Source organism: Neovison vison, chromosome 4 (assembly GCF_020171115.1).
Source record: "Neovison vison isolate M4711 chromosome 4, ASM_NN_V1, whole genome shotgun sequence".
Lineage (NCBI taxonomy): Eukaryota > Metazoa > Chordata > Mammalia > Carnivora > Mustelidae > Neogale > Neogale vison.
This window is the reverse complement of record NC_058094.1, coordinates 4,375,709-4,619,501: the sequence shown is the minus strand read 5'-3', so window position 1 is coordinate 4,619,501 and position 243,793 is coordinate 4,375,709. Positions and strand designations below refer to the sequence as shown.

The 243,793-nt window shown below is 53.8% G+C and overlaps 1 protein-coding gene across 1 annotated transcript; it reads right to left on the bottom strand.

Annotated features, from left to right (window-relative positions):
- Positions 1-272: 272 nt before the first annotated feature.
- Positions 273-219,420, bottom strand: COL22A1 (collagen type XXII alpha 1 chain). Its single transcript, XM_044247081.1, has 63 exons — positions 219,330-219,420; positions 215,155-215,721; positions 191,903-191,977; positions 184,464-184,575; positions 180,139-180,262; positions 175,682-175,957; positions 170,838-170,918; positions 169,650-169,766; positions 167,520-167,564; positions 165,274-165,336; positions 162,491-162,529; positions 147,873-147,926; positions 146,806-146,859; positions 145,590-145,643; positions 143,673-143,717; positions 135,278-135,331; positions 133,306-133,350; positions 129,136-129,180; positions 128,832-128,861; positions 128,507-128,560; positions 124,380-124,433; positions 111,980-112,033; positions 105,175-105,228; positions 104,467-104,520; positions 103,280-103,333; positions 102,271-102,324; positions 98,512-98,556; positions 97,906-97,968; positions 97,422-97,475; positions 94,158-94,199; positions 91,392-91,424; positions 87,200-87,253; positions 86,881-86,934; positions 86,103-86,156; positions 84,767-84,820; positions 82,972-83,025; positions 80,193-80,297; positions 79,005-79,049; positions 72,438-72,515; positions 65,521-65,556; positions 64,164-64,217; positions 62,698-62,742; positions 58,499-58,546; positions 51,813-51,926; positions 50,310-50,363; positions 42,282-42,335; positions 40,556-40,609; positions 36,899-36,952; positions 33,546-33,599; positions 29,161-29,214; positions 25,058-25,111; positions 22,756-22,800; positions 22,000-22,053; positions 20,201-20,254; positions 15,252-15,305; positions 13,695-13,766; positions 12,263-12,298; positions 9,633-9,677; positions 7,133-7,312; positions 5,887-5,953; positions 3,681-3,863; positions 2,032-2,109; positions 273-531 (listed from the first exon to the last, which is right to left on the bottom strand). The coding sequence occupies exons 1-63, from the start codon at positions 219,418-219,420 to the stop codon at positions 344-346; spliced, it is 4,815 nt and encodes a 1,604-aa protein (XP_044103016.1). The 3' UTR covers positions 273-343.
- Positions 219,421-243,793: the final 24,373 nt, after the last annotated feature.

Sequence of the window (243,793 nt, the reverse complement as noted above, 5' to 3'; positions counted from 1 at the left end):
GGGGCTGTCAGAAGAACCAAGAAACAACCCAGTGCCCCATGATCAAGTTCTCCCAGCTTCAGAAGAGAGGAGAAAACTCGCGGAGCATTATTATATGAAATAATAATAATAATAACAATAACAATAATAATAAACAATAATAATATTAATAATAATTTGACCGACCGGCAGCATCTGTTGGTTTTAATAATGTTGAGGTCTCTCAAGAAAATAAGACAAAAACAAATGATAAAATCAAGAAAAAAGACTCGTGGCTGTAATGTTTCAAGACCTCTGGCTTCTTATCAGGCTCTGAGTTCAAGTTTCAGAAATCCACCACCGCCTCCTGGCATTCTGGAATCTTCTAGGGGCCCTTCACGTTAGCAGGCCGGGCAGCAAGGCTGGCGAAGTAGGCACACTGGGAGGGGTCACACTGGCCAGGGGGCCCTGGTGGGCCCGGGAGACCGGGGTGTCCCACTGGTCCTGTCTCCCCTTGAGGGCCCGGAGCCCCGGGGAGACCGTCTTTCGCATAGCCAGGTTCCCCGGGTTGACCTGGTCCAAGAAGAAACAAAAAATAAAAAGAACAGAAGGTGTTTAGGATCTTTCTGGGGCAGGCAAGCCCTGGTCTCATGGCTTCCACCGGTGTGAGCTCAGGACTACAAACATCCTCAGAGAAGATACCCCATATAATCAATCTATGTCCCTTTTTGCTTTGGCCACTGGGAAGCTCATTGCTAAGTGTATGGCTAACCCTATGACCTCTTAAGTCTCCATGTTAGAAAATCTGAGTCTCCCTATAAAAGAAACAAACAAAAGGTATATATTCCCCCTTACAAAGATCTTTAGACATTTCATGAACTCTAAAATTCACGAATGCTTTGGTAGTCATTATTTAATCTACAGTCTTGCCTCGATCAAGCCCAAGACCGGCAGTTCACAGACTCCTTCCGGGAGAGTCACTGAAGAGCAGCCATTCCCCAGCCTCATGCTCAATTTCCTCTTTGGAAACGGTTTCTCTCCTGCCTCTTAATCTTTTTTTTTTTTTTTTTTTTTTTTTGGAATTGCCTTATTTAAAAAATATTCTTGGGGCACCTGGCTGGCCCAGTCAGGGGAGCATAGGAGTCTTGATCTTGGGCTTATAGTTTTGAGCCCCACATTGGATGCAAAGATTACTTAAAAATAAAATCTTTAAAAAATAAAAAAAATAGAAGAATGGAAAGTAGTCTTAATATTAGAAGCTATTGGAAAGTAGGCAAGTTGTTAAAAATAAACACAATGTGCATTTCTGGTTGACTTCTCTAATGAGAGTAGCAACACACATCTTGTGCAGGAAATTTGGAAAATCAAGAAGTTATACATACTAAAATTAGAATGACCTCTAGGTTTCATATTTGGAAATGACCTCAGGTGATCCTATAAACTAGAATTAAATCAAAAGAGGAACTTCAGTGTGGTGGAATTTGGTAATAATTTCCTCCACTTTCTGCTCATACCCTTTCCTGGGCCATCACATTGCCGTGCCCCAGAGACCTTTCCACCTTGTCTGGGTTGTCAACCGCCGAGCCCCACGTCCCAGGGAGCCCTCACCACGCCCTGCCACCTGGCCGGCAAACCCCAACATACATTCTGAGAAATGGTAACGGGGCATCAACACGTGCGTGGTGGGAAAGAAGACTGCATGTTCAGGTGAGTTGAGAAAATGTCGCCATAAACAAAATAAACCTCATTTGTTCTATGGGGCAGTGCATAGGCGAATCCAGAAGCACCGGGAAGGAGTCGAGAGACACACGGTTCCCCAGTCTTATTTGACCCCAAGTCCATTTTCCTCAGGACCACTGCACAGAATGACCCTCAACAACTCACGGACTACACGACAGTTTGCTGAGTCCGTCCAGAAGCCGGCGCTTCAGAAAGATTCGACGAAAACAAATCCGTGAGCGTCTCTCCTCTCAGATAAACCCGGCCTCTCTTCCCAGCTGTCCCCGGGGTGCTGCGATGCGTCATTCCAGGGCAGAAGGCCACCCACCCCCAGACTCTGGACACTCTCCCTACCTGGGATGCCCGGCGGGCCCATCTCGCCTCGGAGACCAACTCCAGGTGCACCTGGGTCCCCTTTGGCTCCTCGCTCACCTGTGAGAGAGAGGTGACCTCTGATGGGAGGGACGCAGGCTGAGGGCAGAGGCAGGGAGGGGCCCAGGGAGCAGGAGCAGGGGCAGGGTCAGCATGGGGCTCCGTAGCTTTCCACCTGCCCAGCTTGGCTCACACGTCCTGCACGCTGGGACCCAAAGTCCTGCCTGCTCGTTGACATCCACTCACACTCAGGCATGCACTCAATCCAGATACACGCCTGTGAGTACCTTCTAAATGCACGCTCAGTGACACAACATTGGTGCAAGCCCATATGGGCCCAATTATATGCACAGAAATGCACATTTACACCTACGTTAGCAAATACATATGCACACTCATACACACAGACACACTCAAACACGGGCACACAGATGTGCACAGCCACACACTCTGTCCCGCGCACACTCACACGCACCCCTGCAGCCACACACTCTCCCCCCAACACACACACGCTCACCTATACCCACTCCTGCTTGCCTACATGTCCCGTGGTCTCGCAGCATTTCCCTAGGACTTGTAGGAACTGGGTGTTAACAGTGAACAAACTCAACACTCCAGATCCCACGGGCATGTACAACCGCACGTCTGCCCGCAGGAAGCCTCATATCCGGGAAGAGATGAAACAGGGCACCGAGAACATTCTTATTCAAAGCACAATGAGGGTGAGTTATGAGGAAACTCAAGACTGTATTTGAGTTAGTACTATACAGATTGGATTAAACTGTCTCAAATTTTTTTCATCATTCTTTTTTTTTTTGCCATGTTGTTTCCAGAAATCTCCTTTATGCAACATATATTTTTCTGTGACCTAAATGGAAATTTTGCTAGTTTGTGAGCACTTTAGACCATCCTCATTTATTGCTGTAACTACCACATGGGGGCAGTTCTGTCTGAGTCTGAGGTTTCCTACACTTTATGATTTCTTTTTGACATCTAGGTCATGTATTTTGTTTTATGAACCAAAAGAGATGGGACTTGAACACAAGTTACAAGAAAAAGAATTTTTAGTAGGAGAAACATTACAGGGAATGAATGAATGAATGAATGAAGAACTAGTAAGGAAGCAGCAGGTGGAAAGAGGGGGGTGTAAGGGACATTCATTTCAAAACTCCCCAGTGATGGCCCTGCTGTTGCCCAGAATGCCCATGTCCAGGTGAGACATCTAGGTGAGAGCTGGAGCAGTAGCAGCCCTTTTAGCCACAGCTCCAAACCACTGTGTTCAATTCTCAAGCTGGTGTCCAAAGGCCCATGTGCCCAGAGATGGCACACTCCACTCCTCAGCCAGCTCTAATCTCAGATGGGGAAAGAGGGCATTTTGTGTCGCCCCTGCTCTAGGAGAGAACTGGGAAGTGGGAGGGAGCTGGTTCGCTCTCCTGGCAGAAGCATATTTCTACAAAAATGTCAAGTATGAAATCCTCCTGTACATATAAAAACATTACATGATGCCAAACGCGGAGTGTTACCAAGCTGGGCGGGGAGGAGAGTGGGATCAATTATGCACATTCAGCCAGAGCGCGGTTCCTTCCAGCCCTCCTCCGTGCCAAGCACATCTCCTCTGGGTCCCCACTCACCTTTGGGACCCATCGGTCCAGAAGGTCCTTCCAGACCCCCCTGCCCAGGCCGTCCTGGCTCCCCCATGGGGCCCGCCCGGCCTGGAAGCCCATCTTTTCCAGGAGGCCCCGGGGGCCCGGGTCTGCCTTGAGATGATTTCACGTGTGCTGGTGGCCTCTGGGCCAGGAGGTAGGCGAGTCTGGCTGCAGAAGAGGGAAAACAGAGATGCTCATGAAGGAGGGTGATGGACAGGAGACGGGCCGGAACTCACTGTGCAGCTCAGAACTCGGGAGACGGTAAGCAGTGAAGAACACCAGCAAGATCACCCCCCACAGCACAGCCAGCTCGCCTGTCCCAGAGCGCCTCCGGCGAGCTGCCGACCTCCCTGAGCCTTCACGGCCTTGTCTGCAGAGTGGAGGCCGTGGAATCACCTGGCGGGTGTGAGGACACGCAGGCGAGATGAGGCACTAAGACTGCGCTCAGTGGACGCTGGTGGCACCAACCACAGCGTGACTGGCGGCGGGAACAGAAGGAGAAGTTCCACTAATTGTCTGCTGGGGAAGGGAAGGCTGGGGCCGAGACCCAGGGGCTTACAGAGCCGTGGAGAGTCACCTTTCTCATCTATACAATACACCCCAGGGCTGGATACGATGTCATCGAGGAGCCTTACATGTCTAAAACAGGAAGACTACAGAACTGCCTAAAAACCCAGAGGTCCAATGACTTTCCACCGCACCAGAGACACTGTGCGCATCTGATGGCCCCGGAGAGACTGTCCCACGAAGTCAGGCCCGGCTCTTCTTCCTGCAGGTGGCTGACTCAGCCCAGAGAGGCTGGGGGCTCGCCCACGGCCCTGGGGTTTTGGTGGTAAAACCAAGATAGAGGAGTCAGGGTCTTCTGAGCGCCCTGGCAATGGGCTTCCCACGGGCACCCTCCTCCTGTCTTCCTGCACGAGACGGCAGGTGGGTACTGACACCTGAGTGAACGGGTTCACTTCGCGGAGCCCTGATTTCCGCATCCTTAAAGTAGAACGGATGCTTTCTCTTCGAAACACTGTTTGGAAGAAAGGACTCCGCCCAGCAGATGCTCCATCTGAATTTTTTTCAAAATGCGTCTTATCTCTGCTCTTGGGTTAGAAATTCCCCAAGGGCAGAAGCCACTCTGTCTCTGGTAAACTTGAGACTCAGAAAGCAGAGCTCAGAGATGCCCATGGGGGAGACCTTGGGACAGCACCTGCCCAGCGACAACTGTCAATCCAGCCCATGGTTGCTTTCCTTTCTTCAACTCACGCTCCGAAGGGTTGATCTTGATCACGAAGGTAATGATCTTGGGCCCTCCTGTGTGTGGAGAGGGGCCATTCTGACCTGGACAGTCTGAGAGGGCTGGGATGGGGACCTCTTGTCCAACGCTGTGTCCCCAGACCCAACTCACAGTCTGACACACAGTGGGTGCAAAGAACTCCATGAGACAGGAGCAGATGAGTGACAGCTTCCTCCTGTTTGGTCCATCTGGGTCCTGGGAGAGTTCTGGATGCCTCCCCTTCCCTGTCATGGACTGTCCATGACTGCCCTCCCCTAACAGCTTCTAGCACAGAGGAAAGTGGGGACAGCTCCCCTCAGGAGAAGGCGGTGGGTGAGGGGAGGGATTGCTGCCTACACACAGATCCTGCTCGGGTACCAATCCAATCTTCCCCTTCCGGTAAATCACACGGCATCTCTTCTCCTAACACTCAAACATGCCCCCTGCTCTTTGGGAGCCTTCCACGAGCCCCCTTGTGAGAACTTAGGAAACCACCTGACCTACGGCCCGCCCCTCCTGCTGCCGATACTACTACCTTCCGACCTCGCTCCCTCCCCAAGCACCTGCTATGTACCAGGCTCATACAAGACTGGGATTTAACAATAAACCAGTACTCTTCGATTCAAAAGAAGCTAGTTCCATGAAAGGACTATTTATCCCTGCTCTCCTCGGGCCTGAGGGCACAGAATAAATGACCGCTGGTTCTGGGGATGGGAGGCATGCAGGCGGAGGTAAAGACACGCTCTGGAGGGGGGGTCTGTGTGTCTCGAGCCTACGCGGTATTCATAATGGTTCTGCACTGTTTCTACATGTGAGCTGCCCTCCACGATCCTTTTCCAAACTGGGCTGGGGAGGTACTGAAGGGTGCGGAAGGGACTGCTTCCCAGGCTCTCAAGACACCTTTATGTGTCCGGCTGGGCTACTCACTTTCCAGCTGTTTCTCGAGTTCTTCTTGGATGAGACGCCGCAGGGTGTCCACAGAGGGGGACTCCCCCTACAAGGGAGGGAAGGTGGAATTACTTACCTCCCTGATGGCTCCGGAAACCAGGAGGGGCACAGGCAACAGGTAGCACATTGTCCTGGTCCCATCCATCACACCCTGAACCGCCTCCCTTTGCCTTGGTCACGCAGGCAGCATCCTCCTACTGGACTCGGTGACCGGAGCCCTCCGCTGCTACCCTCTCCACGCCCTTCCCGCTTCTTAGCTGTAGCTGCCTCCTGCAGAAGCCATTTCCCCAGCGCTGACCAAAGAGGTCTAGCCCTGCGTCTCTCCTTGCCAAAGCCCCATCCACCTCCGGGGCCACTCATGGACAGCCTCCTCCACGGAATTATCTTTGATTTCCCCGACCAGCCGCTCGGCCACCCCAGTTCCACGGGTCTGGTTTTCCTTGCTCCGTTCACCTTGGCCTTACCCAAGTGCCTGACCCTCCTGGTGCCTGAGTCACAGACGCTGGTGAGTCTGTGTGCTGTCTCCGGGCTCACAGGGTGACATGGGATTCTTAGAGGAATCTGTGAGAGCGGCGCTCACGCCACCTTGGCCAGATCCCTCCCTCTTGCCTGACTCCTTCAGGGCAGTGTCCCCACCCTCAAGGGTGAGGGTGTCCCCGTGCTCCCGGCTGCAGCCCCAGCACCAGGGACAGCGCCCAGCAAGAGAAGGACAGGATTCCCTGTCCTTCTGTTTTTTGTTTGTTTGTTTTGGTTTGGTTTGTTTCCCTTTTCTGGTCCATTTTCCACGCTCATCCCAGAACTTCCATCGCTACCACAGCAGTAGGACTAGGAGAACTCAGTGAGGACCCGGGCGCCATGGACACGTCCTGCATCCCAGGGTTCCCCCTCCTGGACTTGGCTGGGAGCCAGATTCCTGAAAGTGACAGAACCGCAGGGCCTCAGAGCTGCCAGGGACACTAGAGATCACCCAGACCCGTGCTCTGAGGACAGGAGAGCCCCCAGGGGACCACAGGGCTGCTGAGGGGGGAAGGGGAACTCACGTGGGGCCAGAACCCATCTTCCCAACCACTTCTACCCCAGGTGGCTCTGCTTTTTTTCTCCAGTGTGTGCTCATGTTACAGGTTTGTGGAAAACAAGGGTTCTGTCACTAGAATAAACTATGCTTTGAGGAAAAAAACACTAAACAAGCCTGTCCTTTCATGACCCTCCCCACAAGCATCCTTACCCGCAGTCCTGGAAATCCTGGCTGACCCGGAGGCCCCGGGGGCCCGGCCAGCCCATTCTCCCCAGGTGGTCCTTGGGGGCCCATCAGGCCCGTGTGGCCTTTGTGACCAGGGACTCCAGGGTCCCCAGGCTGGCCTTTCCCACCAGGAGGTCCTTTGTCACCTCTGTTCCCGGGATCTCCCTAAAGGAGGGGAAGAAGCAGCATGTCAGTGAGCAGGGCCCCGGCAGGAACATCCAGTGTAGACAGGCCCGCTGCAGCTGTGCACACCCCCCAGCCCCCAGGTCCTCTCCCCTGGAGCCCTGGACGGGAGACCTCAGTCCTGGCAAGCCTGTGTCTCCGAGCCAAGACAGGTGAGGACACGGGCTCTGGACACAAAGCCACCTGCCACCGTCACAAAGGTAGTCTGCAGAGGACAAGATGAGAAGTCTGATTTCCAATCCCAGTTTGTGTGGCTTCATGTGTGCACCTCGAGAAGGCTGGCTGCTGAGCCTGACCATCAAGCGGCCCCTCCTCCAGTTTGCTCTGTCAGCTGGATGGACACAGCTATTCTTTCCACAGAGGCTCCCCCACTTAGAGGTGACCTCCTGCTCTCTACTCTCGGCTTTTGTGGGCTCACATGGGATAAACTGACCAGGACTCTCTTCTCTCCATCTCTGACCCAGACTCTGAAGACCTGGATCAATGATTTGTTCACCATGATGACCAACGGACCATCCAGTCCTCTGCCTGATGCACTACTGTGGGTGTGACCAGCAAGACTTGGCTGTGGCTGGGTCAAGACAGGTGGCCACACTGGTGAGCTCAGGGTGTAAGCAGGTAGCAGTAGGGGGAAACAAGAGAAGGAAGCAAGATGGTAGCTGGAAATAGGGCATGGCCAGGGATGTGACCCAGAGCCAAGGACAGGGAAGACAGCAGGCATGAAACTATGACCAACCTATCAAGGAGAAACAAATGACAAAGTCTGATATGCCCCGGGGCTTTAACAAAAGGCAAATGCAGATTTATAACACGGGCACCCGCACAGTTCTGCGCGCACAGACTCTGGAGGACGAAGGAAAACGTCCTGCGAAGGACTCTGGGAAGGGGACGGCGGCCATGATGGGCACCAAGGTAGAGGAGGCCCTGCTTTTCCACTGCATCTGCTTTTTTGCAAAGTGCGATGGTTAACTGCAGGTCTGTATTGCTTTTTCAACAATAAATAAAGGACGGTGAATTTTAAAAATGCATTTAGCCAGATCTGAGCGAGTCCTGACTAAATTTCTCAGATGTGATGGGTTTCACGGGACCTTTGTCATCTCAGTGATCAGGGGTCGGTGATGGTCCTGGTGCTCTGTGCTCCCCAAGTCCAAGGCCCTATCATAGCTGTGGGACAGAACTTCCTATTCATTAAATGTCTCAATAACACTTTGCAGGGAAAGGACTCGTCCCCGACTTCAATGTTCCCAGGACTGTAAAGGGATGAAGAGCCGTCAGCTCCCTGGCAGTGTTCCTCGAAACCACTTAACAAGGACCGGGTGATTCTCCGCTTATTGATTAGGTATTAGAGCAGAGATTCTTATTTGTGGCCTGAACTCCCTGGCTGCCAGCCGGAGCTCCCAGGGTCACTTGTATGCCACTGCTGTGGGGGATCCTCAATGCCTTTTCAGCCACAACCCCCTTCCCCACGTCTACCCTCAGGAACCAAGGGCCAGAGTGCAGAGGGATCAAGTCACTCCGAAGGAAGGAGGATCCAGAGGGGGTGACAATCTCTGACACTCTGCTTCCAATGCTCTGTCTCCTCTGGTCTGCAAGAGAAACCCAGCTCCTCCCTCATCCAACTTGCAAAGAAAGCAGAGATAAATTCTCCGCAGGACCATGGAAAACAAGCCAGGGGGGGAGGGGGTGGTGGCGGTGACATTTGCAGGGTGCACCAGTGTGAGACGGGGGACGGCTGGCCGAATGGAAGGGCGTGGGCCAAGGAGATGTTCAATTCCTCTACAGGGAGCAGCAGCTGTCACAAGTGTTGGAGGACACTCCCTCCCCCCACTGGCATTTCTGGGGGAGAAAAAAAAAAACCCAAACCAAAAAAAAAAAACTCCCCCTGTTGTTTTTTGGAGGAATGAAATGTAAAGAAAGGCTTCCTGAGTGTGGCGCCAAGGCGATTCATTATGGGAAAAATCTGTTCCCCTGTCACCTTCAGCGACGAATCTGGCTCCTGGCAAGCTGGCATTTTGGGAGCTGAGCACGTCATGCCCAGGCGCTTGTACAGGGAGAGAGGGAAATCTGTCACCCGTCTCAGAACTCTCGCCTTTGAATTTGTAATTGCAATGATGTTACTCCTTAAAGTAACGTCCAAAAAAAAAGGAAAATAACAACATTCACTACAACCATCCTTTTGTGGGCTAATGATTTTCCAGGGAGCAGCAGACTCGCAAGTTCTCTGGGCTTGGCTGTGGCTCGCTGACCGCCAGCGACAGAGCCCCCTGCAAAGGTCACGTCCCGTAACTACCTCCCCACTTACCCTGTCTCCTTTGGGTCCTGGCTCTCCGGGCTTCCCAGGCGCGCCCTGCAAAGAGTCCAAAGGAGGATGGTCACGGAACCAGGGCCCTCTATCTGCAGCCCTGTGTGCCAGGAAATTAGCCGCCCCCTGCCCCTGGAGCTCCCCTCTGTCTGTCCAGACACGGAAGACCTCACCTCCTTCCTCCTCTGTGCGTCTGGACTTACAGAACCAGCCCTTCAGGATTCCTCCTCTGCCTTTTCCAGGATAGATCCCTCTCGCCAAACACACTCAGGAGCCCCCACAGGGCGTGGACTTCGATGGGGGCTCATGATAGCCCCTGTGGCCTGGGCTACCTCGTCTCCCACTGACCAGAAGGACGTCCGTGACTGCTGCCCCTCCTGGCCTCTGCTGCCCGCCTTCCCGCCGCCTGCAGTGCACTCCCCGCTGTCCTGCACGGAATGTCTTCCCCTCCCAAATGTATATGTTGAAGCCAGAACCCCCAGGGTGACTATAAATTAGCAGGCGGGGTCTTCAGGAGGTACTCAGGAGTCGATAAGGTCCTGAGGGGGGCCCCGTGATGGACACAGGGAGACAGGCATCAAGACCAGGGACCGGTAAGGTTAATTAGGAAAGGATGGCATAGTCTGCGGACGTCTCGACCTTGGACTTCCCAGCCCCCAGAACCACGGGAAATGTCTGTTTCTCACCACCCAGTCCAGGGTAATTGCATGGCAGCCAACTAATCACTATCACTCTGCCTGCCATCAGTCCCACTTGCCCTTCAAGCCTCCCCTCCAGGAAGCCCTCCCTGACCACCAGCATCTAGGAACTAGGTACTACACACCCCTCCCGGAGGCAGTCACTTTGGGGCTGGAGGACACGGCCCTGTAGCTCCCACTGCTAGGTACTCCCTCTTTTCTTCTGTGACCCTCCCCGGCTGAACCTCTCTCTACCCCACTTTGCCCCCCAGTGCCTCTGCCACCTCTCTTTGCAGAGCTTTGGTTAATCCCTCTGGCCAGCGTCTGCCCTCTGCACGGGTCCCCGGGCCACCAGCTGACCTGTAACTCCTGTTGTCCCTGGACGAGGTGGCAGGGGTGTTTCCCCTTGGACAATAAGCATCTGGAAGGCAGGTCCTGTGCTTATCCACCCCTGGGCTCTGCTGTGTCCACCCAAACCCCACCATACACTTGGTTCAAGAAGACAACTGTGGGGCTTGACACAGGGAGCCGCGACCCCATTCACTGCACCCCCCTCATGCAGGGGCCGCTCATAGCCCCTGTTTTCACGGGGTTCACAGCCCACAGCCCACGGGCAAGAGGTGGGCCCAGCTGATTCTCATAGACAGGCCAGACCCTTTTATGTCTCTCATAGAAACACAACAAGGTGTTTTGGAAGGCCCCAGAGAAAGTGCATACTGTGTGTTGGGAGGCACAGAGACACGACCAGGGGCCGTGGTGTGCAAGGGGCAAAAGGAGGCAGGAGCTCACACGGGGGACACTGTGGGTCAGCTCGGGGCAGAACTCAGGGTCTGCTCCTAGACAGCGGGGAGCTGGTGGTATCTCCCCTCTCGTCAATCCGGAGAGCGGGAGGAGGGAGGTACTGGTGACTGAGCCCGCGATCTGCTCGTGAGTGGAAAGCCTGGCTGGGCTGGGGGCAAACCCTTTGCAAACGCAGGACCGTTGGATCCGGCTCTCACGGAGTCACCAGCCACCCTCCCCGAGCTGGGAAAGTAACCCGAAGGCGCAGAGTGAGAAGGGGTCTTCCTCACGCAGGGGGCGTGCGGGCTTGGGAGCGGACAAGGTGGTTAACTAGAGCGTTGTTTTCTCCGTGTCCATTCAGTCTTTTGTTTCGCATCAACTGTTTCTGCCACCTACTCTGTGCTGGGATCTGGGGCTCTGAGCAGCAGAGCGGGGTGCACCTCTTTGTTTCAGGTCGTGAAGGAATGTCGACAGAGGCAACATTTTGGCACAGACCTCAGGATGAGTCGGGTCAGGCACAGAAAGGGGTGGGGAGAGGTGGGAGGGATTTTGGAAAAGCGCCCCGGGTGAGTAGGAGAGCTCTCAGCACGTTCAGCGGAGGGAAGGGCCAGAGAGCCTGGAACCCTCGGCCTGTTCGGGGAACGGAAGGGCCAGAGAGCCTGGAGCTCAGAGGCTGTAGGAGGCTGGTGTGGACAGCCAGGGCATCTGGATTCCTGCTAGTGCACGGGAGGGCGGAGGGGAGGCCGGCCTGGGAAGCAGCATGACCGTGTGTGTTCCACAAGCAGCTGCAGGCGGGCAAGGACTGTGGGGACAGGAAGAGGCTGGACCCCGGGGCCTGTGGGTGGTCAGAGCCATCGTGCAGGAGTCAGACAATGGCAGCCTGGATCTGGGTCCTCACAGAAGAGAGCCAGAGTGGAGACACTTCGGACAGGCCCCTGACAGGACTTGTTGATGGACAGGACCCACAGCCAGGTAAGTGACAGGCTGGCACCATGGTGCCCGGGACCGGTTGTCTCATCTGCGGGTCCCTGTGTGAAACTAGGTAGGATCTTCATGGCGACAGCAACACACCGAAGCGAGGGCAGGACCCGGCCGAGCCCAAGCCTGTCACCCCCACTCCCGCATCCCCCACAGGAAAGGGTGGTCGAGGGGAAGAGACCGAGCCATACTTGCCTCCTTGCCTGGGACGCCCGTCTCTCCCGGCTCTCCCTACGAGACAGAACCAAGTGTCAGGTACCAGCTCGTCGTCGCCGAGACATTTCCACTCAAGTCATGTTCCAGCAAAGACGACAATCGATGGTCCGGCCCACCAAGGACATCGCAAATGTCCTAGTCAGCCTGGGCAGCAGGTGGCCCAAAACGGCCCCAGAGTGGGCGGGGGAGCCGCTGGTTCTGGGCTCCTCATCAACGGGACGGCTGGACTCTACCATGAGGGTCTCCGGGATCCCGGCTTCCAAGAGCGTCTCGTTGTGGTGGGGGGTCCTCCCGAGAAGCAGGCTCAGAGTGTGAAATAAAACGCCAGGGACACTGGGCCCTGGAGCTTGCCTGTCCGGGTTCAAACCCTGCTGCAGCCACTGGCTCTGTGACCTTGGACACCTTCCTTATAACTGCCTCAGGCTCACTGTGCCTCAGTTTCTTCATCCGCAAAATGGGAGCAGAAGCTGTACCTTGCCACAAACTTGTCTGCTGTTGCTGTGACCAAAGGCCAGGAGCTGGGAGTCTGGAAGTGTGGGCAGCTGGCTGCTGTGTGGCCGAGGGAGGTGGGGGTTGGAAGAGGATGCTCGGGCCTCTAGATGGGCCACGGAGAATGGGCTCACGTAAAAACCGGTGGCCAGAGCCTTGTCCAGCTTGGACTACATGGTAGAAGTGGGCCACAGAGAGGTGGCCAGCTAGAATGGCTGGGCTGGCTGGGTGTCGGGGGCCCCCTCGGGGGGCAGAATTAAACTGGAAGAGGTAGACGGAACATGGGTATGCTTCCTACTCTTGCATGGGATGTACCACCCTGAGCCCAGGATCAGGAGCCCATGGTGTGGACTGTGGCATGAAGAATGCACCTGGAACTCGGGGGCACAAGTCTGAGTCCCTCAGTGTCCCTCTGCCCAGAACCCGAGCAAAGATTCCCCGGCAGCATCTCTGGTCCCACGTTCTAGGCAGGAGCCCCGGGCTCAAGCAGCAGCTGGAGTGCCGACTGACCACGGGGCCTCAGGAAACCCCACCCACATGTTCTGACCCCGCAGCTGAATGCAATCACAATTACAGTGGTTTTGAAGGGTCCTTGAAGTTCTAGAGGAACTAGAACTTCAGAGGAGTGTGCTCTAACATCCCCATTTGAATAATGGCAAAGCTCAGGCACAAAGGCTATGAGACTCGCCCAAGGTCCCACACTTAGAGAGTGTGGAGCGGAGAATCCCATGCAGCCGACTCCTGAGTGCCCGTGTTGGTCAGTGCACAGCCCTGCCTGCCAACCACCCTGTCAGTGTGACCACACAGCCCATGATGCCACCTGAGCCGGGGGACCCAAGGACAGCCAATGGTGGGAAACGTACTGCCCTTGAACCTCCCCACAGAGCAAGGGATCTTGGCCCCCAGGGAGTTCTTGGCTTACCTGAGGCCCCCGGGGACCCAGGAAGCCAGGGAGTCCGGGGCTGCCATGGTCTCCTTTGTTGCCCTTCTGGCCCTGCAGAGGGAGAACAGGCATTGATTCCGCAAGGTCAAGGGCCAGCCCAGGGAGACTCCGAAACCTCGTAACCCTGCTGTACTCTGAAGACCCGAGACATGGACAGCAAGAACACCCCTTTCCTGTTTGGGAGGGCAGCGGGTCGGGGAGAGGCGTGGCTACTGGGGGTGCTGACAGCACCGTGGGGCCGGCAGCAAGACTAGATGCATCTCTTTCCAGCCAAAGCAACAGAAGCAACATGGGACAAACCCTGAGCAGAAACACGGCTGTGAGTGGTCTCTCCAAGGAGCCCACCAGCAAGGTAGCACACTGATTCCCAAGAGCACAGCGAGGCTCATGGTTTGGTAGGATGGCTTTTTGGCAACAGCTCTGGGGACCCTTTCTATTCCAGCATTTCCGGGCATGTGTGACTCAGCTCTTCTGGGGCCAGCTCTGCATGGGGTGTGAAGCCAGGCTCATGGCCCTGTCCCATCCCGTCTCTGTGGTCTTATCAGCAGTGACCAGGCCCATGCCACGGCTTCTGAGAAATATCATTACATGGGCTAAGGATCTCAGCTCTGCTGGTGTAGTCATCTTTGGCCTAACAGAAAGAGGCATCTCCACTAGGGTAGATCAGATGCCTGGTTTGCCTGGGAAGGATGGGTTTCCCAGGATGCAGGATTTTCTGTGCTAAAGCCAGGAAGGTCCTTGGCCAACCAGGATGGAGCCATCACCCTCATTTCCACAATGATGACAGTTGGCTTGCCAAGTGGTCTGCCCAATGCCTCGTGCATTCATTGCTCGACTCACCACACCCCAAGGAAAGGTGGTCTTCTGAACAGAATTGCCAGTTTGGGCAAATAAACATACAAGAAGCCTGGGAGGGGAGGAAACTTGTGGACAGGATCTGACTCACCCAACCCCAGAAGCCATCAGAGAACCACCTTCCCCAGGATGTCCCCCCTCTACCAGACCTAATCCCAAATCCAGGGACCCGGATTCTGATTACTCATGCCACCCTCTCTCCATTACCAACAGATCCTACCCATCATTCCTTCCTGATCTCCCCACCCCCCACCTCCTGACCACTAGGACCACCCTCTTCAGCCAAGTCCGTCCTATATCATCCCCATGTCATACACTTACCCTGTCGTCTGAGATGGGAATGGCTGGAGATGTCCCCCTGTCTGCCCATCCTCTAAAAACATGCAATGTCTACTGTGCAATCCTGTTATATATATATTTTTTTAGTCTTGGTGGGTTTTGTACCTTTGGGTGGTTATGGCAGTAGACAACAGAGATCCGGTGTGTCATTGCATGCATTTCAGGCTTTGAAAGACATCCTTATCCTTATCCTGTTGCCTCCAGGCTATTTCCAGCTTTCAAACCCCTTATTCTCCCCTTGATGCTTCTAGCATAGGGAGCACACAATCTGTGATATGAAAAGACAGCATGCCCATTTCAAAGCCTGCCTTGATTCCACCATACATTAGGGATGGTACTCACAGGACTTCCTGCAGGGCCAGGGTCTCCTGGAGATCCCGGTGATCCATTCTTACCCTGGTAGAAGAAACACAAGTAGTCATCTGCCAGGACTTTCCACCAGGACATCGAGGAGCAGGACAGTGGAAGAGAGTGATTGTCGGATGTAGAGGACCAATGTCATACCTGCAGCTATCATTCAGGCCAGCATGTCTCTTAGTAAGCCATGTCATTACTCAGATGTTTCTCAACTTATAAAAGGAGCTTGTAACTCTTAACTCATAACACTGTGGAAATAAATGAGTTTGTGTGCATGCTAAGTGCTAAGCCTGGTGAGTGCTGCCCAGGGCACAGGCATAGGAAATAATTATGACCTCATCCACCCACCCATCCATCCATCCATCCATCCATCTACCCATCCACCCATCCATCCATCTATCCATCCATCCATCCATCCATCCATCCTTTATCCTTCAACTCAGATGGACATCCTTCAACTCCTTCACATTGTGTCTTAAGGAGACACACAAAAGTGGTCACATCAGACAATGCTGTTCTGAGCTTGGGATGCTTGTCCCCGTGCTGATTTCATTTTACTCCTCCACTAGGGGCACCTTTATCCTGAAGACTTGGGGATGATGACACAGATAAGAAAAGCAGCCATGCAGAATCCTGCAGGTACTAACCTGAAGGTCCCTTCACTCCAGACTGCAGCACTGGCCCGACAATGTTAGCATTCTCTGACTCCGGTATTTTGTACATGCCCATGATTTTGATAAACACATTTCACCAATAAGATCCTTGGTAGTGTAAAACTCAGAAAGTTCAAGAACTCCTCTAGCTATACCTTTGAGGTTCAGACAAATTCCTAGTAAGCCTGAAGTTCAAAGCTTGGCATTAGCAGACTGGGTTGGTCACTACCCCTGCCCACCACTCTCCTTCGTGGGACACCGCCCCCAGCACTAGATGTCTGTGGCTTCACCTGGCTCTACCTGGGTAGGAGTAGCCCAAAGAACCTATGTGTCCCTCCTCTCTCTCTAGGGGCAGCATCTAACACAGCACCAGACACACAGGAGGCAATCAGCTGGATGAAGGAACTGAGAACATCCCAGGAAACCACGCTCCATTGACCCTGTAACCACAAGGTGCTAACATCCTATGATCTATAAAGCACACAGTCACCAATGGAGACACATTACACTAACAAGAAGCTCACGCTGCCTGAGGACTCCCTCCATGCCAGGCTTCCCACGCATAAACTCCCCACAAACGACCGATACAAACACTGCTGTTTTATAAGTAGGGAAACGGAGTCAAGGAATGTCTTTACCCCCGGCTAGAGACAGAAGCGAAGGGGCTGAGACTGGAACCCAGGAAGCATGGAGCCCAGCCGGTGCTCCCCTGCGTCTCGTTAAGCACATGGCTCCTGGTGGTCATGATTAAACAGGGCTCAGGTCTTCCAACCAGTGTGTGTGTGTGACTGCGGGTGATTCATTCAACCCACCTCCCGTCCTCCTGCCGGGAAGCTTGAAGTGTGGCTGTCCTTGTCCCTGTATCACAGATGAGGAGGCCGAGGTGCAGAGAGAGCGTGGCATGTGCCTCGGAGGGCCTCCGCTGGAGCAGCCCGTGGCTCTGTAACTCCCCCCACTCTCCCCTCCAGGGAGCGCTGTACGGTGGCCCCTCCCCGCACCGCGCTCCGCCCACCCACCAACCCATCTGTGTCCTTCTAAAAATATGTGCTGTGGCTCATCCTGATGGTAATTATCTCTCTCCTCCTGCTCCCTCCGGATCGCAGGGAAGATGAGGGCCAAGACACGTTAGCATGCTGGCCAGCACAGGGGGAGGACACAGTGGGGCAGTTCAGAGAGGCCACCTGTCACCTGTCAGGGTGCGGGAGGCCAGCTGGGGCTGAGACCTGGCTCCCTCCTGGGCTGTGGGCCACTCCTCAACCCCCGCTTGTCCTGAATGGAAGCCACAGCCTGCCCGTCAATTGCTCTACGCTCCGAACTCCTGTCCTGGGCCTCCTTCTACCAGCTCCCATCTTTCTGAGAAGGCAATGTGGCCCACACAGCCCAGGTGGGTCTTCAGCTGCAGACTCGAGTCAGACTGCCTGGATGTGAGTCCAAACCCTGGCCCTGCCACTTACCCGCTGTGTGATCTAGGGCAAGTTACTTGACCTCTCTGTGCCTCCATTTCTCATCTGGGGGCAGGGACCGTAGTAGCGCCTGCCTCGTAGGGTTCAGGGAGAACTCCATGAGTGAATTAGGTAAATGTTTGTGTGGTCCCTAGCGCTGGGGACCTATACTCAGCGTCTGGTTCAAGGTGGTGTGGAAGTTTGCTAGGAACCTTCTCTGCACTGGGAAGGCTCCAACTGATCAAGAGAGAGGTCATCAGTGATAATCCAGATCCTCCTCTGATATGTTCAAGGATGGATTTGGCAAACTCAAGCCGTTACTGTTAGTTACAAAGTCCTTATGTGGTCGCTTAGAACTGATGGGAGCAAATTAGAAAAACACGAAAGCACCTCTGGAGACCTCGGGATTTCCCCACCTCCTGCATGCGGCATGTGAGGCCCTGGGCTTCCTCCCCTCACCCATCCTGGACCCCTCACTCACCCCCACACATGGCTTTCCCTTCCCTTTTCTGTGCCCCTGAACACACTAGCATTCATCAAGGACTTAGAGAGCGCTACTGTGTGCTAGGAGACCCTGCAGGGGGTTCAGAGTCAAGTCCCCTCCTTCCTCCAAGAGCAGAGCTCAGCATGGAGCCCCAGGGTGACCACCGACCATGTACCGGGTGGGCCCTTTCTGAGGGCTGGGCGCTATTCCATCATTTCACCAATTTAACTGCTGGGTTGTGTAACTTCCCCTTACTTTCCAGAATAGCAATAGGCCCAGGGGATAGCAACAGCAAGAGGCCTGCATCCACCGAACAAGTAGGACACAGTAGGACAGTAGGACAGGAGCAAGTAGGACAGCAGCTTAACTACAGAGCTTGGAGGAGGAAGCTCGATGATGGGCCAGAAGGGACCCCAGTGGCCGCCACTCCATTGCTGCGGGCTGGAGACCTGGGTTTCTCCACCTTTCTGTCCTTACACTCCTGCCTACCCTCCTCATCCCACATGGAAGCTTAAGACCTCAGCTTTACTGGATATCTGTTTCTGGTCTACGTGCATATCTGTGTGAGATACATAAAAAGAAAGGGGTTTGGGCATCCCAGGAACCAATGTTTGCCCCCTGGGGATGACACTGCCTCCCTGGGAACGCATAACCCAGAGAGCTTTGGGGCCGGCCCCCAAGGACTGTCATGGGTGAAGACCCTCAGCTGGGCATAGCCTCCAGGTCCCTGCACATCATGATCGGCAGGCGGATCCCGCAGTGGGAGAGTGAACACAGGGCACACCACTCAGCTGCGCAACCCCGAGCGTGCTGTCGGATGAACAAATGCCACGTTCTAGAGAGAGAAGGGGGGTGCGGTCGGTGAGCTGCTGCTGCAGAGCGGGACATATTGAAGCCAGGGCAGTGCTGGAACCTAAAAAGCAGGAGTACCCTGCCTCGAGCATGGATATTGCCCTGTAACCAAACCGCAGCACACATCAGTACCCTCACGGGACACCTGCCCCCCAGCTGAAAGGCTGCCTGCATCCCAGTCTGAAGGCTGTCCTCCGTGCCCTTCCTCAGCCCACTGGGACCCAGGGCTGAGGATGTAGAAGGCATCTGGACACCCTGTCCCCCTACAGGTTGCTGAGTTAGGGTGGGGAGTGGGATGTGAGTCACTGTGGCCCCATCAGGGGAGAACGTGGCTCCTTCTGGTGAGATCCAAAAAATGCAGCATTCCAATGCCTAAGACCTGCCCTGGGCACCTCCTGTAGGGTCCTGGAGACAAAGAACATAACCACGGCAGGTGCAGAGCACTGAACTTGGTGTCAGAAAGTCTTGGGTTTAAATCCCGCCTACAGCTCTTACCAGCTGAGCACCCTGGACCCAGGAAGCCCGTATACGTCTAAGTTACTCACCGGTTTAGTTCTCTCTCTCTCTCTCTCTCTCTCTCACACACACACACACACACACACAAAACAAGACAGCCGCCAAGACAGAGTCCTGTGTAATGAACACATATTCCATCGGTTTGCTTGTAAGTGCGCCGGAAGTAGTTTGAAGTACACACAAGATGGTATCAGCGCCGGCTCCCTCCGGAGTGCAGGGGCTGGGCTGGAAAGGGAGTCTTCTTCTCATTTGAATTCTGCATGGTTCCTTTTACCGTCAGTATGGATCAGAACCATGCTGTCTCCGCATAGGACCTCATTTGGAAATGAAGTCACTGCAGATATAGTTAGTTTAATGAGGTCATTCTGGAGCAGGGTGAGCCCCAATCCAACGCCACCCGCGTTCTTATACAAGGGGGATATTTGGACATAGAGACAGGCCCACAGGGAAAAATGCCAGATCAAGAGGGAGGCAGAGATCACGGCCATGTTTGCACAAGCCAAGGAACATCAGAGATCGTCAGGAAACCACCAGAAGCAAAGTGAGAAGTGTGGAAGTGAGCGCCTTTCTCACAGCCCTCAGAAGCCGCCAGCCCTGCCCACATCTTGATCCTGGACTTCTGGCTTCCAGGAAAACTCCTGGACATCCAGCCTCCAGAAGTGTGGGACAATACATTTGTCGTGGAAGCAACTAAATCTGTGGCTCTTACGGCAGCCCCAGGAAGCTAATACACAGATCACACACTAGACATGAGAATGACCTACAGGGACGTCCCCCGGGGCGCCCACCATGCCAGGCGGCTGCTTTCCCATGTCTGCGTTGAAGGCAGGTGGTCCCAGAAAACAGGCTGGGCTGTGGGTGGGAGGCACTAGTGGGGCTCGGGCCACAGTTCTTTTCCAGCCGCTCTGACACTCTGCCCTTTGTAAACAACACACGGGGTTGGTGAACCAACCCAATGTCACCGCAGTAACAGCCTGAAATACTCACCGGGTGGCCCCTCAGTCCTTGGGGACCCTGTGGCCCTGGGGGTCCAGCCTCTCCCTGGAACAGAGAGACATCAGGTTATCACAGAGTGGCTGCCTGGGGGGGACAGACAGAGACCGTTTCAAATGTGGCCCAACTTGATCTACTTCCGCAAGAGAACCGACTAGCTGTCCGAGCGCTCCCTCGATAATCTCCAGGGGTTCCGCAGACCATCTCCCGCAGACTCATCTCCCGCAGAGGAGTAAAGACGGGAACACACTTTATTTATTTACTCGCTTCGACACTTTGCACCTGACCCCACAGTGATTTCCCGGAGCACCATCTTGAACTAAGGGAAGCCAGCCAGAGAAGAGAAGCCGCCTTGCAGTTCTGTTTCTGACTCACTGGACAGTGACCCGACCCACGTTTGCCGCAGTAAGAAGAACGCTACCCACGCCCCCAGCCTCTGCCAGGGTATAGAGCGGTGGAGACTCAGACCCACCTTATTTTCCGATTGGCCTCACGGTATGTAAGTCTCTCCCGTGCTATGAATGAAAACCCCCAACACTCAACCACTCTAGGAATGGAGCTTTGCAAATGAAGAGAGCCCTACCTAGAGCAGGGAAGGAGGGGAAAAAGCCTTTGTCCCCCAATCTGGCATCCCGGGCTCCTGTCCCAGCTGCTCCCTGACCCGCGGGGGGACCTGAGCTAAGCCACACTCCCGCCTGCGGAGCTCCTTCCATACACCCTGCTGTAAGCTGAATTGAGAGGGGATGGGTTTTCAAGCTGCTCTTGGGCCTGGAGAGATCGGGGTGTCCTTGGGGTTGGGGCTGGGGACAGGCTCCACCTGGGTCAACGCAACAGCTCTGTTTTTAGCTGCACATGGGGTGTGACATTTTTTCTCAAGCGGACCCTACTACTGAGGAAAGGCATGGACCTGGGAGGTGTTTCCTCTAGACCCTTCCAGCTCTTCCGTCTCATGGTAACAGGCCGTCTGAGAATTCCGTGGGCATCAATAGCCACGGGCACCACGCCCTCCACCAAGGTTCAAAGGCAGGTCGTGAAGGAGATACTGGGATCCCTGGACCCTGTGCTCATGGTCCCGATTGAACATCCACCCCAAGATGGCAAGTGTTGTACACACGTGTCAGACGGGCCCTGGAGGATGTCACGTATGACGTCTGCTCCCCCAGGCCCTGCGGAGCTGACAGATGCAGCCCTAGGCCACCTCCTTCCACCTCCAACAGCCCGTAAGTCCCTGGACCCCTCTGGGTCTCGGTGTTTCTGTCTGTCCAACTCTAGTAAGAGACATAGTGCCTGATCCCTGCGTCAAAAGTCAGGGGGAGCAGGTGAGCAGTGCCAGGGGCCACGGGGCTCGCGGTTATGGTGGCTGTGATGGGCTCGCGGGGCTGCAGCAGGTGGAGCTCGGGAAACAACCCGGGAGAGATGCCGCGGCTCCAGCTCCCGTGAGGCCAGACCCGACAGACCACCTCCGTGAGGCCAGACCCGACAGGCCGCCTCCGACACCAAAAGCTACTCGCGATGAAGTCAGCAAAGGCCTTCTTAGCTGCTGTTTGTGCCACGGGCACTGACCGCAAGGCTGGATACCCAGATCCCAGGCCCCTCCAGATTCCAGGGAGGCCCCCAGGGGCCAGCAGGTGGGACAACACAGACCAATGCTCAGACTCTGCTTCTGGTGCCTCTTCAGGCCACCCCCCTAGCCGCCCTGGGAGCTTCTCCTGGCCCCTAAGTAATGCACAATTTCCTCTTTCTCCCCGCCCCCTCCACGGGCCCAGCCGACCCCACAGGAGCCCCACACTTACATCTTTTCCTGGTGACCCTTCCCGGCCAGGGGGCCCCATGGCACCAGGCTCTCCCTGAAAGGGAGAAGCAGAAACAGAACACCCGCTGTGAGGGACGAGAAACAGAATGCCACCTGCCGGGTCTCTGCACACCTGGCAGGGAAGGAGCCGGGAGCACGGCCCACCAGGAAGAGCCCCACGGAATCCGGGCCGGAGCAGCCGTCTGCGGGGCCCTAATGTGCCTCTCCGAGCTGCCCAGTGAACACCAGCCGCAGGGGCAGGCGAATGGGCTTGGAGTTCTGCCTCCTCGCCTGCTGACCCATCAGACATCTTCGCTTTCCCATCACTACACAGAGCACAGCAAGGGGTCAAACCGGTGGCCCCCCAAGGTTCCTTCCATTTGGGGCATCTAAAGGTCAGGGAAGAGGCCAAAGGGTAAGAGTGTGGGCTCCTGGGTCTCCCCACCTGGGATGCACCAAAGCTCCCTCCACAATAGCCCTGGGCCTGTTCCACAGCATGTGCACAAGGCAGCCAGAAAGGGGCACCCCCACTCCAAGCTGATTGGGTCCAGTAGGTCACACCTCAATGTCTGGCCTCCAGAAAGAGCATTTAGAAAAACCAGACCACAACTGGGGATGATGCTTCCCACGATGCCTGCTCTGCTATCTTGTGTCAGGGGACGAGGTGCTACGGCGGCCTGCAGGGCCAGGAGCCCTCCGTCTAGAAGGACCAGCTCAGTCCGCCTGGGTGGACCTCCACGGCCGGACGCCCACTTACCCGGGGACCAGGTGCGCCAGAGTCGCCGGTGTGTCCCTTGAAGCCCTAGAAGAAAGAGAAGTTATTCCACCAAAAAGCAGACTGATGAGGCGGGAAGGGGTAGGCACGTGGTGTGACGGTCCAGCCGATCCCTGCCCCTTCTCACTGCGGCTCACCGAACGCCTCCCGTTCTAGAGCCAGGCTAGGCCAGGCCCTGGATGCTGGATGACGGGATAATCGGGGCGCCAGGAGCAGAGTGGCAGGGCTGGTCCCACAAATGCTCCAGAGAGTTGAGGGGTCACCCTATGTGTCTCCTGATCTCCATCTTCCTGACCTCACACCATCGGCCTGCACCCCCTCAGCCCAGCCCCTGGGGCAGATGCTTCCTTTGCAGATAACAACACTGCCTTCACTCCGAGGGCGGGTCTCGGGGTGCCTTCCTCCTTCCTGGGGCTGTGGCCGATGCCACCCAACACCCTTGTCCTGGGCCACGGTGCTGGGCCTCCCTGCACAGAACAGCAGACTGGAGGCCAACTACCTAAGCCCCCAGCCCTGGGAGCCGAGTGGAAGCTGTTAGCAGAGCTGATGCAATCGTTTCTAACAGCCGGACCAAGCTGATGGTGTAATAATCCCCATTTCACACAGCAGAAAGCTGAGGTTCGAGAGAGAAAAACATCTGCTCAGAGGCCCAGAGCCGCAAAGTAATCCGACTCAGATCCAGCAGGTCTGCCCAGACCTGAGGCCCTCCCTTTCTCCACTGTTCTGCTCACTCCGTCTGGGCTTCTGCCAGAAGCCAAGCAAGCCAAGCACTTCTGAGAACTGCACGCTCCATCGTCTCCCCTAACACATACGACTGCCCAACAGAAGGGAGACATATTCCGATCCCTACTTCATAGAAGAAGAAACAGAGGTTCAGAGTGGTTCCCTGATGAAAGTTAGTAAGTGACCAAGCGAAAGCTGAACCCACATTTATCTATCTCAAAGTCTGTGTGGCTCTTCAAAGCTTGGCTCTCTGACTTATGCCCTGCCGGCCAGAAGACGTGGGTCTTTCTTCACCTCCATGGGTGTCTAACCTCTGCCCCTGCCATGAGGTAGGATTCCCTGCAAGTCTCAACTGAGAACTGGGTCTTTTCTCAGCATGGCGCCCAGAAAATGGATCCCCCTGGGTAGAAGGAAGACCCTCTCCTCCAAAAAGCCAGAAACCAATGTTAAAAAATAAATAAATAAATAAAAGCCCAACAAAAATAATCACTAATTCTGTATTTGCATTCCACCACAGGAAGTAGTATCCTCCATTCTTAGATTGGCTCTCCGAGTACAACCCAGTGAAAGGCAAGGAGATTGAGGAAACAGGAAATTGATTTCTGGGTTTCAGTTCCTTCTTACCGAAGGCTAGCCTGGTGAGTTAATGATTTTCACAGAAAAATACATTAAGGAAATAGAAGGGTCACTTTGATCTCCTACTTCTTGCCAGATAAGTGGGTTTTAAGATTGTCATAACAAAGAATCTATTTTTTCTAAAAACAAATTTATGGAATTATGTAAATAATTTTTCAATTATGAAAAAGTAAGCATTTATTAAAAAACAAAACAAAACAAAAACCAACCCCCAAATACAGAAGATACAGAACAATCATCTACGTATGTTTACATGTACATGACGAGCCTGGGGGCAGGAAACAGACTGACATATAAACAGAAATGTCAGAATCCATACATAGGAAAGAGAATTCATACAGACTTCATACACACATTCCTAAGATCTAGAAAGAATACATGGAAATGTTCACAGAGCTTTACCTCCGTGTTCAGAGTTACAAGTAACTCTATTTTATTCTCAGTAACATTATCTTTCTTATTCTTTTTGTATTATTACCACTTGTCACTGGTATACAATGAGAATGGGTTACTTTTACAATGGGGGGGGACACATTTAGCCATGGAAAGTGTTCAGAACTATGATTCATTTTTAGGTCCTATCATCCAGAAAAAGCCCATCAAAATCATACCAAATAGGTTAAGAACAAAGAAAACTTAGAATAACAACGTGGCAACAACAGCTGTAATTTTGGAAATACGTTTTACGGCCATGCTCTTGGAAGAACTGAACTTATTACTCCGTAGGAGCACTGATGCCTTGGAAGAGAGAGGCTTCTGGAAATCCGGGGTTGGGTGCGCGCAGTGCATGAGCCGCGGGGCTCACGGCTTCATTCTACACGGACAACGTGCCTGAGCACACACACACAGACACACACACGCACACGCACAGACATACACACACGCACAGAGACACACAGAGACACACGCACACGCTGGCACTTACAGGTGGGCCTCGGGCTCCCTCCAGTCCTGGCAGACCCGGCTCTCCCGTTTTGCCCTGAGAGTAAAGAGGAGTTTGGTGAGACCATCATAAGGATCTTTCCGCTCCCCACGTGGGCGTCACGCACGGCCTTAGCACTTCCGCCAGCCAGTCTCTGACCCCGGCCGACCCCTCCGCGGGCGCCCTGCTCCACCGTGGGACATGCCAGTCACCGCCGTGGACCCAGCTATTGTGCTCCTTGGACTCTGCTGGTCACACAGGTGTGGACTCTGCACCCAGGGCTCCTGGTGGCTCCTGATGGTTCTCAGAAGCGTTCTGGTCTGGACGCAGAATTATGCAGACATCCTAGTTAAGAACAACTCTGTACCCATTCACAGAAGAGCCTCAGGGCAGCCATCGGGGACTGCATGGGACGCCAGGGGCCACTGAGGCTCGAAGAAGGTAGGGCCTCGCTGAGTCAATGAACGGCACAGCCGGCCTGAATCCCAGCTTCGTTCACCAGCCCGAAGGATGCCTTTCTCACCCAGCAGCTGCCGTGGACAGGGAAGCCTGCCGTCTCCCTCCTGCCTCCAGCCCAGCCTCTCCTAACTCTGCGAAGTTATGGGGACCCTGGGGATATTCAAAGTCCTCACCACCAGCGTCCTGGTGCTGCCCTGGACGGATTCAGCCATGAGCCAGTGCGAGACTGAGTGCTGGTCCAGGCGATGCGGTCAGTGTGGGGGTGTGGATAGGCAGGGAGGGGTGACCAGGCCTGTCTGACTGACGGAAGATGGGGTGGCACTTGACCCCTGTGTGATCTTGGGTGTCCCTTCCCTTCCCTGGGTCTGTTCTCATGGCAATCAGCACAGTCGCCCTCGCCGGTTACTCGCTGGTGACTGGGCGTGCACCACCTAGCTGGCCTCCCCCACCTTCCACAGTCAGCTGACATGGCCATCGTTGGTCCAAGTCACCAGCAGGAAAACGGTAATGTGCGTAACTCTTGAGGGATTTCCCCATTCCAGACACAAAACGAGTGTCTCGCGCAGTAAGTCGGTGAGTCCTTACTACAACCCATTGAGGGAGGCATCGTTGTTATCCGCCAGGCAAAACACTGAGGCACAGAGAGGTTAAGTGATCTGCTCAAGGTCACACTGCTGGGGTTCTAATGCAGGTATTTTGGCTTCAAAGTCTCCGTACATCATCCTACACCATAATCATGATTCAAACGCCTCCTAAAAAAGATTACACGACAGGCAACTCAAAAAATTGCCCGTGTGTCTACAGATCTACCTATCCACATCCAGTCCTCCACCCATCATCTGCCTACCTACCTGTCTACCACTCTGCCTGGCCATCCACGTCCCTGAGACGTGGGAACTGGAAGGGCTACGCCAACATGAAGACAAGCTACCTACTACTGGTAGCGAATGCTTCTTCCCAGGCAGGTCCCCTTGGCTCACTGAGGAGGACACCTGTCAGCGCTAAACAGTTCCCGCCCAGGCTGATGGCTGGGCATAGATCAGCTTTCGGGGTACGGGACACTGAGGTATGCAAGTTAATGTGCGAGTTACTGCCTCCCGGAGCAATCCCCAATGTCCAAAGGGCTTCAAGTCTCTGGACAGATAAAGAGCCCAGCCGGGGTAGGAGCAGGATGGCAAGTACGCTCCTCACAATTTCTAAGAGGGTTTCCAATGACTGTGGCCCATCTGCCTGCCCGAGTTGCTCACTCACTTGCCGGAGGTCCATGGCTTTCTTTCTTTCTGTCTCATTTCCTCCTACCCCTGGTGCTTCCTGGGGCTGCTTCCCAAAGCCCTCACTTGCAACAAATCCTGCTACCTTGGGATCCGATGCCACTCATCCCTACGCCAACTTCCCAAGCAGTCTGGACAAGAAGACTTCACACTGGCCACAGGCGGCGATTCCAGAATGGGTGCTCTGGAACGTCCCTAGGTGGGAACTGCTGAGCCACCTCTTCCAGCAGCACCAGCTCTGCCTCTTCAGGGACTGATGTCCCCTTGCATGCCAAGAACAGACCTGGTCTCTTTCTGCTCTATGCCCGAGGTCTGCCTGGAGGAGGTGGTCCATAAACAGACCGAATGAAGACCACGGGCCCCAGTCCTCCCGTACCATAAATGTCAGCTCTCAGAATAACACGCCCGCAGAGAAGCTGACTTCTAGTTCTGCGGTACTGACCTCTGGGGTCAGCCTCTGGGGCCTGACCTGGCAGCTTCATTTACCCGCTGAGTGACCTTGGCCAGCTACTTAACCTCTCTGTGCATTTCCTCATCTGGGGCAATAATGACACCAGGCCTCATGGGGATTTTCCGGGGATAACAGTGGAAAGTGGAAGCAAGCATCAGTACCCCAGCCCGAGGCGGGGACCCGGCGGAAACATCCGTCCTCTCTCCCCGCCCACATCCACGTCCCTCCAACTGCCACGTGCCCGCCACGGGCCGTCCCGCTGGGACTCAGCCTCCAGCGGCTTGGCAGGTGCTTCAGACTTTGCTCGCTGCCACAAGCAGTTTCCTTCGCTCTCAGCAGCATCTCCCCGTTCTGGCATCTGGCGGTGAGAAATGTTTAAGACGGTGCTTCTGGCAAGTTGCATAAGACTCAGAACGAGTCGCAACAGGCGATGACCCGACAAATTACATGGGACATAAACCTCGCGGCGGAACCTGTTATGTTGTCCCACCTCGTGGTCCTAAGGGCGCTGCAGCTCTGACCTCTCCGGGAGTCACGGCCGGGGGTGCCGTCAGAAAGGGATTCACTGAAAAACTTAACGGCGAGGCGAGCCCGATGCCTTCTACCGTTTCTCACCTCATTGGATTCTCCGGCAACTCTGCCAGGTGGCTACTGTGACTCTCGTTCTATCGAGAAAGCATCTGGGAAACTCTGCCTGACTCACCCCGGGGCCCCGAGCCGGTCTGGAGCGGAGCCAGCATCTGGAGCCAGGGTCCTCTGGCTGTGGCTGTCGTTTTCGCATAAAACAGTTCCGTTCATTTTAAACTCCGCGATATCAGCAAGCAACGCCTACCAGTGGCTCCACGGTACAACGACTCACTACGGAGCCCAAATTTGCCTTTGCGTCCCTGCGGCCCTTCTGCCCAGAATCACCCTCCCGCCGGTGGTGACGACAGTTAGAGCCCCCGCCGTCGTCATGCAAACACTAGAAAAATACACGAAGGCTTTTGCATGAAATAGGGCCGGCTGAGCAGACGCTCTGTGCCTTTGCTCTTTTACTTATCGATACATCTCCAAGGAGGTTCATGGCAGTGCCTGGAGGACGTCCTCCTCCTCCCCCGGGGCTGCTTAGAATGCAAACGGCTGTGCCCATCGCTAACCGGTCTCCTACTGGGGGGCCTGTGGGGAGCCAGGCCTCGACCCCTACACACCAACCTTCCAGCTTCCCCTCGAGCCTGAGGCTGTGGAAGGGACCTGGGGAGACAGACGTGTGTCACCACCGGCCGTGAAGACCCACAGGAGAGAGAGCAGAGACCAGCTGCGGCAGGGCCACGATGAGGCCACAGAGCCGCATGTGCAGAAAGCTCTCACTCTTCCAGCCGACCGCCACCGAGGCAGAGACACGCTCGCGTGCACGCGGTCTGCCTCCCTGGGTGCCCCACACAGGGGACATTCAAGAATAAGGAAAAAGGTAAAAGACAAAACAAAACAATCCCTCGGGCTCTGGGCCAGAATTGAAGAAAGGGCAAACTCCCATACCTGGAGGTGGGGGAGATGCCCAGGCTTTCTGTGGGGATAACGGGCTTTCGGGCACCAGGTTCCCACACCAGCAGGGGCTCGCCTGCCCCAGCTCCCCTCCCATGTGAACGGAATAGAAGTTGCACAGGGCAGGAAGAGAAAACGCAGAGGACAGGTAGAAGCCCTGGCATCAGGTTCTGATTCTGTCACCGTCCTGTGACTTTGGGCCCGTCACTTCACTTCCCTGAGCCTCGGTTTTCTTGGCTGTATAATGGGGACAGCAGTGTTCACACTGCAGGGCTGTCAGGACAAATGAGTGAAGTAACTCTTACTATGCCCGCATCCCGGCAGCTCGTTGACACAGGACAGTTGCTGCTGAGAGGTTACTAGGTGCGCCCATACACAGCAGGAAATTTAGAGTCCCTTACCGGCTCTCCAGGGGGACCTGGTTTTCCATTTCTGCCCTCTTTGCCTTCTTCTCCCTGCAAGAGAATCAAATTAAAGGTCATCTCCAGCCGAACGTGCTGGGAGGAAGGGGGTTCTGCTGGAAGCGCGTGCCTCGTTGCACAGTCACAGCCACACTTAAGGGCTCCGGGGTGTGTCCACAGACGGACCGGCTTGACTGCACGGTTCCTTCCCAACCCCGCAGGTCAGCTCTGATCTCAGATCCACAGTGCCTGGCACAGAGTGGAAAAGCACTGAATTGCAACGGCATCGTTATTAGAGCCGTTGATCTAAAGCAGCCCTGGACTGGACACTTCCTGAAGTCAGACTTAGGGCAATAGCGCCTCATGGCTGGGCCTCCTGGACTGGACGCAGCGCTGAGGGGTAAGGACGCAGCTTCCGATGGTGAGGGGGGCTCCATGCAGGAGAGCACGGGGCACAGACCCGGGAACACATGGGGGCTCAGAGAATGACAGCGAGGGTTCTGCGTGGGTAACAGAATGGCCGCGGACGCTTGGCCTTTCTTTCCCTGAAATCTAGCTGAGATTTCCCCTCCCTGTAACCAACCTCCTGCTCCAAGGGAGGTCTCACAAGCCTCCCGTTAATCTAAGAGACCAGTATTCTTCAGGAGTCTTTGCAAATGGGAGAATAATGCTGTGCAAGGGCTATGATGGCACACAGACTTGGATTGCGATCCTGGGCCACCTGCCCTGGGTGGGGTCTGGGAAAAGAAAGTATTCTTGGCTCCCCAGTAGTGCCCTCTTCCTAAAAAGCGACACCAGTCCTGCCCCGCTGAGTCGCCCGGGCAGTCCAGAACGGAAGCTTCTCCCTGCAGAGCAAACCAGGCAGTGGTAAACGGCGCCAGCCGCGGGGGTGCTCCCGCTGCTGCAGGCGCTTGTAAAGCCGAGCGTGGTTCCTCATCAGTGCCTTCGGCGTCAGGGTTTTGGCACTGCTGGAAAGCCGCTGGGGACAGCCATCGAAGTTGACTGCTGGCCGATGCTCGGTGGCTCCCGGAACCCCTCACGAGCGCTGCTCCTGCCGTAGCCGCCCTGACCAGCTACACCTGCAGGGCTGCTGGGGGGGTCAGGCTACACTGATCCTCTTCTGCATTCTTTTTTCCCAGAGAAGCAGAGAGAGTGGGGGAGGGGCAGAGGGAGAGACAGAATTCCAAGCGGGATCCACACCCAGCGCAGAGCCCATCGCAGGGCCTAACCCCACGACCCTGAGATCATGACCCGAGCCAAAACCTTGAGTCAGACGCTCAACCGCCGGAGCTCCCCCAGGTGCCCCTGCACTGATCCCCTTTTCAGTTAAGAGTCCAGTTCCCGAAACCACTTCCTGCGCATGCAACAGCGGCCCGTGCATGGAAGCCGGAGTTGATGCCATGAGAGGAGACAAGGGGCCGACCCGCAGACTCTGGCTGGAGGCCAGCAGGAGACCCCAGGACTCCTGGCGCAGACACGCGGTCCCCGGGAGCGGCACAAGGGCCACTGGGGGAAGCGCAAAGGTGGGCGGAGAGTGGCCGGTCGAATCCCGTGAGAAGGAAACGCGGCTCTGCGGGAGGGTAGGGCTGCCCCGAGCCGACAGGCTGCGGACGCCTTCAGCATCTCAGGGCCTGTGTCTGCACCTTCGGTGAACTGTAGGGACGCTCCCACGTCCTGCAGCAGAGGAATACAGAGGGTCTTCTGGTACAGAGCATGGTGCATAGCTGATGCTTAAGAAAAGAGACGGTGTGTGGTTCTACTTGGGGAGACTCATGTGGGCGCCCAGTGAGGGCCAGCGACAGGTTACACTGCGCCTCTCCCAGCCCTTACCAGCCCTGGAAGCCACTTCTTATTCAGCATTTCCTCTAACCAGTTCCTGTACGGAAATACGTCTGTGTCGTTTATAAGTTGCTCCTTTTACTGAAATGCCTTCTTCCTGCCCCTTCTCATCCTTCTTCGCCTAGACTACTTGACCTTGAACACTCCCCTTGAGTGTCAGCTCCCCAACTATCCCTCCGGATCTGGCTTAAGTATCCACCCCTGGGTTCTGTGGCCCCCTGGGTCCTCCTGTGTCACAAGCACATCACATTTTGTGTCCGTAGTTCCTTCCTTTTCTCTTTGGCTTCTCCATGAGACCCCCAGGCTGCACACCAGCGGGCATGAGGGCTGGGTCCGTCTGGTACCTTGAACGCTGGCCTGGGTCAGTACTTGGTGCTGTGCTGGTGGGGGGGTGGCACAGGTGGACAGAAATGACCAGGTGAGTGGGGTTGCATGCCCTCAGGGCTGTGACGGCACAGGGGCTGAGGGATCCTGATACACAACACAGAGTTCTACCTAAGCCGCTGGGGAGGCTCAGGGTGCCTCCTGGAGAACATAACATCCAGCCGGACCTTGGGATGAGTGACTGAGGGGGCCCGAGGCATGGGATGGATGCATTAATGTGCAGAGAGCTCTCTGCATGAGACTTGTGGGGCAGTGAACACCACGCACAGGAAAGCTCTGATGAGTCTTATTGTCCAGGCAGAGGGGGAGGGAGTGTTTCTGAGACAAATGCTGCAGAAGGAGCAAAGCAGTTCAGGGCAGCTGGAGTGGGGATGGGGTGAGAGACAGGAAAGCAGGGTCCATTCATGGGCACCAGGGAGGCATACACCCAGGCTTGGCTCAGGTCTGAGCCCCAGGATGGGGTCGACATGGTACGCACAGCCACAGCCAAGGTCAGGTCTCTCTTCTCCTGCACACGAGGACTTCAGTTATAAGGGGTCAGCACAAAAGCCAAACCCGGATTTTTTCTCCCCAGCTTTACCACCACTAGAATTAAATCAGTCCATTCTTCCCAGCTGCCAGAATAGGCTAGGCTACTGGGCTGCAGTTTAGACCAAAGGGACTTCACATCCCAGCCTGTGTTTTCAGGTCTGAGCACCCTGCACAGGTTACTCAACCTCAGGGTCACACGGCTGTAGGGAGCACTACCGATGGTGCCCCTGGAATGCCTCCTCGCTGGGTGGGGGACCTTGTCAGATACTCTAGGAGGAAGGGCTCTCCCACAGCAGTTCGTTCAACCATCTGTTTCTGTAATTAGTATTTTCTGGGTGTTCATTATGTGTGGGAAGCAAAAACCTGGTCTTCCAGAACCCAAGACCTAGAGCCCCGCCCTGGTGAGCAGGCACTCCACCGTAATGTCCCCAGGTCCAGCCAACAGTAGGCTCCTAAACAGAGTTTGCTGAATGAGCAAACCAATCAATGAATAATGGAGGAGGTGGTCACTGGTCAAACCATTACACAAATAAAGATGTGACAACAGCTGAGATAGGTACTCAGGAAAAAGAAAAAGAAACTAGGAGAGCCCGCCCTAGCCTGGGGGCGGGGGAGGGGGCAGTGAAAACTTCCTAGGGCTAATGCCTGGGATGAGTGGGAAGAATCAAAGGCGTCCACTGGTGGAAGACGTGACGAAGAAGGGGCATTCTGGATAGACCGAAAGGCATGTGCAAAGGTCCTGTGGTAGGGAGAGGAGAGGAGAGGATGCAGAGCATTTTAGGAACCAAAAGGAAGCCAGCGTGTCTGCGATAAAACACATCGGTATTCAGGGCAGGGGTGGGGAGCTGTGGCCAGTAGAGGCCCCTGCCGTCGGTCCAGCCCAGACCACAAGCCCCACAGGGATTCATACTCCATGGAGAAGGTAGCACATGGCTTCTCTGCACCCGTCTTATTAGTCACACCCTGAAGAGCCCCACCCCACTGAGAGATATTTTGGATATAAAAGTCCAGAACAGTATTTATAGAAAGAAATTTGGTGGTTATGTATCAAGAACCTCAGACAATATTGTACCCGACAGGTATACCCCACCTTTGTGGACCATCATACAGAAAACGGGAAAGCACTAGGCATGCAAACTCGCTTATTACAGTCTTTTTCCAATAACCATGTGATTTCTGTGGCAACAGAGGAGTGATCACATATATTATGGTGTATTTGTGGGGTAGAGTGTACATAAAATTTGATAAGCTCACGAACATTTAACACCAGTGTGAGGAGCAGGAACGGTTTCTACCATCAGAGAGAATCGTCAGAGTTGGGCACATGTGTGCGTGGGCTGACTCAACTCTGCACCTACACGTACGTGCGTGTGTGGACAGAGGGAAACGCTATCTACACAAGTCAGCAACGCCTGTTGCGTGGGACAATGAGGTTTACATTGACCTCAACCAAAACCATACCTGGCTTTGGTTAGGGATTATCATCCTTTTCTGGAGCACTGGAAATTCCCCTAAGAACCATGCATTGTTCTAACAGTGGGCAAATCTATTTTTGTTTGCCCATTTTTGTAGTGGGGAAACAGGCATTTTTTGTTTGTTTGTTTGTTTGTTTGTTTTGTAATGCTACTTACTGGGATTCCAGGTAATCCAGATGGGCCTTGGGGGCCAGGAGGACCTTCCTTCCCCTAAAAGATCCAAGACAGAAAAACACCATTAAATCTCAGATCGGCTTTTCTGGAAGTATGTGATTTCATGCAGAATTGCCTTCATGGGCTGGAAGGGGTCTTTGGTCGGAAGCAATGGGTGCTTCTGCCTCTTGGCTTTCCAGGCCTGTCTCCCTTCCTACCTCCTGCAGGGAGGTGCCCCAGGCAGAGCACAGTCACATGGGTGGGTGGGCAGAGAGGGGCTCATTTTGGCTGTATGACATAGACTCGGGGGGAATTAAAGTAGGAAAAGTCTGGGGGGAGAAGATATTCGGGTTTGGGGATCCACAAGACTTGGGTCCAGCTCTACACTCTGTCCCTACACTGCCCGAAATTCGGGTCCTCATCATGTGGCTCAAGACCAGAGCATCTGGGGCTGTTGTGCACACAGGACCCAAAGCAAGTGAAAAGGTGACCAGTACCTGAACAGATGGTCTATTATTACCGTCCTCTTGTCTGGAGGATCCCAAACTTTTTACCACTGGTAGGTCGCTTTTAGTGTATCTTTCCCCCGGGATACAGAGCTTGTGTTTTCAAAGACTGTTTGCCCAATTGCACTAACTCATACTTCTTTCTCCATTTTATTCATCAAAGATGCACATCACTGCCAACCAAGGCTACTAAATCAGATGACGTCATCAGTGCCATCACTTCTATCTGCATGAACATTCTGACGTCATCTGTGTCTCTACCACCATCATCAGAGGCCCTGACAACTTCACGATCTCTCCCATCACTGTTCCTTCTGCGATAAAATGCTGGCATCAGGTTTTACATTCTCATCTACAGGCCACACCAAGTGACATATTCATAAGGGTTGTGATGTTAGCTTCTTGCAAAAAAAGCAAAATTACTTTGACATTTAATTCACCTTTATGCAGATCTTATATATCATCCCATCAAAAGTGTCCAATTGGGAGACCCAAAGCACACTTCCTTTATGAAGTGTTACTTAAACTCAGTAAAAACTCCACAACTGAGTTTTATTTCCACCCTGAAGAAAATGGAAGATAATAGTCACACGTCCTGAAGAGATGAGAAATTTTCTCATCACCCTGGGAACAGATGAGGATTAGACCACATTGGAGGTTGACTACTCCTTTGTTAAAATGTTTTCTCAAAAGGAGTAGCACTTGATGCAGTCATGTTGAAGGGTTTCCTTTAACTTTAGAAACTGGGATGCTCAGGCCCCGCGTTTGCCCTGACAACAATTTGGTATGCCCTGTGCCTCTGTAACGTGACAACCCATGATATCTGAGTTGCCTGGACACAGCGCCACTCAGACCCACACGAAATAACAACAGGAAAGCAAAACCATCCACCACCTCCCATCTCACAGAACCTACAAACATGCAACCAAGGAGATATTTTGGGGTCCACATGGGACAAATACTCAGTCATCATTAGGGATCTTTGGATATTGATAATAGAGCTCCCTGGATTCCTGCCTGAATGTCTACTGTTCCAAAGACCCCAGGGATGGAGCCACCATTGGTCAGCAAACGGCGGCCCTCTGCTGTTTTTGCAAATAAAGTTTTATCAGAAGCCTTTTGTTGACCTGTTGTCTGTGGCTGACTTCACCTTACCACAGCAGGGCTGAGTTTTTCCAACAGAGACCACATGGTCCCTGACACAGACATATTTACAGTTTAGGGATTTTTTGCTTCTACTGGAGGATGCACAAGGGGTCCAGATGCTTGTTTTTAAACCTGTTTGCATTGTGGAAGTCGTAGCTTGCTATGGAAATTACACAGTTTAATTATTCATTAGGTAACCTCATTAAATTTAGGTGGACAAAGAAAAAGAACGATCTTTAAGTGAGGACTTCAAAATACATTATAAGGATGACTCATGATCCAGATCTCTGTAGCAGAATAGCTATGAAAGGTTAGAAAAAATACCCTAATGATCCAGGATCCAGGACTCTATATTGAAATCGTCCCACGGGTGCTGTTGTACTCTCAAACCACCCTTAAGAAGGGCAGCAAATAGTGACTGGGGAGATAGTCCTGTCATAGGGATAATGACAAGAGATTCCGTGCTGAGGACCCAAAGTCAAAGAAGGTCGTCATTCTGTGTCAAAAAGATTGGCTCCTGATTGGTATGTTTCAATTCAAAATACAACGGAAATGTTTTCCGTTTGTATGTATCTTTTTTTTTTTTTTACCTCATTCCAGTTAGCATATTCTTTATTTCTTTTTTTAATTACCAACACTCGTTACTTATGCTAAGAAGATCTGGAGAATATTCTGGTTTGTTGTATACAGTGAAGTAATGGGACCCCAGACAGCTCCAAGCCCAGCTGTCGCCCGCCTCAGGGTCCCCCATGACAGAATCAATGTCTCATTCCATACAGTTTAATTCCCAAGTACCTGAGGATTCCTGTCTGGGTCCTGCATCTGATTCTCCTTCGGCTAACAGTTCATTTGTTTTGTTTGTTTGTTTGTTTATTTGTTTGGTTGGTTTTTAGTCCATTTGTTTTTACTGGGAAGATCCTTTGCTGTCCGGGAATCGGTAAACAGCAGGTGGGCTGCTTGGACAGGACTGGCCAGATGAGGAAGGAAAAAACCATCCACCTGGCTGGGAACTTTCAACCTCAACACCCCTGGGGTCCACCCCAACTACCCCACACCGAGGGTCAGTGTGGAACCAAGGGAAGAACACGGAGCTGGGAGCTTCCCAACTGACTTCACTCTGGACCTGGAACTGACTTCCTGTGTGGTTTTGGACCAGAGACCCAGTCCCACTGGGCTTTGTCCTCCTCGTCCCAGGAGGGGGAAGCTGTCCTAACTGCTTCCTCAAATGCTCTTGGCACTGGAGTCCAGACATCCCTGGGCAGGGCTGACCTGCTCACCAGCCAGCTTGGAGTGTGACCCCTTTCTTACTTCTCTCCCCTCTTTGGAACGGTTGACTAACAGGGGGTCCTCCTGCCCGATGTGCCTCCTGATTCTCGCTGTAGCCTCGGCGTGGGTCAGCTGCAGCCTCTCCACTCCCCTCTCGGGAGAGAACCACCCTGGCCGGGGCCTGGGCAAGCTGGTTGTTAATGGAATCCTGGAATCACAGATTACCACATCATTCATCCAAACCTGTATTTTTGAGGCAATATGCCGGGGCACCAACAGAAAGCGGTCCCTCCTGTGGTTTCCTTGCCAGACTCTTGCTGAATACTGGGTATGAGCGAGCCAGAGAGATAGGGAGGCCCCGGGCAGGCCTGGCACACACCTGGGTTCTGGGACACCCAAACACAGACTCAAGGCAGGATGGTCAAGCGAGGAACTTACCGGCAGCCCTTGGACTCCTGGAGGGCCAGCGGCGCCAGCAATTCCATCTGCTCCCTGAGGATGACAGAGCAGGACGTCAGTGGCAGAATCATGAATGTCTCTCTGTGCACGAAGCCCGGGGAGCACAAAGGTGCAAGCTGAGCCCCTCCCCAGCAGCTGGAACCCTAAGTACTCCCAGGGGGGCTTCTGCCCTCCCCAGCAGGCAGGGCTGGCCTCTGGGAACACAAAGATGCTGGGAGCATGGCAGCCACATTTCACGAAGGACCAGAGCATCCACAGTCATCCCTAGGACAATGGGACAGGGTCTCACTTCAGAGTGGACATTTTCAGCTAATATCAGAGAACATTTAGGGACAGAGGCAAAAATGAACGACTGGGTTTATGGTCCAGGTCAATAGGGAAGGCAATTGGTTTTGTCAGTTCAAGGATGGGAAATGCATAGACAGATCCAGGAAGAAGGAGATCTACACAGGTGAGTACAGCCGAGTGAGCCCAGACTTGCCCCCCCTCCCTGCGGGCTCTCTTCAGGGCTGCTCCTCCTGCCTGCAATCCAGTCCCCCTGGGCTCGGAGCTCATAGACTGCTCTCCTTCCCGTCTCAGTTCAGTGAGAAATCACCTGCCTCCCAAATCGAAAATCCAAGTCCCTGCCCCTCTTAATAATGCCTTTATGGCTCTCCTAGCCTTTGCCTCCCTCTGACATCCCAGTGTTGGTCAATTATTTGCTTTCCTGGGAACTAAAACGGTTCCTTGGAGCTAGCAGGGGCTCACTTGTTCTTAAATGAATGAGTAAAGGAAAAGCTGGGCTGGCTGGCAGATAGGGCAGAGAGGCTTTAGAAGAACAAATACACTGCTTCTTTTTAGCTTTGGGCATTTAACTTCAGTTTCCTCGTTGGTAAAGGGGAGAAGTGAAATGATTGTCCAGGCTGTAAGGCGGGTCAGGAGGCATTGCCTGCAGCATGCTCAGCACAGAACAGAGGGTGTCGGTTGGGGTGCACCCTCCCTGAGCCAGATCCTGGGTCCATATCCTGCTTCTCCACTTTATTTTACTCCTCTGCACTGGAGAGAAAGAGAGGGCCTATTTCACTTGAATTGTTGAGAGGACTCAGTAAGGTCCTACATAGAAAGAGCTAGCCAGCACTGACACTCACTAAGGGCTTTCCCCAAAGTGTTCTCTGTTATCACAGACACTCATAATAGTGGTGTGTCTACTGGCCTGCCCAAGACCGCAAGCACTGCAGATATGGACCAAGTATGGGGGGGACAAATAAGCAAGATCTTGCATACCTTACTAATGATACCTTTCCAGCAGCTTTTAGGTTTTTTACATACACTTACCAAGTGCCTATGTCATAGCAAGTGCTGGCCAAGTTTTAGGGCTACAGAAATGGCTGTACCATGGACCTCAAGGAAATCTGATACAGCTATGGAAGATAGGTCTTATTTGCCATGTCGGATCAATGCCCCAGGGATAAGATGCAATCAGATTTGCCTCCACCTCTTCCCCATGTAATGAGCCAGTAAATGTTTAAGAAATAAAGGATGTTGATAATACGTGCATACATATCTCAAGGTTCATGCTTCCCTAGCTGGGCTGCTGCTGGGAACCTCCACCTCTAGTTCAAACCCAGCACAACAATGGAGTTTCTATTGGATTCTTCTATATTATTTTGCCAAAACCCCCCAGCACCCTGTACCCTGGAACCTAGCTATGTTGTAATTAAATTCCATACAGCACATTGGGAATAGGGTAAGGGTTTTCTTTGAAAGAAGGATGCCAACTGAGCACCAGGAAATAAGCTTTGGAGTAACAATAGTAAAGGAACTTTATCTGTTTGGTATCTATGTCCCTGGTTATGGCATCTGACATAGAAGCACACAAAGAAACAATGCATAAATGACCAGGCGGGTTTCCTGCTCTCAAGTTGCTTCTGCATGACTGGCCACTGAACTCAGATGGACGGGTGACTGGCATCCATTCCCAAAAACAATGAACAGACCAGGGCATGCATAGCACAGAGAAGGAACTCAGTAAGTATCAACTGCATGAACTGACCACATTGATCAGTGGGAGACGGAGAAGCTGCCCTCTGATCATGCCCGTTTCTGAATTCCAGATTCATCATCTAGCATGAGAACCAGTGGCTAGGAGCCACTTCCTACAGCTGCCCTAGAGTCCAAAGGGCAATTTCCAAGGAGAGGAGAGCACGGCTTCTTTTGCACTGGGGATGTGTAATAGGCTTTTGAAAGACCGGGATGGGGAGGGGAGGGGGCTTTAACAGATTTTCTTGAACCTAAATGGCAAGAGCTGAACCATCCCCTGGAAAGGCGGTTCGAAATCCTGGTCATGGCAGAGACACACAATGAGGCGTGAAGACTGAGAAATGGGAAAGGATGCTCACAGCACAGGCCCTCCATGCGGGGAGGTGGGAGTGAGCTGAGGGTCTGAGGCTTGAGGTGAGCTCTCCAGCAAACTGGGAAAGCTTTTGTACTTTTACAGTTAATGTACTTTTTATGAATTTGCTGTAAAAGTCAGTTTCGAAGTAAAAGATGCAGTTTCATACTTCTGTATGATCTTATTGGAAATATACATTTAAATGACCTAATTTATTCTAAGAATGAACAAACTTACACTTAGAAGTCATTTAGAGTTGTTAAAAAGAAGACAAAGCAAGATTAATGGCATGCATTTGAACTTCATGATCTTAACTCAGCCTCTGCTTCTCTACTGATTATGTCAGGTTGGTCCCTATTTGAAGTGGGTTCCCCTTTAGTTGTCCATTAGCCATTACCAATGATCCCTCATTCTGCAAAGTCTGGGGGGCCAGCGCTCCTGGAGAACCCATGGGAAGTTGCAGGCGGCTGGTCCTGGCTAGGCTAGGTGAGGATGCTCATTTGCGCTGCCCGTTACCATGGCTACCTTAGGTGGCTACGTAAGCAACAACTTCAAGACTAATCTGCGGGCAGTTCAGGCCAAAGGGAGATGAAATTGTTAAAAGAGCATCGGTCAGCGTCAGTCACTACCAAGGAAAGGAAGACCATTTGCTCGGGGACCCGTGGGGATAAATGGGAAGATAATTCACCAAATCTGTGGTTATACTGATGACAATGCCTTCGAGTGATGATGAATGAGCAGCTGAAGATGGTAACAATGAATAATATTAACTTTGTTATTATTATTGTTATTGTTATTAATTACAGTGAATCCAGGAAAGTCTGTGTTTATAAAGACACTCTGTGATGCCCAGAGCCTCTTGCCATGGGACAGGATCCTATGCAAGATAGGAACCTGCTTCTCCATTTCTCACTTATGATCCTAATCTTACACTTTTCTCAGGTTTCTCATCACCTGTGATAAATAGAAATTAATAATATATTAAGCCTGCCCACCTCTGCCAAGCTCCCCTGGTCCCAACAGCATTTTAACTGCACTGTCTAGGAGCGCCACCTATTCAAGTCACTCCATCCTTGACTCCATTGGGTTCCATGGGGTCAAGTCCCCATCCTTGACCCACTGTCCCTCTGAGACCTGCACCTTCTGTTCAGTCCCTGGACACCTTTCAGGTATCAGCCAGTCCTTAACGAGGCAGGTCCAATGAGCATGGGAACCTGTTCCAGCATCAAAACCAAGAGAGGAGGGGATTCAAAATCATTACTTACCCGTGGCCCAGGGCTCCCAGGGGGCCCCATGAAACCGGGAACTCCAGGATGACCCTAGGAAAACACAAGAGGCAATTCTTCAAAGTGACCTATAAGAAGCTTTTCATTTTGGTGGCTAGTAAATTTCAGACAACAATCCAGAATCTGACTTCTAACTCCAGTAATGATTTTAGATAAAGGCAATGGCAACGAAAAAGACTTTCTATATATGTATGTGTACATATATATGTATATGTATATATATATGTGTGTGTGTGTGTGTGTGTGTGTGTATTACTGGTGTTTCCAAGTATCCAACAATATTTACAAAAATGAATCTCTCCTGAGAGTGGATTTGCTTCTACATAAAGTGAAGGAAAACGATGTGGGGAAGTCACTGAGGGCACAGATGAAAACAGATGTGGCCATAGTGGCTACAGGATCCTGTGGCTGGGTGATAGGTATGGAGGTGGGGGGGGTCTTTTTATTATGCTTTCTAATTTTTGTGTAGCCTGAAAACATCCTGTAATAAAAATGTGAGAGCAAATAAAAGCATATGCACACACAACATACAGTCACAACAGGAACTCTGGGGTTACCGAATCATGACATCTCTGCTGTAGCGGAGTTGCATTACTTTAAGAAAGAGATTCATGCCTCCATGCAGAGCAGAGTCTATGTGTGCTATGGCAGGAGCTAAACAAGGTAGAGCACTGCATACACCATTTTGTTTTCGAACGACAGTGTTTTACAAAAGCAGACACACAACCATGGAAGATCTCCCTGCCCTTCACCTCTATCTGCTGCTACTGGGAAACGCAAGCTGTAACACTCAGGATCGAGTGTACTGGTCTTGAAAATTTGCTGTTGTAAGAATAATCCAAGTATATTTTGTTTTTCCAAACACAGATGGAACTTTAGCTGAGCATGTTGTTCAGACCTTGAGCATCGCTCTGAACACATCCCCTCAGGAGTGCTTGCTTCACCGTCATGGAACAGAAACCTCCATGAGGTCAGGATTTGCCTATTACTCCCTCTACAGCTCAGAGCCTGGTGCCGTGCCTGCCATTTAGCTGGTTGCAAGGAGCACCGATGGGAAGATGCAGAGAGGAGTGATGGGTGGAGGGCAGGTGGGAGGGAGGAAAGGGAAGAGTGACAGCAGCCAAGCAGGAGCCACTTGAACTGGCAGAAAGGCTGCTGGAGGCTAGGGAGCTGGACTGCAGAATCAGCTGGTAATGCTGTATAAAAGATGACAGGGATGCTGGTTTCGAATCCACCGGAAAGAGGAGTATGTTGTCATGGACGCTACCTTGCAATGCATTTGGAGAAGTGGTCCAACAGGGCTGGCTGGGCACTGAGCGCAGAAGGGACATCTGTGTAACATTTCTGCCAGTACCACGAGTTATGTGACAGGTACTTGAAGAGTGATGGGAGGGTGGGAGGAAAGAAGGGAGCATTGTGTAATGGACGATCGCCATTTCAGGGAACTAGACCTCTGAGGGTAAGATTCCAACAAAACAAAACAAAACAAAAGGAAATCAGAAAAGGCAGGCTGCTCAGATAACTGGGGAAGGGGAAGGTGGCAATGAACCACAGGAATCAAGATGGAAACCATGAAAATGTGGTTTAAAAAAATTCCTACTTCAAACAAAGGAGATCCAAGAGGTGAGGTCAGAAATGGCAGAATGAAATTCATCTGGGAGAAAAAGTGATGTCTCTTCAGGTTCTTTACAAAGTAAGTTCTTACCTGGTCACCTTTCTGTCCAGTTTCTCCATCGGCACCACGCTCCCCTTTACTTCCCTTGGAAGAAAAAAGAAAGAAACTTATTAGAAATGTTGGTAGAACTACATTGCAAAAGAAAAAAAAGGTCTGTATGCATTCATCTAGCTCTGGACTCATTTCTTCATCCATTTACTCTTCTTTTATCAAACTCTCATCCAGTCTGAGCCACAGGCCAGGCATGGCATCCACAGAGAGAAACAAGGGAGTCTGGTTGAAGAACTGCTGATGGACTGGCTTAACTGGGTCATGGGGTGCTGATGGGTGTCAGTAGAATATGGAACTGGGGAGGCAGACAATGCCTCCCTCACTGAGAGCCCTGCATGTTTTCTCCTTGAACCTGGATTGAGCTGCAGGCACTAGGAAGTTTGACTGCTCTCCGTTTCAGAAGGGATTCCTCACTGCAGTCAAGGGTGGGCTGAAAGGCCCAGGACGAAGAGAGGAGGGGCAGTCAGGAGGAAACGGGGATATTTGGGTGGGGGAGGAAAGGAGCCAAATCATCACAGTGTCTGGTGTGAGGTGGGAAGAAGAAGGTAACACAGTGGACAGGACAGCACTGCCCAGAAGGCTGAGGAAGAAGACTCACTCCATCTGTATGTATGTGTGCTTATTCCCTCCCTTTCTAGCTGTGTGACCCTGAGTGGGTCACTTAAACTGTGAGTTGTAAGATTTCTTGTTTATCTATAAAGTAGAGAAAATAATGATTGATTACTCTGTGAAGTGTTGGAAGAAATAAAATCAGACACAACACGAAGCACAGAACATAGCAAGAGCTCAATAAACATTAGTTATAATTATTTTTTGTGAATTATTTTGTATTTGAACCCTGGCTTTGTCATCGCTAACCCTGTCATTGGGCAACCTGCTTCACTTCTAACTCCTTTTAAAATGAGAATAATAAAAACAGAACCTTTGTCATGGGATTGTTGCGAGCATTAAAATAACCTAAAATCTTCAAAGTGCATAAGTCAGTACTGAGTTCATTGTTAGCTATCACTCTTCTCATCATTTTAGTCATTATCATCATCTGTCACTTTATCACTATCATCACCATTATCAACTTCATCATCATCCTCACCATCATCTCTCTCACCATGATCACCATGATCAGCACCATCATCAACAGTCATCACCATCACCATCATCATCAACATGGTCTCCAGCATCATCACCATCATCATCACCATCAACTCTATCACTGATCACCATCATCATCACCATCACCATGATCTCCATCATCATCACCATCATCACCATCAACTCTATCACGTGATCGCCATTATCATCATCACCATCATCATCAGGATCATCTCTAGCACCATGATCACCATCACCATCACCATCACCATGATCTCCATCATCATCACCATCATCATTACCATCATCATCACCATCATCACCATCAACTCTATCACCGTGATCGCCATCATCATCATCACCATCATCTCCATCACCTCTATCATCTCTATCATCACCATCATCACCATCATCACCATCATCTCCATCAACTCTCTCACTGTGATCGCCATCATCATCCTCACCATCACCACCATCACCATCACCACCATCTTCTCTGTCAACATGGTCACCATGATCACCGTCACATCACCATCATCACTGCTGTCATTATTGTGGTTAAGACACTCATGATAGGAAACCTATCAAAAATATTTTTCACAGACTAACCTTGAAAGTAACATTCAAAGATTCCAATCTCTCTAAACTGTCACCTATTTTGGCTCTGCATTTACTGAGGCAACAAATGTATTTCAGCAAAACGTTATTAAACACAAAACATGTCAGTTCCTTTAAAAGAATGCATTATGCAGTCAAATAAGTCTTTCACAGTAAGTCAGTCTTGGCTCTTGCTCCAGGCCTGTCACCTCTTGTTTCTGCATCCTTGAGCAAATCATGTCCCCTCTTTGCTCTGGGTTTTTTCAACCCGTAAATGAAGGACGCCAGGGGCAGTTCAATCTAGGAGAGTCAATCCAGGGGCAGAGCCCCACAATTCAGCCCCTGAAACATGGGGTCAAGCCCTCTCCCCATCCACACTGCTGTGCCACGTCAGCAGTTAACTGGGCACTGTGACCACCTGTAACCTTCCCTGACCACCTCCATGAGCTGTGCTGGGGGCCTCAGGCGAACTAATGCCTGTGAAATGCCAAAGGCCAGTGTGCAGAGGAAAGCAAAAGGTTCAGAGGGGAAGAGCATTTGTTCCAACATTTTTACATGTAATTAGTTCTACTGTGTTTCAATCTATAAAGCCAGCACACTGCCTGCAGGCTGTATTATAATCTCAATGAAAAGAAGTGACATAGTGTAGCAGCATACTGCTTCTCTGACATTTAGGACAAGTGCCTTAAAAGTAAATGGCTTCTTTTCAAATCCCAGTCCTCAGTCTGGGCTTAGGGTGGCTTCCACCTTCAACTCCCAGCAGTGAAAATGTCAGGAGCTCAAGGATCTCCACAGTTGTCCTGTCTCCTTCTCTGTGTCAGGGAAGGATCAAAGCAAACACAGCCACCCCCAACCCTGACTCACTTCCTTCCCGAAGTGAGGGCTGACATTTACCAAGCCTCTGCTCCTCTGGGCACATTGCCGGGACTTTCCACATGAGATCCCAATCTGTGTATTCTTTTGTTTATATACTGACCTGACACAAAAAAATATTTAACATGCCTGTGTTATTTAATTTAGCCCGTAAGACTCCTCTATGAGGTGGAGGTTCTGACCAGAGTGTAGGGTTAAAAAAATCTGAAGACCAGAGAGGTGAAGTCACTTACCCCAGGTCACACTGCTAATAAAAAATCAGGATTTGGACTCTAATCCAGATATATACGTATTCAAACTGCCTCTTCCTGCAAGTTACATTTCTGGTTGTTTTCCTAGTCATGATGCCTTGTCCCACTGGTTTCATAATGTCAAGAGCATAGCCTTTATAGCCTAGAAGTCTAATGAGCTGCTCTGGAAAGCTTTCTAAGCAACAAAACAACATCCTTGCCTGCCCAGAGTTTATATTTGGGGGAGAGTACTAGTTCATCACTTCACTAGCTCTGGTCTCCTAGATGGTATTCATTCAGAATGTTTGTCAGGGCTTAAATCTCTTTCCCATGAAAAGAAGGGAAGAGATTCTCTCCCCAAACATTTTTTCTTAGAGCATTTACTTTAGAAAACTTATCACTGTTGGTTCTCTGCTTCTTCGAAATGTATGTAAATCTTTCTAAAAGCTAACTAAGTCCTGCCAGATCCAGGACTCAGAAAAGTCTCTCAAGGACCTGGCATCCATCCCTTTGAAATGTAATCAATCATCAGAGGAAGAGAGCGACCCCCATCTCCTGTCTCTGGGGAGAAAGGGAGCCTAAGGGAAAAGCAGGCTCTTTGCTCCAAATTGCAGAACTATTTCCTGTCATAAAGATGTGAGTTCATTTTCCTTTTGATAAAGCTAATGAACTAACACAGGTGATCCCCTAACGCCCAGGTCCACTTGGGATCAGCATGCCTGACGATGGTGCTGTCAAGTCCTCTGACTGGAGGACCAGTTCCTGTTTATCTCGAGGACTTGTTTGCAGCAGGTGTAGCTGCCTGGCTACAGAAGACCGTAAGATTTCAGCCTGCAGTCTCCCAGCAGACGGCCTGTGATGCACGTCACACTCTGACTCAGTAACAGGGGCTGTCTTCCTTCTCCTCCACCTTCCTGGAGAGGTTCTCCTGGGTCGGGAGAAGATTTTCTTCAGTGTTTAATTGTGTTTTCTTAATACCATCATGTGCAAAGCGTACAATGTAACAATTACTTAGAGGCTGTGTTCGTACCGGGGGGAAGGATGCTGGTTTCTGTGAATCCACCAGAAAGGTACAAACCGTGGAGGGCAGGGCCTAAACCCCAGTTAACAAGTCTCTGCTGCTGGCAGAGTTAAGTCCTGTCCCCGAATTTTTGTGTGCTGTTTCACTGCCTGGAAAGCCATTCCCCAAGGATGGCTGACAAATCCTCGCCTCACCTTCCAATGCAACTAATACCCTACAACTACCCCGTGACTTTCACAGGTGACTCCTTGCCCCATGGCATTATTTTCCTTAAAGCCATTTACTCTTCTCCCGACCATTTGCTACAAATGCTCTTCATTCAGAGAAACAATTACGAGAAACACTTGCAGGTAGATGTACCCAGCTGGTTCCACACCTGGCGCTCTGAAAATGTTTCCTTGTTCAATCCTCACATCCTTTGTGAGGTAGACCATATGGCTCTTCTTTTACAGGTGAGGGACCCAAGGTTCAGAGAAGTCAAATAAACAGCCCAAGTGCTATAATTAGTAAGTGAAATGCACTTGGCTACTAAGTGGCAGAGCCAGATGGGGAAACACTCACTGACCTCCAGAACCCAGCCTGTGCCCTCCCATTGCAATCACCCCTAGCCCCAGTCTGACTTTTGTACAAATCACCGGTTTGCAGGTCTTTCTTCTCCAACACAACATCAGGCCCTGGAAGGCATGGCCCATATCTGACCTACCTCTACACCTCCTGACTCATAAGGGAACTTTGAAAGGGGTGCTTGGTGAAAATCTTTCAGGATTGAGGCAGCTCTGGGTGAAAAAGACCTATTCTCTTGAAGAGAGCATAAACCATACGGCACTGGGGTACCTTCTGGGCAGCAACGGATTCTAGAGCCTCTTCTAGAGTTCTAAGAGTAGCAAAGGAGGTCTTATCCATTGCCCCCAGAATTGTCCAGAAACTCCAAGTGGGAGCTTCTGGTCATCTAGTCACTGCAGTCCTTATAGATCCCATTAGCTGACTGGTGGGCACATGAAGGAAAAGAAACCCAAATGCTCTTCGTGGAGGAGAGAATAATCATTTCCTACTGGGAGAGGACTCTGCAGAAAAGCATGTTCCCAGGGTCTTCAGTCTGATTATCATCTCGTTCCTCCTCCCTCCTCCGCGTGGATCATAATCATCACAGCAGCCACTACCTCCACACCCCCTCCCTGAAAGTCAGTGGTTTTCGGGCAGTTTGAGAGCTCCACAGTGAAGCTGTAATCGATCGTGGCATTAACCTCCCCAGACCTAGACACCAGTCAGAGCAGCTGCAAATCTGCAGGATCCATTTTGGGAAAGCTGATCTCCCCGATGCAGGATCACAGTCGAGACCAAACAAGACAACAAAGGCCCTTGGAGAGGCAGGGCACCAGTGAGCACCCGGGGCCTCTAGCTAGGAAAGCGAGAGAACAATAATCCTAAATGCTCGGCCACTAGTAGCATTTTCAGTGCACAAATTCATCTTCAAGTCCGCAGGTCTAGCTGAGATCTTGTTTGATAAGCGAGGTTCAACAGAAAATGAAACAGTCCTCCCGTCTGTTTTATGGCGAGTGGTGTGGGATGAATAAAGAACATAGTAAGGGGCTTGGATTGGAAGGCCAGCCTGTGAGTGCTCAGACTTTTAACTCCTCTGGGATTCAATCTGCAACAGGAGGTGGTGGTCCAGGGAAGCCTCCACCCTCCTGGGAGCTGTCCGTGGTGCTGATGCGGGTTCTCCTATTACTAGGAGTTTTGACAGCATACTCACTGGGGTGGCATACTACAGCATACTACAGCATACTACAGTTGGGCCAGCAGGGGTCCCCTCTGGTGTATCACCCAAGAGTTTGGCAGTATTGGCTTTTAACCTTGCTAAGCCTTAGCTTCCTTATCTGTAAAGTGGGATAACACCCGTAGCTCCTAGAATCATGCTGACCATTACAACAGATGATACTGGAAAGCCCGTAACCTGGCCCTTGGCCCTTAGAACACTGGGTAAACAGCCCACTGTAACTGCCTAGGGGCTCATGATGTAAGGTGGACCCCAAGTCCTGCCAACTTCTCAAGGTCACCCGTGGACTCCCAAATGGAGACAGCTAGAACCCTGTCTATCAGCTACTGCAGTAATTTCCCTGCTGTTTTCTGGATGGAAGCTTTCTTTGGCTCTCTCTGAATATGCAAAAGAACAAACCCTCCCTGGAAGCAAATTATAAAGGAACAAAGGCAGAGCCATTGCCTCAAGACACCAGCACTTCAAGTGGGATTGGGTTGATAAAGAAAACAATCCCTACTTAGTGGAGGGAACTCCTTATCTGTTTAATTGATTTGCTTTTGTTTCTCTGAATAAAAGCCATTCCTCAGCAGAGGCAAAGCCCAGCCCCCACAAATTGACAGCAAAGGTTGCTTAAGGATCCGCTGAAACTGGCTGCCCACAGAATCCGCTTACCCCAGCTGATGACCCCAGAAAGGGAGGGTAAAGCACGGTAAATAGCAGAGGCAATGCTAAGCTTTACGGGTGTCTCTTAACCCAACACTGATGGGGAAAATCTCTTGTTCCATCTGCATTGAGACCTGACATCTACAGTTTCTGAAATAGGAGCCCTGGGTATGTCAACACCCTATAAGACTTCACAGAGTCTATGGGCCATAAACACTAGATGTCTCAGCCGGCCAGGCAGGCTGGGAAGTCTGGATGTTTCCCATCCTGATACCCAACGGCTCCAGTGAGTGCTCTGCTCTTACGCCACAGAATCTCTGTTTGCTTCCTAATGCACTAGTAAGAGCTCCAACCCCATTTTCCAGGGCTGACCCTAGGGTAAGTCAAGTGAGTACTTACCTGCACGTAAACAGGTAAAGGATTCTGGAAACATCAGTATCCAAAATAAATAATAGTTCAATGCCATATTTAAAAAACAAAAATTAATGCCAAATGATCCAAGAGGAACAAAATATAAAACTATAAGAAAATGGGGCTCTGATGGTGCTGGGATTGGGGGGACTAAGGAAGATGAGCAGTTCAAGTACAGGGCTAGGTCCCATCTTTATTTAAAATTGTGACGTTTTGTTTCTGGGGGTTCAACTGCACTAATTTAAACTTCTTTAAATACAACATTAAAGTCTTATTTATTTTGGTTACTGAGGTGTTGGACTCCCCTTACATGTTATGTCCGGATCCTCACCCCAGTCCCGGCCCTGCCGCTGGCTGGGACCTCACGGGCTGACAGAGCAGTGGAGGCTAAGGTTGCCCAAGGGTCTGCCATGTGCCAGGCCTGGTAGGGGCATCTCCCATGCAGTTGTTAAGGCCACAGGGAGGGACACAGTGACACACCTGCCCCTGAATGTTGGGGCAGGGCAGCCTTCCTAGCTAAGGGCAGCACAGAGGCCCCAAGGCCATCAGGGACAGCATCTGGGGCGCTAATGTGGAGGGAAGGGAAGAGAGGGTGGGGGGTCAGCTCTCCTCCCCTCCTGCCTCCATGTCAGCATTCATACAGTCCATTCTGCTTAGCAGTACCTACCATCACCACCAGGAGCCCAAACACCACAGCCCAGACACCTGTCTCGGCAGCCAGAGCCACCCCTCCTCTGTTCTGAGGCTGTGATCACAGCTCCTTCTTCCCAGGCGGGTCTTCCTGGCCTGGTGAAAGCACAGAGCTGCCCCTGCCCACGGTAGATGGGAGCCTTGTTTCTCCTGTGAGCAGCAGTAATGCTCGCCCACCCTGGCAGAGCCCGTTCCTAGGAACATTGTTTATTGAACAACTAGCTCCTTTCATATATTATATTGTTCATTTCCAACAAATCTGTGACTCTCACTTTTATTCTTATCCTTCATGGGTGGTAAGATTGAGGCCCAGAGAGGTCAAAGATTCTGCCTCAAGCCACACAGCTCTGGAAGCCACTCAGGGCTGGGATTCCAATCCAGAGCCGCCTGACCCCAAAGCTCCCGCCTTAACCAGTGCTTGCCACCTAGTCCGGACCCCTAAGCCCATTTCATCGTTCAGCCACCAAGGCATTTGTAGATGAACAACTGAGGCTCAGCAAGTGACCGTTCACAAGGTCACAGAGACATTCAAGGTCATGGTTAGCTCCTGAATGTGGGTATCATGATTTTCAAAGCATCCTTCCTCCACACCGGACACTCCTCTTCCTCTGACGTAGATCAACCAGTGAGATGAGCAGAATGGAGGCACACGGGGTGAATGAGGGCTCACTGACCTGTGGTCCGGCTACTCCTGGAGGCCCTGGGAGGCCCCTGGGCCCACTGTCTCCCTGGAGCAGGAGCAGAAGAAAAACAAGAATGAGTGTCTTGAGCTCCTAGCCAGAGTCCTCAGCAAGCCACAGCCCTCACACCCCTATTTGCTCATTTCTCATTGAAATGTCCCTGTCCCCTCTTGCTCCCTCCAGCACATCTGCGGGCATGTGGTGCTGTTAGGGTACGGAGTCGACCACCCCTCAATTAGACAGAGAACACTCTCGATAATGCAAGTCACACAGTGAGGTTTATTTCCAACTCGCTGGGGTCCAAGTATCCGCCCGGCGCAGCAGGTTTCAACAAGGACCCCGGGCACTCAAAGCCAAGGGTTTATATAGCATTTTCAAGGCACTTCTCCATGGCTACATACATATCTTGCGCCCCACTTTGACAGTTTAACTTTGTTTAACCTTTTGCCACCCCAGCATCACCCTGGCGCCATCCTGGTGGTTAAGTGAGATTTAGGTTTAGAAGAAATTTAACTTTATTTACATTTCCCTCTGCCTCAGCCTCCCTCACTTTTATGGTGGGGAGGGCGACCTCAGGCCTTGAGGAACTGAGCCCTTTGTCTCTGGAAATTGGGCCACTGAAGAGATAGCCTTTCTGTTGTAAATCACCAGGATATTTGCAAACCAAGGGAATCTCCTGTCTTGCAGGATTGTGATCTCTGCAAGTGAACTGTTTGTTTTCTTTAACATCTGGTCCCTAACCACCCTGGTGGTATATGATTAAGTTGTTTCTTAGGTTTTAGCTACCTTCTCTTATCTCAAGTTACGTGTGCCTGTGGGCTGGTTAGGAACACTCAGTAAAATGGCTTCCCGGCCTTCAGGATGGCCATTCTTTTTAAAAATTTTTTATTATTTTTTATTTTTTTCAGTGTAACAGTATTCATTATTTTTGCACCACACCCAGTGCTCCATGTAATCCGTGCCCTCTCTAATACCCACCACCTGGTACCCCAACCTCCCACCCCCGCCCCTTCAAAACCCTCAGATTGTTTTTCAGAGTCCATAGTCTCTCGTGGTTCACCTCCCCTTCCAGTTCTCCCCAACTCCCTTCTCCTCTCTATCTCCCCATGTCCTCCATGGCCATTCTGATGCTAATCCACTCTTACAGTGCAAGGTGCCAGCTTTTGCTTTGCCAAGATGGCTGTACTTATGTCAGGGCTAGACTCAAGGTGGGTACAGCCTTGTTTTTCTTGGCCTTCACACCTGGAGCTGGTTTCTGGGACTTGTTTTTTAATTCCCCTGGGGGAGGGGAGCAGGGACAGTAAAATAGGTCCTTACAGTGCTGCCGAGTGTGGCTGTGTGTTCACAGGCACAGCTCACGATTAATGTGGTGCCCAGTCCCCCAGAGGTCCCCCAAGCCTCTGCCTCCTCCCATTTCTACCGAGAGGCAGCACAGGGATCTTGAAGACGACGTATCTCATCGCGGTGATAAGACGAGCTGTCCCCTTTTCTCCTTACCTTTTTCCCTTCTGTGCCTTCTCTCCCTGGCTTTCCTGGGAGACCTTTGTCCCCTTTAAAGCCAGGCAGACCAGGGAGGCCCGGGGGGCCAGGAGGGCAGCCACTGCACAAGTCCTGAGAAAGAGACAGAATCAGTAACCGTCCCTTGCCAAGAGAAAGGGAAGGTGATGTAGAATCAGACAGGTGCACTGGGCCGTTATCTGGAGTGTTCAAATCAGACTTGGCATTTTTCTCTCTCTTCATCTGAACTCAGATTTTAGTGCTGACACATCTGGATCATTACCTCATGGCTCCCTACTTCTAGCCAGCCCAGACTGCTTGAAGCATTGCCCGCAACAGTGAGATCAAAAGTGCACCACTATCTGTGAGCATTTAAAAGCATTAACCGGGGGCACCTGGGTGGCTCATTGGGTTGAGCCTCTGCCTTTAGCTCAGGTCACAATCTCAAGGCCCTGGGATCGAGCCCTGAGTCAGGCTCTCTACCCGGTGGGGAGCCTGCTTCCCCTTCTCTCTGCTTGGCTGTCTGCCTGCTTGGGATCGATCTCTCTCTCTCTCTCTCTTTCTCTGTACAATAAAAATAAGTAAGTAAATAAAATCTTAAAAACAAATAAAATAAAAGCATTCACAGTACAGGCTCAAGGCAAACGTTTAGGACTGTTACAAACAAAATGTCCTGTTCCTACAGCTGGAGACAGAACGCTGGAAGCTGACTTCTCTGTCTCCTGGGTTTGCCTAAGTGGTTGGTGAACAAAGCAGAACAAAGGCAGGAACAGGCACACGGCCTCGGGATGTTCCGGCTGTAACACACACACCTGATCTGACCACACACGCCTGGCATTATTCTTTGTCCGAAGTAGGTGTTTAAGGAATATTGCCAGGAAGTGAGACTTGTTCTACTCCTTTGAGGCAGGGGAGGGCTGTCTCCGGTGTGATTTTCGGTTCTCTCAGCTCAGGAAACATGTTTCCTCATTTGTCTGTGTCTTCCTAAGACCTTACAGTCTGGAGCTCAGTGTGGACCCAGCAAAACTCACTGGCTTGGCCACACCACCAGACGTGTCTCATCCCAGTGCTCTGGGGTGCTGCTTCTCTGCAGCCCTCCCTCCCCTCTCCCTGGGATACAGGTTAGATGCACTTAGATCTCAGACCAGCCCCAGTGCCCTTAGCTAGGATTCTCACTCGGCGCCTGCACTCAGTGACCGTCTCTCAGTGAGAAACCAGTTGCGAAGGGTGCTCTGTTAGGCTCCGTGCCTTTCTGCTCTGAGACCACGAGGAGTACATAGCTTGAAGAGTTTGCGCTTCAATGGTGTTAATTGCACAGAACAAATGCATTCCCCACAGCTTCTGGAATGCTCTTCTGGACGCAGCTGCCCAGGCTGGCGGCAGCTGCCGTCCTTCCTACAGGAAGTGATGCTGCGGGCGACTTAGCCATCACCTTGGTCCCTAACTGAGGACAGAGGGTTTTTCCATCCCAAAGTGGACTCTGAACGGCTCACCTTCCTTTGACCTGCTTCACTCCGACTCAACCGCCAAAAGTCTCTGACACCAAGAAGCCTTCCTGATTGCTTCATGAGACTGGGTGCTGCTATAGATTCCTTCTGCCACAACCGCTGGAGCGTCTGCACTTGCCTCACTGCTGAAGTCGTCCATGTACGGCTCCATCCCTTCCCCACCAAGCACAAAGTTGTGAGCACTCAGAAGATGGGGCTAGAGCTGCTTCATCCAATCAGAGCAAAGGGCTTCCCGCCGAGCAGGGGTTCAATACATGAATGAACTCCCTGACCCAACGGACCAACAAAATGCCCCACTGAGCCCCTGACCTTTCAATGTCCTGCACCATCTTCTTTTAATGGGTGGTTTGAGAAGCTGGGTGAATATTTTTTGGAGTGGGGAGTGCCAAATGTTGGGGTGTACAAAGCGAGGGTGAAAGAGGTCGACCAAAGGACAGTGGTTTGGAGTACTGGGTTTGTTTGGAGGAGCAGCAGAGCTGGGAGGAAATCCCCTATTCCCAGACCTTCTCTTGTTCTTAAAACAAGGTGCGTCCATGGAACCCTGCCACAGTGCGTGTATGATGTGCGGAATGGGGCTAGTCTGGCGGCAGGAACCCCACCCGACGACCTTTTCCTAGTATTGGAGGACACAGTGGTGATCCTGAAACTATCCTCTATGGTAGGATCCACACTGTAAAGGGGTTATATCAGCATAACAAAGAATCTCACTGCCTATTTCTTCCCAATTCCTGGAGGGCTAATGCTCAGCCTGGGTCTGTCTTAGTCACAGATTCTGTGTAGGACTGTTCCTTGAATGCAGCCCCTGGGTGGCTCAGTCAGCTAAGCGTCTGGCTTTGGCGCAGGCCATGATCCTGGATCGAGCCCCACTTCAGGCTCCCTGCTCAAGGGGGAGCCTGTTCCTTCCTCTCCCTGTACCCCTAACCCACCCCTGTTCGTGCGCTCTCTCACTCTATCTCAAATACATAAATAAATCAAATCAAAAAGACCGTTCCTTGAAGATGAGCTGTTGCAATGCCCAGACCTTCAGTGAGGATGCTGGATTATGGCTCTGATGAGTCCCAGAGTCCAGGGAGCACAGGAGACCAGCCCCCAACCTACAGTCCTACCCATGCTCACTCTGGCCCCCATGATCCTGGGGCCCCTGTTCCTCCTGACCCAGGACTACCACCACATGCCTTGAGATTAGACAGGGTTCTGTTTGCACCCAGACCTCATCACAGCGCCTGCCCTCGCCCAGGATCATGGTTTCATCCTTCTGAGCCACAGCCCCCTAATCTGTGAATGGAGACCCTCAAGGTCTGGTGAGAAAGAAATGAGATAATGAATGAAAAATGCCGGCCGCCATGCCTGGCACATGGGGACCACAGGGTGAATTTAGCTGCTAATCTGCCAGTGTGATTTCTGTAAGGTTTCCCTCCCTGAATCTGCTGCCTTGCTCTACCTGCCGATTGGAGGACCTTAATCATCGATACTAACTGCTGACTCCCTGACTTAAGGGAGCTGCTCAGGCAAGTCCCGCAATCCCTTTGAGTCTATCTCCTTATCATAGGGTCCTTTTCCTTCCTTAGGGGAGTGCTGCAAAATCTAAATGAAATACGCAGGCAGAGCACCTGGTATGTTGCAGCACTCCTCGGAATCTGTGAATGTTGATTCTCCCTGATCTCTGTCCCCCTTCTTTTGCCTGAGATGTTTTCATCAAAACTAGCTCACTTGGCTGGCACTCAGCATGGTGCAGCATACCAAGTGAGCACACCGCCCAGCACCTACGAAGGGAGGGATGCCACAATCTTTGCTATGCAAAAAGAGCAGCTGTTGCTTTCCAGGAGCAGAGATAACCCGTGGGGTCATCTTATTAAACCTCTTGCCGGATACCTGAATCCTCAACAATCTTCTTCCAAGGGGCCGTGCAGCCTACCTCTCAAACCTCTCAGCGACAGGCAAGGAAATCACCACCCACCCACACTTCATCAGGGAGCTGGCAGCCAGGTCTGGCCCATGCAAGATGAAGTCAGGACAGAGGGGTCGAGCACAAAGGTCTGCGGTTGGACGCACTGGGTCTGGGTCTTGGCTCTGCCACGATCCAGCTCTGTTACCTTGACCACGTGCCTTGCTCAGCTGTGCTCAGCATCCTCCCTGTGAAATGCAGACCTCGCAGTGCCCACCTACTGGGCTGTCTGGGAAGATCAGATGAAATAATATTTATCCAAGGGCGCCAAGTGATGGAGCCATCCTGAGGATGACCTCGCTGGGCACAGAGCCAACAGTGGAAGTTCATTTACCAGGGACTCAGGAGATGAACTTTCTACCCAGGCAGTTTTCCAACTATCTGAATGAAGTATGTGATGCTGTAAAATTCCTTGGATCAGAGATAAATATTCTGTAAAAAAAAAAGATGCCTTCTCAGCAAGGGAGGGACATGCCACCAGCCATCTGGGCCAGACCAGCAGGCTTTACCCTACATCAGAATGGCAGAGGCTGCCTAGAAATCTTGAAGCCATATCAGTAGACTCTGCTGACCTGGAAAACCCACTTGACCCAAGCAAAGCACTGATCCATGGTACCAGCAAGGCTTGGGTACCACCCTGAATGCAGGTGCCCCGTCCCCGCTGGGGTTCCTAGTTACTCTGATGAACACAGTTGCATCCTGCAGCAGGAAAGGAGCACGGATGGGACTAAAGGTCTACCTCAATGCAGTAGCCATGAAGCATGAGTCTTCACACTCCCGTTACCATTGGCAGAAAGACTAGGATATCTCGAGGTTGAATTCTTTGCCGGGGAAGGAGAGCTTCCCAGCTCTTTCTAGGGCAATGGAATTATGAGAAATGACTGAAACTAATAAAAGCCTCCAATGAACAAGGAATTTAATCAATAGGTAATGATTTTTTGTCATGTCCTTGACTATGAAAAAAGTCTTCTCTTGTCAATTAAAATCAGGAAAGATTTCGGGAAACAACATGTGTTGGAGAGGATGTGGAGAAAGGGGAACCCTCTTACACTGTTGGTGGGAATGCAAGTTGGTGCAGCCTCTTTGGAGAACAGTGTGGAGATTCTTCAAGAAATTAAAAATAGAGCTTCCCTATGACCCTGCAATTGCACTCCTGGGTATTTACCCCAAAGATACAGATGTCGTGAAAAGAAGGGCCATCTGTACCCCAATGTTTATAGCAGCAATGGCCACAGTCGCTAAACTATGGAAAGAACCAAGATGCCCTTCAACGGATGAATGGATAAGGAAGATGTGGTCCATATACACTATGGAGTATTATGCCTCCATCAGAAAGGATGGATACCCAACTTTTGTAGCAATATGGACGGGACTGGAAGAGATTATGCTGAGTGAAATGAGTCAAGCAGAGAAAGTCAATTATCATATGGTTTCACTTATTTGTGGAGCATAACAAATAGCATGGAGGACAAGGGGTGTTAGAGAGGAGAAGGGAATTTGGGTAAATTGGAAGGGGAGGTGAACCATGAGACACTATGGGCTCTGAAAAACAATCTGAGGGGTTTGAAGTGGTGGGGGGGTGGGAGGTTGGGGTACCAGGTGGTGGGTATTATAGAGGGCACGGCTTGCATGGAGCACTGGGTGTGGTGAAAAATTAATGAATACTGTTTTTCTGAAAATAAATAAATAAATAATAATTTAAAAAAAAAGATCAACTTAAAGATTTTATTAAATAATCAATATTAGGAGAAAAAACCTAGTACATGAAGTCCTATCTAATTTATGGAGGTATTAATTTGAATTGTGGGAAGCAATAGCCTTTAAATCAAAGTGTGTGGGGTCCCTGGGTGGCTCAGTGGGTTAAGCCTCTGCCTTCGGCTCAGGTCATGATCCCGGGGTCATGGGATCGAGCCCCGCATTGGGCTCTCTGCTCAGCGGGGAGCCTGCTGTGATCTCTGCCTACTTGTGATCTCTGTCTGTCAAATAAATAAATAAAATATTTACAAAAAATAAAAAAAATTTAAAAATTAAAAAAAAAATGAGGAAAGATTTTCTATTACTACTTTAAAAAAAAAAACTAAAATATATAGCTTTTCACCAAGGCATTTCATTGTGTACAGAGATGAAAAGTCTTGGGCTCCTCTGAAAAGGTTTTCTTTTCTCTTTGGTTTCACTCCCTTCCTCCCAGGCATGAGCTCTGTGACTTTGACATAACCCAAGTGCTTGTTCGGAACACAGGAAATGAGGAAGGAGCTGATCACACAAATGCCAAGCTTCACCCTAAATTAAGACAAAGGCTGGATGCAGAGCCAGCAAAAGCATCCCTCCCTGCTCACTGCGGCAAGATGGTTCTTCCTGAGACACAGACCTTACCCGCCTGTCTTGCTCACAGCCTTTCTAGCCTTCCCTCATTTCAGGCCTGAGGCCCATGGGCGGGGGACCAAGGCACCTCACAGTCCTTGCCCAATCTTGGCAGAGGGATGCCCAGTTTCTCAGGGCCTTCAGTGTCCATGGACAAGGTGAACAGGTTCTGCAGACCACGAAGTCTGCACCCAGATATGCTCTCCTTCCTGGCCAAAGGGCCCGGCTGTGATCTTTACTTCCCTGTCCTGTGCCCTGATCCTTTCACCAGGAGGATGTATACCCAAGCTGTTTGACTCTGCCTATGACTGTTTTTTAGAACATATGACAGCCTTGTGTGGGGTTAAGGGTCAGTCTCTGAAATCAGTGAACACTGGACTGCATTCCCAGAAAGCCACTGATCCCCAGTGCCTCACGGTCCTTACCTGCGAAGCAACAGCGCCAAGAGTACCAAGCTCAGATGGACGTCAGGTCAGAGATGCACACCAATCATTTAGCACAGCTCTACACAGAGAACTTTCTAGGAGGATGGAAATGCTCTGTATCTGCCTTGTCCACTAAAATAAGCTCTAGCTACATCTAGCCATCATGTCCTTGGACTCTAGCTAGTGGGGACCAAGGACGTGAATTTTGTATTTACTTGTATTTAATTTTAATTAACTTAAAGCTAAACTGACACACGTGGCCAGTGGCTGCCGGATGAGACAGAGGATTTAGCACGTCGCTGGGCACGGAAAGCTCTGGACAAATACTGCTGTTAATATCGTCATGGATATTCACACACGGTTGTTCAAACCAAACGCGCCATAACTTATTGAAATGCCGCCCCCCCACCATTTCCAGATGCATGCACATGGACTTCATGCTTTTACCTTAACCAAGAGATTTATGTCCCCAGGCGACAGTAGTGAGGAGGGACCCTGCCAAAGTAAAAACAAGTAAATACAGACGTACCCACAGGCATGCCCACAGTACCTCCCCCATCCTTGCTCAGACAGCATAAGGCCTTCAAAGTGTAGGGTGGATGCAAACAGATCTGTCCATGTGCCAAGCCAGGGATGCACGAGAAGTCACTCCAAAGGCGGCAACCATACAGGCTGCCAGTTCTACCCATGACTAACTGACATTAGCCTTCCCAGTCCCCTGTCTCCTCCTGTTGGCCCTTGTACCTGGTGGTCTTTATTTCCCACCCCCATCAAAACCTGATAGGTCTTGCGGGTACTGTGGAAGGCCAAGGGAAAAACTATCCTGGATTCCCCAGATGGGTAACAGCTGTTGCCATCAGTCATTCACAACCTAGTATGAATCTGAAGCCACTATACTTCAGCTCTTCCAGGTTGAATTGCATTCTAAACCTCATCCATCATACAGATTGTAGGTGTCTAACTCTGGGCAAGAAACTTCAGAAATCAGAAGTAATCACAAAGCCTCTAAAGGTATGGAGAAGTCCACAGGTCGCCAAATTCACATTCAAACCCGTTGAGCTGGAGGGTGCTGTGTTGGGATTACAGCCAGCCTGGAGCCCAAGGTGGAATGCAAGCTGGGTTCGCACAGGGGTATAAGAACATATAGCCGGAAGGAACGGCATAATTAACAGGCAGACGCTGTAGGGAAGAGGGAATTCTTGGGTAGAACTGGAGTAGATTGACAGGGTATTTTGCAAACTTCTAAATTTTGCAGCAAAGAAAGAGTGCCAGAGAATCCATTCTCCAGAGGAAGTGTTAGATTTTCTTCTAGAATATAGGAAGCCTGTGGCCACAAGTGAACATGCAGGGGCTGATTTCTTCTGATTAAGTTTGCATTCCGGCTTATGAATTATGGATTGAATCTAGCATCTTGGGGATGCAGAAATCAACACAATTTTCCTGGCTCCCAAACCCCCCAGGGCTTCTGCCGCACCTTACGGCTAAGCAAAGCCATGCAACCTTGGCATCATGTCAGGAAAACCTCCACAGTGATTGCACGTGTGTGCATTTTCCTGCAGCTTCTGTGCATGGGGCCTCTGATTGACCCTCTGGGCTAGGACACAAGTGGACCCCCAAGATTGGGGCTGGCAGACTCGATCTGGTGCTGCCTACAGGTGTCAGCCCCGTAGGCAGAGCTCTGTCTGCGTACACCTGCTCCAGCCGAAGCCCAGACCCCCCACCGGCTCTGAGCGAGACCCCCTGGAGGAAGGCCAACCTCTGCAATATTGTTTATTGAAACTTTAATTTAAAAGCAGAAGGAGGTTTTATCCTGAAGCCTTATGTTCTTCCCTGGGAAGTTAATAACCGTGAAGGATCTGTATTCCTCAAACCGGGCCGCGTTCGAGCTGCTGATGCTGTATTAGCTGGGATGTCTCTGTGCTGTTCTGGGAGCCTCCTGTGGAGCCCAGGGCAGCCCCACTAGACCACAGAGCCGGGAGCACTCACGGAGGCAGAGAGAACCTGGAGGGGACGTCCAGCCTAGGTCCAATGTGGCCTCGGGGAAGAGTTTCGTGAATGTGTCATTGTGACCCACTTCCCTAAACGTCACAGGGTAGGTGGCATGAGAAGGCACAGGATACCCGGAAGGGGTCCATGGCTAGCAGTGCCTGTGGGGGATGGGGGGACACCGGCTGCTTAGCCGCCTGCCGTGCTGGGCCCTGGGGAGCAGCTCACACGGGCCGATCAGTTCAGGCATGATGGGTGGCGGCTGGAAGAACAAAGGGTAGCGAGCACGGAGGCTGCATGAGCCAGTCCGTGCCCTCCCGGGGCCCCTCCTGCCCTCCCGGATACCACTCCGCCAGCTGCCCAGAACCCTTGCTGGAAAGGCAGGGGCTGACTCAGGGGGAGGCGACAGACTCTTGACTCAAGGTGAGACAATCCCATGCTGTTCACAGATCCGGCAACCCCTCTGGGGTCAGCTGAGTCTGCCTTTCCCCAGCCCCCAGACTCTAGGGGTCCAATTCTCAACAGGGATGCCCAGCATGGGAATTCTGCGGGAGCAGCACTGGGGAAACCCTCTGGGTCCCCCTCTCTACCCCAAGCAGCAGAGACTGTGGGGGACAGGCTGAAGTCAGCTGGCTGGGGGCGTCCAAACCCGCTCACTGCAGAGGAGGTCTGGCCCTGCCAGCTCCTGACGGGTCACCCCTAAGCCCTCGGACACCCCGCCTGACGAGGCTTGGGTGAGTGTCCATCACTTGCAACACGTCACGTTCCCCCTACCACCCCGCCAGCACCTACCCTGCTCTCCCAGGCATTCCATCCCAGAAATGGCTGGGGAGTGAACTGTCCCCACAAGTCCCCTGGGGTAGGGGGGGCGCGAGTTCTGGGCCTGGTCTCCCAGGGGCTCTGCCTGCGCATCTTCCTGGGCCAGCTGCCACCTGTGTCCTCCCTCAGGAACCAGCTGTTTCCATGCATGGAACAGAGTTCCTGAGTTCTGAGTTCTGATGGTCCTCCCTCCTGGGGAGTCCTCTCAGTGAATCACTGCGCCTGCAGGTGTTTGGGGGCCCCTGAAAAATGCCTCCTCTGACCCTCATGAGCAAAGACACCCCGAGACCCACCGGGCTGTACTTGGGACCATTTGTGGGCAGCGTTCCGTGAATTTAATGGTGATCGGAAACATACCTATCTCCTCCTGCCCTCCGTTTCCCGCCCTCCCTCCTCCTCCCTCTCTCCTTCCAGATTCTGCAGGTGACCCGCTGTGGGACACTCACCATTGTCCACATTGTCAGTGGACTGTGCTGATTTCTCTTTGCAGAGAGCTGTCAAGGTCTAGACCTGGCAGAGGTCATTTGAACCCCCGCTTAGCCTCTGGTCTGAACCTCGCTCTCCCCCTACTGCACCAGGGTCCTGCACGGGGCTAAGGATATGGCTTCCGTGGGCCTCTCTGTCTGTCTGCTGCAGAGCTGGCTTCCTGGGGAGGAGGAGGTCAGTGAGCTGTCCCTAACCTGTCACCTGACCTTCCACTTGTCCCACGGATAGGTCCTCCAGGACCCTTCCAAACAGACCAGGGTCCCCACCCAGGTCTCTGCTGTGCCCAGCAACCAGAGGAGGGTGCGACCCCTTTCGATGCCCGGGGGTCTCGGCCTCGGACACGTGTGGGTCGGGCAGTGGGCCGGGCCTGCAGGGGAGACTCTGGCCGTCAGGTGCAGAGTGAAGCTTTTGCCAGGCGAGCATCTTGGCCTCAGAGCCTGACTTACGGTCAGTCCCACCGAGGCCTCAGAGTGCCCAGCCCTGACGCCACCAGCTCTTCCCTCCCAAACGTCCTTCAGTGCAGACCGGCTTCTCCCAGGTCTGCGCTGCTGCCCGGCCAGACGGCGCATCCTCACTGTTCTTTCCCTAGAGCCCCGTCCCTCCCACTGTGGCCTGGTCACTTCGTCAAGACTTGGGCCGTCTCTGGCAACAGGAAGTCAATCAGGGGGGCTCAACATGTTCCTGCGGGAGCCTGGAGGAGCCTCAGGCTAGACCACCAAGGAGTGAGCGCTCAGCACCAGCCCCTCCCCAGCACCCCCAGCTTCCACCGTTCCCCCAAGAAAGAGTTTCCGCCACTGTGGGAAGGGGGCGACTGGGCAGGGTAGACATCCCTGGACATCCCTGGACTGGAGCAGGAAACGGGCCAGTTAGGAGTCTGGGGTGCACGCTGGGGTCCGTTTGCTCACCCGCAGCCCTGCTCCCGACTCTTCCCTGTCCTGTTCCATGTCGGGGAGGCCTCACCCTAGGAGCGTGCCGTGGGGCTCATTGCCTGCACGCCCTGGCTGAGGTGGGCAAGGAGAGGCCCCATCAGGAAACTGGAGTCGGGGGGACCTTGCTCCATGCCTCCGGCCCAGCTCTCGGGCAATGGCCACAACCCCAGCCACACACCACACCCACGACCCCAGCCCCTCCTGGAGCCCTACCGCACCCTCTCACTTGGCACTGGAAAAAGGTTATGGTCCTGTTGGCCGCCCACTGTGGCTTATCTCGGGGCCCCCCAGCATCTCAGGTCAGCCCCTGCCCGCGGCTCTGTAACAAGTCCCCCTTCCAGCCTCTCGGACCATCTGATTGTGCTTTATTCTCACGGGAGCCCTGACTGAGAGTCACTATTCATCCAGAACCGTGAGATGACATACTGGCTTGCCAGGAGGCCCTCTTTCTCCTGGATTTCCTGGTACGCCCTAAGAGAAGAGAAACAGGAGAGGTTAACTGTGCTAATAAGCACATCATCACCGGCCACTCTGCCCATGCCGACCCCCAACTTCTGTGTCTGCCACGCGTAACTGGGTGGGGAAAAAGTTCACCCAACCGTGAAGACTGGTACCAATAAAAAAGCCTGCTTTCTGGTCTCAGCTGGACACTCAAGTCGTCCTGGAAAACATTCTGCTGTGGCAAATATTTAGAATAAGCCGTCCCTCCTGAAATTCTGACCCCAAATGCAAAACTGAAAATGAGGCAGCTCACAGAGTGTGTACCTGTGCGCGTACACACACACACCCCTATCTTTTATTTCCGCCATCCTTCTCCAAACACAGGTGGAAGGACGAGCTCTGGAAGGGGAGCTGCTTATAAGAAGGTCGCATTGAGGGGCGCCTGGGTGGCTCCGTGGGTTAAGCCTCTGCCTTCCGCTCAGGTCATGATCCCAGGGTCCTGGGATCGAGAGCCGCATCGGGCTCTCTGCTCAGCGGGGAGCCTGTTTCCCTCTCTCTCTGCCTGATGCTCTGCCTACTTGTGATCTCTCTCTCTGTCAAATAAATAAAATTAAAAAAAAAAAAAAGACTGTGGCACTGAGAATGGGGCAGGGAAATGAGAAGAGGCAGATGGGCTCTAGAGGGTAACTTTCTCCTCCGCAGGAGAACCAAGAAGGGAAGGGGAGGGTGATGTGTCGTCCCTGCCTCTAGTGAGCTGAGGCTACAGATGGAGATATGTGTGTCTAAGAAGAACTACTGCTACCGGTCATGAGACAGCTGTGCCTCATAGAAGGTCATCGCTGCCATCCCTCCACTGGGGCAGAATATACAGTGAGCGACACCCATGAACCTGGTACGCAGCCAGGCATCGGGGACCTCGAGATGCCTAAGCCACATGGTGCTATCTTCGTGGAGCTCAGCTCTATCTAAGCAGAAGCAGAAGCCTGGAAGGAGGTAAGAGATGACTCCCACTGTCCCCATGTGGGAAGGGACGCAATCCTCAGGGAGCATCAGGTCAGTCTGAGATTCCCGTGAAGGGAGAAAGCCCTTGCAGGGAAGGGTCAGGAACAAGTCTGTGGACAGCAAGTCCACGTCACCGGCTCTGAGCAGGAATGACCCGCTAAGGATGTAAGGAAATCCACCAAGCAAGTGCGAGGCATAGCCTGGGACGCCTGGGAGCTGATAAGGTCTGAAAGCATAGCGTAGTCTAGGGAAACTAGACTGTACAAACTCGTAGCTCCCGGGCAAGACAAGAGTAAAAATCTAAAAATGGGAAGGGGGCAGGGATGAGTGGAGGAGAACTGCTCCTCTGGGGGTTTCCTGGTCAAGGGCAGCTGGGAGGTGGGGGAGGTGGGCTTCTAGAAGATTCTAGAAGAACCTCAGCTGAGCAGATCCTGCTGTTCTGTACTCACATCCTGGCCGGAGGGTCCCTGGGGGCCGGGAAATCCAGGTAAGCCTCGGGATCCCTGAGGGAAAGAGAACGAAAGACACTTGCCGTCAGTTTAAGCAAAATTAGATCCCTCCCTTCTTCCTTGGCACTAGCTGGTTCTCGTTGTACAAATGGCCTGTTACTATGAGGAATATGATATAATAATGTGTGTGCCCAGATTCTCCACTCAGCACTTACTCATTTCGCCCACGCTTGTGGAGGTGGGCGTTACACATACACACAAAGAACATTCTGGAACACCTTGACTCTGAGCCTCCTGCCCAGGCCCCATGTGGGGGCTCCTTCCTGGAGCAGAAGTGTCGGCTCCAGCAGTGAGCACGCTGCGGTTCACCCCTGCACGTCCGGTGGCTGGCTCAGCCCGGTGCCCGGTGCTCAGAGGACAACTATGATTTTTCATTACAGTATCACGCCCGTTCTGTTGAAACTTTCTGAACAGTATCAGGAATTCTCACGCATGTCTTTTTCACTGTGGGTCCTGCTTCTTCTGGGAATCTTCCTGAAGTGGACGTGCAGGTGGGAATCAGTGCTTTGTGATGGCAGGAGCTGGGACAGTGCTAACCCGGCCACTCTGAGACCTCCCAGATGTCCCCTCCACCACGACCCTCCAGAGGAGCCCCATCCCCCGAGTCCCGCACCCTACTGCTATGCTACAGTAACTCGTTCCGAAGTCGGATGCCTCTCCATGAACTCTTCTGGGCCTCCTACTCTATAAAAATGGGTATACAAACCCATTTTCTTAGTTTGGAAATTACTAGAGTGCTCAAAATTTTACATATAAGGTATGTCATCACAGGTGCTAGCCTGCAGCTGATCTGCACATAGAAATCCACGTTCACTGCCGAACTCATACACTGTGCTTGTCATCATCAGTGGCTTCTCCTAAGAACTGTGGCTTCCCAGCACTGAGCCTTCTGGACCACCACAATAGCCCAGGGGTCTAACCAGGCTTGCTTTCCAGATTCAGAGAGATCCCTCCCTTGATCAGGACAAAGGCTGGGGCTAGTGAAGCCAGGATTCAAAATTCGATCTGCTGGTAATTAGAGTCATCAAACCACACTGTCCTGGAACATGGAGATGCCCCAAAGGAAAGTCCATCTCTGTCTGCCCAACTATAGCATGGGCACGCTGAATTAGATGACCACCCAGGCCCTTCCTACTGTCATTCTGGAGACGGATGATGTATATCCTAGAGAGTCTGCACTGTTTCATGCTAGGGATTTGCAGAAGCCTTGTGAGTTTGGCCCCTCCGCTTTAAAACTGCTTTCATTAGAACAAAACTTCCCCATTAAGCCCAACCCTTCATTTTACTCATACTGTACCGGGGGCCCTTTGTCTCCTGGTGGTCCAGAAGGGCCCTGAGAAACAAACAAACAAACAAACAAAGCGTTAAATAAGTCGAGTCAGAATGAAACATTTCTTTAAACATGCTGTCATGTTCATTTGTAAGGCAGGACTTACAAACTGTCCTTGGAGGGGCAGCTGACTCCCCCAAACTTCCAGCCAGTCACACCTGCTCAACCCACCCAGGAGATCTGCCCATGCAGGTCTCCCTGGAATTTTCTCCATCTGTCCCCAAACAGGTGCTGCCCTATCCTGGCAGCCAGTTGGTTCCTGACGCCAGAGCGCCTCTCTAGTTCCTAGCTCTGGTGCAGGGTGGGACCCCGCAGCCCAGAATCTTCAGGTGGTGCCTCCCTCCTGCTTGGGACAGGCTGGGGACACACTCAAGGCCAGGCTTCCCCCAGCATGGCCTGCTTTGGCTGATACCACAATTATGACCCCCAACTCCTAAAAGGGGGTCTCTCTCTCTCTCTCTGTTACACACACACACACACACACACACACACGGGTCTGCCCTCTAAGCTCTCAGCTTAGAATCTGGCTTCTAGATACTGCATCTAAGATGTGGCCACGGAGTAAATCATGAGTGTATGGCTTCGGGTCCTGCTGTGAGCGGAATGCCCCCTTGCCCCGAGTCTGCCCTATGCTCCACTTCGGCATGGTTGATTCTCCCCTTCTACCTCAACACATTCTTGTCACACTTTGGTTCTCAGTTGAGATGTCCCCAGCTTTGAAAGCCTCCCCTGGCTCCTCCCAGGATACTCGTTAGAAACGGTCCCCTAACCCCGCTATGCACCCCACCCAGGGCGCAGTGCCTAAGACTGTCATCCCTTCTCAGCCGTCTGTCCTGTGCCACTGAATGACGACACGTGTGTGGTCAGGTGGGCACTAAGCCCTTTGCTCAGCACTGTCTTCAGCACCCAGCCCAGTACCGCGGGGCAGCCAGGACACCATAGAGCACCGGAAATGGCACACGTCTGACGTTTGCTGCTTTCAAAGCTGCTCCCCATTGAGACCACACTCATGCCTCAAGCAAAGGACCTAAGCACAACTGATGACCGGCAAGAGGAATGCTGCAAGCTCACCTCAAAGGCAGCCTTGGTTCCAGATGAAACGCCATGATCATGCCATGATCATGACCTCAAGCACTTAACTCGGTCATTCGATCGAGGTCCAGAGTCCTGCCTTACATCACCTACTATAAAATCCACATGAAGCATGGATTCTGTTGTCAAAAAGGCATCCGTTTCACATCTCAGCCTTATCAAGTGTTAGCTGCTGGACCCTGAGGGAGTCGCTTGGTCTCTTCGAGCTTCCGTCTCCGCCAATGGAGTACAAAGCTAGACGGCCACCTTGCGCTGAGTGATCGGAAGTCAAAAAGTTGTTCTAAGGAGAGAGCCAGGCAGCGCAGTGCCCAGCCCATCCCCACTACTATTCTGGCAGTACACGTTTCACAAATACCAAAGTGTTGGGGCGCCTGGGAGGCTCAGTCAGTGAAGCGTCTGTCTTGGGCTCAGGTCATGATCTCAGGGCCCTGGGATGGAGCCCTGTATCGGGCTCCCTGCTCAGTGAGGAGTTTGACCCTCCCCTTCCCTCTGCCCCTTCCCCTACTTCCCCACTGCTGCTCTCTGCTCTCTCTCAAGCAAATAAACACATAATCTTAAAAAAAAAAAAAAAGAAATATCAAAGTGTTGAGGAGGAAAGATTGTACAATGGCATATCTAAACCTGAAGTCTAAACAAGTCAGCACTCACCACACCCTCTTCTCCAAGATTACGCTCTCTCCTATGTTTGCTCAAGAGCGACTTCACCCCAAAGCACGGATCTTGGCCTTTGATACCATTTTCCACCAGAAGGAAACACGGCTCTGTGGAGAAATGACTGCTTGCAGATCAGGACCAGACAGGGACACAAATCTAGCGCAGCACGTCTTTCCAGAGAGCAAGGACGGTATCAAAGATTTCTAGGCTTGTGTCAAAGGCACCCAGGGTCAACGGGACAAGCCCCTACTGGCACCAGCTGAGACAAAGGGACGTCAAAAGGAAACACAACCAGACTACAAGGAAACACATCAAATGTGCTTGAATCCAGGAGTTCAAAATTACTGATGGAAAACAAAAGACCGAGTTAACCATCTTCGCGAGATGCAAAAGAATCGAGTTGTTATGCGACAATAATTGAAAGGAAAGACTGGAACATCCGTTCCTATCCTGCCTCCCACATGAACTGTACCACTGGGTATGTCTATTGTAACTGAGGGACCTCTCCTGCCTCTAGAAGTATTCTAGCAGATAGATGAAAAAGAACTGGTAGGACAAGAAAGGCATCAATTTGCAAACCTTGATGTGCTAATTGATCTAAGCATTGGACATCAAAGAGTGTGAACATCACAAGGAGAGAGACCACCAGACCCCAGTGCCTCCTAAAGGAAGCGCACACTCCCTGTGAAGTCTTGCCAGCAACATCAAGCCTGAATCTGATCAAGGCTCTAGGCACAATTACGGATGTACAGGAAACGCGGGACAGCGCAATGTGTTAAACAATTAAATTAACAAACTCCAGGCTTTGTCTCTGGAAAAGACTCCTAAGCATGAACTCATCAGTATCTCTGCCCTGCCGAGAGCCTGTCAGAATGTGTGTGTGTGTGGGGGGGACCCTAGCTCTGTCACATCCCAAGTGTCCCTTCAGGCAAGTGGCATTCCCCTCTCTAACTCATTTGCAACCTGAAAAGGAGAAAGGAACCCGCTGGTGTGGACGCCCTGCTCGCTGCTGCCCCCCGCAGGCCGACCGGCATACTGGTGGGATGCTTTAACTTTCCGCAGCTTTCATCTCTAGTCTAATTACTCCCTCCAGGATGGGGAGTTCAAAAAACACCTCTTAAGGACCCTGACACATTTTACTGCACATAATCAGCTCATGCTTCCTTCTCCTATCAGGCTGTCAATCTAACAGCCAGCCAGTCCCGTCCGATGTGTGTCTCTGCCTACTACTCCAAGGGAGGCATCAGGACGAGAGAGTCCAGGCAGGGGAAGGAAAGGCGGGATCCAAAGATGCAAGGCAGGGTGCCAGATGTTATTACTGATATTACCGTGTTGTCACCTCCCAACACCCCTGTTGCAGCAGCAGAAATTGTTGGTACTCGACCCGTGAAGAAGCTCATAGAACCGGAAGGTTCGAGTTTCAGGAAGCCCAGCTGTCGGTGGGAATCCCACCCTGGCTGGCCTTGAGCTCCTGGGTTCAGGGAGGTTCACGGCAATTTGATCTGCCCTCAGGCCTAGGCTGGATCATTTCTAAGCATTTAACACCTGGCTAAAGCAGATCACAAACAACCTGAAGATTAAAGGGATTTTTTGTTAATGCTTTGAAGTAAGAGGCCAACACTCCCCGCCACTGCTTCCCCATCTGCGCCCCTGTCCAGTGAAGGCACACAGGTTGGCGGGGAAAGCCAGGGCTCCCTTCCAGGGGGTCGGCACTGCTCCTGGACGTCAAAGGCCCCAGAGTATCACGCTCCAGGAGGAAGAACGTGAGGAGTAACTTTTAGGCTGATCCATCCTTAATGGAAATGAATAATCCTGCTCAGCCTGCCGAAGCCACAGGCGAAGAGAACTGGCTTGGGGGGATGTGGGAAACGATGTGCATCCTGCCCTGGACCAGCTGTGTGACATGGGCCAAGTCACTCTGCCTTGTGAAGCTCGGACTGTTTCCCGGGAAAACAGTGACATAGGAGACACGGTCAGCGCCCGTCTCTAAATGCCCTGAACACACAGGAACCTGGCAGCATCCTGGGCTTTCCATTGCCACAGGACCGCACTTGGCCCAAGGGCAGGGCAGGCAGGGAGCTTCTGGGAGTCGCCTTCACCCACTGGCCAATAGGAATGGGCACACAAACACCCCTGCCTCAACCCCCTGTCAGACCACAGCTCCGCCGTGTGCCCACGCCTCCTGGGCTGTCTGTGGAGGGGAGCCCTGGTTGTCTACTGTGAAAGCCTGCTCATGAACACGCCCTCCCTTGCTTCCCCTCCTTTCCCCACAACAAAATGCCCTAAGTGGTGATTTCTGGAGCATTTCCCAAATAAACTCCTGGCCCTTGCACCCTGTTCTCAACAGAGTCTTCAGCAGAATCCAGCCTTCAGCTGGTGGTTCGGCAACTTCCAGGGGACTCCAGGTGGTGGTGGGTGGGGCGTCCGTGCTTCTAGCCCTGGTTCCCGGCCAGACACACGCCACTCATGGCCACGTTCCCATGAAGGGACAGTGGTATCCTCGGCAGACCCACATCCCTGGCATCACCCCTTCCTCCCCTCCTCTGACGCTCAGGGCATCCCTGCATTCTCTGTGCAGAATCCCAGGCCAACAGGAGCCTAGGCAAAAGGCCAAAGACAAGATTTATGAAAACTCTATAAGGTTGTGTCCACCACAGAAGCTCATAATAAGTTGAAGTGGAGGACAGACAATACCAGGCTGATTTACAGCTCCTGGGGAGCAGCCAGCCAATTACTTTTCAGGTGGAATCGCTTAGGCACGAACATATTTCATGGTGATTTCAGGCAGCTCTGAACCTGGAGGGGGTATGGAGAGCGTCCAACTCTGCCCACTGGCTTTCTGATTCAGGGCTTGACACCATGAGTCCTTAGGGAGCAGACGGGGACCTCCAGAGCCCAACTGAGGGACAATGGGGCCTACAAACAGCTCACAGATTCCCTTGCAAAAAGTCTTCTAGTCTACGGGTCATTCCTTCAGGAAGCAGAATCCTCACTCCAGCAGATTTGGGAAAGAAGGAGAAGGAGAATTTCAGCAAAATTCTCCCTACGAGAAGGAGTCTGAACTACTATGTTTCTTCACGGCAATCTTTGGCCAGAGTGTTCCTTTTAGCTACCAAAAAAATGAAAAAAATAGCCGACAAAGTTGATAGAAACATGTAGGAGGGAACTGTGCTCCCTGAGAATTTCTTTTAAGAAAAACAAAGTAACTCTAGACATTCCCAGGGGGATTCCATACACCTGTTCCATCCATGGTTTCTGGGGACATTTGGGAAGACAGGTGTCCCACTGCTAGGGGTGTGATAGAAGGGAAGAAGTCACCTCTGGTGGGGAGCCAGTGAGGTAAGATAGGGGCAGGGGGAGTGGATGGGGATGCTGTGGAGATTTTGGGGACAGAGTGAGATGCCCAAGACCAGTGCTGGGATGTCAGAGGACCACAGAGGGAAGGAAAGGAGGTTTCTGCTTGACAAGTGATATTATGGGGAAGAATCCACATTTCCCCTTCAAAGTGTCTGAGAGACAAATGAAGAGTGGTGTTCCTTTAATTGTTTTCGACTATGGTCTGCACTTCTTGAATGCAAAACCAAGCCGAGACTGGGGCCATGTGCTGCTCTGGTCCATGCCGGGTTCACCTTGAATGGGGCAGAGTTAGACCGCACTTCTGGGTTAAGCAATGCTAATCTGGGTAGCGTGGATATTATGAGGCTTAGCATTAGAAAAGGACTGGGTATTTGAGCTCTTTTAAATAATAGTAAGACAGTGCTACAGACTGAATGTCTGCATCTCCTCCAGACTCTTATGTTGAACCCCAAACCCCCTTGTGATGGTATTTGGAAATGGGGGCTTCCAGAGGTGACTAGGTAATGGGAGTAGAACGCTTATGACTACAATTAGTGTCTTTACAGGGACCCCAGAGGTCCTCTCTTTACAAGACTCTCTTTTTACAAAGACCCTCTCTTTACAAGAGACCCCAGAGGGGCACCTGCGTGTTTCAGTTGGTTAATTGGCCAACTCTTGATTTAGGCTCAGGTCATGGTCTCAGGGTCTTGGGATTAATTTTAAGCCCTGTGTTGGGCTCCATGCTGGGTGTGGAGCCTGCTTAGGATTCTCTCTCTTTCTCTCCCTTTGCCCCTCTCTCTGTTCTCTCTCTCTCTCTTAAAAAGAAAGAAAGAAAAGAAAAAAGTCAATACAATCTTAAGGTGCATTATTAACATACTGTGTGTCTTCAGCAAAGGACAGACCAAATCAGAAGATAAGGCACCAGGATGGAGAACAAGCCTTAAATTCTGAAGGCTATAATTCAGTAAAAGAGAGCAGGAGGTGTGCTTTTTGTGGTACAAAGGGAAGAATCAGAAGCAATGGATAGAAGACACAGAAGACCATATTCTGATTCTCGATGAGAAAAATTTCCAATAAATGTCTCTTCTCTATGGAAATAAGTGTCTAAATTTCAAAGCCAGATGTACTGGCTTTGAAAGGAGTATGTCTTCTTTTTCTAGAGATATTCAGGTGGAGGCTGGTTGAAAATAATATCTGTCTTCAACTTGGGTGGGGTCCCGGGCACCCCTGGTCCTTGCAATCTCTTATAACCCCCGGAATCACCACCACCTCTAAGAAGTCGGCAGACTCACTTCGGTCAGACTGACGTGACTCGTTCATCACACTACCAACGGGAGGACCACACCACGAATTTCATTTTAGGGACTATATTAAAACCTTCCTTGATTCTATTTATGTCCTCACCTGATCCTAACTGGAGGCAGGGGGTGGTGGACTGCATTTGGCCTAAAGACACGAAAGCACATTATCTCTCCACATCACACCCCTTCCCCAGACAGTTCGGCTTCACTGGCTATACCACAGATTCGCAAAAGTTTTTCCTTTTTAATTTTAATGAGATTTGTGCTTTCTTCTTTCAATCAGAGAAGTCTTGGTCGCCTCAAAAGCCTTATTCCCATTCGAAGTACACCAAGTTCTAGAACAAAGCCAGTGGACAGGTCTACGCCCCCCCCCCCCGACTGACTCGAGGACCAGTGACGCGCTCCTCGGTTAGAGTCTTTGCAGGCAGGCCCCGGGAGCCAGCAGGGAGTGGCAGTGTGGCTCTAGGGAGGGGAGGAAGTTCTGGAAGAATAAAGACTCACAGGAGGGCCAGCTACCCCGATGCCTGGGTCGCCACGGTTGCCAGGAGAGCCAGGGATCCCGGGTGCCCCTCGGTCCCCCTAGAGAGAAGAAAAATAAGATGATGAGGTCAGTTCTGGGAAGGACAGAGCCAGCACACAGAAGGAATTATGCCCCCTCCCACCATCTTGCCTGCACTACCCATCAGCGTCTCTCCTGCCACGTGGACTCCGCATGTCCCCACGACCCCCAGGCAGCCCATCACCCACCCAGCCCACCGGCATGTGCATATCCAGCAATGCTCATCATGAACCTTTCAAAGCTTACCAGGCCCCAACCTTGATAATGCCTCCAAAAGTGCTTATAACGAGACGGCACCTCCCCTGTGACCACAGTTCCAAATTTTGCTGACCTTTCTCCAGACCTCATCATGCCCCCATCCTGACTGTGCCCCAGATTTGACTACGTACCCGTATTTCAGATCAGGTCCCAAATCACCAATAATTTACCAATAATTTGCCAAGTACCTCTATTTCCCCAGCCTCTTCTCCAGGGTTGGGAGAGGCAAGAATGACTCAGCCATAACCATTCCCTTCGAGCACAGGGGTTCAGAGGGTGTGGGTCCTGTCTTCAACACCCGTTCACAGTGGACTCAAGAAAGGGACAAGTTCCCCGAGCTTCAGTTTTACAAAGGTAGGTAGCCACAATGGCAGCCAGGTCAGAGACGGTGTATTCATAAAACAAGGATACGTGCTCTGAGTGCCGTCCTGACACAGCCTGGCCCGGCTCTCTCTGTCAGTTAGCCATTGTGGTTGTGGCCCTTCTCTTGCACCTGTCATTCTGGACTTTGATAGGAAGAGCATAAGAGAGGAATGTTTGCCATTTCCTGTAAAAGGAAGCTGAGACGGGATCATACCCTTTCATCCGCAATTTCAAAATCCTCAGCCTCCAAAAACAAGGGCTTGTCCTAACTCACTATGATCTGATGTGGACTATGGATAACCGTCATTGACCCGGCGGTGTGTGGATGCTTACATGTTTCTGATGCATCAATGTGAAAGAGTTTGATTAGGACGCTGGCCCACACACTATAGTCAATGTTAGACCTGCAGTTTGCAAACTGCTACCTTTCTAATTCCAAAGTAAACCCAGCCCACAACACACAGGGACCAGAACCCACATCAGCTGTGTGTGAGAGACGGCGCACCTGTATGAGGTCAGCTGAACTCAGCCAAGCCTCACGTGCATCGGTGGCTGATCTTGTTCAAGCTATTTAATATCCCTTCGAAGAGGTAATGCCCATGACAAATGAAAAGAGCTTCAGAAGGTTGCTGTGAAGAACCAGTGAGACACGCACAGCAATCTGATCTCAGGTGGAAATTGACATTGCTAGGCAACAGTTTGCTTATTAAGGTTTAGGTTTCTAAGCATGAAAAACATCTCATTTATCATCAGCTTAGCCGCTCACCATCATTTCAATCAGAAAACTTTACATCTGGGCCTTTAAGAAAAGTAATGTTTCTAAGATGATTCGTGTTCCTGCAGTAGGACTCTGGCCTGGATGAGTACCTAAGTCACGTACTTGCTCAACCAATGCTTGTTGTTTATTTCTTTCTAGCAGTGGTAAGGGCTGCTGGACCAAAAGATGCCCATTTCCAACACTCCATGCTGAGTTCTGAAGAGAAATCACGTTCATGGGAAGTGGGAAGGATGGGGCTTGGGACTCACAAAAGAGATCAACCAGACCCCAAATCTGTCTCTAGCCACAGCATTCCTGGCCGTTATCCTTCCAGGCCCACTGTGGCCATGCTTCCTGGGAGCTGGGGCAGCCCTCTGCCTCACCCCTGCCTCTGTACATAGGCCCCTCCTGAAATTCTCTTTGAAACCCTAGCTGGTACATTGTGTTTCTTTAGGAAAAAGGGCTGTGGCTCATTCCGTGAAATACAAGATGCTTGGGGCTGCTAGGAAATCTAATTTGTATGCGGGGGGAAGGCAGGAAGTCTAGAAATAAGACAAATACAGAGAAAAGTGTAATGAACAGAGGACGAACATGGTCCTCACGGTGCCAGTCACATGCACACTACACTAGTGAAAGACACACGTGGGAAGATTCCAAAAAGGCAGTCAGGGGCCCTTTTTAGGACAATGCCCACCTGAACCTGTAACCCTGGGCAAGTCCCACAACCTCTCTGCTCCTGAATACTTTCATCAATGAGAATGAAAGAGAACATTCTACCAAACCGTCAGGGATCTTATGAAGACTCATTTCAAAGGAAGATGTTATTTAACATGGAGTATTACAAGTATATTATTATCACTTTATTAGTGGAATTACAAGAGAGAAAACAAACCAAACACACATAAAGGCCAGATGAATCCATACCCTTTGGCATTTTAAAAATATTTAATACAGATTTCTTACCACTTTCTGTTTTAGCTGGGCTCCCCTCTTCCTCCCAAGGCTGCCTCATGAACACCAGCAAATGCTAACTACCACAAACTAGACCATGTCAACCGTCCATGTTCTAATATCTCAAACACCAACCCATCAAAGAAGACCACCTCAATCATTCAACTTCCATTACCCCACCTCTGCCTGTATTGCTCCCCATTCTCCTCTAGATATTTGTGTAGATCTTCATTAATCTTAACACCTTGTTCTCCCATTGTGTCTGTCTGACCATCTGACTTCAATGGGAGAATCTTAAAACTGGGAACCATCCATTCATTCATTTATCCATTAATTCAACAAGTATTTTTCAAGTACCTAGAATAAGTCAGACCCTATATTGGGTACATTATCAAGACACTTTTTATAAGCTTTATTTGTTTAAATAAATTCTGTGTTTGAGGGGAAATCAATTTTTTACAGAAGAGGAGGCAGGATAGAGCCGGGAGGGAATGCTCAGCCCAGCCTGGAATCTGAGTCTCTGCTAGTTCTTTTCTGCAAGGTGGACAGGCCTGGCTCCCTTCCTGTGCTTATGGCCCATTGTGATGCTTACATTTTCCCAGAGAAACAACACTTCACAGCTTAATGGATTGAGGCTTTCAACAAAGAGCCTCAAGAAAAGAAGAGAAGACCTTAATGCTCTGATTAGGCTCAAGATAAAGAAAGAAATGGGCCCATGAGCTAGGATCTGTGATACAAAGTCTAGAAAATATTTTGGCTGTAAGACATTCTGGGCCAGTCCAACAGCGTCCAGGGACAAAAGGTGAGGAAGCGTGGGTCATGGAAGGAGACTATCATTTCTTTCTACATGAGCCCTTCAGGAGTTAAATATGCTTTGCTCATTTAAACAGAAAAGGACAGAGGGTCTCAGACAGGTGAAACCTCTTGCTTCAAGTCATCTATTCTGTAGGTCGCTGAATATCCTAACCCCATTCTGTATGAAGGCAGAGCCTGTTCATTTTGCTGGAAACAGGTGCCATGCAAGAAAAGGAAAGGTGTCTGTAAGAATCTTCCTGCAGTTGTGAGTAATTAGGAAGTGGGGGTTGCTAATGAAAACCTTTATGTGGTTCCTATCCCAGCAGCTTCCCTTCAGCACCGTGGACAGCACCCGCGGGGAGGGGCCTGCTCCCAGGCGCTCTGCTTTCTCTCCATCCCTCCCTCCTTCCAGCTCAAGAGCAGCCCACTCCTCAACTAAAGACCTCTTGAATTCAAACTTACCTTCCCAATCCCAATTAACTATGGACATATTTACTTCTAAACCACATTCTAAATTACAAATGTATACGGTGTCAACACTGGAATGAGTTATCTGTTTCCATGCCTCACATATTAAATAAGAAGAAATATTCGGCCAAAGGACACCATGACTAACCTCCCCTGGGTCACCTGAAGTTGACACTAGTTGGTCAGTTGGGCCCCAGGTCGAGGCTCACTGCACTCCTGCCTCTAACATGCTTGCAGGGGTGGATAAGGGCTCTCTAGATCCCCATCTCCATGCTGCAACCCTAAAGCTGACTCCACAGGGTGATTTCATCACAAGGACCACTAATATTTATTAAGCATGAACCTGGGACACCATGAGTTAGGCAACTATTTTTATTTGTATTATATCACTGATTTTCACCCCAAACTCAGCCTGGGAGTTGAATTTACTGAACTCATAAATAGTTATCACAGGGAAAGGACACCTTAAGGCATTTCTGGTGCCCTTGTCTTCCTTTCTTCTAAGAGGCTGGAGGCTCCCTGTTGGGGAGGAAAGAGAGAGCACAGGAGCACTGCTGATGACACGTGGGGCTCACAGCATCACAGGGGGCCTCAGAGACCAGCCTCGGGCTGGCAATGGAGCCACAGGATCCTCTAGAGTCTGGATTCTGCCTCCCATTCCTCTCCACCATGCCCACTGCTCCAGGCATATGGGACAATTTTATATGCCACTAAATTCAAGACAAGTTGTTTCTGAGGGTTTGTTTTTTTCCCCCAGAAAATAGGAAGTTGCCATATATTTACTCAGATCTCTCTGAAACACTCCTGTTTCTTTTGATTATGACCATGAACAACAAAATCACTACCAGGGAGTCACATGAGTGACCATGACTTCAATCAGCACAAGCTTAGGAGGCTTATAGAGACCAGCTGCCTGAATGGAGGGAGTGGGGAACTGGAAGCAAAGAAGTTTACTGTAGAAGCAGCCAGCTCTCCTGAAGCCTCAAACTTCTCATTCCGGCTCTTATTGTCAACGAGCCTTTTACATACAATCTTAAAAACCAACACCCTCAGTGGCTATGTTGTTGGGATCCCAAAGATACAGCTCTAGCATAAAAATGGTAAACACTCCTACTATTAAGTGGATGGGGACAGGGTTTGGGATAAAGCGTCCTGTAATAGCAGCATCTATGATTTCCAGACGCGCCGTATCCTGACTAGCGCAGCTGGGAGGGGTGGGAACGCGCCGCTGGAAAGTGCTGACTCGGCAAGTGGCTGGGGGGTGGCAGGCAAGGGCACTGAAGACAGACAAGACGAATTTTTAGAATGTGTTTTCATAAATACACGCAAGTAGGCAAAAGTAATATAATGATACAACATCTGAATGAGATTTTAAATATGCATATTAAATTAAAGCAAAAAAAAATACAGAAGCATTCCAATGTAGATCATTGATGGACTGACACATGTTTAAGTTCAAGCATCGGAGTTGATCAAATCCCAGTTCGTGGGACGTGGGTGCATCCACAGTACATGCTCATCTGAGAGCACAGTCCACTTCCTGCCTCAGTGTCTCCTCCCCGGGCAGGACCCCTCCGGGAAGCTCCTTCCTCACTCCTTCCCCTTCTAATTGCTCCATACACTGTAAAATCAGGACAAACATCACCTCCTCCAAGAAGTCTTCCACAGCCAAACCAGGCTGGGCTGAGGAGGGTTCTCCAAGCTTTCTTGTGCCTCAAGCTTCCCTCTACCCTAGCACCTGCCTGCTTCTGCCTACTCGTTTATCTGCCTTTCCCTCCGATCCCTGAGCTGTGGGAGGGCTGGGAACATGTCCCATACATCACTGTTGGCCCATGGCCCACTGCAAGAGCTGACACACGGCAGCCTAGTGGACGGGCCGCAGACGCAATCATAAATGCTCTCGCAGGTGATCAGAGCATAAATGAGTCAATGAGAGAACGACTCAGTATAAAGAAAACTTCAGGGAAGTGTCCCTAGTCACACAGGAAATCTCTTCTAAAAACAGTCCCTCCTGGGGGCTCCTGGGTGGCTCAGTCAGTTAAGTGTCTGCCTTTGGCTCAGGTCGTGATCCCGGGGTCCTGGGATCCAGCCCCATGTCAAGCTCCCCACTCAGCGGGGAGTCTGCTTCTCCCTCTCCCTCTGACCCTCCCCACTTTTCATGCATTCTCTCTCTCAAATGGGTAATTTATTTTTAATCTAAAAAAAATTAAAAAAAAGAACAGTCCCTCCTGGGCCAAGTCAGCTTTTCTGAGTAATGGTTTTAAGCGAATTGAGGACGAGATGACGGATATTTACCAAAGCTTCCCGCTTTCACCCCAGGCACAGAGCTAGCCCACAAACCCAGCCTCCCCTGCGTTCAGTGTCATGAGGTTGGGGAAGTGAATTACCACTTCCAGGTCTGGCCCACAGAGTCTGTCCACTGTCTTTCCCTCATTTTCCATTGTACACTGAGGACTCGTAGCAGACTCGGGTCCTACATGGTGGGAGAGTCACCGGGCCAAAGATCGTGGTCTCTGAATGGCTGTGTGGGCCCGAGCTCCCCACCCATCATGACTCCCAGTAGGCTTACTGGGAATGACATGAAAAGGTTTAGTGTGTGAAACATCTAAAATTTGGGGATCATCTATGATTAGACTAAAAACACAAAACTGCTTAGATCTATTGCTCTGCCAGTTGGAGACCAGTGTCTTCTGCAACTTCTTTTGCCAGCAAGCATTTATTAGGCACCAACTGTATGGCAAGGACTTCAGTATCACCAGTATCAGGAGCCCTAGCGTCTTTAGCTAAGTGGGATGTGCTAAACTACAGAACGGGGAAGTGGACTGAGGTGGGAGACGTGCTTCACGATGAAACTGGGCCGGTCCCTTTGCCGGGCACCCATGACAAGACATCACGATTTGCCTGGATACACACTCACCTTGATTCCTAGCGGCCCAGGTAATCCAGGTGGCCCACGCAGCCCCTGGGGAGATGATGGATGCAAAGACAACCATGAGACCATGAACGAGCATGTACCCATCCACCCCCAGCCAAGCCGTGTGCGCCCTACGCTGTGTGCCCGAGGGAGATGAGGGTCTCACCAGGGGCTGTTGTTTATGAAGGAAAGCCCAGTTTTTGAGCTACAAGTCTCCTGTGTGTGAATTCTGCCTCAGCTGCCTACAGCCTCTGTGTGACCCTGAGCAAATCCCGGCCCCTCTCAGCTTGCTTTCCCACTTAAGGTCTTCTTCTACAGGTTCCTGCAAGTACAGGAGGGCCAGTCTTCAAAGGTGAGCTCATGGATTCCAAAGTCTGGTCTCTTTCCCATTTCCCATGATATCAAGACCTGAGGGAACCAATGAGGAGAGTCTCCAACTTTAGGCTGGAAGGTTTTGCTTGATGCAAACATGTGGCCAGATTTTTTAAAAAATCACAATTCTGCATTTGGATATATTGGCTGAAACCCAGAGTGAAGGAAGGGAGGGTCCAGTCCCTTGTGGGTTCACAGCCAAGTACTATGATTTTGGTAAGTGAACCTCATATTCCTCACCAATAATACGGGGTTGATAATACCACCTTGGTCTGAATTCTTGTTTCACTCCCAAATTCGTATGTTAAATCCTAAGGCCCAAGTGAAGGTGTTAGGAGGTGAGGCTTTTGTGAACGGGATTCCTGTCCTTGTAAGAGAGACCCCTCACCCTTCCATCATGTGAGGACACTGGGAAGTGGGCACTCTGGAACCCAAAACGAGGCCTTCCCCTGAACCTGACCACGTAGACATCCTGAACTTGGACTTCCAGACTCCATGACTGTGAGAACTAAGTTCCTGTTGTTTAGAGACACTAATTTATGGTATTTTGTTATAGTCGCCTGAAGAGACTACAAAAAGAAGTACTCACTTGTCAGGGCAGTTGTGAGAGTAAAGGTATGGTGCTGAGTGTCTGATAACCATAGTTAATGTAGTAAACCCTCACTGAGTGCCACATTCTATGGATTTATGCCATTTCTCTCCCTTAATACTTATGAGACAGTCAGTCTCTCTCTCTCCCTCTCCCCCGACCCCTTTCCTTTCCTTTTCTACTTCTAGCCTAGTCGAATGGACACAGAAACTTCTGGACCGGACACTTACCGGCTCTCCATCCTTTCCCTGTCCAGGTGTCCCAGGAAGGCCAGGAGCGCCAGGATCCCCCCTGGGACCAGCTGGTCCTGAACGCCCTTCTTCACCTGCTGCGCCCTGGAAAGAAAAAAGGACAGTTTCCCGGACCAGTGACATGCAGAAGGCAAGCTTCTTAACGGCTACCTGGCCTGTAGGGGTATGGTAGGCTTCTGGCAATAGTCTACGCTACATGACATATATGATAAATTGGACAGGGTCCCCCGAATGTGGGTGCTGAAGTCCTAATCCCCCACACCTCCGTTGAGAAACAGGATCTTTGCGGGTGAAACTCGTTGTTAGGCTGAGGTCATATGGAGGAGGGTGGCCGTTGATCCAGTATGACCAGCGTCCTTGTAAGAAGGGGAGATTTTGGACACAGGCAAGCACAGAGGGAAGACAGTATGAAGACACGGAGTGGGGCAGCCATCGATAAACCGAGAGAGGGTTCTGGAAGGGCTGCTTCCCTCATGGCCCCCAGAGGAAGCAGCCCAGCTGACACTTGGGTTGAGGACTTCCCCATGTGGTGAGAATGGCCAGGCAATGCATTTCTGGTTTAAGCCACACCACCAGTGATATTTGTCATGGCAGACTTGGGAAGCTGATACAAGGCAGAACTTGGGAATGGACAGGCCATCAGTGCTTTATAGTCCAGTCATCTACCCAGGGCACGAAAGCATCGGGTGCATGCCTTGTGGGAGGTTCTTCCATTTCTGCTTGAATTCCTCCAAGAGCAGGGAGCTCACCACCTTGCTAGGCCTCATTCCTTTATCGGGCAGCCCTGTTACACCCTGTTTCTTTACATTCGGCCACGAGTGCCCTTTCTGAAACCGTCCAGACATGTGACACTCCGCTGTGGAGTTCCGTGGACAGAATCTAACCCCTCTTCCCAGTGTGGGCCTCCAGCATCAGGAGCACAGCTCAGGGCTCTGAAGTAGGGAAAGAAGGAGGGAAAGAGCTTCTAGGACCTGGGGAGGGAGGGAGCTGGGCTTGGAGCCTGGTCTTAGCAAATGCTCACCATTTGGACCACAAAGTCTAGAGATCCCTGTGGTAGCTCTGGCTTTGGGGCTTGGGAGGAACCACATGAGCCACAGGGGTCCCTCCTTCTGGGCAAGTCTCCCTGGGGCTGAGCTGAGACATGAATGACCACAGACATTCTTTGCTGGAGAGAAGGTGCGGTAAGGAGAAGGGTTGCCAAGCAAGGGCCCCTCTCTGGAGGCCTAGGGCAGGATAGGTTTCCCAGAGCCTCAGGCCAGCCACCCGACACCGGGAGGGACAGAACGAGTGTGCCCTGGCAGCTGGGCTTCTGACCAGTTTGCAGAGCACCCTGGGTTCCCCTCCCAACGCAGCCCTGGGTCTGAGCTCTGCCCTGGCACCTGAGAGCGAAGGAGAGGTGTCTGGCTCCCTCTAGCGGTGGCTGAGGCAACCGCTCCCTGATTGCCTCTAGGCTCTCCACGGGACCTCCAGCATCTCGGTCACCCCCTTCTAAGGTCGTCAGTGCCCTACTTACTGTGTGTCCAGAATAGAGCGCAATCGTCAGACGCGGTTTAATCCAGGCAGAGCAGATGGGCCGGGGTTATTTTTTCCCCTGGCTTCATCTGGCTGCTCTGCTCTTATTACTGTAATCTACGATGGCATTATCTTCTTTCAAAACAAAAATTAGCACCTGCACCACATAAGGGTTATTATTGGGCTTATCGTCGACCAGAACTCCCAAAATCCCTCCAGATATGTCCTAGAGGTTGGCTGGTCGTTTTCCTCCACGCTGCACCGTTTTTCTCTGAGACGTATATTTTAAAACCCAGCCTCCCTGCCGAAATGCAAATGTACCATCTATTCTTGCTAAATTCTGCCAAAATAGAAAGGACAAAATGATCTCTCCTCTGAAAGGTTCTGGCTAAAGTGGACTTGAAAGGATTCCTGTCAGGACGCTGAGGCACTGGCACTTAAAGGGGCGGCTGCGGACATTCGGCCGGGCAGAGGACGTCCAGGGACGGGACACTGCTCACGGGGAGTGACAGGGGCATGGGGCAGCGGATCTCCTCCCCGGCCCTGTGCTGAGCCCTCTGATGGGTCAGTTCTGCACAACTTGTCACCGACGTGTCATCATGTCCTCGTGTTACAGATGAGAAAGTCCCTGAGCGCAGATGGCAGGCGTCTCTACCCTGGCACACTGACGTTTGCGGGGATTATGGTGGGGGGCCGCTGTCCTGCGAGTGTGGGATTGTTGGCAGAATCCCGGGTTCTACCCACTGGAGGCCCGTAGCAGGCCCTCAGCAATAAACCCCAGAGATACTTTATAAAATGCAGCTGAAACACGCTTTTGAAAGACCTTCCTCTTTTGACTCTGGGGTGTTGGTGTCTTTGGGGACACCACGACGCTCTTCCTTCTAATAAATGAAACTCTTTCTCAAACTTGGGAAGCCTTCAGGGTGCACACAGAGGTGTGGGACGGATACGCTTGTACACCGCATTGAGAGAAAGTGGGGTTTGGGGTTAGGCCCTGCTATAAGAGGTGGGGTGAGCCGTGCCCTCTCCCAGAGCCTCCTCAGGTCCCCATCTGTTCCCTAGGGGTCTGAATCGGGCCTGTTGGGAGCCTGCGAGAGGTAACTGCACGGCCTTCTCTCTCCTCTACCTAGAAAGCTCCCTCGGACCCCAGTGCCCGAACCCAGACTTAAGCGGCTCGGCTTCTGCCTCCATGGTTTCTCAAAAAGCTGAGAACAGATGTCACATGCTGACAGCAGCCACGTCTTACCTTCTCTCCGCGCTCCCCATCTTTCCCAGGGGGCCCTCTGATGCCGGGGGAGCCCTGAAAAACAGGTTATACTCATGGTAAAGTTCAAGATGGCCCATGGCCCCCAGACAAGGGTGAGCATACACCCTCATAGCCAAGGCTAACTCTGTCCCTATGGGTTCCCCATCCCTGACTTAATTCCCCAGGGTTTGGCCCTCTCTTCCCCGCCTCCCCATAGAGCCCCTCCCCATCTGCTCACTCGCTCCTGCACCAAGCCTGTGCTTCCTAGAGGTCTGCCCTCCCCGGGGCTCTGGCTCTCAGAGGGCAGGCACTGGCCTCTGCTGAACATGAGGGAGGATGAGGGTGACCTTGACGTCGCCTGCGGCTTGACTTGGAGCCCAGGCTTAAGTGCAAGTGGTCCAGGGACACCCCAGGAGGGAAACAAAGCAGAAAGAAAGGGGAGAATGGCAGACCGTACACATGGGTGCAGCCGGAGCCCGTCTCTGAGCTAGTGCAGGACGCGCCCTCCAGGGCCCCCAGGGAAGGACCCAGGGGTTCACACAGTCAGCAGCTCAGGCTCAGGCCCATCACCCTGTTCCTATGGCTGGACAATACGGTCTCTGAAAGCCAGAGAAGACCCTCCGGCCAGGAAAAGCAGGGTTGGCAGGCACCGAAGCAGGGAGAGCGAGGTGACAAAGGCCATTTTCCAGCACCACCTCTGGCGACCACCAAGGACGTGACTCAGTCTCCCTGTGTCTGCGTTTCCTCTTGGGTAGAACAGAAGCGGTGAGAAGAACCATCTCCCAGGGACCAGGGACGTCCATGAATTAACAGTCGCAGAGTGCCTACTACAGATGCGGGGGCACCTGGGTGGCTCAGTTGGTTAGGCAACTGCCTTCGGCTCAGGTCATTTTCCTTTAGTCACGGGATCGAATCCCTCATCAGGCTCCCACCTCCACGGGGAGTCCGCTTCTCCCTCTGACCCTCTCCCCTCTCATGCTCTCTCTCTGTCTCTCTCTCAAATAAATAAATAAAATCTAAAAAAAAAAAAAAACAGGTGTAGCCATGTGGAAATGGCCCATGTGTGTCCTCTAGTCGGCTGTATGATCCTTGTGGGCTGATGAACCCGCAGGACTGACCTCGGTCCACTTCAGGAGGACGCACTCTCTGCTGCCCCAGGACTGAGAGGCACCAGGCGTTTTACGGCAGAATGTTAAAGCTGAGATCCATGCCGACCGTGGGTCTCAGGGTTAGCCTGCCATCGGATGCCTGGGGCCCTGTGAGTAAGGACTCCTCAGGGTGGGGATGGGGCACAGCGATGTCCGTGGCCATCAGCAGCCCTCAGGCATGGCTGCTCTCTCCCATTTGAGGGTGAAAGGCTGAGGCCCCAGGGAGTATCCTGCATGGGTCTCCGCATGAGCCTGTGGCCGGGCCCTGATCAGCACTGAGGGACCCTAAGGGTCTGGACCCCTGCGAATCCTTGAGCTTTGTCCCGTCTCTTCCAAAGGCAGGATCGGAGGCTGACCGCAACTCAATGAGGTCGACAGGCTTCCTGCGGTTTCCTGCAGTTCTCACAGTTTTTGTTCTCCCTCAGAGGTCTGAGGAGCGACCTCGAGCCTGGGGCTGGTGAACTTTCTGGTGACCCTGTCTGGGACGCCCATTTCTCCATCTGTAAGTGGGGGCAGGGATGCCTGTGCCTGCCCCCCCACACCCCGGCCCACCTGCTGCAGGGAGAATAAACATTTTCATGGGGAGGGGCGGGGTGGGGGGCTGCGGATTCCCAAGCTGCGCTGGTGCCCCACCCCCCATGACTCACCGCACTTCCGGGGGGGCCGCTGGCGCCAGGTGGGCCCATAGGTCCAGGACTGCCCTATTCAGAAGCGGAAGTTTAGAAAGTCCCGAGGTATCGACGAACAGTCCCCGGGCGTCCCTCCAAACCTGCCTTCTCCCCAGTTCACCGTAACTTGCTGCTTCTGACCCGATGTTCCCTCCGCCGCAAGGGGAACCCCCCCCCCGTGTGTGTGCGGCGGTGCCCAGCCGCCAAACCTCCCGTGAGTGGGACTCCGGCACAGCCGTGGAAGACCGGAGGGCAGAAGGGCTCTCAGAGGTTCCTTAAGATCAAGGCACAGAGGGGGCAGAGGTGATGTGTGCGCGTGCACTTATGTGCGAGTGTGTGCACGCCTGTGTGTGCTGTCTTTGACAGGTGAGTGAGGAAATGCGGGAATGCTTCCCGGAGGAAGTGGACTTGAACTAACATTGAGGGTTAACGACGATTCCCCAGGAGGAGGCGTGCGGGTCAACACCATGCAGGTGGGAAGCAGGCAGCTCTGCAAAGACTGGAGGCTGCTCCTGCTTCTGCAGGCCTCCGAGCCTGCCTCGGCTTCACTGCCCTGCAGGCTGCCCTCCAGCCAGACTCTACTAGCCGGAGGAGCCTTCTGTCCCCGCCCTGCGACATCCAGGTTGGCCACCGCCCCTGACTGACCCCATTCCCATTTGCCCATAGGCCCGGATGGCCTGGGTGTTCAAGCCCCTACAGCAGGGGACCTCTAACCCACGGTCCCAGGAGCGTGGCTGCCGCCTGTGTCTACTTGTCCCTCTAACCACCACCAGGCTTCAGAGAGTCGGGGTAGAGGTGGCCTCATTCCACACGGGAGTCTGAGCTCTGTGGCCCCGCGTGACACATTATTTCATCAGCCCCAGGGGTCCAGGGTCCACCCCAAAGAGACTCTGGCCCCGCAGGAGGCAAGGCACAGCAGCGGAGAGCTCACGTGAAGGCACCTGTCTGCCCGTGTCCCCAGCGGCACCTGTGTGCTGGGAGTTTCGACAGGACATGGGCATCACAGCATGTGTGCATGCTGGTTTTAGAATATGAGTAGGTATGAGTGCGTGTTCGTATGTCCCCATGGGCATTGCCCCTGCACGTGTGGAAGGAGACTCCGTTTATGGGCTGGGCACATGGACAAAGCCGTGAAATGCTGAAAATGCTGCAGAGCCCGGGGCGTCTCTCCTGGTCCTCACTGCTCCAGGGGTGCCCAGCCCTGGTCAACGGCTCAACCCCTCCCTCCCATCAGCCCAGAGCTGCGAGCCCGGGGGCATGTGCCCAGCACAGCTTCCCTCCGCGGGCATGGGGGGCGGGGGGTGGGAGGACTCACAGGGTTTCCAGCTGCTCCCGGTGCCCCACGTGGGCCTTCTTGTCCCTTGGTGCCCTGCCCAGGACACAAAAAGGGAGGTGAGACATCCTGGGGAAATTGTCCTCGTCCCCCAGCAGGCCATCTCGGGGATGGCCTGCTCGTCAGAGTCAGGAGATGCAAACTGTAGGACAGGAGCAGAGTCCGAAGCGCAGGGAAACCACAGCCCCCTGCCTGTGGGGCTCGGCTTGTCCCGTCTCCGGGGGTAGATGTCAGCGCTGACACTTTATGATATAACCAGGGCTCACAGGACAGGATGGCCCAGGCGCACAGAGACAGCCGGGGGCCCCCTGGGGTTGAACCCTCCACAGGTCACTCCAAAGGGAACCTCTCCAGAGAATGTGCCTGAGGGAGGCTGTTTCTAAGAAGCCCAAGCAGTGGAAAATGACAACAAATTCAAAATGCTAAACCACGTGGTCCCTTACATCAGAGCTGCAGATCAGAGCTGGGAGGGAGGGGTTTCCTGCATCCGAACCACCCCCTGCCCTAACATCGCTTCCCCATCCAGGGATCCAGAGGCAGCACCCATCCCCAGGGCTGCGTTTTGGGGGGCCTTGTGAGTGCCCTCAGCCCTGGGGCACTGGGTGCACGGCCCCTGCGGCAGTGCCCCCTGGTGGGCAGCCCCCAAACGCCAGGCAACGCGGACCAGTGGAGTGGGGAGCAGGCCATGGGGGGTGAGGGGGGCGGTGGCTGGTGGGGATCCCGCACCTCAGAGCCCACAGGGGGAGAAAGGGTTTCTTACCGGCGCTCCAGTGGGTCCCCGAGGCCCCAGTTCTCCAGGATGGCCCTGGGGTCCCTGCAATGCAACAACCATCAAGGAACTAGGTCACCTCCCTGCTCTTAGTAGAGGGGGTGGGGCAAGGACACGTGCAGCAGGTTTGATTTGGGATCCACAGTGAGGACAGCCTCGGAGCCCTGAGGAAGGAGGGACGGACTGCATTCAGCTAGCGGGGAGCCTGCAGGTAGACCGTACAGTTCAGAGCCGCCCCCACACGGCCCTTGGATGCCCTGTGACAGTGCACAGGCAGAGGGGCACGGGGTGCAGGCCGCAGGACACTCACCGGTTGCCCGGGCACGCCAGGATCACCCTTCTCTCCTTTGGGCCCCTGTTCTCCCTGTTGGAGAAGCACAGCGTAGAGCAGACACGCCCAGCCCTGCCCCCCCACAGATCAGCCCCACTGCCCCACCCCCACCCTCTGTCTGCCCCTACCCCTTAGCAAAGGCCACTCCCTCTGCGGGGGGGTCCTCTCCCCTAGGACCGCCCTTGGATTCTGATGATTCTCACTCAACCTCAAATCTAAGACCAAGAATCCCTTCCGCAGGAAAGTGGACCCCAGACTCGGGGACTCGCATGGCAGTGCCCTTGTCGTCTGCAGACCTGGCCCACACCCTTCTTTGTAGGGTTCAAGCCGGACTTCCACCCCCCTCCAGCCCCGAGCCCTGCAAGCGCAGATCATCAATGAATAATGATGGAAGGAATGTTGAGGGGAGAGACTTTTCTCAGACGCTGAGCCCTTCCCCTTCCCTGTCTTGATGGAGAAGCTGAGGAGGAGGCTTTGCTGGAGGGACATGATAGATGGGACTGAACGCGGCACTCTTAATGGCCAGAGTGGGATGTCCAACTTTTGGTAAAGAAGAGATGGGCCACAGGCAGGAAAAGGGGCAGGACGTTGGGGGCTGCCCTGAATAATCTAACAGGGGACGAGACAGACAGGTCATTCTCTAGATCTGGCGGTGTCATGTCCATGCCTCCCAACACAGCTTCTGGGAAGGTAGAGGGACAAGAGAGCCTCACCCTGCTCTTCACAAGTGACAGGGAGAAGGTGGGCAGATAGGAGGCTCCATCAGGGGCAGACCTGGATGGCTCAAGCCTCTTTCTTTCCAGAACCGAAGGGTCATCATGGGAGAGGAGTGGAGACAGTGGGCCATGGTGAAAACAGCCTCCGGTCTAGACCCACAGGACCTGGCTTAGAATTCTGGTTCTTCAGGTGCCGGCTCTATAAGGTTGGACAACGTATGTAGCCTTCGTGTCCTCTGTGACCATACTGGCAAGCTGGACAGGTCCTCTCTCTTGCACACAGCGTGAGGATTCAGGGTCAAAAAGAAGGGGTGGCAGAGATGAGCCCCAAGGGGAGACTGGGATGAGGGGCGGTCCGTGGAGCTCTCTGGGGAGAGCAGAGTAACCACCAAGCCTGTGCGTCAGCAGGGCTGTGCATGCATCCTTCTACAGGGGCAGGACCTAGAGCTGCCCAAGAGCACCACGGGCTGCTTAGGGAGACCCTGGGCTCCGCGCCGGCAGGAAGGCCCCAGGACCGATGGGATGAACACCGCCTGGAGTGGAGAAGGGAGGCCTGCACGGGCAGAGTCTGAAAGCAAAGGCTTCCGAGCGGGAGGACTGAAGAGGACCCTGGGAGCTGTAGGAGGCCGACTCTAACACGTGCGTTAGGGAGCGCGGGGGAGGCCTGCGGCAGGAGATGCTGGCAGATAGGCTGTTTCCCTCCCTGTGCACAGGCAGACACGCTTGGAGACCTTGCCCCAGAGGTTCCCACCTGCCCTCCTCTGCCGAGTGACGGGTAGATCCCCCAGTTAGCATGGGGCGGGGGCCTGGCTGGTTCTCTCTCTCTGCATCGTGTGTGGCATGCAACCTGCACGTTCTGCCCTCGGGGAGCTGTGGCCAAGTCTCCCTGCGAGCCCTCTGCAAAGTGCTCTGCCGCACGGACCCAGGTGTGACCTCTCTCCCTCCTCTGGAGACGCCATCGCCAACCGGCTCAGGTCACACTCGGGCTCCAGCCACCAAGGACAGCAGCACCTTTCTCCCCCCAGGTTCTCCTCGCAGGAAAGGCCCCGTGGTGGGGGTTTTCCAAACTCTTTGGTCTTTGAGTCACTGGCCATACAACCCATAAAGACAAAAGGGCTAACGGGATTATCTTGATGATGTACGGTGGGGGGGGGGCACAGAGGGGACTGCAGGTGGCAGGAACACAGGCTCAGGACCCAGGAGTAGTCAGGCCAGGCCACTGGGGACTCAGAGGCAAGGTGCTCCAGCCATTTCCAGCCCTGGGAGTCAGTGGGGAGGCAGGGTCCTCACTCCAGGAGCACCCAGTAGGGGCCCATCCGTAATCACAGAGTATCTGGGTGTGACTGGCTTCTCTTCCGACTCCCTCAGCTGGGGAGGTCAGCCACATCGACACCCTGTCTGCGCTCAGGGTCGTCCCAGCAAACTCAGCCCTGGTCGGCGTCCTGAAGATTCTTAGCAGGCTAAGGGGGCAGCGTAAGGCTACCCCAGACCCTTCCCCCGATAGCTGCTCCTGCACCACCTGCTAGCAACCCCCCCCCACCAGTTACAAAGACCCTCTTGAGTTCTTAGCAGCAATTTCCCCCAGCCCCAGGCTGCCTGTCCCTCCTTCATCCAGGGAAGGACTTGATTCCCCCCTCCAGACCTCCACACTGCCTCGAGGCCTCCCCAGGCGTGGTCCTCAGCCAGCCCCACAGACTTCTCCATCTCCAGGTAGAGGGAGGTGAGCTTTTCCTTCCTGCCCTCCTCCCCCGATGTATTTCCTTGCTCCCTCATGCCCCAAACTTAGCCACCTGCTCCCTGTGCAGGGACTCAAAGTAGCAGGCTGCAGGAGAGCAGGGGGATGTCAAACAACACTTTTCGAAACCATCAGTAAAAATTCAGTTACCATGGCGACGAGGCCAGTCCAGAGAGATGCATGCAATAATCCACAATGAGTCTTTTTTTTTTCATAAGACAAAATTTCCTCACTTTGCAACCTGATGTGGCTTCCTGGTTTCCAGAAGTCTCAGGCCCTGCAGGGAGTGACCCCAATGGGGGACACAGAGGGGGTCTGGTAGACCCCCAACTCCCCTTCATGAGTCTTCCAGCCGGAACACCTTGGAAATCACCTTTAACAGAGCAATTCCTTTAAGGAGATGCTGACCCTGAAGGCCTGTCTCCATTTGGAGGGGCTCCGAGCAGACCCGAGGGAGGGAGACCCAGAGGACCGAGGGGAGGGACGCAACGTGGGGAAGTGTGATGTGAGCCGCCGCCATCTGGGCAAGCTGAGTCTGAGCAGCCGGTGGGGACAGCCACTCTGGCCAGTCACGGCCTTACAGGGGACAACCCCAGCTCCGTTCCTAGCTCCAAAGCAGGTTCTCTGCAACTGCTTAGCCCCGCTAACCACGAGGCATCATCCGTGAAATGGGGCACATCTGTATGCCTCAGGGACATTCAGTGCTGCCCGACCGGCACCTGCCATGTGGGACACTTTCCTGACTCTGTGCCTTTGAGTCCTTTATCCTCGGAGAATAGAGGACACAGCCAAGAGGCCTGCAAATCTGTTCTCTCCCACCGGAGATTCCCAACGACTTCTGAAGTCCCTGCCGCCTGGTGACACCCCGACCAGAACTCCTCCTCCCCCTCTCTCCTCCTGAGAAGTTCAAAGAGCTCCTCCTTCTGCCAGGATCTCAGCCGCTGGCTCAGGCCCCCTGCGCCCACCTTTCCTGTCAGATACAGGATTCGCTGCAGCTTCTCATGTGTATCTAGTTGACACGGAGCACAAGTAGAAAGCAGCTATGGAAAGAGAGGTCTGCGGGCTCTCAGCGGCCGTGTGGCCTGGACCAGCAGGCCACGTCCCAGGAGCAGGAAACCCCTTCCGTCCTGAGGGCAACGGGGACAAGCCAGCACGTGCCCCTGGCCTCAGTGCCACTGAGAGCAAGAGAAGAGCCTGGAGACACTTATTTTCCTGAGCACCTTTCGCAAACAGAGGAGAAAAACTTCCTAGTGGTTGCAGTGAGGGTCCTTGTCCGCCAAGGGCCAGTCTTTATGAGAAGCCCCAAGTGCTCCCTCCACTGGCTGGGTCTCCACTATCCTCTCTCAGAATGGCCGCTCTTAGACCCAGTCCCACGTCAGTCCCCAGGTCCCTTTCAGTGCCCACATCCTCAGTAATGCCTGAGGCATCCTTCAGTCCACTGCCCCCGCACTCAGCCCTGTTCTCTAGACCCCCAGCTCTTCGAGCAGTGGAGAACCAGCGTCCCCCAAAGAGAGGGCTCTCAGCCAGAGGAGGGGTCCTCCAGGCCGCTGCACCCCCCGCCTGGCATGGAGCCAGGTCCTCGCTGGGCCCGTCCCCACCCCGGCTGCCAGGACAAATCTGGAAGTGCAGCTGCTGGGCAGCCCCGTGTGGTGGGGCCACGTCAGGACCCGGAGCACGCGGGCATCGCAGGCCTGGCTGGCGGGCACCTGCAGCTACTTACTGGCATCCTCGGGTGCGGAGTGAAAAAGGACGTCTGCAAAGGAAACCACATAAATGAGAGAAGCGTGACTCTACTGTCTCAACCTGCCTCTAAGGGACGGACCAAGCGGGAGACAGGGCCCCAGGGCTGCCCGGAGTGACTGTTAGCGTGGACAGACACTGTCACCGATCGCTCTCCAGTCCCTGAGTGGCAGTCGAGGCAGTGCAGAAAAGTGCTGTGGGTAGATGGTGAACCAATCCCCCAAATACCTGTGGGACCACCTGTCGGCTTCTATTCCCTCATTGGTACAGTGGGGGCAGAAACCTCCACCACTCAGAGTACCGGGAGCTGATATGGAGAGGCTGTGCATGTGGTAAGAGCCTGGGACCCTGGGCCCCCCGAGCCGCTGCCACCACCAGCGTCTGCTGGCAATGATGCATGTGAGGAGGAAACCAGGGGAGGCGTGATCTAGGCAGGGGGAACCAACATATGCAAAACTCTTTATCCCGGCATGTAGAGCACCGTGGGCAGCCCCTGTGTGGCCCTCCAACCCCATCCCTTGTCCACACCATGTTTAGCACATCACAGTTTTCATGGCTTCTTGGGCCACAGGACATTTGCATCTGCTGCTCCTCCAGTCAGGAATGTACTGTCCTCCTCCCTTTATCTAGCTGACTGGAGCCCATCCTTCAGGCCATTTTTCAATGTCATGTCTGCAAAGACCCCCCCTACCCCTCCACCACTCAAATATAAATTAGGTCCCCTTGCTCTTCTCCCCGACTGTGCCCCAATCTTCCCTCTGCTGGCATTCACTAGACTTTGCCACATATGTGTACCAGCGCCAGCAGGGGACTAGGTCTGTCTCCCTGACTAGGCTGATGCTCCGGGGCTCCCAAACCCCACCAGAGCCAGGCTCACAGCAGGTGCTCAAAAAAATAGTGACTGGACAAAAGGACATCATGGGTTCTAGTCCAAAACCATGATGAAGTTAAAACAGAAGGACAAAAACAAGCTTTTTCAAATACACCTTGCCTTCCATATTATCCCCCTAGACTAGTCTCTTCTCCAGAAGAAACCATGGTTTCTCAGTTTAGTAAAATTTTCTATATATTTCCATGCAATTTTGAATGTATAGAAATACAGGAATTTGCACAAGAATTATACAAATATCATCAGCAAGCACATGGTTATCCATCCTCGTTTATAAGGAGAAACCCACATGTTTTTCACAATAATGAAGACGTAGATCATTTGTATTCCCTGCATCATGCATGAGAAAATTGGAGGCACGTAAACTGCTTAACGAAACTCCCACCACTAGTGAACGTGCAGCGGGAACCGCCCCACCTGGGTGGGCCCGGGAGGCCATGCTCGTTCCTCTACGCATCTCCCATGAGCATCAGTATCTTTCCGAGGCCAAGTACATTGTGTGTGTGTGTGTGTGTGTGTGTGTGTGTGTGTGCATATGCACATGGGTCTATTTTTATCAACTAGGAATCCACAGAATGAATATTCTGTGGTTTACTTAAATCTCTGATTATGTCATGTAGGTTGCCTATAATATTTCATTATCAGCAAAACTACAACGTACATCTTTGTATATACTTTTTCAAATACACACAGTGTAAATATTTCTCTGGGATGGATGCCTAGGAATGAAATTTCTAAGCTAACAGGTACATACTTTATATGTGGATGCTGAGAAACTTCTCAATTCAGTGTTACCGATTTGCCCTCACACTAAATAATCGTGCTCATTTCCCCGCATGCTTTGCAGCATTAGCTGTTTCTGATATATTGCAAAGTTTTATATGAATGGTTCCGACTCTGAATTTGATTCTAAGGTTCTTCTGACATCCTTATGGAATTGTTGAGTCTCGTTTTGATAGGCATGTGTATGGGGAAGAGATTGAGCTCTGGAATCATAATTTAATGTACATAAAACCACAGACTAATATTCTCTGTCCTACTGCAAATGGGATTTCTGGGTGTTCAGGCTCTCAACTCCTGGCTTCCAGACTTGCCTAACCATGGCCAGCGCTGAAGACATGTTCAATTTCCCTGAAATCAGCAGATCAAAGCATCGAATATTAAGGCTGGGGAGAAGCATTAAAATGAAAAAAAAAAAAACACCCAAAATATGCCCCCCTATTTATAGAGCAGTTGTTTTTAATTTGCTGTCTATCATGTAACCAGAAACTGGACTATGTACCTGTTATGATCTCAGTTCATTTTCACTAGAAATGTACAAGACAACTGGGTATGATAGTTTTTCTTAACAGGAGAATTTGGTGGTCTTTGAATTAAACAATGTATCTAAGGCCGCAGTGCCAGGGGATGGCAGAGCAGGGACTCGGGAACTCAAACCTGCTTTTTTCTGGCTCTGAAGCCCAGTCTTGCTCACCACTCAACACCAAGCACAACAACTACGTGGAAACATGTGTTATGGTTATATACCCAATTCTGCAGGCTTACCCTGGTCAAAGTCCCCCTCCCCCTGCCTGCTTCTTGTCTCTGGACCTCAGTTTCCCCATATGTAACAGCAGGGAGGGTGGGGACATACTGTGTCTAGCCAGTCACTATGCTTGCTGCATAAAATATGTCAATAAGCACCAGGTGGTTCTTAAAGAAGCTCATGTATTTCTGGATTGGAAGACCTAGGAATAGGCCTAGCTACTGGCAATCTCCATTAGAAAGATATTTATAACTGAGGGTGTGGGAGGAAGGGGGCTGCCCCGTGGGTGAGGGGTTCTCAGAAAGAGTAAAGATGAGGAGAGAGTAACTTACAGTTCCGGGCAACCCAGGGGGGCCTGCGGGACCGGCTGCACCCTGGGTGAAAAAACAGAAAATAAATGACCATGAATCCTTCTGTCAACTCTGCTTAACCTGGGGCACCTTTCCCCAGACAAGAGAATCACCCAGTCAGTATCTATCTTGTTAGATTCTGAATCATCAAATATTTCAGACATGAACCTTATATTCTGAGAATTATCTATGCTAAGAGGAGTAGCCGTACATCATCTGTCTCACTCCACACTGGTCCGCTGTGAATACAGAAAAGTGATCCATGATCCATCTTGTTGAGGACACTGAGTTCCTGCTTACTAACGATGCCGCCAACATCCCCGCTCTGGGCCCTTGGGTACAAAGACAGAAGGGCCCATGGGCCCTGTCCCAGCTCGAGTGGAGGGGACAGGCTCTTCTCAGGAGACAGAGGGGACAATTCAACAATCCCGTAAACAACACAAGTCTGGGAGTTAAACCTCCTGAGTTTTCAACCTCAATCTGCCACTTTATGCATTATTTGACCTCGTTGGGCTTCTTTACCTCTTTGTAAAATAATGATAAAGGTTCACACCTCACAGCATCACAGGGGCACTGAACGAGCTTGTCTTCAGCAGGGCCCAATAAGGAGGAAATTGTTCTACTTTGACCTGAGGCAAGGGGACCCCTGGGCTGCTCCCTGTAGGAGGAAGTGCAGGGAGCAGTCACAGTCCCCGAAGCCTGTCACTCCACGAGCGCCACAGGATGCCAGGGCATGCAGGTCTGTGCCCATGTGTGCTCCTAGTGGCCCTGGGTTAGGTCTGATGCAGGCCTTCCACGCACGGTTAGTGAGAAAATGAATGAATAAAACCGGCTTAGAAAAGGACAAGACCAGTCCTGGTAAGCAACAATGATACAAAGTTATTGTTTCTATCTTACTTTGTTGTTATACAGTATTTAATTCTAGTTACTGAGTTATATTTTCTATATGTATTAACTCAGTTACTCTCTGTATAAATGGCTATAATGCAGATTACTTTGGTGTTTCTATTTCACAGATGAGGACACTGATGCCTAACGTTCACTCCCCTGCTCAAAGTCACACAACAGAGCCTTGTTTTGAGCTCAGAATCCAAGCAGCACTGCCTTCACCAAAGTTCTAGAAGATCTTTTTTTTTTTTTTTTTTTCAGAAAGAAAAACACTTTCTCGGTGTTATTGGCATTACCCAACTTTACTTAATTGTTCTCCTGACACTGACTTCCTCCTGTTCTAGAAACAAGCTCGTTTAAACCAGTTTACACCACATTAAAAACTCCAAATCATCAAAGCTGGGTGTTTTCTGATGATAAAGGAAATTCTCAACGTTTCAGGTGTCTGGGCCTTGCTCCTGGGCTCCCAGGGAAGCTAGACTTCCAACATCTGCCAGCATCAGAATGACTCAGCAAAACTTCAAAGCATGGGCTCTATTTCTGCCCCAGCACACACTGTACATCTGCTTTGTTAAGAAGAAAAAAATAAATAAAATAAAATAGAATAGCCAAAAAGGGAACATTCCAAATGTAAAGGTAAGAAAAACAATACAAGACCTCCCTGGTTCCCTTCAGTTGAGAGTCACACAGCCTTGCCCATACTGAAAACACAAGATCAAGTCTGTAACTTTGTGGAAAGTCCTTCATCGCGATGGTCAAATACAATCCTGCTCCAACTGTCTCTTCCCTGAAGGAGTCTCTTCATTGTGAAGATTGTGTATTTCGGCAGCTGTCCTAACATGGGCTCAAATAAAACTCTTTTCCTTTCTCTATAAAAAATGTTAAAGAAAGGTTTGGTGTCGACACTAGGAAACCTGTGAATGTGTATTAAGGAGGAGAGGCCTGGCGTAGAGACAGGTCTCCAATCCAGAGAGCCTAAAGACTGCCTTTTGGGTAGAGCCAGCCCCTCCCCAGCACTGTGGGGTCAGGCAGGACCAGCAGGTGGGACGGGGAAGACCCCAGACTCCTCTGTGTGGCTGCAGCGGGTCTATGAGCTCCGGAGTTCACTCTATGGTGGGTTCAGGTCCCAGTTCTTCCACGAAAATGTGAGCCCTCAGCAGCCCGTGCAGAGAAAGGAGAGCACTGTACCCACTTTTCAAGATGCCATGGGGCTGAAATGCTCATAGCCAGCGGTGGGGAGGGATGGACTAAAACAGAGACAGGGAAGTGCAAGACATAGTCAGAAGGGGACAGTGTTGCTTTAATGTCCTATTTTGGATTTTTGACCAGAATCATCTATTATTACATATTTCTCTGGAGAAAAGAGAGGCAGGGCAGATTTTCTGGAAGCTTGAATGCGATTCTGCCATGGGCTCGGCAGCTCCATCAAAGCAATAAACAGAGTTTTATGGTCTCATGAAGCCCTTTGCATCTTGGAAATGACTTTCTCAAATGAAAATGGCAATTCCAAAAACCCGAGAGGGCTGCAGGCCTGGGCAGCTTACCACACAAAGACCCTTCTGTTTCTGGGTCACCACTTCTAGATGACAGTTCTGTCCAGAGTAAAGCCCTCAGCCTCCAGCCCCAGAGAGAAGCAGCGGGGAGGCCCCTCCTGGAACCTAGAAACTCTAGGAGGGGCAGGGTTGCTGAGAACGGGGAATTGGAGGGGAAGACCGTGCAAACGTGGGGCATGGAGACAGGGGGAGCACTGAGCGGGAGAGGAGGAGAGGCAAGTCCCCTGGGGCGTGTGCTGCCGTCGCTCCTGTGCTCATGGGCCGGGCCAGCCCGAGGCACAGCTCTGCTGAGAGCCAGGACGGAGCGCGGACCCGCTGGCGGGGTTCAGATCTGGACTGCAGTGGGCTCCATTCGTGCACCCCTGGGAAAGCAATGTGGCCTGTGTGTGCCTCGTTGTTTCCTCATCTGTGAAGCGGGAATGCTGCTGGTAACGGGGCCCCTCCCAGGGTCGTCCTGAGATCACCGAAGTCACTACATGGGCGGTGCTCCGGGCCATCCCGACACACAGAAGTCTGCCGCGCTCGCTCCACACACGGGACCGGAGTCACGCGTCCCAGCAGCCCTCGGAGGGAGGACTCGTGGGACCGTCGCCGAGGCGGCAAGCCAAGGCAAGCCAAGGGAGGTGGGACAAGGGGCTCAGAACCGCCCGGCGGGTGGAAGCCGACTGTAACCCGGGTCACAGCGTTGACTCGGAGACCGAGACCCTCTCCTCGGCCCCAGAGGCACCGCACACACACACAGCACAGCACAGAGCCGTGGCCAGTCCCGGGGGCCCATGACCAGGAGGCCAGCAGTGCTTCTTACCTTTTCACCTGGGTCACCTTTCAGTCCCGGGAGGCCCAGCCCACCTTTCTCTCCCTGCAGTGAAAGATGAACTTAGAATACAGCGGAACTCAACCCCTGCCTCTTCCACGGAGCAAGCGGACCTCGGGCAAAAAACCCCGTTTCCCGTTGACCTGCTCCAGCCTGATCGGTAGGTGTCCAGCTGAAGCGCAGCTCAGGGCTCGCCATCAGGGAGGGGGAAGGGTCTGCCCCCATCAGGCACCGGACACGGTGGCCTCCCCTCTTCCCCGCCCCTTCGCCGGATGACGCCCGCCTTTGCAGACTGATTTCCCAGTCCCTGACCCCTGGCTGCAGCGGATGGACCAGAGCCTCCGGAGCCCCTTCCTTTCCTCTTCCATAAACCTGGCGAAATACTCCCCAGCCCTAGCCCAGACCACCCATGCCGCAGGGACGGACCCCAGAAGGGGCTGCTCCGCGAGGACACAGGTGAGGGGCCGCCGCTTACCTGCTGTCCTTTCTCTCCCCGCAGGCCCGGGAACCCTGGAGCACCCGGGAGACCGGCCTCTCCCTGTGGAAACAACAGGGCGCCTCTGTCCACTTGGATCTCGGCGGGGAGGCCCCGCCACGCCCCAGCTGCGTGCTCTCCCCCAGAGATCTCTGGCTCCGCGAGGCTGGGGCGGGAAGCAAAGAGGTTCTAGAGGTCCTGCTCTGGGGCGTCTCCAAGCTCCTTCTCACTTCAGTCAATTCCTTCACCAGGAAACCGTGCTGCCTGTCCCGGGGTTTCCTCCTCCACCTTCTCCTCTAGGACAACGATCGCCTCCTCGCCACCTTTCCTGGCACCCCCCAAGTCTGAAGAGGAGCCTTTCTCCTGCCCTCCCGCCCACCCCTGCGCGCCACGGCTCACGGCACCTGCCCCTGGCTCGTGGTTGATGGTGGTGACCCCAGCACGGAGATGGAGGTGTAGGGGATGCCGACCATCACGGGGCGAGTCAACGAGTGTGTGGGAGGAATGCAGTGAGCCCCCAGAGGAGAACAGATACAGGCCTAGAGCATAACAGCGACTGAGTGCACTGAAGGAAGAATGAATGAATGATGCTATGAACACACAGACCTTCTCTCCAGGTCGGCCCGCCAGGCCCTGCTCCCCAACTTCTCCCTGGAGACAGAATAACAGACACCCCATTATTGTCTGCTCATGCTTGGAGAGGTGGCTGCCATGCCCCAGCCGGCCCCCCCACACCCCCAGCGCCGGCCACAACTCTGGCTTCTCAAGCGTGTGCGTAGCAGGGTTGCAACCCCTGCTCGAGGCAGCAGACCCCACCCAGCAGGGGGGCTGTGGAAACCCCAGCGTCTGGCATTTCCAGAGACTCCTGCACACCCTCTCCTATCCTCTCTCACTTCCCCCAAGAAACATCTGCTAGAATCATCCCGATGGGAGTTTACACCGGTCAATCCGTTCATCCTGAATCTAAAGCATCACGATTCGGAACAATGGGGGGGTGGGCGGCAAACTGTGCCTCGCATGTCCAGCCCACTCAGAGCCGTTCGCACATGCTGTAGGGACCCCAGGCCCCACGCTGGGGCCCGCGATGGAGGAGAAGCCACGGGTGAGCACATGCACGCTGACGGCCGTCCCGTGGTTGCTGATCAGACTTTTTGGAAAGCACCGGCAAACCCTGGTTAGAGGTGGCGAAGAGCTTTGTTCTTCCTCTCCCGTGGTGTGTCTCCATAAAGGCAGGTCTTGGGTGAAATTCTGGCAAACATCCATGCTTACGTCAGAAAGCCAACCCCCAAATATCTACTGGTTCTAGCGGATCGGATGCGGTGTTTTCCTCAACCTTTGCTGCTCCTGACTTGCGTTTTGCCGTCACATTGAAGAGGGGGGCACAGGCCCAGAGACTTCCCAGGACATCAGGCTGCTGTGTTAACCAGATCCCTACAAATCACAGACACGTGTGTGTGTGTGTGTGTGTGTGTGTGGTAGTGGGGAGGGACTGTAATTTCTAACCAAGGATGTGTCTTGAGACCCACTAACTTCTTGAATGACCATTTCTAACACCCATGATGCTATTGAGCAGAACATTAGTGTAGATTTCCATAAGGAAATCCGGTTTTCTGGTAAGCAAATGGACACACAGAAGAATGAATAAGCAGGTACGCGTACACATAATGTATTTCCCTGAACCGTGCCAGACTCGGCTGGTGGTGAAGGCCAGCACGACTCTGGTCAGAGAGGAAGGTAAGAAAGAAAGAAAAGGTACCCCACAGCCTCGGTGAGCATGAAGCCATTAAGCACATGTGTGATCCTACAGCTGTGGGGCCACCAGGGGACGTGGCACTGGAGTGAGCACAGATAGAAATTCTCCACACGCTCCGATCCCCATGGATTCCCAGTGTTTACAGGTACAATTAGGAGGAGCCGCTCTAATCAGAATTATGTAAGTACCTGCCCTTCAAACTGTCACTTCAAATCTGCAAAGACGATAATACCTCAGCTGTGGGAACTGCCGCTTACAGGCTAAGAAAGGCAGTGTGCGTCTGGTTGGCTTCGAAGGCATTCTGAAGAGCTTTAGAAGTGCCCTCTGGATTCATGCCATGGACCCTAAGTCAGAGGCACGGTGCATGGGGAGGACTGGGCAGCGTCTTGAGTTCCTGATCCGTGAGCCTGCAATCCAGCCCCGTTCCCTGATGGGCTCCGAAACCCAGTGTCCACGACTTACCTGTAATCTCGGGAGACTTTTATCTTCAGGTGGCATTTTGTCAAAAAAAGTAACAAGACCCCAAGCCAGATCCTGTCTGAGGCTACAAAGGATGTTGTAAAGCTATCATAGTGGCAAAAATTTGTACTTTCAAACTTCCTAGAGCAATGTTTTAAACATATTGCCCTAGAAATTGGGCAAAACCACATGTGAGCTTGAGTAGTAGGCATTTCTGTTCGAATCTTCCAGCTGTTAGAGATCACCGGAAGTATAAAACACACAGACAGAACGACGGCAGAAATCCCCAAGGCCGCCCCTGGGCTCTGCCCAGCACTCCTTGTCCCCAGCGGTCGCTCCCGCAGACCCGTGCACGGAGCGAGCCTTCTTCCAAACACCACCAGACAATGCTGGAGTTCACATGCTCGAGCCCAGGACTTGCCAGTTTATAAATCTGAGATAACACAGCTCTTCAAGTATGGCTGACTCCCTAAAATCTACCAGGTCAAGTCAGCCAACCCACGCAAACGTGTTAAGTCCTTTCCGGAAAAGGACAGAATTTCAACCAAGCACTAAAATGTGGCCTGGGTGCTCTTACTAAGGTTCACCACACAGACACCTGATATGCACAGAGACAGCTCAGTAAGTTACACGTTACTCTATTTCAATGACTTGGGGATCAACATAGGTTCTTTTTAAAACACATATGTTGGGGTGCCTGGGTGGCTCAGTGGGTTAAGCTTCTGCCTTCAGCTCGGGTCATGATCTCAGGGTCCTGGGATCGAGCCCTACATTGGGCTCTCTGCTCAGCAGAGAGCCTGCTTCCTCCTCTCTCTCTGCCTGCCTCTCTGCCTACTTGTGATCTCTGTCAAGTAAATAAATAAAATCTTTTAAAAAATTAAAAAATAAAAATAAAACACATATGTTGCTTCTTAAAATAGGAAGAACGGTTTTGTAAGGGGCAATGGGACCCCTCACTGGGCACTAGTGGCCACTAAGGAGGGCATGAGGCTGAGCTTCCGGCATCTGGAATCCTGACTGGGAAGTTTCCTAGTGGACCTCGGGAGGTTCTCTCCACATCTCAGTCAACTTGGCTGTGCTCAGCTTAGCCAGGTGCGTTTTAATCTGTGCTTTTCCTGCTCTGTTCTCATTCTCTGCTGGTCTCCTAACCAACAATCACTTCATAAAAGCAGGAGGCACCGCCAGGGCCCCGCCTCTCCCCCGGGGCACCCTCCCTGGCCAGTGACCCAGTCCTGCCTTCCCGAGGTTCGGGTGTTGAGGCCAGGTCTGTGCTGAGCTCTTGCCGGGCTGAATCTGATATCCATCCTCTGGGCAGTAAACCTTGACTGAGCACCTGCCGAGTGCCTGGCCGCGTCTGGGAACGGGGAGCAGACGTGACAAAGACCCAGGCACGTGCTACCCTTGACGAGTTCATGACCCGGGCGAAGTGCAGGGCACCATGGGTTAGGGGGACAGTGGCCTGGAAATCTCCGGTCCCCACAGACTCCCCTAGAGCCCCAGCACCTGTGCACACACACAAATGGTCCAGCCCGCTCTCCCTGGGGCTCACTGCATTCTGAGCCTAGGGCCAGATTTGAGATCTGAGCCCAGGACCTCAAGATAAAAGCAGACCCTACCTCCCGTGACGTGGGGTTTTGAGGGACAGCCACCCAGACCCCCACGAGTGCCCTATCCCAACGCAACGGGGAATGGTCTCTGCCCATCCCACAGCTCCTGGCACCTGCCGGAGGCACAGGGGGGCTGAATGCCACAGACCACATCAGCCAGAAGTCGGGTCAGGCGTTAGGGAGCACCGGTCGGGAGGGGAGGAGGGACACAGACAGACAGACAGACAGACAGATGGAGAGGAGTCCCTCTCGCTCACTGCTGCCAGGACAAACTGGACAGTGGCAAGTTCTTCCCAAGGCCACACCTACAGGTCTCCTAGAAACCTGCCCACCCCTGCTCCTTCCGTCCTAGGCGTCGTGTGATCCTTGTCACCAGGTGTGGCTGTCCCTGTTGGACCCCCACCCTCCATCCTTCCAGCGCCCCGAGCTCATGGCGCTGCCAGGCCCCCGCTGACCGCCGGTGCCCACCCCACCAGGTGTGGTTCACACAACCCCAAACACAACGCACAGCAGACCCCACGGGCAGGGAGGAGGCCGCGTCCATACCCGGGGGCCGGGTTTTCCAGGCAGACCGTCTTCTCCTCTCTCTCCTGGCTGGCCCTGGAAGGAACGCACAGAGAGGTTGGCAGGAGAGCCCGGGCTGGGGAGTCCCACTCAGCACTCGTCACAGGCTGGTCAACGCGGACAACCTCTCGCTCCTCCGCGGCGCTGGCCCCTGCCCTCCGCCCCACCACGGTGACCAAAACGGCGGCTCGTACCACCTCGTAGGTTCCCTGTTCCATGCCTCTGTTGTTTTATTTCACAGAAACATCACTGAGTAGAGACGGGGCTCTTCTCTCTCTCACTGAGAGACTTGGGGTACGGGAGATGTCACGTAAGCGATTTGGGGACCGCAAAATACTGGGTTCACACCTTCCTTTGTCGTGAAAGACAAGGAAGAAAGACGACTATTCTCCTAAACACCCATAAAATGAAGTTAAATCCATACTTATTTGGTTGTCGGTCACGAAAAAGTTGACTTTCCAAGTTACTTATTAAAGGGGTGATGGATGTTCTCCTAAGATCGAAAAGCTGCCTGTCACGGACCGTCGGCTCGCACGCCGAGCGTACGCGTGTTTCATAGGAAAGAATCAAGCTCGCTGGTGGAAATATTTATTATGTGGTCTTGTGGCTGTTCGTCTGCCATGTGTGAACTGGGAATTTGCTTCCCGATTTTATGATACTTAAACCCAGACTATGTTCTTAATGAGCCTCCTATAAGGAGCCCCACCAGAGTATTTTTAAAATTAAAGTCTCTTACGTTATGCGCATCCAAAAGTTGTTCCTCCCTGCAAATACGTACGTATTTCTAACGGGTTCATTTTAAAGCCTGAGAATTCCAAATCCTTCCCCCGTTACCTAAACAGAACTAAAGGAGGGGCCCATGTCGGACCTGGTGAATCCCAACATTCCCGAGTCCCAGGCAGTCAGTGGATTTTAGCGTGCGCCAACAACCCAACATCTCTTTTCTCTGCTGTTTGGGTCCCAAACTCCCGTCACCCCCATAAGCACCAACCTTGGGTCCCGGCAGGCCTGGTGCCCCATGCTGTCCATCCTTTCCAGGTGGGCCCTGGCACGGGGAGGAGGAGAGAGCAAAACGAGAGGCACGTTGAGGGCGCACTGCACTGAGTCGCTTCGAGTCAGGAGCTGGGACACCCCTGCCTTGTGGGGGTGCCCTCTCCCAGTCCCACTGCCGTGTGTGCCCACGAGTGCTCGCTGGGGACTCTGTAATTGAGCAGGTGCTCCAGGTTTGGATCATCTCCCCAAGAGAGCGCATCGCGCCCCCGCAGGGACGTCCATATCCGTCGGTGTTCAGCAGAGCTGAGAATGCCACCACTCCAGCCATCAGCCCCTGCCCCCCAGGGGCTTGGTTCTGGTCACCTGTGGGTCTGCCGAAGGTCCAGGGACAAGGGGGCACCACTGCTGGGCCTACACAGTCGGAGTTACCTCTTTCAACTTCTCTCCATTGTCCAGACCCCCTCCAGGGTTGCAGGCTCCGCTGGCTTCCCCACCCACTGCTCCCCGGGAGAGAAAGCAGGCCATAAGGAAATCCCTTCCAGCGGAGTGAGGCCTCCCTGTGTGTCATCCACAGCTCTGTGAGGATGACGGCGGCCCTGAGGTGTCACAGGTCACCCCCACCACTGGGCCCTGCAGAGCACAGGGCCCGAGCTAGGACACACACCGGGCTTCAACAGCATGCCCAGTACTCACTGGAGACAGGAGGACTCCTGAGCCACCCCAGACTCAGGACTTAAAAGTCAGGAGCAGACCCCCAGCTCCCCAGGATCGTCTGAGTGGGGGCGTGAGCAAGTGTGATGAGGACAAGAACAGGGAGAGTCCGGCCACCTGGTACTTCTGCTGTCTTCTGCACGTGTCCCATAGGGACAAGAAGCCACACTTTAAACGGCAAAGGCTTCTGAATTTGCCTCTGGGTAAGGAGACTGAGGGGGTGGCCTGGGGAGAAGGGGCCCCAGTTTGCACCCTGGCTGGGGCCCTGTAGGGGAGCCATCCCTGCAGCATGAGTTCATGGAAGGCACCACAAGAGGAAGGAGTCAGGCTGAGCACCAGGGCCTCAGTCCCCACTGCCGGGGGAAGAAAGGGCACGGCGAGTGGCCAGCAGGCCTGGTGGCCAGCTAGAAGGGCCTGGTCACCTCCAAGGTGGACCCATGCAGGACAGGGAAGAGTGGGGGTGGGGATGCTCACCGCCGGCCCGGGGTGCCCAGGTTTTCCCGGGAAGCCGATCTCTCCAGGCAAACCCTAGAAGGGAACCACATGGAAACGGTCAGCCTGGCCTTTTTGGAGCATCGGAACCTTTCTCCCAACACCTTGCCTGGCACCGTCCCACCGTCCTCTAGCTCTGATGAGGACACCAGGGGTGGATAAACCTCGGGGCTTCTGACTATCCTTACTGTGGGCCACGGCGAAGCAGAGTTGTCCCTCCATGTCTGGTCTGTGGTTGGGGCCACCACATCGGCTCGCCCCTGGTAGGATGGGCGCATGGCCTGGCCTCCCTCTGCTGGGTGCCGGGTCTGCCCCAACCCCTCTGCCCACAGGGGACCTTTCCAGCTGCACAGAAGTGTGTGTGGGGAGGAGGTGACCAATGTCTACCATCAGCTCCAAACCACAAACTAGGAATGGGCATCGTTAGACTAACACAGCTCCTTCAGCGTGTCTGTCTCTAGCAGCAGCCCACTAACATGCTGCATGGGCTCAAGGGGTATTTCACGCCACCTCTCAGGGCCTAGACACGCCAGAGGCTGGGGAGTGGCCACAGGAGGAGTCTTCCTTGTTTATGCCTTTGCTCTTCTCTCAGGTGAAGGACATATGGCCACACACCAGGTGTTCCTGTTCCCATGGGCCATGAAGCCCTCCCCCAGGTGCCCTACAGAAGAAAACCAAAGCCACGCCTACCGGGGGACCTCCGGGTCCGGGGGGTCCTGGGATGCCAGGCGGTCCTGGAGGGCCCTGTAAAGAAAGAACAGGCGTGGGTTACAACCGCACATGGGGCAGCCTCCTGGTGCCAATATCCTGAGAGAGGAGAGGAGGGGGGACACGGGGACCAGGTGGGTCCTCATCTTCGTAATGCTTTCTTTTCTTTTTTTTTTTAGATTTTATTTATTTATTTATTTGAGAGAAGCAGGCGGGGGGAGGGGGAAGCAGGCTCCCCGCTGAGCAGAGAGTCCAATGCGGGGCTCGATCCCCGGACCCTGGGATCACGACCTGAGCTGAAGGCAGAGGCTTAACCAACTGAGCCACCCAGGCGCCCCCATAATGCTTTAGTTTCAAACAAAAAAGGACAAATGCCAAAAGAAAAAATATGAAATAAAATTAGCAAAATGTTGACACCTGCCATACTTGGGTGATGGGTACAGAACTGTTACGTTGTTGACTCTTTCTGTTTAAAACACTTGAGCATTTAAAATAAACACACGTGTGCTTGCATGTTTACACGCGCGCACACACACACACACGCACATGCACACAGTGGATTCAGCCAGTAACAGAGCTCTTGCAGGACAGGGGTTTCCGAGCATTAGTCAGCATGGAATCGCGGGGGGTGAATGACATGGGTCTCCTGCCCCGGACCCCTGATTCTGTGGGTCTGAGATGGGGCCACGAGCTGGGCCTCATCAAAGTCTTCCAGATGGTTCTATGTGGACCAATCCTGATACCCACCATACAGCTTCAATCCTTCATCCCCTCCCTGGACGCTCAGGGCATCTTCTGTGGTCAGAGACGGACGCAGGTCTGGCCCCACAAGCAAAGCAGAACTTCAAGCTCTGGCTTTGTCCACTCAGGGTCTCTCTGGGTGTGTGCTCCCTCCTTGCCCCCTTCTCCGTGCCTCCACCTCCGACATGGGCTCCGGGTCCACTGGTCTCCAGTAATCGCTCCCTCTGCCATGCTCAAGGCTGCGGTCATCGTGTTCATCCGACTCACATGCCCTCTGAGCCGGAGGCCCCTCTTGTTCCCTCTGCATCTGTCACAGACACGAACCCAGGGGCACGGTATACAGCAGGTCCTCAATAATGTTTGAAGACTTGAACGGAATTTAAGGGCCACTGAGAGGGCCGTGGGTCCAGGGAGAACGACGGCATGTCGCCACTAGAGGGCAATAAATACTAACAATTGGCAAAGGCAGCTGTTCCTGGGCCATTGTCTTGTCTCCCGCTGGGGGCATGCGTGAGTCTGTGTGGGCGCAGACGTGGAATTTCTGGTGGCATCTGCACCTCGGGGTTCCCTGTAGCTGCTCAGTCCCGGTGCATCTCTGGATGCACCTACTCTTGTTGAGAGATGTGCGCTTGAAGGGGGCCCAACAGAACCAGATGGTGGCCTGGCCAGGGTCCTCCCTGCAGCACGCAGGTCCGGGGAAGAGCACAGAGAAGCCGCATGCCCTCACCCCTACTGCCATGCAGACCCACCACCTGCCTGCACAGCTCAGCTCTGCTCACCTCTTGGCCAAGCAAGGGCCCTGCTGGTGACACTCCCAGGACCCCCTCAGGAAGGCACATGCGGGTGACCTGCTCATACTTCAAGAGGACCCCTGTGGTCTCCCCCTCCACACCACACGGCGTCTCCGAGCCCCTTGTCTGCTAGCAATCCGGACACATCACCTTCCTCCCTTCTTACGCTTCCAGGCCAGTGATGGCCTCTGGAGTGTTTCCCACACTTTCAAACGAAACACTCCGGGAAGCTCGCTGCTCCGACTCTGCTTCCCCTTCCTCCTTTGCTCCTTCCAAACCCTCCTGCAGGATGCTGGGACCTCACAGCCTGCAAGAGTAAGCAGATCCCTAGGGCTCATCTACTGAAAATTAAACTCCCTTATCTGACGATGATGGACTCTGGGACCCAGAGAGGTTAAGTGCCCCACCTGAGGCCACACAGGCATCATCTCGAGAATCCGCGGCAGGCTGGCTGCTGCAGAGTCACCTGCAAAACTTGTCCTAAAGACCATCCCCTGGCCCCTTGTTTGGACTCTGAGGCAGATCTGGGACAAGCCGAAGGGGTCAGGGACTTTGGAAACAGTCCTCCAGGGATTCTGAAGCACTGTCTGGTCTGCGAATCACTCACCTAAACTAACTCCAGGTGTACCCTAGCCGTGAGAATTGTAGAAGCACAATGAGAGAAGGGGGCACCCGTGCAAGGAGGAAGTGGGAGAAGGGTGGGGGTGGGGGAAGCGGCCGCCCCCACTTGGTGCTGAATCTGCCCTGCCCTTCACACGCTGTGTTTCATTTCTGTCTGTGAGGCAGGCGGATTCCGTCCCATTTTATACAGGAAGGACTAGAACCTGGGAGGGAAACGGAAATGCAACAAAGCAGGCGTTCAGATGCAAGAACCCTGGTCCCTTCGTCCTCCATCCCCTGGACTCACCCCTGAGAGCGTCTGCATAGCTTGGGAATGTGCCCGAGCCCTTGGGTTCCAGCGCCCCCATGGACAGTCGGCTCTTCTAAAAGACTATGTGTGTATTAAGCGGCACCAGAACTGTCGACAGGGGCTCAGCCATGTCTGACCCTCCTCCTTTGTAAGGACCCACAGCACCTGGCTCATGGCTACACACACAGTAGGGGCTTAATAACGGCCTACTTGTCTGATGCCATGAACTCGGGAAAAAGCAAAAGCCCACACGGTCATTAAACTCAGGAACTGTGGTGGCCGTTGACAGAGAGAAACTGAAGCTAGAAACAGTGCAGACAGCGGACAGAGGGTCTGGGCAACGGTTTCCAGGTGGGGGGCCACAGGAAGGGCACAGACCATTCGCCCCCGGCCTCCTCTCATGGACAAGGAGCATCCTGTAAGTCCAGGGGGGAATGCGTGGTGGGGAAGGAGCCAACAGTCAGGACCCAACGTCAGCCCGCTGGCTGCTGGCGCCCCAGGAGAACAGACCCTGTCCTCGGTCGGTCCTCAGGCACGTGGGCACAGAAAGGAGCGCGGGGAGAAGCAAGCTAGCGTGGGTGAACTTGAGGGACGCTGACCTGGAGGGCAGTCACAGAGGGCCACCTTGAGGCCACTCCCTACTCGGCCTTCTTCAGGAAACCCAGGCCGGCATTCATGCGTCCTTGACCCTCACAGCGTTTCCGACCAAGGACAGAATTTCCTGTCTGCTCTTCTGGTGTTTGAACTAAAGATCATCAGTTAGGTTACTTGAAACTAAACTATTTGACTATTAATGCCTTTGGTGGGGGGGCACCTGGGTGGCTCAGTTGTTAAGCCTCTGCCTTCGGCTTGGGTCATGATCCTGGGGTCCTGGGACCAAACCCCACATCGGGCTCCCTGCTCGGCAGGAAGCCCTGCTTCTCCCTCTCCCACTCCCCCTGCTTGTGTCCCCTCTCTTGCTGTGTCTCCCTCTGTCAAATAAGTAAATAAAACCTTTTATAAAAAAATATATATATATACCTTTGTTGGTAGCAGAAATAATGGTATAAAGAGATTAAAAATTAAAGCTTGGGTTTCGGGGGCCCTGGGCCCCATGCTAGGTGGCCTCCCACTCCCTCTACGGATGTGGGCAACGTCCCTCTCCCCCGTGCCTCAGTCTCCCAGCTGCAAGAGAAAGGCTGGAGGCCCTGTCCCCAGCGCTGCGTGGATTCGCGAGGGCGCGTGGCAAGCCCAGCCCCCGAGAGGCTGCGCACGTGGTCCCCCACTCCCCTCCCCTGCTCCCATGAATCAAAATACGCACCTGCTCATCTCGTCATTACCGAGAGTGACGTGAGCCGACAGGTCCGAATGCCCACTGCGCAAGCACGACGTTTTAACTGTCACCAACTAAAATGACGACGTCGTAACTACTGACAAAAACGAGCCGCGCAGTCTAATTCGTATTAACGACACAGCGTTTGAGCCTCCTAATACGATGGTGGCAAAGCCGCTCTTTAACGTGCTTCCTAATGACGACGATGGCCCATAAACCACCGATGACCCGGATTATCATTAATAAAGGAGCGGCAAATAGTTATGCCCACGAACCACCTAGATCCGACCGGCAGAGATTCGTGATGGTGGAAGGGATTTGAAGATGCGTGGAAATGACTTGCACCAATTAGCACGGCCCTCACACAGCTTATGTGGTTTGGAAACGTTGGGTTTTCTTGGGAGGGGTGGGTGGTTCATACTTTGTGTCCCCTCCCCTTCAGGATGGGGGTCCCGGGGGCAAAGCCGTAATGAGTACCTACCTCGGCAGATTTCTGTGCAGAGTCCTGGGCCCACAGGCCCACAGGCCCACCCGGCCATCTATCTCTGGGGCCAGCCCTTCCCCTAGCTACCAATCCGGGGGACGTCTGTCCATCCTGACAACCACACCAAGCAGCACGGCCTTTGCAAACGCTGACCCGATGAGACACAGATTTCCATTTTCCCTGAAAGTCTCCCAGGATAGGAGAGCCACCGCCTACAACATCACAGATGTGTCTATTTATTCTAAAACATGCCAGCTGGTGAAGTTTTTTCATCTTGGGAAAGAGGCACCCAGAGCATCTTTCAGGATGTCCGCTGTCCCGGGGCGTAGGGCGCGCTGCGCTAAATTAAAACCTTAATTCCTTAGGTTTTAAACGGGATCTGCCCGCTTGTCCCCCAGGTGTTACAAAGAACGGTCGCAACGATGTATGAGCACTAAGGAGAGTGTCTGACAACGGCAGAAACGAGGCCCACTTTATCCCCCTTCCTTCTTCTCATCAGAGCAGAAAACCCTACAGAGCAGAAGCAACCAGGGTTTTCTAGATCGGTGTCAGTAGCAGTCACATCTGGGCCCCGAGAGAGGCTGACTGGACCCCCCCACCACCTTGTCCAGAATCCAGCTCCCTGGAGTGTCTTCCCAACCTGCTCATCTCCCTGCCCCACTCACGCACGGCTCCTCCGGGCACGCACGGTGTCACCCAGACGTCACACCGCACGCCGATGCACAGAGCCGCGTCGGGCCCACAGCGGGACCTCGATAAATCCCCGTGGAGCAGATGACCCGATGCATTACTGAACGAGGGGAACTGCGGCAAAGACCGGGAACGGTGAGCGTGCGGCTTGTCGGGAGGAGGGGGTCGGCTGAGACAGCAAGACATCCGAGGCCACAGCCTCTTAGGTTGGCCTTGGTCGGGGGAACGTGGTGTGGGGTCCCTCGGGGAGCGATCCCACCAAGACGCTGGGCCGTCCCTACTGTAAGCTCTACGTCGTCCAGCTCTGAACCGCTGAGATCCCCAAATATATCAGAGTGCCCTATTTCTGGAGATTCCGATCGTATTTCTACGGGTGACATCCAGCCCAACACCCAGCATTCAGTCAACATTCAACAAAGGAAAGTGATTTCAACGTGAAAGTGAAAGAAAAATGTATTTTCCAAGGTAGCAAGAAAAAAAAAAAGTTGTAGGCAGAGGACAAATTGTAGCTGAAAATAATTTGATGGCGCTGCATGTATGGTGAATTTTTGAAATGCACAAGCTTTGCTCACTGGGAACCAAGGCAATAAAACAAAGGCAAAAGCACTGTATGTTTCACTATTAACATCAAAATGCCCCAGTGAATGTGGGATCTCTAGAAGACCATGAATTATGATTGATTTTATATTCCCTTATTGCGTGTCATATCCGGACCGAACAGGGGGTGCCAAAATGAAGCTGGAGATCGCCGGCAAGGCGCCCATCAGTCACCAGGACCCCTCACGCGTCAGCAAGCAGTAAAAGCTGGTTTCAGAAGCACAGGGAGCCCCGTCTCCGGGGTGGGTTCCTCCCACTTGATACAGGGAGAGGCAGGTGTCTAGAAACAGGTGGGTTTGCAGCAGCTCAAGGAGGAGCCAAAGAGAGTGGCCCGTTAACGTGCCTGCTGGCCACCACTGCGGCCAGGAGAACAGGACAGGCCCCCCCTGCTGCTCCCCAGGCCTTGGGGACCTCATCACCTGGGCCTCATCCCTGCTCTCCTCCCCAACTACAGTACTGCTCTCCCTTTGATTTTTAGTGGTATTTCTCGCAAGTGGCATGACTCACGTTCAGAAGGTCAAATAACTTGCCCCCAAATGTCCTAGCCACCAATGGGAAGGACGGAGGTGGTGAGGGGAGCAGGGAGGAGGAGGACATCCAGGGAGCAGGACAGCACAGAGCAGAGTGTGAAGGGGGCCCTGGTCCCCGCACTGACAGATGGGTAAACGGAGGCCCGGAGAAGGGAAGGGGGTTGGTCAATGTCACAGTGTGGAAGTCAGACACCAGAACGTGGGTGTGCTGTCTCCTAGAATAGGGAGACCTTTGGCTTGATCGGGTCCCTTGGCCAAGCCCCTTCCAAACCTGAAGCCACAGTGCTTAGTTCAGGAAGCTCCAGCCACGCAGGGACCTGTCCCCACCCACGCAGGCTGTGTCCCAGACCAGCTGTCCCTGCAGAGCTGAGCCCCTGCCAGGAAGGTCCTTCTTCCTGCCTCTGCCAGCCGCACGCTGTTCACCGCTGGACTCCTCGTCCTGGGCACCACTCCCCAGGCCTCACCGCGTCCCTTTCTCAGCACACTGGTCCTCATGATGTCACCACCGCCTGACCTCCAGCAGACCGAAGTCCACATGGTGGCCTTTCTTCTAGCATAGGAGCGGGAGGCCGAGGGAGTCAGGACAGACGGGAGGACGCAGGACCCTCTGAACATTCTTTCTGATGAGCTGGCCATGCAAGACCAGTTACCAACCAGAGAACGGCGACCCGAGAACTCCTTCCATCGAGGAAGCAGAGCCGCTAGGGAAGGGCGTGCGGAGATGGTAGTTACCTGTGGTCCCAGCAGTCCCGGGGTTCCTGGCGGGCCCGCTTCACCTTTCTTCCCCTGCGTACAAAAGAAGAAGCCAAAATTAGCAGCAGGCAGGTAGCACCAGAACCCGTGTGATACCGTGTTGGTGGCAACGTCCATCTTGAGTCCTCAAGCTCGCTGGTGCACAGGGACTCACCGTCCCCTCACCGGCTGGGATGCCCTCCAAGGAAGCGGCATGGGATCGGGGCTGGAGACGCGGGCTTTGGGGTCAGGGAGGTTAAGCTCTGGGTCTCAGCTGTGACAGGGGCATTTGCTGACACGGGGCCCAAACTTTGAAAGGTACGGAAAGGGAAATTGAGACGAACCTCCTCATCTCACCACCAGCCACTGAGCTGCCTTTCCCTCAAAGAACTGACCCTACCCGGGGTTGGCTCCTCTTTCCCGAGGCAAGACGTACGGAGGCCAGCAACGGACACACGTGCACACACGTGCACACACGTTCCCTCGGTCCTCCCTTTCTTTTTCTTTACAAAGCACAGCATGTCCCTCACTCTGCAGAGAGCTTCGCTGCTTTCCACTCAACAGCTGAGCTCGGGGGCATCCGGCTCGAGCGCCCGGCCGGCCGCCTGTGCTCCCCGCTACACAGTGCTGCCCGTGAGGTGACACGGGGCGCGCGGACATGCGGGTCCTCGCGGCCACTTCCCGTCTGCCGCTGTTAGACAAGGTGCTGCCGCCACGACCCCGGTGGGTCACCGTGTGGACTCACCGGCCTCACTCAACCTCAGAGCCTGTCTCTCGGGACAGGGGCGAAGGGTGTGATGGTTGGTTGGATGCGTAGAGCACACGGCGTCCGTCGCGTGTGACGGAATCGGAGCGACGGCACGATGACCTTTTGTTTCTCACAGTTTCCCTCATGAAGCGAGACACCCACCTAAGTCCTCTCCCTTGCCTCGGTCTGTGTCCAGCCCAGCCTGAGGGATGTGCCGCGGATCCCCCCCACCCCATCCTCCTGTCCGCGGTCCATGGGCACTTACCGCGTGCAGAGCCCGGGACCCAGCGTCCGGGACTCTCCACCCCCACCTCCCCAGAGCGGCCCCATCCCCACAGCAGGGGGGACGCAGAGCCCCGAGCACTCCGCCTCTGGGTCCCGCAGCGCCCGCAAAACAAGGGGCCCCTCACGGGATGCCACAGCAGGGTCTCTTCGGCACAGCCCTCTTCCAGGCTCAAGGGTTTACAGTGGCACAGAAGTCGGGGTGAGCCTGCAGGGAATGTTCTCTAAGGACCTTCAGGTCCTAAAACTCCTCCCAAGTTCCATGTAGCATGCCAGGGTCAAGGCCCGAGATACGGCTCCACGGCTTTCTCCTGCTTCCTCATAGGCACACTGCCCCTGGCTCCGTGCCAGCCCCGGGAGCCCCCGGAGGGCTCGGCCATGGCCTCTGCCCCAGGCGTTCACGGTTTCCCAGGAAGGCGGGCCTGAGCCCCTGGCGCTAAAACAGCCCCGACCAGCATGCAGGGAAGGGTGTGCACAAGGCACCTGGAACTCTGAGGTCTGCTACAAGGTGTAGGGAGGACTTCCCGGAGGCGGTGCTGTGGCAGAAGAAGGGAAAAGAGCGTTCCAGTGGGACACACGCTCAGAGCAGGGGGCAGAGCTGGCCAGTGGCAGCGGGGACAAAGGGGGCAGGGCTGGGGCAGAGGCTCTCCCCGATCAGGCTGGAGAGCTACAGGGCTGGGGTGTGGCAGGGGGCCAAGCTGGGCGGCAGGACCCTGAGCCAAGGGGAGGCCCCTAGGCCACCACAGATGTTGACGAACCACATAAAATGGTCCAGTTTGTGCTGGTCCTAGAAGCGGCAAGAAGGATGGTGTGGGCGGCCAGTCAGAGCCCACCATGCCCTCTCCACCGCTGGGCCTGCCCCCACCACCACCCCTGCACCCGTGCAGAGACCTCGGATCTACCACTCTCCTTCCTGATTGGCCCGGACGCCTCCCCTTCCCCTGCTGAGTTGCCAGAGACCCAGTCTTAACACAGACATCAGCCTGTCTCCTCTGCTCAAATCACTGCACTACTGACCAACTTGGGGCGAAGTGAAATGGTCTCCCCTGCCCTCCATGACTGTGTTCCCGCTACCTGCCCTTCCCGCTTCCTTGTAGCCTTCCCCTTACTCCAGCCACGTGGGCGTCCCTCCTCCAGGATGAATGCACCAAACACGATCCCACCTCGGGGCCAGGTCCTTCCACGGGCTCTCGCGTTGCCCGGCAAGCGGGCTCCCCAGGCATCCCCAGTCTCTGTCCGAAGGCCCTCTGTCCCCGTGTCTTCTCTGACCGACCCAACCAAGACCGCTCTCCCGCGGCCAAGCTCTGCCCCAGCCCTGTTGTCCTTCCCTTCGTTTGCGTCACTACCAGATACACTGTCGATGTCCCTGCGTATCTGGTCACTGCCGGACTGCCCGTTCTGGCTGCGAGCCTTCTGGAAACAGAGTCTGGCTCTGTTTTTGTTCCATGCTCTCCCCGGGGGCCCAGAACAGTGTCTGTCACATGATGGCAACTTGAGACACCTTTGTGGGCTGGGTAATTAAGTTGTTGCTTCCAGACAAGGGATGTGGTCTTGAGTCTGGCAGACAGCGGGGGAAACAGCCCTGGGGTAGGGAGAGGCCGCACAAGAACAGGAAGGCACAACCTGGCCATCTGGGGACTTGTAGAGGCAGCGGCCTAACCCAATTCAGGACCCCCGAGGAGGAGCACCCGAGCCGCAGAACACAGCGGCCCGGACGTGCAGTGAGGCCGAGGACAGAATGCGTTTCTTGACACTTGTCAGATCAAATTCAAAATGTGGTCGCAGACACCTTCAGAAATGAGCCGGGCCTGGAGGCATTTGTCTCTGCCTCCATCCGCTCCTGCTCTGATGAATGCAAACATCGGGGCGGCGATCACAGGAGAGCTAAGAGCTGCCAGCTCCCCTTCCTCAGGGAATGGAAACCAGACATCTTCAATTTTGTATCTAGACAGGCACCCCTCCACTTGCTGCCAGGTTATTCCACCGAGAGCCACGCATTATTTACAAGATGAATAAACCATCTTCCCTCAAGGTTGGGGGAATGGCCGGTGAGGAGTCATCGGAATCCAGAACCTGGGCCAGCCAGGTCACTCTGTGCAGTGGGAGAAATGGAGAAATGGATCGTTGGCTGGTTGGTGCGAAAGGACCAGAGGGAAGCAGGAACGATGTGAAGGTCTGGGTTGTGGTGGCACAGAATTACCAACCAAAGGGATGATGTGATTGGGGTGCACACCGGTGTCCCTCCTCAGGTGACCCACCACCTTCACAAGGGGTACGAGGTCTCAGCAGCCCTGTTCCCTCAAGTTTGGGGAGCTTGTGTGATGAAGCTGCTGACATTCGGGGGGTGAGCCCCTGAGATGCTGAGGAGGTCTGCAGGAGGCATGGACGCAGGAGTTGCCCCTACACCAGGGAAGGAAAAAGATGGGATCTGGAAAAGGGGAATTACGGGCAGGTAGGAGGGGTCCGGTGAGGGAGAGAGAGAGAAGCGAGGGCATCTGGAGAAGCCAGCATCCAAGCGTCAGGGCTTCAGCAAGAAGAAAAAAGCGAGAGGTGGGGGGAAGAGGCCAGAGGAGAAGAAGAAATTTGTGATCCAAGCTGTGGTTGCAAAGTGGCACCGCCTTTCACGGGTCACCCAGGAAGGGGCACCGCCACGGAGACATTAGGGTGACGCCCCTGGTCAGCTCCAGCACCGACGTTCACACTTTCTCTGCCCACAGCCTCCAGAGCTGCCCCCAGTGTCCTTCAAAGTAAGCCAGCCTTCCTTCCATCTGTCCATCTGTCCATCTGTCCATCCATCCATCCAGTCCTGCTCACAAGCCCCATCCCTTCCCTCCACTGTTCTGGACCAGTCTGTGCCTTCGACAAATTCCATTACTTGTCTATGCATTTACCCTAAGTTGGCAGGCGATTTTCCTAAAGGGGGAAAGTTCTGTTCAAGTTACCTCCCTCCTCCAAAATAGCCAAAGTTCCTCCTTATCTAAAACATGAAACATTTGGGGCGCCTGGGGGGCTCAGTCAGCTAAGCGCCTGCCTTCGGCTCAGGTCATGATCCCAGGATCCTGAGATCGAGCCCCGCATCGGGCTCCCTGCTCAGCAGGAAGCCTGCTTCCCCCTCTCTTGCCGCTCCCTCCCCACCCCTGCTCATGCTCTCCTGCTCTCTCTCCCTGTCAAATAAATAGATAAAATCTTATAAAAATAAAAGATGTAACATTTGAGCTGTTTTATTTGGATACTGATGACCCTGTGACTCCAACAGGACTTAGGATCTCGCGTGCGGCGTCCATGCTCCCATCCCCATCACAGTTCAAGTCAGCTGCTCAGCCTTGCCCCGAACAACCCCCTTAGGACTTCTGGCCTCAGAGACTCTGCTCACAATGGCATCTCTGTCTGTGACACTCCCAGTCCATCTCAACCTGTCAAAATCCTACCCCAGCCCATTGCCACCTCTTCCACACAGTCCGAGCAATACCAAGAAATGTGACAAGAAAATACTGAGCACAGAGGGCCCCGGGGCTGCCCGACAGCTCATGAGTTGGAATTCCAGGGAGGGGGACAAAGCTGCAAGTCAGCGGTTACGAAGACGGCCGCTCGCCGCAAGGAAAGGAGCTCTCCCGTGTTCCTTCCCCTACAACCTTGTGAGAAAATGAGTTCAGAATCTAAGGCAGACGGGAGAGGACAAGTCACTAGCCTGCTGAGTCTCAGGTAACTCATGTGGGAAATTATAATTATTGTAATTATTTGAAAAGATAGCAGTGGAAGGAATAATTCAGTATTTGAGAAAGTGCTTTATAAGGACTAATAAAGCATTAGGCGAACAGGACGGATCGCCGCAGGAATGAGGAGGAACAGGATGGTGGTTGATGGGGGAGACACGGGAACAGCAGGATTCTGGCTCCTCTGAGTCCCTGGAGCAGCTACGAGAGCACGTGTCCAACAGCCCTGGTTTCCAAACTGCTACCTCCCAGCACTGCCATAGAAACTAAGTGAGGAAATGCCCACAAGGTGTTTGGCATAGGATCTAACATCAGGAAATGTGTCGTCGTGATGGTTCTGGTGGCCGTGACAGTGATGGTTATGCTGATGGTGACAGTGGCGGTGGTAGGCAGGGGTGAAGGTGGTGATGGGGGTGATGGGCAGGGGTGAAAGTTCTGATGGGGTGGGGGTGGGGTGATGGGCAGGGGTGAAGGCAGGAACTCTAGCAGGTGTGGATGCAGTAGCAGCAGCTATGTAACCTCTGCCTTTGGGACCTGTAAGCGGCTGCGGGGATCTGAGAAGTGCTGGCCAGAGCAAATTCTGCGGCAATAAAGAACCGTTTGACTAGCAATAAGCCTGTGCCTTGTCCTTTTTCTTTTCTTCTCTCTTAAACTGCCACCAGCATAATATCTGTGCTAAGTGTTTGTAATAAGTGCTTGTAATTTATCATAGGGACAGATTTTTCAAGCCCTCCTGAATGCCAGGATGCTGAGCAGGACTGATATTTCCACGGCTGTCGATCTGCCCGTGGAGAAGAGGAAGCCCATAAATCCAGCAGAGCACCGACTCCTTCCCAGCCGGGACGAGTTAGCACAGCCGTGTGCGGGCCCGTCACCAGCTGAACGCAACGCTAGCGCAACAGATTCTAGTATGTGCCGTATGGTCTTTTGCTCAGTTCCTGTTCTCCATGCCTCCAAATGTCAAAGATGATTATTTTCTACTGGTTAGAGCTGAAACCAGGTGCTCAGGGAAAGCCTAAGGTGTCCTGGCATAAACCTTGGCTCTGTGCCACGAGATGAGTCAAACAGTAGCCTGTGATCCAAATGATGCTGTTACCATCTGGTAGCGTAGGGAAAAGTAAGAAAAAAAAAGGCTTTGAAAATTGTTTGAAGTGGCGGGGGGGTGGGAGGTTGGGGTACCAGGTGGTGGGTATTATAGAGGGCACAGCTTGCATGGAGCACTGGGTGTGGTGAAAAAATAATGAATACTGTTTTTCTGAAAATAAATAAATTGGGAAAAAAAAAAAAAAAAGAAAAGTGAAACAAAGTTGACCCAAGTTGCCACTGACAGAAGACCACCCAGGTTCCTCTCCTCGAATTATGAGAAACAGGGGTGGATGGATCTGATCGCAATCCGTGCTATGACACCCTTGGCTCCAAGGGATCTGGCCAGAGATTAAAGCAGTGCACAGCAATGCATCCGCCCAAGTAAGTGGGAGCAGGGAGTACAGAGTCCTAGATCTCTCCAAGATGCCCACCACAAGGACTGCTAATGAACAGATGAGAATTCTGGTGTGCTCCTGGACGCTTACGCCCACACATTGCCTCGAAGGTCTTGAGCGAGACGGACCTGAAGGACCTGAGTTCTAATCCCTGTGCCGCTCTTTATACTCTGTGAGACATGGAGCAATTGGATTTACACCCCTAAGTCTTGGCTTCCTCATTTGCAGAATGGGAGTAGAACCGCTCAACCTCACATCCTCGTAGGAATGAGCGAGAAACAGGAGGGCAAACAGTTACCTCCCTATGTGCTGGCGAGAGACCAGCCCATCATCCAGCCACTGCTTTTTCCTGCTACCTTGTATCAGTTCTGCACCTGCTAGACTCTGTCTTAAAAATATGTTCTTAAAAAAAAAAAGACTCCATCAGGCACACCACGAGACACCTGGGATCCCTCCGTCATTAGAAAGAGGGGAGGCGTTGTATTTGGTAGGTCACGTCTTCAGTTCTTGTCTCCTGACGAGAGAAGAGAATCCAGAAGGTGTTGAAAACACGATCAAAGGAACCAAAGGGGTTGTCACCAGCTAGTAGGAGAGGCAGTGACAAAGGCCCAAGGGACGTGAAGCAGGTCGTCTGATCTTTCTGGAACAAGAAATGTCTCACCGTCCATCTCAGGGACCCCTTACCAATATGATGATCTTATTGATTTAGACATTCCATATTTGCATTCAATTTAAATGCCTGATGACACAGAATTCTCCTAAGCAAAAAATCTCCCCTGAGTTTGTCCAGAAAAGAGGAAAGAAACCACGTATGCTATTTCAGATGGAAGTCAGCAGCACAAAACACACGGCGCGTGAAGCAGAAGGAAAAGTACAGATGGGACCAGTTTCTCTTCCTTATACCAGAGCACGCTCTGTGGAAGGCCAGGCCCCGGGTGACCAAATGCCCCGTTCTGGGTCCCACTGGCCCCCTGGCACCCACTGAGTTAGCTGCCAGGGAGCAGCAAGCAAGCACGATCCACTCACCCGTGCTCCCTGATCACCCCAGACGCTCTCTGCGGCATTACGTACATAGGCTTGGCTACTATGCCTGGAGGTGCGTTTCATGTGCTTTCCATGTGTGCACAAAAATATACACACTCTATAAGTGTGACACACTCTTCTAGGTGCTACAGACGCAAAAATAAAGAAGGTTCCCACAGACTCACAGGCTAATGAAAACAAAAATAAACAAATGCCAAAATAAGAAAAAAAAATAAGTTCTCTGCAAAAATTAAAATGGGCCTTGGGTGAGCATGGCAAGCTACTTGTTTTGGGGTGAACGATTAGGGCATAGGAGATTTTGGTTTTTTAAACCAACCCTGTGAATGCATTTCAGTGTCCAAATGCGTCAGTGGCCTGGAGCCAGGTGGGGTCTACTTCTAGTACCTTCTGGTTTCCGATGCAACCGTAGCACCGCCCGCTTCCGCTAAGCAGCCGTCCTCCCCAACAACCTCTCCCGAATGCCTCGCTCAGACATGCAGGAGGAAAGGAGAGCCTCGGAAAGAGAACCAGGGTAGCACCCGCACCCCCCATGGAAAGCAAGAAGCCCAGCCAGGAGATGACAGCCGAGCACCCCACGCTGGGGTGCCTTGTATGCCACAACTCTCAGGGATGGGATGGCGGGGGGGCGGGTGGCGCCCGGCGCTGATCTTCCCACTTCACCATGTCATTGTGGAAAAATACCAGCTTTGTCCAAAATGAATGTGTTTACCTTGCCAGGGATTACACTGTCTGCCTGTCGCTAATCTCGAAAATAAAGGGTCGGCTCGCCTTCCCCAGCCCATCTATTAGTCTCAGTGTCACAGTTCCTGGGTCCTGTGGCTTGTCACTGTCTCGTGTCTTCCCTCTTCCAGCCTGAGTGTGTGCCGTGACACGAGGGAGTGATGTTTCAGCTGAGGCCGATGGGGAGGAAATGACAGGTCGCCGCGCGGGCAGGAGAGAGAGCTAATTTTCTGAGTAAGTCATTCTGTCTCGGCTTATCCTGATTCAGCCAGAGGCTGACAGAACAGGAAGAGGATGCTGAGCCCACACCAGCATCAGGACTGGTCTCTGCAGCGTGTGTGCCCACAGGGGCAGCCACTGGCCTGGAAACCACCACGGGAGGCAACACAGCCCGAGTCAGAAACTCATGGAGGAAGACTGGAGGGCCAGGGGTCCCCAGAGCCCCACACACACACACACACACACAGTCGCCAGCCTCCATTCACTAGAGGGAGCGGGACGAGGGAGGAGCCCTCCTCTGTGCTCTGGATCACTCTCTCTTAATAGGTCACCCTGCCCATGGCCGTAGGTCACCCTGCCCATGGCCGTCGGCTCAGTCTCCTGTACCAGGCCCTGCGTGTCCCCCTCGCTGGGCACTCCAGTGGGATGGGGGGCTCGTGCAGCCCCTGCCCTTGGTCTGGGCCACCACCCTCCCTTTCTGCTCTCTGCGGCCATCTCCTTACTGGTCCTCCTCTCCTACGGTCCATCCTCAGCACAGCGGGCAGACGGGGGTATGTTCCTGCGAGCCTCCCGCTCCGTGTCTTTTACCCCAAGTCCTGCAGTGACCAGACTGCAGCCAGAAACCCAGGGAAATTCTGACCCCAAAATGCCTACATGATGAAACTTCCTCAGTTTTGGTTGGGGTGATGGCGTTATGGTTTTATTTGTTTTGCATCTCCTTATCTTCAAGAGAGAACAGTGTGATGACATTTGGGGTCGCTTCAAAGGGACCCGGGCTGGCTGGAGGTGGGCTCGGACATAAATTAAGCAAGTTGGCCAATGACATGGTAAGCGTAGGGAGGGCTGTGGGCCCTAAGAGCATCATCCGTTGTATTATTCTTTCGGCGTTTGTCTATTTTTTTCATAGTAACAGTTCTGAAACCATTCAGTGACCCCACATTCTCCCCACAATAGAAGCCCAAATCCTCACAATGGCCCCCAGCAAGCAACAAGACCCGGCACCCAGTTCCTCTGACTGACCTCCCCCTGCCGGCCCCTGGCTGCCTCCAGCTGCAGGTTTCTGCTCAAAGCCCTGCCTGTGTGGCCTCAGCCTGGGTCTTAGCTTCGTCCTCCAGCCGGCACACGCACCCTCGGCTACTGGCCCGGCCAGGTCCCCACTTCTCGAGAGCCTGTCCCAACTGACCTTCTCCGGAGCCCTTCCTGCAGTAGGCAGGTGCTGAGGTGACGTGTCTCTTCCCCTGCCCGCCTGGAGGTAAACAGCAGCGAACAGGGATCCCCTCCCTGAGGGGTCCCACTCACCCACAGCCAGCACCCAGCAGGCGCCCTGGGAACACCTGCTGAGCAGATGAACGTGTGGAGAGGAGGCAAAGGGAGAAGGGGGAGGCAGGGATGGGACGGGGCTGGTGGAAGGAAAAGGAAGAGGCTGTGGTGTGGGATCCCCAGCAGGACGGCTGCGGGCAGAGCTTGAATCAGAGAAGCCGCATCCATGGCCCCGTCCCTTGTATGGGTACATTCCCCGAGCTGGAGAATGGGGAGTGAAGATAAAAGCTGAAACCAGGAGCAAGTGTCCAGAGGGGGGGTGTCCTCTCCAGGGGGCACTTCCTGAGTCTGCCTGACCCCTGCCTGTGCGCCCATCGATCCCTGCTCAATTCACTGGCTCCTGCACGGCCGGCTCAGACACCCTCTTCCCTGTCCCCATTGCCCACTCCGTCCCAGCACCCTCCCCTCCCTGCTCAACACCGCAGGGTCCCCACCAAGTCATTAGGGTTAGCCCTCCCTGTTTCTCTAGTCCCTCCGGTGGTGAGCACCTGGCGGTTGAGACCGTCATCTCTTCAGACATCCAAAGCATTTAGCTGAGTGTCCGTGCCTCGTAAGAGCACGACATGAGCTTTGTGGACAGACACAAGGGAGGACTGAAGAAGTCAGGCTGTAGAGAGACACAGACCTGGGTATCCCTCACTGAGAGGTGGCCGGTGGCCGTGTTATCAGAGGCGGCCCTTCCTCTCTGCAAAGGGCCAGGACAAACATTTCCCTTGGACTGCTGAGGTCTGCCACGTGGAGCTCAGCACCACAACACGTACCCCGCCTCTCCCGCCGGTTCCTTCTGTGCATCCCCTTGTTATGGGCCTCAAATCTCCATTCCCAGTGCACACATCCAACTCCTAGGACCCCTGGCCAGCGCGGAGGTCGGAACACGGGTGGCTGGTATTACTCTGAAGGTGTTTCTGGAGATGACAACAGCCATCCTGGGGAACACAGGAACACACCCTGGGGTGCCCAGAAGGGACGGCCAAGGATGCACGGGCCTCGACAAGCAAGCTCCAAACAAGAGGTGTCCTCTCCCCTTTTTAATAAGACTCAGTCAGGTAGAAATGTAGTTTAAAAAAAAAAAATTGCAGTCCTCTTTGTATCAAGAGTTCTTCTCAGCATCTAATTCTACGTTAGGGAAAGAAATGTTGGCTGCAGCTCAACACAAGACGAATTCAGGCTCACCTAAGCATCAATTACATAATGTACATGGATTGCTGTTTTCTCTCAGAAGACCGCGCGTGAGCACCTTGGGAGGCTAGCAGTCACGGCAGCTGCCACATCTTGCCACCCACCACGGATACAGACCCACCCTGAGCACATTTTCTCCCCAAAACCAGGCCGGTGGTGAAGCCTTCCCGTTGCAACAGAGGAAACGTGCTCAGAGAGGCTAGGTGGCGTGAAGGGTCACACAGCTGCTCAGAAGTAGGGCCAAGTTTCCAACCCCAGAGCACTGCTGCAAAGCCCAAGACTCTTGCACTATACAGAGAAGGCAACCTAGCTTCGACCAGGCGACGGAGGCCAGGGCTGGTGATGCTGGATGGGATGTGGCACATGCATGCCCTTTCCAATGGGGTAAGGGACTTCCCGCCTTCCCACATAACCTCTCCACCATGACCCCTTTCCACACCTCAACTAGCCTTCCACGTAAGTTCCTCTTAGACTCTTCAGGGTTTAAGCCAGTTGTGGAGTGCCAAAGTGTTTGAAAACCAAGGAAGGAAGTTCACTGGGGGGCTTAGGCCATGTGGGAGTCTGTTGGGTCATAAGCAGGTCGCTCAGTTTCAGAGCTGAGGATGTAAGCTGTGATCAGAGTGTGGGTGCAGCCCCCTGACACACAGCAAGCCAGGACACTTCTATAATTCTGTCCACTTCGCTGAGCTGGAGATCTCCAGGATAGAGAGGCCATAGATGGGGCTGGAGAGCCTTTGCCAGATGCAAGACCCCCATTTCCACCCATCTGTCGGCGGTCACCTGGCCTCCGACCGAACACCTCGGGGGCAATGATCACACTGGGTGCAGGGGCTGCCCACCCCATCTCGGGCCGCTGTGCCCCTCAGACCGTCTCTATGTGAATCAGTAAGAGACACCACAAGCTCAAGCACTAGAGGTCAACAAACACTGACCGGAGCCTCTACTTTGTGCCGGGCATCCTGCTAGGAACTGGGGAGTCACGGAATTGGGGGTCAGGCTCAGTAACCACGGGGCCCCCGAAGAGGGCACCTAACCCAAGTGTACACCTCCATCCCCCTGTCTTAAACCACAGGACACTGTGTCAGGAGCTGTGCTTACAGTGAATAAAACCCATGAGGTATGTACAATCTTGGTAAAAAAAAAAAAAAAAAAAAAAAAGACAGGTGCTTAATTAAATTAAATTAAATTAGATTAAGTTAAATTAAATGGAATGCCATGAGATATTATGATATTCAATAATGATACGGATGTTTCACAGTAGCTAAAGCCTTATGGTAGCTCTCTGTCCTTTCCCTCCTCCTCATTTTTAATTCCTCCCTGGAGACTGAGCTCAAATACCACCTCTGTCAAGAAGTCCTGGCTGCCTTGCAGGCTGGGTGAGCTGCCCCTTCTCTCTGCCCTTGCAACACTGGGCTTCCTTCTGCCAGAGCTCTGAGCCCATAAGGCTACGGGGTTCCAGGTACATGACTCACGGCATCCAACGGCCTCATCTCCGTGTTCCCAGAAGCCAGTTCCAGGCTGAACTCAGAGGGGACCCCCCACCATGTTTGCTGAACTAAATCTAACCCTTCAGTCGGCTTCCAATATTCATCTCAAGCCCATGAGGCTGGCACCACGTCCTCTGTCTGAGCTACTGAACTGGGGGCCCCAGCAGGGGAGAGCTGGTGATTTGAAGGGAAAGACACATTACTCACCCGGAGACCTTGCAAACCAGGAGGTCCGTCCTTGCCTTCGGGACCCATCAGACCCTTTAGAAGGAGCAGAAACAAAAAGAAAACAAAAAGGAACCAATGGTCAACACAGAGTTCAACACCACAAGTTGTACTCTGCCTTCTCATGCTCACTGGATAGGAAAACACCATCCTGTTTCAGTGGGGATGTGGGAAATCAAGGGAGAAAAGGTCCTATCCTGGCAAATCTAACTTTTTTTTTTTTTAAAACACATGCATCTATATGGCCTAATTATGTTTAGCAACCAAGAGGTAGGCAACATCTTTCACACTTTAAAGATGAACATGTTGGGGGGCAAAAGCCTTGCATTAGTGCGTCACATAAAGCATGCATGGGAGAAGTTTCTGGAACCCAAGTATCCAGCTGTAAGCTCAGCGCCATTGTCCCTTATGTTGCTGGCTCAGCAAGAACTGGCTTGTCTTACGTGACTTGGTCAACAGTGCTATGCAATACAGGGTCGTCCAGACAAATAACGGAATTGTCTAAGATCAATTTCAATTAAGCAAGGAACACTGGCACAGGAATGGGTCCTACTGACCTGGTAATTCAAGTCATACCCCCAAGACCCCTCACTCCTCCCCCCCCACACACATATCTACTGCACAACCTCCCCCAAGTTCCTTGGTGTCTGTGAACCCCAGATGTCTCATCTTTGAGATGAGGATGATAAGCCTACCTACCAAGTGGCCATGGGGACCACAGGGGAAAGGAAACAAGAGCCCGGATAGAGCAACCCCCCCGGACCGCCTGACCAAACCCTGATTTGCACCACATGATGGCAACTCAAAAAGGAAGGCAGGCAATGGGAATGGGTGAACGTGGCCCTCAGCTGTGATGCAATCATCAACTTCCTGGGTGAATTCTGGCCAGAAGCTTTCCCCGCAGCACTTCCATTTCTTTGGTAAATATTATCATGCAAGGAGCTGCTTCTGTCTAGCACTGCATGACTACGAAGTAACCGGACTGTATTTAGATCCAAATTCTTTTCTCTTAAGAACACCGTGGAAACACACACAGGAATGGAAAACCTGCAGGAACTACAGACCTAAATCTCCTTTCCTCACAAGGATTACCCTGTTGAGCTCAGGGCACTTGGGGAGGGAAAACCTTGCACGAGTGAGGGAAAGTTCCTTGAGCATCAGCAGACACCTCAATTTGATCTGCGCAGCCTGCCTGCTTTATTACACTCCACCAGACGCTGATGAAACAGCCAGAGCTGTCTCATCTCGGGGGACGGATGAAAGCCACGAGCCTCCTGGACTGCTCCAGCATTTGGATGCAGAACGCTGCATGCAGTTTTCCATTTAGACAAGGGGAAACATTTTCCTCTCTCTGGGACTGCTGAACACAAACTCCAAAATTTTCCACTCTCCCCAGAAGTCACTGAAGCCAACTTCTCCGTTTGATTCAATCCAATGAATATTTAGGGAGCAACGGCTCTGCGGAAGGCCCCAGGCCAGGAGCTGCGGGGGATTCAAAACAGACAGACACAGCAACCGATCCAGGTATGGGGCTTAATAGGGCCTCCCTGAGCCCCGCTTCGCACACTAGCTTGTGTGGCCCGCACAGTGCAGTCACACGCGTGATGGTGATGACGACGGTGATGACAATCTCTGGGTAGGAACGAAGCACAGGAGGGTCGGAGAGGAAGAGTCGTGTCAGCAGAGACGCAGAGCCACTCAGTGGGGGAACAGGGTCATGAGACCGGGATGTGGCGGCTGAATCGAAGGCGCCGTTCTTCCGCGTCCATGCTGCTCCTTGTGAGCTCACGCTGTGGTCCGCCCCCTCCCAGGCCCCTCTTGCTGTGGTGGGGCACCGCTCCATAAGCTTGCACTGTCCACACCCTGAGATAAACTGCCCATTTTGACAGGGCGGAGACATTGGTCCTGGCCTTCAGAATCGTCCAGTCCTGTCTCTCCTCACAGGTCGCCCTTCTCACCAGTCTTAGGGTGGGCTCTTGTGTTTCTGAGCTCCCTGCTAGCGAATTCCACCACCCACCCAGGTACTGCTCCGAGCCCTGTGCCCTGTTTTAAGGGAGAGCAGCTAGCATGTTCTAGGGAGAGCATCTAGCATAGAGGACGGTGTCAGGACATCGGACAGTTCCATCCTGGGCTGCAGGGCTGATTTGCATGCGCTTGCACCTGCGGAAGGTTCCGGACCGTAGGTCCTTGTCCCATGCGATGATGGACCACAGGAACGAGACACGCAAGGAATGTCATTAATCATCTAGAGCCTGCGGTGCTTACTCAGGGTTCTTCCTTCCTGTCTCCTTCATTCAACCAGGGGATCAGCCGTGTACTTTCATCTCTCCACCTCCAGCATTAATATTTGCTCACAAATGTTTAAGGTTTCTTCCTTCTGTCCCAACCCCCCCCCCCGCCACATTCATCATAAGAAAAGCTGCATAACGGGGAGGATCCAGACTAAGAGGTTAAGAAGGTTGCCTCAGGGTCAAGCAGGGCTGGGCTCTGCCAGCTTCTTATTCCTTCATGGGGGCCATGGAGGAGACAATCCTCCTGTACATATTTTTGGGGGGTACCACTGCATTGTGCACTCACAATGTCACTGTCAGGCCAGTCAGACCCATCTGGTTCAAAGGTCAAGTTCGCTTCTTAAAAGCTGTGGGACTGCACAGTTCACTCAGTATTTCTGCACCAAGGTCTTCATCAGCAAAACAGAAAGAACGCCTTCACCCTCGCAGATCTAACGCGCGTATGTTTGCACACACACACATACTAGAGTGTAGGGGTGCCTGGATGGCGCAGTTGGCTGAGCGTCTGACTCTGGGTTTTGGCTCTGGTCATGATCTCTGGTTCATGAGCTCAAGCCCCACATTGGGTTCTGTGCTCAGTGAAGAGCTTGCCCGAGAGTCTCTCTCTCCCTCTGCCCCTTCCCCTCGGCACACGTGCACGTTCTCTCACTCCAAAGTAAATAAACAGATCTTGTGTATACACACCGTCGTACAGACTGGCAGCACTTGGCACTTACAGATTTGAAACGCACGTAGGCACTGAGATCCAAGCACGGGAGCACATGGTACGACCTGCCTTTCCTACTGTAAATCTCCCAACAGCTATCATAATGGTGAGGAGCTCTGGAAACCAAAGCTTGGGAGATTAAGCAAGACATCCAAGGTTACAGAAACAGAAGGCAGCTCTTCTGACCTGAACTTTTTGGTATGAATTGCTCTAATTATACTGGGCTTAAACATTTGCGAGATTTCTCCTGGTTTTACCCCCCAAAAACCATATACTCTTCTCTTAATGAGGCACAGGCCCCACTGACTTCCTATAAATTTGATTTATGGACATTTCAAAATAAGAGTGGTCTTATTTCCTTCGATAAAATGCAGTCACTTGAAAGGGGGAGCATGTTGCCAGGAAGAGCCTGGTGAAATCACTGTCCTGTGGAATTGACTGCATGCTCATTAATTATCCTTAGTATCTGAACTCCATCACAGAATGGTCAGAGTCCCTTTGAACGTCCTCTTCCCAAATGGTAATTTTTACATCACTAAATTCGTTAGCAGTGGAGAATGCAAAGGCTGATGCTTTCCCAGCCACAGCGAAGTCAGTTTGAATCAGAGACGTGAGAGCAGCAAATATGCGTCGGAAAAGATTCACCCAGCGCTGCGACATCCAATCCTCTTACTCCGTTCTACCTAAAAGGAAACTAAGGGGTGCCAGGCTGGCTTAGTTGGTAGAGTGTGCAACTCTTGATCTCGGGATTATGAGTTCAAGCCCCACATTGGGACTGGAGTCTACTTAAAACAAAAGAAAAGAAAAGAAAAAGAAACCTAAAACACCAGACTGCCCACCAGAAACCCCACTCGTGGCCTGTTTAGGACCGGGAGCTGCCAAGGTAGGCTTGCTGGGTTTCAGGTCCAGCTCCACACTCGGGGACTGCCTAATGGAAATATCACTTGTCAGGCTTCATTCAGCTTGCTCTTGTGCACAACGCTGAGAGCAGTACCTAGGATCCAGGGGGACAGGACCAGCTTCTGCAATTCCACAGAGCTTAGTGGGAAAAACCACTGTTTCCCAGACCCAGAGGTGCTCCAAGTAGATCCCGCATTGGTAGCGTGACTTACCGGAGCTCCTGGTGGCCCAGGTGGGCCCTGGTGACCCCGTGGTCCCGGAGCTCCCTGGAAACAGAAGCCAAACATGCATTAGCCACGGCTCCCCCTTCCCCATAACTCACGACCCTTTGCTGACTCAGAGTCTAACTTCTGAGTTCCCAAAAGGGACCCAGAGATATAGGAGGGGGAATCTGCATTCCTGATGGAAAATCAAATTGACCCATGTCTGGAAGGCTCTGTCTGAGCTCTACAAGCAGCTGTGACCCCATGGCTGCGGCCTTTCTATCCCTGCTCCCACCCCAAGCCCCATGTGGGGAGGACCCGCATTCCCTTTTACCTGCTCGCCCTTCAGGCCTTCTCTCTGCACCTGCGAGACAAACAGTGGGTCAGCAAAGGTGGTGGTGGTTTCTCCAAAGTCATTCCCATCTCCTCCACCGGGGGTGTTCACACAGAGCGTTGTAATGCAGCAATTCCTGACTTTCCTCTGATTTCACCCCCACCTTTAGCGTTGAAAGCCTGTATCCAGCTCATGGCGTCAGAAGAGTACCCCCTCATTTTCAGAGGCAAAGACTCTTGCAAAAACGCAATCCCATCAGCCCAGGAGCCTGCAGCCCCTCCCCCAGGAATACCCGCACACTCACCACCGAGCCAGGTAGGCCGGGAGGTCCCGCCGGCCCCACGTCACCCTGCGCAGAAATGACAAACATTTCATCGGCGTGCTTCCCACCCCCTTCTTCTGCTGGTGCCCGCCCGTCCGAGGCCTCTGCTTATCCAAGCAAGCCCGTGAGACCACCTCCTCCTCCGTGCTCTGCCTCCCATGGCCGCCAGGTTGGCTCTACCTGCACCTGGTGACAGATTTTCTCAGATTCTCTGTGTCAGGGTCACAGGGGCATTGTTTTCTCTTTTGTGCTGGGTCAGGGCTAGATCTGGCGGGGGCTGTCACAGCCGTTTCCTCCTTGAGAGCAGCTCCTGGTCCTCTATTCTGTGAGCACCTGCCGCCCCAGGCACTGCATCAGACCCGGCCATGGGGGGTCATTCCCCCTGACGGTGCATCTTGTGTGCCAAGTCCCTGGCCCAGCACGTGGTCAGCATTCAGTGTCTATCAAGTAAGTCACACAGATGCTGGGATCACTCCCATCCGTCGTAACTAAGTCATGACATACAAAACACTTGTTTTGTGTCCCGGTCACCCCCCCCCCCCATGACGGCTGTAGGTGCATCAGATTTCCGTGGTGTGAGGTTCATCTTGGTTCTAATGGGGCATCTCTGTTGACGGCACAATAGGAAACTTCATTGCTCTCACTCTCGCGTACCTAAGCCATACCTAAACCAGGACACGACATGCAGCCAATGTCAATGTCCCTACACACGGCTTGGGGACACCACTTTTCATTTTCTGTCGAGGCCAGCTCAGGGAGCACGGGCAAGCACGAGAAGACAAGCGCTGAATAAGCTGGCAAAGAATGACAGAGTCACCGGAGAAAGACCAAAGCATCTCTCAAATCCCAACGCAGAGGTGTGAGAATGAGCAGTTCCAGGCACGGATGTTGTCCTGTGTTACATCCGAGGTCCTGGTCTACAGACAGACCAGGGTTTCCCTGACACTGAACTACCCCACAGTCCCCACTGGCTGCCCAAGACTCGGGAAAACATCTCTGTTGACTTAGCATCAGGCATCTTCCTAAGATCACAACTAAATGTTCTTTTAATAGACTTTATCTTAGAGCCGTTTGGCTGTGCGTCAAAACGGAGGGGAAGGGACAGAGTCACCAAGTGTCAACCTTCCTCATTCTCCCTTCCTCTTTGTCTCGCACATGCAGTAACACGTCCTGCCTCAGACCATCTGTCCAGTCTAGTTTTTCTCTCTCCAAGGCACCATTCCCCACCCCACCCCCACATGCACATGAACACACATGCTCACACAGGGCAAGTTTTACCACTGTGCATCCTCTCCAGGTGTTTCTGTGACATACACCCATGACACCGTCCGGGCCCTCAGACCCCACCTGGCTCATCTCCTCTCCATTTCTCCATGAACATCTCTCAATCAATCCCCCAAGCACGATGACGTTTTTCCTATGCGCCCGCAAACCTTAATATTTTGCTAATACGATTGTTAGAAGCTGTTCTGAGCTCTACTGCAATTTCTGTGTGACCATCTTAGTTTATATCAGATAAACAGGTAGGACAGGGAGATACTTAGTCGTCGGTGGGTGCATCAGGACTCCACTGGGGCTCATGACCGCATCCCGTTTCTTTTATTCCCACTATGCCTCACGATCACACTTACTTTTGCTGCATTTATTGTTCTCATCAACATCATCGTTACACCACCGACACAAGTGTTCAAGGACAGTTATGAAATTCATCAACACAGGCTTTCTCATTGACTCGTCATTTTACGGAACAGGAGAGCCAACGTTCTGACACGTGACATCACTCTTAAAGAAGGCTACGATCCCGTCGTCCATCCACGGGAACCATGGGCGGGCGGCGAACAGACGTCGGAGGCTTTCCACCCACCTGGCCTTGTGCGAAGGACTTCGATTCAAGCTCCTCCCCTCTGAGCCTCTTCCCTATCTTAGAGACAAGGAGACTAAAGCCCAGGGATCCGTAATAACTTGTTCAAGGTCAAAAAGCTAGTAAGTAGTAGAACCAACCGTCTGTCCTTGAGTCATTTTTTTGCATGACATAAGTGACGCAATTTTTCAATGGTCCTTTTAGCCGTTGTGGTAGGCAGCTTCCCAGACGGCCCCCTGTAGCCCCCGCCTCCTTGTGGGGATCAGTCCTACCTGGTATCAGTCCTAGGCTAGGGGACCAACAGCACACAGCAGCAGGGACGCTGCAAGGTCTCTGAGATGAGGTTACGAACACACGGTGGCTTCCATGGGGACCCCCCTGCAAACCTCAGGTCACTCAAGACCCTTGACCAGGATGGCCCACCCATGTGTACACCGTGTTCCTGGATCCTGGCTTTGTACACAGAGGGGGACCTCGTGATTGTTGCTTTACACTTCTAAGGTTCGGGAAGACTGCCATGAGTCAACACATAATGGACACCAGCCGGGGGTCTTAGCCGGGCACGAACAGTGTCTCCCCCCCGCACGGGACTCTGAGGTGAGCCGCTGGGCAGGCAGGCAGATCGGCAGGCCTTCCTGCAAGGCCCCTCTGGGGGCTCAAACAAGGCACCCTACTTTTCTGGGCCTTGTTCTCTCATCTGTAAAGTGAGACCAGCTCTGTGGTCCCGACGACCCTCTCAGATTGTAAAGTAGCCGAGAATTGTCTCTCTGACGTTCACTTAGAATGCCTTGACAGGCGTCCCCTTGCCTGCGCATCCATGGTTTCCAGATACTTCACGTGAATGACCCAAATACCACCATGACCCCATGACCTTGTCTTAGCACTTCTGCTGCGTTCATCATAATCAGCACTAATTCATTCGGCTGTTGACCAAACTGCGGGGGCCAAAAACATTTATAAGTGAGGTGGAAGGTTGGAACTCTCTCTCTCTCTCTTTCTCATTCTCTCTCTCTCTCTCTCTCTCACACACACACACACACACACGCACACCATAGCAGAAGTCACCGACATCCAAACTTCAAGGATCGTTCCCTCTTAGTGACTTGAAATAAACGACTTATTTTAGAATTCAGCATCCCCTGTCAAGGAACTGTGAGAATATATTAAAATCCTGATGCCAAGATAATACAACAATATAAATCTCAACTCTAAAAATACTTGGGAGACAGAATAGTCCAGCTCGGAACCCAAGCCCGAGTGAGCAAGTCTGGAAGACATCTATGCCCGCCGCTGCTCCCCCACGGCACCCCACGGCGACTTTCTCCGGCCTGTGGGCCCGTGTGTTCCTTTACAACTCGTACCCCGCCCGCGTCCACAGAGACCAGGGCCGACCTCCTCTCCTCTTCTGTTCTCCAGCCTCGCTGGGGCTGGCGGGCGTCAGCAGTGACCTCCGCCTGAGCTCCGCAGAGTGACCCCGAGCCCAGGTGATGCTCCCCGGGGCTGCACTTGTCTTAGTCTCCCGGGATTCCTCCTCCCTCCTCCCGGCTGTTCCCAAACCTAATGCCCGATGTCCTTCCTAGGGGCCTGTCGAAGAATCTGGAACGGGTGCTCTGGCTCTCCTCCTAGAACCCAGGACCCACCGCACCTTCTCAGTTCTCTCTGCCACCCGGAACGCTCTGGAAGGCTATTATCTTCACACACATTTTCAGAGCACTTCAGAATTTGCCAAGACTCTTCACATGGGTTTTTTTCCACTGAGATACAGAAATTCTAAGCAGCAAATTTATTGAGTTAAGCCTTTTTGAGAGACTGTTCTAAAGGAGATGGCCAGTATGATGAGATGCAATCTTTATTCTGCTTATGAAAGATCTAGTACATTTTCAGAATTATGATTTGGTTTTTAAAAAAAAACACATTTTTTAAAAATGCTGCAGAGAACAGAGAAGGAGAAATGGAGGAAGGGGAGGAGGAGACTGAGTGTGTCTGGTACTTATTCACAGCCTCCCTAGTCCAAGAGGCAATTTAAGTAGCAAAATATTTTAATATGTCTGGAGATTATGTAACAGGGATTTTTTGTTTTGTTTTGTTTTTAAATGGATTTTTATTCCTCAGAGTAGAAAAACAAAATTTAAATAAAATAACTAGAAATTTCTTGGGAGCAGAGTTTCTGCTCATCACCTCACTCTGTACTTTGTTCCCAGATCTCCAGCCTGGACCCCTCGCTTCCCCAGGGGCCCCAGGCACCTGCCTGCCCGGAGCCCAGAGCCCTTCTTGCCCCAGACCTGGCTTACCTTCTGTCCCTGGGGTCCTGCCACGCCAGGAGGGCCAGGTCTCCCCTGGAGGAAGGAAAGGGAGGAGTGTTAGTGGCAGTGAGTAGAGAAGGAAAAGGTTGGGGTCATGCAGCCCCAAAACTGTAATCTGCCTTTGCCCCAGAAGACCAGACCACACTCCAGACAGTGTTTCTTGCTAGAACTCTCTCTCAGTGACTCCCAAACGCCACAGCCCACGGTCTGCTCTGGACTCAGCCTGTACTGTGGTACGGGGCACCCATTCTGAGGGACAAGGACTGCTTCCCGAAGGGTACAGGGGATGCGTCGGGAGAGAGTCCTGGCCAGAGGCAGGAAGCAGGCAGCCGCACCCACCGGGTGTCACATGGACCCCTCAGAGGGTGCTGAGGACCAGGGAGGTTCCCAGGGCCAAGGGAGAAGGGACAGGGTTGCCTGGACTCTGGGCCAGGATCAGTTCGTGCTTCAGGAAAAACCAAGGATCCGGAGGGCTGGTGTAGGAGATGCTGGAAGAGCAGCCCGCCTCCTCCTCAAGGTTCCCACTGGGAAACCTTCCACAGGGCTCCCCGTGGAAAGCCAGGCGGGGAAAGCTCCCATCGGAGGGGAAGTCAGGAGGCACCCCGAGCCACCCCACGCTGAGGGCCCTCCTGTGAGTCTCCGCCTAAGAGGAGGAAGATAGCGTTCACCCCTTGCAAAAGATTTTCTCAGGAATTCACCCTAAAGGCAAAGGTGTGCTCAGGGACGTAGGCACGAGCTCTCTCCCTTCCTTTCTCCCTGTAAACCACCATGATCGGAGCAGACCCAATGTCCCCGCAGAGGGGGGGACCCTCCATGAGGCTCAGTGCTCCTCCGCTTCTGCCCGCCCTGCCCTGCTACGTCCACAGCCTCGGTGTGTTCCTGCGGCCGGCTCTGCGCGTGCTGCCGGTCGTCTGTGTTCTGGGCCGTCAACGCATGGGGACGTCCAGGGTCAGGACTCAGACCCAGTGCAGGGCAGCACACAATGAACATGGATACATGCTCGCTTTCAGGCCACAGAACATGAAGCGGTCATCTGAGTCCCGTCCCCGCAGAATACGTAAGAAGGCAGCTGTATGTCTGCGCCGTCAGGTTAAGGGAAGGCGCGAAGACATAAGGAGGTATCAGTCCAGCGTTCTGGAGAGATGGGATTATCCATGCATGTAATTTGTATTAATATAATACATTGAGATTAATACACTGAAATGAATTTATATATCAAATATAATTAATTAATATACTTCACCTAAAAGCCCGTAATATGAATGTGTGAATTGGCTACTATATTAATTTATTAAGTCATAATGACACAAGTATTTTCCCAGCTGTCTTCATGTAGATGTACAATTTTAGGTTTTATTTCATTTTAGCCATTTACACATTTAGATGTAGTTGGTTTTATGGATCACACATTCCCATGGTTCAACATGGGGATAAAAATCCCCTTCCGGCTCCACTGGCCAGAGGAAACGAATGAAGAAAGCAGGTCATCAGCTCCCTGGGGGTCCTCCCACAGAGAGCACGCGTCCCTGTAAGTCCCGGAGGCCAGTTCCCACACCACTCTGTGCTTGCCTGTGCTTTCCGCTCAGCCACAGAGCTCACAGAACGTCCCTACCGGGCCTTGGAGTCTCATCGATTTCCAAGGTTTCCCATTATTTCCCTGTAGCTCACACCCTGACGTGCCGACCAGCTCCTTCCTGATGAGCTTCTAGGTTGCTTGGAACCTTTTACTCTGACAGAAGAGCCTGCAGTGTGGACACATCCTTGGAACACGTGCACGTCATCCAAGGAACGGATGGGAGGGGTGTGTTCTCTGCAATTCCCATACCCTGGTGTAGGTGGGGGTCTAGTCCCCAGGCCTCCTGGAGCCTCCAGCTGAGCCAGAGATCAAGGCAATCAGGCCCCTGTGTCAGGCTCCTGTCCTCCAGGAAAGCCGAGCCCACCAGACCCAATGCCCCCTTACCTGCTCTCCTGTCTCCCCACGCTTCCCAGGGAACCCATCCAGGCCTCGCTCCCCCTGGAAAGAGAAAGGCAATGAAGACATGAGGACAAAGGGGCATCTTTGCGGTCAGTGCTACGATATGCAAAGGCCCGTAGTGTCTGACTGTGCTAACCTTTACTATCGGGCATACTGGATACCAGAGAGCCAAACACACACACACATACACACATACACACACACACACCACCCACAATTTATGTGCCATGGATCAACGCACGGACCTCAAAGGTCAGAGAAACTAGATTCCTATAGCTACTTTGCCTTTCCCAAATCAGTGACTGAGGCCAGGCCACGTCGCCTCTCTGAACCACGCCGTCTCTTCATCTCATGGGGTCAAACAAGGTAATGAACTCGTGGGGTTGTAATGCTGTTCATAAAACCATGAGCACATTTCTTCATCGTCCGTTCATCCACTGGATATGCGTGAATATCCGCTGCATTCCCAGGGCTTGGAATTAGATGGTCATTGCCGGCTGACGGTAAGCGATCAACCACACATCCCGCCGATGCCCGCCCACCCATCTGCCTGTACTCAGAGCTGGGCTTGTCTCTCTTAGCTCTGTGATCCTGGACAAGTCACTTCACCTCTGAGCCTGTTTGTGGGACCATTCCCTCATGCAGATGATGATAATCCCTTTCTGGGAAACACCTGGCGCTCAGGAATGCGGTACCCTCTCTGCAACACCTGCTTACGATGGGCAGGGAGCAGGGGCCGCCATCTTTCTCCCAGCCCAGTGCCAAAGTCCCTAGAGGTCAGTGTGGTCCTCTCCTGGCCAATGTCCTTGTCTGGTGTCCCCAGCTGTCTTCTTCCCTAAGAACTTGGTTGGTGGAAAAAGGTGACTCCCGCAGGTGGGCCCATACTACTGTGAACGGCATATTGTGTGCCACTCCATCAGCCCTGGCTGCCTTCTCTGAGGCCCCCAGCACAGCCTCTTCTCTCGTTTTCACGTCGGGTCCCACTGTTCCCTCTGCGGAGTTTGGGCTCACGCCAACGTCCTCTCTTTGGCTTTTTAATCCACATCAGAGGCCCATCCTTCTCCAGGATGTCTCATCTTGTTTCCCTCACTCTTGTTCATTCAGTTTGCCTCTGATCTGTGTCGCCAACCTCTGGCTCACATGAGGACACGAGGTGTGTTCACTGTTCCCCTGGGGGTGCCCCGGTGCCCAGCCCAGAGACACAGTGTGGCCCGAGTTGACCTTCACTAGTGACCAGACGACTGCCCATGAAAGTCAGTTTGACTCTGTTTCTCCCTAACTTTATCTTTTAGGTTGGTCTTACTTTGCCTTTTTTTTTTTTTTTAAAAGGTCGGTGTGTCTTTTAGGATGTTTTTCCTCGAATGATTGAAGACTCTTGGTCTTCTGCTCATTGTCCTGTGCTGGTCTCGAGGGCCTGCTTGCGGGTGTTGGCCCGCTTCACGGGAGACCACGGCCAGGGACCACGGGGCCAGGTAGACTCCTGATGGGTGGGAGCATCATTCTTCTCTTGGTCTGGAGGCTTCCATTCCTTCTGGGAGGTGCTGGCTCCTTGTTCTCTCTCTCTCTCACTCTGGGGGCAAACACCAATGCTTCCTACTGGCCAGTTCAAGGAGAGGTCAGCCCCCAGTTCAGCTGCTGCAAGCAAGCCCCGTTAACCACAGACAGCCGACCCAGGCCCCTGCAGCCCACAGCCGGGGATAGGAACCTGGGCCTCCTTCTAGCATCTCCTGGCTCCGCGGTGTGTCCTTCCCTTCCTGCATCTACGCACACTCATGAATACATACCTTCTGCCTTTCAGAAATTATTGAAAAATTCTAGAACAACGATGGCCACATTTCTGTTTTTTAATAATTCTCCAAAACCGTCTTTTCATTACATGAGTTTTGGGTGAATAGAGAGGATATTTCTCTGCATTTTTTCTCTCTGCCAACCAATTCCACATCTGTTAGCAACATTCTCTTCCTCCACACACACCATGAGCCTGGCAGGGGGGAGGGCTAACAGCAGATGGGGAAACGGAGGCCCAGATGGAAAGCCACTCAACCCCAGTGGGACATGCTTGCACAGGCACTAGAACCCGGGTGCTTGGATCCTGCTTCTTCTATTTCTATTACCCACAGGGCCTGTGCGTCTCTTTCATCGAGCTGGCAAGATCTAGGAACCCATGGAATCTGATGCCTTCCCTTTATAGGTGAGGAAACTGACCTTAGGGATCTATCTAGACCAGGGTCACAGAGAACCTTTGCGATAGGGCAGCATTTTGAGTGAAGACAAGAACACTTGACATCCCTGAACTTTCCTTAGAGAGGGTCAGCCCACTACACGTCACTCCTGAAAGGGGCATTTCCCCAGGATTCAGCAAAACAGAGAGAGAGAGAGAGAGAGAGAATATCATGTTAACTATGTACAACTTCACAAGGTCTACCTCAAAGGAGAGGCTCTACCTGTTGCCCAAGACCCATTTCTTACACCCTTGCAACTGCTGATCAAGACCTGTGAGGCCTGGAAGCAAGAGGACCCCCAAGGGACAGCTGCAGGTGCACAGCCAGCATTTGCCACCTGGGTCCCTGGCCAGCAGGCGGAGCGTGGGGCCATCTGGGACACAGCTGGGGTGCCGACAGATGTGTGTGCTCCCCGGCATGGAGGGGTGGTGTGGGAGGCAGAGAATCCCTAGCACAGGGTGGCTGAGGGGAGAGAGAAGCTGAGGAGAGCAGAGACAGAGGCAGACACACAGGAGACAGACGTCTACAGAGCAAGGTCTCTCACTGAAGCGTCTACAGATGTCCACGTGGGGCATGAGGTGGGTCAAAGCAAAAGGGAAGAAGGGAGTCAAAGGCAGAGCAGGAAGGAGTAAGTCCCCCCAAAAGGCCTGGCACTTGGTCTTGTTGTGCTGTTGTCTGTTGATCTCGCTCCCCCGCACTGACCCCATGAGCATGACAGAGGACAGGGAGTGGACATCTGACCACCTGCTTGGCTCCCGGCTCCTGGCTCCTGGGCAGCGGGGTGGGAGGCGGTGCGGAGGTACCGGCTGCCACAGCCAACAGCCAAGCCCCAAACTCGGACTCAAAGACTGGCTCTCCCACTCCTACGCTGTGTGACCTTGCACGAGTCACTCAACATCTCTGTCACTCAGTTTCCAGTCCACAAAGATGGCAGCTCCCTCTCACAGCTGCTGTGGGCATTGGATGAGCTAATATGTGCCAAATGCTTACAACAAGGTGTGGCCCAGGGAAGGTATCAGGTTCTAAGCTGGTGAAGCAAAACAGAGGATCTACGTGGGCGGAGAGGGGGAAGGAGAGAGCAATAAGCCAGCGGTAAGGGGCCAGCAGGGAGGAAGTCCACGGGCCAGGAAGGGGTGTGATGTGAGCAGGGGACGAAAGGGAGGGAGGAGAGGGACAAGCCGGAGTTCAGGGACCAGAGTCCTGATTCCATTTTCCGCCAACGCGGGCTGCTGCCTACAGAGTCTACCCCGCTCCGAGGCTCAGTTTCCTCCCTGGGTTGAAATAGTGAAAAGCGGAAACAGAAGAAAGGTGCTGGAATTCCAAGAGCCCTAAAACCTCGCCGTCCTTAATTGACAGGGAGGCGTGCGTGCACGGGAAGGGAAGGCGAACCCGCCCTTGTCCTGAGCCCCTGCAGGTCCGGGGGTAGAGGCAAGCTCTGTCTCGTTTGGCAGTCCTGTCCATTCTGTGAGATCAAGTGGGTCATCCTGGACCCCAGACTCAAAAGAGGACGGTTCACATTCATGGAATCACTCCCTCCTGGGAAGCTCTGGGCACCGCAGCCCAGCGTCTTCCTGCTGCAGTTCTGGGCGTCCGACACCAGGGGGAGCGCGCGCCCCATGAAAGCAGAGAGCCCTCCCGGCGGTGGCCCGGAGGCTGTCCTGTTGCCTGGACCTCTCTGGGTGTGGGTGGTGCTGGTGTGCAGGTTAGTGAGGGAGGGGCGTGCGGCGTGGGTCTGGGGAGCACTTGCCACGTAAGCCTTCACCATGTGAAAGAGGAAACTTGTCTCGGAGCCCCCGGCACCCGGTGAGGGGTTCACCAAACACCTGTCACAGTGAGACCTGGTGGGTAGATCTTCCTGTCCCAGGAGGCAGCCGGCTGGGGGGAATGTCTCCCTGACGGCTTTCCTACGGTGGAGACGGGGGCCAGTGCCCCCCAGGGCGGATCATGGCTTCGGACACGCGGAAAGTCCCACTCTGCCTTGTTAGTATTTCAGGAGGTCCTCCCAGGGTCCAGGCTCTGTCTTGCCTTCACAACAGACTCACTGGGATGCGTGGAGACCCCCTGTCTGAGTCAGGGGCTACCAGACAGGATGTGCGCCTCTGTGAGCACCCACAGCTAGGAGACGCAGAGCCAGGGTGCAAACCTGTTTCCTCTGAATCCAAATCGGTGTCCTTACCAGATGCCTGGGGTCGCTGCGTCTGGGCTCCCCTGTCCTCTAGCCGGGACAGGAACCCCAGGGCCTGGGAGTATGAGCATCACATCTCCCCAAATATGTCCTGGGAGCTCAGCTTTCCAGAGAGCAGGGGACCCACCGCAACCCCCTTGTGGCTCCACGGTGGGCGAGTGGGCGCCTGTCTTTCTGACTGTCCCTCTGCCCACTGTCCCGAGCTCATGGTCCTGCACAAACTACTCTGCTCTCCTGCCCCTCAGTCACCAGGATGCCTGCAGGCCTGCAGGGCCCCACACCTTCTGTGCCTGCACAGATGCCTTCTGCAAGAGCTTCCCGTGAGGGCTGTCCCCACTAGGCACACAGCGCCCCACCATGCCGCCGTCGGGAGGCAAGCTCTGTGATGCATGCGCACTGGCTCTCTGTGGCCTGGCTCCAAGCTGGGCAAGGCCAGGTGACCAATGGGCCTGCCTCAAAGGGAGATGGAAACTTCCTTCTTGCTGAGGGAAGAAATCAGAGAGGCCTGCGAGAAAATAAACTGTTTTAAGTACCCATCAGATGTAAGAACTGGAAAAGAGCCTAAGGGATGATGCATGTAGTCTGGGCGTCTTGACAGATGGGAAGGGAAGGGTGCAGGGAAGGGACCAGCTCTGCGCAGGGTTGCCCAGAAAGTTAGCGTAGAAGTCGGAAACACACCCAGTGTGAGCTAGCAGCGCCCAGGCTCCCACTCCCCCACTGTCCCTGCCCAGGCTCACGTTCCCGCACTCTCCCTCTCTCTCCGTCTCTGACCCTCTCTAGCTCCTCGCCCTCCACATGCAGCAAATGACCCCCAGCACTTTCTACCCATTTTATAAATACTCAGTGCAAGCTCCTGGCAGCCTTATGTAATAATACAGTTACTCTCAGCCTTGACGTTAAATAACTCTCCAAAGGTAACACCGTTTGCAGAGCTGAGGGCTGGAGTCAGGCACAGGCTGGCTGACTCCAGAGCCACGATGGAGGGCTTCTTCCACCGTGATGAGCCACCTGGAGCAGCCGGGAGAGACAGGCCAGCGAGGAAACAGGCTGAAAGCCCTCTCCTGGGCCTTACCTGGAGGCTGCCCTCCACTTCCGGAGTTTCCCTGTAAAGTGACACCTGCAGGGGGTGGAGCTGTGGCCGATCTGCAGAGAGTTCAAGGGAACTTCCCCTGCCCCAGATTTCCTGTAACCTTCAGGCCTGGTATGCCACGAAGGGGACAGCCCACGCTGCGAATGACATGTTTTCAGCACCTGCTGTCTGTATAACTGGCCGCGTGGCATCAGGAAAAAGCCCCTGGGCTCGGTTTTCCCATCTGAAAATAAGGAGAGCTCTCCAGGCTTCTCTAGTCATTTCCAGATCGGATCATTTAGAATTTTGGTAGAAATGCACCATTTCTTGGCTGGACAAAAGTCTTAACACAGGACTCCCAACAGCTGGCTGGAAAAGCGAGCCGGTGCTGCCTGGGGAGAAAGCAGTTGCGTCCAAGCCGAGGTTTGGCAAGAACAAAGCCCGGGTATGTACAGACTGACGTTCCCCCAAAACGCAGGTGGGGAAAGGAAGGACGTGTGCAAATGTTGGTTACGTGCTAGACACGCTGCTTCTGTTATCTTGTCCAAACTTCCCACGAGCTTTGGGGAAGACATGCGTATTTCCACTCTGCGGAGGAGCAAAGGCTCTCCGTCAGTCCGCGGCTCTCCCAGCCCGTAAGTGGCAGAGCCGGTTCTCGTGAGACATGCAAAGAGCCCTCGGTTCTGTGCTGCAGCCTTCACTGAAACCCTGGGCCCCCGGGACTGCGGCTGGAGCTGCTGCAGTCAGGAAGCTCGGAAGAGCATCTTTCGCACGGGGTTATGCTCCTGCGGTGGGCCCCGGCGCCTTCGTCTCTGGCATTCCCTGGCTGACATGACGTACATGAAGCATCCCGTTCCCCATCCCTTCCTGTAGCATCGCCTGAGACTGAGTGCTAAAATGCACCTTCCAAATCCGCCCTGCACGCTCTCCAAAGGTGCCCGAGTTCATCCATCTGCTCGTGAAGCCTTGTGTACCCTGAGATCAATTCTGGTTCCTGCATTGCTCCGCACCGATGACCAGTGCCACACCAACGTGCCCGCAGAGCAAGACTGGCCGGGTGCTTGGTGGCAGGTGCCCCCCGCCCCCCAGGGAGTGGGGACCTAGAGATAAACATGGCATGAGTGCAGGACCTGCCCCAGGAGGAGCTCAAGGGAGACGGTAGGGGGAGGCCTGTTTGGAACCCCAGGTCAGAGCACAGGTCTGTGTCTCTGTGCCCACGGGTGACAGCCAAGACAGGACTCCACCCACCCGGGGTCTTGTCCAGAATCAACGCTGAGCTCACCATGCACTCCGGATGCCTGAGCTCCCTCCCCTCTTGTTGTTCTTCGGCTCAGCCCTTCTCTGGAGCTAGTACCCCTACTGCCCATCAAGCTGTGTCACCCGGGGCCCGAATCCCGAGTTATCCCAAATACCACCTTCAAGTCCCCACAATGTAGAGAAAGAGACAGAAAGCCACAGAAAGGATATCTGGTAAACCAACGTGCAGGAACATGTTCTTCCTCTAAAGAACCAAGAGATGCAAACCCCAAGGACCATGGGGTAAGCGATTTCACGTTTTAAATTACAACAATCAAAATTTAATCTGCCAAAAGAATTCATGCTTTGGAGCCTGAGGTGGGAAACCACGCTAGCCCCTGCCTCCCTTGATTCTGAAGAACCTCTCAGAAAGCACTGTGGCAGAGTGCTCCCAGAGCCACACACGGTTCCCATTCTTGCCCCGGTACTCTCACTGCCAGGAAAGCAGCCTAAGGAAATAAGCCTAAATTTGAAAACTAAATAAATAAATATAGCGGTCAATTCAAAAATATTCATCCAAGCATTATTCTTAATCCTGAAAAACTGGGAACAACCCGAAGCGATCGATAACAGGGGGCAGAACCCATAAATCATGGTCTGCTCATGCACCGGAACGGTGTGCAGACGCTTAAAATGAGTCGTGAGTCATAAAAACTCTACCGCAGCACCGGGCAGACATACCACACATGGGGACAACAGGCAGGACAGGACAGGCTGCAAAGCCGAAACGATCATGTGTATCTGTGTAAAATGAAATCAGATCTAGAACAAGTCCTTCATAAAACGGGCCAACGTGTTCTCATAGTTCCATCGGGATGGTGGAAGTACAGGCTAGTGTTTACTATTTTCCAAATATAGTGATATAAAATTAAAGTAATGATTTCAAGGCCTCTTGTGAGATGAAAGGAACATACACCGCTGAGGACAGGACAGGAGGCGACTCCGAAAACCACCTCCTCCCCAGCTGCACCCTGAGCCGTCGAAGACAGGAGCTCACGTGGTAGGGTCTGGCCTGAGGGTCCCCTTGTGGTCAGCTGGTGTACATTACGAAGGGACAGTGACCCCTAGTCCTCCGCAAGCACGCCGGTCCCTGGGGCAGTCTGTGCCTGAGAGTCTCAGTGTGGGTCGGTTCCTAGCGCCTGGTGAACGAGGCCAAACCTGGGTCCCCATCCCAGCTGTCACCACGCACTCTCTGTTTGGTTTAAGAGGGTAACTGAGGAGCAGAGAAGTCATAGAACACGCCAAGGGAGAGGGGAGCCCATGGCAGCAATCGGGACGTCCGGAGTCTCAGCGGGGCTCTGTCAATACCCACCTTCCCATCCCCTAGCCTGGAAACCCCAAACTCTGTGAGGGGCTAAGATGCCCACAGGAGCTGAGCCCACACCTTCCCACCGCGCGCTTACATTTAGTGGGAAACATGTGCCCCATCTGCACCGGTCCTCGTCCCTACATTCGCACACGCGCCCTCATGAACACACGGGCTGCAGCCTGCGCGGGTATCCACGTGCACCCTCGGGCACCCCAGGCGAGCACAGCGCCGTCCCGGTCCCCTCCTCCTCCTCCTCGCCACGGAAAGCTGCGGTGATGGGTTGAGGCCAATGTAAATACCTTTTCTCCTTGGGCTCCCTTTTCTCCCCGTTCTCCTTGGAGACCCTGAAAGGAGAGGGGAAGAGCAGGGACACGGCTCAGTCCAGCTTCTCTGTTCTGGAAGTCCGAGGGCCCGCGGACAGCCTGCTTGGGAATGCGGCGGAGACTGGGAATGCGGCGGAGACCTGTCACTGGGACTCACACAGCAGCCCATGCTCCCCTCTCAGGCCTGCGGTGCGGGGTGAGCTCCCGGGGCTGGCCTCCTGGCCTGGATTCCCTGGGTCCTCCTGCCTAGGCTTGACCACACCCTGGCCCCTCAGCTTGTTTGGCCAATGGTGGGAATGTGGCTTTGGAATCAGTGCCCCTGGCCACCCAGAACCTGCCATCCCTTCGTGATGGTGAAGTCCAGATCATGATATCTGGGTGCCTCTAAGCCCCATTCCCCCCCTCCTCTGGGGAGGGGGCTCCTGTCCTGTCCTGCCTCCACTCCACCTTCCTCAGAGCTCCCTCCGCTCTGTGAGCCGAGCTGTTCAAGTTCCCGCCGAGGTGTGGGCTTCTCTGACCACAGGATCTAAATGCAGCCACCACCCCCGACCCTGCCCACAACCACTCTCCCCTTGACCACGCTTTACTGTCCCCCCAGCACTCAGCCCCGTGTGACACATTCTCTGCCTCCCCTCAGGAGAACGGGAGCCCTCTGAGGGCGGTGCCTTCGTCCCTGCAGTATTGCATCCCCACGATCTGGAATGTGCCGCTTGAAGTTTATGGCTGTTGGCTGGGTGAACAAATGGTCAGTGAATGACGGCACCCGTCATTGGTTATGGCACAAGGATCTTGCAGACGTGGTGCCTGCTGGGTCCTGCCCCAGCCTGGTGTGCCGGAGCGGAGCCGTACACGAACGCACCTGCCCTTTGCCACATGCAGGGTACGGAGCAAAATTCTGGGGCCCCCAGCACCCGTGTGCAACCCCTCAGGGGCTCCCGGGCAGGCTCGAGGGCCAGGTCAACAGCTCGGGGCACCACGCTGCTGGAGGGGCCTGAATGTGTCCTGTGTTGCTACAGGAGCTCCCCCTCTCTCCTCTCCTGTCCTGGAGAAAGGACTCTTGGACATTCTAGGCAGAAGATGCTGAAGAGGATGGAGCCTGCCCAAGCCCACGTACTGATTCCAGAAATAGTACCTACATCCTTGTCCCCACAGAACAGGCACAGGGCCAGAGCCCCAGGCCACTATCCCAGAAGGCAGAGGCTCTGGGGACCACCCCGGCCCTTGGCGGGAGCTGGACATCCTTGCTGGTTTAATTCCAGCCAAGTATTTTGGCCAGACACACACAGATCGCAGGTGTTAAATGCCCCCCCCCCCAAGGTAATACAGCCCGCCTTGCTTGAAAATGACCTTTTATACTCCTCCTTTCGTTTGGAGATCATCTCAAAGCTCTTAATGAGAACCAAAAATAGGGTTGGACCTCCAAGAAGCCACTTCGCTCCTTGCACACGTCTGTTCGTCACTTACTTCAAGGGGCATGTGGTGACTGAACCTTCCTCCTGGGTCTGGCACTGTTCTAGGGGCTGGGAATTAAGAGACACCACGGCCTTCTGGACTGGTGGCCTGGACAGGCTGGTGAAAGGGGCTTCTTTAGGGCAAGTCTCAGAAACACCTGGGCTGCCGGATAAAAATGCAGATTCCCGGACTTCAGCCAAAGCTGCTGCATCACTGTCTGGGAACGGGGTCCTGGGAATGTGCATTTAAACTTGATCTCCAGGAGGTTCCCAAGTGCCATAACACTTCAGCATTCCTGGTCGAGGAAGAGACACCAACCCTTCACTGCCGTTGCCAGGCAGTGGGTCCTCCGTGTACAGACACAGGAGGGGGGATGTGTCGGGGTCTGGGTCCCAATCCTTGCAGAAGGGAACAGGACCCCTTCCCAAGGCCTTTACTTACAGGAGCTCCAACGTGTCCAGGAGGCCCAGGGAGCCCAGGTGGTCCTTGGAATCCCTGCGGAACAGTGTTCACAAGAGAGGTGTGGGCAGGAGAAGGAGAGGCGGGGGCGGAGGCAATACCCAGAGATCCCTGCTTCTGCCTGCCCCACGCTGTCCCTCCTCCACTTAGAGGTCATGCCACCCCCTGCCTCCGAGAGTAGGAGTCACTGTGATTCTCACCCCCACCCCAGTCTGCTCAACTTCAAGGAGCAGTCAGAGTGTGTTGCCTCTGAGCTGTATCGAAGCCAGCGCAACAGTCTCCATTTCCACCTGCCCTGCGCCCCGCGGCCTTCCCACGACCCTGCCAGGACGGGGGCCGAGTTTCTGGGCAAGCTGCGTGATTCCTGCCTCTCCTCATTCACACTCTGCCCCCCGGCCAGCAGGGCCTGGGCAAGTCCTGACAAGACCCCAAGAGGTCTGCAGAGCCCTGACACTCCCCTGCTGCCTGCGCCATCGACGGCTACAGATTTGAAGCAGCTGACTGGGAGATGTCTCTTAAAATCTATTAACATTGGGTGTGGTGAAAAAAAAATAATAATGAATAATGTTTTTCTGAAAATAAATAAATTAAAAAAAATAAAATAAAGACTACTTCAAGACAAAAAAAATCAGCACATGAAAAATGATAAAAAAATGAAAAAAAATCTATTAACATTAGAAAGTGCATTTCCTTAGTCAAAGGTATCCCAATGTTGGTGCTCTGTTCTATTGAAACAAACAGCAGTATGCAAGAGTAAGTGCTTGTGCGCGCACACACACACACACGCACACACGCGCACGTGCACACACACGCACACACCCCGCGTGCATTTACTGCTGTACTGATTTTAGAGAAAAGTGAAATTAGAGACAACATTTAGAGCCATAATAGGGAAAAGGTTACATAGGTTACGATGCACCCATGTCATGGAAAGAAAGACATCGATTAGGAGAATAGTTTGGAAAGATGGGGCTCATCTGTCGTTAAATGAAAAAGATAAACAGCAGAGTCTGGTGTGATTCCCTTTCCGTAAGAATTCAGGAAAAGTCGCCGATGTGACGACATACACACAGAAGCATGCATGTGGTTTTATGGGACGGGTGGGGAGTGAGGGCATGCGTGTCTCCGCTACACCTAAAGCAGTTGGTTTTGCACCAAGCCTTATCCCCTGGGGACATCGGGGGAAAGTGCCACTTACCCGCATGCCCACCTCGCCAGGCAGCCCCGGCTCTCCCGGCTCTCCCGGCTCCCCCTGCAAACACAACACAGGGCTGGTCAGAGCCCAGGGCAACACAGGCCCAGTATATAGGGGCAGCCCAAAGCCTCGGGGGCATCTGTGTCGGGAGCTCAAAACCCATCCCAGACACAAGGTAACCATCAGAGAAAGGAGACCCAGGCTGCCCTTGAGAGATGTCCCATGAGCCTAGGGGCTGGTCTTCATTGCAAGGGGTACAGCTCAGCCCCTCGCACCTGATGCTAGAGGCCAACAGAACCAGATTCAGACACAGCAGTGGAGAAAGCAGGTGACTGGAGTGACAAGGCAGGAATTCTCATGGAGGAACCTGGCCATCCGGAGGGGATGGAGAAGGGTCTGCGGAGTATGGAGCCCCCCTTTCTCTCCTGCTCTCCACCCCCGGCCTCCTGTCCAGGAGCGTTAAAGGCCGCAGACATAGGAGGGGCTCATGTTCAAGGCTCCCGCTCTGAAACCTGCTCACACATGCTGGACATCACCAAGGGAACACCTAGAACCGATTTCCCTTTGGGTTCTGGTGAGGAGGACCCCTTTGCCCTGGAGTAAACTGGCCTGCCCAAGTTGACCACGTTTGGTCTGGATTTCTGGAGCGCGTTCCAACTCAGAGGCAGGGAGTGGGGAGGGGGAGTCAGGGAACAGATAAGAGGGAGGCTGGGGGCCCCATGCAGGAGATGGGGTGCTGCTTGGGTCGCCACAGTTATGAACTAGGGACCTGGGCGAGTCCCCCGCTTTGGGCCGGGACTTCATTCCAGGCCTGGGCGCTGGGACAGCAAGACCTCCCAAGCAGAACTGCTTGTCACCTGGGGGAGAAACTCGCTTCCAAGCACACGCAGGCAGAGCCCGTGGCCACCGCTGCAGCTGGTGTCGGTAAAATGATTACGCTGACCTCTGGGGACCTCAAAATGTCCCAGTATACACGAAGCCCAGCTCACGCCCCAGCAGAGGCCGCCCCCTCAAGGACATGGGCTCTGACCGGAGGCTGCCTGTGGAGAGGGCGGAGGGAGCAGACGTACCCGCATGCCTTTGCTGCCGTCTCTCCCAGGGGGACCGGGCAGGCCCAGGGAACCCTAGGACAGAGAGAGACCGCCAGTCAGTGCAGTGAGAAGAGCACCAGAAATGCAGATTCTCAGGCTTCACCAGAGACCTACGACATTGGTCAGGGTCTACATTTTAACAAGACCTGCAGGGGTCCGTATGCACCTGTCAGCCCCATGCCCCTCCCCCGACTCACACCGTGGCCCTTCCTTGCTCGGGGCTCCGTGTCACACCCCCAAAGCGCGACCTTCTCAACCTGGGCCTGATGGACCCTGGGCCGGATGCCCCTTTGTTGGAGGGGGTGTCCCGGGCACTCCAGACACATCCACCCCTACAGGCCAGTAACACTCCCTAGTGGTGACAGTCCAACACGTCTTCAGATACAGCCACATGTCCGCCGAGGCAAACCCACTCCTGGCTGAGCACCCCTGGGCTAGAGCAGGGGTCCAGAAGGATTTCTTAAGCTGGTACACGCTCCATTCTAGTGGCTCACATGCAGAAGCCTGTGATGGGCACACTTATGGGGCAATTCTGGGGAGGAAGGGGACATGGGCCAGGCTGCTCCCACCGTCATCCTGGCGAGTGCACGGGGGCCATCTAAACACAGGGACTCGGGGGTCTCCGAGCTCCTGTCCGGCTCCAACACCATTCGATTCAAATCAAAGGATTCCGCCAAGACCTTCAGCCCAGCCTCCCCACGCCGACAATTTTCTGTGGGACACTGAGCAAGTCAATGTCTCTTTCCAGGCTCTCCCATCTGTGAAATGAGGTTATTGGACATTCAAACACTTGTGCGGACTGATGAATCGGTAAGTGATATTAAGCAAACACAGCGAGCTGAAGCACGTCTTCAGCTCCTACCACCTTAGACAGTCCTCACATAACCCCTAAGATGGGTCTCGTCATTTTCTCGAAGGCATGTCGTGCCTTGTACATTTCCAGGGTTCACCTATAAACAAGGACGTGTGCGTGTCCCTACGCGCAGACCATGTGAGCGGCTGCCGTGGCTTCTGCACATGCAGGGAGATGTGCCTAGGCTTTTCTGCACCTCGTCACAGGCAAAACTGAGTCCTGGTTACACCTGTGCCGAGGAGACCAGGCTGGCCCTGGCGGGGCTTTGAAAGTGCTGGAAAGGAGGGTTATTTACAGACTAAGAGGAGGAAAGATGAGACCTTCACGGTACTCAGAGGCAGCGTGGGTAGAGAGGAGACCTCCTCGTCGGTCTTCAGGGACCTGTGGCTGTCCTCGGTTGGAGACGTGGGGCAGCCAGCAGGATGATGATAATCCACAAGAGGAAGCGTTGTTCAATGTCAAGGGCCCGGGGTTTCCTCAGCACCAGTGGGAGTCAGGTGCCTCCAGGGGGTCGAACCACCAGCAGCATCCTCCAGGGAAGAGCTGCCCCGACAGGCGATGTCCCAGCCACCATCTACACAACCACACAGAATCCCCGCCCTGCCCCCCCCCCCAGTGCTGTTTTGGAATTCAAGGACCCAGAGATGAAGCGAGCACCCAGGACAGGCAGAAGTGACTTCTGAGTTCCTGAGAACTGCCCAAACACCCATCCGCCTTGTCTCTTTAGCGCTAAGAGTGGCAGAACGAGCAGCAATATTGCACTGATGTTAATAACCACACAGATCAGATCAAGTGACCCTCATGAGGCCGCTCCGAGCAGCCGGTCCTCACGGAGCACGTTCCTTCCGGCAGCGCCTCTGACTCGTCCCAGGACGCTTCGACAAGAGACAAGATTAACTTCATAGTTTATCAGGTGCAAGTGCACAGATTCCATCCTGCATCCAACCTTGCAGGGTCTCTGCCTGGAAGACCCACGCGGGACCCCAGAATCTGTTAGCAGTGTTTGAACACCCGGTTCCCTGGGTGACCCAGTCCTGCAGGCTGGGTCCTTATCCTCACTCTGCCGGCAGCATTCGGGCACAGAGGGCTGGACGCCCGAGCCCATGCAGCTGCTGCCACCGCCGGGAGTGGGAAGGTTGAAGCAACAGAGCTTGCACACCCAGCCCAGCCCAGCCCAGCCCAGCCCAGCCACCCCTCCCCTTCTCCAGGGACCCCGTTCCTCCCCCCACAGCCTCTCATCCTGGGAAAGCAGCAGAGCTCAACGGCCTTCCCAGAGGCAGCGCCCTGCATCAGGCCAGGGTTCTGCTGGTCAGGAATAGGGCCGGGCTCAGCTCCCCAGGTGCCCTGTCTGTCTCCAAGACCCATGTTTTATCCCCTGCCCCATCCTGCGCCGATCTGAGCCAATGGTGTGAGCATCTGCAGGTGGCAGCGACCCCAGCCTTCTTAGCTCTTGCTTCTGTGCAACTCTAGGGCTAAATTCAAGACTTTTCGAAAAGAGGGACATGCAAGAAGAGTCTGAGGACATGCCCTTGATGGAGCTTCCCTCCACAACCAGACCTATAGAGGGACCTGGAGCAGAGCTCCCCCTACGTGGTGGTTACCCAGTTAAGATGGTGGGTCCTTGAAAGGCCAGTCTGTCTTCTGGCTGCTGCTGCTGCTGAAGGCAGGGGAAGGTGTATCTTGATGGGCTCCTGCCTCAGGAATAAATGGGGGAGGGCAGCAGGACATTGGCGCTCCCAGGACCATCTAATAAATGGGGCCAGGGAGGAGACCAAGACAATGCCAAAGGGAACTCTAGAGAGTTCCGGAACCTTCCCTTTGCCCAATTGTCAGGTTCCAGCCTTGTGGGCACTTCCTAATAGATGCCCGACACATGTCTGGATGGATCTGTCTCATTCACAGGATAGGAGCTCCAAGAGGTGGGGCCTCAGGGCTCCCGCACCCACCTCCCTGTCAGCACTGCCTGCTCGGCGCAGGACCCACAAGGGCTTCAGTCCCTTCCTGAGCCATGTGGGCCCCGAAGGGAGACAGCAGGGAGGTCCTCCTCCTTTAAAGTTAGCCTTGCAGGTATGAACCCCTCAGGGACAGGTGTTGTAGTAAAACAGTGCCTTCAAAAGCTAGCCAACTGTGGCTTCAAACCCTCCATCACTTAATACTAATGGCTGTGGCCTCGTTAGAGAAATGCTCTAATACCCCATCTCCCTCTGTAAATAAGGACCACAAATCCAGCAGTGTCTGGGCTTCCCGAGGACACAGGCAGCTTGGCAAACCGGTCTGAGGACTGGAGTCATGGGACCAGCGGTTGCTTCTGCTTTGTGATGGGTGTGCTACCTACCCTTGCTTTGTAGCCTAAGAGACTGACCAGAGGCCTCTTCTGAGGCATGTATTTCCTCTAAAAGGAGAGCATCAAGTTCAATCTTACTTTACACGGTTAGGCTAACCAAGCCAGCACTGCAAAATAGATTCTGAAAATTTCCACTTGCAAATCCTCATGAGATCCAGGTGTTGTTTAGATGGGTTCCTGTTCTTATGAAAATTGTCAAACTGACCCAAATGTTTCATGTTTTCGTGTCCCCTCAGCGTGGCCTCCCGGAACACCACCACATCCTATGATGCACCTTCCAAAATCCCCTCATGGTGGTGGGGGGCTCCCCATCCACTGTCTGCTGCAGCTTTGCAAAGGGGGAGTTACAGCCCAGAACTGCACACTCTGTCCCCTCAGGAAACCCACCCGCCCTCTCTGAGCCTCAGTTCATAGAGACCCATCCTGATTTCAGATGGGAAGAAGGGTGTAGACATAATTAAGAAGCCAGTTGTTGGTATAGTACAGGGAAGGAGGAGCACATTGTGCAGCCTGTGGGGCGGGTCAGCAAAAGGAGGAGTGTGGTGCTGCTCCGGGAACTGGTGGTCAAGCACAGAGGGATTCCTAGAGGGAAGAGAAATAGATAAGGATCCACATAAAGTATAACAAAAGGAGGGAAGTGGAGGGAAGGAGGAAGAAGAAAGAAGGGAAGGTGAGGGAAGTAGACGGGGAGAGGGGGCTCTGGACTGTCAGGGAGCCTCTGCCAAGTGTTAGCCATGCAGAACAAGTGACCTTCCTCGTGGGTCTCAGCTCCTTCACCTGTGGAAAAGGCAACATGAGAAGAATGGTACCTCTGGCCCCAGGTGGTCAGTAAGATGCCTGGAGACCATGCCTGGGGAAATGCTGCATATACACGGAAACTCGAACAAGCATCAGGAACAGTTATTTTGGGTAAACTATCCAAAACTCCACTCTTTGCTTATAAAAAGGCAGTCACTCAGGTCAAGAGGATGACAATAGATAATGTGTATGAAACCCGTTATAGAAGATGACCAGAGCTCGGGGAAGAGGGGTCTCCCCCAGCTCAAACTCAGGGTGTTGATCCCACGTCAAGGCAAACTTCTCTGCCTGCTCCTCCCCACCCCGCTCCCCATACACACTGACTCTGCGGTCTCACTGGGAGACCCCAAGAGGGTAACATGAGGCTGCAGCTCTACGCCCATGCTCACTTTCAGAACCCGGGCTCTGGGAATTATGGGGTGACCTCACTGGGCAAAATACAGATTTAAGGGAAAGCAGGTATTTCTCCTGTTCTTTTGGTTAATCAGCTATCAGGATTTTTTCTAAATGTTGACAAAGAGATGGCTTCTTCCCTAGAGGCACATGTTAGTATCCCTCTCAGTTCACCTGGAAGAGACAGAGGAGGTCCTGCAGGTGGGGTCTGAGGGGTCCTCTGGGCAACGGTCCCCAAAGTGTGGCTTCTGGACCAGCAGCATCAGCATCAGCATCCCTGGGGTCTTGTTAGGAAGGCAGACTCTCTGCCCCTCTCCCAGCCCCACAGAACCAGACGCTCTGGGGGTGGGGCCCAGCAAGCTGGCCTAATAAGCCCTCTCCGTGATTCAGATGCTGTCATGTCTGGGAACCATGGCTCAGCACTGATAAATGCTGGCCGTGGGGTCAGAAAACATGAGCACAGCTCCTGGCTCGGCCACATGGAGAGAGCATCTCACTTGGTTCTTGGTCATAGTTAATATGCTTGTAAAATGAGGGCAGCAGTATTTACCTCCAAACTACATAGCAGGTGCACAAATCCTGGCAGACTATGGTCTTTATAAACACCAGGTACTGTTAATGTTCTCAGATGCTCTACAAATTATTCTACATGAACCAAGGAAAGGAAAGGACCGCCCATACTGTAATCAGTCCACCTGGAGCACATTTTCCAATAACTCTCCAGGCTTCATGAGGCTTGCAGAGCTACAGAGGCACCCCCTCCGTGGGAGGTGGAAGCCCTGACATCTTGCAGCTGTTGGCCGCCCCTGGGGATAAGACTTCACTGATGCCCAGGACGCAGAAGACGTCATCTGGTGTTTAAAAATATGCAACACCATGTTGGCATAATAATAATTATACTTAACATTTACGAGCACTTTTTATAAATATAAGTCATTTATTTTCATTAGCTCATTTTATCCTTACAGCAACCCTCTGAGATGAATAGCAGTACAATTGGCAATTTATAGGCGAATAAAATAAGGGCTAAAGGGTCGAGGAACTGCAGTGATACACAGCTGGCATGTGGCCAAGTGCAGTCTGAAGACACCAATCTGTGTCCAGGGTCCACACCCTCAGTCTCCCCTCCCCCACCCATCCCACTGTCCAGCAGCCAGCCTCTGCCCTTCCCACAACTACTCTCCTCCTCCTGGACAAAGCCCTTGGTCCTGTGACTGATCCACTAGGCTTGGCAAGTGCCCGAGTGTCAGACAGAGGTGGGGAAAGGTACAGACTTTCCTATCCCAGCTCTTCCTGGGGTTGTGAGATCCCGTGAACCCAGAACTTCCCCAAGTGCTCTTCAGCACCACGGACAGGGTCTACAGCGCCATGATTCTCTCAGCACTTGGCCCCCAACTCCACCAGGCTACTTGAGGGCACAAAAGCAGCTAAACTTATTTTCCACGAAACCCTTTAATTATTATAAAAATAGAAGGCCTTCAACCACAGTTATCCAACTTGATAACCATGAATAATGCACATTAACGCACAGGCTAAGAATAGGAGATGGGGCTGCTGATTAAGCCAGGCGTGAGCAAAGGGAAAGGGACCCAGAGCTAGAGGCAATGGCGTAAATATATCTTAGAAGTTTCACACATACAAACACACACATATAATTTATATTTTATGGCTCAGAAGCTCTACAACGCAGTCATGACATAACATAAGTTGATTCCCACCAGGGACATGGTTTTGGAGGATCAAGGCTTCCCAGCACTGATTTCAGGAAAGGGCAGAGAGCCGGCATTGGCCATGCAGTGGATAGGAGTGGGTCACTCTTGCTGCGGGCCTGCCCCAGACTCCCTAATGGTCTCCAGGAGGCTGATGCCAAAGTACACAGCCTGGTACATGGCAACAGCTTAGTAAGATCAGTAAGATCCGTTATGATTCTTTCTACTCTGTGACTTTCCTCGAGACCACGTCACCACATCATTCCATATAAAATTGTCACAGGTTGGCCACTGAATTCTGCATGGCTCTGACTGCTAATGTCTCCATCCCATTCTCTCAGAAAGGGTCAGTGACATAAATGTGTACCCACTGCCCCTTGCTGTGCTGTGCTGTACCTTTCACTTATACGAGAAACCCCTGATATGTAGAAGCATCTTGTGGCTTCTGGAGACCTTTCTTGGGCCCCAGTCTGGGAAAGAGGCACCAAGAAGAAAATCCCTATTTGGCAGGGCCCTCTTTCCTTTCCCCACCAATTCTGCAATCCTTTCTATAGACATGCCATGAAATCTCATCTCACAGTTTCAAATAAAGCCTGCTCTGGAAAAGCACCCAAGAAAGAACTAGCTCAGGGGGGAAGGAGACAGCCTTTTGCCTTGGAGACAGCCCACAATGTGTCTGCCATGTTGAAATCAGAGTGGCCATTTTGAGAGCTGGTCTCCCCCTGCCCCCGCCTGCAGTGGGGCCCCAGGCACTACTGTGACTGCCTCACAGAGAGGGTCCTCGGTGAACTCAGACTAGGCTTGAATGGGAATGTCACTTTAAGCTCTTACCAGCCCTGCCCTACCAGCTGTGCAGCGGTCAGAGTGACTTTTTCCTGGGCGCTCTTCTTCATCTTCTGGGTACCCCACTTTTGCCCTCAGGTGCAAACAGGTTGCATTAATCAAACATCAGGGCTCATGTCCCTCATTTTGCTGTCCCTCCCCAGCCCCCAGGAACCTTGCCTTCCCCTAAATGGGTAGCTGTTGGGATTTCTAACAAGCCAGAGCTATTATAAACTATGTTGTTCTCTTCCTATACAACTTCTTACAGGGAAAAACTTCAATGTGTGTGTTTTCCAAGTCTCAGTGGCTTTTCCAAGAAATGCGGGGAATGCCACCTTCCACCTACCCTCACTGGAAGGAATGAATGAGAAGGTGCTCCTGGGACTGTCTGGCTCTGTGCACAGGAGCTCAAAGTTTCCTGGGTCAGAAGTATCCCTGGTATATCAAGAGGCAGAGGGCAACGGTAGATGGATAAGGAAGAGACCAGTCTCAGAGGGAGAAATACTGAGAGAAGGCCCCAGGAAACACGAATCCAGAACTGGAAGGAGACAAGCAGAGGAAGGGTCTCTTGGGGGCCTCCTCACAGCAGCAGGTGTGACGTGTACTCCAAACATGTGGAGTCCATGTGCCACGTAACACGTGGTCTGAGCAGTCGTCAACAGGGAATTTGTCACAAGAGCAGCACTTAACAATCACAAACCCATGCATGCCTGCACGTTTCCAACAGGATGGTGAGTGTAAGCCGGAGGAGGACATTTCCTTGGAACTGAGGGATTCCAGGCCCCTGCCCCACAGCTGTTAGGGACTTTGTGGCAGGTGGACCCCCAATGTCCCTCATGCCAGCTGCCTTTCCTGAGAGGCTGGATGCTTCATGGTCCACGGTGATGTGGAGGAGCCTGCTTTGTCCTTGAGGGTATGTGTGCAGAACCTGATGCTCTTCTCAGACCTGCAAACTAGGCTGCCTCTGCTGACCACTGGGAACCTGGCTTCCCAACAGCTGATGGGCTTGGACTCTCCCCTCAGTTTTCCAAGTGGCATCTTCAATTTTGTGATGACCCACCCCATGAAAACTCTCCTACAAGAGGACTTGAGGACACTCAGGCTTGCTGCTCATGGCTCTGGTACCCTCTTCAGGGCATTCAGCTGAAGCTTCTAGAAGGCAGCATCTGGACTACTTGTTGGACTCAGATTCCTCCTTTGCCACTTTGGTCCTGTCAGGTTTATGATCCAGGCAGGGATTGAAGAAAGCCTTAAAAGACAAGGAACTGATGCTTGTGTGACCTGAACCTCCGTCTGCTACCACACCAGCCAGCCCAATAAAATTCAGCTGAGTTCCTGACACTCACTCGCGTATTTTTTCTGGTGCACCACACCATGAAATCTGAGCACAAAATCCATATGAACTTTTATTTATTGCCATATGGATTTCAGTGGAAATGCTTAAGGAGGGACTTTCTGGTGGTAGTTGTTTTTGAGTTTCTTTGCTTCGACCAAATGCTGAGTGCTGAGTTGCTGACCCAAGCATGGCTTTACAGGATACTCTGCCCCAATTTCTTCTCCTGTGGGTCTCAGCTGCCCTTGCTAGCTATAGGGCATAATCTGGGCTGATGAGGGGCTGGGGAGTTCTCTCCCTGTGCTGTCCTGTACTGTGCTCCATTCCGGGGAAATGGAGCCCTGCCCCGCCTCCCCATCCTGGTCTAGACCAGACCTGCCTGAGGCCCCTCCCCCACCCCAGCCCCACTCTCATTGTAAGATTAACACCAGCTACTGCTCATAGAGAGCACAACGGTGGCAGGCAATGCGCCGTATCGTGTATCTGAGCAGCTGGAGAGGCTGCGGGCGTGATCATTCAGCAATATCACTTACAAGGATCCATTTAAATAGGCCTGCCCTCTGAACATCACCTCACCTGGCTCCAACTGGCTCACTGCACCGCAGCAAGATGGCGGCAGGGATGGCAAGGTTCCCTTTTCACAGCTGTGGGCCCAGAGGAAAGAACATCTGTCTCTGGGCTTTTAAGCAAAAGTACTGAATTTGTTTGGTTTGAGTTAACTTGGATAACATGCTTGAACTGGTCACCGTGCTCACAGAACCGTGCCCGGATGCCTGGCACCTGATTCTTGCTAATGTTTGCCCAACTCATCATTTAGCAGGTGGCCACAAAGTTCTCTCCTAGACACCCTCACTGAACCTCACATCCGCCTGAGGGGAGCTCATGGTTTGTTCTAGCATCTTCCATGCACAGTCGAGGAAATTGAGGCACCAACAACTGTGGAGAACCCTCCTTACCCACCAGGTTACGCCACAGGAGGGGAGCCGTACCAGGAGTCCAAAGCCCGACCCTCAGCTCCTGCCATGTTCTGCCTTCTGGACCCACTGGCCGTCCTGTCTCCTGTGCTGGTCAGGCTCCTGTGCTGGGAGACGGGGCACTTTCCTCCAAAATCACACCGCTTTGGGACTTCCCACATAAACATCTGTGGAGATCCTATGCTTAAAATGATTTTTATTATATTAAGATTAAGACTTAGTCTTCGGTCAAATGTTCACAGATGTTGTAAAACTTGGAAGAGTAATTAACAAGACCTATGAAACACCCCAAATCCTGCTACCCTAGAATGTGGTTTGCCCTGCGCACGCGCCCTTTGATGCGTGAGCACACAGGGCTTCCTATATGCTGTATCTCATTTGCATTCCATTGCATGCCTAGCTCCCTGTCGCAAGGTGTTCCAAATTTTCACTCGTGCCCATCTGGTTGCTGTAATGCGATGTTCCATTAGGTTGTTCCCATTTTTCCTTGCTGTTGCAGTTGTCAAGTGTTCTTATAAAAAACAGAATCAGCTCGTAGTAATTTTGTTTCTGCTTCTATTCCTCCCTTCATATAAATGATGCTCAGGATACTTTCCTAGACACTTTTGTTGTTTCATTTCTCAGCACCTCCTGCAGTAGAACACTGAGCTCCTAGGGCACCCTCAGTGGGCTCTGCGGATGGGACCCTCCTCCACTCCTCCGTCCCCTGAGGCCCAGGCGGGGTCCTAGTGTGCCTAGCAGCGTGGGGGATGGAGACCACACCCTGGCTCGTTTAGGGACCAGTAAGAAGGACCACACTCTGGATGGCATGACTGCATTCGAACACACCTCCTCCCCAGAACTTGTGAATGAGCCTCCGGATGGGGGCCCAGGCTGGGTTTTTAAAGCTCTGTGAACCCACCACCCGCTCTCACGTACTGAGTACTTGAATGCTATCTATTACAGAAACATATGTCCCTCTTGCATGGATTTTAGCAATATCTTCTAGCAGAAAAAGAATAAGAAATGCAAGGGACAGATTTTTACACACGCTTATCAAGTGCCAGGGATGAAGCCAGGTGCTTTGCGATCAACCTCTTATAAACCACGTTCAACCCTCGGCATCCATGTTCCCATATGACAAGCTGAGACCCTCAGAGAGACACCAGCCACTGCAGAGCTGCTACCCAAACCGTGTCTGCCCAGCTCCTCAAATCAGCTTCCGTATTTGAGCACAAAACCGAGGCATCCTCTTCCTCCTTTCCTTCTTCCCAGATGCTAAATCTGCGAGGAAAAGAGGACAACCCTGGCGGAGAGCAAGCTGCGCAGAGGCGCAGGCTCGCAGACACCAGAGGGCGCTGTGGGCCTAGGAACGGGACCAAACCCCCAGGCTCCAGGCTTCCTTCCTGGAGGCATTGGTCCCCAGAGCAGAAGGACCTTCGGGATGCACCAAGAGGAAGCTCACCGGAAACTCACATTTTGGACTTGTTTCTGTTGTTTCTACATCTTTTTCTGCCTGTGGGGTTCATGATCCACCTCATGCTACGGCCTTCATCTCCATAGCATCCGCACCGGAGCAGTGCGCACCCAAAGGAACCCCCATGTCTGCATCTCAGTATCCTGGTCAGTCTTCTCTGCAGGGGAGAACCAAGGGCAGAGGCACAGAGGTCGTGACCCCTCCCTGCTCCCTCTGACTCCACCGGAAATGGTCCCTACCCGCCCTGGGCCATGGGTACGCACCCTCATTGCCACCACCAAGCCAGCTGCAAAGGAAATGAGAAGTATGGGTGTAACAGAAACAGAGCGTCACCAGCGAGTGTGCTCCCTGTGCCGGGCCCTGCGTGAAACCCCTCACGCACCTTCTCTCCTTTAACCCCCCTCAGACCTTACGGGGTAGAACCATCATCTTTCCCCTTCCCCCTTTCACAGAAAAGGAAACTGAGGCTCAGAGTCGCCCAAGGACAGACAAGAGGTTAACACGAGGTGGAGCCAGATTCCGAAGCTGGGTCTGCCCCACGGCCATCGGTGACCTCTCCTGGATCGAGCTGGCCCTCAGCCTTGGATGGCGGAGGGCCGACACCCACTCATCCATCCGCTCCTCTGGCAACCTCATACGTAATGCCAGCTGCCTCCCGGAGGCTTGGGAGGTCCGTCCTCCCTTCCTCTACTTCTATGGCCCCAGTGCCTGGGCTGTGAGCCGCATCCCCTAAAAAGCTGTCCCCCCTTACCTTAGCCTGATTTCATATTTATTTAAACACCGGGGGAGACTGGCCCAAGGACCCCACAGAGAAGAGAGAGAGGAGGTTAGCTTCCAAAACAAGGGGCAGAAGCAGCCCAGAAACCTGGCAGCAGCACACAATGGTCTTGGGCATCTGCTGGGGGGAGCCGAGGAGAGTCAGGAAGCCAAGAGCTCTAGTCAATCTTTAGCTGTGTGACCTTGGGCCAGTCACTGACCTTCTCTGAGGGCCAGTTTCCTCAGCTGCTGGGGAACGGGGGGCTTCAATCAGCCCTGCAGCCTCCCTTCCTTGAGTAATAATCAGAGTTTGTGCTTCCCATCATCCAACTAGCTTGTGACCTTGGGCTGGTCACTTGACCTTCAAGCTTTGTTCTCCCTATTTGTGAAATGGGCATAAGTCACTGCCCCATAAAGTGCTGGCTTCATCATGAGACATAAAGTACAGGGCATGTCATGGAGGGCATGACATGTGTGTTGCCTTGTGTTGCCCATGACATGTGCCCTCCTCATGGAGGGCAACACACATCATCACAGCGGTTCATTACATACCAGAAACACAAGACACACAACGACAATCAGAGAAATACAATTCCTAGGCCCACCGGGCTCTAGTCCGTCTGATCCCCTCACAACTTAATTGCTCTGGAGAGAATATTCAAGTGGAGAAGCCAGTTTTTTGGGCCCTGTACAAGTGCATTAGTCACCTGTGGCCTTCTCTGCCCTGTGAACATTATCAGTCCCCTTGACCGCCCCCCTCCAGCCTCACCTCCTCCCCGAGGGTTGGGGGGAGCAAGAGACTCCAAGTTATGAAGAGAGCTCCAAGGGCTCAGGCTGGGGTGGGCTGATCACCAAGTCTCAGAGCCGCCGCCTGCAAGGGCCTTTATGCATCATCTCGTCCCACCCCCTCGTTTTTACAGATGAGGAAGCAGAGGCCCAGAGAGGGAGGTGACTCACCCCGCATCACACAGCTAATATGCGGCAGAATCTAGACTCAGACTTTGCTAAAAATGTTCAGATGCAAGAGAATGTCAACCAAGGACAGAGCCAGAAGTGCGAGAGTCTGCTCAGCTGTCCCTCTGTCCTGCTGGACCTGAGGATGTGATGGGGCCTCCCCGGCTGCCACCGTGACTTAGCAGGTCCCAACTGTGGGCCTGCAGGCAGGGATGTGGGCCCTAGGGAGAGGCCGGCAGCCACCAGGGGAATAAGGCTGCCCATTCTGAGCTACAGCAGAACCGACAAGGCTGAGATGTACCTGCTGCTCCTGTCTCTTCCTACGGACACCCACGCAGGAGGACAGCTCAGTCATCAGAGGACATGCTGGTCCAGGAGACACACAGCAGTCCAGCCAGCAAGCATCACCCAGACCCAGTACCCTGACTTCGAGGACAGCCCCAATCCTGACAGAAACATCTGGGGGTCCTGCTAAAACCTGTGCTCCAGGCCCATGGGGACCCAGCAAGCCAGCAACACTAGATAAAGGTAGTTGCTAAATGAGCACCTAGCCTCTAGGTGTCATGCTTTTAAGCCACATGGGAACCATGGACAGTGGCCACCAGCAGCCCCATCTGAGAGGTCAGTGGACACAGCTTGGAAAACTGAAGACAATGTCACACTGTGCCGTGTGAGCCTCCCACAGCCTCTCAGACTGCTGTGTATCCTCGTGTAGGAGTTAATCTGTGTGTGTGTGTGTGCATGTGTGTGCACATCTGGGCTTCCAGTAGGGATAAAAGAGAAGTTCACCATAGAATCAGTGAAGACACAGAGAAGTAGGGAAGAAAATACTACCCTCAACACAGCCATCTGGCCTAACAAAGGGGCTCCACCTCCAGAATCAATCCCTTTCTGTCTCTCGCTTGTATACACACACACACACACACACACACACACACACACACACAACTGGGGTCATACTGTATATTTTTCCATGTACTTTAAAAATTAACCATTATTTTCATTCCCTAGCCCATTAATTATTCGTCTAAATGTGGTTTTTGCCTCCCTGAGAGTTGCTGTATCATTTCGTTGCACGAGAACACACTTGGGCCCCCTGCCCACCCCACAGCACATGGCTGCTTCCAGTCTGACTTCTGGATGACACGGAGTGAAACCCGGGGTGGTCATGTCTGTACAGCTTTGCTTTAGCTCCGTGGAGCAAATCTCTGGAGTGAAAGTACACTGTGAGAGGGGACCTGCAGGGAGAGAAGGGGCTGGCCACGGGAAAGCCGTTTCCATGGTAATGGAACAGAGTGGCACCAGCTCGTACAGCCGGCCCCATGCGAGGGGTGGAGAAGCCACCAGGGTCCACAAGCACTGCATTCTGATGAGGTCCTAGTGCAGATGCCCAAGAGTCCTAGGGCTGTCTCTCCCTGGACACGCAAAGTACATTTTTAATTGTTAGTGGGAATGAAAAACAGCATTTTAGTGACACCTTCATTTTTATTTCTCCTCACAGACTAAGCCCTTAAGAAAGCTTTCCTCCTTGGAAGGAAGCCCCATGTCCTAGGATCTGTCGGCTTGTCCTCCTTCTGATGAAGGTAAAAGAAGGTACAATATTTGTATTTGGGGAGAACACGTATAAGTGGGCCTGCCTCCTGTTTCCTCCACAGCTCCATCCGCCTCCTCCTGCTCCTTATCATCTCCCCCGTGAACTTCTGCAAATCTCCTGGCTCAAATGCTTTTGGTCTCTCCCCCTCACACCCGTCTGGCACAGCACACTCAAATGTTCCCACCATGTCTGACCACACACAGAACCTTCAGCATCTTCCCAAACTGCACACGAGGCTGAGCACATTCTGGTCTCTAACATCCTGTGTGCCAGTCCTTAGATCCTTCTGCAACCCTGCATCCCGGCCCCATGCGCCCCAGCGAGTACCCTCTGCTCCAAACACTGCCAAGCACCCACAGCCCAAACAAGCATTCCCCTCAGTTTTGCTCATTCCTGCTCACCCCTGCCGGGCCGCGGTGCCCACTGCACCTGCTTCAACTGCCCCAGTCAAGAGAGAACTCACCCTGAGGTGCCTCGCTCCACCCTGGAAACCTCTTTTCTCCACTTGGACTCTCCCAGGAAGCGCCACTCCCCTGCTCGGCCCCACCCCCCACCCTGCTCCCTGGCCGGGGGCACAGCCCCCAGAGAAGTAATAAAAGGGAAATACTTACCTTTTCACCCTTCTCCCCTCGGACAAAAGGCCCTCTTCCCTAGAAAATGAAAGGAGGAGGCACGGGTTTACGACAGAACATCTCCATGCATGACGTCACACGGCAGTAGTACCCAGGGGTCTGAAAGGGTCGGATGCTTTCTCATCAGCTCCTGGAAGAGCCTCCAAAAGAGAGGATAACTCTTCCTTACTGAGTGTTCATTCTCATGCCTATTACCCCATTTAATTTTTCCGACAATTCAATATTATGGAACTTGTATTTTTCCCCTTATGAGCTTTACTAAAATATCATCCACCTACGGTATCATTCACTATTTAAGGATACAATGTAATACTTTGTACAATGTAATACAATGTAACCCTATACAATGTAATAGTTCTGAGTGTATTTCCAGAGTTGTGCAACAAGCCCTAGTCTGCTTTGGGATGTTTTCATCAGCTGAGCAAGAAGTCTGCACTTAATTGTGGTCACTCCCCACACCCCCCACCTCCTGTCCTAGACAGACAATAATCTATTTTGACTCCATAGATTTGTCTTCTCTAGACATTTCATATACACGGAATTGTATGCTGTGTGGGCTGTTACAGCTGTCTTAGCACCCAGCGATTCCTCAGCAAAGCATCTTCAAGGTTCATCCACGTTGGGACCTGTATCAGTAGTCCATCCCTGCAGAATCACACGCCACCGCGTGACTATAACACACATCCTGTTTATCTGTTCACCATGCCATGAGCACTTAGGTTTTTCCACTTTCTGGTAATTATGAATAATGCTGCTCTGAACACTTGCGTCCAGGGTTTGCATGAGATTATGTCTTCGTTTCTTTTAGATATGTATCTAAGAAGTGGACTGCCGAGTCACCTGATAGTTCCATTTAGCCTTTTAAGGACAGCCAGACAGATACCCAAAGCAGCAGCGCCCTTCTGTACCAGCAACGCCCCAGTTTCTGCACCGTCCTGGCTGCTCTTCCCATCACGAGAGCGAGCGCTCGGGCCTCTCGTCATTACTGACTTACCTATCTCTCTCTTCAATTCTGTCCCTTCTGCTTCACGTATTTTGTGCGCTTGCGAGGTGCGCAGGTGTTTATAACTCTTCCCGATTTCTGAAAGACTGACACTGATCGTAAGACAAACTCTTTGTTTCTGCTGACGTTGGGTTTTAGAGTCTACTTTGTCTGATAACAGCTGAGTCACTCCCAATTTTTTGGCTTTCTATTTTCAGGATATGTATTTCCATCCTTTTACTTTCGACCTGTTTGCATCTTTGAATCTGAAGTGTGTCTCCTGGAGACAGGATAGAGTCTGGCCTGAATATACAGCATGATCACCGATAGAGCTGGTTTCCTGGATGCCATCTAACTTTCCATTTCTGCCTCCCGTCTTGCTGTTCCTCATCCCTCCTTCACGACATTTATTTATTTATTTATTTGCACTGAGTGTTTTCTAGTGCTACATTTTAATCTCTTAATGGCACTTCTACTGTATACTTTTAAGCTACTTTGGTAGAGGTCAGTCTCGGGTTTCCCACACACATCTTAGCTCCTCAGAGTTATACTACCTCCGGGGAGATTTACAGACACACCCCTCCCGGCCTGGTTCTGGTCCCTCTTCCCCCACGCTCCTGCCGGTACTACGCCTGCTTGTTAAATGCCTCCTCAAACATGGTCATGATGATGCCTTTGAGCCTGTCATCCTGCTTCACTGACGCTTCCGTCCCCCACTACCGTCAGTCGCCGCAAGATCTTACTGGCCTTTCTCAGTCCATGTTGACTCGTTTTTCCCTCCTGTTGCTTTCAAGTTTCTTTGTCTTTTGGCGCTTGGGCTGCAATCTTTCTGAGAAAGGCTCTCTCTGTGTGAGAGTTCACCGAGCTTTTTGAAGGTGTAGATTACTGCTTTTTACCAAATTTGGGATTTTTGCTTTCACCATTATTTCTTTGAATATGCTTTCTGACCCTTTCCTCTCTCCTCCTGGGGTCCCCATGAGGTGCATTCTGGTGCATTCTGGTACACTCCAAGGCTCTGCTCATTTTCCTGCCTTACTCCTCCTCTCTGGTCTTTGGATCACAGGGTCAGTATTGGTCTGCCGGGGAGGGCGCTCTTGCTCTCAGCAGGCTGCTTCCTACCTATTGCTGAGCCTCCCCTCAATCCCCTGTTTTCTTTCACTTATAATTTTAAGCTCTAGAATTTTCATTTGGGTCTTTTTATTTAGAAATTTCTCTTTACTGATATTCTGTATTTGTTGACATGCTGTCATAATACCACCCCTCCCCCCTTAAGAATGATTTCCCTTCGTCCTTTGACTCTCACTGTGATGGCTACGTTGCATGTTTTGTTTGCTTCTCCAGTCTCTGTGCCCATCACAGGAGACCCTGTTCCCTGCTGCTTTTCCTGGGGTCACAGGGATATTCTGGAGAACCACAAGGGTTCAGTCTCAATGTGGGCAGATAGGAGCCAGCCAGAAAGGGGAGGGATAAGGTGTGGAAAGACAGTGTAATTCTTCCTGGTGAGGCAAAGAGCATGGGCAGTGGCCTATGAGAAGTGGCCAGTTTGGAGATTCCGAGCTGCCAATCGGGATGTCCAGAATCCAGGGGTGCATGTTGGGGAGTGCAGGACAGGGCTAGAGCTGCAGCTGGGGCCACCTCTGGCGGGCCTCCCGTGCCCATGGGGAGGAGCCTGGACTCCATTCCGAGGTTGGGGTGTGGCTCAGTGTCGGGCTCCATGCATTTGAGCTGACACACATGCTTGGGGGAAGCCAGGCATCCCCCACACCGGCCCCATACTCACCATGTCACCTTTTTCTCCCTTGGGTCCAGGAGCTCCAACCAGCCCAGTGGCTCCCATGTCTCCCTGCAGGGTCCAAACCAGAGGGCAGCACTGGGTCAGGTCCCCTGATGACTTCCCTGCTCAGGCTGCCCACTCCCTACTTGGCCCTCGATGCCCTAGCAATGGCTGATTTTGTCCCTGCCAACCTTGGAATGAGGCTGTGCTTCCCACCCGTGGAGGAGGAAGGATCTGAATCATTTCCCCAACCTCTTAATCCCACAACTAAGTACATCTTGAGAAAGTGAGTGGGGGAATGCATCATGTGTTTGTCCCCAGGAATGGCACCGGCCCAGATGGGGAGGGAGACGCCCCAGGGTTCAAAGCCCGGCTCTGCTGCTTACCATGAGAGTGCCATTACTCTCTAGGCCTTGGGCTCTTCCTCTGTGAAATGGGCCTGCTTTCACCAGCACACAGAATACTGAAAGCACTAAAGTACTTTGAAAGCTGCCAGAGGTCAGCCAGAGTCCCCTGATGATGTCATTTGTAAGCCCTGGGTCCTCCCAACTGTCCATGAAGCCAGGGGAGAAAGGCAGAGGAGAAAATAGTGTTCGCGAGGGAAGAAAATTCGCCAAAGGCCAAGTGTGGGACTGGAGAAGCCTCCTACTGTGCCATGAGCCAATCCAAGACAGGCTTGGGTGCCGACCCTGGGAGCCACTGATTTTGTCTGTTTTTCTTTTCCCCTGGTCTGCAATTTCATCTGGGTCTTCTACCTATACACCCTCCGAACAAACAGCTTGTTGGCTTTGGGTGCCCCCCCTTGGCCTGTCATGTGCTTCCCCTGCCTTCTTTAGCCCAAGCAGCTCCCATGCACCCTGCTGGACCCCTGGGTCCCTCCACCCTGACTGTGCCCACAAGGGATCCCAGTCTTCTCTGTCGCTCTTCTCTTGCCACCAGGATGCAAGCCCTGGGAACAGGGCTCTCTCTTTCACTAGAATGTCCCTGTACCAGAATGGGTCCTGGAACCTGAAGTCACCAGACCATGACTGTTGACCCGACCTGATCTATATCTGGGTAAATGGGGCCACTGGGAGCCACATCTATTTCCCTAGAGCCTTAACCTCAGACTGGGACAATCTGACCTGTGGGGACAAAGGGCCAGTCATCTCTGAGGAAGCCAGGCTGGTCTCCAGGTGGCTCAGTCTGAGTCCCTCCCTAGCATTCCCTCCCCTGCCTTGTCCTCCCTGTGAAGGTTGCCCCAACCCTGGACCTGTCCAGCCACAACACGGTATGGTCCTTCCTTAACCAACCACTGCCTCCCTCCGACAAACATTCTTACACTTCCACAAACCCCCGGGCGCCTTTGCTCTTTCTTCCCTCTGACAGCAGAGAAGCTGCGGTTACAGCCAGGGGTGTTCAGTGAAGCATAAAGCCCCGTGCTCCTCCTTGCAAGGACCACCTGGCACCTTGGATGGCCCTGTGCTGCTCTCCTTTGGCACCAGGGGAGAGGAGCCCATCAGGGGTGTGTGTGTCCAGACTCCCCGACCCAGCACAGTGGGTGCAGCAGGGAGAAAGGAGAGAGAGAGAGAGAGAGAGAGGAGAGAGAGAGAGAAAGGATTTCAGGGTGTTTCTACCACCACACTCAGCCCCTCTTTCAAACACCAGGCCAGGTGACAGCTTCTGGATCATGCCGACCTCTTCCATGCGCCTGTGTGATCCCAGGTGATACGCATCTCTCTGGGTCTCAGCTTTCTGAGACCAAAGTAAGGATGTGAGAGGACAGCCCTGTCCAGCTCTGTAAATGCTAATAACCGGGGGAGGGAGCAGACAGAGAGGCGGCTGCATGATGCAGGACGGGGGCCCCTGGAGGAGGCACCTGGCTTTGAGCAACGAGGGAGTTCAGAAAATTTATGCGAGAAAGAATTTCATGCAACTTAAAGAAACATTACATGCAGTCTACACAGGAGACTCTTACAAGCCCAAGCCCCAACGTTTCTGGAATATAGAGGCCTAAAGGGATTGACACAGGATTAGCTGACCACGGAGAGCTTAGCCCGTTGGAGCGAAGGGGATGGAAGCCAGGACTTCCTCACCCAACCCCGTGTAGCTCAGGTTTTCAAACTCAGAAACACAGGTTCCGGACCTCATGCCACTGGCTCAAAACGAACACCACAGGACGGTCATCTAACACAATGCTTCGTCTCCACGTGGAGAGCACAGCAAGCACCAGCCCAGGCCCCAAAGCACCCCTGAGCCACGCCTGTACTGACCTTTGGGCCGGGGAGTCCCAAGGGGCCATGGGAGCCCTTTTCGCCCTAAAAGAAGAACAACAAAAGAAACAAGAAGTTAAGACTCTATTTAATTCTCCCCCACCTCTGCCTTCAGTGGCCGGTTATCCCTCCACAGGCTGAGGATTTGCAAGGCGACTGATGGTCTTGAAGAGCGAGCCCTTGTCCTGCCCACGAGAGAGGGTGTGTGGCTTTGTCCCTCCCTCCCAACTGCCCGCCACCATCTGCCCATCCTCCTTCACGCCCTGACTCCCGTATCCGTCAGTTCAACCACTGTTTAACAATGTCAGGCTACACACAATCAGTGGCTGAAAATAGGTCTGTGTTTTCTGGAGCTCACCTTATGGAAGTAAAAATAGGCAGACATTTTTAGTCCCACGTGATCATTGTTACGGGGAGAGGAACGGGTCATGGGGTCTTGGGAACGGCAGGTGCATGGCTGCACGGGGAATGAGGATGGAGGGAGGAGGGCTGGAGAGAGGGAGGAGGGAAATCACATAGACAACGAGGTGCTCAGGAAAGCATTCCCTGGGGACATCTTGAGAGAAGAGTAGGCATAGTAGAGCGGATAAAGGAGGGGGTCCAGGCAGATGCTGCATACACAAATGCCCAAAGACAGCCAGCAGCTCTTGGTGTCCTAGAAACTGGGGGAGCAACGTGGACAGAGATGGTGCTAGAAAGACACCTGGAGACCCTCCATGACACAATGGGTGGGGTGTTGGGGGCGGGGCTGGGAGGGGAGTGCCAGGGGGTGTTTGAGTGGGAAGGTGGGTGGGAGCAGGAGGTGGAGACCTCCTTGAGTCCAGAGTTCCCTCCCAGGGTCCTTTGCCCCATGCCAGAGGCCACGGGAATCTTGGCTGGACATACCCAGGGCACAGCCTGGCTGATAGAAAAGCCTGGACAGGGCAGGACTGCTTCTGACCTCCTCCTCCAGCACAGTCTGCCTGCACAGCAGCTAGTCCCCCAAACCTCATAACATATTAGCCTTCTCCTTTGGGGTTCTTAATAGAAACCCAGGGGCAGGGGAGGGCCAGAGGTCCAACCCTGGTGCTCACCCGGGTTCCCTGCCTGACGTCTCCCATTCTAACCTGTGGGTGCCAGGCCAAAGGGCCTTCCCTTTACTCCCTGCCCAGAAAGAGACTCTGTTCACAGCAAAGCTGAGCTGGGTCCTTTCAGCAGGTTGGGGCAGCATTTGGCAGCTTCATCTGCGTGAGAATTTCTGGGTGCTCCCCGTCTCCCCAGGTCTGGCTCTTCTGGCAGAGAGGAAGGAGGAAAATTGAAGGAGAACAAGGAGGGGGTGAGGGAAGGGGGAGCCTGCCTGTCAGGACATGGGCTTTGGAAGTGTGTCCGTCCCAGTGAACTCCACTGGGATTTCACATTTCCTCCTGTCTGCCCAGCCCCCTGCAGAGTCACTGAGCACCTCCTATATGCTGGCCCTCAGCAGGGAGGGCAGATACAGCAGGCTGCAGGGCAAGGCCGCGGGCCCTGGGGGCCAGCAGAACCTCTGAACACCCCCAGGGTCCTTCCCCAGCACAGCTCCGTCTTTTAGCATCCTTGTATGTTTGTTAAATTGTTCTGCTCAAACAGTAGAAGACTTCTTCTTCTTCTTTTTTTTTCCTTATCAGAAAAGCCACCAGTCTACAGGAAAACAGAATCAATGAAGGCCTCGGGCACTGCACAGGACATTAAATGCAGCTGGTGGACGGTGCCGGTGGTGTTCGTAGAAACACTGGTCTGTACGTTAGACACTAGGTACACACATCTGCACTTCATGTCACCTACTCAGAGTCCTGCTCAGAAACCAGATCTGCTCTGAGGACTCGCACCTGAGTGGAGAGGTCAGGAAAACCTCGGGGATACATTCACTCCAGGAAGACATTAATGGGTCTGAGGGCTCCCCTCCTCAGAGCTGGCACATCAAGAAACAAGAGGTCCAGGGAACGAGACAGGCTCCCTGACCTGTGAGTCCCCCAGGGCCTGGGGCCATCCTGCCCTGGCCATCCAGGTGCATGATGGGAAATTCCCTCCTCCACAGATGCACCTACTGACCACTCTGCCCTGCTCTGCTCGGACGCACTGGGCTGGGGGCTGAGGGTCGACTACAGAGGGTACCTTTTCTCCAGCCGGGCAGGAGCAGTTGATGGTCTTCAAAAACCCAATTTGTTCACTGCCGGACGTGGGAGGCTGCGGGGGCGGGAGTGAAGGCTCCGTCAGCACGGTCACCCGGCACTGGAAGGAAATCGCAGTGAGTCAGAAGGGCAGAACCTGGTTTTCTACCCAGTGCTGCTCCCTGGCCGGCAAGGGGACCAGGAACCCAAGAAGTCAGAGCTTGAGTGGAGGGGAGGTCGGGTCATGCCCAGGGGCAAGTCCTGGGCTCCTAGGACGTGGAGTCACAAGGGCCTGGGCCAACACCTGCTCTCAGCCACATTGCCGGCCTCTCAGCAGCTGCAGGAACTATGAATCCCTCTGAGTCTCACTGTTACGATCCACAGAATGGGGACAAGAGTGTGTCCATGGTGATGTAGTGAGGAGGATTTGATGGGACAGCTCACTGTCTCACACCCAACAAGTGTTTGGTAATGATGTATTTTCCTATCACCACTTCCCTGTCTCCATTCCCTCTGTTCCCCAGGCCCTCATCTGACCTCCTCTCCTTCCCTGAGTCCACAGTCAGGCCCATCTGACTCCAAGCCTCCAGCACGAGGGGCTTTCACCACCGTGTCTTGGGCACAGGGCCTCTGAGCACCGTATGTGGACGTCATCCCTCCAGCCTGGGAAGACAGCTCTGTCACTAAGGCCGTCTTCCAAGCAGCCCTAGGACTAGAGTTTGTTAAAGAAGTTGGGGGCGAGTGCAGAGAGGTCCCAGGGAGCGGCTGACCAGCACGGGGTCAGGGGAAAAGCTCTCATTTTTCTCATACTTTGCAGTCCTGCCTGCAAGCCTCTTCCTCCCCTCTCAACCAGCCCAGTGCACCGGGGCCTCCCCTCCACCAAACATGGTCTGCATGGTCTGTCCCTCGCGGGATGCTTCCAGCTCGGCCTCCCTTCCCTAGAGCTGGACCCCCCTGCTTGGCCTGCAGCCTAGTGGTGTCAACTAAGGTCGGGAACACGGCAACCCCCTAGGGAGACATGCATGACCTCCAACCCACACCCTGGGGGCCCAGGAAATGAAGCCCTAGCCCTAGATGGTCACTGGGCTCCCCTAAGACCCCTGAATGCCCATTTGTAGGCCCTGGAGAGCTCTATCGCTCCGGAGGCCAAGGACCCGTTCCCTGCCCACCCCTGCACGCAGGAGTTGCTCACCGGGCCCAAGGGGATATCGCAGCAGGTCTCCAGTTCCGCGTGTCGGGAGTCACAGTAAATCACGATCCGCTGCAGGTCAAACTGCAAGGGACACAAGGACAGAGTGAGTCTGGGGACTCGGCAGCCTGAAGCCCCCAGGCCTCCAGCAGGCCTGCGCAGGAATCGGGCCCCACTTTCTCCTCGGGGTCCCTCACGAGACTGAGCTTCAGGGGAGCCTACGTGTCACCTGCTTACACATCCCCTTCTAGAAGGGACAGCCCAAGAGCAAGGAGGTTGGCGCCTACAGGGGAGCCGGCAAGGACGGAGCTGGTCTCCCCGGATCCACCGGGCACCGCCCCCCACCGGGCACTGCCACTGTATTTACTTAGAGCCCCTTCCTCGGTGCTCTCATGTCAGGCCCCAAAAGCCTCCAAAAAAGACCCCACTTTCAACCCTCTAGACTTCTCCACATGGCTGCTTATGTCAACTCTGTAATGTAAAAATGTGTCTCTGTTACCCGCTTGAATGCCACAGGCCCTTAGTGTAACTTACAAGGGCTTTGGTGTCGCACACACGCACACATACAGACATGTCCACACACAATGCACACTCATGCACAGGCACACACACGCCTACACACAGACCCACACGATACACACATGCATGTACACCACATCTGTGCGCAAACCGTCACGATACACTCACACACGCACGTGTATGCACAACTGCACACACAATCCATACGCTACACACATTCACACACGTCCACGCATCTGCAGGGACACACGCCCACACAACACACACACACATGCACACACGCATGTGCACATGCACACACACACACACACACACACAGTTTGCAGATAAAGCCCAAGCCTCCTCAAGGAGGAGAGTCCCACTGCCCTGCCTATACATGTGTGGTTTCTCCTCTAGGAAAGTCCCCGAAAAACCAGCAAGCTCTGAGTCACTCCCCAAAACGGTCCTGGCTGCTCTCACACCCCAGCCCTGTAACCACCACGTGAATGCCGGCCCCAGCGCTGGTCACTCTACATGCGACCCTGCATGTCGGTGACGTGCGGACCACGAAGCATTCCTGTTTCTTAGTTTACTTTTAAAATCTGCTTCCCGACTAGCACGTGAACTCTGCAGGCAGGGACCCCTTGCCTCTTGTCCTCCACAAGAGCCCCAACATCACCGCAGCGCCCACACCATTTGTGGCACACAGCGAAAGCCCAGAGCACAGAATTAAGGGTCGGATGGAGGCATGTGTGAGAGCACAAACATCTTTTTAAGGGAACTTGAGCTCTACCAGTGGAAGGAGGGATGCTTGTTTTACTAAACACTGATGCTAAGTGCCCACGGTCTTCTACCTCCCCTGCCCTTCTCGGGCTGACCTGTGCTGCACTTGGAGTGGCCGAGCAAGCTGGCCGGGCAGGTGGTCGGCTGCTTGACCTCATGCTCCCGGCTGTGTGAGACACCCTGGGAGGCATGACTCCCCACCTCCCTGACTTGGCTTGTTGCAAACACTTCACCGTTCCATTCATCTGTCTGTTCTATTTCCTGTAAGACGCCAGCCCACAGACGGAGGAGAGAATGACAAAATGCATGGGCCTTGAACAAGGCCCATTTGAAAGAGAGGGTCCTGCTTTCTGCATTAGCGAGCACACACACTCCAGCTGGCCCGTCTGGCAAGGCTGCAGGGACAGGGATGGGAAGAAAAGAGGCAGAGGAGCAGGGCCAGGGACAGAGCACAGACACCCAGAGCCTGGCACAGGTGCTCCCAGGTTGGGTGAGCGGGTCTGGGAGCCAGAGGGGCCCCTTTCCAACCGCCTGAAACCCTCCTGTTCCCTGGCAGCCTGCTCCTGCCTCTCTTCTCCTCCCTCCACCGAGCCAGGGAGCACACCTGCTGACGTCCCTCTGGCTCCCACTCCACCTGGAGACCTCTGCTCAGCTCTACACCCCTGAAACCTGGGTGGTCTTCTCTGACCCTGGGTGGTTTTCCCTGGCCTGGTTTCCCTCCAGGGTCCACCAGATGCAGCTCAGTGACCCTTCTCTGGCGACAGAATCACCCCTTCCCATCCCACTCCAATCCTTAGTTCTCCCCCAACTCAGTAGCACCCTGACTCTGTCCCTGGGTGTATGCACACACCATGTGCGTTTCTCTTACAGCCCCCCCCCCACCAAAAGGAGGCACCAGGAACCTCATTATCCCTGAGGAGGCCCCCAGCCCCTGGACCTCTCGTGGCTCCATAACGGCCTACCCCTCTTCACCTTCCCATCCATCTGCTCCCTGCAGCCCCAGAGAGCATCTCAGGTGCAGCCCTGAGCCCCCCTGCCCTGTCCCAACTGTTCCCGCAGCCCACCCCTGTGCACAGAAAGGCCTGGACCCTGGCCTCTGCCCCCCACCCCCCACCCCCACCGGCTCCAGGAGGGCAAGGAGATGGGGCTGAAGCAGACGAGTTACTGTCTCTAAGCTGGAGTCTCCCCAGCTCAGGGGAGAGGAAAGCCCCTCCCTGGCTCTCAGGGGATGCAGAGGGGCTGTGCTGGTGACAGGAACGCACAGGCTAATGGGAACTGTCATCACGGTCCTCTGTGTCACCAACGTGGCTCAGCTCCGTCTCCAGTAGCCCCTGACTGTTCTCTGAGTCAAGGCCTGGTCTGCACATGGGCATTGAGGACGGGCTGTTTGAGCAGAAATCCCAACCCTGCCACATTCAGTTCCAACCCTCGAAGAACCACTGAATGTCTCGGGGAGTGTCCTGCTGTCTGTGAACTGAGGGTGTCCGTCGTGTCTGCTTCCTGAGATCATGAACCAGACAGGATGAGAAATGGCCTGGGGGCACCGAAGACATTCCCGGGCACAGGGTGATGCTCAATTCGCTACAATTAGCAGCAATCTGAGCAGTGATTTTATGGCTTTAGTTGATTTAACGATTTCCTTTGCTTGATGTGGTCCCATGTCTGACGTCACCTTCTCAGCAGTGACACAAGGAAGCACAGCCTGGTTTCCACTGAAGAAGTTATGCAAGCAAGCAGGCAAAACAGAGGACACATCCGTGTGTGACCGTGACCGTGACTGTGACCACCACGGGGCCACTCGCGTGGGCTGGAGAGGGGCGCACATGGGCACAGCTCGTGGGTGTTGCCTTCCTCCCTTGGCCCCATCGCCCCTGCCTAACCCCTCGGTCACCCCTTCCTGGCCTTCCTTGTGAGGCTTCTGCAGGTATCGGCAATGTTTAGGAACTATCCTTCAGCTAACAACGCAAGTTACAGAAGACTTCAGAACTTAGTTCATGGTGTTTTTGGTTTGGTTTTTTTTTTTTTTTTTCCATATCACCATTTCACCATTACTTATTCATACTTACTCATTTTTTTACGCTTATGGTTTGTGCTTGACAGATTAGGAAACAGTATTTACAACATACACTAAATTGGCAATTAGTATTCAGAATATATGTATATATGCATATACATACATATACGTATAAAATATTGAAATCATTAGGGGAAAAATCCACAAAATAACCCTAATCACAGGCAAATGCTGTGGGCTGGCAGTCACTGAAGGGGAAGTCAAACAGTCAATCAACAAACGCACAGGACTGCTGTTCACAGTAGAAGCAGGGAGCTGCAGGTGGAAACGGCAATAAAATACCATCGACCATTTGCCGTCTGATTGGTAAAACAAAACCAAAAAGAAAGGAATATTTAAAAAGAAAATATATCAATACATTGGGGAGGGTTTAAGAAAATAGAGCTTTTGTACATTGCCAGTAGGCATAGAAACATTTCGTCAGTTTGCGGAGAAATCTGAAGTATGTGGGAAAGTCAACGATTGTTTACGCCACAATGTAATCATTGAACACGAGGCTGCGGGGCCCAGGGAAACTGTCTCAGCTGGTCCACACCTCAAGCCCAGCAGGCAGGTGTGGTCCATGGTCCTTGTGGGGAAAACCACCTTGGAGCCAGGCCAGCATGTTCAAGACCCAGGTGCGCTGACAATGACGGGGAAACATCAGAACCCGTCTAGGTGCCCACTAACTGGAGGACCAAGAAACAGAATGCGTAATCATATGATGAGGCAGCTAGAAGAAGGTATAACAAGCTTTGACAGAGAATCTTGGGCAAAAAATCAAAAAGCAAGATTTAGAATATCGCGTATCATTTACAGAAACTCTGCGAAACTGAGCAGGCATCCAGCCACACTGGATTCGATAACGGACTTGCATGAGCGCAGGAAACGATAAGAAATGGTTTGGGGAAGAGCTATCCCAAATCATGCTCCGGTTATTTCTGGGGAAGCAGGACCGTCCGGTCCTGGCAGGGAAGGTGGCCTCCTGTGCGTGGGCGTCACGTGCACGCAAGGAGGGAAAAGGAGGACGGGAGTGTGGGCGGTGTGACAAGAGAAGGGCCACTGGGGCAACACTGAGTTATTATAGGCTGTTAGGTCTAGACGGCGCACTCAGGATAATTCTTAAAATTTATTTGGCTTATAATTTCTATATTTGCCAAATTTTCTACAATCAGAGAAAAAAGAAAAAAATGCCTCTATTTAAATGTACAGAATTTAAATACCTCTCTACCTGCAAATACGTATGGAAATCTATGTCCCCATTGCTGAGCACAGTCCCTGGCATACAGCAGGTGCTCAATGTATGCGATAGATGGCCAGTTGCGTGGATGAGGGAGGGTGACTCTGGCTTCTAATATGTGTTCTGAATCAGGGTTCCCCTCCCTAAGGCAGTTCAGGGTGAGGTCTTGATAAGTGGTACGGACCCGTGAGGGGGAGTTGCGGACACTAGACTCCCAAGGCTTCCTCCCAGTGACCCCAGGACCTTGGCTGTGGCCGGCGCCCCGGTACTCACATCGATGGGCACGCTGTCATACAGGCGCTTGCCGATCACCGTCTTCCCCTGGATGTCGATGTTCTCCCTCTCCTCGATGGGCAGCGTCTGCACCAGCACACAGTCCACGTACAGGGAGACGTTCTGGGCCTGGATGCTCAGGGCAATCTTGTGCCAGTCCCGGTCGAAGAGGTCACTGACCCGGGGGCCTCGGAAGACCACCCTGACGGCATCTGTCAGGGCACCCACCGCGTCATACTCGACTGCCTTGTTCTCGCCGTCCAGCCGGACGGAGACCTGGGGAGCAGAGCGCCACAGACTCCCTGAGCTGCATGAGACCAAGGCAGGAGAGTGCGAGAGGGGAGGGGGTTGTGGAATCACGGGTCACATCGAGCCATGACCCTGGCCACTTGTTGGCCTTGGATAAAGCCTTAGTTCCCTCCTCAGCCTTGGTGCTAACAACCCCGACCCCGCAGGCTGTTCCAAGCACCTGAACCAGATGGGATTATTGGGCTCAGACACATGCAGGGTCACACACAACCCAAGCCTGGGGGACGATGCAGTAGGGGCACGTCTGCGAGTCTGCACGACAAACGGTACAGAAAGGCTTGAGTCTCAAGCCCAGTGAGAAATCCCAACTGGTCTCCGGGTCATTGAAAACCCCAGGCTGCCAAAACGGGCCACGTCTGGCCAGACGCCAGGGACCAGGCTGCGACCCCGTCACAGCCCACACTCTCTCCCACCACGAGGATGACCTTGAGGCTTTTTGGTGGCAGGGACTCACGGGTCTGGTTCCCTGGAGGACCCCCTGCCCTTTGCAAAATGCCTGGGCCATTTTGGAAGAAAGTTTTACTTCTGTTTTTCTTTGAATGAAAGAATGTTTGGAAACTTTCCCAACCATGTGCTCGTTTCTCCCCCTTACTCAGTACTCACCAAATGCCTTCTGTGCCCTGCCCAGCTCCCCACCCCCAGAGTCTGAACTTCAAGGGCTCTGCCTGGCCTCCTGTGCCCTTCAGTGTCTCATCTGCGTGGCCCCTGGGAAGTCCACAGATGGAGACCATAGGCAGGAAGACAGGGTCTGGGGGCTGATTCTCCCTGCCCCTCCCTGCTTCCCTGTGGTTCCCAGTGGTTGTGTCCCTCAACACACCCTAGCCCTTTGGGGACTCTCTGTCCTCCATGGCTCCAGACCCATGGTCTCCAGTAACCACTGACCACCCCTGTCCCTGCCACCCAGGTCTCTGGTGGTAGTAGCTTCTTGCCGTCGCTTATCCCAAGATACCTCGATATCCTTTGCTGGGTTCTTTACCCCTGACTCTTAGCCACACCAGCAACCTTAATCCTAGCCAACATTCTTCAAAAACTGGGGCTGTCTGCTGTGTGTCTACACCCAAACTGTCAAGCCACTTTTGAGCTGTGTGTCCTTGGGCAAGTTGTTTAACCTCTCTGGACTCTTTCGTTCTTTATAAAAGGGCACTAATGACAGCACCTGTGGCACAGAGTCATTACGGGGATTAAGTCAGTTAGCATGTGCGTAAAACACCGACACGGTCTTTATTAGATTCTGGTGCTGCTCCAAGCATTAGTTATAACAACCTAAACAAATAAATTCAAAGTCCTCCCCGTGGGGCAAGCCTTCTCTGGCACACACACGCCTGGACCCCAGCTGCTCACTTGCTCTCACGTCCCCATGCTCGTTTCATTTACTTTTCTCCTGGCGCCCGGTCCTGGATCATTTCTTCCCTTCACCTGTTTTGCCTGCCCTGCCGCATCCTCGTAAGTGGGGACTTCATCCCGCTCGTTCCCTCTCTTCCGGGGCAAGGACCTCACCCAGCTCATGGTGCCGACCCCCAAAAAGGCACTGAATGAATGAATGAGTGAATGGATGAGAGCCCTCGGGTCAAGGAAGACGCCCACGCACCGCCGGGAATCAGTCACAGGGTTTACGACACTGCCCAGGTGTTCTGATTTCTCTTTCTGCCCACCCCCCCAACCCAATGACCTCAGTACAACCGGAGCAGGATTTGTTTTCAGGTGCACTGCCTGCTGGGGTATGCCTGGTGTGGGTAAGTACAGAAAGCCGTGAGCCCTGGCCAATAATCTAGTACGCTTCTAACTCACCCTCATACTTCTGTTATTAAACACGGTCTTCTGTTTCTAGAAACCACTTTTCCTGTTTGAGCCCCGTGTCCCTGAACTACTGAGGGAGCTCCGTGAGGACACGGCTTTCCATTCAGACATACAGTTCTTCCAGCAGGATGCAAAGCCAGGGACAGCGCCCGGCAGGCCTGCATCCTGTGTATGCCGGAGCAGGCTGGGGACCACAGGAAGGCGCCTCCCGGCTCAGCTCCATCAGCAAGCCCTGCTGCTTCTAGTTTCAGAGACGTCCAGGATCTCATCATTCCTGCCCAGGTTGCTGTTACTGCCGGTCTGGGTCAGCCCCCTCTTTTGCTTCGATTGCTACGATGGTCTCTGAACCCGTCCTCCTGTTTCTGGGCCAGCCCGTCTCCCGGAGTCTGGTCTCCAGCAGAAGGCCCCCCCCCCGGCCCCCCACCACCTCTCGAGCCCCCTCCCCGAGGAGCAGCCCCCACACCCTCTGTTCCAGCCGACCCTGCCTCCTTCCTGACCCTTCATGCTACTGGGGAGAAGGCCAGCTTCCGAGTGTGGCTGTAAATACGATCATGATGACTGTGAAAATCGAGGTCAGTAGGTCTGACGGCCCGCGTGGGGCTGCTGAGAGCCCATGTCCCTTCCGCAGGCCTTTCTCCGTTTTTCCCTGTGTCTAGCCTGTGTCTCCTCTGGGGCACGGAAGTGGCCACCATCAAAGGCCAAGGAAGAGCGTTCCACCAATGGCCAGGAGCCTCTTTGAACATGAGCCTCGGGCCACCCCCACCCCGGGGGGGGGGGCGCGCCTCTGCCTGGTTCTGTCGCGTCCCGGCCCACGGCCCGTTCCCAGGAGGAGCGGAAGACGCAGACGGCAGATCATACAGCTCTGCAAATGCCATGAGGGGAGAGAACCCAGACGAGGAGGTGAGGGCTCCCCCACAAGAATGCGTGGCAGGCGCCCAGTCCCATCGCCCAGCCCCCGAGAAACTAGAGAAGCCAGACCCGCGTGCCTGCGGATGGAGGTGGACGGCTTGCGCTCCCTCCAGGAAAACAGCCCTTGAGAGGAGCCTCGTCCGTCCCATCCAGCCACCCACACTCAGGAAATCAGGGCACTCGGTAGCCAGACCGCGTCTCAGTCGGACCAGGGGCGCTATGGAAAAATCATGCAACGGGACTGACGGTGGGGGATGGGAGGCAGCTGAGCACGGTGGTCAATACGCAGACTCGGAGTCGGACCCCCGTGTTCAAATCCCTCTTTTCCTTCTCATCATGTACTCAGCAACCCCGCTCCCAACCTTGCAAGAAGCCAACAGGCTGGGAAGGGGACCCATGCGCTCGGATGTGTGAGGTCCTCAGGACCACTCCTCACCCCTACGGAGGAGAGCGGGGCCGTGGGGACGAGCCAGTGCAGCGCCCAAGTCCAGCTCTCACGGGGGCGCACGGCTCACTGCACAGAGGACGCCGTCCCCTGGCCGCTGCCCATGTGTGTGGTCGCTGCGGCCCGATCGCTGGAGCACGTTCTCATTTTGGCCTCCAGCGAACGGAGTCCATATCCCTCAGCTGAAGGTGAGCCACGTCTTCCAAAGGTGAGACGGGTGATGACAAAGACAGGAGGGGTCCCCAAATCCTGAGAACCAGGGTATGGGGATTGGCAGGATGCAGAAAGCAGGGTTGCCTGCAACTCAGACCAACATGTGGGGCTGCTGGCTCTGATCCGAGACCCGCTTTCCCCCCTGGGCCGCGGGCTGCTGAGGGGCTGCTCTCCCCTTGTAGGGACACGCCTGAGGGGCCGCAGACAGGTCAGAGCTTCCCAGACTATGAACAAAGGACATCACGTGTAACACAACCGTGTCACGTATGAGGCATTTTCCAGATGCACTCAAGACCCGGTTCACCCCACCGTCCCCGGCCATCCGCGGCAGCCCTTCAGTTTCCACGGGACAGCCGGGACCGTCAGGACTCAGGAGGCTAAGCCCGCAGGTCTTGGGGATGCACCAAGAAAGGGGCAGGCGCACAATGGAGCCCAGGTCTGGCCGACCCTGAGCAAGTTTCTTCTGCTACGTCACGGAGTTGTGCCCCTCAAGATGCCACCAGAGTAGAGGCCACTGGACAATGGAGCTGGCCGCCCCTCCTGGAAAGGCCAAGCATCCCTGGGGTGGAAGGAAGTTGGTCCCCGACCCAGCAGAACACCAGGCACCAGACTGTCCTCGGGCGAAGAAGCCACATTGCCCGCAGCGTCCCCGGGGCTTCCCCCCCAGACTGCTGGTCTCCTGGACCCCAGAGAGAGGGCCCTGGAGAAAACAGGGCAGGTGCCGCCGGCCTCACAAGAGGGACACAGGAAGCTTCTGGCCCCCAAGACCCAGCGCTGCCCCTACCTGCGGGATCCCGTACTGGTCGATGACCTGCCAGATATACCAGTCTTCTTTCCGAGACGTTTTCCGGAAGCGGAAGGTGGTGACGAAGGCATACTCGTCAGGCAAACCCTGCGGGAACACATCCCTGGAGGGGGACAGAGAGGAGGACAGCGGGCTGAGCGAGGAGAGTGGGGACTGCCAGGAAAGCCCAGGTGCCCCGTGGGTCACTAAGTCCTGCCAGTTTTACCTCCTGAGCGTCTCTCAAATCCACCTTCTCTCCTGCCTTTACTGCCCCCTCCTTCGATCAGGGCCTCAACAGGACCATCTGCAGACCCCTCCTGCGGCCGCTTCATTGTCCCCCCTGCCTCGGGCTTCAAGTCCGCTCCCCTGGGGCACATATGTCCCTCTGACAAAATCGATGGCAAGACGTCAAGCCGCCGCCCTTCACCCCCCTTCCCAAGCCAAATGCAGCTGAGGGCACCTGTCTTCACCTCCCCCTGCTGGCTCCTTCTCCGGGGGCCCAATGGTTCCATCTCATCCTGCTTGATCCCCTGCCCTGCCCTCCAGGACACCCTCCTGTCTTCACAGAGCAGAGCCTTGCACTCCTCCCAGTGTGGGGGACCAGCCCCTCATGCGGGGGAATTCAGTCCCCTGCAGCTCTGCCCCCGTCCTGTGCCTGCCCTTCCCCTCCACGCTCAGAATGAACGCTGTTCTTCCCAGGAGTCACAGAAAAGGTGTTCTGATTCTCATGGTGTAGCTGAGGGCAGCCAGGCTCTGTGGGTTAACAGGACACAAGCTGGCTGCTAAGGGTCTGGACAGAGACCCGCACAGAGAGGAGGCCCTGTCCCCAGAGCTCTTTACCACCGGCTGGCCGCACCCTCACCCCAAGGCACCTGGCCACGGTGGGGCCATGTCCTGCTCTGGCGGCAGGGACCTGCCTGAAGGAGACACGGTACAGACCTCTGCATTGGAGTGGGTGGAAGCTGTCTGGCCAGAAAGCCGGGAAGGGAAGTGAGGAGGCGTCTGGGCTCCTGGTTCCAGACCCGCACACCCTCTGGGACCGTTGGTTTGGCTGTCGAGCCTGTGAGCTAAGACTGGCCCTCCTTTTGTGATTCTCGGCTCATAGGTCCAAGCCGGGAGCGGACTGCGTTGTTCCAAGTCCTTCTCGAAGCTGGGATATCACCCAGCTCACGTGCAGGTGCCAGGAGCAGCGTCCATCCCTCAGTGCTGTCCCTGCCCGCAGGACTGAGGGACGCCCTCAGTCACCGCCCCCATGGGATGGATGCGGCCTTCCCTGCCTGTCCGCACAGACACACACTTTGCAGCCACGGTAGATGTGGCATTTCCTTTCCTTTTTATTCTTTCATCAGTGAGTCAAACCAGGGACTGTTTTTGTTCAAAAGCACTTTTTTTCATATACCTCTAAAATAACATCTATACGTGTGCATGTTTGACATGTATACACCCAGATAAACCCAGCTGGATTCACATATGTAGTTAGGTCTCTGCAGCATCGATCTACACACCTGCATCTCTAGTTCTCTCTCTCTATTTCAATAAAGGGACAGAGACCAAGACTTCTCCTGAGGGTATCTATAAGCACAAGCATATGCATACATAGCTTAAGAAAAAGGTATCATCGGCGGGGAAGGGAACATCATTATCAGAGAACATCTAAAGGAAAACAAAGTGGCCCCATCGAATCCTTTCCAGAAATAAAGCAGCAGGTAATAAGACCACAGTGGGAAACACCAAGGGTGTGGGGCCGGAGGACCTGGGTTTGGGGCCAACCTCTGCCTCCTACGAGGGCGTGTGAGGGCGGACACATTATAGTCCCATTCTGAATCTCGTGCGTCACACCGGATAAATGATGACCTTGTTCACCTCGCTTCACTGTAGTGAGAAATAAATTAGGCCAGGCATGTAAAATGCCCAGTAGACAGACGGCACACATGCGAGAAAAAAAGTCAATGCTGAAAGTGACCCCCTTCCCGTTAGGAACCAAGCTAACCTGTGCATCAAAACTCCACGTGTCTGCATGTTTGCACCTGCGTTTTAAAGCATGAGAAACTACGAGGAGACCATTCTTTCTTGAAACCTCTGGGATTGATTTTGCTCCCAGTGTTTTGCCATTAAAACCAATTTGGGAAAAACAGTCTGAGGGGTTTGAAGTGGCGGGGGGGGTGGGAGGTTGGGGTACCAGGTGGTGGGTATTATAGAGGGCACGGCTTGCATGGAGCACTGGGTGTGGTGAAAAAATAATGAATACTGTTTTTCTGAAAATAAATAAATTGGGAAAAAAAAAACCAATTTGGGGGCGCCTGGGTGGCTCAGTGGGTTGAGCCGCTGCCTTCGGCTCAGGTCATGATCTTGGGGTCCTGGGATCGAGCCCCGCATCGGGCTCTCTGCTCAGCGGGGAGCCTGCTTCCTCCTCTCTCTCTGTGCCTGCCTCTCTGCCTACTTGTGATCTCTCTCTGTCAAATAAATAAATAAAATCTTTGGGAAGAAAAAAAAAGACAATTTGGAACCATATAAAAATCCCTTCTCAGAAGGACTCCGTGTGCCCCGAGCCCAGGTCCACGGCTCCAGAAGCCCCGCTCGGAGCAGCTTCCGCAGCTGTCTGGGCCCACCCTGGGTCTCCGTCGGACCTTCCCACCACATTTGTGCCAGCCGTGCTTCCTTCCTTCTCTCGATCTTGCTTGACTGCCTTTTTTCTTCAAGATGAAGCTCCCTGTTGTCGTGTCTGTGCTATATGGATGGGGAGTAGGATGCATTTAGCCAAAGAAGAAAAGGGCACAAAGTGGGAATTGGAAGCTAGATTCTGCTCTCCCTTGTGTACCCCCGAAATGAGCATGGGGCCCGATGATGGAGAACAGCACCCTCCCTGCATCTGTAGAGTAGAGAGAGCCACACTGGAAAGATGTCTGCAAAGTCGGCTCGCGTAAGGGTCGGTGGACGGGGACTCTGGTCTCTGCAGGAGAGAAAGCCAGGCTCTGAGCGAAGGTGACTTCTCCAAACTCCTCTTCTGTACTCACTCTCAAGGGATGTAGGTGCTGAGAGCCGGGGAGGACGTTAGGGTCCGACACAGGCCCAGGGTGTGTTTAGTTCTCAGAAAATGCTTGTTGAGTTAGAAAATGCACAACCCATGCCCCGGTGCTCCCAGCCGATCTTTGCCGGGCTCGTACCTGACGGAGCATCTTCACGGACTAGGAGCTGACTGATGCATTCGTCCACCCATTCCACAGACACTGAATAACCCCTCCTCTGCGCAGAGCTCATTTTGATGCAGAGACCAGACTGAGGCCCTCCTAGAGCTGCTCGCTGAGCAGGGAAGAGAGCCTAGAGGACTACACAACTGACTAATGAGCTTCACCTTCACCACTTTGTTCTACGCAGGAATATAGGTTATAAGGAGACAAGATAGGGGGAGCCCAAGTTAGTTCTGGAGGTCAGGAGAGGCATCCTTGAGAGCATCATGGTTGAGCTGTTCTTTGAAGGACAAGCCGGTGTCTTGGGTAGAGCGAACAACATGAACAAAGGCCCTGTGGTAGGAAGCATGTGCCCAGAAGCTCCCGGAACAGAGACAGAAGAGCCAAACAAGGAGCCCGGGGACAAACTTGAAGCCGTTGCTACAAGAGCACTTGGAAACAATTCAGGAAATTTAAGGTGGAGAAGGAGTTATGAAGAACCAGCACTTCTGTGCCCGGGGTAAGCAGAATGGAACACTGATTTGGGTACCATCACCAGCCTTGACTGGAGACCCAGCAGGTGTCAGACCCTGAACCAATCTCTATTTTAATCCTCTCAACAACAGTGCAAGGCAGAAACATTCGTCTTTGGTGGAAAATAAGGGGCAGCTGAGGCACAGAGACAACCAGTAAGTTGTGCAAGGCCAGGCACCCAATCAACACCTACGCAGCGGCGCCCCTGGCCAAACCGACTCAGGGAGTTTTGGGGAGCTATGTCTGTGTGTAATACAGGGGTTCGGCCAGAGTAGGCGCTGTGTATCTACAACCGTAACTGTGAGCTGTTTAATGAAGGGAGAGAAAGCCACAGGCATGCGTGAATGATCAGTGCAGAACCCTACAGAGAGGGGAGTGCCCAAGGGCCAGAGAACGAATAGAGACAAGTTGGCAGATCTGCTGAGACAGGGGTGGGTTCCCAGGGCTGCTGGGAACTGCGTCTCAGGGCGACTTCACCTGGCATTGAGCAGGTTAGAGCCCCACCTGGCATTGAGCAGGTTAGAGCCCCACTCAGGGCTCCGTGTGCAACCGTGGCTGCCTGGCCTCCCTCCTGCCCTTTGCCAGGCGTCCACAGCAGGTCTGGGAGGAGGAGGGAGCACTCACTCTGTCCTCTGCACCACAGGGAAGGATCCCATCCGGACATAGGAGCTCTGCATTCCGTTCTCTCTGCTCCCCAGGATCTCCTTCACACTGAACAAATCCATCAGGTCGAAACCTGTCAAACAGAAGAGCTGGGGTCAGTGGCAGGAGGAGCACGGGGGACACGGGGAGCACACCTCTGCAGAGGCGGGGACAGTGGGCGTGGAGGTAAGCGGAGGAACTGTTGGGAGGCGATCTCGGCAGGAAACATTAACAACAAAGTAAGCACATGCACAGCCTCCATTTCCATTTCCATTTCCAGGCAAAGTGCAGGGGAAATGCGGACCTGGGGTTTCCAAAGAAAGGGAAGGCTGTCCTGGCCACGTGGCCAGGGCAGGGAGCCGTCCCGCTGTTCTCGAAGACCCCATGGGAACACTTGGCTGGCTCTGCCACAGTCCTGCAATTCATGTAAATTTTGCTTGGATTACAGCTTGGCAGCTTTTAAGTTTCATTTTTTCAAAGAAAGAAAAAAAAACCCGAATGATGTCGCATTCATTGGCCGGTCCTCGGCTCTGGTGTGTTTGGGCTCCAGGAGAGGACCTCGTGGGTACTGGTAACGTCTGTGATGGGAAAGTCAGGACCTTTGTGCTCAGGGCACTGGTGGGGCAAGGAGGGGTCCGCTCAGGCTCGTGCATGTGTGACACTGGGCCGGCTCCGTCACCCCCGGGACCCTGGGCACTGACCACTTGACCATAAGGGGAGGGCCGTGATCCGGCCGGTCCCTTGTCACTCCCGCCCCCCACCCCAGCCAGCACGTCCTGACCCACAGCCCAGCAAAACCGTTTGGACTTGAGTCCCGCAGGCCAAGACCCTCAGTTCTCAGAGGAACCCAAGCACAGCACTCAACCCGCGGCTGAGAGTTTGACGCACTGGCCCACACCGTGTCCCTCGGGCGAGGAGAGAGCTCATGCAGGTCAGCGGGACGGCACCCAAGGACAAGCACGGGGGCTCACTCCGCTCTGCATCTCCGGGGTTGACACGATGCCTGACCCATGAGACTTCGGGAAGATTCTTGGGATCTCTAACCTTCGAAGTCACTGCCATCCGGACAGGAGCTTAGCCTGCAGGGCTCGTGTTGCCATGATGAAGACGTCCCCCTAAACTTTGCTTTAAAAGATCATTTGTTCATTCAACACATTTTTGAGCGCCTCTCTGCTGCTCCCAGCCCAGTATAAGAAACAGCGGGACAGAAAAGGGTTAGCACGGACTGAGAGTTTCAGTGGTAGGACTGGATGGGTCTAGGCTGCGGTCCTGACCACAAGCTCCTTGCTGTGTGACCTTGGGCAGGTTGCCTAACATCTCTGAGCACCAGTCTCTTCATCTGTGTAAAGGGGGCTGTTTGAGTATATATCACTGTAGGATTGTGGTAAAGAGCTCTGTATCCTCCAATGATAGGATACAGAGCTCTTCCTGTAGCTTCTGAAATACAGGAACCCACAGAATAGTTTTCATTTCAGTTATTTTTCCATTAGAATGATTACAGCCTCTTCTACCACTCAGTTCTGTCCAGATGCCCTTTATCCATTCAATGCATGGTTTTGAGAGCCTGTTCTGAGACAGCCATGTGGAAGCACAGCACTTACAGCAAGAGGAGAGACAAAGTCCTGGTTCTGGGGTACTGGTGATCCCACGGGGGACCCAAAGTAGGCAAACATACAGCCGCAAGATAAGGCGACAACTGTAGGCAGCGAGGCACAGTGCGGCAGGCCCGGGACTGCACACGAACAGAAGCCACGCCCAGCCTAGAGCAGAGCCTGCGACGGTCCAGGAGGGTCGCCCGCACGGCGAGGGTGTGCCAGGCTGCCGCCCTGGTGACTTTCTGGAGCTCCCCGCCACTCACCAGGCTGAGATCATGTCATTCTGGAAAATGACTAAGACTTATCCTTATGTCATTTTAAATAGCAGTTCACACCCTGGCTCATTAATGAAATTCATGATATAATGTTGAATGATATTTAGTCCTTAAGTAGAAAACATGAATCTGGAAGCTCCCACGTGGAGGAAAACAGCCACCTTCAACCCGTGCCTTTTCACATGCAGTGGGGGCACCGATCCAGCTGCTCCTTTGCCCAAGGGCAGGGACCCCACACCCCCACCTGACCTCAGCCATGCGGCATGGGCCATGGAGGGCCCAGCAGGCCTCAGCGGGGTGCAGGCCGAGCAGGGCCACGTCCCTTGGCTGGCTGACATGCTCAGGGAGCGGAGCACACCAGCCCACTCACTGTCCTCAGAACCGGGCCCGGCCCCTTGCACAGACTCACACGACTGGACTTCTAGCCAACTCCAGGCTGGCCTGTGACTTTACCCTAGAAAGACTGTGTAAGAGACAGAGCGCCCAGCACCGAGAAGGCCAAATGCTCCCAGCCAAGTCCCACTTAAGTCGTGAGACTAGGGCCCCCATGGGTGGTACCACGGCTCTTACAAAAGGGACCTCAAGACCTCCCTCGCCCTCCCACCATCTGAGGACATGGACTTCCCAGCCCCCAGAACTGTAAGAGATGATTCTGGTTGCTTATGAGCTTCTCAGTCCACACTGGCCAAAGGGATGAAGACCCAGAGTGACTTGGAAGCAGCTGCCCGATTTCTGGAGTCTGTTTCCTTAACCGGAAAGGTGGCGGGAATCATCCCCTGCGGTGCTGTCGGGACAGGTCAGTGAGGAAAGCCGAGACAGCACATGCGGGGACGCAGGCCCCGGGCAGCTGCACCGTCCCCACTGCCACCCCTTGTTGGAGACCCGCAGCCTCTATGAAAGCCCACCACGGGGGGCCCACACCTCGGCCATAGCCCCGCCACGCCCCCAAGAGCCCCACCACTGTCACCTGGTAATAGAGGCCCAGGCATGCGGCGAGAAGCAGCCACCTCCCCATGCAGGGAAGGGTCCTGGGGAGCCCCCATCCCCCCGCTGTGGCAGGTCGGTGGCACCAGGTACACGGAGATACCTGCTGCAGAACAAGGAGAGAAGCCCTCTCTTTTCAGCGTCCCCTCTGCACTTCCGTTGGTCCGGCCACAGCTCCCTTGAGCAGGGACTGGGTCTGTGGTCTGAGCGTTGCCGGGGACAGAAAGCGTCAGGTGCCCCTGCAGCTCAGAGAGCCCGGTGGGCCCAGCTCGGGGCAGCTGGCAGAACCGCCAGGCCTCACGTAACAGGGCTGCCACTAGCACTGGGGCCCTGTCCCTGGATATGGCCTGGCAGTGCTGGGAAGCTCCCGACAGTGGGGGGTGAGTGGGGAAGTGGGGGCTGAGAAGGCTCTGGAGGGTCCATGGAACAGACACCAAATGGTAAAGGGTATCCAGCTTTAGATTCAGTACCAGGCTCAGATTCAGTACCAGGCAGAGTAGGGTTTGGAGACTGGCCCGGATCCAAATGCTGGTCCAGGACTGGCCCTGCACACAGCTGGCATCCTTGTGTCTCCTCCACCAAAGGCGGGGCTGAGGGCCCAACTCGCAGGCTGCCTCCTTGAGGACTGGGCCCACCCGAGCACACAGGGCTGCAGGGAGTGGGGGTCTGTGCCGGCGTCTCCAGCAGCCGGGCACCGGGGGTCCCTGCGGGCTCTCCCATTTGTGACCCTCTGACCGTCCTGCCTGCCTGGGACGGTTCCGCTTAGGGAGGGGGGAGGCTGGAGAGGGGCAGGTTATTGTGCAAGAGAAGCTGCCCCCAGGTAAGTTAAGGGAGGGAGGACCATCTCCATCAGCACCCCTGGCCCCATCCGGGTCCTTAGATTGGGGGTCCACGACACAGGTGCACTGAGCACGCTCCTCATGGCTCCCGGCTCCTTTGTACTGGGCGGGGGAGGGGGGGCAGCCACCGCAGGGGACAGGCCTGTCCACAGCCTCGCACGGAAGTTCCCAGGCAGCAGCAGCTGTCACCCAGAAAGCAAGTTAGTTCACAATCCGGTGGCCACGTGCCCGATGCCTTCTTCGTGACAAGGGAGCCGTGAAAAGAGCAAAAGCGGCCACTCCTGTACTTCCCGGCTCCGTCCCCTGTCACCAGACGCTGCTACCCTGAGCTCGGTTTCCCGGACGCAGTTGCACATGGGAGAGCCCCTTTCTTACGTTTTAAAAGAGCAAACACGACCTTTCATATACTTTCATATAATTCCTGGTTCCACTTTTACGGGTTTCAAGGAATGAAAACAATGACGAGAAACAAAGACTCAAAAACCAGACGAAACTTCGAACAACGAGCAATTAACCAGGTGGCAGCAAAGGGCACAGAGAGAAAAGATGAACCGCTCGCAGTATGTGAAAGGCTGGGAAGGGCGACGGAACGTGTCCCCGAGGTAAATGGGCTCCGCGCGAGGCACCGTGGGATAGAGAAGCCGTTGTTCGATGCGGGAACTGCGAGGCCGCGGCTCCCCAGAATCACGGAGTCAGCTGGAACAGGCGGCTCAGGGACACTGCTGACCATGACCCTGAGTCCAGTGGGTGCACCTGCCCCGTGCCCGCCCTCGCGCCTGGACAGAGCTGGGCTGGGTCTTCCAGACTTGATGCTTCTCCCCGGTCCTTAGGGCCTCTGGCCAAGGCACACGCAGCTTAGCTGGGGACTCTTTCCCTCGTTGGACGGTGGGCAGTTTGATCTAATGCACGGTCCCAACCCTAAAGAAGCCAGGGGGCTTTCGGCTGCTCTTGTTTGTGGCACAGCGTGTAGAAAGAGGGAAGGAGAGAAGGCAGGACGCCCTGTTGGCTTCTCGGAGCCCAACAACAAACAGACAGAATCCCAGCCCCCCAGAAGTTTAATGTCTGGGGAAAAGCAGACACGTCCAGCTGAGGAACTAGCAGGGAGGCCTCCTGGAGGAGGCAAGCCCTGGCCCGGAGTTGAAGAACAAATAAAAGGTGGGCAGACAGAGGGGGGAAGAAAGGGCATCCAAGGTAGCTGGATGTGCACAGGTCACTAGGCTCGGGTCAGCTGGGTTCCTTCTGAGAATCGTGGCTACTCCAGGATGTCAGAAGCCACGTTCAGGGGAACACTGGCTGGAAGTGGGATGGGCAGGGGCACACGTGGCTGGGTTCTGCCGGCCACACAGCAAACTCCGAGTGCCCTTCTGCAGGCAGTAGACCCACAGAAGGGCTTTGGAGCAAGAGAGACACAACCCTGTTTCTATTTTGAAGGTCATTCTGGCAGCAGGGAGGCAGGACAGGGAGGACAGGGAGGCTGGGCCTTGCGGAGACAGGATGGGGCAGGGAGGGGGAGGGGGCCCTCGGGCCACAGTCCACTTGAGAGGTGCGACAGGCACGTCCCAGCGAGTATCTGGATGCCGGAGCCCAGGTAGGAGGAGAGAGAAGTCCAGAATGTCTGCAGCCACGTTTCAGAGTTGCTCTGAGCCTCGCATGTTCCTAAATGCCAAAGCGCTAACCTCCTGGGAGACTGTACAACACCTGCTGCCACTGAAAGTCCCGGGACACTGAGTCATGAGCACGAGAGGGATGCCCAGGAACAGGGCTCAGGATGCACAGTTACACAGGCGGAGAACCCAAGCATCATGCGGCATCAGGAGGCCAGGAGCAACAGCACCAGGGTAAGACCTATGCCTCCAAACCACGTGCCCTCTTCCCGTCCTGGCGGTTCTGGCCAGAGAAGCCGTAAAATCTCCCAAAGTCATTGGGAAGAAGGCCTGGGGGTGAGGCTTTCAGGAACCCCATTTTTCTGAGTAGGAAAGCCGTTCTGATTACCCAGCTGCGTTGGAATCCTTCCCTCCCTCCCCCTGATGGTTTGCCCATGAGTCCCGACCGTGCCAGAAACTCAGGCAAGTTATTGCACAATGTGACTATGCCTCAGTTTCCCGAAGTATAAAATACAAACTGGTGCCTGTCTCCTCCCTCATCCGGGTTGAATGAGAGCCCACAGGCCCCGTGCTTGGCACAGTGCAGGTGCTCAGGGCACGGTTCTTACCACGGTTGGTATTAACATCCCTCTTGTCATCTCTGTCGCTGTCTGTGGACACCGCCCCCCCAGACAATGAATTATTGATGGGGGGACGCTGCTCTGAGGGATTCGCTGCTCACAGAGTCAGCTCTGGACCATGTGGCAGGTAGGAATGGGCTCTGAGGAGAGACTTTGGTGGAAGCTGTGCTTGGCCGGGGATTGCGGAGGGAGACAGTGGGAACATTGATGTCAAATTGCCCAGAAGCTTCGCCTGGGCAGGGCAACTCAGCTATGAAGATGTGCCCTGCGAGGTAAGTGCATCAAGAAGGGAAGAGGATGAGGGTCGTCTTTTTCTCTCCCCCTGACGGAGAACCCCTGGGAGGGAGAGGTCCTGGCCGAGCACCAGCCACACACCAGGCGCCCCGCCAGGAGGGAAGAGGCGGCTAACTCCACCCTCCCTTGGGTCCCTCCGGAAGTGCTGAACTGGGAGGGGCTTGATGGGGGACTGAGGGTGGGGACAGGCAGGAAGGGCAGCTGGGAAGCATGTGGCGCTCAGCCGGCCGCCCCAGCAGGTGACTGCAGATGGATCTTGCTGGGAAACACCAGGACATGGCTCAAACGTGGACCTCGGAATAGTTCCCCCGAAGGACAGAAGAACTGGGGTGTTTCTTCACCCAAGAAACTGCCTGAGAGCTGAGTCAGTCCTGGGGACACATTTCACCTGCTGCGCGAGCAGACAGGGCAGCCTTCTACTGTTCTAGAAACATCCCTCAAGCACAGAGCTGCAGATGCCGGCATGTTCTTGTGGGCAGGGGCGCCCTAACCTGACAGCTGACTGGGACGGCATCCCCCGGACAGCGTCTGCAAAGTGCCTGCTCCTGACCCCCTCCCCAGGCTCCACGCGGAGGATGCAGACCCCTGCCCCGGGGGCTGCCCATGGAGGGGGTCCCCGACCCCTCAGGCAGCGGGCAGGAGCAGGGCTCCTGCGAAGGCAGAGAAAACTCCCTTGCAGGGGCAAGACGGGGGCCACGGGGAGGAGCCAACCCAACTCCCACACTTGTGGCTCCCAGGAGGGTGGGAAGCCCCCCTCGGTCGCTGCCACGTACCCTGTCTACCCCGTCATCCGGGAGCAGCCAGGGAAGCGGCTCTGGGGTTTATTTCCACCGCTGGGTCTGCAGCCGTGCGTCTCTGCTCTCTCCCCCATCACTCAGGTCTCTGTTTATAACTCTGATTCACACTCTCACCCTGAACGCACTGATTTCTCCTCTCGTCTGCTCACTCCGCCGATCTCCCTTACTCATCCCCCGACTCATTTGTTCTGACGTGTTATTTAGAGGCTCCCACAGGGTCACCACCGGCTCCCAGAGGGAGATGTGGCTGCTGTTCACGGTTCACGGGCTGCGGGTGGGGCTCTGCCCGCGGGGCTCGGTCGTCCCATGAGATCCCGGGGAGCCGATCAGCGAGGCCAGCCCTGAGTCAGGGAGGGCTCACACCCGGCAAACAGCACAGCAGGGCAAGCTGGCGGCTGCCCTTGCTTTCTCACCTGTGATTTCCTTGCTTTCACCGTTGGTGTGCTTAAAGCGGTCTCCTTCCACGTGGACGCTGGGGCACAGCACGTCTGAGGAAGGCAAGAGAAAACAGCAAGATGGATGAGCAAATGTGACCCACAGTCCCTCCATGGGATGTGACAGCATCCAGGGCCTCCAGCTCCCAGCACATGGCACTCAGGACCTTGTACAGCACCCAGTACCTTGTACAGCACCGAGGGTGCTGCACCAACATGCAGCACCCAGGTCCTCCAGCGCCCACTGCATGCAGCACCCAGAGCCCCCAGTTCCCGGCACGCAACACCCAGAGCCCCCAGCTCCCAGCACACAGCACCCGGAACCCCTAGCCCCCGGCATATGGCAACCAAGGTCTCCAGTCCCTGGCACACAGCACTTTGAGCCCCCCAGGACCTTGTACAGCACCCAGGGCCCCCAGCTCCCGGCACGCAGGAGGCGGTGCACACTACGGACTGGTTCATTAACACAGATACTTGTCCAGCACCTACTCTGCAAATACCATGCTCTGTCCGGGGGCGGGGGCACAAACAAGGCGGCGTGCCTCCCCACGATGATCGCAGTCTCACCCTTTAGAGGGAGCCAGACACCCAAACGGACAGGTCAGGGGACTCGGGACACGAGTCTGACAGCTCGCGGAGCTTGGGGAAAGTCGGGGAAGCTTTCCTGGAGAGGGGATGCTTGCGTCATTCTTACCAGAACAGTGAAGATGCGGCCGGACAGACAAGAGAACACGAGGCGCCACGGGCAGAGGCACCTCGTTTGGAGAGTCATGAACGTACTCAAGACTCCACGTTGGCAGGTGTCAGGGAAACAGGAAACACGTGCTGGGGGCTCACCAATGAGGTGTCTTTCATGCCCACCCCAAGGAGCTTCAAGCACAATCCCAGAAGCAAAACCGCTCAATTATACGAAAGCAACAGAGTACGTCAGTCGCACAGCAAGAACAATATGCATTACAGGATGTTAGAACGCCTCAACGTCGTCATGGTTCCTCGCTTAAGAAAAAGTTGGAAGGGAAACACACTCCTCCAGTTGTCGTAAAATCCCAGAAAGAGCACCACCTTGGAATTTTAAAGTTCTCCGTCCAAGTGCCGGCTCCCTGACCGACCAGCCCGCTGTCTTGGCCACGTCTATTAACCTCTGTCTTGGGGCAAGCATCTCTGGCAGGGAGACCGTCCAGAGCACACACGAGCCCTGGGGCTGCTGGGGGGCTGAGCAAGTTCAAGCTCACGACGGGACTGGAACGCGGCCGCGTGACCCTCCGATTCAGCGCCTGAAGCAACTTGCTTACCTTTGTGTAGACATCCCCTGCGCGCGCGTCACTATCTCAACCTCCCCAGCATTAAATAGTTCCGCCCTCTGTCCCAGGCACAGTGACCTGTTTTCACTTGCGGGACACACGGGTCTCTGTGAGGGGTCAGTTCGAGGACCCTTTTACCAACCAGCAGTGAGGGGAAGTGGAAGTATTTTTCCTGTTTATCCTAAAAGGCCCCGTGAGGTCGGCAAGCCCCATGGAAGGGGTTATTTTGGAAACAGCACCAAGCCATCTGTCTAGGACAAAATACGCAAGAGGACGCAGGCACCCCACAACATTTTGACAGCCCCACCCAGGAAAGTGGCAGCTATGGAATGACCATCAGTCACTCGAGCCCCAGAAGCCTGCCAGAGACACCGTCTGGGAACCATGGTCACAGCAAGTGCATAGACCCAGAAGGTTCTATCCTTGAGGATGATCAAATCTCTGGAGATTAACAGCCGGAGCTCAGGGTGCAGGCAGGGCCACCAAGCCTTGTCTCCAGAAATACCCTGAGGTTGTGACTTGATTCCCAAACCCAGAAGGGCAAGGGCAGTCCCAAGACCATGAACGCAGGCAAGAAGGAGCTTCCTTTCAAAGACGTTAGAAGGTGCCCAAACTGCCTTAAGGAGTCATTCCCCGAACTGCACCCCAACTGCCTGGTGGGGCCATCACTAAACCTTAAACATCCAAGGGGCTCAAGGGGCAATTTATAGCCAACGTGGCATCCAGTCAGGACAAATGGTTCCCAAAATAGCCCCTCTAGCCAGGCTCCACAGGGGAGGGATGTCGGGGCCGTCTGGGTTCACCTGCTCAGCAAGGAGGTAGGGTTAGCCTCCAAAGGCCCTCCTGGCCTAAAACTATATCTGTTTGGCCAACATATTTCCACATCTTGGATAATGATCTATTTCTTTCCACATTAACTCATTCATTTAAACTAAAATAGCGGAGCTCCAGATAGGTACCAGGCACAAAGCTAGTTCTAGGGACACTGGAAGGGGACAAAAGACAGGTCACCAGGCGCCTGGTGGCCCAGTCGGTGAAGCGCCTGCCTTCTCTTTGGGTCATGATCTCCGGGTCCTGGGATCGAGCCCCACAACGGGATCCTTGCTCAGTGGGAACGCTGCTTCTCCATCTGCCTGTCTCTTCCCCTGCTTGTTCACTCTCTCTTTCTCTGTCTCTCTCTGACAAACAAATAAGTAAAATTTTAAAAATAAAAACAAAAAGACAAGTCACCGTCCCCGCCGTCAGGGCACTGGCGGGCTGACTCTGACCTGGAAACACAGGAAAGTGTTGGGGCTGCTGTGACCTCATCATGCCCCCTTGCTTTGTAGGCTCCCCCTCAGCCTTTGAGACAGACTGCCTCCCCCAGGGCTTGTTCTCAGGCCGGGTCCCCGCATCCCGCCCCATGTCCCAGGACAGATGTCAGCGCCTGGAGGTCACTGATGGTGTCTGTCTCCCCAGGGAGGGGGAGACTGCAGCCCTGGGCATCTCCCCATTCTGCTCCACAGCATCACGGTCTCCCAGCCCCAGGCACAGACAGGCCTCGAGTTCATGGGGACCAGAAATGACCAGCGACCACTGAGCTGAGAAGTCAGCGCTGGATGGCCTTCCAGGCACGGGCTCCATCGTGATGTGGGGGAGCAGTGGGATGCCACAGAGCGGGGCTCCTGTCGTGGATGGGGGACAGACCCCATCGGCTGCCAGTCCTACTTTGTCCCTGCTAGAAGAATGCCTCTGTCCTCAAAATGGCAGAGTTTCCAGCCCAAGGAGTAGAGCTGTGCAGGTCTGGTCTCGGTGAGTGGAGGTTATTCTGTCCCCCACCTTTCTAGCCTCCCTCGCTGCCAGGGACACACGTGTGGCCCAGTTCTGGACAAGGAAATGAGTGACAGAGTTTGCTGTGGCTGGCGGAGTGGTGGTTCCTCAAAAAGGCTTTGCTTTTCCTGATGGAACGGGACAGGGAGGCGGTTGGGGCCGCCAAGGTCGCGCTCCCTTCCTCCGTCTCAGACCGCGGGGACGTGACATCTGCGGGACTTTCACAGACAAGCACGGAGCCAGGGACTCCCAGCTCCGGCAGCCCGAGCCTGGGGGGAGGGGTAAGAAAACACACCTCTCCCCTGGCCTGAGCCACGGAACTTGCTCTCGTTTGGTTCGCTTTTGTTTTTTTTAATCTGCCGCGGGGTGATTCCAAGCTTGCCCGCGCCCCTTTCTGGGAGCAGAACGGATAAGCCAGGCTCCGGGACTGGAAAACGGCGTCTCTTTCCAGGTGCCCAAGGACAACTCAAGAGGAGCAGCACGAGATTCTCCTGGTCGAGGAGCCACGGACGCACTGGGGTGTCTTCACGACCCCAGTAAGGACGGGTGGACCCGGTCATCATTCAGGATCGACGTGAGGGGCCGCTCTGGGACTAGGGATGGGGTAGGGTCTCAGGAATGGAAATGTGGGCTTAGTCCCGGGAGAGTTGGTCAATGTTCCTTTTTGAAAGGGGAGGGGGACACACACGGGACGTGTCTGATCACGATGACCTGCCCCCCCCGGAGTGGTTATTGTCACTCACTGACACCCGTTCGCCCTCGGTCTTCGGGCAGGCAGAGCCCCCGCGACTTCTGGAAGGAAAGAGCCCTCTCTGCCCGCAGGACGGGCTCTGTTGCTGCAGAAGCTTTCAAGGGAGACCAGCTACCGCTGGATCGGAGCTGCAGCTCCAAGGGGGAAAACACGAATTCGCTGCAGTTTCTGTGGAAAAACACCTCAGTTGTCCTCCGCTTGCCAAATGGTGGAAGGGGAAAGTGTACTTTCCCAGGATGCCCGTCGGCTTGGTGCCGACACACCCACACTCCTGTCTAGAAAACACGGAGCCCGGCCATCCCGCTGTCTTCATCTGGTAAGACTGTGCTGGTAATTCCTGGGCACCTGCTGTGCGCCGGTCCCCAGCGGGGGACTGTCCCCGTTGACTTTTCTTCCTGTTACGCAGATTGTAAACACAGAGGCCGAGAGGTTAAGAAACTCACCAGGATGGGAGGGGAACCCAGAACTGAATAAAGGTCTGCCTGCGTCTGGGCTCTGGGAGAAGACACGGTAGCCCTGGTCCAGGAAACCAGCGGGACCCTGGAAGCAAGGGGCAGAGCCGGAGGGCTCAGCGGGCCACGGACAGGAAGCCATCACTGCTCACGAGCACATCACGGCGGCCGCTGCGGAGCGTAGCCGGCCACAGAGGAGATGATGGCAAGGGGGCAGGGAACAGGCGGAGCAGGAGGACGAGAACCGGACACCAGCGGACACGCAGCCCAGTGCCTCTGCTGCTCCGGGGCCAGCCTGGAGGGCGTCCCTCCCCTTGCCCCTCTAGAGAGCGAGCAGACACTGAGCCCGGGGTAACTTGACTGATCACGACAGCAGTGCCAGCAGCTGCCGGGGACTGAGGACCCCCTCCTCTCGCTCTGTGCCGGGTGTGCAAGGTAGACTGTTTCCGCTGTGCTGAGGGACGGCGGCTTCTCTGTGCTCAGCGGACACGGATTTGCCTGCTCTGCCCCAGACTCCGTCCGAAGTGTGCTGAACGCATTAACACACGTCACAGAGTCCTCCCTACAGCTTCGAGGGACAGGTGCGGTTGTTTACAGGTGGGGCAAGGAAGGCCCCAGGAATCAGTAAACGCATCCCTGAAGGCCGCAGAGCGACCAAATGGCAGAGTCATCACCTGACTCCCGACCACCGTGCCACGCGGCCTCTGACTCCCGACCGGCACCTGACTCCCGACCACTGTGCCACGCGGTCTTTCCACAAGTCACCCCCACCCCGGCACCCAGCCAGCAGGGAGCCGAGTCTGCCTCCAAAGCCTGAGCAGACAGACGGCCAGCTGCTCCTTCCTGAGGCGGCCCCTCCTGCACAGGAAGGACTCACACTCATGAAGTCCTCACTCTGCACCGCTAGGATCCGGGAGCTCCCCAAGTTCTGCCCGCCGGGTCGGCTCGCGGGTGCCCATTGGCAGCAGGCTCCGAGCTGGGCACTGCAACCCCAGGACGGACAGACAGCAAGACGGGTACCAGCCCAAACAGGCCCCTGTTCTCTGTCACAGAAGCTACTTAGATGTTCCAAGGCCGCCGGGGTGCTTCTCCCACTACCTGGTCTTCTCCAGCGGGGTCCCCCGCGGCTCCCTCACCCAGACAGGCCAGGGGAGTGGAGGGGCAGGCCTCCTCTGAGCTGTGAGCACACGGGCGGGATCACAGCTCCCGGGGGCATGGCTGCGTGTCTGCCGCAGGCCGAGGCACCGTTTGACATCCAGCCTGGCCCCTGTCACTGAAACTCACCGCGCCCATCGTGCAGACGAGGGAACGGAGGCGAGGAGAGCCAAGAGGACCCACTTATATCACGCGGCCGGTTAGTGGCGGAGACAGGATTCAGCTCCGTGTGACCCTGGTGCACGCTCGCTTGCACACACACACACGCACGCACAAGGGAGTCCAGAAGGACATGGGTACTGACACTGCGGTTACCTCTTGGACCCAAAACTTGGAGAGATTCCTTAACTCCTTTTGCTTTTGTGTATTTTCAAATTTGTTTTAAAGATTTGAACATGATTTATGAGTTATTTACTGTGACAAATTTTTTGTTTGACAGAGAGATCCCAAGCAGGCAGAGAGGCAGGCAGAGAGAGAGAGAGAGGAGGAAGCAGGCTCCCCGCTGAGCAGAGAGCCCGATGCGGGGCTCGATCCCAGGACCCTGGGACCATGACCTGAGCTGAAGGCAGAGGCTTAGCCCACTGAGTCACCCAGGCACCCCTACTGTGACGAATTTTTAAAAGCAGGTCTGAGCCCTGCCCTGGGGTGCTTGCTGCTGAAGGCACAGGAGGCTCAGGGAGAGGAGGCAAGGAAGGCTGGTGAGGGCTGGCGGGTTCAAGCAAGCGCTGTTTGCTGAGGTGAGCTCAGGAGTCTGGGGGGCCTGTTGGGCTGGGGCCCGCGGACATGCACGGGGCAGCCTAGACCGTGGTGGAAGGCCTCACACTGGAGCCATCTCTCTCTCCCAGCCCGAGCCTAGGCCTGCTCGCTGGGGTAAAGTGAGGCTAAAACAGGGCCAGAGGGAGACCATGCTCCCCGAGGCCAAAGGGGAAGGCGGTCTGGATTCTGCAGACCTAACCTCTCTCACGTCAGCTGCCCCTGGGCAAGCTTGTGGATCTGGAGATAGGGGTGTGAGTCTGTGGGGTTTTCCCCAACCAAGGTCATCCTGCAGCTTAGACGGGACAGTGAGTGGAAAGACGGTGACGTGAGGCCTGGCAACTCACTGCCGCTCGCTCATTCATTCACGCGTCCAGCCAGAGCATTTATGCCAAGTGCCCGGCACCCACTCCCAGAATGAAGAGCCAGTGCCTGCAAGCACCCAGGCCTCCCGGGGGTCAGAAAGCAAAGAGCAAACACACAGACACAGAGAAGCAAGCCAGTGGTCGTGCAGGAAGGACACAGGGGGTGTGTCCAGGCGCTGGCCACAAGGGCCACGAAGCACATCAGATACACGGGTCTGGGAAGACCTCGTGGCTGAGTGACACCCGGGCTGAGAGCAGAAACAGGAGAGCGGACGGGAGGAGCAGCACAGAGCCCCAGGGAGGAAGGGGCGTGGCTCACCTGGGCTGGGGAGGGGACCAAGGCCTGAGCTAAGTGGAGTGAGGAGACGCCAGCCAGCTCGGGGGAGCCTGGAAACCCAGGGCAGGGTCTGGAATTTGGGGCAAGGAGGAGATGGCCCAGGCGGGGAGTCAGGAGTGAGCAGCAGAGGCACGGGAGTTATGCTGTGAGCGCGGCCTTCCAAGAAGGGTGGGATGTCCAAGGTCGCTGGGGTCCTTGGACGGCCTTTCTCTCCCAGGGATGTCCCGTGGGTGAGGCCAGCAGGAGTCAGCAGAGGCCAAGAGGACCTCCTCCAGGAGGGCGACCGGAGAAGAGGTGCGGTGGGAACTCCGGACGGTAGTGGGGCCCTCGGCCGGCACGAGGCACCACATGGGTCCTGGCCACGTCGACCCACTGGGCTCAGCAAGCAGTGACCTTCAGCCATTGGAATCTGAGAGGCACCGAACCTAACCGCAAACTTTCTTTCCTTCATCCCACATTTAATGAATGCCGACTATGTTCCCGGCACTGAACCGCTCTGGGGTATAAGAAGCGACTAGCTCTGTCCTCCAGGAGCTGCTGTCCAGTGGACAAGATGGAAATTGGCCAAATAAGGCACTGACCTCTCCAGCAGGTGATTATAACCAGTGGGAAGCTCAGAGGCGAGGATGGGAGAAACACAGTGAGATCCAAGCTGGCTGGAGGGTCGGGGATGTCTCCACTGAGACCTGAAGGGTCAGCTGAAGGGAAGTCGGTAGAAGCGGCAGGAGGGTGACCCACAGTACGCTCACAAGACTCAGAGATTTGTCCCCAAGTGACAACTCATCACTCGGGATGCAAAACCCAAACCCAGGTTCATCTGACCCCACCATCTCCCATCTTTGCGCTACAGCCCATCACACGCCCGTCTATAGAACAACAGCTCTGGGGACCTCAAGAATCCCTTAAATGAGCAAAATTGGTGAAATGGTCACATGACACACGGGGGTGGGGCCAGTAGGAGGCAGGGGCTGAGCGGGGGCGCTGTCAGGACCTTAAGACTGTGTTCTGCTGCGAAGTTAATCATTAGGGAGCAGAGCAGGACATGAGCCAGTGTTTCCAGACTGTCTGGCATGGCGGGGACGTGATCACTGCCTGGATGCTAGGGAGGCCACAGGGAACAGAAAGGGCAAAATTCCCTGCCCTCCTGAAGCCCAGGGTCCAGGTGAGTTCACATGAGTCTCTCAAAGGCTTTCCTGGAGGGCTGGCCATGACCAGCGTGTAGCTACGCTGGGGCTCAGAGTGGTGGCCCGACCTGTCCATGTCACCCTGCAGGGAGTGGCAGAGGTACGATCCACACCCAGGGCTAGTGAAATGCACAAGTCACACAACCTGCCCAGCGCACCCTAAAGTCCAACAGGGGAAGATGCACGAGGCAGGAAAGGTGAGCAGCTGAGCGGGGCCACCGGCACGACACAGAGAGCGGGGCCACAGGCACGACACAGAGAGGCACTTCCAGAATCAGTATTCGTACAGCACACAGCCAGAGCTGAGGGTCGGAAGGAACCTGAAGCATGACCCTAAGGTCCAGACCTCTCGTTTTACAGGTGACACCCAAGGGAAATGTGCAGCCCCCACCAAAGCCGCCACCGTGCTGCGAGGCCACAGCCTCAAAAGTCCTCAAAGACCCTCTGAAGTCAAATGCAGGAAACACCAGGTGCCCAGGGGACAGGAAGAGCTTCTCGGACGCAGGTGATCTGCAGGATGGCTGGTCCTGGGGAGGATGGGGTACGGCTTCTAGTGCTGAGCTTTTCTCCCCAGAGCTTTGCCCTCTGACTTGGATGCAAATCCTCTGGTCCAGATTCGCTGCTGGGAGCAATTTCATGGGTTCCATGGGAACAAACATCTCCTCCAGCTCTGGCTCCCTCTTTGCTGTCTCTGATCTGTCTTCTTCCCCCAGCCCCCACCCCTGGAGGGAGTGAACAGTGACCTTATGCGTATGGCACCCTCTGTCTTTTCAGACTCCAAGGCTAGTTTACTCAATTCTAGAATTGAGCCCACAGGCTTGACATTTTCAGGGTCCTAACAAGGGTTAGAGGAGAGAAAATGAGAGAAAATGCAGAAAGTTCCAAGTTCATTACTCAGGCCACCTTGGTCTTGCGCAATGGCCATCTTCCTCCCCCCCCCACCCCACCGCCCATTCCCACCACAGGACCGGCGCTGGGGCGAGCATCACCTGCACCCAGTCTGGGCTCAGTCACCCACAACCCTGAGCTTCTGCAGGATCCGAGGCAAGGGGCACCCCTAGGGCTGCATGACAAGGGGAGGGTCCTAGGTGACAGGGTGCGGAGCTGACCCACAGGTAAGGAAACAAAACCTCCTCCTTCCCTCCGTGCACCCTGAGCAGAAAGAAATACAAAAACAAAAGAATGGCAAAATGCAAATTGATCTTGGGAACCCAGGGGAGTTTTGAGACATACATGACTCCGCCCCATGGAGAGGAGACAAGACGTCCTGGAGGAAAGGGGGAGGAGATAAGAGAGAGGGCGTGAAGAAGGCCCGGGTTCTTCAGGCAACGTTGACCCTAAGTCACCCCGTGGCCAGGGCACACCCCTTCCCATGCAGCCCTAGGAAAACAGAATGAGCCCAAAATGCCTCCCCACAGGGACATTCTGTGGTTCTCAGCAGAGATGGGCAAACAAGATTAGGTGCTATCTGCTCTTCTCTAGTCACGGCCACATTCTCTCCATCAGCATGTGGTCTGGGATCCGATCTCCCTGCGTCCAGACTCGGGGTCATGTCCCCGGAATCTGAGCACCAGCGATCAAGGCAGTCCCCAGGGACGAGCACGGTGCCCGGGCTCAGCCCTCTGCTTTGCCAGGTCCCGAAACCCTGTGGGAGCAGACGGCCAGGCTGGGGACCCATTCACCGGGTCCCGGGCTGTGGGGCAGAAGGGGACCTGGCCAGCCCGGCTCCTCATGAGCTCCCAGCCTCTCCCAGGGGACTGGTGGAGGTGGGTTCCCGGAATGGCCACCGGCTGCATTCCTGCGGGGGGAGATTTGGTGAGGCCGGTGGGAAATCACAGCCAGATGTTAAGGAGGAACGGTTGAGCGGCCTTTCCACCTCCCCCTGGACGAACCCAGCTGGTGAAGGCACGGCTGTAACTGGAGATGGGCCGAGGCCTGGGGACAGGGTGGGGACCCTGCCCACATGCCCTCCTTCCATCCAGGGCACCCACTGGGGCTGTGACTCCCTTCAGACTGAAGCCACCCGGCGGGTCCGCAGCCCGAGGCGCCAGTCTGGGGTGGGGAACTGAGGGGGTCATTGCTCTGGGCTCTTCCATAGCTACACACGCCGCCCCCCCACCCGCCTGCAGCCCCGGGCTCTGCCGCACCTGTCCCCCCACACCTGGGGAACGGAGCTGTGCAGGGACCTCAGGAGGCAGCTGTTCCTTCTCCTCGCTGACCGTGAACCCGATGCCCAGTCCCTCTAGCCTCCGGTTCCTCACGAGCACACTACTATGCACAGGATCCCCTCTTTTTTTATGGCTGAATGATATGCCCTTGCGGTGAACACCACGGCCTCTTGTACTCACTCACACATACAAGGACACTTGCGCTGTGTTGGCCTCCTGGCTTTTGTAACTAGAGCCGCAGTGAATGAGGCAGCTGTTCAGGTAAGTGATCTCACCTTCTCTGGGCGTATTTCCAGAGGTGGAGCTGCCGGACCATACGGGAGGTCTGTCCTCAGTGTTTTGGAGAACCTACGTCCGTATTCCTAGTGTCTGCCCCAGTTCACATTCCCAACAACAGCGCACAACACTTCCCTCTCTCCCCGTCCTCACCCACAGCTGTTACTTGTGGCCTTTTCCAGAGCCACCCGGACAGGTGCGAGGTGGGAGCTCATTGGGGTTTTCACTCATCATTTTTATGTGCTTGTGTTTTAATATTTTTTTTTCTCCTGAGATAGAAGCTCCATGGGAACAGGGCTGTGAGGGTCACATAAATCCCACACACCCATACCCTACAGCCAGAGATTCCGGCTCCTGGGAAGCATTTCATCAGGATTTCCTGAACAGATGAGGAGAAAATCCCGTAGCAAAGCTATCAGATGGGTTTCTCATCCCCGTGTTCCAGGTGAGCACTTATGCGACTTTCCCGGGGGCACACGGGCAGCCGAGAAGAGCGACCGTGGGCATGTGTCCAGCACTCGCTCTGGGCCAGGGGGCTCCTCTCTAGGCCAGACGCTGCCCGGAGCGTTTTCTACATAATCTGCACAGGGTGGGAGGGATTGGTATTAGTAATAGCCATCGTGCGGACGGAGAAACCAAGCGCGGGGTTACATAATCAGTAGGGAGGTGACGGATGGCAAACCCAGGATGTCAGCTCCAGGCTTCTAAGAAAGGAGGCAGGGAGGGAAGGGGGTGGGGAAAGAGAAAATCCTCGATACCCCAGATTTCTAACAGGTCCTCACTGAGGGCTTTCTGGCTCCCTCTTCCTTTTCATTTTTTCCCCCAATGTTTAAAAACGGAAGCATAGTTGAAATACAGTATTAGGTCAGTTTCAGGTGTACAATATAGGATTTGACATCGTTATGCATTAGGAAATGATCGCCGTGGTATGTGTAGTCACCAACTGTCACCACCTGTCACCACACACGGTTATTACGTAATACGGACCGTGGTCCCTGTGCGGGACTGTTCATCCCCAGGACTTCTGGACTTTACAACTGGACTCTGGTACCGCTTCATCCCCTCCACCCATTTCACGGTCCGCGACCCCCTTCGGGCGACCCCCTGCTGGTTCTCTCCCCCGCACCTGTTCAAGCTCCTGGACCCGGAGGCCAGAGCAGCCCATGGGGGCTCCCCTCATTCCCACTCCCCTGCTCACCTATTTTTCTGTTGTCTGTAACACTTCTGGTGACGACAAATTACTCTTTTTTATTAAAAAAACTTTTTTAGAGGCATAAGGCCCTTTGCGGCTTCCGATGAACAAATGTCTTGTGGACCACGGTGCCTTCGACGCCCTGAGCCAGGCCCTGTTGCCCACCTCGAGACAAGGGAATGTGTGAAACGGGCTGATGACCTGTTTGAGTCAGCTGCCGAGTCCGTGTTCCCACCGCGAGGTTTCTAGTCACCCTCCCTGCATGTGGACTGTGCTGTCACTCTCACACAAAGCAAGAAGGAAGGTGAGAAACTGGCCTGCCTCCAACCCACACTCCCCAGCCAGGGCCCCTTTCCCTCCCATTCCTACCACCTCCTCAGCCCGCTGTGACAGGGGCAGACCTCTGCAGTCCACTTTACCTCTAGGTGTGCAGAGAGGTAGTGCGTCACGGCTGATTTTCATTTGTAAGGACTACCTTTCTGCCCCAAAGATGCCAGGCATGAGGGAACAGCCCCAGGAGCTGACTGGGGGCTTGGCCTCCTGCACCTTTACTCGCCAGCCGTGTAACTTCTCAGGGCTCTGGCAGATGCCTCTCTGAGGCAGCGAATGTGGGGACGGTGGGGACAAGGTCTACAGTCACTCAGGCTGTGCAAGCTACAGGCAGGCACAGGATCTTTGCAACGTGCGAATGTGGGAGATTTCTGCGTACCGCTTTCCAGAGAAGGAAACCGAGGGCAAGTCTTCTGCCCAGATGCACACAGCTGGTAAACAGCAGACTAGTGTGTTTGTGTGTGTGTGTGTGCGCGCGTTTAAGTGTGTACACACGTGATATACACCTGAATGAGCTCATGTGTGTGAGTCTGAGCCAGTGTGGTGTGTGTGTGCATGTGTGTGTACATATACACGTGTGTGTCCATGCCAGCATGTGTGTGTGTCTGAGCCATCGTGTGTGTGCGTGTGTGCGTCTGAGCCATCGTGTGTGTGCGTGTGTGCCTTGTGTTTCAGTGTCTGCGTTTATGCGGGGGAGGGGTGGGTGGATTAAGCTCAGAGAAGCCAGAGTCTGTGATTAAAAGGACGGACACAGACACGTCGTGCAGCACATGCAGTTCCAGTCACCTAGCACACACCGCGCTGACAGAGGATTTCCTCCAGTCTTCCAGTAAGTGTGAAGTTTTGCCAGAAGCATTGCAATTCATCGGCCGCATTTCTTGGAAAGCCCCTGGACACTGTGTAAGCCCCGTGTCCCGCCTGTCCTCTGGCAAGTGGGATGGACGTTCAGCTAGAACAAGGTCAGCTGCAGGACGTGTGAGTCACTCAGAAGTGCAGGATTTCTCCGTGTCTTTAATGACATGGGTGTGTACTTACACACAGACATACAGACCGTGTGTACGAATACGCGCCTTTTGCAAGTAGTGCCAAACTAGTTGTGGCCACCATACTTTACCCCTTTATCAACCCTATAGGAAAACCACCGTGGGAACCACAGAGCCCGGCCTCCATGAGCTGGAATGCTTGGCATGACCTGGTCCCAGTCAACGGGACGCCCATGCCTACGTGGATGTTTACGTGGCATGGCACCAGGAAAGGGTGCTGGGGCTGGCCCGAGGTCCTCCAGCTCAGCAGCAGCCAGGGGACGATGCTGACTCGTACCTGACCCCGGGGCCCATCTCCTCCAGTTGGGACACGAATCCTTGTCTGAGGCCAGGGAGGATGGGAGGTTTTCCTAAAGATCTCGGGTGACCCTCAAAACGACAAACAGAGAAGGCATCCACAACAGCAGCACACGGCGGGGATAGCATGATGGTGACCAAGACATTGAGGAGAGGGGAGAGGCGCCTTCTAAAGGGAACCCCCCCATCCCAGTCAGCATCCAAGGAGGAAGCCGAAGTCCCATAAATTACCCTAGGGTCACAGCGTTCACAGCAGTGACTTCAGATTTCCAGCCATCCCATCAGAATGCACTGTCAGGGGTCAGCAAGCTTTTTTCTGCAAAGGGTCAGACTGCAAACAGCCTTTACGGGTCATGCAGCCTCTGTCACAAGTACTTGGCTTGAGGTCGTGGTGTGAACACAGCCACACACGGTATGTGAACAAGCTGACAAGCTGTAGTCCAACAACACTCAATTCTAACAACCAGTGCCTGGGCAGAAGGGCCCTAAGGGCCATCGTCGGCTGCCCCCGTCTTCAATCCAGAAGGATCTCGTGTGCCTGAACAGGCCAGTGTCCTGCCCAGAGCTCCTGATCCGTGAACTTCGTGAACCTGAGTCTCAGCTGGGGTCCTTTCCTGGACAGCGAGCTCAGATCCCGCTACGTTAGGTTTGGGCACTCTGATTTTTGGCATGTTCTAGCTCATATAGACGTGACCTAAATAGTATGACAACACAATGATAAGAGCTGCCACCCATTAGCCGCCAGACCAGTAAGTATCATTGCGGTTACACAGACAAAGAAATCAAGTCTCTGAGACGTGAAGTCCCGGCCCAGGGGCCCCTGCTGGCAGGTGGCAGGGCTGGGACTCCACCCTCCGCCCTCAGTCAGGCCTTCTCACAGGGGCCATATCTCCTCCGGGGCGGGGGTGTGTGGACAAGGACACCGCATCAAGGGAGGGGGTGAGCAAGGCTGAGAGACCCCCGGGCTCGGGCCCTCCGAAGCTCGAGCAGCACAGACAGACAGCTGCGGGACGTCTGCCTCCGATTCCAGAGAAGGAGACGGCTGGGGGAAGTGCAACATGGATGTAGGGTCCTTTGGCGGGACATGACCAAAAAAAATGGTTGAAAACATAGCCCTACATGAAAAGTACTTAGCTCAATCACCTTTCTAGAAAATAGTACATGTACACCTGCTCACCTGCACACACAGAATGTACACATGTGTATGATGCTTGTAATTTACACACGCACACGTAGATCACACGTATGCATGAACTCATGTGTACATATATGTGCATATACCTGTGTGCATGTATGTGTGTGTATGGTATTAGTATTAGTATTTAGTACATGTATTTACTACACATGTGTAGTAAAAGCAAACACTGCATAGCAGGTGATCAGGGCCACCCCGAGCCGAGCACTTCCCCCGCCCCATTAAATCCTCACGATACCCTCCAAGGTAAGGAAGGTGTCAGCATCCTGTCTGTGTGCACACAAGGCCACTTAGAGGGCAGGAAACCGAGGGCAGCAAGCAGAGCTGGGCGTGCCGGGTGGCGGCTAGGGCAAGGACCCTGACGGCTCCTCACTGTTGAGGGGAAGAGCCCGTAGGAACACACGTGCACGGGCACATGCAGGGTTCTGCACGGGGAGACGGTATGGCACCATCACAGGAAGCCAGGACCCAGAAGTGGGGGGTGGTCTGTTCAGAGAGTGGAGGGTATGCGGGCACACGGCCCTCCCACTACAGCAGGACAGTGGGGGCAGAATGGTGCCCCCATTTCATGCCCCACCAGAATGGTGGTTTTGACACAGGAGTTCCTCGGGTTTAGGAGGAGACAGGAATCAGGCAGGGACATGCTCCAAACAGCTCCCAGGATCCTCTCCAGCCATGGGCCTGGCTGGGCACAGCTGGGAGACCATCCCTCTCCCCGATGTCTGCCAATTACGCATAACTGATGGGTGGTTTTCAGTTTTTCATCATTTTCAGTCACTGTCTAATAACATTTCCTAGCACATAAGCAGAATTAAGTAACCCAGTTACTATTTCGAGGGGGTGAGCTCAATCATAACAAGTTTTCCCAGGAGGAACTCCCGGTGACCTTTAGGCAAAGGGTGGGCCCTGGCGGAATTACTTCTTGAGGCTGATGCGGTCCGAGGGCCAAGCCACAGACATCCACGTGGCGGCTCCAAACCCACAGCTCAGGCTGCCACAGACTCCTCCCGGGCCTTTGGGTCCACACAGAGGACAAGCTGGGTCTGGTGGCCACACACGCGTTCCCAGGTGTGTGTATGTGTGTCCCGGCCTCACCACCAGCCTCTGGGCAGGCAGAAGGACATGGGATGGAGGCAGATGCAGGAAGAACTGCTCACTGGGGACAAGACCAGCCATAGGCTGCGCCTTCTTGGATGACTGTAAGACTCAGGTTCAGAGGAGATGGGCTCCAAAGAAATTCTGAGGCTGGCCGTGCCAGCCGCTGTGCCAACAGATGGCCCCAAAGCCCTTCCCTTGGGCGTTACTGCTGGGTCTTCAAGGGAACAGTTTATTCTAGGGGTTTGAGGTGGACTCAGCTTCATGCCAAAAAAAAAAAAAAAAAAAAAGACTCATGGCTGGATTCCTTCTTCTCCGCAAACTTGGGAACGTGAAGCCAGCAAACCAAGCCTCAGTTTCCACCTCCTGAAGTGGAGGATACCAACACTGTCCTTCTCTCACGCTCCCCTCCAAGCACTCAGAGTGCACGCCTACCCCAGGCCCTTGGCTTTCACCGCTGCCTCTGCCTGGAACTTGGGATGTGGACTGTTGCTGCTTGTCATCCCAAGATCAACTCAGTTCTTCACAAGAGGCCTCTGGGAATGTCACTCTAAAAGCAGAACCACAGATGTCTCACTCAAGGAGGAGCACGTGCCTTAGAACCAAGTCTGGGACAGAACAGGGCACTGGTTAAAATGTGTTGGAAGAAATAGCCCAGTACTATAGACAGTCCTTAAAACACCCACACTTGTGACCCGGTATCTTTGAAAGTCTAAGCCGTCCGTCCCCAATTATATCAACAAGTTGTGTTATTTACCAATAATACACTACTAAAAGAAAAAAAAAAGGACACATTTTCAAGTGAACCTAATAACTCACTCATTCAGAAAGTGAAATGACCCTTTGATCACCACCCCCAAGAGCACAGCAAGGCCTCGATGGCCAGAGCGCGCTGGGCTGGGCTGCCCCAGTGCTGTCACAGCAGACGAGGGTCGTGAGGAGGTGCCCCCCCCCAACAGGGAGTGGAGACTCGGGGAGGGGGCCGAATGAACGCAGGCGCCCACTAATTCAATGCAGAGCTGGGGTGTGGATGCCGACCTTTTTCTAGCGAGAGCCACCCGGGAACAGTAAAACTAACCATCCTGCCACAGGAGATAAGTCAGTCCCCCTCTGGCCACACCCTGTCCCCCACTTCTGCCATACTGGTACACAGAGCTTCCAGCTGCCTGGACGCCCTCTGGGACAGCAGCACAGCTAAGCACCAACACACCAGCAAGAGAGGCAGACGGAGGGGGATGCCCACGTGTCACACGACAAAGCACCGCAGAGCACGGGGCAGGCCACTCGGCGCTAACCCACGCCTGCATCCCAGCCCAGCTGTCCGAAAGCCGGAAGACGGTAACCCAGGACGGTGCCCCTGCTCGTGGGGAGAGGGGAGGGAGGACCACCGCCGGGCATCCCCGAAATAGAAGGAGGCGGAGGTCTCAGCTGTGGCCAGCCGGCGCTCCACAGGCTCACTCACGGCCACCCGATACGCTATATAAAGGTTGTTTTGTGGCCATGACCCAGCCTGGGGTGGAGAAGGTTCTTAATTACAGCCAGGGCTCTGGGGCTGGGCCGGTCCCGGTCTCCACCCCACGCACTGCAGGAAGCCAGGCTGAGACTGCGTCCCCTGGGGACCCGCTCAGGCCACAGAGGCCGGAGTCGATGCCATGACACAGGGGCCCCTCCCTGCAGGAGCCCGAGGCCGGGCACTAGTGAGCCACATACCGTGAGCTCCATTCAAGGACTCTGCAAGCAGCCGCTGGTCACCGGGTGAGCCAGGCCGGTGCGGGGCACCAGCTCGGTTCAGTATCAAAACTCCAAAGGATGGCAGAGGGGCAGCCTGAGCAGCCTGACTCCCAGCGGTGGGCACTGAAGCGAACAGACACGGAACCCCTGTCTCCCTGAGATCCTGGGCAAGCTGTGTAGACCCCCTGTGCCTCAGGGCCGTCCACAGAACAGGAGGAACCAGGAACCCCGTGTTGGGAATTTGGGGAGACATCCCCGACATGGAGGGTTGAAAAATGCTCCCTAAATATCCCAACTTACTGGAAGGAACTCAGGACCTGGGGCAAACAGGACAGGGTTCGGCTCCCAGGGCTGCCCTTTGCCTGCTGGGCCACTGGGGGAGTGAGTCGAACCCAGTCCTCACTGATGCTCGGTAATCCCAGTGCTAGCCGACCCTGGGCTACACACGGATTCTGACAAAGGGTACCCACAGGCTAAGTCACAAAGGGGCCAGAACAAAAAACAGTAGAAGTAGGGATTCTACTGCCAGCCATGTGCCAGGTGGGAGGTTATGCAGCTAGAATTCGAATGGAGCTCTTGGTCGAGCATTTCACACAGGTGGCCCCGGGGCATTTGGACAGAGAAACCTCCACTATGGCTGCCCCAAGGAATCTGTCCGATCTCAGGCCCATTCCTGCTCCCACAGCGCCCTCTCCTCAGCTCACCTGGTCACTCTCAGCTGGGCTTCTAGACCAGACCAGCCACTGCCCAGAGCCCCAGCCTACACTGTCTCACGGCTGGGGGGCTGCTGCACCCCACCCCAGACAGGGGCCCTTCACTTCCTGTGCACTGACCCGGGAGGTTCCGCTTCCCCTCGGAAGGGCCGCCCCAGGGAGCCTGCTGTCCCTCAGAGCCGCTCCCCCCCCTTCTACAGCCAAGCGCTGGATGGAAAAGCACAGGCTTTGTATGCGACGGGACCTCCGCTCAGCTCGGGGTGGGGGGGGGCAGCAGCGGGGGAGGGCGGGGGAGGAGGGGGAGGAGCCGCACATGTGGACTCCGGACCTAATAGTAAAGTTTCTAGCAGCTGCGTTTGAAAAAGTAGAAGAAACAGGTGACATTAATTTTACTAATATATTGTATGTATCCCTAAATTCCCCAAATATTCATATTTAAATACGTAATCAATAGCAAAGATATTCATGAAACGCGTTCTTGGTCATCCTGCCTACAAAAACTGGTGTGTACAGTCCCTGTGGCACTTCTTGGTTCGGACCAGCACCTGACTAGTCAAGGCCCACCCACGCTGGCAGGCACAGGACTGGAGCATCACTCCCTGGGGGCAGAACTCAGTGTCGACATCCCCTTGCGGGCTGGGTGAGGAGCGGGGAGAGAGTGGAATGCGAAGTGCTGGCAGCGTTTCGTGCTCGGAGAACAGCAGACTTCCTGGTTCCGTTCACTCCGGCGGAGCCCAGTCAGGGTCCTGCCCCTGTGCATCTGTCCCACCCGAAGAGCAGGGGGACATGTCCGGCATGATTCTGACTTTTCCAGATGCTCATCATCTTCAGAATCTAACCATTTATCTCCGCTCATCAATAGATAGATAAGTTCAATATTTCAGTTCACGTTGGGTTTGATTTCAGGTTTGCAAAATACTCCTAACCTCTGTGTTTGGAAGGGGCTGGATCGTTGCACACGTACCTCTAACATGCCCACAGCAACAGAAGCACGGCACGAACCCAGCTTCCCACCCGATTTCCTTTGAGCAACATTTAAGCGGCTCCTTTGCACCCCAAGCCCTGTTCCAGGCACTCAGAAGCCGCAAGGAACAGACCTGGCCCCCGTGAAGCTTGTTCTTGTGTGCGAAGGCAGACCCCAGGCAGATAAACAACTAGACACGTGAAGCTGCGGGTGGTAACCAGGGTCCACATGCCGTCGTGTAATTAGCTGCTGCCACGTTCCTGCTGCCCTGAGTAGACAAAAGCTTCTCGAGGGAAGGAGAACGTCAGACCCTTCGCTGCATCCTGGAAACCCAGCAAGGGCCCCAGCAGGGAGTCACTCGGTGTGGGGTTGCTACGTGAATGAATGAATGAATGAATGAGCCATTGCTACAATGTCTGCTGGGTTGAAAACTGCGTGAATGAATGACTTGATCGAGTCCGAGGACTGCGACCCCGCACCCCTGTTGAATGAGGGATCACTAGGCTGGACGGAACTGAAGGACGGCCGCACCAAGCACCCCACGCTGCTTGTGATTTTCCAGACCATCGAATGACGCCCCCGTTCCAGAGAGCCCCGGTTTGGGTTCTGAAGTCACCCAGAGAGATCCCGGGTGTGCGCAGGGATTTCTGGTCGTGTGAAGCTTTGGTTTTGTGATGCTCCTTGATTTCATCTTACCACATATATTTCAGTATGTTACTGTTAGCTATTTTGTTTTGTTTTGCTTTCTTTCTAATTGAAGCAATTGTAAGGGGATTTTGTTTCATTTGTTACCAGAACCGAGCAGGCCTGTAGTCAGCTTACAGCTGTATTTACAAAAACGGATTCCCTCTAGACGACTGAGCATAACTTACATCTTACATCTATTTAGGTTTTTGGAAGAGCCTGGCTACGGGGAGTTTTCTTAATGTTATCACGGGGGACATGCGGTGTCCCCGGCTGGCTGGCATCTGGTCCCCCTTTTCTTGGTCGTGGCCCCCAGTGACTCTGCGTGGGTCAAACCCCTTTCCTTGAGGGAGTGGAGTGGGCATAGTGACAAGGATGGGGTCATGTGATTTCGGCCCCAAACAGTCAGCTTCTTTCCACTCCAAAGCCACAGTGTTGGTCTGGGGAGAGCCGCAGACCCACACTTGTCTGTCAGACCAAATCCAGGCCTCCTGGGCCATGGTCTCATGGCTCCTGGCCCTAAGATGCACTACAGGGACTCCCAGTGTGCCCTCCCACACGTGTTCTCGCCTCCTCTGCCCTCCCGCCCCTGGAGGCTGGCCCCTGGGACGCCATCACTTGGACCCCTTATGGGCTGCTGTCAGACAGGCTTAGGCTGGGGGAGAGGGGAGCTGCGGGGAGGGGAGAGAGGGCAGGGGCTTCCTTCCTGCTCCCTCTAGGCCACCACCGAGGGAGCAGCTGTCCTCGCTGAGGTGACTCCAGCCCCTTCCATCTCATGGGGCTCTTGCCATCAGCCCCCTTTTCCCACTGTCCATTCCTGGGGGCTCAGTATCCCTCCTTGACCTCACCTGTCTCTTGACAAAGCCTTCATCAGCGCCTTGCTGTGGACCATGCCTGCTAGGACCCGGACATACAAGCCTGCCAGGAACAGTTAACACCAAGGAGAAACCACACGGAATGAGTGGAATGAGCCCCAGCCTCATTGTTCAAGCCTACCTGACCTTTGACCTTTATTGTCGCGTGTGATACGAATTTACTTCATTCCCCAAGCTAGTTACAGCGGGGCCTCTATTGCCTATGATCGAAAGCACAGTCCCTGACTCCGAACGGAGGTTGGTGAGTACAAGGAGGCCAGCACGTGGAGGCTGACAGCCTAGATTCCGTCCCCAGTCCTGCCCTTCTATTACCTGGGCAGCAGGTCCTGGGAGCTGTCCCCACCATTCCCAGAACCACGCCCTGAGCACGGAAGTTCTCTAAAATTTAGATTCTGCCTGGCCAACATCTAGAACCATCTGAACCAAGGCTGGCAGGATAGTAAAATGCCAGTGGGCAGGGGCTAGAGGACCTCCCTGAATTAAAGTGTTCTGGGATCACAGCAGGTACAAAGACCCCTGCACCAGCATGTTGGACTTCTGCCTCCTGGCTGGGCCTACGGCCCGGTGTCTGGCTCTCATCACCCCAGAGGTCAGTCCTGAGCCCTGGCCCTCCCAGCCTCTCTCTCCTGCCTTCCTGCCCTCTCCCGTCTTAGCTATAGCATCCCTCTGGCTTCCTGCAGAGGGCCTAGCAGCTGCCCCTCCCAGGACCTCAGCAGGCTGCATGCTCGTATCTGTGAGAAGGAGGTCACCATAATCTATGTGGCTGTAATGAGGGTCAAGTGAAAGCTCACAGTCGATGCCTCGCACACTACCGGAGGCTTTCCTTCCCTTAGCGCTCAGGGCGTCTATTTCATCATCTGTGGAACGGGGGCTAGTCCTCAGTGCTCCGTCCACCCCCAGCACTGTTCGTCCTCCGAATTTCTCCTACCGTCCTGTAAAGGGTTTCCTTGGGTCCTGCTGTCCTGTCAGCATTCCATTCCCACCGATCTGATGGTGTCACACCCCTACACGAGACCCCTCCACACCTGATCTTAGCACCCAAGCCCTCCTCTGTTGAGAACGTGACGATCATACAAAGCCACCAACCCCAGCCCCCGACGTGACCGCAGCCACATGGCTCCATTACACTTCCTTGACTGTGTCATGCCGTCCTTCAACCCCTCAACCTACAGCTCAGGCATGTCCTCCTCCAGGAAGCCCTCCCTCATTCTCAGCGTCATCACCAAACACAACCACGAGAGGACACCGGGAGATTCTGTGACCTTTATTAAGGTCACACCCGCAGTATTATGTCCCTTTTTATGTGTCTCTTTTGCCATCTGGACTATGAATACTCCAAGGGCAGGAGTTTTGTCTGATCTTTTTCAAAAGGCCCAGAAATCAGCACAAGGCCACACGAAAACTAGATTCCCAATTAGTATCTATGAATAAATAAGTAGAAGTCGAGATTAAGTGAGCCACGGAGCGGTCTGGAGCCCGAGGGTATCGGGTGCTGGACACAGTTTAGCCATTTTCTCCCAGGGCTGCAAGCCAGGACTGTCCCTGCGACCAGGCCCCCTGCCACTCTGCCAAGTCACGCCCCGCTGCTCCTGCCACCAGCCACAGCCCCACGGCTTCCCTGTCCCCGGCGAGCTGTGACGCTCGGAGCTTCAGGCTCAGTCCCCGGAAGCAGCCGGCAAGACAGAGGCGGAGACCCTGCTCCCAGCCCCCACCTGCTGGCCCTGGAGGGGCGCGATACCGAACATTGTCATGACCCAGGAGGGACAACTGTCATCCCCAGGAAGCAGGCAGAACAGAAGCTGCACAAAGACTGGCCCACAAAAACCCACGTCAGCCTCCATGTCCCGTGCAGCAGGCTGTCCTGAGAATGACCCGAGGTTCCTGGAGGTCAGCCTTCAGGCTCAGAAGCCCGGGGGCTGTCAGCTCCCTGCCTGGGCCCAACCTCCCCGCTGGCCCATAACCAGCCACAGTCCACAGATTCCAGACGGCCTCGGGTTATCTCAGAGGGCGCCAGGTCAACAGCACTTGGCCTCTGGGATAAGCTGGGCCTGACCATCTCCAAAAGGCTCCCTGGGGATCACGGCTACAGTCCAGAAGCCTATCTGTGCCTACTTCCTTATGCCACCCATCCCTGCGGTCCCTTGGAAGAACAAAGGGCCCTGCTCGCGTTCACCTGCCATGTGCTCCCGAAGGGCTTTGCGAGCCGGGGCTCCGACCTGGGCAGCCTGTAGGGGAGCAGATGCGCTCCCCTACAGAAATGGGGATCAGACTCCTGGCATTCAACCCTCTCCAGGTCTCGGGGTGGGTGGGGCCGAGAAGCCAGCCCTCTTTAATTTCCTTCCCGCCTGCGCCCTGGAGGCGGGGCCCAGAGAGGACCCCGGTGTGCGCCGAGCCAGGTGCGCGCCGCCCTCCCGGGTGCAGCAGGGCTACATGCCAGACTGGTTCCCGCTTTCCTCGGTGACTGAGCCCCTGACCCACGTGCTTCCGCGCAGCCCTGCCACCTGCCAGCGGGCAGCTCGGGGCTCCCCTCTGCTCGGGCCCCATGCCCTGCGCACACTCACTTTCGCACAGGCGACGCCTCAGCTTGCCCCGGATCTTGTCGATGGCGTTGAAGTCGGACACGTGGAAGACGTGGGCGGACTTGGGCTTGGAGGCGATCTCCTCCAGCTCCTCCTTGAGCGCCGCCCCGACGCCCACGGCGAAGATGCGGATGCCGGCGCGGTGGGCGGCGGCCGCGGCGTCCAGCACCAGGTCCTGGCTGCGGCCGTCGGTCAGGAGGATGGCCACCTGCTTGAAGGCGCGGTCCCCGGGGCGGCCACCGGCCTGCGGCGAGAAGCTGTGGCGCGTGATGAAGCGCAGCGCGTCGCCGGTGTTGGTGTTCCCGCCGTGGTAGGCCAGGTGCCGCGCCGCCGCCTTGACCGCCTCCCGCGAGCCGAACAGGCCCAGCTCGAAGGCGGTGGTCGGCCGGTCGCTGTAGCGCACGACCCCCACGCGCGTGCGGTCGGGGCCCACCTCGAAGGTGTCCACCAGGTTGGCCACCCACTGCCGGACCTTCTCAAAGTCCTCCTTGCCCACGCTGGAGGACGTGTCCAAGAGGAAGACCAGGTCGTAGTGGACAGTCTTACAACCTGCAGGGGTGGGGTGGGGGGAGGAAGAGGAAGGGTGACCTGGGGCACACGGATTCGGAAAGGTCACCCTAGTGGAGTGGGGGGAGGACCTCACTTTCTGAACTGGTTTCTGATGACGAGTGTCCCCACGGCTGCTGTGAGGTCCGGCTGCCAATATGTGTTCTTGCATGGAAGTAGCCAACGCTCACAGCACGCAGCTCTATCACTTTCTTCAATAGCTTTTGTTTTGGTCACCCAGAGACTTATTTTTTAAACTCACTGCAAAGAACACATGCTCTTTTCAGAAAAGGCCATCAGAAGAATGTTTTAACTGCTTATGTTTCCATCTACAGAGAGGTCACGCTGTTAGCCCACAGTGTATAAACCTAATTATTAGGGACCATACCAGATGCACTGGTGCATTGCTGTTTCCCCCACACCCGGCAGTTGCTGGAAACCCTTTTCCAGTGTGACGATGCCAGTTTCCATGGCTGCAAGATGACATTGCTCAGAGCCCATAATTTATTTAGCCAGTGCTCTCATGCTAGATGTTTAAATAGTTCCTGGATTCCAGTATTATAATTCATACAAAATATACTGCACTCCTATATTTTAAGTATAAATTTGCAGAACTTCTACAATGCTTTATAAAGATTGCATATTTTAACATATAATACACTTCTATTTTTATAAACTTTGTAAGTTTAAAAGTTATAAAAACTTCTGATTGAACAGAAGAGGACACTCTACAATTTATTTCTCATCCTCAGCGCAACGCTGTGCACAAGCTTGCTCATCCCCACTTCACAGTTGGTGAGGTGAGGAAAAGGGTTTCCAAACTCCAGAGAGCTGCACAAACGTAACCACCAAGAAGCCTCGCTCTTGACTTTTACAGAATCTGAGGCTTGATTGTACCACCAGCAGCAGCTGACCAGGCCTCTGGAGCACCTGGCAAAAACATTTGTCTAGTAAAACCAAAATAAGAACAACGATTGCAAAAACATTAAAAAAATAAACAAAACCCGTTGGTTAAGCTGTCATGTTGGAAAAAGTACAAAAAAAAAAAAAAAAAATCCCACGACCGCCAGTGTGCAAGAGAAGGCAGCCACCTGTTCTTCCGCAGGCCCTGGGCTCCGTCACACCCATTTACAGAATTTAGGAGCCTTATGAAGGACAGTGTTTTTGACCCAACACTTCCAAATTCAGGGATTTACACTAATAAAACAATCAGATAAAGACGAAGAAAAAATTCTAAAGCTATCTGAGAAGTTCATGCAGCCCTGGCAAGCAAAATCCTGGAGCCTGCTCTGTGCTCCCCCTACGGAACCGCTCCCATGGCCGTCCGCGTGAGCTCACTCGGCTCGGGAATCGGCGGCGGACTGCTGGCTTGAAGGAATCCTCAGTTACTGACACAGACCCGTTCTCCCAGTGTCTTGCGGGGTCTGAAAAGCCGTGTGTCAATGTGATGTCTGTGTGTGCGACTGTGTCTGTACGGATCAGGGGACCTACAAAAAGAAACTTTGCTTACCTCTGGTAAGCAGAACTGTTATTATTTTGTGTTTCTGATTTTATATTTATAAGCAATGAAGTAATTCAGAACACAGAAAACAGTAATGCTGTATTTACAAACATACACACACACACACACACACACACAGGCACACACACATTCCTGTCGCACCCTACCCCAGTGCCTCTCGTGAATTTTCTGTACCTACTTTTACCCTGAGTTCCTAAAATGCAAGTTGCGATCTGCTCTCGGGAGTAAGTAAATCCTCACCTTCCCAGGATTGCTCCCTAACAGGATTAGAACTTTCCGAGTGTGTTTGCCCAGATGTGTGGGCTCAAGAGATAATTCCTGGGGAGTGTTTCTCCTTGACACAGAAGGTCATCCTTTTGTCTTTGGGACAATGATGTCCCAGCCTGTGCAAGGTAATTGCTGCTGTGGGCCAAGCAGGGCCCCCCTGTAGGCTGTAATCCTTGAGCAAATTTGTGTTCAGGCTGCAGAAGGTTCATTGGCTCCAGAGGCCTCACCCGGGGGCCCTTCTGCAATCCCGCACGTTCTCTGCTGGGGGCTGCGGAGACTGCACAATGCGTGCCTGAGAATTACGTGTGCTCTCGCAGCAAGGGCTCTGACCTTGGTGGGGGTGCCCTTGGCTCCCCCCTCCAGGGCAGAGCAGGTGATAGCTCTCCTCTGGCCTGCTGTTCTCCAGGCTGTGAAAGGAGGGCCGGGAAGAGATGGTCCTTGGGCCCTCCCAGTGTGTCGGCTGTGTGGGCTCTTGGGTTCATCTCTGTGGACACAGAACCTGAGGCCGCTCCCCTCTCGCAAAGAGCAGGCCGTGCATGGTCAGAACTGTCTCTCCAGCAAGCCATGCTTTGAGAACCTCAAGCAAGGAGGCGACTTGGGAAAATCAAGGCAGAAGCACAAGGCCGTGTTTCTTGTCTTGTTTCCTCTGCAGGCTCGGGGAACACAGCATGGGCTCAGGTGGGTGCTTTCTTGGGGGCGGCCTCCTCACCTGCTGCGGGGCGGGGGGGGCTTTGGGCTATCCTAGCCTCGGTTCCTCATCTGCACGATGGGGTGGTTCTGCAGCTAGGTGCTCCCTCTGCCGCCTTGGGCCCGTCCCCGAGAGGCGTCCGCCTGTGCCCCGAGGAGCCCAGCACACAGCCTCTGTGTGGGTGCCGTGACCTGCTCATGTACCTGAGCCCTCCTTCGTGTCTCCACACTGACCGCCCCTTCTCCAGGGGGCCCTCAGACAGGTGGGCTGACCACTGTCCCATCACGCCTCACCCCTACTGCCCGGGAGCCTCTTCTCCAACGAACTCCCCCTCCCTCATCTACTCCAGTGGCGTGTTCTCCCTCCGGTCCGGCGGCCTCCAGTGCGTCCACTTCCGCTGGAATGCGCTCAAAGCCCTTCACAGGACAACGCGACCCGGTCCTAGCCCAGCGCTCTGTCCCCAGAAGCCTGCAAGCGCTCGGCAGAGCCACGCTCACGGCACACGGCGTGGTCCACTCGGAACGTGGGCTTCGACAGCTCACGGATCTCCTGCACTCTCCCGCACACACGCTCACACTCACCCACACACACCGGCAGACTCTGACACTCACACGCACTTCCGCACGCTCACATTCACACACATGCTGACACAGTCCCACACGCTCTCTTCCACACTCAGTCACACACACCCCTCAGACGCTCTCACACTCCTGTACTCACTTCTACACACACACTCACTGTCATACACACCCACAGTTGTAGTCACACACTCCTCCTCAGACGTTCACACGCACACGCTGACTTTTATACACTCTCCAGCTCCCACATTCACACACTTTCTCACGCACACCCACACGCTCACCTGACACACTCATGCACTCCCACTTTTACACACACACTCTGACAGTTTCCTAACTCACGCCGTCACGCACACCCTCAGACTCTCGCTCACACACCCACGTTTATGTGCTCCCTGCAGCTCCATCACACGCTCCCACACTCACGCTCCCCTCACACGCTCACACCCGCACTCACTTGCACTCCCCCGCTCACACAGGCACGCACGCGCTCACGCGTGGACACAGACACCGGCAGCTCGGGACCCAGCCCCGGCTCAATCTACGGTGGCCCTACCTGCCCTCTGGGCCTGGCAGCCCCTGTCCCCAGGCCACAGCAGCAGCAGCCACAGGAGACAGGCCGTGGCGTCCCCTCGCAGGCCAGCCATGGCTCTCGCACGCGTATCTTGGCCAGGAAGAGACGCTGTTAAGATCTACTGGAACATACCCTGTGTGGAGAAGGACACACCTTTAGAGAAGGGCTTCAGGGCCAGGAACCCAAAGGAGCAGCCCCAGGCCTGTGTGGGAGAAGGCCGCACCCCAGCCTCCCAACTGCCTTCAACCGATGCACACTCAGGACCTCCGAGCTGCCGTTCCCGGCCATGCAGGCCCGCTCCTTGGCCACCACCGTGTTCTGATCCTAATCGCTGCTTCTGAGCACTTAACAGGCTGTTTCTTTGTTTAATACGTTGTAAGAGGACATCTTGGTACCTAAATCGTGGCCCATATTTAGTTATTTTCCTAGGGCAGGAAGGCACTAGTTTCATATGATGCACTCAGGGCATCGTATGAAATCTTTTAAAAAGAGCCTGATGCAGATTCTCAGCCTTCTTTCTGAAGAGGCTGTATGGGCCCTTGCTGCCCGCGGCCACACAGGAGTTTCCGGGGTCCTCCCCTCACGGCATCCCCGGCAGCACGGACGCCGTCATTCCCTCCACCTGCCAGCTCTACAGGAGAGACGTTGCTTGTGGCTTTCTATGCATTCCTTTGACCTGGGACGTTTATTAGCTAAAGTGTATTTCTCCTTCTGCAGATCTTATGTTCACGGGAATGTCCATTTCAAAAAGTAGTTGTCACTGTTAAAGCCAAGGCCTGGGAGAGGGAAAACAGGTTATAGAATTCTGAGGTATTTACCAGTTGCCTTCATGTGCCGGGTGCTGAGGGCAGGCAGATGACGGACACGGAACCCCCACCCTCAAGGACACTCAGTGACACCTGGGAGACAGGTAACGCATGGGCCCTGGGCACCAGCACAAGGACATTCCTTGTTGCTGGGAACACTGGGACAGTGTTGTCACATGACCGTTTCAGGGGTAGGCCAGGCCTCCTGGATGAGTCAATTTTGGAAAACTGAGTAAGCCTCAACCAGAAAAAAGCAGGTGATCATTTCAGATACAGGAAGCAGCATCGGCAAAGTCCCAGAGGAGAGCCAAGGCGTGATGGCACCAGGAGAACATCTCCCAGGCGGGACAGGTATATGGGCTCTCGTCTGGGCAGATGCCTGAATTTTTGCTGTGTCCCCAGCACCCTCTAGGCAAACTGCCTCATCACTAACAGTCCCCATACAAGCTCACGGAGTATATACAGCCCACCTGACAACACTCCAGAAGTATCACACTCAGGAGGCAGCCACGGGAGTGAGAAGAAAGGCACTTTCCAAAAACAGTACATGGAGGGGCAGAGGCCAAGGTCAGGACTGGAGGGTCCAAGGGGAGAGAGACATAGAATGTCAGCAAGTCCAGTGGGCTGCCCACCCCTTCATCCTTCAAAGCTATAGGAAAGCACAGTCTTGTCTGTCTTGTTTATTCTGCTTCCCAGAACCCAGACCAGTTCTTGGCACACAGTGGGCATTTGACAAAGAAATACTAGATTTAACAGTCAGTGACACAGTCAGGTTATTATCTGAGGTGGAAGGAGCCCTTCATTAGAAGAACACAGACATATTCAAAGATCTGGGAAAGTCACTGAAGAGCAGCTATGTACCATCTGCCCGGTGCTGGGCACTTTCTGATTGTCCAGTAAACTCACACGACCTCCAAGGCAGGCATCATCCCCTCCCCTCAGCAAAGGAGGAAACTAAGATGGAGAAGATACTTGTCTGTCCCCGGGTCACCAAGGAGGGACCAGAACTTGAACTCAGACCCCCCCGGGCTCTGAGCCCACCCCCTTTCCAGGACCTCCATGGACACAGCAAATCCAAATACTAACAACAACCACTGAGCCGTCACTTCTTTTAATGAACTAATAAGTAAGAATGTGGACTGAGGAGATAAGAGGGAAGAGCCATAGCATCCATTATATTTCAGGGCTCAAGAAATGTGGCTGTTTCCCTCATTGCTGAAACTGGGTGGAAGCAGGGCAAAATCGGGCTATACTCTCCAGGTTTCTGCATCTTCCCAAATACAGAAATAAAGAGAAAACTGCAGACCTACATCCCCTATGAATGAGATATGAAAATACTTAACAGGAGACTAGAAACCTGAATTCAGCAGCACACTGAAAGGGTCATACTCGGTGACCATGTGAGATTCACGTGAGGAATGCAAGGCTGGTTCAATATCCAAAAATCAACCCAGGAGTCACACTGAACCAATAGAGCCAAAGAAGACACATGGCGATACCCAATGGTACAGAAGCATTGACAAAATCTTACTCCCTTTCATGATAAAAACACCTGCTACACTAGACGATAAAGAGAGTTTCAACCTGACAAAGGCCACATACCAAAAAAACATAATAACAGACCCTACCTCGTACTGGGTCGTGGCAGGGATTGTTGTAGGGATGGAACTGGCAGGGATTGTTGTAGGGATGGAACTGGCAGGGATTGTTGTAGGGATGGAACTGGCAGGGATTGTTGTAGGGATGGAACACTAAAATGAACAGACAGTCCTTAGCCCAATGCCTCAGCTACTCTCAAGGCCACACGACTGACGTGAGCCGGAGCCAGACTCCTTCCCGGGCCTATCTCTTGAGGCCACCAGCCATCCACAGGTTCCTGTTCCTGGGGTAAAGCCTGGCATTGATAGAGAACCTCTATGCTGTACATATCTCACCTTTCCATCCTTACAACAACCCCAAGGGGTGGCCTATGACATCCCCCATGACCGAGGCTCGGAGTGGGGAGACCGCCCCAGGCACACCCTGCTGGTGTGTGAAAGCCCACCCAAGGCGCTCGGAGACAGTACCCCTTGACTGTAAGCTCTCTTGGAGGGTGTCTGTGCCCACTACTATCCCTCTCTCCAGCTGGCCAGGTACCCCAACTGGGCCCAGGAAGGACTTGTGGAGTTAAAAATCTACAGTCCTGTTTCTCCCTGCTAGAGTACAGGCAGAGTGTGCTGACAGTGTGCACGGTAAGCGCGGTGCCTTCACCGACCTCCTCCCTGAGGTCTCAGCAAACCTGCAAGCTGCCCCGTTCCCCCACCTAGCCAGTCATGAGCCTGGCATGTGCCTGCAGCACAATGTCACTCAGTGCCCGTGGCTGATAATGGCAGAGCTGGGCTGGCGTTAGGCCCGGAGGACACCAGAGCCCACACTCTCTCCCAAGGTCACTGTTACCAAGGACCACATCCTTCGAAGCACCGGGAGACACTCAGGGTTTCCCAGGTAAGAACTCATTGAATCTGAACAGCGGGTATCAGCAGGTACAGTTTGCTGAGTAAGAAACTCAGTGCAAAGGGCTTAGCAACCAGCCTGGGACTCCACAGGCCGCAGTCCCAGGCAATCCGACCACAGGCCAGTTCCTCATCGCTGGCCATGCGGCTTCTCTCCAGATGTTGGAACCCAGCTGGCCCAACACTCCTACCTAAGCACAGAAACAATGTGGGAAACAGGCAAAGCGTATAGCGAAAACCCAAATTCTGATGCCCAGGAAAGAAGAGAGCAAGGCCACCATGGGGTAAGGGCGGGGGAGAAACCCGATAATAACCAGAGGGAAAGGAAGCTGATGCAATCAGTCCATTCATCGAGTTTTCAAATGGTGAACTGGCCTTGCGGACCTGGGAGAAATCCTGCTTGTCTATGGCATCGAACTCCTTCTGTACATGTTTTTGTATTCAATTCGCTACTATTTTGTTGAGGACTTTTGCATCTATATTTATGAGAGACATTAGTCTTTTTCTTTTCTTGGAAGGTCCTTGCCTGTTTTGGGGAAGACTAATGCTGGCTTCATGGGGTGAGTTAGGAAATGTTCCTTGTGCCTTCATCCTCTGGAAGAGGAGGTAGAGGACAGAATGACCTTCTGCCCAGGAATGTACATGGAGTGTTCACAACAAAATGCCCACAGGACTGGTACAGAATCCCAGTTTTCTTCCTTAGCCATAGGAAAGAGCAATGCACCCCCATAAAAAGGGCATGAGAGGGCTATGAGGGTTACACATGCCTTCTGCGAAGTGCAAAGCCCAGAGGCTAGCATAGACCAAGTGTGTAGGAAAGGCAAGATTTGGGAGAACCCGTGTCCCCGCCTTCCCCAGCCCACCTCGGGTGGCAACCCCAGCAAGCATGGGTGCCATGATCCCAGCTCTCTCTCTCTCTCTCTCTCTCTCCAGGCTCTGAGCACTTTCCTGGGCTCAGCTGTCCAGCTGGCATGATGCAGGCCACACCCTGTCCCTGGGAGGCAGAGCTTGGCCATTAGTCTCCAAAAGTCCAGCAATTAATTTGCTGAGCTGAGTTCCTGCCACAAGCCAGTCCATTGCCATAGTAACCAGTGTTCCCTATCCAGGGCCCCGGGGAGAGGGGGAAGACACTGAGCAGAACGCAGTTTAAAGGGAGAAGATGAGATGTGGCGCACTGGAAGGCAGCCCAGGCAGACAGCGCACTGGGTCTGCACAGAGGGCTGGCCCCTGCCCACTGTGTGGTGGGAGTGGGGGGAGGGGCTGCTGACATGTTGCCAGGGTGACAGGCAATGCTCTGGGCAGGAATCTGGTGGAGACATAAAAGCATGGTGCAGGGCGTCCGACCACTGAGCTCTGAGCCTCCAGGGCTCACCTGCTGGGCATTTGGTGATGTCAGCTGCACCTGTTGGTCAGATGGGGAAGAGGGAGCTGGGTGGCCTCCTCTCTGCCAGGTTGCTCAAGAGCCCAACTGGGGAGCCAGGAAAGTGCTGGAAAGCCTACTTCCTAGATTAGAACTTGGCTTTTTGTGAGCTGGACCCAGTCTCCTGGGTCTCCTATATGCTGGGCACCGTCGGGGGCACTGGCTTCTCCTGGGGCAGCGAGCACCATGAGGACGCTTTGCAAGCAGAGTCCCCGGGTTCAAATTCTCCCGAGCTGTGCAAACCAGGGGAGTCACTGCATCTCTCTGGGCCTCAGCCCTTTCATGTGAGAGTGGGGATAAAACACTTATCTCACTGGAAGGGTTAACTGGGTCACTATCGGTACAAAGCTTAGAATGATGCCTGGCCAGAGTGAGTACGGAAGGCACATGTTTTTTGTGATTTTTGAATCCTCTGTTTTCTCACCTATAAAATGGGAATGATATCCCCTCCTTCATGGATCTGTAGAGCAGAAGAGACAATGAATGAGGTGATAATTTTGTATAAAGTTAGATGTTGGCAAACATGGCCACAAACAACATGGAGGGAGATTCTCCATCTGAGCTACGCAGAAGTCAGAGGGTGACTGCGGTGGGCACCGGGAATCGCGCTGTATCACTGTCTAATTCAAGCACGCCCTCCATGCACGTGAACACTGACTAAGGGCCAAGCACGGAGGGTAGGACACTCTATCCAGAGATGGCAGCCCCATGGGGGAGACAGAGAAGCAAGAGGATGCTTATAATTCCATGCAGTCAGACTCTGATTGAGGGAGGGACAAGCACCTCACTCAGTCCTAGGAGGTCACCAAAGGCTTCCTGGAGGAGGTGATATTCGAGTTGAGCCTGGGAAGATGAGCGGAGAGTAGGTAGGAGGACAAGGGTTGCCTTCACCAGCGATGGGCAGCCTCCCTTTGAGGAACATGCATGAGATAAGCAAGAAGTACAGTATTTTGGAGAAGGAAATAAAGGCTGAAGGAGAAGGGAGGGACGTACGGGAGAGGAAGGCATTCAAATTTGAGGGCTGTTCATAAAGACAGTTTAGGACTTGTGTGGTGACCCAGAGAAAGGGGACAGAGCACCCTGAGACCTTCGGACACCAGTGGGTGTCCTCATACACGGGTGTAGCATCAACCCTGCGGAGAGGATGGACGGAACGGAGAGGCGAATGAGGAGGGAGGTAGCATGAAAAGAGACATAGACCCACCTTGCCTACGCTGCCCGCAGATGCCATGATATGCGTGATTGGCTGGCAGTGGAGGGAGGAGGAGGACGTGGAAGAGGGGAGCCCAGAGTCCCGATCTGAACAGCCAGAGCCAGTCACTGTGGTGGCAGGGATGGGGAGCTCCCGCTAGACCCACTGAGTGAGTCTGACCACCCTGAAGGCAGCCAGATGGAGTCAAAGATTGACACTTGACACTTGAGCCTAGAGTTCAGAAGAAGGGCTGGGGACACCCCTGGAAATGTGCAGAGGGAGTGCAAGTCAGAGGCGGAGGACAGAAGCCAAGCTCTCCACCTCCCACGCTACATGGGCTCCTTCTCATCGTCACACCTAGTTACGAAGCGGGCACAACCAGGCACCCCTATATTTTCAGTCTGTTCTGTGATCCAGTATTCTTCTACGGTGAGAGCTCTGGGTGCGGCACTTCTAACTAGCAACAAGGACAACAAACCTCAGGGGAATGGAAAGACAAGCCACAGAGTGGGAGAAAATATTTATAGAAGACACAGTCAAAGAAGAACTGTGATTCAAAATATACAAGGAACCCTTGAGACTCAACAAGAAGAAAACAAACAACCTGATTTAAAGAAAGGACCCATGTTCTTAACAGGCTCATGGCCAAGGAAGATACACGGACAGGAAGTCATCACATAGAGAGACGCTCCACGCCACACGGCATCAGAAAACTGGAAGTTAAAACTGCATCCATGACTCAGCTACGAGAAGGACCAAAGTCTGCGCACGGACAACACCCGATGCCGGCAAGGACACCGAGCAGCAGGGCTGCTCACTCACGGCTCGAGGGAACACAGGATGGAGCAGCCACATGGGAAGACAGTTTGGTGGTTTCTCGAAAACTTAAACATGCTCTTCCCATGTTGCCCAGCAACCATGCTCCTTGGTATTTACCCAAAGGAGCTCAAAACTTAAGTCTGCACAAAAATCTGCACGTGGATGTGTGCAGCAGCCCCATTCACAGTTGCCAAAACCTGGAGGCATTCAAGACGTCCTTCCGTAGGTGAACAGACCTGTAAACGGTGGTCCACCCAGACAAGGGAACACTACTCAGCACTCAAGAGAAATGAGCTCCTGGGCCATGAAAAGCCATGAAGGGGCCCTAAATACTTATCAGTCCGTGAAAGAAGTCCAATCTGGAAAGGCTGCACACCGTAGGAGCCCAACTCTGTGACGTTCTGGAGAAGCAAAATCGTGGAGACCATAGAGGAACCCGCAGCTGCCAGGGGGCTGGGGTGAGAAGGAGAGAGAGAGGCAGAGCACTGAGGACTCTTAGGGCAGCGAAAATATACGTGAAAACCTGCAGAACGGCCGCTGATCTAACTGTCTGAGCAGGAACGACGGAACAACCACACGAGGGCATAGCGTGATCCACGCAGGCAGACCCGTGCTGGCTTCCCTTGCAACGTGTTCTCTCTTCATAACAAGCTGCCAAAGGGGTCTCCGGTTCAGAAGAGTTACAGAATATGCCCCCCGGATCATACAGCGGGGGGTGACAGGCCTGGGGCTCAATCCCAGGCCCCTGTGAGCCTAGAATCGGGGTCTGTTTCACTGGAGCAGAAAGCCCTGGTCTCTGTCTGGAGAACAGCCTGGAGGGAGGAGAGAGAAGGAGCCCAAACCTTCCGCAGGCTGTGGTCCTGCTAGCAAGCCAGAACATCCATCCGGTCCCATGTCCTCCTCATTAGCACATCGCAAGATTTAATGGAATCTGCTTGAGCGTTTGCCTTCAGCTCGCGTCATAACCCCAGGGTCCTGGGATCAAGTCCTGCGTCGGGCTCCCTGCTCAGCGGACAGCCTGCTCCTCCCTCTGCTAGTAGCTGCCCCTGCTTGTGCTCGCTCTCCCTCTCCCTCCCTCTCTCTCTCTGACAAATATATAAAATCTTTTTTTCAAAAAAATGGAATCCCCTTAAGCCCTACACCAACTGTCAAAGCTCGGGATCCGTCTGACTGAAGGAGGAGGAGATGGCGGGAGGGATGTGGCCTCCTTCTTTATGCTGGGGAATTCAACAATATTTCCTCTCTGCCCATTTTGTTTTGTTTTTTCCCTAAGAAGAGGCAGGATGCCCATTGCTTCTCTCCCAGCTGCTACAGTCTGTGAATGAAACTCAAGCTCTGTCTAGTCTTCAAACGATGTGTGTTCCTTCAAGGACTCGTCGATTTATCAACTCGGCCACTATTTGCCACGTCCGGGACCACGTGCCAGGCGCTTCCTAACCATTGGGTAGAGCGACGCCCCCGGCTCCGTGGAGCCTGCTGTGTAGGAAGACAGGAGAGCGCGGCATAGACGTGCATGAGTGCTAATACGGCATCAGAGAAGAGCGGACGTGAGCACAGCCGGGTGAAGTCACGGGTATTGATCGGGGCAGGACAGTGTGCACGCTTTGTAGAGGGACAGTGTCCCACATGGGGACACTGGACGGAGATCTGAATAACGGGAAGGAGGCAGCCGTCCAGAAAGAGGGGCATGGCAAGGAGTAAGAGGTCTCGCTCTGTTTCTGGATTCCTGAAACCAGCAGCTCAGGAAGTGGCCCCGGCCCTCAGACTCCCCCCAACTGGGGGGTCTCATGGTCTGCACGTGTTCACAAGAACCCAGTGAGGCCCCTATTGCACAAATCTGGTCCGTAGGCTCGGGGCGGAGTCCTGCAGTAAGCCCTCACAGCCTCTGGACAGAGCGCAGAGCGTCTCATCACGGACCTGCCGGGCTGGCTTGGACCACCCCCCACCCATTCTCCTGTCACCTGACTGCATGTCAGCTCTGCTTTCTGTGACCGAGGGGAAGAGGACAGGCGCAGGATCGAGGAGGGGCCGCGTGCACTCCCATGATTCTATGTGGCACGAGAGAGTGAGGTCCCAGGAGCGACAGAAACACCGCAAAAGGGAGGCAGGCCTGGGTTGCCGGGCTGGTACCCAACCAGAGGAGCTGTTGGCACGAGGAGACCGCAGCTGTAAGCGGCCCCAAAGGTGCTGCAGAGCAGAAATGCAAGGGGCCAGGGAGAGCCCGACCAGAAGAGCTCTTCCAAGCCGGGGGGGCTCCATTAGTCACCCCCTGGGTCCCCGGAGTGCAGTGAAGTATCAGCACCAGAGGCAGCCAGCAGAAAGGCCCCTGCTGCCACCGAAGTAGGTAAGGAAGGAGAAAGGGAGGAGAGAAAAGGTCAACCACCCCCCACGCCATCACCAGGTCCCATGGGTAACCACGTGGGATGGGGGCAGGGATTACTCTTTAGGGCTGGAATGGACGGACTAGGCTTGGTAGTCCCTGAAGTGAACAGAAAGTCATGGGATGCGGCCGTGGTGTGTTACGGGACCAGAGAGGGGCTCTGATCAGACACAGCTGAGAGCAAAGGTGGGGAACCTATGGGGTTTGTTTCCCATATGCCACCGAGCTTCTGCTGCCAAGGACGGCTTCTTGAGCATTACGGTTAACCACCTCCTGGATCTGACTGACAGGCCTGACCGGTGACTAGGAGAACCATTGCCCACCAGGGATCCCTCAAGGTTGGTGGCAGTCCGGGTCAGACCTGATTGTACGTGGACTCCGGTAAGTCACTGAGCTCCAGCCATACAGCAGGTGCACAGCCACGCCTGAAAGGCCCCCCAAACAGCCTCATGTGCTCAGAGTCCCCGTCCTCTTTCACTGTCCAGAAACCCCAGGCCACGACGTTGCTCAGGACCACCTGGTTATCCATGGCAGAGGCTGGATCAACATTCGGGGCCACACTCTCTTGGAGGTTCCCGGCTGCCTCCTAAAGGAAATCAGGACATAAGTGGGAAGGACCACCCAGGGCAGACTGTGGGCCCTGGAATGTCAGTGCTTGGCGCTGTCTGCTGTAAATCACACGCAGGGAAATGCTCATTGACTTTGAACCGTTTCCCCAGTTCCAGAAAACTGCTCAGTCTAAAGGGCTTTAGGGCAGTGGGAAGAAAAGGGCCATAGAACTAGGCACCCTGAGACCACTCCTGTCTGTCCTCCTCTGTGCCCCTGCCCCCCCAGGGAAGGTCTCCTGCCTGCCCCCACCTCTGCTTTAACCCTTCTAGACTCCCTTCTTCTGGAAGCAGAATTCACTTCTTGCTTTTGCCAAAAACTCCTCTCCCATGCTCCGTTGATGTGGTTCACGGGAGGGTGTACCTTCCGCCTGGCCGGTGGGGTGGCCCGAGACCAGACTAGACCAGTGTAGACCCCACATCCCCCCAGATGCAGGAATAGGACAAGGGTGAAACAGGTAAGCAAGCTGGGCCATCTCTGGGCCCTCCGCAGGAGTTTCCAGAGAGAGGTATGTTTCTACTCCAGGTGCCAAGTTTAGAGATACTGAAGGCGGTCGTGACACAGGGGAGCCTGATGGAGAACAAGGCCGCATACTGGGGCGGGGGGGGGGGGAGGTAACATCCATCACTTGAGCACCAAACCCAGTGCTGCCCGAAGTTCAGAGGCACCAGAGCCGTGCTGCCCAGAGCAAACCCCTCCCTGCCTTCCCTTCTTCAACTCAAGCCCATTTGCACTGTGGTTTCTTCTCTTATAAACCACAGAGCAGGTGTTTGCTTAGCTAGGCCCTCAGGTAGGGCCCCTGCTCTCTGGAGCTCACCCAGGCTCCCGCACGCAGTGTCCCCCACTCTACAAATGTTGTTCTCACTCTTCATCTTGCCTCCGGTTCCCAGCCCAGTTTAGACAGGCTTTCCCAGAAGGGCCCAGTTCAACTCCACTGCAGGGCGGACTTCCCAGACCCAACCAGATCCCCCACCTGCATCCCTCCGGGGCCAGAAGGGCAGCCCAGGAAGGGCCCCTCCCTTCAGCCCATGCACATGCTCTTTAACACTCCACTAGTTCATTCTAACATCTCAGGGATGCCGCACCCCGTCCTTGGGTCTTTTACACCTTTGGTGCTGCATTCGTCCCAATATTTTCTTCTTTTGCTTCTTTCTCCCCGTCCCCCCAAATACACTGTGTTGGGGCATTTCACAAGCGACTGTCTCAGATTACGGGTCCTAAGGACACAGAAAGATATTTCTGTTTAACTTATTTTGAGCAGCGTCTGGTCTGATGAAGCAATGGGTATAAATAGTGCTCTAGCCCCCACACTGATTATGAAGGCTCCCCCTTTCCTAGGGGAGAAGGATGAAGTCCTGGGCCGTGCAGAGGGGTTGGGTGCTTGTTGCAACAAGAGGGAGTGAGGCAGGCGTTAGCCATCTTCAGATGGGGAAGCCGAGGGACAGGGCGGTTGCCAAGGGGGATCAGGTGCTTGACTCTCCTTTCCCAGGGGAGCATGGTCCTTCTTCCCCATGGGCTCCAGCAAGTGGGTTTACAGTGTCCCCACCTTTAGAGACCCTGTAGTCTCTGATCCCCACTCTGCTGGAGGCCGTATGCTCCACATAAGCTCTGAGGACGGTTTCCCTTCTGAGAAAGAGATTCCTACCCCTGGACCAAATTAGAAATTCCCATGTCATATTCTGAGTTTTCAAAGGGCTTCTCACCATGGGCACAGAGTTTATCGGACGAGACAGGTCTGTTCCTGTCATTTCCCGCCTTAAAGTCTTCTCTTTGTGGCCCTTCTCAGTCGGACCCCAATCTCCTTTTCCAGGTTTATGGCCCCCACATCTGACTTCATGAATCTTATTCTCCAAACTCAAAGACTTCTCTTTCTTCCTCCAACACCCCTGTATCTTCTTCTTCTTCTTCTTCTTTTGAATTTATTTAACACAGAGAGAGAGAGAGAGATCACAAGCAGGCAGAGAAACGGGCCAGGGTCGGGGCGGGGGAGGGGGGGAAGCAGGCTTCTTGCGGAGCAGAGAGCCCCATGTGGGGCTCCATCCCAGAACCCTGGGATCATGACCTGAGCTAGAGGCAGAGGCTTAACCCAATGAGCCACCCAGGCGCCCCTCCCCAGTATTTTCTTTTCCTGAATCTCTGACATTGCCTCAGTGATGCTTTCTTTTCCTTGCCAGGCAGACTCCTACTGAGGTTTCAAAACCCAGCCTATGTGCTTTCTCCTCCAGGAAGACTTCCCTGATTTCCCAGGCAAGAAGTGTGTCACTATCTTCTTTAGGCTCCCACAGATCCTTAAGTTTTAGCACCCCACAAGTGGTATTAAATTGACCTACTTAGGGGTGCCTGGCTAGCTCAGTCAGTAGAACATGGGATTCTTGATCTCGGGGTTGTGAGTTTGAGCCCCACGTTGGGAACAGACATTACTTAAAAGTAAAAAAAAATCTTAAAAAAAATAAAATAAAACTGACCTACTTATTGGCCTACCCTTTCCACTGAGCTCCTTTAGACCTAGGGATTGTGTCTGTGGTCTCTCTTCCTCTGTGCCTAGATGGTGACAGGCACACAGCAGGCCCCCCTACGTATCAATGTCATGGAAACAAATGAATCAGTGAGTTGAGGTCTGAACTATATTTAACTGTGTATTTCACTTAGATAATAATAGGAAGATCTCTTATATTTTCTAAAAAAAATAATTTAAAAAAAAAGTAACCTTGAACTTGCTACTCCCTGCGAAAGAGTAAACTTGCAGATTCGCACAGGACTTACAGTCTTGCCCTATTCATTAAGAGTGTTTCTATTCTTCCGAGGTACGGCCTCAGACCCCACCACGTCCCTGTCGTTGTGCAGCCACAAGTGTGTGAAGGTGATCAGGGATACATGGGGATGCACCAGGCTCACGGGCTCTGCAGGATCAACTTTCTTCCCGTTAGAGGGCTCTGAGCTGTCACAGTGTGGGGTTCTCCAGCTCTGTTCCTAAAGGAGCCCATGGCTTTGGCATCACAGTGCCAAGACCCCAGGACCAAGCCGAGGAGAAGCCCCAGAATGTCTCCCCATCAAGGGCATCTGTGGGAGGAGCTCTATTCATTTCCACTGCACCGTGCAGTACCTGGCAAAGCCGAGCTTTGTAAACCCAGCCTGGGCATTCCCTGGTGGGGGTTTGCAACAAGAGGGACAGGAGAAAAGCCTCTTGAAAAGTTTTCTTTGAGCAAAAGACCATCACAAAGCCGCCCCCTTTCCTTTTCACCTGAAAACCCATCCAGACATGGTTGATGGAAACGTGGCAATGTGGATGAACGCACCCACTCACTCATTCCTCGCCCCCCTCGTGTGTTTGCCTCCTCACTCACCCCCACAACCCACCCACACAAATGCTCACTCATGCCACAAACACTGTAGCCCCACCCACCCCAAGGCCATGCCAGAGTCCCCAAGATAGAGATAAACAAGGCAGAGTGTCACCTCTGGGACCCTCCCCTGTAGGGGGCTGGCCCAAAGGCGAGTTCTCTTCCTCCAAGACTCAGCTTAGGTGTTCCGGCTCTCGGAAGCCCTCTGTGAAAGCCCAGCCCTGACAAGTCACACTCTGACACAGAAGGGATGAGAAGAAGGGAGGGGAGCAGCGGGGAGCAGCGGGAGCAGCGGGGAGCAGCGGGGAGCAGCGGGAGCAGCGGGGAGCAGCGGGGAGCAGGGACATCTGCATTTATCTTGTCTTTAGACGGGTCTTTTAATTTCTCCAGGTATCCCCTCCTACATAAGGTGATGACTACATAGCTCCAGGACTGTGGCAGAAGCCGGGGGGTTGGGGTGTGCATAGAAACACTCAGGGCCCATGTCTACACTGTGGGAGTCCTTGGTGCTTGCTAAGTGGTTGACTGCGGGGTAAAGTGTTCCTCTGTCATCCCCAGCACAGAGTGCCTGAACCCTCACCCTTAACACACCGAACATTCTGGCATCAGGGCAGCGTTGTATCCATCCTTCAGTCCCTAAGCACCCCTACATTCAGAGCATGATAAATGGTAACAGGATGGACCCCTGTGGGAAAAGCTATTTTTTTAAATATGTTATTTATTTGAGAGAGAGAGAGAAAAAAAATAGGAGCAGGGGGAGAAGCAGGAGGAGCCTGAGGCAGGGCTCAGTCCCAGGACCCCAAGATCACGACCTGAGCCAAAGTCAGATGCTTAACCGACTGAGCCCCCCAGACCCTCCAGGAAGAGCTGGTGTTAAATGACTAACCAAAGAGGCAAGGGGATATAGATATTTACATTTACATATATCCACACAGCTACTAAATCACTTTGTGAGGGGATGATCTAGTGGGTTCAGAAACTTTGTTTCCTAGCCTAAGAACAAGCTAGTGTGGCTAAGGGGGAAGTCCTGGGGCCCCAATGACCTTGTAAAGGTAGAAAATTGACCCATGAGGACCTAAGGATGTCAGACCTGCTCATCCTCAAAGATCCCCGACCCCTAGGCTGACATTCGGTGCTATCAGAGCTCCCTCCCTGGGCTCCTGCACAGAGAAGTTCTATTTAAAAAAAAAAAAAAAAAGTATTTATTTGAAAGAGAGAAAGAAAGCAGGAGCTATAGTGAGAGAGGGAGAAACAGGTTTCCCACTGAGAAGGGGGTCTGACTTGGGGCTTGATCCCAGGACCCTGGGATCATGACCCAAACCCAAGGCAGATGCTCAATGGACTGAGCCACCCAGTTGCCCCTGCCGGGAGATGTTCTAAATGGTGCTGGAAACCACGCAGCTCGCAAACAGGAGTGCCAAATTCAGACCTGAGCCAGACCTACTGTTGCTAGTGTAAGCCCAGTCCCCGGGCTCAGTGCGGGCCTCAACAATGGGCAGGTCCCCAGGCTGCCTGGTCATCAAACAGAGCCCCTCCTGAGCGGCTGGTGTTGAGCACATGAGTGGGGGGGGGACACCATGCTAGGTGGCGTAAATATGCCTATGACTTCTCCAATATTGATATTGCACTCACTAACTTAACTGTGATTTAAACTAAATTGCAGGGGCACCTAGGTGGCTCAGTGGGTTAAAGCCTCTGCCTTTGGCTCAGGTCATGATCCCAGGGTCCTCAGATCGAGCCCTGCATCAGGCTCTCTGCTCAGTGGGGAAGCTGCTTCCCCCTCTCTCTCTGTCTGCCTCTCTGCCTGCTTGTGATCTCTCCCTCTGTCAAATAAATAAATAAAATCTAAAAATAAAATAAAATAAATTGTAATTTCTTAATTCACTACCTACTTTGTGCCAGGCGCTTAATTAACACCATTCTGAAATTACATTGTTCCATAAAATCAGTTGTGTTCCTACTGTGTCCAGCATTGTGTAGACACGGGCAGTTCATAGATAAAGAATGTGAAACCCGTCATCTAAAGGAATTCATTGCCTAGTGGCAGAAACTGACAAGCCCATCGTGGGTTACAGGAGCAGAAGACATGGAGCTGTCAGCAGCATGGGGTGCTGGGGTCAGAGAACCCAAGATGCTCAGAAAGCCCAAGAAACTTGCCCACAGGAGCTCCAGAGCAAGGAAGAAGGTTAGGTGGCCATTAGGCGTTTCTCCTGAGGCCTGGAAACAATCCACCCAGGGCCTCATTCTGACCATGAGTTTTGCTGAAAGCGAAGGGGGACCACTGCACCACTGCCCAGTGCTCTCCCAGCAAACATCAGACCAAGCAGAACAGAATACAGTTCAACCTTTCAATTATTAATGGAGTCCAGTCCTAGGAGCCAGACACTGTGCTACATAAACTTGTTTTAGAACTCGTAATTATTGTTCCCAAACTGTTCAAACACTGGGTTTTGATTGATGTGTGTGGTTTGGATATAATGTTGCAAAAGGCTATTTGCCACAATGTTACTATTGGTTAAGGGGAGGGTGGTAAGGGGGTGAATGCAAGGATTCTCTAACCCTGCCTCACTTACAACAATACACTTTTATTACTTTTATAATTTAAGCTATTTTAATGAGAAATATATTTTTTTAACAAGTAAAAGCCACTTCCAAATGGTGTATTTGCAATTCCATACATTTACCTTATATACTCAGTTTGGAAATTTGGGTAAGGGCATGAGCTTTCCACTAACATATGTGTTCGGATCCCAATTCTGCTGCAGCTGACCCATCGCGGGACTGTCCAAAGCCTCGGTTTGTCCGTCTGCACAGCAGGGAAGAGCAGAGCTAAATTCGCAGCAATAAACGATGTAAGAAAGCCAAACAGCCCGTCTGGCACCCGTTGGCCCTCAATCTCAGATAGGCTCAGGGTCACATTATTTTTGTTTTTACAGGGCTCAAAAAATGTCCTCAGAAATGGGATTTAAATTATGCTAAATAGCTCCAAAAACATGAAATAAGGACTGGCAAGTGGAAGCAGTAAAGACAGCTCCCATTTCAATAAAAGAAAGACTTTTTCACCAGATATTCAACAAGGCATCGGAGGCTGCTCCAGTAAGTGACGACTCCTCTGCCCCTGAGGTGGACCAGGAGAAGGTGACCAAGTACCTTAGAGATGAGACATTGGAGGCAGTCATCAGATAAGGAGATTGGGAGACGTGGCTGGGATGTTTCTAGAACATTCTTCAGGTGAAAGAGCCCTTAGAAGGAGGGATTTACCAGGTATCTGGCAAAGCCATACACAGACACTCTGAATCCACAATTACAAACAAGTTTGCCATTGTTTTATTTTTAAATGACACATTCTTTTATTGTTTAGGTCAGTTTGCTTTTTCTTGTCTTTATGGACGCAGGAGCATACTGTCCCCAACAGCTTGGCTGCCAAGCATTCAAGGCCAGCGCCAATGTTCTCTGATCAGTCGCAATTACAGCAGAGGCTCTCCCTCGAGTTAGTTCCAACCAAAAAATGGTGTCAATTCCTCTTCTCCACAATATTTTATAATGAACCGAAGTTTAAATAAAAATTAAAATGATACTCTCATCTCCACCAGAACACAGCCAGAGTTAACTAGAAGGAGCCAGCTTCCAGGAACGGGGAGTATACTGCCTTAGGCACCTGGCCTCAGTCTTGGGCAGTGGGAGGGAGCTCAGCCCTCAGCTCGCTGTGTCACAGAAGGATTCTGGCACCTTTGCAGCCACAACGCTGGCAGGTCCAACCTCCACACCTTCCCTGGGTATCCATCAAGACTTCCTGTATTTTGTACCATGATACTACCTGGCATTCAGCCTCTCATGAATGCTCAGTCCTGAGACCTCCTGAAAACATGAACATGCCCACCTCCTTTGACCCAGAAACCCTATTCCTTAGGAATAATCAGAGAATGTCATGGCAACACGTGGGAAATTGCATGCACGGAGAGGCTCACTGCCCTACCACGTGGGAATGTTTAGCTCACCCACTTGAAGGGATTTTAAGAAGCAATATAAAATGGTACCAACCCTGTCCAACATCCACATATGCACACACACACATATGTGTGCAAGCCCACATGTGCACGATGCTAAGTCCTGGCCAGGAAGACAGAGGGCCAATTCCTCTGTGTCCCGGCACCTCACGAGACCTGAGTTTGAGACCTGCCTCTCTCTGAATAGGAAGCAGACAAGTCCCTCATGTTTTCCTGGACTCTGTTTCCTTATCTGTACAATGGGTAATTACACTTTTCCTCTTCTACCTATCTTGGTCTTCCTCAATTTTGCAGTTACATTTGTCATGCCTCCTAACATGTATCCAATTCTTTATTTTATTATTATTATGTCCAGTTATCCAACATATAGTACATCATTAGTTTTTGATGTCATGCTCAATGATTCATTAGTTACATATAACGCCCAGTGCTCATCACAACAGTATTTTGGGTCTGCATCCCAAACAATGTTCCATTCTGAGGACAATTCCTCCCAGCCTGAGGAAAAGGGCCTTTGTTGAAATAACAATGGACTTTGATCTCCCAGAAGTGGCTTTGAATCCTGACTCCGCATCCCCTCTCTCCCTGTCCTCAAGTAAGTGGTTCAAAGCCTGGTCTTCCATTTCTTTGCTGATAGATCCTCGATAAGAATGCCACCTAGAGCACCCGTGTCCTGACCCCTAGTGACCACACACACAACCTGTGCTAGCCTTCAGCAGCAGAAGCAGCACTGAAGGAAGAGAGGAGGCAGGAGGGGACTAGCCAAATTTTGAGGCTGGAGAGGAAGCCCTTAGGAAGTGCCGTATCTCAAGCTGGGAAAAAGACTTGAAATGTCCACCAGGCCCAAGCATTCAAAGTTCAGCTCAGCCCTCTGCCAGCTATTTGAAATGGCCATCCAAGCTTGGTTGAAATACCTCCAGTATTGGGGGACCTTCTCCCCCCTCCATGAGTGGATCCCTTTGGTGCCTGCACAGCTCTCCCTCCTGCACTAGAATCCAGAGTCCAACAAAACTTCCCTCACTAGGACCTCAGACATCCACTTTGGGAAGGAAGAGAGCAGGTCAGCTGCATTTGCTCCATGACATTCCTGCAGGCCACCGCGGCCACGCAGCTACTGTCCTCCACACCCGATGACCTTTCTTGGGGTGGCAATTATCTTTCCATTTGAGTCGCGGCTTCCGCTCCCAGGAATGCTGCTTTCTCTCTACTTATCTGCACCCCTCTAGAATGGAATCAGAGGGGGAGAGATAAGCCGGCACATTGAGTGTGAGCTAGCAAACTCCGGGGTCCAAGGAGACCCTCGATGTCACACAGACAACCGCGGACCAGCGCAGAGGACACACCCCTCACTGAAGTGGGTGGCCGCGCAGATCTCATGAAGGAAGAAGTTGTCCCGTCTTCTCATTTTTCAAGAGAAACCAAAGTTTACAGTTTGTACAAAAAGTCTGCTGAACGGCTTACTGGCAAGTAATGAAATCAGTTTTAAAACAACCTGTGAGGCGCCTGGGTGGCTCCGTTAAGCGTCTGCCTTTGGCTCAGGTTATGATCTCAGGGTCCTGGGATTAAGTCCAGCAGCCGGAATCCCTGCTCAGCGGGGAGCCTGATTCTCCCTTTCCCTCTGTCTACCGTTCTGCCTACTTGTGCTCTCTCTCAGCCAGATAAGTGAATAAAATCTTTAAGAAAAAATGAAATAAATAAAAAAATAGCACAACCGGGAAACATTAAATCTCTGGCTGAGTAAGTCCGCGAGCTGCTTATTGAGCCATTCCGAGAGGCAGAGAAGCTTTTTCAAACAACCGGTGAAATTTGGAAGCACCAGGAAAACCACTTACAAAACCCTGTTTTGATTATTTTAAAAGCCCCCTGGAAAGAAACCCTTCCTAGCGTCCGGTCTCTTGCCTGCTATGAGAGCCCCGACAACCACAGAGCGACAATTTCCCAAAGTCATGGTCGGCCCCTCAGCAGCAGAGGGACAACGAAATCTAGGATGGGGTGCAGGTGCCACCTCTCTGGGGAGTTAAGGAGCACAGGCTTCTGAGACATGGTGTGTGCCTTCCAGAAGCCCTGCTCTTCCAGAAGCCTCCCTCTGCTCCCCTTCCATCACCTCCACTTGGCAGATGAGGACACTGGGGCTCACTGGACAGTCTGTGAGCTCGGGCGGCCCCATAAAGCGGCAGGGTTAAGAGATCCTGTCCTTCACTGAGCAGCCCACCCCCTCTTAGAGGTCTTGGACCACACAGAAGCCCTGAAATTTAGAACTTTCCTGAAACAGTGCAATTAACAAATAAACTAGAAGGGGTCCCAGGGTTCCTCCCAAAGCCAGGGCATCCTCACGGGCTGTCTGGGATTTTGCTGGCACTGTCAATGAGAGCGACTGGGGGCTGGAATGGCCTGTGCAAGGACAGAAGGGACAGAGGCGCTTGTGCAGAAAGCTCTGGGGGATGACCCAGTAGGGGGAGGAAGTTCCGTGGAGAGGGATGCAGCCCAGCGCTCCTGGACCAGCCCACAGGGCGGCCCCTTCTTCAGGGGATGCCCGGTAAGCTGGCATCTCGGAGTCTCCATGGGAGTGGGGAGAAGTGGGGACACATGGTCTGATAACACCACTAATCCAACTTAAACTTCATCACCTGTGACCAGAACCTCTGGCCTGCTACATTGGAGGACGGGCAGAAAAAGGGGGCAAAAGCAACCCCCCTCCTGGCCCTGGGGTTTGCTACCATTGAGAAAGGAGTAATAAACTGCTCAGAAGGAAAGAGATCTAAATTTAGGCTGAAAAGTCAAAGTTCCTTGAAAACAATGCAAAACTGAAGGTACGCTGTTCTCTCTCCTCCGCTGTTTCTCTTTTTCTTTCCTTTTCCCCCTCCTTTCTGGCTTTTACTCCAAATTTCTTACTGGAGGGTTGAAAGAGGCTGGGAGATCTCAACAACTTTGAGAAGTAGCAATTTGGAAAGACGCCCCTGTCTCAGACACAACACCCCAGTCATTCCTGGGCTCCTGCCTTCCCAGCGGCTCACCTAAAATCAGACAGGCAGCTCCTTACTGACTGCTTCCTTTCACTCCGAAGTTCCCAAAGCAGAGACCTGTCAGCTCAGGACGGAGGTCCCTCCGCAGTTCAAGCCCCAGAAGGACACAGCTCAGTCTGGAGAGGGCCGTCTCCGCAGCTCCAGGCACCCAGGCCTCCCCCATCCGCACCCAGGGCAGATGGGCCCAAGCCTGAAGCCCCGTCACCTCCACAGCCTCCAGAGAAGAGACCCCGGCCTTACCTGGCAAGGGACAAGCTCGAAGGGGTACCAGCTCCAGCTCCAGCGCCAGTCCAGGGCGGGGATCCCGCAGAAGCAGGGTCAGGAGAAGCAGCCAGCCCCAGCCCCCTCCTGCGGGGAGGGGGTCACCGGCCAGCAAACGCGCTCACCTCCTCCCCCCCCAAATTTTTTTCTGCAATTTCAATCTCCAAACAAAACTTGGAATAACCTTCCCCCAGGCCAGGGGTCCCGAGAAAGAGCTAGTTTTAAAACCAGTAACTACAGAAATACCGTAGAAAGGTAAGTCTCCGAACTTGGAAAATAAAACAGAAAGTGCTGGAGAAACACAAACATAAGGAAAGGGGAGACAGGTCCTCCGCGAGAGCAGCAGCGGCGCAGGCAGCCCAGCTGCTGCTCAGGAACAAAGCTGCTCGGTCCCCCCCGGGGGCAAAGTGGCCGGGGCAGCGGGAGCCCCCAGCTCCGAGCCAGGAGGGCGGAGCCGGCGGTGGGCGGGCCTGCAAGGAGGGCGGGCGGGAGGGGCAGCGGCGCCGGGAGGGCCGAGGTCTGTGCCCTGGGGGGCGGGAGCCAAGCGGGCTGGAGGGTGCAGCCCTGCGGGAAGAGGCAGGGGCAGCTTGGCTTCCAGGCAGTGGAGAGGCCGCCCTAGGAAGCCCGGGACAGGGGTTGACACTCCCTGTCCCGTTATAGACCGCACCGGATATTTTGGTCCTTTTACAGCTCGGTCTGAAATAGCCCCCCTCCCCGCCCCCCGCGGGCAGCAGCTGCAGGCCAGTTTGGAAAGTTTAGAGGGGTAAGGGGTTGGCGATGACTTTGCCATTTGTTCTGCAAGGAGGGACCTGACATGTCCCAGCACCTAGCTGCCTCTTTCTACAGGTGGCCCCGTTTGCGGCTCTCCCTACATCCTGGGGGAGGGGTGGATCCAGGCCCTTATTAGCAGATGAGGAGCTGGAAGGCCTGGAGAGCTTCTGTCACCTGCGGGGGTCTCTCAGAAGAGGGGGGCCGGGAGCCAGGTATGTCTAAGGAGAAGTGAGCAAAGATTTCAAACTAGAGTCAGCATTACTAAGAGTCCTGCCTAAGGGTCAGAAGGCTATTGAGGCAGTACCCACACACCTCCCCTGTAGCAATTTCTGAAACACCATGAACTCCGGGCTTGGGTCAGTTGCCCCTCCAGCACCTTCCCGGAGGCATCCTTCTAGGCTGGACCAGAATAGAGATAATAGAGCACCTGTTGTTCAATAGCCAATCCTGCATCCGATAGTTGGACTCTGTTTTTGCAGGATTTGCCTTTCTGAGCTCGTGCTCCTCCTGGGAGCACACTTTCAGTTTCAGTAGACTGGGTCTCTGGGGTGGAAAACAAACAGTTTTGTTTTACCGCCTCTTCTTCTTAAGCCACAGAACACTACTGCCTCCTTTTCTGGGGCTTCCCAACCCTCAGCAGCAGAGAAGCACAAGTGTTGGCCCAGGGGGCTCCTCTACATTTTCTCTCTGACCTCCGTTCCTAAAAACAGCACAGGCAGGGGTATTTTGAACTAGATGAGAGCATGTCTTCATCCGGATGACCTCCTCCATCCCCTCACCCCCACTTCCAAACAGGCTTCTGAACTCTGGGACGTCTCTGGCTGCCTACTTGGTAGCTTTTCATAGAGAGCAGAGGGCAAATTTGTGAACACCCAGGGAATTCTTGGCAACCCAGCGGCTTCCTTCTTCTCCTGCGATCTTTCCCAGATGTCCCGTGACCATCCACTCCACACCTGGTTCCTGAGCGCCCCTTGGCACCCCCTGATGCAGTGTCAGGTGTCTTCTAAAGGAAGCCAAGGAGGTGTGCTGGTGAAAACAGATGCCCCTGTGGGATGCCGAGGGGCTGAGGCAGGGGCCCTGCTTATCAGAGTCAGGGTAGGGTAGGGAGCAGTGCACTCACTTCTCAGCTGTTAGATGCCCTGTGTGTGCCAGGACCATCCGGGTGGGGAGGGGGATTTGAGAGGGGTTCTGCGGCCCAACCATGGTAGAAACCAGGCCAAACCCAGAAGTCAAAGGCGCAGGCCAAGTTTTACTGGGCCCACAACTCGAGCAGAAGCGGGGAGACACAGAACCAAGGGGTAGTGCTCTGGGAGACCTACCCATACAGACCAGGGACCTGCACTTAATGAAGTTCAGGCACAGGTTCCCAGGGTCAAATATGCTAATGAGACAAGGGGAGGGAGGGCCTCCTCCTGATTGGCTGGAAGGGCCTGGTCGGGGCTGGTGGATACAGGCAGGCAACCTGGCCAGCTCTCTGGTGCTTGCTGGAGCCCAGGGCCTCTGTTTTAAGTGGGGCTTGTAAGGGGCGTCACATTTTGGCCACATCCTGATCCTGCGAAGACAAGTGGTTTAACAGCAACCGCCCACGGGAGTCTTCCCCGGGTGCGCGATGCTTGGGGCTTGTCCCCACGGTGTTTGGCTGTCTCGGAGTGGGAGCCCAGGCGTGTTGCCTGCGCGCATGCTGGAGGGGAAGGACGGAAAGCCGGCACACGGGAAGCGGACTGCCGTGTTGCATTGCAGACTGATCCTGAGCGCCGTGAAAGACATGGGAGGTTGAGTCAGACCACGAGGGAGGCAGCAAACTCCAGATCCACTACTGAGGACGCAGAGACTAAGGAAATGGGAGAAGCCCCCTGCCCCCTGTCCCGGTGAGGGAGAAGACCTTGGAGTTAGGGCAAGAGGGTGGTTGATGGGGTTGATGGGGGTGGAGAGGCCTGCAGAGGAGTGTGAGTTAAACCTGGTGACCAGGAGTCCCTGATATGCTTTAAAGGGGGAGGGGCATGGCCAGGGTGAGGCTCTGTAGAGTCCCAGGGACATCGGTGGGGCTGGCTCTGACAAGTCAGGGAGGTGAGTTGGCAGACCTCGCTGTCGCAGAGAGGGCGCCCTAGGCTAGTCCCGGGGCAGGAGCTGGGGAGCCTTCAGCCCCCCCTGGTAACCATAGGTAAAGGAAGTCTCCAATGAGTGGGAGACTGAATCCATAGATGGCTACAAGGTTGGATTTTTTAATTTAGTTCAACATTTGTTGAGAGCGTCCTAGAATCAGACACCGGGGATGCGAAGCTGGGTCGAGTAAAATCTGGGCCCTGGTAAGAAAATCAGTAAAAGGAAAGCTCCCAGGGAATGGGGTCTGGAGCCAGAGGGGGATGCATGGGAAGCATGGAAACGGAAAGCAGGCACACAGGAAGCGGACTGCCATGTTGCATTGCCGACTGATCCTGAGCGCCGTGAAGGACAGGGGCAGGGACTCCTATCCTCGCTGTGTCAGTTACAGGCTCCAACAGAAAGAGAGGCGGGGAAGACTCCTCAGTTACAGCCCCCCCAGGGAAAGATGTACATCGCTTCTCTTACAAGAAGTCCGCCAGGGCGGAAACTCATCCAGCGGGAAACCTCACCTCCCTAAACTCTAGCTCTTCTCCAGTGGACTCTTCCTTCAGAACAGCCGCTGCCAGCTTCTCCTTCTCTGCAAGATAACCTTCCTCTCCTTTGTGCGCTGGACTTGCCCGTGGCTTGCCCTAGCGTGCATGTCCTGAGTTGCAATTCTCTGCTATTCCTGAATAAATTGACTTTTGCTGATATAATAAGTTTTATGTTTAAGGTTAGCACCATGAAGGAAATAAACCTCTGGAGGGCAGAATGGGCTGTGAAAACGGGGTAATATGTGTCACCCCCTGCGGCAGAGTCTGCACTGGGGAACTAGGGAGAGCCTAGCACAGATCCGAGTGCTTGTAGTGACCAAACTGCAGCATACCCTTACACATGTATTAAGAAGACAGGTTCATGATAACCGTTTCCACAATAAGATAACATTAAAAAATAATAATAATAAACCAGCCCCATAGCTCTCTCTGCCCACTTCAGTGTTTGTGGCCCTTCAAAGCCCCTGTCTGATATCATACTTGATACTCATGTATTTATTCTTTGTCTTCCCAGCCAGAAATGAGATCCAGGAGGGCAGAAAATTCTGTCGTTGCTGCATCTGTAGGGCTGGGACAGTGCCTGGCCCAGGACAGGGAGAGTTGGTACATGGTCAACACACTCTTTGACTTGCTGTCTCCTCCAGGAACTCCCTAGCTTCTCCAGGACAGAGAATGATGATGATGACAGCAAT

What these genes read in the sequence shown, in the direction of transcription:
- COL22A1 (XM_044247081.1), bottom strand. Translation starts at nt 219,420, where the DNA reads ATGGCTGGCCTGCGAGGGGACGCCACGGCCTGTCTCCTGTGGCTGCTG. An exon ending in CCTGCCCGGCTGGAGAAAAG is followed by an intron (nt 167,565 to 169,649) that starts GTACCCTCTGTA and finishes TTCTTCTTTTAG; the next exon opens with GGCGAAAAGGGCTCCCATGG. An exon ending in GAGGGCCTCCTGGCAAGCCA is followed by an intron (nt 58,547 to 62,697) that starts GTATGTCATCTC and finishes TTACTTTGGCAG; the next exon opens with GGTCCCTCCTCACTACTGTC.